Source organism: Cheilinus undulatus, linkage group 1 (genome assembly GCF_018320785.1).
Source record: "Cheilinus undulatus linkage group 1, ASM1832078v1, whole genome shotgun sequence".
NCBI classification, from domain to species: Eukaryota; Metazoa; Chordata; class Actinopteri; order Labriformes; family Labridae; genus Cheilinus; species Cheilinus undulatus.
In genome coordinates, this window is record NC_054865.1 from 26,694,174 (window position 1) to 26,930,835 (window position 236,662).

General features: G+C 38.6%; 5 protein-coding genes and 2 non-coding genes across 9 annotated transcripts; 3 read left to right on the forward strand and 4 right to left on the reverse strand.

Moving 5' to 3' along the window:
- Window positions 1-7,205: 7,205 nt before the first annotated feature.
- Window positions 7,206-11,773, reverse strand: cry5 (cryptochrome circadian regulator 5). The gene is made up of 11 exons (XM_041792579.1): window positions 11,681-11,773; window positions 10,974-11,198; window positions 10,331-10,525; window positions 10,101-10,219; window positions 9,856-10,010; window positions 9,517-9,657; window positions 9,193-9,360; window positions 8,882-9,022; window positions 8,091-8,242; window positions 7,785-8,002; window positions 7,206-7,676 (listed from the first exon to the last, which is right to left on the reverse strand). The coding sequence occupies exons 2-11, from the start codon at window positions 11,186-11,188 to the stop codon at window positions 7,615-7,617; spliced, it is 1,566 nt and encodes a 521-aa protein (XP_041648513.1). The 5' UTR covers window positions 11,189-11,198; window positions 11,681-11,773; the 3' UTR covers window positions 7,206-7,614.
- Window positions 11,774-12,260: 487 nt separating this feature from the next.
- On the forward strand, window positions 12,261-12,332 carry trnah-gug. The gene has a single exon. It is a non-coding gene; the product is annotated as a tRNA-His (tRNA).
- Window positions 12,333-15,355: 3,023 nt separating this feature from the next.
- trnah-gug lies at window positions 15,356-15,427 on the forward strand. Its single transcript has one exon. It is a non-coding gene; the product is annotated as a tRNA-His (tRNA).
- A 1,092-nt stretch (window positions 15,428-16,519) lies between these two features.
- LOC121512426 (FERM domain-containing protein 5-like) lies at window positions 16,520-138,341 on the forward strand. 2 transcript variants are annotated; one of them, XM_041791699.1, is made up of 14 exons: window positions 16,520-16,771; window positions 106,665-106,769; window positions 110,454-110,496; window positions 110,579-110,657; window positions 117,948-118,045; window positions 120,505-120,628; window positions 126,035-126,122; window positions 126,328-126,416; window positions 130,167-130,230; window positions 130,559-130,683; window positions 130,776-130,850; window positions 131,010-131,078; window positions 131,177-131,283; window positions 137,299-138,341. In XM_041791699.1, exons 1-14 carry the CDS (start codon window positions 16,670-16,672, stop codon window positions 137,886-137,888), a joined length of 1,758 nt encoding a protein of 585 aa, XP_041647633.1. In that variant the 5' UTR covers window positions 16,520-16,669; the 3' UTR covers window positions 137,889-138,341. The 2 variants fall into 2 exon arrangements, with proteins under 2 accessions (XP_041647633.1, XP_041647643.1); XM_041791709.1 differs by having other exon boundaries at window positions 130,592-130,683.
- Window positions 138,342-143,902: 5,561 nt separating this feature from the next.
- wdr76 (WD repeat domain 76) lies at window positions 143,903-149,535 on the reverse strand. 2 transcript variants are annotated; one of them, XM_041789121.1, is made up of 15 exons: window positions 149,337-149,535; window positions 148,959-149,078; window positions 148,777-148,875; window positions 148,584-148,676; window positions 148,182-148,240; window positions 147,987-148,083; window positions 147,730-147,831; window positions 147,600-147,640; window positions 147,270-147,423; window positions 145,982-146,140; window positions 145,735-145,850; window positions 145,541-145,639; window positions 145,289-145,441; window positions 145,145-145,198; window positions 143,903-145,044 (listed from the first exon to the last, which is right to left on the reverse strand). In XM_041789121.1, exons 1-15 carry the CDS (start codon window positions 149,385-149,387, stop codon window positions 144,789-144,791), a joined length of 1,653 nt encoding a protein of 550 aa, XP_041645055.1. In that variant the 5' UTR covers window positions 149,388-149,535; the 3' UTR covers window positions 143,903-144,788. The 2 variants fall into 2 exon arrangements, with proteins under 2 accessions (XP_041645055.1, XP_041644966.1); XM_041789032.1 differs by having other exon boundaries at window positions 147,966-148,083.
- A 2,372-nt stretch (window positions 149,536-151,907) lies between these two features.
- On the reverse strand, window positions 151,908-160,640 carry LOC121514231 (pro-cathepsin H-like). Its single transcript, XM_041794346.1, has 12 exons — window positions 160,489-160,640; window positions 158,297-158,328; window positions 158,049-158,154; window positions 157,893-157,963; window positions 157,685-157,789; window positions 156,832-156,918; window positions 156,623-156,678; window positions 155,095-155,176; window positions 154,943-155,011; window positions 154,098-154,204; window positions 152,512-152,640; window positions 151,908-152,424 (listed from the first exon to the last, which is right to left on the reverse strand). Exons 1-12 carry the CDS (start codon window positions 160,559-160,561, stop codon window positions 152,355-152,357), a joined length of 987 nt encoding a protein of 328 aa, XP_041650280.1. The 5' UTR covers window positions 160,562-160,640; the 3' UTR covers window positions 151,908-152,354.
- A 71-nt stretch (window positions 160,641-160,711) lies between these two features.
- Window positions 160,712-203,064, reverse strand: LOC121514225 (ras-specific guanine nucleotide-releasing factor 1-like). Its single transcript, XM_041794333.1, has 27 exons — window positions 202,479-203,064; window positions 196,479-196,585; window positions 192,329-192,476; window positions 191,484-191,576; window positions 189,439-189,692; window positions 189,274-189,353; window positions 188,934-189,127; window positions 187,876-187,985; window positions 187,430-187,548; window positions 184,554-184,714; window positions 184,234-184,297; window positions 182,790-182,932; window positions 182,338-182,420; window positions 180,396-180,644; window positions 175,590-175,963; window positions 175,061-175,177; window positions 171,675-171,845; window positions 170,546-170,652; window positions 170,325-170,437; window positions 167,262-167,322; window positions 167,042-167,148; window positions 166,866-166,950; window positions 166,586-166,783; window positions 164,646-164,725; window positions 164,420-164,537; window positions 164,270-164,338; window positions 160,712-162,662 (listed from the first exon to the last, which is right to left on the reverse strand). The coding sequence occupies exons 1-27, from the start codon at window positions 202,752-202,754 to the stop codon at window positions 162,570-162,572; spliced, it is 3,774 nt and encodes a 1,257-aa protein (XP_041650267.1). The 5' UTR covers window positions 202,755-203,064; the 3' UTR covers window positions 160,712-162,569.
- Window positions 203,065-236,662: the final 33,598 nt, after the last annotated feature.

Consider the following 236,662-nt stretch of genomic DNA (forward strand, 5'->3'; position numbering starts at 1 on the left):
GATTTCATTTACAGGGAATTTAACAGTCAAATGTATGAGGCATCAAGAATATTTGCATTGGACAATATGATTTACACTGTTTCTGTAGCATGCTGAGAGTCACTCTATCTTTCACCTGCACAACACTGCTGCAGTTGTATCACGTATAAAATAACGAAGAAATATTAAGGCTTTATGGTGGAGGAGGCGTAAATGTTAATGTCAGTCTGTTTGAGTTAAAAGGCAATTTGAAACTACCATATGTGTAAATTCTCCGAGGTAAGAAATGACAGACTTAACAATGAGAGACTTTGACCTCTCAGAATTGGTCACGCAGTGTCACATTTCAGAGTGGATTCCACGAGTGATTCCCATACAACACTGCCAACACACACATTAACACTAAGCTGTGTGTGTGAGGGGGATAGAGAACAGAGTTACCTCAGCCTGGTCGGGATATTCTGGACAGGGTGTGTACTGGGAGATCAAACACAGCAGGGTGAGGAAACACTGCCGAGGTTGGGTGACTGTTGGGTGACTCTGTTTTAGAGGGATTTCCTAGCGCTGAACCATGTGTTTGACAGGACATAAAAAGGTGTTAGGCTGCAAGACCTGTATCTCTGCTGGAGGACAGAAGACCAGTGGAGAGGAAAGATCCTTCAGGTGTTACTTTTTAGACTGAAAACAAAATGGACTTTCCATCAACAGTTGTTTGTTAACTTTTTCTCCTTTTCAAAGAGTAACTCAGTAAACAATTGTTTTAACAATTCCTCTTAATATGTGGGGTCTATTAGGGTTATGATTTCAACATTGCATACCCATTGCCTCATTCTTTGCTATGTATAGCACTTGTCTAAATCCTGTTGTAGCTTAGTGTGGCAGATTTATGGAGGGTGCAGATGATGCTTACTGAGATCACTACTTAAGGCTATGTTCAAACTATTATTTGTCTTCTGCAAAAGTCATCATGCACAATCAATGGTACACTTTAATAGTCATAGAACAAGAGTGATAACTGACTATTTTTACTAATGATGTAAATGGATGTGTACAGGCTTTCATTTCCACTTAAAGCATTGATTAAACATCCACTATAGGCAGATGCGTAGAGATATTGTAGTGTATGACCTTGGTGGGTTTTTTTTACTCAAAGCCTTGTCTTGCTATCAGTCATAGTCTCAGTACATGCAAACTAGAAAAACTGAAATCAGCATTCAGAGGACACCTGTCTTCAGCCTCTAACAAGCTATCATGAACTTGACTGCACCACCATGTTAGACAACTAAAGGTAAATTTTCAGCACAATTAAACAACTGTATCTTTTTTTTTTTTTTTTACAGATATAATCGGTAACTCTTCACCTGGAAACAAACTGCCCAAATGACTCAGAGTGTCCACTGTCTGCCAACAGTGTAAGAAGAGACAACACGGGCAGACTCACTTGGGCTGAGGTGGCCCTTGGAAAAAAGTTTTATGATTTGATGTGTTTGATGATGCAAACTTTTACTTGAACCAAGTGAGTTGTACAATGCAAAACTCAAACTATAACTAAGTACTTTTATTTAATTTCTAGTCAGAGCATATCTTATTACATCTAATAACAGCCATTCTCACCTGAAAATTCCAGATAAAAATCATATTTCACAATGTTACAAGCATGAAATAAGAGCTCAGGTGCTGGTAATGAGTCTAATATAGTCTTTATGCTTTGTTCTTAATGTAGTGGAATAAGATGTTTTTCTAGGCTTGTCAGATGAATATAACTCCAAGTAAAGTATTGTTGGGAAGTTTTAAGTTTTTATTTAATTATTGTCATACATACAATCATATGCCAAGCTAACATGGGTCTACATGATACCAAAAATTTAAGGGGGACATAATTTACCCTTTTAAGACAAGTTTATATTGGTCTCAGAGGTCCCCAAAACATGCCTGCGAAGTTTGTTGCTGAAAAAACCCTCCAATATTGGATTTTTCTATGTCTAAAAACCCCTCTGTTTCAGCCCTGCTCAGAAAGAGCTGTTTCTGTGTCTGTGGCTTTAAATGTTAATGAGCTGTCTGACTCCGCCCCTCTCAGGAAATTGATGTGGTTTAATGGATGTGGAGGGCAGAACTTTCTCCTCAAGCAGGAAGGGCCAACCGAACCTGGCGGAACGGCTAACTCCCCACATGACATCATGAGGCAGGGAATGGATTTTTTTCTGGTACTTGAGGGGATCGTTGACAGGCCGGGGCACATGTTTTTGTTAGAAAAGCCTAAAAAAGTGATTTTTGCACAGTGAGTGAACAGAAGAGGTAACCTGACACGCCAGATGGATTTGTTTCACACATCCATCTGGGAAAGCTTCAATAGGAAACATTTGAGAAAAGGCAGAGGCTTTGAAAAAAACTCGGAGTGCGATTGGATGAACGTTCTGTCTGTCACATCTCTACGGGCCAATCAGAGCAACAAAACACGTGATGTAGCAGCTATCAAGCTGCGTGTGCGCAGCTACTGAGGAATAACGCGAAACATGGCGACTATAGACATGTAAGTACTCGACCTTTGGGGTTTTTGAAAAGAAAACAACTCACTGCTGTTCTTTGTTCTTCTTTTAAGGAAGAAATGTCATCAAGTTCTGATAAACCTGGCGCTTTAGCAGCATCCATGCTAATCTCTTCCTCCATAACTGCACCAGCTCTTGCTGCTGCTTGTTTCCATCACGACTCTGCTGTGCCTGAAAGTACTGCCCCTCGTTGCTGATTGGTCCTGTGACTTTCTAACCGGGCCCAAACGGTTCAGATGGGAGCTTTGCAAGATGGATTCGCTAGTGAAAAACAAAAAAATGGACGTATCCATCTGCTTTGCAAGGTTACAGAAGAGAAGGATGGAGACAAACTATCTTGTTTTCTTTTCCAGGCTTTTGAGACAAAATCAGCAAAATTAAACACATCAAATTTAAACAGCTATCCCAGTTTTTGCTCATCAGGCGACTGCAGAATTTCAGGATTTTGACATGTTATTTCATGAAGCAATACTTCTCTTAGATTATCATATTAGGTACAGTGCAAAAGAAAACGGGCCTCACTTTCTACTTCTGCTAAATCACACATTATGGCCAGCAGAACAATGCTTCTTGGAAATCGTGCTAGAAATAGTGTTAAAAATTCAATTCAGCAACTTCAAATCTCTCAAGGCCACTGTTCAGAAACACAGCAATACACAGACCATGACTAATATTAGATGAGCAAAATTGTGGAATAAAATACCACCCTTCATCAAGGTTGTTGGGTCTTCTTAGTCTTTAAACTAATACAGTTGTTACTGCAGACAGTATGAATGAAGTGTTTGATGAAGCTGCCTGTGGAGTTAGCAAACTCCTGCGATAAATCTTTACTATCAAAGCTACATGAAACACTAGCATTGGGTACACGCTGTTCAAATCCAACTTGGATATCACTGCAGCAGATCAAAGAAGGTTTGAATGATGGTATGTCGACACAGAAAGGGTGAGGGTCACACTAGCAGAGAAACTGGGAAGGAGGTCTAACTTTCTTAGTTTTGATCAGAGATATATGACTCTGAGGGTTAGGACTTAAACATATTTCAAAGACAGTTTTTCCAGAATATGCACTTATGTCCTTATCATCGTGTCTCTGCCTCACTTTAGCATGTTATTTACAGTCAAATAAATCCTATTTATTTGATGAAGTGATTAGTGCAGTCAGATGTCATTTTACTCAGTTGTGAGCCATTGGTCAAAGACTTTTAAAACATTATTGATCCTTTTAATCTGACACAATTTGTGTCTGGTCCAACACATCAGTGTGGACATACTTTGGATCTAGTGCTTGGTTTTAGATTGTCTGTTTCAGTGAATGAAACCTCTGTGTTGCCAGTTTTAGACCATTCTCTGATCGTATTTGATATTTTAATTCCCAGTTTATTTGTTTTGGATACTGAGACAAAAACAACAAGGTCATCTCGATATATTAGCCCCAGTGCCTTACATGATTTTAATTTAAAACTACCCGATGTGGTTGATCCAGTCTTTATGCAGGCTTCCTTGGTGGGTTGTCTCACTGAAAATTTTAACAGCGCACTTCAGGGTCTGCTGGATTCAGTGGCCCCAGAAAAGACTAGAAAGCATCCAAATAAGAGCCATACTCCATGGTTAAATGAAGATTTACTGACCTTGAGAAAGAGTTGCAGAAAACTTGAACATCAGTGGCATCACTCCAGGCTTGAGGTTTTTTATCAGGCATGGAAGGAGAGTCTGACAATTTATCAGTCTAGGGTGTCAGATGCAAAGGCCGCATATTATTCTAGATTAATTATGGATAACAAGCATAATTCTAGACTGTTATTTGACACAGTCTCCAAACTCACCCAACACCATCAAGCTAGTAGCAGCACTAATCTGTCTGCACATGACTTTTTTGTATTTTAATGACAAGGTAGAGGATATCAGAATTGAAATTCATCAGTCTTTAACTGACAAAGCAGAGGGTTTAGTTACTTTTCCATCTATGGTGGTGTAGGCCTCTTTGAATTTGAGCCTATTTCTTTAGAGAGTCTAACCAAGGTTGTCATGCGACTTGGTGTACGACCTGCTCTCTTGAGCATCTGCCAGCGTGGGTTATTAAAGAGCTTTGGTCCACATTAGGCCCTTATGTGTTATATATTCTGAATGTATTGCTTTCCACTGGAGTTTTCCCAGCTGGTTTAAATTGGCCATTGTTAAACCCTTGTTGAAGAAACCTGGCTTGATGTTGACTTCCTAACTAATTATAGGCCCGTCTCAAACCTGTCTTTTTTGTCAAAAGTTTTTGAGAACGTGGTCTCGAAACAGCTTTTCAATTATTTGTCATGTAATAATCTTTTTGAGCTTCTTCAGTCAGCTTTTAGGGCGAATCACTCCACAGAAACAGCGCTGACAAAGGTGGTGAATGATTTGTTACTAACTGTTGACTCAGAGGCATCATCTGTTCTGTTGTTGCTGGATCTAAGTTCTGCTTTTGATACGGTGGATCACTGTATTTTACTAGACAGACTTGAGAATTATTTTGGCATCTCAGGCCAGGTGCTCCAGTGGTTGAAGTCTTACCTGTCAGATAGAGATCTGAAAGTGTTTACTTTAACAGTGTGTTCTCTGAATCCTGTGCTTTTAGGCATGAGGTACCACAGGGGTCTGTACTAGGTCTACTGTTATTTTTTCTCTATCTGACACCTTTGGGTCAAATTTTGCGTTCTTTTGGGATCTCTTTTCATTGTTATGCAGATGATCTACAGTTATACATACCTTCGGTCCTTCAGAGTGGACACTGACACTAATAAACTTCAGGCCTGTCTTTCAGCTGTTAGGAGTTGGCTATCAACAAATTTCCTGCTTCTGAACTCTAAGACAGAAATGATGGTTATTGGACTTGTGAGACTTAATCCTCTGTTGATAATTTCCCTCTGTCTTTGGGTGACTGTGTTATTCATTGTAAAGACAGTTAATAATCTGGGTGTGGTCTTTGATCAAAAACTTTTGTTTGATTTTCATGTAAAGGAGGTGACAAGAGTGGCCTTTTTTCACCTCAGAAACATTGCCAAGATTAGACCAGTTCTATTGTTTCAGGATGCTGACCTCCTAATTCATCCTGTTATTTTGTCACGTTTAGATTACTGTAATGTCCTTTTATCAGGTTTGCCAAGGAAGAGCCTTCACGGTCTGCAGATGGTACAGAACGCAGCAGCTTGTGTTCTGACCAGAGCGAGTAGATGCAAGTACAGGCATATTACTCCAGTGCTGGCCTCTCTTCACTGGCTACCTGTTCAGGTTAGAGCAGACTTGCTGCTGCTAACGTATAAAATTGTAAATGGCATTGCCCCATCATACCTATCAAATTTGAACCCATATGTCACTGCTTGTGCCTTGCATTCTTAGGAGACCGGGCTTCTGAGCGTCCCAAAGGTCTGTAAAAAGACGGTTGGAGAACGGGCTTTTTCTTTCTGTGCACCGACATTATGGAGCAGTCTACCTGTAGATATCAAGCAGGCATCTTCCATCGATGTATTTAAGGCAAATCTGTTTACAGTTACACGAGTCTTAAACGGTTTAACTGATTTCCTTTTTTTATTGTCCAGTATGTTTGTATATGTGGATTCTCTGATGTTTTTATTGTCAAGTTGATTTTTTTCTCTATGTACAGCACTTTGACTGAAAGTGCTTTATAAATAAATTTATTATTATTATTTTCTGAGAGGTCGGCCCGTGCCAAGTGTACCCCCAAACAGCCTTCCTTGCGCATGCACAGTTGGACTGTGCAGTGTTTTGATGTTTGATGTTTGACAGATCTCTGTGGAAACTGAGCTTGGCTTTGTACAGCCGTCTGGCTCGCTGCTGAGGTTGTGACATCATCTTCTGGATATTCACACCAGTGTCAGCTCCAAGGGAGCAGAAACAGGAGAAGACTTGACCTCCAAGGACAGCTGTGCAGCCCACACACTGTCAAACACTTTATGTGACACGACACGGCTCACATTTGCCTTCAGCCAATTACTGCAGACACTGCAAACATAAAGAGTGTTGCTGTATGCTGACCGAAGGGACTTAGTTCATTTAAATGCACACCTCTGATCAATTAAATATTCATGGGAATACGCTGTCCTTTTTATGATGATATTCAACACCGAGTGAAATGGACAGATTTATTCCTTAGAGAGAAATAAAGACATTGAAATTGGAATTAATGCACTGTCGAGATAAAGGAATGTTTATGTCAACACTTGGAATATTCAGTATTGAATTCATGTCTTTTTTAGATGTCCACAAGCTTTTTTGTTGTCTTTGCTGAAGATAATGTTTAAAATATCCACTATTGTAAATAATCCTAAGTCAATATTGTTTAATGCTGCTTTGTACATATCAGTTCTATCAATAAATTCAGTTACATGAGGGGTAGAGTTTATAGCAGGTAGTATAATAACGCCCCCCAGTGGTACATGTAAATCTGCACAATTTAATGCAAGCTGGGGTTAAATTTTCTATTAGGTTATCCATGACGTAAAAATGGATCTTTGTATTGAAGTTTCTCTAAAATATGTTGTAAAAAACAAAACAAAACAAAACAAAAAAAAAACAAACAAAAAAACAAACAGAAAATGGTAATCAGGCTTTGTGTTAACTAAAATAAAAACTAAAATATTTTGCCACTGGCTGGTGAAATCACATAACCTCTAAACATCTTCAACATTTTTTTACACAAACTTTTATTGGAGTGAAATATAAACCAGTAAAGCTGCCTCCAGAAAGTCAGAAGAATTTGAGATTAACAGTAACACAAAGACAATAAAATGAATATATTTAAAGCTTACACAAAGAAATCTTTAAACCAGATGAGACCGACAAATATTTTTCTAGTTTAATTTCAGCTCACAAGGAACATGAATGTCGTTTGACCTCAACTTATCTACAATGCAAAAGAAAAAGAAAAACAGTGCTTAATATTTAAAATTCTTTTAATGAGCCTGAATAAAAGAAGTTAAAACCTGCTGCTATTTCTAGTCAAGTGAGAATATTTGTTAACAGACACCAATCCCTGTATATTTTCAGTATAAAGACTTTTGGGTCACATATGACATCATTTTGCATAAATTTTGTGTAAAGGTCACTTTTTTTTCTCCTTCTTCTTCATCACATCTGCAATAGATGGCTGCTTGCGTTTTACACCTGGGAGTGACAACAAAGAGAATACTGTAGCTGTAGGATTGTCTGTAACTGTGTTGTATCAATGAAACAACGTTATTAAAGTAACAGTGTGCTCTTTACTTTGCATACCTTGCTTTTTGCTGGGTGATTCAGGGTTAGCTGATCTCTTTGCATAAGCTGACTTCATCCTCTGGATGTTCTTCTTGCTGATCACTTCATGCTCAACAATAGGCCTTGGGTAGTCTTTACCCACAATGCATCCTGCTGCCTCCTGAACACTGCGTGGTGCTTTCCATGGTTCATAGATGTATGCAGCTGGAAATTTCTTCAGAAGAGGAAGGTATTTTCTTCAAAAGAAGAGCATGGGTTACGTTATTTCACACAACACAAATGCTGATTGTGTAAGGTTCATCTTACAGCTTAAGACCATCTTACTTGATGTAGTCTCCGTTTTTGTCTGTCTTCTTGCCAAACGCGACAGGTGAGTAGACTCTGAAGAACTGGTGGAAGAAGGTGCTGGCTGAGAGCCACTGCCAGTTTCCAGCATTCAGAGCCCAATCACCATCCAGCAAAAGCTCCTCAAACACCTTCAGGAGAAGTTGATGAAACTTAAAAAAATAATAATAATAACCCACAGGTTCCACATGATACCTTTACAAGATTTGTGCTGCATGGCTATTAAAACAGGTCAGGATGAATCCAGTAGAACTGCAAAAGTCATCGTTTTAAGCCTTTGTATACCACTGCTTTGCCAACCTGTTGCCTACAAGAGCTACAATGCAACGTAACAGCCATCACTTGACATTCCAGTGTTTTAGAAATGTAGCTTGTCTAAATCAGGGAGGGAGAAATTCAAGTTACGACAATTTGGAAAAAAACCCTCCTTGATTACACTGACATTGGTTAATTCCTACATTATGTTGGTTATTTAAATATTTTGCATGGCAGTGTCTTAGAAATACTGCAAAAACAAACAGCTATAGAACACACACTGTCCAAAAGGTACCTAGTAAGATTGCTATGTTGATAGCTGCTGTGATTGCAAACATTTTTTCAAAGCCATTTCATCCAAAAAGCGTCTGCTAAATGACATTGTAACATTGTAACATCCAAAATACAGACATGCAACTTTGGCCACGCTGCCTTTAACGCTTATTCTTATGATAAAACAATAGAGTCTGTTGACATCTTCTACTGTAGCTATACTGGTGAGCTTGTTTTCACACCTTCTGCCCCTCTTCCCAGTTGATCCACAGGTCTCCCCTGGTGAGAAAACAAGCAACAGCATGTCTGGCCAGGTGGTGGATCCAGCCCTCCTGTCTCAGCTGAGTCATGATGGCATCAATGAAGGGGAAACCAGTCCGAGCCTTTATGGAAATACACAAGAATAACACACAGTGCAAGAGAGTGTATACATCTTGAACATATAGGGTTTTTTTGTTATATATGGAAGTTTGTTCTATGTTTGATGGATTCTTCATTTGTTAATATGTTTGATAAAAAAAACACATCGATCCATTTTTAAAAAACTAAGTACCTCTCTCCAGGCAGCAAGATATTCTGGATTTGTGTCCCAGTCAACCTGGGTACAGACAGAGTTACCCTCCATCTTGTTAAAGTTAGGAATTCCCACACTTGCTGTGTAGAAGAACTCTCTCCAGAGAAGCTGACCATGCAGAGAAACTGGAGGATCTGAGTGCTTCTTCTGCAAGAAAATAGACAGGCTTTTACAGAATTTCAAGTTTGTTTACTGTTTATCATGTTTAAACTCACACTCCTTTGTCTCTAGAGCTTTTATCAGTATATTGTTTGTATAACATAGCCACTACTCAATGTAGCCATAAACGACAGCAGCCCTCACCCCCTGATAAACTTCTGTCAGCCTCCACCAGAAGGTGCGTGCAGAGAGGCAGCCAAACGTCACATACGGACTGAGGACTGTGGTGCTCGGAGTCAGGGAGTTTGGCGAAGTCTGCGGCTTCTCAAAGCTACACACCCACCCCTGAAAGTAGGGAAAACAGGTAAACCACGTCAATCATATTGATGTTGGTCTGATACCATTTCTCTTTCAGTTAGAATTCTTATAAGGATATGTCTATGATATAGTTCATAGTTTTGCATTTGTGTTTGCCTTGACTCAGTGTCAGATAAATATATTCTTGATGGTTCAAACCCCTTGTCATATACACAGAATAAATACCGTTTTCTGCATATGTTCATCTAATCTCCTCAGAGCCTCCTGCTCTCCTCCTGGAAACTTCTCCTCAAAAAGACCTGTGGTGTTGTGACCGAGCTCTTCCAGAGTAGGTAGCCCATAGTCCCTTTCATGCTTTTCAAAATGTGGGGTCTTAACATCTGTGACAGAGAGAAGCATTTCAATAAATCACTAAATTTTATCATTATATTTCAACATTTTTGCACAAGTATTCATTTGAGTTTTAGTACCTTTCATATCTTCCATAGTTGGAACAGGGATTGGTCTTTTAGGGGCACCAAGACCTTTCATTATTGCCTGCATGCGGACGTAAGTCAGAGGAGTCTTTCCATTATTTTCCTCAATTATCCTATGAAAACATAAGAGATGATTTAAACACTGAGTAAGCATTTAGAAGATACAGCTGAACAAAATGAAATTAAAGCTGCAAGTTAAGGACAGCACCCATGTGGAGCCATACCTTTCTATGTCATACAGAGTGTGTGAGATTTTATAAATGACTTCTACTCCATGGTCTTTGGCAAGTGCGGTCACTGTTTTGTCACGACTCAAGCTGTATGGCTCTGTGTCATACTCATAAGTCAACTTTGTTACTTTCCACTGGTTGAACAGCTTGGGGAACACGTCCTCCGGATTGCCTCTCAAAACAAACAGCCTGAAAGGGTGCAAAACACATAAGTTATTAAGTATAACAATGAGTGGTCTTCCTTAACCAATATGTAGCTGTCTTCATATAAATTGCAATTAATCAATTGTTTTTCAAGATCCTGTGAGATTTTTTCTTTCTTTCTGGTGCCTCTTTATGAGCTACAAAAGCAGAAAAGGCCATGACTATTAAGACTGACCATTTCACTTCAATTATTTTAAATGCCTAGAACTGTAAATTCGGGGTTAGTGATGAAGTGATTTAAAGCATGCTGCAGAAATTAGCTTCTCTTTTATGGGTGGAGATCCTGAATGTGTGATACATCCTACTGCCAAGATTATCAAAAGAAACATTTTAAGAGACATGCACAGACAAAAATCATATGCCGAGAAATAAGACATACTGCTTTGTTGAGATAAGTTTTATATTATTTAAACTGCAACCTCTGTATCTCTACCTGGAGTTGAGTTTTCTTAGGCTGCAGTCCAGGTCCTTCAGAGCTCCAATGAGGAACCTCCAGCGGTTTATGCCATAGCAAGTCTTGTTGTGGAGGTGGGGGTCCAGGATGAACACGGGGAAGAGCTCCTTACAGTCCCTGAGAGCTGCCACCAGTGCTGGGTTGTCGTGCAGCCTAAGGCCCTTACGGAACCAGTGAATGCATGTGTGAGCCATACCTTGAGGCCTGGAAATACAAGGAATACAAGCATTTAAAAGCACGTATTATGTAGTGTGTGGGAGGAGTTACATGACGACATAAGTTTGGGTTAAGTTCACAAGTTTTCTGTGCAGCCCTTCACAATTAGGGCAAAAACTTGTCAATATTATCCAAAGACAAAAACTATAAACCTGGTAAAACATGGTGACACACATTTCTATAACATTGTTAACCCTTTGTGTGTATACTTCCATGCAGAAATAAGCTTGGTCTAAGCCTGCAAGTTTTTCGTGCAGTCCTTCACAAATAGGCAAAAGTCTGCATATTGACAATTAGTGTGGTCTAAATAAATGAAAGAATATTTTTATAAGTATGAACATCCTCTTAAATTCCTGCCTCTGTTTCTAACCAACATTACAAAAATGCATAGATATAACACCGGATGAAACCTACGACCATACGTTTAAGACCATTACAGTTAAAACATGCAGTTTAAAGAGGAGCTTTACCTTGTGAACGGTACGGTAACAAGCTACAAAGGGTGTTGAAGCAGGATGTATTGAGGAGCTGGTGTTTAGTAACTTACACGTTTAGTGTGTTACAAAACCGGAAAGTCAGCTACGTCAGCAATAGCAGCCAATCAGATAAGAGCTGGTGTAGTCGCATATGTTGCAGTTTGTCACTTTGCACACTAGATGACCCTAAAGAGCAATTAATACAATAGTTTAGGGATTCAAATAAGGATTTACCATCCATTTATTTGTATGAATATTAGTTACCTTTGTTGTATGTTTGTTAATGTTTATCCCTGGTTCTGCTTTATTCCAAGAAATGCTTGCAAGAAATCCGAGTTGACTGTGCAACAACTAAACTCTGTCCTCTGTGTAGGTATAAGAGAATACGATTAAAATCTGCTCTCGTTAAGATTGTAAAATATGTTGTCTAGTTTCCGCAGGGTAGAATAAACGTGACCCAAGAGCAACAAGCAGCAGAAAAACAAAATATTTATCACTAAATACCCCACTGGGGTTACGGCACTAATCACACCAGTTTTTGACTGAGTACTTCGCCAGCAGCTCTTCGTAGCTCGCCGTGATCGTATAGTGGTTAGTACTCTGCGTTGTGGCCGCAGCAACCCCGGTTCGAATCCGGGTCACGGCATTGCGAGACAATGTCACGGCAGAGGAGCTGCATTTTGAAACACAGCTTCGTAGCTGTACTTACTTTATTTACTACAATAATATGGTAAAATGTGCTCTTGCTGTCTTTTTGTTGCGGGAATTAGGGAAATCTTTGAAGCGAGAGTAACTGTGTCTCCTAATAGTGGCTTGTAAACAGATGAACGTTGGAGGGTTATAGAGTCACACAAAGATAACTATAACAGTAGATAATGGATAAATTAAACAATATTTTGGGGGGGGGGCAGAGAAAGTGGAGAAAAGATAAATATATACTTTTTTGATCCCGAAGGAAATTCAAGAGGTGTATAAAGAGGTTAAAACATGGTAATAATAGGTCAAAAACTCTTTTTTAAAAAAATTAAAAGAGGGAAAAAATAGTGGAATTGACAAAAACTGGTTAAAGGTGACATAAAAGGCAAATATGTGCAGGAAGAAGTGGTGAAAATGGGTCAACAGAGGGAAAAGGTCAAAAAGAGGAAAAGTGGCAGAAAAAGTGGTGAAAAGGGGCCAAAAAGAGGCAGGAATGGGCAGGAAAAAGTGGTGAAAATGGGCTAAAAATGAGATGGAAAAAAGTGAAAACGATAAGATAAGATGTTCCTTTGTTAGTCCTACAAGGGGAAATTCCAAATTTACAGCTGCAAGAGTGGTGTAAAGAAAACACAAAAGAGAGTAAAAAGAGCATTCAATTAGGACTATGAATCATACAAATAGGAAATATAGAAATGCAACTTACAAATAAAAATATATATAAACAGTATTTACAGCTGTTATGTATATATTGGCTATATTACAAATTGGATAGTGGAGATATTTATATGTATGCCTATATACACATATATACATAAACAATTATACATGTGTACAGATCATACATATATGGTTTATTGCACAGATTACTTGGAGCAGTTTCTGTTGAGGAGCCTAACAGCTGCAGGAAAGAAAAAATACCTCTCCTTCACACACTTCGGAGTAGCATCCTGTCTCTAATGGAGCTCCTTGGTGCAGTGAGTGTGTGTTGGAGGGGGTGGGGGTCATTGTCCATCATGAAGGACAGCTCGGCTGTCATCCTCCTCTCTCTCACCTCCTCCACAGGTTCCAGAGGGCATCCCAGGACAGAGCTGGTCTTCTTTATAAGTTTGTCCAGCCTCTTCCTGTCAGCTGCTGAGAAGCTGCTCCCCAGCAGACCACACTGAAAATGGGTCAAAAAGAGGAAAAAATGGGCAGAAAATTTTGTGAAAAGGGTAAAGAGGAAAACAGGTTATTAAAGGTATAGATATGGGGAGAAGAAGTGATAAAAAGGGTTAAAAGGTGTCTTAAATGAGTTAAAAGAGGCATAAAACAGGTAAATATGTCAAAAATGGGTTAAAAGAGACAAAAAGTGGGTGAACATTGTCTGAAAGTGGTGAAAGTTGTTAGGAAGTGGGGGAAAAGGTTAAAAATATTTTTGAACAATAGAATTAATATTTTTAAGAAATAGAACCCAATAAAAGCTTGACAGCCTTCTAGCTCCAAATGAGGTAACATTTAGAGGACGCCTGCACCATAGCTACTGATCCAGCACTGCATATTGATACACCAATAAATCACAACTAGGATGGACCCGTTCACTGGGTTTTTCAGGGGCCCTGACACTTCTGTGGGCAGGTGTGGTTATCACTGTTATTAGGCCATCATTATCAAAACATAATATCTATGTATAATTTAAAAAGCAAGAAAACGGAAGGAAATACAACCAAGAACAATAGGAGATCAATCAACAATATTAGTATTGTAAAGTGTGTCTCGAGGGTTAGCTCTATTTGAATAACTGTCTAATAAATTAATGAACCTCATGTAATATTCCTGACAACAAAGATTACAAAAACAGTCACCCAAATGATCTAATACACACACAGCTAAGTAATTTATAGTTCATTGCTGCTTATGTATTTAGTTTCTACTGTAAGTGGATGGCCTTTTGGGTTGGGGTTATAAGAATCAGAATCATTTTATTGTCATTATACAATGTGCACCGAAAATTGTTTGCAGTTCCATTCGGTGCTCAAGCAGTTTCTCATTTAATATTGAAACAATATTGGATGGGAAAAATTATATATGGGAAAAAAGAAGTAGAAGAACAAGAAGTGTTACCAATGTTTACTGTATTTTCCTTTACCGCACATGTAAGACAAATTAATGTATCTTAAAAAAATCTTAAAAAGAAATCAGAAAATACTACATTTTATTAAATATTATTACTAAATACAAGTTTTAGTTCATTTAAAACTTAATAAGATATAAATTAAATACATTTAAGTGTCTGATGGATTTTAAAAAAAATCTAAATATGATGGGCAAAAAAGAATTTTTTCTGGGAAAAAAGTTTGATTTTTAAATCTGTTCCCTCACACAGTTGCTAGTTGAGACCTCAACCTACACATATATCCACTTCAATACTGTAATTAAAAAAAACAAAGTCAAGTTTGGATCATGTTTTGTCCCTTTTCTCAAGAATTGGTGATATTTATCTTGCATATCCTTTCTTGCATACATTGGAAGTAAATATACTGATAATAAATAAAGGTTGAAAATTAAAGTTGACATTACAAGCCTACAGTATAAGTGTGCGAAACGATTGTTGTGACTTGCAAAGGATCATAACTGAAGTCAAAATGTCCCTTTTTTAAGGTTTTCTGGGGATTATTTTCCAAGTAAGACTTAAGACGGCCACAAGTCGTCACAAAGGAGCCACATGTAGCTCAAGAGCAACGCGCTGAGTATCACTGACTTAAAAGTTAATGTATTAGGGAAAATGTTCCAACTTTTGATTCAAAACCTCTTAACAGGCCAACAACAGGATTATAACTGCAGGCTGTTTTAAATGTGTAAATGTCTGCATTGTTTAAGGCTGACATAACCTCTAACCACACGATTAGATAGAAACGCAATACCATGTCCACTGGGGTTAGGGTGCTAATCACACCAGTTTTTTTCACTTACCTTTCCAGCAGCTCTTCGTAGCTCGCCGTGATCGTATAGTGGTTAGTACTCTGCGTTGTGGCCGCAGCAACCCCGGTTCGAATCCGGGTCACGGCATTGCGAGACAATGTCACGGCAGAGGAGTTGCATTTTGAAACAGACTTTGCTTTATAGAATTTTATTTCTATTAAATTATTGGCAGCGCATAAGTCTGTTAGTTAATCATACGCACGTACAATAAGGCTTAGAAGGTGTACTGAAAGAAGGAAATAAGTTGAGAATAATTTCATTAAAAAAGACCACGTGGCTCTATTTTACACGGAAGTCCCTTTTTTGTCGAGACCACAACTTATATCATCAAAAGAGCATGGAAAGTCATTGAAACCTGAACATTATTGCTACCAGATAAACCGGCTATTTTATTTAAGGCTTAGAAGAGGCCTATGGGACATAGCTTCTCTGTTCTCTAATATACTTAGGGTAGTTATACGTAAGAAGCAGCTTCCTCTTAGTTTTGAATGATATACCGAACACGCGGGATTCATGAAATCAACCTGTAGAGGTAAACATGTTGAAATTTGGTGCCTTAAAGTTCAGTCGGAAATACCGTGGTCCAACAAAAAAGCACGAGCCATTTATTGGGGAAATAAGGATCATATGCAATTTAGTTTTTAAGAATGTTAAAACTGATATTTTAGAATAATAGTATTCTCCTTATTAAAGGGTGGGATGAGTTTCAGTTTCTATATTCAGTGATTAATCCTAGAGACACGCTATCACTTTACTTTGTATTGCCTACATGCTAACACATGGAGGGTGGTTCAGCGTGAATTATGGGTTAATTTGTGAACTTCTGCAGTTATTACAGCTCAGTTTCTTTGTTTTAACTGCAAAACATCAGCTCATAAAAGTGTTTTTGTTCCCAACCATGTTCCTGCAGACACGACCATTTCCAGCCTATCGGAATTTCTGCCCCTTTCGTTGACTCTGTGAAGGCAGCACCTCAGCCATTGCTCGGTTGGCTGCCGGACTCGCCATTCACCGTCCTGAGCCCGCCCAGCAGCATTAGAGCGGCATGGCAACGAGAAGGAGACGGGGGGAGAAGGTGTGGTGGGGGTGACAGTCTGCCCGGACCAGAGAGAAAGCAGCAGAAGCACTATTTCCACTACTGACTGACTCTACAAACGTACCTAGGACACCCTGACTGATTAAACGATGCACCACCACCGCCGCTCCGTGCTGACGCTGCTGCCGCTGACCAGGTGTTGGACCACAGTGCTAGGACGTCGTTAACGTGACACAGGATCAAACTTGTATGCATGTTTAGTCTCCCGGTCCCGTACACAGACGATCGAGAAGATGCTGAGCCGACTGATGAGCAGCAGCATCAGGAGTCTGGACAGGGAATGCAACTGCACTGTGAGGCTGCTGGACGACTCGGAGTACACCTGCACGATTCAGGTCAGTGGGGACCAACATGTCCATTCTCTCAGTTCACCTTGTTGTGGAGGACGTGATGTAGGAAGATGGGTGGTCAGCAGGTTAATGCACCTGTCTACCTCTAAATCTGCGACTCCCTGATTTAAGATTCTGCTGTCATCTCCTCTTCTTCCATTCAGCATCACATGAATCTGTCTGTCGCTGTGTCATTATGGCCAGACGTGTCATCAATGGACTGCAGATATTGCTTTCGTCAGAGACATTGGTCTGTATTTTGAATCCATGTGATATGTACATGGGGATTTAATGATTATAATTGATACTATTTAAATGCAAAGCAGAAAATGGCAAATAAACTAATACTAGAGCTACTCAATCAGTTATCATTAGAGAAGCTTTGTACATGCATTGATATGAATGCATTATAAAACAAATCTGGATAATCTGATCATGAATGATTTCACCAGAGGACTCAGAGCGCATCTCTTGAAAGGCATATGCAAAAAGAGGGTTTGGTCTCTAATCAGGAGAGGCTTAACATTGTTCTGATTCCTATTCGTCTATAGTGGGATGGTTTATCCTGGTAGGCTGTATCAAAGCAGATTTCATACCCGTAGTTTTTGCCCTTCAGATTGACCCCTCGCTGCAATATGTAGTGTCACTTTGCTTTATTTTGTGTCTTTTTGGACCCCCAGGGAGTGGAGCATCTGTATTCATTGGATGCATGTTTTAGATTACCCTCTAAGAGCTATTATTTTCAGCATAGAGCCATACCTAACCCAAAATTATGTCAACAAAATCAGATCTGGCTCTAAAATACAAAGATTTGATTATTTGTTTCCCCCATTCTACATTTGCATTGCTGCAAAAGTTTCATGTCTTTTTGATTCATGCTGCTGTTGGCCATAGTTTTTACATTTTCTATAGACTACCCTCTTAGTGTTACATTTCCATTCATTATCACTTTGTATTAAGTCAGTGAATAGAATAAATGGATTTAGCCAGTTAGTAAGCTAAAGTTAGCTTCAGCTAGAGTATGAATTCTCATAGTGTTAGGAGAGTAGGGGGATCACAGGGTGACTCACAATACCATACAATACATGATATCCCAATATAATGATAATATCACGATAGAGTGATGCTACCATAATGATATAAAACAATATTTGATTAGCTAAAGAAAATTAAAAAGACCGAAAGGTAAAATGAAGGATTGATAAATTCAGTTTTGCCTTTGAATTCCCTGTTAGGTGAAAAATTTGTGTCTAATAAAGTCTAAATTTGTGACTGTAAACAATACTTTTTGAAAACGGGTCCCAGAGTGCATAAATCTGTAAACGACTACCGTTTCGTCTCCATGTGGACGGCTACCCACATCTTTCTTGAAATGATTACGTCACACACAGCGTAGCTCCCTTAAGGCGCCTGCGGGGGTCTGGGCAAAACAATAATGGCGGACTACACGGTTGTGTTTGTGCTGCAGAAGCTACTGAGCTTGTTATGGCTTTTACAGAAAAATCTAATGCTCCTTTACCACCAGCACGAAACGCAACTAGAACAAAGTTTGTGTCAGTTTTCTGTGATGTTCTTCTTCTCTTTTGGTGCATTTCCATGGCAGCAACACAGCGCCACGTACAGGCTTGGCATATGCACTATAGCGTTTTCAGTCGTTTCCAGTGGTTTCATGCTTATGCGGATATTTCCTTAAACAGTCCCGTCCTCATGGAAAACTTTTTCAAAACAAAACGGCAATATATTGTTTTCGTCTCCATGTGGACAGGGCCTAAATTTTGGATTTAGACCGTTTTTCATCTATTTCATGGCTAGGTTTAATTTGGGCAGGGCATTGGGTGCTATGGGGATTACCCCACCCCTCTAACGCTATAATGATATAAGATCAAGAACAGTTTATCTAAGTAGTCTGCTGTTAGCAGATGTTACTGCCTCTAGGGCTGTCACGATATACCGGTATTGACGATAATCGTGATATTAAAGAATAAAATTTCAATATCGTGTTAAAAATGTGCATATGATAATATCGTGTCAATGATCCAGTGCCACTTGAACACAGTTTGGAAACAGAATGGAAACAGAAAAAGAAAAATATGCCAGGGATTGTTCAGTAGACATTGGATTATTCCGAAGTTATTAGTTATCATTCTTCAGGTCCACACAAATGCTGTGTCCCCTGCTATCCACAAATGATTTTGTTTCAGTTAATATTGTAGTTATAGCAGATGTTGCACCATGTAGATTTTCTGTTTATCAGTTCATCTGGTTACCTTTTAACTAGCTATCGAGTGTAATTGCACTTTTTATATGCAGCTGTACAGTTACTGTTTTCATATTGTCTCAGTACCTCCTTAGACAGGTATTTTGAGTGTAAATCATCTGCCAAAAGAGAGCACACAACATAAAGAAAGTTAAAGATAAATTTGATTGATTGCCCCATTATTATTAAATTTTTTATTGATATCGTGATAATATCGTTATCGTGATATTTTTTGCCCCAATTATCGTGTAGTGAAAGTCTGATATCGTGACAGCCCTAACTGCCTCCATTGAAAATTAACAGCCAGCTAAATGCTGTATTGGTAAAGGGTAGGGTAAGGGTTAACGTTGGTAAATTTGCTAACTCTATCATCCATGGTGGGCTACAGGCCATTAACAGTGTCATAACAGAGAAATCTGTGACAGAAAACACACATCTGTCTCTGCTCTGGCATAGAACCAGGCAGCTGCTCTAGTCAGAGTTCACACTAAGGTCAGGGGGTTGGCTACCGTCTGGAGTGCTTGAACAAGCTTTAGCAGGAACAAACATCTTACCTGCTGATGCTCTGTTTTAATCCATATTTCACTCGTCTTTAGTCCTGGATGATTAAGAGAAGCAGAGTGTGGCTTTGTCTCTCTCAAAGCAGAAACATTTCAATCCCTTTTCTCTGTTAATGTCGGGATGCTAACGTTTAGGAAAGTATCTGATGACAGACACATTCTATTCCTGCAAAGTCTGTCACAATAAAGGCCTCTAATGCTTATCATCTATGAGGACTTTAATTCTGAAGAGCAACATCATGTGTTTTTTTAGCAGTAACTTTATGACAAGGACATATCATAAATACGACGCAGACATAAATGCACATAACTTAGAAAAAAAGATTTATGGAATACCTGAAGTGTGAAAGACGGGATGAGAAAAAGAAACAGATTTTTTTAGTTCTAAATGGTCTGCCTGTTATGACATAAATGTGATTGTTTCTCTTGTGGCTTAAAAGGAGAGTTGTACTTAAAATAGCAGCATTGCGGACAGATGATTCCTCCCTTCAGGTTGAAGCATTTTTTTATTTGAATGGACCATATTTCTAGTGAGTGGGTGTGGCTTTGGCACATTGACCGACACGGCCACACCATCCAAGAGAAGACTTTACTGTCTCATTTTTTATGAGTTTGAAGCTTAATTTTGTTAACTTCGATGTTTTTCATGACTGAAATTTGGCCTGGACATTCATAATACAGTGGTCTGTCATACAACAGATCAAAAGTACAGATTTTTTTTACAGTGACTTTAATCACATTTCATCTTTTAACTTCTTGTTAACAGTATTATTCAGCTGTCTTTTGCGTCTTCTTTTTATCCTGCTGTTATCCTTGTCTTATTTACCAGTTAACTTCTTCTGAAGTTACCCTTATTTATGAGTCTTGAAAATCTAAAACAGTCAAACTGACAGAGAATTTAGTTTGGAAAGCCGTAGCGCCATTTGGCGATTCAACGACTGTATCACATGAGTCAGGACAATGGTGTGTTGCTGTATCATTTTTTTTTCACGACACTGGTGGAAAGTATATAAAGGCAATGATTTTCATGTATTGAACAGCCATTTATTAATCAAAACACTGAAAAAGATTAACACTGAATGATTGCCAGGTGATGGCAGTAGTGCATCTGAAAGGTTTTGCGAGCCACCATTAAATAATGAAAGAAGTAACTGTAATGTTTGGTAACACACTTGAGGTGCATTGTTCAGTCAGTTTTACAGAACATTTTAATGTAAATGCTCATTTAGAATACCTATTTACCTTAGTATTGTCAAGGATAGGGCAATGGTAAATCCACTAGAGTGTTAATAAATCATTCACTCTGTATGTGTGTAGAGCCACTTTGTTACCAATGTTATCTCACTACACTGTCTCACTACAAAGAAGGCAAGTCTAGACCTTACTCTTTATTAAAGTATTTACAAAGACCTAACATTAATCCACCATGAGCACAACACAAAGAAACATTTAACAGAGTAACAGTAGCAAGAACATCAAGGCAATTACTATTATGTGTTAGCATCAAGCTTATAAATTCAGTCATACATCCTGGTCCATCTCTCCTTAAATCTTCTTCAAAGGAAGATGTAGAATCTTTATTTATTTATCTTTTTGAATGGTAATTTTTCTTTAATTAACATCCCTGTTGCAGAGACACCCAATATTTAGAGAGGCATCTGGATGCAGAACTCTAATGTGGGTCGTTTTGGGCTCATCTGTTGCAGACTTCTACAATGGGGCATCCTCGACTGTAGGACGAGAAGTGACGTACTAACCCTTGTTGGGTTTTTCCTTAGTTTGTGGTGTGTTATTTTTTATTTGGTCCCCCTCCCCCTTACCCTAACCCTAACCTCTTTGAGTTTTCTTGAGTGTGTGGTGTGTAAAATTAAAATTTATCACCCTCAGTAAATTGGTTGATATTTATTCATAAAATTCTGCTGTTGGGAAAAATAGCCACTTACCATAATCTCTGACAGCGAGCAGCAAATAAACATCATTAAGTATGTCATTCTGGTTCCGGCTCAGGTAATGTATGTCACCTCCTGCTCCACGGTTGAGGTAGCCCCCAATTTAGAGGTCTGCAGCAGATGAGCCCAAAACGCCCCACCATAGAGGTCTGCAGCCAGATACTCTAGGAACACTTCATACTGAACTGCTTTCAGAGTTTGTAAAAGTTTGCATCCCACGTCTGTTTTGTTTCTGAGAGTATAAAACCTTTAACGGTAATTTGGGTCCTCCTAATAGCGATGAAAAAACTCAATATTTAGTATGAAGTTGACAGCCTGCATGCTACTGATGCTACATTCATTGATTTAGAGTGAAACAACCATGTAAAGACCAAAGATATGACTGACAAAATGATAGTTAATCCCTTCAAGTACCAGAAAAATCCATTCCCTACCCCTCTCTTTTTCTCCACATTTCAGAAAATGTGTGCTAAAACAAGCCGTTCTCAGGTTTTTCCCTTATTATGTCATATGGGGAGTCAGCCCCGCCCCCAGGTTTGGTTGGTCCTCTCTGCTTGGAAGAAAGTTCCGCCCTCCTGTCCTGATCCTCCTCTCAGCTGCCAGCTGAGAGGAGGATCAGGAGGGCCACATCCATTAAGCTGCATCCATTTCCTGAGAGGGGCGGAGTCAGACAGCTCATTAACATTTAAAGCCACAGGCATGGAAACAGCTCATTCTGAGCAGGGCTGAAACAGAGGGGTTTTTAGACATGCAAAAATCCAGTATTGGAGTTTTTTCAGCAACATACTTCACAGGCATGTTTTGGGGACCTCCGAGACCAATATAAACTTGTCTTAAAAAGGGTAAAATATTTGACTTTTAGGTAATGTGACAACATACAGTAGATGGATCAGTAAGAGTTCTACTGCCAAATCTGGCTTTTTAAAAAAATTTTTTTTTTGATTACACAACACATTAAAGTCAGAGAATTTGTGCTATTACAGGAAACACAGAAAACACCTTTTCCCTCTCCAGACTACATTATGTTAAAGCCAAAAATGGTAAATGTTAAAAACGGGTAGCTTTTAGAAAGTGTTGGCCTGGTCCTGAGGGCTGTATTGGGTCTTATGTCTATTTTCACTTTGTGTTTGTTTGCTTCAGCTCTGATACCAGTTTGTCTTTGATTTTATTTGTTGTTGATATAAAGAGAGAGGAGCATTGATTCTACTTTATGTTTACTTCTGAGTGTGTAGTCCTTGGTGTGAAAGTGCTGCTATGTAAAGAGGACTTGGAATCTATTTGTGCTGACGCCATTCATAATTTGATTGTAGTGTGGTTTCTATTTCCAGATTAGTTTGTGTAGATCAGTGTTCCATGTTCATCTGACAGGTAAACTAATAGAGTGTCCAATTAGTGAGAGGTTAAAGTCCAGTGATCAATAAATTAGCCGTTCAGTCAGCCAATGAGCCCCTACAGACTCACTTTGAAGCATTTTCTTTTTTCCTGCACTTTGACTTCTCTCAGCAATCAATAGTGATATTGATGGAGTTGAAGGCAGGACATGACTTAAACCGGTATGCATGCTGTGTTTATAGTCATTAGGAGTGAATACAAGGGATTAAGTCTGTTAGCGTCTTAAAAATGAAGTGTGTGTTTGTGTGTGCTTCCCTGCAACATCTTTAATGTGTCTGCCTCGTTGAGAGTCTAACCTGGTCGCCTGAGCAGCGTTTGATGCTTGATACTCAAAGGGATTTCACTGCTGCTGAATTACAGATGACAGCACACAAAGACCGTCAGCACCTGTTCATTTCAACGATCTGACGGCAAAGCAAGCCTTTCAGTGTCTTCCTTCTTAAAGTGGCAGTACACGGGAGAAACAGTTAACATCCTGTCTGTCTCCAGCTGATAAATATGGCCAACAAGTGGGAGAGCCATGGGTGTTATTTATGAAATTTCAGACTTACCCATTTCTGCTACTTCTAAAATCCCATTTAACCACCTTTCCCACCACCTTTTTGGGACATTTCTTAAATAATCTAATTCTGTTTTTAAGAACAGGGATTTGCATTTTTAAGATGACTATATACTACTGCACAAATGACTTAAAAATATTTTTTTTGCTATGTTAGGAGTGGTTATTATTCAGGTTAAATGTAAGCTATATGGATATCTAACTAACTTTAAAATTGACCCTGATTTTGCTGACCTTCATGGGCCCCAGTTTGGCTGGGTCCCAGAAAGCCCTCCCATTTATCCCCCCTTATGAGCAGCACTGTCTGCTCATGACTGTTCTAGAATGTGCATGGCTGTGTTCAACCCCCCTTAGGTACAGAGGTGGTTCCCGGTCTCTGGCACCTTTATTTTGGGGGTCGCGGGTTTAAAAGGTTGAGAATCACTAATCTAGTCAATTGTGATTAATCAAGGCCCGCAATTAGTACTCTAATGTTTATAATCACTGTATCAAGTGTTTGATTTTACTAGGATCATATCAAAGTTAAAAAAAAGCTAGTATCACAACAGCCCAAAAGCTCACAGCATTAACAGAATAAGGGATTAGCTTTTAATTATATATTTCATCGTTACCACCATGAAACCTGTCATTAGTTCATGCTACGGGACTCCTCATGAAACACATCTCGTCTAAATGGAACCATAAGTTACATCATCCGCCTAATCAGTCATCTTTTCTTTACCATAGCGGGGTCACCATTTATTTTCAGGCTTCAGGACCTAAAGAAGAAAAGATTAGGGGAGTGGTGTAGTTGTGATTTACACAGAGTCTGTAAACCATAGTAAGCATGCGTGTTTATGTCATCTTTGTCTTAATAAAAGCTACATTACACTGACCTCACAGGAGGATAAAGACTTTCTGAAAATGGAATCAGAAAGCTGCTGTCCTTCACTTCACACCTTGGAGATGTGGCCCAGAATAAAGAGACCCCTGTGGGCTCAACAACGGTCACACTCTCCATTTAGCTCAATTAACCTTCACCTTGAACTGCTGCTGTAAGATATAAGTCACATGTATGACCTTCATAAGCAGAACAAATCTAAATATGAAATAAGCTAAAACAGGCAGAAATGAAGCAAACAGGTTGTTTTTAACAGAAACACCAGCCTGAGAGCTCTCAATGTGGCAAGTCTGTATAAGCTTGTATTATTTGACCTCACCCTCGCTGTGGGCATGTCTTCTACAGTGATGGCATTAACGCTGATTAGTCTGTGACTCTGGCAGCAAAGGGAGACCCATGTTTATGGATTTCTCCCATTTCTTCAGCACCAATTATCCCTGAATGATTTTCTCAGGCCACAGTGAAATCTCTTAATGCCTCAATTTGTGATTAAATCACAGGATTCTTCCTCTGGAAGTTATTTGGTAGGTGAATAATTAAAGGGGAATTTTAGGTGATCCCTGAAGGAAAAATGGGAGCAGGAGAGACAGGACCAGGAGGGATGCTGTGATGCTGGAGGTGATCACCTTTGAACATGTCTGACTGTCCCTAAAGGAAAACACAATGAGCACCAGCACTAAAACAGCCTGAAAATGATTATTAGTTATATGACATAAACGTGTTGATCTTACCACTGACCCTTTTCTCTGTGTCATATACTTTTAATTTGATACAAGCAGAGGTCAGCGCAGAGGTTGCATTACACTTTCTTATCTGTTGTTTTGAAGACAGGTTTGTAATGATGTTGCCATGTGTTTTTGCTTGTCATTGTATATCATTATAAAATAAAAATTAGACAGTCCATGGCTATCATCGGCTCAGTCTCTCAGCTAAAAATGGTAAAACATGTCTTCCTCAATCCCATATGCTGTTAGTATTCGGCTGAACACTTCACACATACTGATCTTTTGATTAAAACCTATGTCAGTTGTTCCTGTAATAGTTTAGGCTAAGTCTTTGCTAATACTACCCAGACTATTCAGTTATAGTGCTCTTATGCTAGTGTTGGCTCATAAGGTACTTTAACTGAATAGCTTAAGCCAGAAAGAGCTCACAAATCTGAGTCAAAGACATCTGTGCTGTCAACAAACACATGAATCCTCATTAGAGATTTAAAGACGTCAAGGACGTAAGGAACTTTAAATTTCCTGTGAGGACCTTTCACACAGGTCCCTTATCTGTTTGTTATTGTTGTTCTGTGCGTGTGAAGGTCAGGTTTTTAACTTTTTTCACATCATTTTTGGGCTTTTCATACCTTATTTTTAAAAGATAGTGGATTCGGTCAAAAACCGGGGAGCTGCAAAGTGGGGAATGACATTTAGGAAAGGAGCCACAACTTGGATGTAAACCATGTGTGACTGTCGGCTCAAAGGACAACAGCTTCTGTACATGAGGCACACTGACATTACTCTAGAAATCTCATCCTGCTCTTAGTCATATGCATAACTCACATTTTCAATATTTGCCTTGTAAAGTCGATGCAATGCGTTACAATACTATACGATATGATATGATATGATATGATATGATACGTTACTTCAGATACGATATGATATGATATGATAGGCTACAACACTATATGATATGATATGATTGGCTACAGTTCAATAAGCTAGGATATGATACGAAACAATATGAGAGGATACTAAATCAGAGGTTACAATAGGCTATGATATGATGCAATATGATAGAATATGATGGGCTACAGCAGTGGTTCTCAAATAGGGTTACGCGTACCCCTGGGGGTATGTGAAGGCACTCCAGGGTGTACATGAGATTAAAAAAAAAAAAAAAAACTGAAACAAGGTCATAAACTGAATTTTGTATTAAGACTATTCAATTTAATAAGTTATGTATTTTTTCTACCACTAAGTTTAGGATTTCAGTTTTAGAAGAGATTATCTGTAAAGAGGGGCATTAAGCTCTTCACAACTATTTTTGTGTACACAAGTCTTTATTTATAATGAAGTTAATTATTTCTTTTAAAACAAGGCTTTAAGTCTATGTTATTATTTCCAAACAGTACAAGAGAGATCACTACAAATGAGCAGTGTTTTGCACATGGATGGCGATTTAAATGGTTTTATGCCAGTCCGGTCACTTTTTTCACTTCATTCGTTTAAATACCCACAGTTTAATGATGAGAAAGATTTGCCATGCATTTAGTCATGCATTGTTACCATTTCAAAATGTCTGAAAAAAAAATCAAAAGTTCGAAATTTGAAAGTGTTTATCAGTGACAAAGTTTAAGAAATCAGACATTGATGTCACAGCACTGCTTAATGTTCTTTTTTTCCATCCAAAAATGCTTTCAGCTGTTTAGGGGGTACTTGGCTGAAAAGTTTTTTACAGGGGGTACATCACTGAAAAAACGTTTAGAACCGCTGGGCTACGATACAGCTACAAAAGCTGCAATACAATACGATGAGATACAATTTCATAGATTCATTTTTCAGAGCAGGGAGGAGAGAGTGGGGAATGACATTAAAGAAAAGAGCCACTGGTCAGACCTGTGGGCACCTGTGTACATGTGGCACAACCTAAACGTTAGGCCATCTGCACCCAGTTAATAAAAGATTTCTACATGTGTCCTGCACTTTCAAAAACTTTCAAATTTATAGTGTATTGTTTTTATTCTAAAATGTTTCTCTTTACTTCTGATTGAAACCTAGCTAGTGAAACCCACAGTCACAAATAGGCTTCTCCTGTGTGGATTACCTTTTATTTCAAATCAACACCACTGTAATCCAAGAATTACACAAATACAAGGATTTTTGGTTGTGTATTTTGGCAGTTATTTCTGGATGGCTTTGAAGTATGCAGTGATGGATTGTGGGTGAACAGCCGGTTATTCAGCAGTATCTCATTAGATAATGCAGAAGAGTAGAATAAACAGCCCCCAACATAGAAATTGATGGAGTCTGTTATAGGAAGATGCAACCTGTGTGATGAAAACACACAGTCATATAGCCTGAGCTATAAAGTGTAGATTAAGCTCTGAATGCAACATCTTTACTGATCTAACACACTGGGGAAGAAAAAATGTATAACAAGCAACATAACAAACACAACTCATCCTTTAGCAAACACCTAACAGCCTGTAGAGATTTTCCTGAAGCAGATACTCTTGGCTCTAGATTAATATTCGTACCATGAAGCAAAGATGTTTATCAGAGATCGAAGGCATGATCAATGTTACCGTCGCATTGATCGAGAGGGATGTGAGTAAGTGTTTCAGTCACCTGGCACTGAGTCAGACACTGTGTAGTCCGCTAATGAAATCAGGGCCATTCCTTTGCAGCAGATGCAGAAGTTGGAAACAGCTTCTCTTGTTGTGCTTCGTGAATGCATTATTGAAATAGATTGCTCTTGTCTCCTAAGTGGTCTCCCAGCACTCATTGTTTTCCTCCCAGTGTGTGCTGCTAAAAATGAAAGAGAGGACATAGCATATTTTGTTTCTTTTTGTACATGTAAGGGATGGCTCTTCTGCTTTTAATGTCTTCACCTCCTCACTAAAATAATTACAATGACGCACTTTGGCAGCATTTTACTCTAAAGTCAGACTGAAGGTTTCATCTTTTAACTTTGTCCAAAGCAGGCCGGAGCTGTTCACTAATTTGGGAACATCTTTTATAATTAATTCCTTTAGGCAGAGGAGCAGCACAGAAAATGCAGGAGAATCTGGATCGACGTAGCTCCATGAATTGTTCTTTCTGTGGCTGGTAAATATTTAAATGATCCTAATTTCATTAGGGACATCCATGTTTTATGAATCCTTGATTCATTACAACACAGTCATCATTCTGAGTGGGTTTTACTGCTTCAGTGGCTTTGACAGAACACATAACAGTTTGTATAGATAGATACAGTACATTTTACATGCATACATACATACATACACTATATTGCCAAAGTATTCGCTCACCTGCCTTTACTCGCAATGAACTTAAGTGACATCCCATTCTTGATCCATAGGGTTTAATATGATGTTGGTCCACCCTTTGCAGCTATAACAGCTTACACTCTTCTGGGAAGGCTTTCCACAAGGTTTAGGATTGTGTTTATGGGAATTTTAACCATTCTCCCAGAAACGCATTTTGAGGTTACACACTGATGTTGGACGAGAAGGCCTGGCTCTCAGTCTCCGCTCCAATTCATCCCAAAGGTGTTCTATCAGTTTGAGTTCAGGACTCTGTGCAGGCCAGTCAAGTTCATCCACACCAAACTCTCTCTTCCATGTCTTTATGGACCTTTCTTTGTGAGCTGGTGCACAGTCATGTTGGAACAGGAAGGGGCCATCCCCAAACTGTTTCCACAAAGTTAGGAGCATGGAATTGTCCAAATTCTCTTGGTATGCTGAAGCATTCGGAGTTCCTTTCACTGGAACTAAGGGGCCAAACCCAGTTCCTGAAAACAAACCCACACTATAATCCCCCTCCACCAAACTTTACACTTGGCACAATGCAGTCAGACAAGTACCGTTCTCCTGGTAACCGCCAAACCCAGACTCTTTCATCAGATTGCCAAATGGAGAAGTGCGATTTGTCACTCCAGAGAACATGCCTCCACTGCTCTAGAGTCCAGTGGTGGTGTGCTTTACACCACTGCATCCGACGCTTTGCATTGCACTTGGTGATGTATGACTTGGATGCAGCTGCTCAGCCATGGAAACCCATCCCATGAAGCTCTCTATGCACTGTTCTTGAGCTAATCTGAAGGCCACATATAGTTTAGAGGTCTGTAGCGATTGACTCTGCAAAAAGTGAACCTGCTCCGTCATTTTACATGGCCTACCACTTTGTGGCTGAGTTGCTGTCGTTCCCAATGGTTTCCACTTTGTTATAATACCACTGACAGTTGACTGTGGAATATTTAGGAGCGAGGAAATTTCACGACTGGACTTGTTGCACAGGTGGCATCCTATGTTTAACATGAGGTTTCAGTTCGAGAGAAACTTGGACTGATACGAAATTTCCCATAAAATCAAACCTGCTCCGAAAAAAAAATATGACGGATGAAAATTTCGGTGTCAGTGTGCAAACATGATAATAAGAACATGAGCTCGGTTTTCTTTTTTAACATCTGAAAAATTTCAATCTCATACCACCTCAAGACAAAAAGATATGATTTTCACAGTGAGTCTTAATTCCATTATTTGAAGTTTTCTAACATTTTTAAGATTCTGTATGTACAAGTACATCTCAAAAATTAGAATATCATGAAAAAGTTCAATATTTTTTGTCACTCATTTCAGAAAGTGAAACCTACTTTTGGCAGTGTGGGCAGGTGCCAAGTCCTGCTGGAAAATGAAATCAGCATCTCCATTAAGCTTGTCAGCAGAAGTGCTCTAAAATGTCCTGCTAGATGGCTGCGCTGACTGTGGACTTCAGAAAACACAGTGGACCAACACCAGCAGATACCATGGCAGCCCAAATCACCACTGACTGTGGAAACTTCCCACTGGACTTCAAGCAACGTGGATTCTGTGCCTCTCCACTCTTTCTCCAGACTCTGGGACCTTGATTTCCAAATGATATGCAAAATTTCCTTTCATCTGAAAAGAGGACTTTGGACCACTGAGCAACAGTCCAGTTCTTTTTCTCCACAGCCCAGGTAAGACTCTTCTGACGTTGTCTCTGGTTCAGGAGTGGCTTGACACGAGGAATGCCAAATTTGTAGCCCATGTCTAGGATTCATCTGTGTGTAGTGGCTCTTGATGCACTGACTCCAGCCTCAGTCCACTCCTTGTGAAGCTCCCCCAAAGTCTTGAATGGATTTTGCTTGACAATCCTCTCAAGGCTGCATTTATACTGGTGCACCTTTTCCTACCACATTTCTTCCTTCCACTCAACTTCCTATGAATATGCTTGGATACAGCACTCTGTGAACAAGCAGCTTCTTTAGCAATGACCTTTTGTGGCTTACCCTCCTTGTGGAGGGTGTCAATGACTGTCTTCTGGACATCTGTCAGGTCTGCAGTCTTCCCCCTGTTTGTGTAGCCTACTGACCCAGACTGAGAGACTATCTAAAGGCTCAGGAAACCTTTGCAGGTGTTTGGAGTTCATTAGCTGATTAGGGTGTGACACCATGACTTTCCAATATTGACCTTTTTCACAATATTGTAGTTTTCTGAGACACTGAATTTTGGGTTTTCATTATCTATAAGCCATAATCATCAACATTTCAAGAAATAAAGGCTTGAAATATTTCACTCTATGTGTAATGAGGCTGTATAATATATGGGTTTCACTTTCTGAAATGAGTGACAAAAAATGTTGAACTTTTTCATGATATTATATTATTTTTAGATGTACCTGTAGGTCAGTCACTCCTTTTAGCTCTACCTCTGGTGATTACTATTATGTTTCTGCCATTTTATTTACTGCTATGCAATATAAAATCACAGTAATTCTAGTACTAATACTAATATAGTTATTTATATAGTGCCTTGTAAAACACAGACTCAAATTGCCTCACAAAAGACATGCAATAATTCATTCAGTCAAGGCCAAACAACTTTAAAAATGTAGTTAAACATGAAGCAGAGGACCAGCTAAGCTGTTGATAGTCAGTGTCACAGGTAGACTCCAACTGCACTTTTGGAGACACCAGAAAAAAGGAAAATTAATATTTCAGGAAAATCGCCCTTTACATGGAGCCAATTAACCCCAGTGTGTTGGTTTGTGTGTGTGTGTATTTACGTGTGGGTGTGTGGGGGTGTGTGTGTGTGTGTGTGTGTGTGAATGTTTATCAGCAGAACTAGCTAGAGTGTGTAGATAGATCAAAATAACATGTTTTCCAACCTCATCTGGTTGTTGCTAAGTGCAATATTGAATTCTCTGAAATGTAAAAATAAAGAACAGATTAGTCCTGATGTTCAGTAAAAGGACTGTTCACCGAGTAGTCTGATTAATTACCAGTCATTTTAAATGTTTAGTCTAAATGGTTAATTATCATTTTCAAAATTCCATTAAATTTGCATTTTTATTCAATGTGTTTTTTTCAATTCCAAAAGTACGTTTATTTTGATGTTATTTTTCATGTAGGCCACACGAGGACATTGTGTTGTTGGCTTCTTTTAAAAGTCCCTGTGTGGCATTTGGTAGTAGCCCACTTAAGTTTGACCTCAGCTTGATTTTTGACTGCATTGAAGCGACATCAGTGTCTGTGCAGCCCTCAAATCTATACAGAGGCTTACGCTGTTGGCCTCAGAAATGATACAGACCACAAGCCCTGTTTGCACTGATGACTGCCAGTCTAGTGCGAGGTAAAATAACTGCAAACAGCAATATCTTCATGCTGACTCCAGAAAATATCAGAAGTGTGTGTCCTCATACATGTCTATTAAGATAAACTGTATGATGTATGTCATCATTCAGTTACAAGCATTGAGTTAGGATTTTTGGTCCATATCTCTCAGCTTGAGTTGATATTGTGTAAGAACAGATCTGATCTGTAAAATCCTTTACCTTCAGCAAATCAGCCAGTCAAACAAACAAAAGGTTTGTCACTGTGACAGCTGTTGAAAAGTGACTGCTGGAACTTTTAGACATAATGCAGTCAGTTGAAAAGTAACCCAGTGATTGTCCTGTCAGTCTGCACACACATTTGAATCTCACGCTAGAACATGCATGAATTGCCTTTGTTTGTTTGTCTCAGAGACTGCTGTCACAGTGTCTCAGCTGCAGAAGATGAGCTCAGGCACTTATAACAGACATCAGCTAGGAGGAAGCACCAGCAGAAGGGTGATGAAGTTAAACTGTAAATATGGTTTCTGGTGTGTTTGAAAATATTTAAATACTAAGTTCATCATTAAGACCTATTACTGCCTTTTCATCAAAAAATCTACATACAGTTGAACCTTGAACGTGACATGGATGCTTAAAAAGAACATGCTCAGTCAGCCCTATTTTAACATACACTATTAAGCACTCAGCTGCTTTGTAGATAAATCTGTGTGATCAGGCAGTCAACATCAAGCTGCCAGAGTGTGTAAGAGAGATTTCTGCCATCAGAATTGACAGACTGATATTGCTTCTCTTACATCTTTTGTACATTTTTCTGACTATAAATGCTTATAGAATAAAAGCCTTATCTACACTCTAGTTATGTCAAGGCGTCAACTCCACCCACCACAGGGGCTGCTTATTTTAGTCATCAGGTACTGTATATCACTACTACAGTAACATCAAGACTCACTGTATTGACACCCCAAGCATATTCATCCATACATTTGATTTCAAATCTTCACATGATGATGTGTCATTTTAATTTGACTTGAGTTAAATCTCATAATGAGTTCATGATCTCATGTAGAGTTGTCACAATACCAGAGTATTATTTTTTAAATGTTGAAATGATACTAGTTACAATCAAATGATATCAATACCTGTCTCAATATGCAATATGCAATGCAAAAAACTGCTTAGTTTTCTAAATTTCCAACTTTCAAACTAGAAAGGTTCAATTATTTTTTTTTTTTTTGTTCGTTTTCCCAGGATGCTTTGTGTGGGGCTGTCAACTAATGGCAGGCTGTTCTGTCATCATGCCATCCTGTGTTGAACTGGTTTATTAAACATGCAGGTTCACAGAGGCAGCCTGAACAGACATAAAAGAAAGAGAGATAGAGAGCCAGTGATGTGGCCCACTTTAAGTGTCATAGAAAAGCTGTACATTACTGTTCAGTTTGTTAAAAGTCACATTTTATGTGACTTTTTTTTTTTTTTCTAACCAAATATGTGCCACTGGCCTGTCCACAATCTCCCCAAGAATCAGAAAATACATTCCCTCCTCCCCCTCTTTCTCCAACTTTCAGAAAAAGTGTGCTAAAACAGGCCGTTGTCAGATTTTCCCCTGATGATGTCATGTGGGGAGTTAGCCCCGCCTCCCAGGTTTGGTTAGCCTACACCACTTGGAAGAAAGTTCCGCCCTCCTCTCCTGATCATCCTCTCAGCTTCACAGGCATGTTTTGTGGACCTCCGAGACCAATATGAACTTGTCTTAAAAGGGTAAAATATGTGACCTTTAAGCCATGTTCTGAATTCACTGTAGGGTTAACATAATGTGCCCCCTTTCCACAGCACAGTCGGTCCAGAAAGTTAACACCGGTATCGGATAGCTTTCATGCCTTTTGTTATGCCCTCCACCAGTATTTCACTGTGATGCTGTGTGACGTCACTCTTGGCTCCAAAAGTCAAACAGCTGGGCTTTGTTCAGTGGCTTGTCAGGTGTTAATCAGACCAGCCCTTCATTAAATAGAATGAAGCGTGCTTTGTTGAATTCAAACGACTTGATTAGAATTGCCACCGTTCATGTAGAGTTGTGGAATTAAAAATTAGAAGTGGTAGAAGTGCTCTTTTCCAGAGCTGCATTTTTTAATCTGATTCACCTGTAACATTTAATTTATTGTATAAATTGTTTGTATTTATTGTCTAACACATTTTGGATGAGTTAGTGCTTAACCTCAATTCAGTCTTTATTTCAACATATTTGCATTTAGACAGTCATAACTTCCTAAGTCTTTGTCTACAGGATGCATTAGTGATGCAAACATAGGGTTAAAACATTATTTTAAATAATGCAGTTTTCCTTTACTCAGAAAGACAAATCCTCCGCTGAATAATAAATTAAATGGCTTGAATACATTTCCATAGTGAGTTCTGGATAATCTGCGGTGCATTTAAAGTGTGGTGTGAATGAGTTTTATTTAGCTTTAGAGTTACTTGAGCCTCCATATTCTGATTTCATGCAGAAATTGTGCTGCTGAAGTGTCTGTGTAGTTGGCTTTTCAGTCATGAGTGTGATAAGAGTGAATATTTCATTCCAGCTCTCTCTAATATGCATGTTTCTGAAGGTGTTTGATGGGTCAGCCTTTAGTGGTGCAGACGCAGCACAGATAGGAGAAGCTGCCAGGACATTTGGCTGCTTCATGGTGACGTCACTGGGTTTGCTGTATAGCAGCTCCTGCAGGAGTCCATCAAAGGCCAATGCTGTAATGCAAACACTTTCCCCCTCAAACTTCTCTGTCTCTCTCCATCTCTTTGTTTCTGTTCCCATTAATACCTCTTTTATGCTTCTTCTCTTTTTCATGCCTTTTCTCCTGGTTGGCCCCTCAATTTCACAGATCCCTCTTTGTTCCTTTTCACTTTTACTTCTCCTCTTCTCTCTGTCTTTGTGTCTCTACTCTCTCAGTCAGTAGCTCTGCAGCTGAACAGAATAATGAGGTTGGCCTGACTGAACCTGACACTGCCAGGCAATACAGCAAAGACATGCTATACGTGACACAGCAATAAGGATGAATGAGACTTTTCATGTGTAGATACAGTCGTTACAAAGTTTGCTCCTTCCACTACACAGCACAGTCGATAATGCTCCTTGTCTTATTCTTTTCTTTCAGACGTTAGTGTTCACCCCTAAATGATTGATTAACTATTGACAAAACTTTGTAAGACATGGCATGATGTTGGTATCAACAGAGAGTAGCTTAAAGAGTTAATCATTAGTATCTGCAGACTTCTGCCATATAGTACAACTGATATATAGGCTGTAACTATTGGTTGTATTGGCCATGAATATTGGCCTATATTGGCTTTATATATCAACCATATGCATGAAAAAGTTATTGGATTTTTAGGCTGGACTAACAGACCTATGTCAGCCAAAGTCTTTTCTTTGTTCATCCTCATTCCTTAAACTTTTAAGTGTGTTTTCGTTTAGTACATGAGTTTATTTGACAGGGGCTGTTAATAACACATCTGGTGAGCCGGAGTTCCAATCTCTGGGGCCAAACTACCTTTATTTATCGGAATTGATATCAGTATCATCTAAACTAAATTTATAAATATCAACATACTGGATAATTTCAAATATCCCATGTGATGCTTCCTTAATCTATAACAGCGGTTTTCAAAGTGTGAGGTGGGCCTCCCCTGGGGGGCACCACGGGACTTAGGGGAGGCGCGAAACCTTGAACCCCAAAAAAAGTGATTTGCTTTGCTAACTTCTGCTGTGCATGGGAAAAATTTTGGTGCCATAAACACTAAGACAGCCTGTGCGAGTGCAGGTTTTTTGCGCCAGCAATGACCAAAAGTGGTTACCAGGCAATTTTTTTTTTTTCCAATTTCTAAAATTCTGTTTTTACTTTGTCATGAAGGGGTTCTTAGTGTATAAATGAGAATAAAAATGATTTTTTTAAATGTAGCTTCAGGCTGCATCATAACAAACTTGAATTAAAGTGAAGGGAGTCCGAATATTTTCTGAATGTACTATAACTACTATTGCCAAGTACCATATACCACCAAAGCCTAAAAAATACAGGGATAACCCCTCAATGACAAATTTGTGTTCAGCACCCTGTAGACACATGAGAAAGTGAGCTATTTTGACCTTCCACCTTGGCTTCATTTTTGAACACTGGAGGTCACCACATAAGACGTGAATAACAATCTTTATCAACATACGATATGACAAACCTTGTCTTCTTTTTACCGTACTTTTATACGACCAGCATTATTTTTTTTCTCAAACCTTGTTTTGATAGAAAAGAAGTGGAAGCTACTGAGTTATGTGCAGTGTATCAATTCTGTGCTGCATTCCTTTGCAGTTGACTTTTGGGGGTGATTTAGAAATAAAAATGTGAGTATAGAAAACTCTTTAATCTTTGCAGGCTCTGAAGATGAGTGTGCATGCAGCCTGCTGACACATTACAGTGCTTCAAACTAACTCGTAAAACACTGGAGAAGAGAAGGTCAAAAGCACAGGGAGTCACACTGAGCTGCATCGCTTTAATTAAAGATTGTAATGATCATTAAAACAGATCTCCTGTGCTGCTTAGTGTAGATATGTCATCTGTATGGCTGCTTTTAATTCTGTAGCGAAAACATAATTAAGTAATTTTCCTGTCATATTTGGGAGACATCAAGCAGAATGCGGTTTAACGTGGGAATCTGAGCAGCTGCCAGATCGTAACCAGCCAAAGTAATTCACCTCGCCGCATGTATGGGAGCAGATTCAGCTCTGAGCATAATGTAGCACAGCTAACACTAGACTAAAGAGGCTCAAGAGGAGGGAAAGGTTTCCAAATGGATGTTTCTATGTTTCTAATTGTCTCTGTCTTTGTCTGTCTTTCTAACATCTTGTCATGCAGCCCTCATTTGGTAAATTCTGTCACTTCTCTATCCACAGTATTCGGCCAGGCTGCAGTGAGGTGCCGGTGGTACAGCATGTGTTCAGAGAGCTGCAGTGAGGCTCTGAAGATTAGCAGAAAGAATGTGCATTAGCCTCTCCATGCTGCTTGATAGATTGGCTGAAAAAATCCTCCTCACCCCAGCATTGAGGTTTTACAGCAGGGAAATCTTGGAGGCTTTACAGAAATGAGAGAGCAGTTTCTTGTTCTCACTGGAGTCTCCTCAACTGTTCCTCTTTCCTCTGTTCTCTTCCCTCTCCTCTTTTATGTCAAACTTAAAGGAGGAAGATGAGGCTTAGTTATTAGGAGAGGCAGAGGATGTCAGCACAGAGGAGGAGTTCAGGCACAGCATGGATTCTGTGTAGACTCATGTCGCCTGCTCTGAACTTGAAATCATTGTGATTTTTGCTCAGACATGCTCATCTCTTATTCATAGCTCACCTCTTGTGGCTTTGCTGGTTGCTGTTTAATCACCATACTAATGATGTTTTTCTCTTCAGTGTTTTTAATTGTTACTGTGTGTATTTGTCTGCCTCTGTGTGGTAAGCTGAGATTTTTGTGTCTCTGGTGGTTTCTCCTCATACATTCATGTATACCTTAGAAAAAATGCAGAATCATAAATGTTGCTGGTGTTACCCCGCATATGAGTTGGCCGCATTGTGAAGAAGAGCGCAAAAAGCTTTGATTACACACGAATGCTGACGTCCTGTAGGGCTGCCTGCTGGCTCGGCACATTACAGACAACACAATCCTCTGAGTGTGTGTCTATGCGTGAGTGTGTGTGGGTGTTTAAGAGGGAAGGTTTACATTGGACAGAGGAAACGGAGACACCATAAAGATGACAGCAATGACCCCAGGGCTGTCACAAGGGTAGCACACTCTGTTAATATCTCTGCAGCAAAGCAACAAAATGCACTAATGTTCAGACATGAGAATGAGCAGATTTTCCAGTCAAATAAGACTTAATTGATTTTTAGTCAATGTTTATCTATGTCTCTGCAGCGCTTTGACTTATACATTTTGGGGGAAGTGAAGTATGATATCCTTCAGCATGTGCAGTGTGTCATTAAACCAACCTACACTAATAGCAGTGCTGTTTTATGTGTTCCTAAAGTTAGTGTAAATGCATGTGTTATTCAGGATCGCAATGGTAAAGCAGCGCCTCTGACTGTGTGGTCAGTCATATGCTGTGGTCTGTGGTGTGTATGTTTATATTGTAGTTGTCTTGTTTATCATCTCCTGGGAATGTGCGGCTGTGTAAAGCAGATGAAGATGTTGTAAGAGGAGAGGTAGGCATCACACAACCATGAACAAAAATTTGGTCCAAACCATGCAATATTGAAAATATTAGATTCATATCAAGAATAATTATTTTTCTGCCCCTCATTCAGGGGCAGAAAAATGTCATATCAGGACTTAAGCTCCACCAAGCAGCAGCCTCCTTTAACGGCACATGCTCTACAGGGTGGTTCTATTACCCATCAGTTTTAATTTTAAGGACAAGTGTTATTTATAATAATTTGGCAGATACCTGACTGACAATGAGTGACTTAAATTCCATGTGCATCGGATGAAAAAAAAGCCCTGTTTGATACTAGAAGTGCTAAATCAATACTTATGTCACGAGTCAAGTGCAAAGACAAAGAGGTCTTGACTAGAATCATTTTAAGAGACATAAAACAGCATGCTCCATAGCAGTGTCTAATTTACAACAGAGGTTCTGAGTGGACTAACACTAATACAAACGTTAGTAATTCATTTTAAAACATGACCTGTTTACAGGTGACTTTTGACTGAATTAGATGTTGAAAACTGGAAAAAAACTACTTGAAAATGCCTCTTCATGTAGTTTGAGCATATTTGATGTTTTAATCTTACACTGAAGAAGTTTTTGCGTGGACAGCTACATAGGCATCAAGGCCTTAGTATGCTTTAAGATCACTGCTTGTGAATGCAGAAACGCCTTTTCTGGTCTGCTCTTCAAAAGTTTCTCTGCTTATTTAACAGAGTCAGTGAAATTTGTATTAAATTGTTAATTTCTAATTTTTCTTATTTTCAGTGCTCCAAATAAACTTAGAACATAATTATCTTCTAAAATGCATGATAGCACTGGCACTTTGGCCATCTGCTGTGGTGACGTCATGATAGTGATATTTCTGCAAAAGGTCAAAGGACTGTTGGCAGGACTGAGACTTAAGGCCTTCCTTAGCTCTAGCTTTTTGCCTGTTTCTGGCTTGACTGAGAGAAAAACAGAAGAATGACACTACATCCATGATTATATAAAGTGTGTGGCACCACTTTTTTATTAAACCTGAATTCACACAGCTTCTAACCAGCTCTCAGAAAATGTTCTCATGTCACTACTGCTCTCTTTGTAGTAGCTTTAAGTCAACTTTAAATCACTCTGTATGTATTTTATTTAAGGAAATTTTATGATGAAAAAGTAAAAGCAAACTCAAGAGGACCTATGGTCTATTAAAACTAAGTGCAACCCTGAGCTCTGAGTGGATCTACTGACAAATTGACCAAAAATAAAAAATAATTTAAATATCAGAGTTTCATTTTCAGAACAACTGATCTGAACCCTTGGTTCAGTCAACCCTATGTTTTCCTAACTATTCATAACACAGCCCTCCGGCAATCCTGATGAAAGGCACTATGTTATTTTTTTTATTTAATGCACACAATTTTCTTGTTTAATTTCAGAAAGCAAGACCATCTGTTGCACGTTTAGCAATCCTAAAATGTCTCCGGTCTGCTAGTAAGTTCAAGTTTTCTTAACACAGTGATATTGAATGGCACATGCCTTAGTTTGTTCTTTGAGCTTTTCGTTACCTAAAGAAGTTATAGGTGTTTCCTTTTCGTATCCCATACTCTATGTGTGTCTTTTAAAGTTATTTGTCTGTTACCAGGGATGTTGCAGTATCAAAATCTTACAGTACAATAATACGTCAGTAACATATCCACAGTATTAGGCTATATTTATTGTGGCATTAAAAACAGTGATATTGGCCTTTATTATTTGAACACTTATTTTTGTGCTTTTAGTGCCTTTATTTGACAGAGGAGGGCAGTGCATAGAGTCCGAAATAGGACGAGGAATGCAGCAAAGAACCACAGGCCGGATTCAAACCCAGGCCGCCTGCTTACATGGGGCGCGCCTTAGACCCCTAGGCCATCTGTGTGCTTGGCATTGGCCATTAGTAAACAACAATTGCACTTGTAATATTACAGTATTAGGCTTAAAAACATATACTGTAGTACTTATACTTTGTCTCCAGCATGTTAACTAACTTCTAAAACCTTTGTTGTTCACCACCAAAAATAGCTGTAAGTCTTCGGTGATATATTCCCCGCTACACCTTGTGATCTGTTGAGCCCTCGTGCTGTTGTAGGGAAGTGGGACTGTGAACGCTTCCTGAAGAGTCAGGCCTGAGTCCTGCCTCTCGCATCTTTGCAAATCTTCTCAGGGTGATGATATGCAAAGTGGCTCCTCAATGTTACTCATATTCCTCATCAAGTGCATCATCACAGCCTGGCAGTGTCTGCATATTGTTTTTTTGTTTGTCTGTCACCTTTTCTGCTTTCTCTTTTTTTAACAACAGGAAACAAAAATGCTTAAAAGTCGCTGGAGTCTCCACAAATTAAAAAAAAAGTTTTTAGGTCTAGCAAATCGCCCACTGAAAGGTATGTACAGGCCTCCTATATTTTGACAGGTCGCCCCTGATAAAAAATGATAATAATAATAACCAAACTGTTTAGTATCAGGTTAGCACTCCTGAAAATATTTTGTAATAAATATCCCCATGGCATATTGACAGAATGAAAGTATTGCATGTGCCAAAAAACTCAGTCCTGGTCTGGTGTACCAAGAAAACTCGCATACCTTTCATTTTGGACTATTTACTGCACAAGAAGCGGTATTGATTTTTCTCAGATCAGGTCTTAAAAGTCTTAAATTAGATCTTTAAAGTGTGTAGAAACCCTGCATCGAGGAGAAATATCATACATTTTGAAAGTATAACAGTCCAGCACTAGCATTACGGTCTCCTCTCATTGATGGAAACTGGACATCAGACTTCTTATAATCAAAGATTAATTTTTATCTCTGCAGCTTGTCTTCCTCACAGAAAAAGTCATTGATAAGCATTTGCATTTGTGACGCATTTTCCACCCAAAATCCATACTGCAGTAGTCAGAACCTAATACTAAAATACAAAATAACTCTATGTTTGCCAAAACTAAGCATCAGAATCTTTGTGAGGTAGGGTTTTCTGAGGGAATACTGTATGAAACCACTATTATTGCCGCTCATTATTTTGGGCTACCTGCTGGTTAAGTGTGACACATCATACAGCAGAACAGATGCACATGTGCATCATTACATGTAGCGTCTGTGTGTGTTTTTTGTCTTGTTATGTGCAGAACTATTGCTTGGTTAAGAAACATAACACAGCAGTTGTGAGAGACATGTAGGATCACATTCATCAGAGTCCCTTTGACGATGCAACAAACGTTCAAGAGCTTCAAGGTAACAAACACAAAGAGCGTGAATCAGCAGAGCACTTGGCCAAGGAACACAACCTGAAAATTAAAGAAACTCAGGATCTCTTCTTCTGATTTCAGCTTTTAACTTAGGCTTTTTGTGTTTTACAGATGCTAATAGATCATGTGTTTCAAATTTTCCAGTTTCGGCTTTCTATAATAGCTGGGTTTATGGTATGACATCATAAGTCACTGTGAAATAACACAGGTTTTAACTACATCTCTGAGCAAGCTGATCTGTAGACAGCAAATCCAGAGCTTTCTAATACACTCTAAACTTTCGTTCAGCTATTATTCATTCTTCTTTTTCATTTTGCTTCTCTAAGTGCCTGATATTTAAAGTCCCACATATGAGAAATGTTCACTTTCCATTTGATTTTGTTCAATTTATTTAGAAAGACACAATCCCAGTAAAAGTGGAGAATATTTTGGTGTTTCTTCCACCACAGACACACATCTCTGGGCCACTCTATTCCCCAGCTAAATTAGACAAACAAACCATGCAGCTTCAATAAAAAGCTGTAGCACTCACTGCTATGTGATTTCTCATTTTTACTTTGTAATCATGAAACGTCTGACTCTTGAAGCAGGTACACAACCATATGCACAATAATTTATTCTGCAATTAAAACCTGACACGTAACTTCAAGATTTGCAGTCTGTTTTTGCCACATAATCACCATAAACAACATCTGGCTGTGATGGATTGGCAGATGGTGCTATTGTTAGGTGCTTCTGCTGGTTAAGTTAAACAAAGCTCATCACTTTTTTGTTGTTATTGCTACTGAGTGAAAAAACTGTATTCAAGATTCTTGGATGATGTAAGGGAGACCCAGATTTCTACCAGCTCTATTCTCTTGAGTGAAAACCTTTTACTTAATAAAATTTAACTCATCTGCCAGCACACATTAGCTCTCCTTTTGTAGCTGAACCTCTGTTGGAGTTGTGTGAAACGTCAGTGTGGTCCTCTCCTGGGAAAACAGAAGTAAAACAATCCTTTTTAGTCCTCCAGATGGTGTGAAGCAGACTTTTTATTCAAGAGCTAAAATGGCATAAAACCAGGCTTCAGTTAACACTGATATAAATTGCATCTATGCTTATCAATTTTTCACAGAGCTTGTGAAGAGAGACTGTTCATCTGCAGCTTTTGTTAAACCTCCTTGGCTGCTCTCTTGTGTTTTAGAAAGGAGTAGCTGAATTTGGCAAGAGCAGCATAAATGTCTTGCGTAGTAACACTTCAGATTCTTGTTTCAACCTTGTTTAAATTTATGGGTACGTCAGAATCTCAAGAGTTTCTGTAGCCTTGGACTTTTTCCTAAAAATGCACTAAATGTTGATGAGATGGCCAAAACCTCTCTGTGTTATACAATGTGCTGTGTAAGCTGCTCTGCTGCTTAAACAGTTTATGTTGCTGCATCATGCTTCTCTGATATCTCACAAAGTTAATGAGAAAGTCAATCTTTAAATACTGACCTAAATGTTGTACAGTCTCAACTAGATCTCTCTGCATTTGATGTGCATCCACTATAGATTTAGTGTATAGCATTTGTTCAGGCAGGAGTCATGTGCTGCCTGAACTAATTAAAATCACTAACTAATTGAAATCAGCTGATTTGATACAATCCCTCATCAGCTGATGGACAGCTGACCCACTCTAAGCATGCTATTGGCCAATAGTACTCATGTTACCATATTTAAACTGCTCAAACCTGGCTATGCTTTGCTATTCCCTCTGCAAGCTGCCTTTTGCAACCCTCCTCCACCCCAGCTCCTCCTTTATTCTGCTTCTGACTTAATCAACATTGTTCTGTCATCATTGATGCATGCTCTGTTTTTTTTCTGCTTCTCTCCCTGCCTCAGTGTGTTTCTTAACAAAGTGGTCCTGACTGAACTATAACTATAACTTTGACTATAACTATAACTATAACTTTAACTTTAACTTTAACTTTAACTATAACTATAACTATAGCTATATCTATAACTATAACTTTAACTTTAACTTTAACTATAACTTTAACAGTACCTATGACAGTACTCACCCCCTTTGATGTTTTATCCTTTTATTAATTATATAAACAAGGGTGGTCAATATAATTTGTTTTTTTTTTTGCAAAAATGTACAAAAAAATTCTTTAATGTCAAAGTGACAACCGATTTCTACAAAGCAATTCAGTTAGATAAAAATATGTTAGGTAAAATAAGTGATTGCATAAATATTCACCCCCTTCAAGTCAGTATTTAGTGAATCCACCCTTGACTGCAATCACAGCACTGAGTCCTTGTGCATATGTCTCAGTCAGGCTTTACTTTATGATGCGGGTCATTATCATGCTGGAAAAAAATTCTACCAAGCTGCAGTTCTCTTGGATACTGAATAAGATTGTCAAGCAGGATTTGCCTATATTGAAACTAGGGCTGTCAAAATTGACGTGTTAATGTGGGTTAATCCATCATCATAATTAATCTGATTAAAAAATTTTAACGCAATTAACCCATTTACAGCGCATAATGACTCAAAATCCCTGAAACGTCTCTGGCAACGCATTTCAGGCAGTTTGTCGAAGTAGGGTTACTGTTGAGCATGCCGCTGGGCATGCGCAAATGGGCCGTTGATCCGGTAGTGACCAACCAACTCGATATGGATGCTAAACAGCATGTTGGCCCTCTCAATGGGAAATTTGAGTACAAAAAATATCAAGACGGAGCAGTTGACCTACATAAAGTATCATACACATTCTGCAGGAAGGAGTTTTCTTTTCACTGAAGCACTTACAGCTTAAAATACCACATTAACGTGGAGCATACGTTTGTTGGAGATTGAGTCTGTTTGCTTATGCAAAATCAAACATTATTAACATAGATTAAACACGAATGATATTTAATCATGATTAATTGAAATTAATCCACAGCAACCCTGTGATTAATCTGATGAAAAATTTTAATTGTTTGACAGCACTAATTGAAACCATTTCTGTGTAGCTTTCGCTGTTTTGCTTTAGGTAATTATTTGCTGGAGAATAAATCTCCTCCCCAGCAGTAGTTCTCTTGCTGACTGAATAAGATTGTCCTCCAGGATTTCCCTATATTTTGCCACATTCATTTTACCCTCTACCTTTACAAGCCTTGCAGGGCTGACTGCTGGAAAGCACCTCCACATCATGATGCTGCCATCAGCATGCTTTTCAGTGAGGGTGGTGTGTTTGTGGTGATGTGTATTGTTGTCCCCAAACATGGGTCTTGTCCGCCAAAAAGCACCACATTCCTTCCATTTCTTGATGGATTTCGCTGAACTCCAGTGGATGTTCAGTGCCTTGGAAGTTTTCTTGTACTTCTTAATAACCTTTCCTCTAGGTTGTTTGGAGTGTTCTTTTGTCTTCATGATGTAATGGTAGCCAGGAATACTGATAAACCAGTGACTGGACCTTCCAGACACAGGTGTCTTTATACTACAATCATTTGGGACACACTCACTGCACTCAGATGATGCAGCAGTGAGCTTTATTAGCTGTTCTGTTTTTATGTGCAAACTGTGCATTTACCTAACCTTGCAAAGCAGATGGATACGCCTGTTTCCTTGTTTTTTACTGGTGAATCCATCTTACAAAGCTCCTGTCTGAACCTTTTGGGCCCTGTTAGAAAGTGACAGGACCAATCAGCAGCGAGGGGCAGTACTTTCAGGCGCAACGGAGTCTTGACGTATGCAAGCAGCAACAAGAAGCTGGTGCAATTAAGGAGGAAGAGCTTAGCGTGAATGCTGCTAAAACATCAGTTTTCAGAACTTGACGACATTTTTTTGTTAAAAGAAGAACAAAGAACAGCAGTGAATTGTTTTCTTTTCAAAAACGCCAAAGGTAGAGTACTTACGTGTCTACAGTTGCCATGTTTAGTGTTATTCCTTGGCAGCTGCGCGTGTGCAGCTTGATAGCAGCTACGTCACGTGTTTTGTTGCTCTGATTGGCCCATAAAGATATGACAGACAGAACGTTCATCCAATCACATTTTGAGCTTTTTTCAAAGCCTCTGCCTTTTCCCAAACGTTTCCTATTGAAGCTTTCCCAGATGGATGTGTGAAACAAATCCACCTGATGTGTCAGGTTAGCATTTACCCCAAAGTACGATACACTGTTAGCCGCTAGATAATGGTTTGGCTAATGTTTTGCGAATGAATGAAAGTTGAAGTTTCAACTGACATAAAAAAATGTGTCTTTGTTACCAATTAACATATTTTCATGTCACTAGGGTCCAGAACTCAGAAGCCAAAATTAGAAAATTGTGTAGTTTTTCAGTTGAAAGGGAACATATTATGCAAAAATCACTTTTTTGGGCTTTTCTAACAAAAATATGTGCCCCTGGCCTGTCCACAATTCCCTCAAATATAAGAACCCTCCCCCATCTTTTAGAAAATATTTGCTGAAACAAGCCATTGTCATATTTTTCCTCACATGATGTCACATGCGGAGTTAGCACCGCCCCCAGGTTTGTTTGGCCCTTTCTGCTTGGGAGAAGATTCCACCCTCCTCTCCTGATCTTCCTCTCAGCTACCAGCTGAGATGCTGGATAGCTCATTTTGTTACCCTGCTGACTTTGGTCTAGGAGATTGATGGTTTGAATCCCAGTCAGGTCCTTAACTTTGGATAAAAGTGTCTGTAACATCAGGAGTGCTGCATCCATTTCCTGAGAGGGGTGTGGTCAGGGGCGGAGTCAGACAACTCAGTAACATTTAAAGCCACAGACACAGGAACAGCTTGTTCTGAGCAGGGCTGAAACAGAGGCGTTTTTAGACATTCAGAAATCTCATACTGGAGTGTTTTTTCAGCAACAAACAGGCATGTTTTGGGGACCTCTGAGACCAATATAAACTTGTCTCAAAAAGGTAAAAAATGTCTCCTTTAAGTTTAAATTTGGTTAAAAACAGCCTGCAGGTAAAAGCTGTAAAATGCATATTCAGAGTGGTTTAACGCAGAGATAATTTCCCTGTGCCTTAATGTTCAGTCTTAATATAAGTTTAAAGTATTTGAAAATAAAGTTGTAATATATTTATGTTGGGAGGGGGGTTGGGGGGGTTCTGTTCTTTTGTCTGATGCTGATTACATCCCCGATTCAAGCAGAGATTGTTTCTGTTTAATAGAAAAGAAGTGGTCAATAATAATTTCAATGGTGCATTTATCCACCGTCTGTCTTCTTACATCATCAGACGGCTCTGGATCACCACCATTGTACCCGCCTGCAGCCCCCCTTTAAGCCAAGCTCCTCAATCCACAAGTCTGCTGCCGTCTATTTTTAAACTCTTGCTATAGTGGAGCAACGGTATGTGCGTGGAATATTAAGCACTCTAACAGGCTCTGGCTCATCCCCTCCCTCGCTGTGGGTAACTGTAGTCATCATCGGCTCACTTCCATACGCAGAGCAGTGCCCACTTCAGTCAAGTGCCAGCCAAAGAGCCCTCCTTTGCTTTTCTCCCTGCTTCTCCTCCTGCTTTCCCTCTCTTACACTCCTTCTCAAACACAATTAGTCTGCAGTCTTTCCTCCTATACATTATGTCTCTTTCTCTGATTGGCCTTTCATCTTCCCTCTAATGTTCTTTTTCCCCCCTGAGCTTAGTTTCTCGAATGTTGTCTGGCATAGTAAGCTTGGTATTGGTGAGGAGACTACTGACTACTTTGTAATCTCATGACGTCTCTGAGAGAGCTGCTGTTGTGATACGCAGCGTTGATCAGGACTGCCTTTAGCTGTGTGAGAGTGTGTGCGTATTTCTTTGTTTGTGTGCAGGGTCTGCCTGACCTCTGGGATGTGTTTCTTTTTCTCTCAGCCTTTCTTCATGGCTTTCAGAGAGGTGAACGGCATGACAATGATTCACAGAGAGGGATTGATTTTACAGGCCTGATATATACATTTAGAAAGAATGTTTACTACATGCACTGTTGATGTGTTGTGTAACATACTGCTTTGTAATAAAACCGCATGGCCATTTTTTCTTAATAAAATATTTTATGGTACAATCAGGGTCCTAAACTAGCTTTTTCACTTACCAGCCAGCCTGGCTGGTGAGTGAAATTTTTTACCAGCCAACCAAATAAAAATTGCTTTTAAGTGATGTAATTTGCTATCAGTATTATTTAACCTGTCTTTGGGTCTTGTATGCGATTCTCAATCAATATTCTAATAGTATGCACCAATACTAGCAATAATGTTTAACTTCACAATTCCAACCCTCCTTTATCTGGGCTAGGCAAAATGACTCAAGAGAAACTCTGGCAGAGTTACTTTAAATTTTTTTTTTTGGTTTATCATTTATATAATCCAATTTTTCTTAGAAGTTTAGTTTTCTTACATTTGGTTTAGTTTTAAACCTTATGGTCCACTTAAGAGCCTATAACAAATTGATTTATTTTTTTATATACAGTCTTCATTACCAATCTAAATAGACCAAAAAGAGACAATAAAAAAAAACTGTCAAGGCGTCTTCACAGCACGGTTAATCTGTAGTCTGGACATGGAGGCATGAGCATCTCCTGCTCTGACCGCAGCTGAGAGGGACTGCCTGTGAGTGCTTTCAGATGGGGAGGGGCCCACGGCAGCACCCGCTGCTCACTGAGAGGCGCTACAACGATATGTGCTTTCATGTCAGAGTCTTCAAAAGTCTCCAGTAACACTAGAAAAAGTCGCTAGATTTGTCACTAGTGGCTTTTTTGAAAAAGAGTTGCTAGAGTGGTCTGAAAAGTTGCTAAATATAGCGACAAAGTCGCTAAGTTGGCAACACTGTAAGGAGGTACGGGAACAGTAACAACCAGCTATCCACCTCGGCGCACTGTGAATGGCGTCATAACTGATGTGTTTACGTGGCCAAAGATCGTGTCGGCCTGAAAAACACATTACTCTGCCAGGAAACCAGCCAATACCAGCATCGTTCTCTAGTGACAAAAAAATGAATTTTTCGCTAGTAAAAAAAAAAAGATTAAATTTATTTTTTTTTTACTTTTAACGCCTTCTTTTTGAGAGAGGAGGACAGTTGGGAACAGGGATAAATGCAGTCTGAATGTACACTCCCATCTCGACTGCACATTCAGACTGTGGTCTTTCACTGCTGTACATGAGCAGTGACTGATCATGAGATTTCCAGTTAAATATCTTAATCAAGCTAAAACTAAAGGTCAACATAACTGTAGATGTACTAGCTGCCTGTGACACCTAAAATAATCTTATAGTGACCACACACTTCAGCAATCTGGAGGGAACATTATGAACCATTAAGAGGTGTTTGATAATTTCACATACTCACTAGTTAATCATAGAGTATGATGCATTGACTCTAAAGGCGGCTTTTTTTCTTTCTTTGTAACTGTTGTTATTTTTTACATTATTTTTAGGACCATCAACATTAATTGCATTATCACAATTATTTAAGATCCACATTTAATGCACTTATTTCTTTAAAATGCCATTTATCTGATGCATTTTTGTCTCTTACGGCAGACTTAGCAACTGCAGCATCTCCCTGCTGCCCCACTGAGGTCAAAAAAGTCCACCACTGCTCTTTAATGTCTCATTTTAGTTAAATAAAAAATACAGGGACAGCTCAGTGGATAAGGCAAAAGTAAACCTTGTGTTATCAAACATTTACGTGTTTATTGTTCCTTTATTTCCTTTTCAGTCAATAACTGGTTACTTATTCCATAGTTGAGTTCATGTTAAAGCCTTTAAAGGCAGTCTGTGTCAAAACAGGAAGTGAATTATTCTTATAAGACAGTAGAAAAAGCCATGGTGGGAAAAAAAAGCTTGAAAGAAAATAGTGGAATTTTAACTAAATGGATTAAATAAATCACAATTAACTACAGATATTCTAATATAAATCATGATTAATACTTTTGACAGCCCTTATTATTTTCTTTTACTCTCTGTTTTGTTCCATGTTTCATACTCTTTACAAGCTGTAAAACTATCACATGTAGTTGTAAAACTGTATCTTAAACAAGGCCTACTTTCAGTTCAAAATAAATTAAAGAGATCTAGAAATAAAGATCCTGGGTGTTGTGTTCCTGTTGAACTGAAACCAAACCAAACTGTAACCCTGCAACCAAGGTACAAACTGAACTGTGGACCCTGTGAACTGCTACAACTCTATAAATTCTCCATTTAATATTTGGTCATGTAGGATTACTCATCTTGTTCTAAAACAATTGTGTTAATTCTGTTTCTTCTTCTTATGCCATACCACAGACGTGTTTGAGCAGGCTTGAATTAATTTGAAAAATGTCAATTAATCATGAGAGCATCACTTGATTTATCCTGCACATGTAAAAGCTGTGCTCCCTTTTTATTCAGATGTTTTTTTGCAAGTTTTTAGAAAGACACTGTAAAAAGAAACAACAGTACCACACAGTCCTGCCCAGGCCTCCCATTAGTGCAACCCTGATGGCCCCAGTTTCAACTTTGAATTAAGACTGAATCAGAAAAGTTAACTAATTGGATAAGCGCTCAGCAATCTTTAGATCTGAGTGTACTTTTGAAAAATCTGACCTTCAAGGTATTCATTAAAATGCTGAGAATAAGAAGAGGGTTACCTTGAGCTGCTACTGTTGCTGCTTTTACAGCTTTTCAAGGTTTTTAAGCAGTTAGACAATCCAAAGGGAACTCGTTAAATAAACATTCAAAAATCTATGTGACTGAAATATACATTTGTAAACTTTTTTGTTTTTAAAATGTAATGCTGTTTGTGATGCACTGAATGAAATAATGCTTTATTTGTTAGATTGCATTTGATTGACAGTTAGCAGAACTTTTTCCCAATAAGAAAAGGAAGAACAAAAATCAATAAATAGTAGAAAAAAATCTTTATTAAATAACGACTGACACTGAATACAGAGGCATGAAACTCCCAACATTCCTAAATACTTCAATACCAATAAGCCTCTTCTACTGCAATGAACAAAAGGTCAGTCAGAGGGGAGCAGTGGACACCAATGGTTCAATTAACCAACACTTAATCCAAAATTGGAAAGTAAATTTAGGCAGCAGAGAATAGTTGAGTTCCTAAGTACTGCAATTTCAGCTTGCACCTGCTGCTAAACGTCAAAATGTTACGATTTTAAGATCTGTGAAGATATTTCATGGCGACCTGCTTGGCCCGCTTAGAATTTACAAAATCCAGCTCAGAGTCTTCCATTTTCCTGAAAACCTTAAAGACTAATGAGCTGCGTATACTTGCTTACAAATCTTTTTTAGTCAACAGAGGCCCTGCTCATCAGCTTTTGGCAAGGGTCCTGAGAACAGGTGTGACAAAGAGTAAAGCTGTGCACTTGAGAGGGGTCTGGCTGCAGATGGTGCATTGGCCCTTCCTGCAGGCCGTTAATGTGAGACAGCCTCACATTAGAAAACTAGAGAGAGGAGCGTGAGTGCTGCAAGTGGTCAAAATTGTAACCAGGACCATGTGCTCTTCAGGATGGGTGGACAGACTTTAAACAGCAAAAATATTTAGGGTCACACCAAGAGAGTTGATGTGACATTTGCCAGGTGATGTGTCAGATGACACCTTACTTCTGTTTAAACACCTGTTCTTTATCTGTCTGTTATGTCCTGAAGAAGACTCATGGTGAGTTGGATACATAGACATCCCTGTTTTTTAAAGGATTTTTATCAGAGTGCTTCACAACTCTTAATTTTGACTGGCATTTTACTATTCACTGTGTTTGCAAATAATCTGGCAAGTCAATCTTTAATTTTTTACTGTTTCATGCTAAAACTTTAGCAACTGAATTGAGCTTCCATGTAGGGTTAGGGTTAAGGTAGCAGTTAGCATACCTAAAGTTAAAAGTTAAGCACCCGACCTGCAAAACTTGATTACAAAATGTTTAATAAAGCCAAATAAACAATCTGCTTCATTCACATTCTAAAGCAGCAAACATGGTTTACGTAGCTGCAAAGATAATGTAGCCCTAGCTAAGCTTGCAAAGCAACTACACTTTAGCTTTTGCTAAAGCTTATGGTGCCAAAGCTAACTTAGCTACACTGGCTTATGTTAACAATACAGCTGGCATGGATATGTTAGCTTGAGCTAAAGCTAACAAAGCTAAAGCAAGCCACAGTTCATGTTACTACGTCTAAAACAGGTTGATACATATTTTTTATCCCAGATTAGACTTCTGACCATTTTTTTCTGTTTTATTTAAGAAATGTTACTTTGTCTGTCTTTGTGTATGAATAAATTTGAATAAAAGAAAATATATATAAAACTGGAAATACATTGTACCAGCAAACTACTGCACTTCTGTTCAGCTGGAGACAACGTGTCATTTGAGTGGTCTGTGAGAGGGGCCGTCAGAGATGTACAGTCTGCAGCCAGACTGCCTTGGTGCACACATGTCTCTGAGTAATTGTGGTTTCTAAAGAGTGAACCAAAAACCCTTCACTGAATCTTTCTTCACCATTTCTATAACTATGCTCCTATCAGATTGGAAGAGAAAAGACTTCTTGTTGAACAGCCAGACTTCTTTACCTTGCAATCCAGTTGAGAAAACATGAACTCTGTCAAATTCTACCTGTGAGACCGATTCTTCAGGTGAGGCTTCAGGTGATATAGCATCCAAAAGTCTCCTTGATCAAGTGCAGAAGTTCAGCTTCCCTTGGTGCTCTCAGTTATAAACTCGAAAGTGCTTTGCCGACCTTTCAACTTGCAGCACAACAGGGCTTTTTATTTTTCCTGGTTTCTGGTTGTGAATGTGAATGAAGCATTGCTTTTAAACCTGCTGACTTCTTTATTGTACCTTTGTATCATTATTTGAAAAAAAAAAACATCACCTTCAAGCCTTTTGTCATCTGAAAGGTTTTTAAATACTACTAATTTCCAATGTAAACAGGCATCTCATTAGATTCCTGTGCCAAGTAAGGGCACCACTTCATTTCCGTGTTTGAAACAATCCCTTTAGGATCTAACTGATGAGGAGATCCGGCTGCTGGGAACTGCTTTTTCCTCCTCCTTTCTTTGTTTCCCATCACTTTCTTTTTCTCGCTGTCTCCACTAGTTTGACAAACCTTTGTTTCTCTGTTTCTATGCAGAGCCTCTTCTAGATCTCAAATCATCTACATGAAAATAATGAAGAGGCTCTCAGCCTCAATTAGGGCTGAATACTGACTCAAAAGGACCACATAATAGACAGGTTGTTGTTGTGAGTTCACTCTGAAAACTTTCACTCATTTACATTCGCTCTACATCCATAAATTGATAAAAACATTGCAGACTCATTTGCTATGCAGGTTTTCTAGGTCCCAAGCCACTCTCCCCGAACAACTTCTAAGCAGCTGTTTGATTGGAAGATTTACTCACTGAATATTCTGCCTGTGGATTTAGGAAGCCTGACCCAGCTGTGTTGACCTCATAGCAATTGTGAAGGGCTAACATTCTGACATAAAAACCCATCTCTTTCTTGTGCCTTTCTTATAAAATAAAATCTCATGTTTATCATGTGCTGGATACCAAACATGTAAAAGTACTTATTCTGATATTCCTCAGTTATTGTTTCTGATAATTAGGTTTTATTTAACTATGGAGTACCTGCACCGATCAGCTTAATGCTAAGTGATTGACTGTACAGAACTAGTTGGCCCGCTGTCATCCTGTCACAGTGGCGCTACGTCCCAGCCAGCCAGCCGAGTGACTTTCCTCCGCCCTTGGATTTTTGGAGATGCTGGGGAACCACAGGTCTCCATGGCAACAAGATTATTACATCACTACTCTCCAGCTGCTGTCGTCAAGCTGGTGTTTGGCCAAGCTCTGCAGCAGCCCAACAGTGACTCCGCACACTTATCACACACACAGAAGCTGCTGGACATGCCAAACCCCCTCAGTCTGAGCTCTTCCAATCAGCAGAGTGAGACCATATGTTCAAGCCTAATGAGATTATAGTGGGAGTTGGCTATTTTGTTAATGATTTCTTTCATAGAATCGATAGTAGAAGAGACATTGTGTGTCTAAAAACAGAGTAACACTTCCTTGAGGTGTCCTCTGTTTGTGTGTTTCAGACTACATGCTGCAGTAAGATTATGAAAGAGATTCATGCATTTTTTACACTATTTGTTATAAAAAATGAAAAACAGTTGATGGTTCCAGCTTCTCAAATATCTCACTTTATTTCTTGTCTTTGTCTACCTGACACTATAATTTAAGGAAGAATTTTGGGCTGTTGGAATTTTAAAAAATGGTGATTTGAAGACTCCTTCTTGGTTTCAGTGATATATTTCTTATCAAACAACATTTTTTGGAGATAAGAAATAAGGATTATTACATAAAGAAAATAGTTAATTGCAGTCCTGTTTGAAAATGTGGATTTTCACAGAATGATACTGTAATTTGGTGGTAGAGATGACCATGCCATTCTGTAAATTTAACTTTTGATAGTAATCATCAGCAGTGCATTGTATAAAAACAATGAAATAACACACAGGTAAGCTGCATATCTAAAGGCTTATTGTTGATGAGGTTGTACTGCGACCATCATCCTAAAGTGCAGAAAATCAGGATGATTTCAGCAGCAAAAAGCTAAAGAAAAGCAGTGAAACAGCATGCATCGGCCCGTTTCTGACATGAGATGTAGCCCCTCAGTCAGTGGATTTGGATGGCTCCCTGTGTGTGCAGATGATGACTTTATACAAATTTAAACAAATAAAAGAAAAACAGGTGAAGGTGGCTGTTAATTTACCATGGTGATCCACCCAAGTATTGTCTTTGTGTGTAAGTGTCAAAAAAAGAAGCAAGAAATGATAAAAATGGAAATAAAGCCTGTTTCATGATGACACAGAAGCGCCTAGCTGCAATCATTTGACTGCCTGCTGATTTAACTATCGTCTCCCAGCTCTTGCAGCCAATCACAGCTCATTCCCACAACAAAGCGGTTATTTAAATAATAATGATCACACCATACTGCTGCAAGTGGAGCTTAACCTCCACCACCCCAGCCACCACCTTTCTAAATATTTTTGTTTCTCTTTCATTTCATGTTTAAAATGTGGCCTAACAGCACGATAGCATAACGCAGCATTGCAGGTTCACTGCACCCAGTGCATCCAAATAAAATTCTCTGCCCTGTGCATTTCGGACTCCCCCAACTATGACATCTAGCATTTTTGTTCTGAATGTAGACTAATGAAAGTGTGGTGCTTTGTTTTGATGAGCCTTTGATAGCTTTGAGCCAAATTGTTTTGCCTCTGTGTTGAATCAATTTAAGAAACAGATACATTTCAATCATGGACATGGATATTATTTATGCATGTTTATCTCTAATTTAGAAAGAAAGCAAACATGCTATTCTGACTGAGGAAAGTTAAAGAAAATCAAAGAAATATTGCTGTCCAATATGCCTGATGCCTTTTCATCTCCTGCTTTCTTGCTTCTTGCATTTGGGACCCTTTCCAACTCTTGATAAAGGAAACGCAAATAAACGTGTACCATGCTGTACCAAACTGGACCGGACCACTCAGTGGAAACTACCTAGTGATGGATTGCTGTCTAACCAGATTTTATTCATTTGACATGCAGAGTCATGTTTTTATCTGTATAAGTCAAAGCATGCTTCTTGGCTAGCTAAGGGAGCATCATCTGAGCAGAGCTTTCACCACTAAGCAAAGCTGTTAATCCATTTTGTAAGAGAAAGGTTAAATCTATTACCAGAGGGTTCCTGACTTAAATGACACAGGGTGAAAGTAATAGATGTTATCATACCCAAAAATAACACCTTGTACATTTACATGAGCGGACAGTTTAAGGCCTATGTCCACCAATACCATTTTTTCATGTCAGCAGCGCCCATTTTCTATACAAAAATAATGCAGATCACTGTTTTGCACATAGTGTCCCAAGCATACAAATATTGCTGCGCTTGCCAGTGACACTTTCAAGAAGAGGCAGAACTTCTGATATCATTTTCAACAACATATGGGGAAGAAACTGATCCAACTGGTCTTTGTGAGGATGCAGGTCTGAGAAGGCTGCAAATGCCAAAACATGATTTCTTTCCAAAGTTTTTTTGTTGTTGTTGTTTTTCCTTGAATAAATATTGAGCATGCAAAGCAATTTAAAATTCCTATGATTACTACCAATGGAAGTGGTAGAGTCATGAGCCAGCTTTCATATCCTAGCAACAGAAGCTCAGGTGGGAAAAGAACTGAAATTGAAGTCGTGAGTGCTGCAAGCTCAAAATAAGATATTAATGGACACAGCCCTAAAGCAAACTAAAAATGATATAAAAATTGGCCAGAAACTGAGATTTCTCCTCCTTGTGTCACCTTCTGGAATTGTCCCTGATCTCTCCACTTGTTGCCTCCTTTACCCCAGTTTGAGTTTTGCCTCTGGGAAGATTTGTTCTTTAAACATTTGGCACTATTTAAATGGGGTTAACAGTCTCTGTTAGCCCAATTTACGCTGTGCCAGGTCCCTGTGGATGCTTGTGATGGATGGTCACATGAAAGCAACCCACGTACAGCCAACTGTTGCGTGCACATGCAGAAGATGGAGTTTCTCTCGGTACAAAAAGGTCCGACATCATCAGGCCTGTTGTCTGAAGCTTCCACAAAGATAACTCCATTTTCTCGACCCCTGTCTCTGCCAGACTTATTCCTTTTAAGTGCAAGTCACAAGAAAAATCCACTGTGTCCCTCGGCTGCGTCATTCATCAAGTTGTCATTACTGCCATGGACAGGACGGTGTATCCCAGAAGACATAATGTACTTCCTGATTGAGCAGAGGTCAGACTGACCTTGCTGCCTGACTGAACTCTCTTTGCTTAGACTGTAGTCCCTCAGCCACCGAGCATTTATGTGTGCAGCTTGCTTGAGGCCTTTGGGTGTCACTAAGAAGAAAGAATAGAGGAATGATGGGATGAGAGAGAATCAGATGAGATTAGTCTGGGATAAGAAGAATGAGGATGGAGGAAGAAAAAAGTAGAGGTGATAGAAAGCTCCAGGTAAGGCTCACCTGGCTCTTTGTGCCAGTGCTGCAGTCTGTCATGGCTAAATTTACCGGATATAGCAGATAAAAGTTGTATTTATAATAGGTGTAGCATACACAGAATTATGGTGTTTTAAATATTTGGTATAATATAATCCTTCATTTTGAAAGGATGTCACACATTATCCAATTGCCCTACCTCGCCCAGTTCTTACATAATCAAGGTACATTTTAGAGCAAATCTAAAATAAGAATTATGATGTCAGCACATATATTTGCAGAACAGACATGGGTGGTGGGGATTAAAAATTCATACATTCTCTGAAGGTGGAGGATAATGCAGCAGAATGAGAGGTGAGGTCCAGGCAAATTAGCCTGGGATAGAAGAGACAGAGAGGACAGACTGGGGTTTTTGTACTAACTGGACCTTTTCTGTACTCAATTTTTAAAGCACAACCTGGTTTTAATGCAGAGATCATGGCTTACTTCTTGAGTTTTAGAATTTCATAGACAATCCTGAATAATTTAGTCTGCTGCGCTGCTTTGATCACACATAATTTAAAAACCAGCACATGAACTCAGAGGAGTTCACAATACTAGAGATGCATTGATGCATCAGTTGAATGTTGATATGGACAAATATCATCCCAGTAGTCACCTCTAGCCCGATGACAGCTGGGATAGGCTCCAGCCCCCCCGTGACCCGGAACGGAATAAGTGGTATAGAAAATGGATGGATGGATCATCCCAGTAGTGCATAATGTGACATGCATCAATGTTAGACTATATGTATCTGTATGTGCTGCATGAATCACTGATTCTTCCATCCATCCATCCATCCACCATCTAGACTGCTTGTCCTTGTCCAGTTCATGAGGGAGATGACGCCCTGGACTGATTACCAATGAATCACTGAGACAAACATTCACACTCACACCTACGGGCATTTTAGAGTCACCAGCCAGTCTACAAGAATGTCTTTGGTATGTGGGAGGAAGCCAGAGGCTGCAGAGAAGGTGAATATGCAAACCGCCCTGGCCAACAAGGATCCGAACCAGGAACGTTCCTGCCACACACTGCTCCACCATGCAGCTCCGAACTGATTAGTTTTCCTGGTCAAATGTGGCAAAAATGTGGGAATTGTGGGAGTTGCATCTCGGAAAAATGTATGGCATGCAGCTTGTAGGACATACTGCAGTGGAATTGCATGAGGAGGAATTCTTAACAATCTGAATTGATCAAATGTTGTAGTTAATTCGGAAAAAAGACACAAAGAAAAGACAAGAAGTAAAAAAAAAAAAAAATGGCATTAGACATAGCAGTAAGCTTAATTGTTATTTTCACCAGTAGCATCAACATTGGCTCTGATTTTTTTTTAAATATGTGCATCTCTATGTCACACAAATACAAAACCTTACAATCTATTGATTGTAGTTAGTCTAAATGGTGCCATGTTGTATGTTTCAGGGCTGTAAATAGCCATTGCTGTTAGTCTGAGCAACACAACTCCCAAACAGCTTGCATTCATTCATTTATCCTATCAAAAGGTGGGCTACTCCCTTAATACAGACCTTAAGTCAATCACAGAGCTCAGCTTTATCTTTGAGTAATTACTTGGACATGTTGGAGGGCAAATTGGTCTCCTTCCATTTATCCACATTAGTGAATTCTTTGAAAGAGGTTCAAATTAAAATAGAATGCATATATATTTTTCTGGCCGTTGCCATATTGAAGAAGAGAAACAAGGGGAACAAGCATGATTACACCTAACACTCAAGCAGCTCCAATCAACCACCCTGCTGGTAACAAGGCCATGAATCGTTTACCCTTAACTTAAATGAACACCTTTTTTGAAACAATTTTTTCACAAAATGTTGTTTTCCTCTGATAAAACCCTAAACCTCCACTGATGGCAAACATCATATCCTCAAACTGGGATGTCTGAACAGGACAAGCAAGTGCACTATGTTGATATAAAGCACTTTATCTGGAATATTTTCATGTATTGAAGAAGGGGCAAGGGTTAGTTTAGAGTTGGTAATTTGAGTGCCATCTGCATAGTGTTGTTATTTGCTGTGGTTTAAAGGGAGTGTGTAAAGGTGGAGTAATAAAAGACCAAGAATACAGTCTTGGTTGTATATTTGTACATATTCTGCTTCAACTAGTTTTGTGATAATAAATAGCAACAGAGCTCCCACCTTTTGGTTTGATCTGAACCAAAAGAACACTTTGTATTATTTTTTTTTTAATCTGAAACGGTTTTTATGGTTGACAGTATCCAAGGATGCCATGACAAATATAAGCAAGCTAAATATGTAAGGGCTTCCATCTTAACTGTGCATTTCTGTTGTTTGGTTTTAAAACATTTCTTTGTTCATAATGATATTCCCCAAATATTTCAAGACAGGTCATAGACAGTTCATTTCTGACTGACACTCTCATGAACATTCATTTGAGATATAGAATGGAAATACACACAAAATTTTCAAACTAAACTTCCGTATAGGGTTAGGGTAAAGTTTGAGGTAAGGGTTTAGATGGCTAAAGTTAAAAGATAAAAACTTTACCTGCAAAACCTGGTTGAAAAACGTCTAATAAAGCCAAGTAAATAGTCTCCTTACAGAAAAAAGCTCATCCTCCATGAAAACATGCTAATGCAGCTAGCATAGCCTGCTTTGCTCCACAGTAGTAGTTAATGTAGTAACATTAAGTACGCAGCAAGTGTAGCCATGTTAACTTTAGCTAAAGCTAGCGAAACATTCTAATGCAGCCACCATAGCCTACATAGATCCACTAGCTGTGTAAGCTACATAAATAACTTAGCTACGTAGTTAAAACTAAAGCTTAGTTCACAAAGCAGCTACATATCTATGTTATCTGCGTTGCTACGTTAGCTCTAGCTATAGATAATAATGCCATGTAGCTAACATAGCTAAAGTGAAGCTTACAAAGCAGCCACATAACCTATGTAGATAAGTTACCTACGTAGCTATGTTACCTCTTGCTATGTTTGTGAAAGCTCATGTTGCTAAAGGCTAACTTAGCTACACTGGCATATGTAGTAACATTAATAAGCTAGTGTAGCTATGTGAGCTTTAGCTAAAACTGGCAAAGCTAAAGCGAGCCACCATTAGTCGGACTTTGTTTACAAATAAAGTTGAGTTTTTGAAAAAAAAACTAAAAGTGGTGATAAGTTGTACAGGCAAATTTCAGCACTTCCTTTCAGAGATATACAGTTCCTCAGATGAAAGGTCTGTGACAGTGGCTGTCAGAAATGTATGGTCTGCAGCCAGACCCCTTTCAAATATCTGTAATATTGGTAATATTTTTACTCCGAGTTTTTGCTTTAACACTGTTATGTTATTTCCCTAAGGTGCCTTATTGAGATAGAGAGCAGGGTTCTAGCCTTGTGGTGTAATGAGTCATTAATGAGTGCTAGCCTGTTGTAGCTTATTGTAAGCCTGTAGTTATTATGGCATTTCTGTCTGACCATGCTTTTATCTTATTTTTGCCATGAGTGACAACTTAAAATACAAGCAACCATCAGTGGATGTCTTATAAAAGTGTTTTACAGAAACAGACCAGTATCAAAGAAATTGTGCATTCAGAGAACACCGAATTGGATTTGGCCATAATCAGAGACTTTAATCCTTTGACACAAGCAATGATGCTAGTTTGGCAATGCCAGATCTCATCAGAGTAATACAGCCATGATTGTGAATGATTTGACATTCCTACGCTGCACATCCAGTTTTCATATGACCTCATTTTCACCCTGAAAAATGAGCAAACTGTTCACACTTTCTCACAGATAGAAGAGACATGAAAGGGGTGTTAACTATGAAATAGGATGTCTACTTTTTAATGAATGAACTGTCACCCATCTGACATCAATTTACAGAAACACTCATCTTAAAACTGTCAAATGAGCTGTGATGTCAGAATTGAGAAGGACTCCATGAATTAAAAATCCCCAGACTTACATTTTTCAATTAATATGTATGAAATTCATTTTTTACACCAGAAGGCCTATTTTGGGAAGGTCAGGGGAGATAAGGCAACCCCTTTAATCATCTGGAATTATGAGAAAAAGTAATAGAGAATATTTTAAAAGTGATCTCTTTTTTTCATAATCACAGTTTTAATAGTTTGCTATGAATTTAATCCGACATGCAGGACACCATAATTTGAAGGGATATCTTTAATGAAAGTGCATTTTCATTGGAACATTTACTCTTAAACAGGTGAAATAAGCGGCGACGTTCACTTTCTTATCTAACAACATCATTTTTGCTCACTATAATATTTTGTCTGGCTCTCTTTTTGGAATGAATGACATTGCATGCAATAAGAAATGCTTCAGAGTGCAATATTTAGTTCAGACCTCTAATGTTTAAGAGTAATTACATTCCTCATTGAACCTCCTGGTTATAAGGGGTTCTGCAGGTGTTTTGACTAAATTTGTTAACTGTCTTTAGCTGATGACGTTACAAAAAATGCTCTAAAGTCCTTGACTTGTACATTTACATTTCCCTGATCCCTCCTCTGTGTTCAGGTATGGCTCAGCTGTCGTCACTCATTAATTAGTCAGTGAGTTCTGACTCTGCAGAAAATCCTGACCTCAGCTTCCTACGGACCTACTTGCATACTTGCATGGATCGTTAGTTTGCTCTTGTGAGGATTAACCACTGGGAGGGTGCTTATAGCAAAATCTAGATCACTTTGAGGAAGACTTGCTTTGAAGCAGTTAATTATTTCCCATCCCTCAACTTTTCAACATTTTAAAGTGCTTTCATGCATATACAAAACTTCGAAAGATTTCCCCAAATCTTTAAGCCTTGTGCTGGAAAATGGTCGAATTATTCACTCTGACTTTACCCAGAATTTTTTCTGCAGCCTCCGAGTAGGAGGGGGTGATGATGTTTATATCATGCCACTGGTTGTGTTCATGTCATGTCCTGCCTCCTGAGACCACCCTTCCCATTTGACAAGGATACTTTCCGGCTGTGATGTTTCAGGGGCAGCCTTCCAGTAATTTTCTGGAAGCTTTCAGAATTTCAAATGTTAAAAAGTTTTGATTTAGTCATCTCCATCTTACTAAACAGTATTCCTTTCCTGTCCCACTGCCAAAACACAAATGAGTTTAGCTCTGAGTTGATTAAAATGGTTATACACTCGTATGGGGTTTCTCAATTATCATATTGGCTCAGTATTCATCTGAGCATCATGTGCAGTCGTGAGTGTTATTTGCCCTCGGTCTCAGATTCCAGGCTACATGAAGGCTGCTTGGAGTAAAGCAGCCAAAACATGACTTAATAAGGCTTTGTGGGAAAATTACACAAAATGACATTTAAATGACATTTCTGATACTTCTGTTTCATTAATACAGAGATAAACTATCAAACTATCCATCCTAATGCAACTAGGTTTAAGAAATCTCTACTTCATTAATTCATTAAAGGCCACTTGGCTTTCACATGAAGTTTTTTGCTATCTCTAAGTCAGGAGAAGGAGGACCACAGTGATGCTTGTCCTTCTGGACAAATCTCCACACAGGATCTCTGGAGCTCAGTCAGAGGAACCATCGGGTTCTTGGTCACCTCTCTTACTAAGGCCCTTCTACCCAGATTGCTCAGTTAGGCCCAGGGACCTTTCTGGTCCTGCACTGTATCTCAGTTTACCTGAGGAAAGTGTTAAACACACTGCAGATATCCGCAGTGAGAATGATTTTTGAACCTACGTAATTTAGCAGCAAAACCGTGTCACTCCTGATGTGAATAGAAATGTGCTACAAAAGTCAACTCTTAATTATTTACAATTTTGTGTCATTTGTTTGCATCGTCCATGATGTGAAAAGCCTTCAGACCCAACTTAGACTTTATTGTCATTGAGTACACCAGACTGTATACATTAGAACAAGATTTCATTATGACGGGCTCATAAAAAAGTGCTCAGAACATTAAATATACAGCCCGATTTCAAAGAAAGTTAGGACGACACAGAGAAACTAAATAAACAATAGAATAGTGAACAAAGACTACCATATAAGGATACAGAAAGTGGGTAATTGATTTTGGTTAAGAATAAATAAACTGGCCATGGTGGAAAAGTGTATCAGGTTTAAAGTGCATAAGGCAAAACAGCACATCAATAGTCTGTTCCACTTTGCATTCTTCTGAACTAAATACTTGATATTTTGAGTACATAAGAGCATAAAGTGGGTTCACAATCACCCAAGTGTTGAGGTTGGAAAAATGGACACAGAGGTAGCAGATATGGTATTGTCAGCATGGTAGCAAAAAAGACAGAGGTATTTAACCCTTGTCACTTCCCGTAAGTGCAGAATGGCCGTGTGCAATTTGGGACCACAATAGAGTGGTGCAGGAATGAGTCCTAAAATGCAGAAGTGAGTTAGCATCATTGCACTCCCAGTTCCCTTGTCTGAAAGACTATGGGATTTTTGACTGAGTTTTTGGTTAAATGCCTGAAATAGGGTCTGTGGTGAACACGAGCGCAAGAGAGTTTAACGTTTTATCCTGCAACATGATATACATCTGAAATGTGCCCCACCTTTGAATTGTGTATCTTTTCACGCCTTAATAAAGGCAGTTGCTAAAGGACAGCTAACAAGGACTACAGCGTTTGTCAGGAGGACTATATGTCATCATCCTAAGCGTGGCAACTGAGCCTGCTGCTCACTTGTATCCACGGGTGATGACGTTAAATTTAGTTGACCATGTTGACCATGTTGTAGTTCAATATAGCATGACGTTAGCTCTTTAATTTTGTCAGATTAATGAACCAGACATGATGCTTATGTTATTAATTTATGAAGACTATCTTTATGAACAAAACATGTAAGTTTCATAAACTTTATTGGACACAGATCTTATTTTCAGCAATGATCCAAAACCCCACTGAAAAATCCCATAGGCTCGCCGGCGTGGGGAACCCATGCAATGCTAACTTCTGGGTTTACAATATTACATCATGACTGCACCACTCTATACCCTGCTGTGAGTAAGCGCTATGTACCTCACTGAAGTACACTGCATTAAGTATTCTAACAGGGGAATGAGAATTTAATCACACCTCTAATGTTGAAACTGTATGCCCATTTTGAATTTTATGCCAGCAACTTGTTACAAATTAGCTGGGACAGGGTTTAGCTCTCTGATGCATTACTTCTTAGGTTGTAAGCATTCATAAAACTTATACCAGAGACCAGTTTCTTCAATTGTAAATTGATTTTTTTTTACATTCTTGTTTAATGGATTTTAATGGTTCAACAAATGGGGTCTCCTTTGTTGCATCTGATAATTCATGATGCATCAAATATTTTCAGTGGGTGACGAGCCATAAGGCAAGGCAAGGCAAGTTTATTTGTATAGCACATTTCAGCAACAAGGCAATTCAAAGTGCTCCATAATGAGATGCAGGACAGTTTAGCACCTGGACTTTTATACTGTGGAGCCATGCTGCTTTACTACATGCAGATAAAGATGCTCTCTTAAAAGTAACTTCAAGCCTGTAGATTTATCATTCACCATTATTGGAGCATACACCCATATACCATCATGGATACTGCCTTTTGAGCTGGTCCATATTAAATGAGCTCAGGCCAAGAGGAGATGGCAGAATTCTTTTTTTTTAACCATGGTATAGTTTCAGCTAGCATGTCTGTATACATATCTAAGAGGATTTTACATTGGTAAGACTTTATGCATCAGAAAGGCTGTAGTTGATTTGTTTCTTTTGTTGTAACACAGTCTGTGTATTAGCCATGCTATTTCTTCTCTGAAGGCTGGCCAGGCTGAAGACATTTAGAAGGAATCTAGAAGTCAATTACTAACTCAAAGGATCAATAATTGTTCTGTGCTTTACAGAGAACGGTCTTATAATGATACCAGACTTCAAAACCAATTTCCTTTTAATTAGAATTTTTTTCTGTTTAACAGACGTGCTCCTAGTCTACTCGGCTATTTCACTTCTAACATATGTATCATCTCTCTTATCTTCATGTTTTTATCCTCAAGGCAGTAAAGACAAGATTATTTTATCAAGATGTCCATAGGAAACATTGCAGCTCTGCTTGAAACAGAGGTTACTTTAGTGTAAATGGAGTACAGGATCCATGAGCTGGACAGCTAAATCCCACATACATTAGCTGATATCTTTCTGATGAAACACTAAGGCTCAGTGCAGACATTGATGCTCTGAAAATCAGTCTTTCAAAGGGCATCTTTATGTGTCAGTCATCACCCATAATGCAGTGCAGGCAGATGAAGGAAGTTTGGTAACACATGATCCTATGAAGCGGAGGTGGAGCTTCTATCTAAGGCTCCTCTATTCTCCTCTGTGTGCAGAGAGAGTGATGTAATTGTCAAAGGGATGGTAACTTTTAATTGAAAGACTTGTCCTGGAAGTATCTGTCCTAAATGTGGTGTTTCTGATGGGATTTTCACTCTAAATCAAGAACATGAGCCCAGCTGTGTCTTTTTTCTTCGAGCTCTTGATGCTCACTTTTCTTAATGTAATGATAAATGTAAAGATACAGTAATGGAGACAACCGTAAGATCATTTACATTAAGCCAATTTTCAACTATGGACTTCTACTATCATATCTAAAGAAAACAAGAAACAACTCAATCATAAAGGGCAAGGGCCTGATGGCCTTCCAGTTAGTCTCTGTGTTATCTGATAATGTTTTACGCTGCTTTATCTCATGTCTCATTTTTAAAAACCACAACAATGCTTAAAGACTTGGATGGCTGTACTCACAAGTGCGCAGCTCTCATTTGCAGCCATTTCATCTTTTAGGGACCATAAAGGCATTTATTGAAGTCACCTAGCAGAAATATCATAGCTGCTTTTATTGAGTTGAGCCGGATTTTTAATTTTGTGTTATGGCGGTTACAAAGTTAAAAGGTGTCCATGGCAACAGGCCTCATTAGGGATTCTAGCAAAGCAGGCTGCTGTGAGTTCAGAAGTTGGGGTGTCATGACCGGAGAGTACCATTTTATTCTTAAGTGTTTACTCATCTGAGCAGCATGCTGTCACCTCTGCATGCTCTTAAATCTTCTCCAAATTGTGCGTTTCCTCTGCTCTTTCATCCCTCTCATCTTTCATCCTGCCTCAGTGAAGAGAAATCCTCCGGGGGATTGGACTGCTCACTCCTCTGTTGTGTTGGACATTGTGTTGGCAGAGGTTTGCTTTGCTGTTTGTGTCAGCCCATGTTAACACTGCTGACAATGCCCTACAAGAGGAAGCTGGCATGGCTGCGTGATTTAAGGGGGCATGTGCCCTTAGAGGGGGCTTTACTCATGCCGGGAGCAGTGGCCAGTGCACTGTGAAACGCTCCAACTTGGCCCTGTGTGAGATTGCTTCCTGAAATTAAAAAGATAGAAGCTTTGTCTTGTGTGACGATCTTTTCAGACTTCCATCAAACAGCATTTATTGTCTGGACCATTTTCAGCAGTTGTTTGAATTGTCAGTCTGTCAATGTGAGTTTTAATAGCAAATACAACTTAACAATGTTAGTGGGTGAGCCATCAAAGGAAGACAAAACATGACGACATAAGTCTAAACAGACAGAGAACCTCTCAGTAGTATTCTGCTGCTGCATTGTGACAGCATTGCCTCCTTGACCTGTCTGTTTTGTCGGACATTATGTCGGGCCCGAACATAAACACAATCTGATTCGCAGCTCAAGCTTTTTTCCTTTTGCTCCAGAGTGGTGTACGTGTGAGAAGTGTGTTGTTGTTGAGCTCAGGGCTGTGTGACAGGAATAAGAACGACTCCTGGATGTCCTCTCAGGGGCTCAGTGAATCTCTGCAGCTCTGCAGCTAATTGTCTCTGCCGCTCTGTGTCGGCATTTTGAATGCTGATGTAATGTTGTTCCTGTCGCACTCCTGGCATTAAATTAAGAAGAGGCTTGTTAGCCCATGAAGATTTAGAGAGCAGAAATGAGTTTACAAGATTTCAACATTAACTTTATGCCACAAGTGTTTTTTTTTCTTTAAAATGATACCTTTAACCTTGCAATAAGCTTCAGGTTTTTCTGTTGTTGAAACCATCTGAATGTGGTATGGGCTACATCATCCTGCATAACAGCTAACTGGTACAAAACATCAAGCCAAGATTTTTACTGCATGTTTAATATTGAAAATGGTATCAAGCCTTGTAAGTCTTTTTGACTTTAGTTTCATTTTAGGACAACATTCAGCACCTTTGCAGTGTTAGGCGCCTGTCTCATTGTTTCACTGTCAGCAGCTGGTAAGCTATAAGCTCTAGCAGGAGCACAACACACAGACCACACCTAAATGACAGGTATGAAACCTCCACTGGATCACACAGCCAGACCTTGGTTCAACCAAACTCAATCAAACCTTCAAATCAATGTCAGGAAATAACAACATGAGAAACAGAAAAAGGAAATCCAACACCAAAATAAAATGAGCCGCTGGAGCAAATGGGGAGAAAAGAGTATGATTATGTTCTACTGGAATAAATATAAAAATACAGAAACTTTCCAACTGTTCTCTGAGAGGACAAAAGTGAGAGGACACAAGGGGATGTGAGAACATTTTCACATGAAGATAAAGAAATTTCAACAGCAGTTTATCAAAGTGTGTGCGATGCTCTGTGAAAAAGCCATGCTTCCACAGATCACACCACACAAGTTGGCATTGTCATGCTTGCATGATTGCATACTGTCTTTTTCTTTCCTGTCTGAGGATAAAGCTGTCTTTTAAAGGGGACATTTTTTACCCCTTTAAGACAAGTTTATTTTTGTCTCAGAGGTCCTCCAAACATGCCTTGCTTAAAAAACATTCCAGTATAGGATTTGTACGTCTTAAAACCACTGTGTTTCAGCCCTGCTCAGAACGAGCTGTTTCTGTGTCTGTCTGTGGCTTTAAATGTTACTGAGCTGTCTGACTCCACTGTCTGATCCTCCTCTCAGCTGCCAGCTGATAGGAAGATCAGGAGAGGAGGGATGAACTTTCTTCCAAGCGGGGAGGGCCAACCAAATCTGGGGGCGGTACTAACTCCCCACATGACATCACGAGGGGAAAATCTGAGAACGGCTCTTTTTAGCAGATATTTCCTGAAACAGGGGAGCATGGATTTCTCCGGTACTTGAGGAGATTGTGGACAGGCTTTAATAAAGAAGCTCATCAGGCAAACTCTGGCTAGCCATATGTGCTGCTCTTCCAGTTGGAAGCAGTAAATGAGCAATAATATGATGTCAAAATGACTTTTATTTATTGTATACAACACAAACCCGTAATTCAACATGCTGACATCAGACACCCGCTGGCCAACTAATCTGTCAGTGTGAACTATAGACTATAGAGACATGCAACCATGTACAGGTGCATCTCAATAGAGTATCATCAAGAAAGTTGGTTTATTTCAGGGGTTCAGAAAGTGAAACTCATATATTCTAAAGATTCATTATACATGGACTGATATATTTTAAGCGTTTATTTTTTTAATTTTGATGATTATAGCTTACAGCTAATGAAAACCCAAAAATCAGTATCTCAGAAAATTTAGAGAGCAGAGTGTCAGACGGCATTAATCTGCTATTTGTTCCTCTTCGGGTTTCATTTCTCTGATGGGACTCTGTTGTAAAATGATGCAGGCTTGTCTCCACATGAGTTACCGCATCCAATTAAACAACTGTCTTTCTTTCTTCCTAAAAATAAAAGCTAACTGAAGTTAAAACACATATAGGTGGCAAGTAAAGGCCATCTCAGACTATATGTTTGTGTCCGACAGACTGGCCACACTACAAGAGTGATCTCGACTGCTCATCGTATGCTGGCGTCACCACTATCTCCGTGACTGGTCGTTCACAGGTTCAGGGGGGCGGGACAAAGAGCGTCAATCACTCTACAACAGAAGAGCTCTATGTGATGGTAGCGGTCTTTAGCTCATAAAAGAAGAAAACTGCAAACAAGAAACAATTATGCATTGGAGCATTGGATTATGGATAAAAATTATGGATCTATCAAGAGGAGGATAAATGGACTGGTTCTCCTTCAGATAGAACTTAAGGTACACATGCGATTAGGTAAAGAAAATAAGATAAAATGTACAGATTAGTTCCCTGGAGGGAGAAAAGGTCATGACCTTTCTAAATGATGATGCAAAGATAAGGAGCAAATGTTCCCAATGCTCAATATTGGGCCTGAGTTTTGACAATGAGCTTTGCAGTCAGGCCAGAATCTGGCCGAATTCGTGTAGCGTGAGCCCGCCTTTAGACAACAACTCCCAAAGCAGTAGGAAGTCTTTCTTGACTGAAACGAGGTGGTTTCCTGAGTGTATGACATCACATGAATATCTTAAATACATGTAGGCAGACCGGCAGTGTAATACATCCACCCTTTAATCCATCTTCTGCTTATCCAGGGTCAGATGGGGTATATAATCCCTCCAGTCAGACATTTTTAAAAGACCTCCACTGTGAGCCGACTAGGAGGCGTCCTGACCACACATCAGCATGTCAACTAAGACAATAATGGCAGATCAGTATCTCAGAGCAATTTTTACTACATGTAACACCTTGCCTTTGAGGATTGATTAAACAGTTACACTAAAAAAAAACCCTTTTGACTCTTGCAGGAACATTTTAGTACTTTTTTATTTAATGTGTTGACTGGCTATTTAGCCAGTGTATTGGCCTTAAAATGATATAAGCAGAGCACTTTTCACAGGTGAATGCTTATTTGGAAGCTCATTTGTTCAGGTGAGGGGCAGAGGAAGAGGGGACTATAGCAGGAAAAGAGATGCAGTTCTCATTTAAGTCTGACTCTTGCTCTTGTGTATAGTGTATCCTGTCTTGCTACAATACAGTGGTGTTTTTATAACTTCATAATGATATGATACAAGCAGCAGAGGAGGAACAGTGCTTTCCTGCTGTGAGGTAATGTCACACAAGCTTCATGTTGCCCCTGTATAAGTCAGGACCCCAGTTGGGCCACGTCTGTCTCATCAAAGTAGCAGGCATAATATTTGATTAATCATACTGTGCTTTTGAAAAGCTGGGACACCATGACCATAATCATGATCATGTTAATAAAGTTGATACAGCAGGAAAATGCCGTTAGATGCAGGAAGACCACTTATGTCCAAGTCACTATTGTTTTGACTCTATCTTTTTGGTTTTGTTCAAATGAATGCATGAATTCCATTAATTTAAATGCTAAAATCTGCTTTTTTTTAAATGCTTATCTAATGCTAATCTTAATGCATTGTAAAATATGCATGTTAAAGCATGGTGACGAGGTGTTTCCCTTTAAACTGAAAGTTGTAAATTGAATCAGAGATTGTCGTTGACTGAGGAGATTTATGTTAAGGCATAAAAATGCATTCATTTTAATCCATTTAGACTTTAACTATAATTACATCAGTGCTTCAGTGTTGTGCTGAAATGCAGACTTGTATTTGGTCTGACTGACAGGTAAAATATGCTGCCTTTTCTGAATTTATCATTGCTGTGAGTCAGCTGAACACTCCTAGATCTATCTGTGTGTATTCCTGTTTGGCACACTCGCTGTGTTGCAATTAAATGACTCAGCAAATCCATTTTCTGGCTTCCTTTGCCCCTTTCTTGGTATTTGCAGGCCACTGTGATTGTGCACACTGCCAGCAAAGACTTTCTTTGAAGCTGTGTCCGTGGACTACTGCAGTTTGTTTCCCAGCCCATGTCCATGAGGCAGAAGGCTGCTATGATTTATGGAAAAACGGAGTCAGTTTGGGGAGAGCGAGGAGAGAGGGATGGTGCCTTTGCTCTCCAAAGACCAGCGGTGAAACAATATGTCAGATATACTCACTTACTAGCTATCACTCACTATAATAGTTTACACTTTAAGACACATTAAACAGCCATAATTTAGATTTAGATACACAGAGATTACCAAAACATTGCAGTTTAGAAGTGTCTTATTAAGTATTGAAATATTAGTAAATTAAGCTCGGTTTGCTGCAATCCCTGATTCCGATTTATGAAAGCTCTGTGGTTACTAACTGAATTTTATTCAAGTGAAACAGGATTTACAGGATTCAGACTTTACTGCATCTAGAGATGTATGATGTAATAATAACTTTTAATTTAAATGTGTTATGGCTCATTTCCATCCCCCGTTGTTGCATTGCAAAGACTTTTTCTAAAATGTCTTGTTTGAATTTTATTTATTTTTGTATCTAGATATTACTGTATAAAATTAAATATCGCCCAGTTGGGCTTTTTATGCCTTCAACATAATTTATATTAAAATTGAGATACTACACTTGAGCCATTTTTTTTCTTTTACCAAGCAGACTAGCTGAGTGCTCCTCACAAGCTCTTGAGCTAATTGAATCAAGCAGGCTGAATGTATTGACATGATGTGACTGGACTTTCATCCACTCATAAGAGTTAGTTTGCAGTAACCCTTGTCATCTGAGATATTTGATTCTTATATGGGAGATTTAACATGGCAGAGCTTGTCACTGAGCGAAAGCCACAAAGAAAAAGCTCTGTCAAGTTGCACAGGGATCAGGCGTGAACAGCCCTTTTCAAGTCCAACCACAAATTCTCCATTAGATTGAGGTCTGGTCTTTGACTCCTCCACTCCAGAATGTTCACCTTGATTTTTTAACCATTTCTGTGCAGCTTTAGCTGTATGCTTTGGGTCATTGTCTTGCTGGAAAATAAATCTTCTCCCAAGCTGTAGCTCTCTTGCAAACTGAATGAGATTGTCCCCCAGAATTTTCCTGCATTTTTCCACATTCATTGTAAAAAGCTTTCCAAGGCTGGCTGCAGAGAAGCATCCCCACAGCATGATGCTGCCACCACTGTGCTTCACAGTGGGGTTGATGTATTTGCGGTGATATGTAGTGTTTGGTGTCTTGGACAAAAAAAGCTTAATTTTGGTCTCATCAGACTAGAGAACTTTCTTTTACTTAACCTTGGAGTGTCCCACATTTAATGTGCTTTTTCATCAATAGTGGCTTTCTGTTTGCCGCTCTCCCATTAAGCTTTGACTGGTGAAGAACCTGGGGAACAGTTGTTATTAGCAGAGTCTCTCCTATCTCAGCTGCTGAAGCTTGTGACTCCTTCAGAGTAGTCATAGGTGTCTTGGTGGCCTCTCTCAGTAGTCTCCTTCTTGCACAGTCACTCAGTTTGTGAGGATGGCCTGAGCTGAGCAGATTTACACATGTGCCATATTCCCTCCATTTCTTGAAGATTTAACTGAACTCTGGGGGATGTTCAGTGCCTTGGAATTTTTTTTTGTGTCCATCCTCTGACTAATACTTTTCAATAACCTTTTCTCTGAGTAGCTTTGGGCTTTCTTTTATCTTCATGGTGTAATGGTAGCCAGGAATACTTATTAACCAGTCACTAGACCTTCCAGACACAGGTGTCTTTATACCACAATCACATGACACATTCACTGCACTCAGGTGATCCCACTAATTGTGAGACCACTGGCACCAATTGGCTGGATGTCGTTTTTAACGACAAACAACAGCAACAAACAGGCAGAGTGGAGTACAGTCCATGCTATTGACATCAAGCATCCAACAGCAGTAATCTGACCATGGTGGTTCCTACAAACAGTCATCACCATAAAGCTCAGCCCTCTAATAGATGAAACTTTTCAACCTGAGTGCAAATCTGCCTGACAATGTGTCATAAAAAAAAACAGTTTTAGATATCCGACTAGCTGAAATCATTTATTCCAGCCTCCATTTAAAAAAAAAAAAACATGTTCTCCTCTCAAAGACAGGCCTGACAAAGTTTGATTCATTTATTTTACAAATCTGCATTAAGATGTTGCTATTTTACCAAACATAACACCTGTAAGTAAATCACACATAAAATTAATTTCTTTCGGGGGCCCACACCGCTGAAGTAAACCAGAGTAAAGGTGCTGTGTAACTTACAGTTATTTACAGATAAAATGAAACTTGTGACAGACAGATGAACATGCCTTGCTCAAAGGGATGATATGTATTAACTCGAATGTTGTTTACATCAGTAATGTAAGTGCCATACTGAAAAAGAAATCCTTGCTGGAAGTGACTTCATGAAAACTGGCAGCTATACTAGGTTTACAGAGAAAGTGTTGTCTGTTCACACTGATGTGTAACACCATCAGATGATGATAGATGATTGTAGGAGTGGGAGGAGAAGAACTTGTATCTTTCAATAGTTTAAATAATTCTGAAACTTTAAAGATATACAACCTTGGACAATATTGACATTATATTTTCAAAGTGCCTCAGAGTGAACTAAGCTTGTTCACCAACCTTTGAGAGTTGTGTTGTTTTCCTGCAGGCACAGGGGATACCTTGTTTCGGACCTTGTATGCTGTGGTTTCTCCCAGGATTCAGCTGAAAATAAAGTTTCCAAAAACATCTTCCTTCTCACGGCTGGGTAGTAATGTGAATAGCGAAGGGCAAACATGTCCAGCAACTAAGACTTTTTTGTACCATGCACGTTATTCTCTAAGGGAAGAAAAAAGTCAGCCTCCTTCTTTGTCTGCATAATTTTTTTTTTCCTCATACAGGATCAGATGATAGTCCTGCAGTTATCAGATTTACACCTCTCATTTCTAGTCCTATTGATTTAGACAGAAAATTAACATAATGCCAAACAAATATCACACTTCTTTGCTAAAGCAACTTGGCAATGAATTTGACAGTTGAAAGATAACAGGGATCTTTTTTTCTTGTACGAACTTTAAAATGTAAGGCCATGAAAAACAAAGAGATAAAATGTTTGTCCACAGATGTGCCAAGATTGACACAAAATAAAAATTTCCTTACAAGAGTTGTAAATAGCGTGCTGTAAGTGTTGGCACTGGACTGCACATGACTGCAGTTGCCTTTCTTTTTCCTCCACTTCCTCCCGAGTTCAAACATTTCTACTCATTTTTACAAGTAACTGATTTTATGTGATAGGAGCAGAGGTTTCTTGTAGGGTTTACTTTGAGGTATTATTCTCCACTGCTGACTTTTAGCTTCCAGCATCAAGAGAGTCAAGATTTCATATTTAGCGATACACTTCCACTTGTTTTTCTACATCCGTGTGAAATAATGTTAAAGGTCCTGTGTGGGTGTATGATCACTTCTCATGTGCTGAGGTTATACATGTGAGATAAGCAGAAGGCTGTACATGCCTGCAGGTTACAACAACAGGAAATACTGCTGTGTAGTACTGTGTGTAGGCGACAAAGGCATACAATCACTACACTGAGAATATTTAAAAAGAATCAATGATATGAATAAACTCTAATTATTAAGCATATTATTTATGAATATTTAACATTAAGTTCTCAAATAAAATCATCTAATCTATCAGTTAGAATAAGACCACCTTACCGTATGCAAATACAGAATTCGTTTCTAACATTCCTACACTTCACCAAGATATTTACCCTGGGACTTGACTGCAGTGTGTCTCTTTAAGTAACATTTTATGTTATTTTGATTTCTGAGTGCTTTGTCAGACATGCAGTTTTACTTTGGAGGAGGTTAAACAGGATACTTAACTAACAACTGATAAATGCTTTCTGACCTTTATCTTGAAAATCTGAATAAAAAGTGTTAATTTACCCTATCTAATAACATACTAATAAACCCATACCCAGTGTTGTAATTATGAGTGTAAATGACGCTTAAACATACAGAACATACTTCCTGAGCTGACGCAGGAAGTACAACCTCTGCTGGGCCTTCTTCCGAACAGAGTCTATGTGGGAAGTCCACTTTAGGTCCCGTGAGATTGTGGACCCCAGGAACCTGAAAGAGTCAACTGTAGGGACTGTTGTGTTGAGGATTGTGAGAGGAGAGGTTGAAGGGGGGCTCTTCCTGAAGTTCACTGTCATCTTCACAGTTTTGAGCAGGTTTAGCTCTAGGTGGTTCTGACTGCACCAGAGGACCAGCTGTTCCACTTCCCCTCTGTATGCAGACTCGTCGCCGTCCTGGATGAGTCCAATGTTGGTGGTGTCATCTGCAAACTTCAGTAGTTTCACAGAGGGGTCCCCTGAGGTGCAGTCATTTGTGTAAAGGGAGAAGAGCAGTGGGGAGAGAACACACCCCTGTTGGGCACCAGTGCTGAGAGTCCGTGTGCTGGATGTGGTGCTTCCCAGTCTCACCTGCTGCCTCCTGTCAGACAGGAAACTGGTGATCCACTGACAGGGGGAGGGGGGCACAGTGAGCTGTGACAGTTTTTGCTGGAGGAGCTCTGGGACTATGGTGTTGAACGCAGAGCTGAAGTCCACAAACAGCACTCTTGCGTAGGTCCCTGCAGAGTCAAGGTGGTGCAGGATGTAGTGCAGAGCCATGTTGACTGCATCATCCACTGACCTGTCTGCCCGATAGGCAAACTGCAGGGGGTCCAGCAGGGGATCAGTGATGTCCTTCAGGTGGAACAACGCCAGTCGCTCAAAGGATTTCATGACCACAGACATCAGGGCGACTGGTCTGTAGTCATTTAAGCCTGTCATGGGGGTCTTCTTGGGAACCAGGATGATGGTGGAGCGTTTAAAACAGGAGGGGACCACACACAGCTCCAGGGAGGTGTTGAAAATCTGTGTGAAGATGGGAGCTAGCTGGTCAGCACAGACTTTCAGGCAGGATGGAGACACACCATCCGGTCCTGGAGCCTTCCTGGTCCTCTGTCTCTGAAAGAGCTGACGCACATCCTGTTCACAGATCCTCAGTGCAGGCAGAGGGTCAGACAGTGGGGTGGTCCTCACTACAGGCTAAGCAGATTTGAGCTTTTGCTTGTAGGTCGGGATGAGATGGACCAGGCAGTGATCAGAAAGTCCTAAAGCAGCACGGGGGACAGAGTGATATGCATCCTTTATTGTAGTGTAGCAGTGGTCCAAGATGTTCATGTCCCTGGTGGGACACGTCACGTGCTGTTTGCACTGGGCAGCAGAATGGCGAAAGTCCGAGTTCTTGGTTAAAAGAAGCAGCAATTCATCCACTTTGTGGAGAGCGGACGTTTCCCCGGTGTATGGAGGGGAGAGCGGTGCCTAATCCCCACTGCCGCAGCCTGACGAGCGCTCCTGCTCGTTTCCCACGCCGGCGTCGCCATCTAAATCCACAGAGAGCTGCTGCTCCTCCAACCAGAATCTCTGCAAAGCAGTCTGGCTGAGCAAAAAGTCTGGCGCTGGATAGCTCAATGCGCAATAATTCCTCTCTACTAATTGGAATAGCAGAGGGAGTGCAGAAGACAACACTAAAAAGTAAAAAAGCAACAAGTACCAGAGACCGCAGTACCGAGGTGACCAAGGTGCCATCTTAGCATCACCAAAAAGATACCTTAATGTCAAAGAGATCAAACAATGTGGCCTTTACTTTGGACTTACTTTGCTGTGATTTCTTCATCCTTGGTTAAGATGGTGTTTTCCGTTGCATTGACTGTCGTTTTGTTTCAGGATGATATTGGAAGATCCAAGTGTCATCACATGCAGTCACTCCTTTTAATCAGGAGTCAAAAGTTTTGGGATGACTTTGGCACACACTTTTGTCATGTTCAAATTTTCATGTAAAATTGCCGAAATGTCCCTTTAACAATGGAGACCATTTCTACTCTCATTCTTATACTGAGTCTTTGATCAATTATAAACCATTTGTTGAATTTGTTGAATGTTTTCGATGTGTATTGGTGTCCAGAATGTTCATTGTCTTGGACATTGCTCAACTTGCTCAAGTAATGATTTTCAGTACATCAGCAAAAAGCAGTGAACTAAAGACGTCACTTATTGGAAACTTGCAGCTGTTGTGCGTGCTTTCATATAAAACACGCAGTGTGATTGTGAACCACGTGGTTTTATCCTCATAAGCACAATCTCATTATTTAATAGCCATACCTCGTATACTTTAAAATGAGGTCGTGAACGGCGCCCATTACAAAGTATTTAAGAGACCAAAATTCAAGAAAGTTAACTTATATTCGATTAGCTCCACTAAGGGCAGTTTGTCAAATTTCTGAAAGGCAAAATTCTGCTCCAGAAGTTTAATTTAAAGGGAATATCAGGTTTAATATAAGTTAACAAAGACAACAGGCTAGATAAACAGTAGAGATGCAGTGATTGTGAAAATCCGGGCTGATACCAACACTGATGTAATGGCAACATTTTTTCTTGTTTGACCACAAAAACAGATTTTAGTTTGTTTGACGGGTGACTTCTGACTGATAAAATGCCTCTTGTGTTAAATTAGAAGTTAGATGTCTTGAATGCCTGCATTGAATTAATGCAACACAACAGATAACTCTGTTTACTGACAGTGGTTCATGGTACAGTGTTAACCAATGGTCGACTGTCTGAAAGAGGGTTAGTATCAGCTGATATCAATGTAAAGTGGAGGCACTGATCAGGATGCAAAGTTTGGGCATGAAGCTTGTTTAAAACGGTTTCCATTTTGACATATTTCCAGAGCTCCTTGAGTCACATAATGCTGAGCAAGCATATACAGAAGTCTCTCTGAGTGAGTTGAACTTTGACTATGTGTTTGAGACATAAATAACAAGACTTTTATCTTTGCTGCCAGTGTGATTTTACCTCTGTAGTTTGTGTTAAAGGTTTTGTCCTCTTTCCTTTCTTTCTTTACATCCACCCACAACAATAACACAGTTGTTAAGGGAAAGGCACAGTGTGAGCTCAGATGGTGTGAAGATGAAATTGTTAAGTCGACAAAACTGTTTTAAAAATGCTATTGTTGGGGTGCCTGTTTGGTAGCTGAGGTGAGCACCCTGTGTGTGGAGACTAAAGTCCCTGCAGACCCAGGTTCAGGTTCAACCTTTGGCATTTGATGTGTCTTCCCCCACTCTACTCCAGTGTTTCTTGTCTCTCACTAAATACAGGAACAGAAGGCTCAAATTTTAAAAATACCACTCTCTTTTTTGTATATTGTGCTCTTTCCCAAACTTGTTTCACTGAGCTTCTCCTTTCTTTCCTTCTTTTCTAACCTCTTGTTTTTTGGGGGGTTTCTCTGCTTGTTTCAGTGATATGTTCTCCCTCTTTTATCAGCAGATCAGTACCAGAGAGCAGCTGTTGCACGGCTGCTCTGGCTCAGTTTTCCACTTACAAACCACTCTGGCACCATCCTGACTCTTATGACAGCACAGTGACAGTCACATTGTCCCCAAAGGAAATAAACCAATTCATCCAATGCACAAGTGTCCTCACGTTGCATTCTGGGGAGTGTGAGGAGAGATAATGAAAAACAATCTGTGTGGAGGATACATAGCTGCCGAGATCATGCCTGTTTCTGTGTCTGCAGGTCTGCTGTTTTGATGAAATAAGGCAATTTAACTCTTTTGCTTGCATGCATGTTTGTCTGCGTGTCTGTGCATGTGTGTGAGAAAGCCTGAGTGGCCTGCTGTGTCTGTGTGCTCTTCTGGATCCTTGTCTGGGTGCAAGCACAGCAGATGCAGGGCGCCTCCTCCTATTATGGGCCGTGATCAGTAACACATTTGACCTGCTGTCTGCTCGGTCAGGGCAGCAGTATTGGCTGTTTGCACTTTTTAAAGAACGAACCGCTGTCTGTGGTGTCAGAGCGCTGAGCCTTTTGTTTCAGTTCTGCCCTCAGGCTCTTCTTATAATGTGAAGCCAGGGATCTACCACAGAGATGTGTGGTTTACAAAGCATTAAGACAAGTTTTCTGGTTGCTTTAGTGCCCTTCTTTCGACAGAGTTAAATCCAGAATTTGTTTGATCTTCATTTTCCAGATTTTCTTGTGGTGTGAAAATCAAATAGGGAGTATTAAACATGTTCAGTATTTATGCTCAGATACCCTGCTGTGTATGGGAAACCCTAAGGACAGTTGAGCATTCATTCTGTGGATCTTAATGTGGAGCAAGACCATAGCCAATTAAGTAGTGAGCTGCAGAAGAAGAAAGCTCAACAACCTCAGCAAATCAGTTTTTACTCACTGCCAGATCTGGCTTTAACATGTACAATCCTTGTGCACACCATCTCTATGACTTTCCTCATAGTTTCTCTTCTATTTTGTTATTAATTTCCAGTTAATAATAGTTAATTGCCAATTCTTCTTTCCCATTGTCTGATGTGTTTGTTTACTCTTTAGTCACTTTTAACTCTAAGGGATTTTCTGAGATTTGCAGTTGAAAGAGTTTCTTGTCTTTTATTAATTGAATCTGTTACCTGTAATCTCCACATTATCCCTCTCTGCTGTGTTCTCTATGTGTCGTGATTTTGCTCTGACTGACAGCAAAAGAATCATTCTCTGAATGGGAGCAGAACAGAGAAGATAAAGATGTGAGATCATGAAATCCTCAGTTAATTTTTGTCTTAATTTATGACCGTAACTGTTCACAGGATCACTTGCTCCTGTCCACACTGTGTAATTTACAAGCATGTTAGACAGCATGCAGCATTTATTTACAGTGGTGATTTTAATAAAAGACCACAGAAGAGACATCGTCTTCTGGTTCCTCTGCTCTCTATGCGTCTGGAACAGATGTTAACACTAATGTGAACATTTGAATTCGATGATAAAGGGACTTAATACAACTATTTGCAAACCAGTAAATTCAAGGTTTCAGTCTTCATGGACCTCAGCTTACCGCCAGAGGGGAGGGCCTCGGAAAAGTCCATATCCCAGGAAAGTTGCTGCTTATATTGTTATTTTTTCTGCATCCATGTAGGCTTTTCCTAAGACAAATGGAAGATCATTAGTAACAACAGAAAACAATAACTGACTGATGACCTTTGGTTTGAGCCACTAGTTTTGATCTAATACTGATAAAGTGAGTGTTGCATTTTGAAACTGACCAGATGTTCTGTGTGCATCTTGAGCAGAGCAGAGTAGTGCCTTCAGCACGCGCAAGAGATGGATAGCATCATGTGCTGTGAAAACCTAAACACTTACGAGAGTACATGGCATAAACAGAATGCTTTGAGACAGACTGTGGAAATTTAGGTTCAGTGTGGCCATGCTGTTTTGGTTAGATCAATAATCTTTCCACACTATAGGAACAAAACTGTTGTATCAATCTTTTGCTGTCTTGTCTGGGCTTCCACATTTACAACATCTTATTATTAAAAATCTTTAAGTGTTTATCAGGCTTTACTGTTATGATCTGGTAAGTTAGGATCCCAAAAAGCAGTGGACTGACTTGAGCAAAAAGCTTTATTTTCAAAAAAAAAAAAGACAACGAAAAAGGCAGGCAGTAGCGACAGGGAGCGGGCTGGATCGTAGAAGATTGAGAAATAAATCTTCACTGGAAAAGCACTTGAAAGATGACGCCAGCAGCGGGGCGCACAAAGGCATAGAACAAAAAGAAACACAAGTAAGAATCTAAATTTTCAGAAAGCAAAAACACAGAGAAGTGTAGAGCCCAAATGAGATGGAATTATCTGGCAGAGAAGTGAAGACTAGGCTTTTATGCCAGAGTAGATGAGCTGATTGAAGACAGGTGTGCATCGCCACTGCAGCAGGAGAAGCCAGCCACGCCCCCTTCAGCACACATGCACTGCTGAAGAGGTAGGAGAGAACAGAAAAAGAGGGCGGAGAAAAACATAGACAAAACCCAGAAACCACATAGCAAAAGCACAACTATCACACTTGACTGTGCTGTTTAATTCACTCTCTGTAGACATTATCCCTAACCCTGTCACACTGGGTCAAGTATACTCAGTCAGGTAAAAACGTCCTCATATCAGCAGCTCTCTGTGAGTTAATCTCTTAAATGGACTGCAATTAAAGGGTCTAAGAAGCTGAGTAGGAGTTGGTGGAGTGACCTCTGGGTATTTACTTTACCTCAACTCTTAATGAAAATCTTGAACCACTTATTTCTGCCACTCTGCAAGAAAGAGAAAATCTCAAGCTGCTTGAATTTGTTGACATTCACAACAAAATTAACATGCAGTCAATTTCTGTGTAAGAGAAATACTTTTTTAAAGTGTAGTACATCTTTAAGGTGTTAGAATTTCTGTATTAAACACCACTGTTATATAGAAAAGTGTCACATGGGGTTTTCATCATTAGATTCATATCAATGTGACATTTAACTACAGAAAAATACAACCCTCTGAGAAATGAGGAGATGGTTTCTGCTGGACACCCTGTCGTTCATGATAACTTGTCAAAGAAGTACACTGTGATTGATTTGATTTGTCATGATGGCAGTGTTATTGAAAGTTTGTGAAGTGTCTTAAATGTCTTTGTTCAGGAGATTGTGTGACCCTGCTGTCATCTTTTGTACGACACTAACACATACAGCATATGACAACATAAACTGTCTCATTTGGCATTTTCTGTCCTCAAATTTTGTCTCTTACAGTAAAATAATTCTCTTCAACTGATTTTTGTTTTTTAGCTGACTGGGCTGTCATTGATTTAAAGGCGTAAGAATTTGCTGTCCATTGCACTGACTGTGAATGTGTCAGTGTGCTGGCTTTAGCGTGTTCCTTGAAGTCCTGATTTGCATGTAAAATCTGAGTTGCTCATGATCTTGCAAGGAGAGCTTTACACTCATGCAGCTGTTGGTGTTCCTTTTTCTTTCTTTGACATATCTAAAACAACAAAGGTGGAGTTTACAAGGAATTGATAGCGGCCACTAAGCACTCCATGAATTGTGCATCAATTGCACCAGCTGTCTGCTCCACCTCAAGCTCTCATTCACAAAAATACTGCAGCTGTGATATTCATGAGCAAACACATCAATAAATTTGTTCTGGTTTATGAAGTTTTCTACAGTTTTGGGTCTGATTGTGGAGTTTTGCTGACTATGTCTCCTCTCTGTCCTGTGCAGTCGAGTCTTTAACACCATGGCACAACTCTCACTGCATGCAGCAAAGCTTCCTACCTGGACTGAGCTAGCAAGGCCTGCTTATCCAGATCAATACATACAATACACTCCCATACTTGTCCTTTGTGACATTCCTTTAAAATCAGGGCCGTCAGCATTAATGCATGAATTGGGATTATTTAAGGTACATAGAGGATGAATGTTTAGGGAAATTAATCTAATTACAATTTTTCCCCAATATTGCAATTTGATATGCAATTATTTTTAAGTTCCTCATCTTAAAAGTTTCACAATGAACAAGCATTAAATCATTTCCAAATAATTAGTTAAATATGATTTCAATTAAACAAACATTTGATTTTTAGTTTTTTAATTAAAGGGGACACATTATGCAAAAATCACTTTTTCAGGCTTTTCTATCAAAATTGTGTGCCCCTGGCCTGTCCACAATCCCCCGAAGTACCAGAACCCCCCCCACCCCCATCCACACACACAAGCACGCACGCACGCACAAACGCACGCACACACACACCTTCTCCACATTTCAGAAAATGTTTGCTTAAACAAGCCGTTCTCAGATTTTTCCCTCCTGATGTCATGTAGGTGTGTAAGCACCCGCCCCCAGGTTCAATTGGCCCACCCCACTTTTTTCAATTCAATTCAATTCAACTTTATTTGTATAGGACATTTCTTACAAATGTAGACTCAATGTGCTTTACACAAAGATAAAAGCGAACAGTAAAAGCAATAAAAACTTTAAAAAATTACCCCCCCCCTTAAAGTTTTCAATTGTGCTGCTTCTCCTGTCAGTTTTCATCACTGACGACGATCTCAGACAGGTTTGGTTGTTAGTTTGCCAGGTGAGCCTGATTAGTCCAGCCTCTGGGCTTTGATTTGGCCCCTCCTTGTTATCTTCAAACCACTTCTTGTAGCGTTGGCTGTATACTTTAGGTCATTGTCTTGCTGGAAAATGAATCTTCCAAGCAGTAGTTCAAAATTTTGCTGCATTCATTTTTCCCTCTTCCGTTACAAGCCTTCCAGGGCTGGCTGCTGAGTAGCATCCCCACAGCATGATGCTGCCGCCACCATACTTCATGGTGTGTTTGTGGTGACATACAGTATTTGATGTACAAACATAGCGTCTTGTCTGATGGCCAAGAAGCATCATTTTGGTCTCATCAAACCAAAGAATTTTCTTCCACTTGACCATGGAGTTTCTAACATGCCTTTGGATGAACTCTAGTCCAGATTTGATATGAGTTTTCTGCAACAGTGGATTTCTCTGTGCCACTCTCCCTTAACCTTTGACTGATGAGGAGCCTTGGCAACAGTTGTTGTATGCAAAGTCTCTCCCATCTCAGCTGCTAAAGCTTGTAACTCTTTCAGAGTAGTTATAGGTGTCTTAGTGGCCTCTCTCACTGGTCTCCTTCTTGCAAGGTCACTGTGAAGTGCCTTGGAAATATTTTTTGTATCCATCTCCTGACTTACACTTTTCAATAATCTTTTCTCTGAGTTGCTTGGAGTGTTCTTTTGTCTTCATGGTGTAAGGGTAGCCAGGAATGCTGATTAACCAGTGACTGGACCTTCCAGTCACAGGTGTCTTTACTAGAGGTGTAACCATTCATATATCACGTATCGATTGGTTGATTGATGATCCAATCAGATTTTGATCATTATTATAAAGGGTAGCAGAAAAAGTCCGTATTGGTGCTTTAGAATGATTTGGGAATGTGAGGAAATAAAATGTTTGGTACTGAAAATGTTTGCTGTTTTAAATCAATATGTTTTAACACAAATGTGCACAGTTGTTTTCCTAATTTAAAGGTAATCGGGGTAATTGGGTCTTTGTTGTTTTTGTTATAAGGGATATTTTTATTAAATACAGAGACCTGTCATTAATTTAACTGCAGAAACTGTTTTTTTCTGTAACTGTGTGAAATTTTTGCATAAAATCACCTATTGATTGTAGGTCCCTATATCGAATCAAATCGAAATCGTATTGTGGCAGATTTTGTGATACTGGAAAATATATCGTTGTCTAAAATATTGAAATTGTGTCGTATCGGGACAAAACTGGGGATTTACACCCCTACTCTTTACACAATCACTTGGGGCACATTCACTGCACTCAGGTGATCCCCATTTCCCCATTTATGTACAATAAATAGTAGATGCATGTTTCACATAAAGTTTATTCAGTTCTCTGAGTTTTGAACACATCCTGTCACATCATTTGTTTCAATTACAGAAGAACCTGTTTACCTATATTATGCATTCCAGACAATATGAAACTGTCAGCATAGTTGGACTGATGATGAGTGATGGGATGATTTTGTTTACTTTGATTAGTTTGTTTGCCATCTGCACGCTTTGCTGTAATGAGCTTTCTTTGAAATATCTTGCAGATGCTTGTGAGTTTACAGCCACAGTTTTACATGCTGACAGAAACCAGATGGCAAAGGTATAAATGATCGTGTTTGCACTTTTTCCTTAAGTGCATCTGGAGTGATACAGGTTTGGCTGTAAGGTTTTATGTTTGTCTTGAGTCTGGAGCAATTAAAATTACTGGGTTTGGTTAGTAATTACAGTAATATGTATTAGTTAGCTCCTGGACTAAGGTAAGACCTCATGTAAGAAAAGACTAAGACTGATAAACGAAAGTGGGGAGGACATTAAGTTTCTATTTGCAGAGTCTCTGGTGATCAGGAGCAATGAGCTCCAGATTTTTGGCACAGTTTAGTGGATCTAATTTAGCGTGTCCCCTCATTTCTTAAAAGGCTCAGCTCAGAATGACAGCAATAGTTTAATGTGAGAAGAATCACACGTCAGTAATATCTTGAGGCCAGAGTCCACATTGCTCTCTGGAAAGTGAAAATGACATGACTGTTGATCTGTGCTTTGTAAGATTAAAGAGTTTAATTCATCACACCAAACCGCAGCCTTCACAGCACCTCTGTCTTTGATGTCGCTCCAATTCTGTTTTCAAAATCACCTGAATGGCTGCTTTCAGCTGAACAATGTTTTAAATTTAACCTTTGCAAATAGGAGAACAGACTGCAACTGGATCCCAGTGTTACCAGACCATTATCAGTTCATGTGCCTTCTTCCTGCTGCAGAATATGGCTCCATGTACCTGGATGTGCCAGCTTTATTGATTCTGTAGGTTGTGTCCTTGATGCCTCTGTTATTGCCACACCAGTCCCACTGAGTGGATCAATGAAAGGAGGAAATTTAGACTTATACAGCTCTCCTAAATGCAGATGACGATGAATATCCCCTATATAATATTCCCAATTTCAACCTCATCACCTATCCTGTGTAATCTATACATCTCCAAGAAATATAAACACCTAAGACCTCGCTGTAACCACGAACCAAGACAAACAGAGACCTATGAAATGAGCTTAAAATTTTCTTGAGTATAGGTAAAGAATCTTAAGACTTTTTTTTGCAGGATTTAAAAAGAAATGTATGATTTAAGTCTTTATCAGAGTTTTATAAGGGTTCTAGTTTCCATTTGTGGTGCAGAAGAGAAAATGTGTTCACTAGCTGGGCAGTGATTGTATACAGGAAAAGAGAACATGTGAAGGTGAAAAGGGGCTGTCTGCCTGAAAGAAAATATAGGAACCTTTAATTATCATCAGACAAAAAATTAGCTTGAATTTGTGCCATTGGTGTTTGCAGAGGAAACATTTGGAAACTGGTGTCTCATTTGGAATTATTTTATCACCATAACCACTGATTATGCCCAAACAGCAGCATGTGGTGTTAAAAACAGAAGTCAATTATGCTGAAAACTGCAGTTCCTGGATTGTACTTTTAAGATTGTTTTTATAGCTGAATCCCAGGCTGGCTGGCTGGGCTAGCAAATGTGGCACCCAGGGCGAGATTATCCACCACATAACTGCATTCTTATTAATAGTAGTGCCTGCAACATGAAGAAACATACATCATGCCATAAATCAACATTTCTGAGGTAGGGTCAACCAATATTGTTTTTCTTTTTTTTTCAGGGCTGATACCAAACTGACAGTTATTAATTTGTGAGACCAATAACCAATATTTAGAACCAATATGCGTTTATCATGACATACAATGTACTAAATGGGGCAAAAGTTAAATTGCGTGATCAAGAAAATGAAGGAAAATTAAATTTTAGCCCTATCTCTACAAGCATGAGAAACATTACAGTAGCAGCAAGAAAACAGCAAGTAATTTTGTACACTCAGTGGCACCCAGGCTAAAGTGTTGACTGGCTGGTACTAGGGATGTAACGATAACAGGTATCACTATAAACCGTGGTAAAATTCGAGAAGGTTAGTATTACCATTTCAAATTTTAATTACCGTTGAAACTGTGTTTGATTACCGCACTTTGAAAACTCACGGTGATACTGCTCAATTCCTGGAGAAGCTGCAGCGCTCTGTGGCAGTAACGCAACTTCATGGATGCCAGCTGCCATTAAACACCATAGAAGAAGAAGGAGCAGTGCTCTCTGAGACTCTGGTGTGCGTGCGCAGTTTGAAAACATGGCGAGGGAGAGTGCGAGAGAGAGAGAGAGCGAGGGAGAGAGCGAAAGAGCGAGAGAGAGCGCAAAAGCAAGAGAGCGAGCGAGAAAGAAAGCGTGAGAGAGAGATTGTACACAAAGGTACATGAAACAGTGAAAGTGTTCTTTCTGCACCAGTTTTTCTTAGATCTGTAAGACTAGATCTAGTCTTGAGCACTGAATGTAAAGAAAAGTATTCTTGGATCTTATCTACAATTTGCACAAAGTGCCGCTACCTCTTATGGCCATGAGGTGCCATCTTTAATGCACATTTGTATGTTTGATGTCAATATTTTGATGTTCTGCCAACAAAGTACATTGTGTGTGTTATTTTATTTTATTAAGAATACTTGGTTAAATGATTTCAGTGTGTGTATAAGTACTTTTGAACATTTTGAGCACATTTCAACAATACTGTGATAATAATGATAACCGTGATAATTTTGGTCACAATAACCATTATATGAAATTTTCATATCGTTACATCCCTAGCTGGTACACATGTCACATCAAGCCAATCATACTGTGTTTTATGCAGAACAATTGGTGAGACTTTGGAGAGTGGAAATTATGCCAGGTATAAGACACACATTGCAGTGGAGCCAAAGTAGAACTTTTTTTAATAATTAATTCTAGTAAAACAAAACGCCAATACCTATAATGGGCTATATTGGCCTCAATAATTCACTAGGCCCCTCTGAGGTATTCTAAATCCTCTCTTCTGATTCAGATCAATCAAAAGACACATAGTTGTCCTTCAACCATGTATACAACACTGAACTCAGGAAGTTGACTGTCTGGTTGTTGTTTATGTTTGGTGCTTAATTCAAGTGTGCAGGGCTCACGCCAACTCCTCTTATAGTGGGTGTGGTGGGCTGGCCCCTGCAAAAAGTGTGTACAGCCTGGTACAAAAAAATGCATTAGGTAAGAATAGCCAATTTCTACTGATACAAAATGTATTGAATTAAACACAAGAGTTATTGGTGACTTTTTATTATTAGGGTTTTGGCTGGGTGGACTGAGAGGTCATCATGTTGTGGCTGCTGTCTATACACTAGAGTCCTGAAAAGTTGATCGCAGTTCCCAGCAGCATGAATTATTGTTAGACAAAAGCTGATGGGCTCTAATTGGTCATCAGCAGATTTGACTTTGTTAATGCTGTCAGTACAGCTAACTCCCAAACCTTCATTTTAAAGCTACATCTGATTCAGAAGCAAGTCAGCAAAGAAAGTCAGATGCCATGGACAAAAAACAAGAACTTGTTCATTTATAATTTTTCACATTTTAGCTGCACTGTTTCCTTTCACAAATTCATTTTATCTGTTATTTATTATTTATTTTTTTAATCTTTCAAATGACACACACCTTGTGTTTAGGTTTTCCAGAAAGCTTGTTAGATTGTTGTGTGCTTTAAAGGTGATACACAAACATCTCTGCCTTATAGTGACTAGGTGTGACCGGGCTTAGACTGAGTTTAAAGTGAAATTACCACAGAGCTTGTGTGGCATACATGGCAGAAGAATCATTCCCATGCACTCTCACTGACACTAACACAGTCAAATGGTCTGATTTTTTTTTTTTTATCCCTTGCCATTAAATGACACCCTGTAGCAGGAAAACATCTTTCATAACCCTTTTCTGATCATTTCCCTGTAGCTGCCTACTCAAGATGTGCTTACATGATGAACTCTAAACACAGATGGCTCCTTTTGATGCGAAACCTTGAGAGTGAGCTCTGGATCTTTGCTGGCATGATTTAGATGTTCTTTTAGCAGTCACATGAAGCAATGCCAAGCAATCAGTCTAGCACCGATGATGTGCACTGTGAGTTCAGAAACTGTGAGATAACTCAGAGACTGTGAAGAGATCTGGATCCAGGGCACTGAACATGGGGGGCAGAGAAAGCAGCTTGATGACTTTGCAAATGTTGCTTTAAAATGAATTAAGAGAAAAGATTTTTATATAGAGGTAGGAAACTGAGTCCTGAAGCTGTATGTTTTTACAGCTCCGTCCCTCAGGCCTGAGGGTTAAAGGAAGGACAGAGAACAGGTGCTCGGTGTTTCGACTTCTTTCTATGTCATACACATCACTGCCCTTGTCCTGAACGAAAGCCTGAGAGACTCCTCAACTAGGGCACCAAGGCACTTTGCCATGGCTGTCTTTCTTTTGCACTTTTGTTGACTTTTTTCACCTTTCTTGTGTCTTTTTTACATCATTTCTTCCCTCCATTTTCTGTCCACCACCCCTTTTTACTCCATTCTTCCTTAACAGTGCATTAAAGCAGTAGTGAGCGCTCTAGGTTTTCCTATAATATATATTTTACAGGTTCCCTGCTCTAAGGACGACTTCTCTACTGTGACATCTCTGTAATGGTTCCCTTGGGAGTCTGCTCCTCAGTCTCTAAACCAGACAAGATTTACACAACTGAGAACCCATTGTGAACATTTTCTAGCTGAGTCCAGAGGCAATAAGATGGCAGACTGCCGACAGTGAACGTCTGCTAAGGAAAGCTGCCTCTCCAATTCACAACTTGAGGAGCTTTTAGTGGCGTGTAGGTGGCCATAAAAGGCTCTGACAGAGGTGCATTGCAATGAAAATGTGGATAAGTAATGTCATACCCAGACATAAGTTAATGGAGAACTTCAATTTAAAGAGTATTTTTCTTTGAAAGGAGGACCATCATTTTCAATTTTAGCAAAAGTAGCATCCATGCCACGATGTGATACGACCAGCTGTTGGAGTAAATTGCATTTTTCAAACACCCACGTATAAATCTCTGCTCGGGTTAATCAGCATCACCATTTTCTTACAAACAAGGAAAGTTTAGAGTTTTGGTTTATCTTTTTTTTTTGAACAATCATGTCCTGGTCAAGCACAGTTGTGTTAAAAAGAAGAGACAATACACTTCAAAAAGCAAGTAAGAAATGATCAGTGTTTTAAGAAAAACAGAGACTGAAACTATTGTATGGCAATATTAGAAAATGGTCACATTCAGTGTGCAGGCTATAGTGACCACAGTTTGCAAACAGATGAATAATCATGGACTCAACTGTCTGTGTGATAACTTTGTGGTGATATACATAAGCCTTTTCTCAGATATACATGTCCTGTTCATTTCTAGGACGTTTTGAGACAGACTGAGCCTGAAAGCTTTATGAGACATCAGTACATCAATGTGGGATTAGACATACTCAACAGATACATACATTCCAAAGCCTAAAAGAGTAGGACTGAAACAACTCCTTTTATTATTCAAGTAATTCAATCACTAAAAATCCTTTAGGGAAATAATTTGCCTCCGACTTCATTTAAATCAGTTTTGTACACGTATATGTTGATGGTTTAAATACAGACAGCTACTGTAGTGTAATGGCACGCGGTGTGTAGCATGCCCTCCTGTTTCATGAGGGTGGTTATTTATGTGGCACAGGGTACTTACTTTGGTTACTGCTACAAAATGATGCTAGGAATGGAAATCATAGAGGAAGAAAAGGAAGAAAATATACATAGATGGCCAAGAAGAACAGACACGCCAGCAGAAACAACAGAAAATGTCCCAAGTGTGTGATCACTGCAAACTAAAAAGAAAAGATGTGTTGCAGTGTATTCACTATAAAACAGAGTTACATACCATATCAGTCAATCTGTGTGCTAAGTTCCCAAAGTCCAATGAGGTAGTACTAATGATATATAAATATCTAATATCTAAATACTAAATATCTCATTATCTAATATAATTATTTAAGACAGCTTCCCTTTAAATTTCAAAAATGCCATCAGCACATAACTCAAAAATACATTTTCTTAAGAAAACACCCGATGTGCAACAATGGCAATTAATTTAAAAGACATGCATCCTTTTCTCATTTCTCTATAACCAATACTGCTTGAATGAGGCAAAAGTGATGCATTTTAAAAAATGCTGAACATGCAGTATTTCTTTGAATTTGAATAAAGTAGCATTAATCAGAATCAATGACACTTAATCAAACTAAGAACTAGTATAAAACTAAACTTCAACAAAGTATTTAGAAAGCAAAGTAAAGTGTGATTAATGTGTGGTTGTGAGAGTGTAAATGAGAGAAAAGAGACAAAGGAAAAGATGACAGATGTTCTTAAAATGGCTTGATAACATGCGGCGTCACATGTGACCTTAAAAATGGTGGATTTTTGAACAAAGAAAGCTCCTTGGCATGGCTAGGGAGCCTACAAACTTAGTGTGGTAACTTCACCACACAGAAACCCAGGGGCCGGACTTTGATGTAACCACTGTGTGTTAATTCAAAGTCTGGTGCACTTACACAAAGTGTTTGTGTAGATGAAGGTGTGCTGGATATAAATGTACACAGCAAAGTAAATCAACAACATATAAGTAGAGACAAGAAGACAACATAAACAGCTTTCAATGAATGCTTGTAATCGCATGTGACAGGGGACATCCATTTAGGTCCAGGAGTAAGTAGAGATCAGTCCATTGATGTCCGTCTTGTCTTGTCTTGTAGCAGAAGAGTTGTGTGTTCTTCTTCGGACAGGGGCTTTCTTCAGCACTCCTGTCCAAATGGCATTAAAGGAAGGAAAGAATACTCTTTGTGGCTGACTGTGCCAAATTTTTAGGTAAAGGTACCATAGAAGCACAAAGCATACAGTAGAAGGCAGCTGGTCTGCGGCTGTAAAGTGGAAATGGAAAGGCAATGAGGAGGGATCACAGGGGCTTTTATTACCTGTGGATCCCCTGCATGTTCTCCTCAGGTCTCCTACCAGGGAGGAAATGGGTCCAGTCTGAATTTGCTAGAAAGGACCCTGGGGTGTTGAGTCTTGGTTTTTATGGCTTATTGTCTAAAAATGTCCCTCCAAACTACAGAAACAGGCCTCTGCAATGCTTGCTAGGCCTGAGTCTGAATGATCAATGGAATGCTTAATTACTGAAATAATCTATTATTGCAGCCCTATAAAAGAGTATGAAGCCGTTTAACTACATGCTTGACCATTGCACTGATTAATTCCTTGTTTCCATGCTAGGCTAAACTAAGCTCAGCTAAACTACTCCTAGCTCTGGATCAAACTCAGCACCAGGACTTAAAAGTTAGATCTCTTCTCCTTTGAATTACTAAGAAAACAATTGAAACAATATTTTAAAGAATGTTAGACTTTTCCCTAATAAACATTTGATGTTACATTGTACTTTTCTGAACTGGGATATGTCACTAAATGAAAATGCATTAATTTCCGTTTTAAAGGTTTTAGCAAAAATTCTGCACAGAAGAATCCAAATATCCCACTTGAAAGAAGAATAAAATGTTAAAGCTTAAATTTCACTGTGGAAGCCCAGGCGCATAAAACAGACATTGTGACAGAATTATTCCTCATACAGTGTTTCTTGAGTTATGCTGTAGTTAAATCTGGGCGCTGGTAGAACAGTCTGAGCAATTTAGATAAGTGCCACTGTGCAGTGCAGCAAGAAAAATTCACCAATATGAAGCCAAGTGTAAAGTTGAAGCTGGACAGGTTTGGAATAATATGGAGGGAACTGAGTCTAATCTATATATGAGTCACTCCCACAGGATTAACAGTGAGTCAGGTTTTACTCAGATTTTTTCTCCACAGTCAGCATCTTGGACTGATTTGTGACCCCTGGGCTGAGCTGAACTGGTGTCACACATTAAATCCAAAGCTTCCTCACTGTTTCTCTTAACAAATTCTCTCACTCAGTGTTTTTTTTTTTTTTTTTTTTCTAGTCGGTGGATTTATAACAGTACCTGGAGCAGACTATGTGTATTAATCCTTCATCTTAAACTAATTAAACTAAACAGTGTTAGCTTTTGATTTGTGTTTAATGGATATAATAAGCATAGTATATTTTTTTACCTGTTGGGAAGAGATCTATGCTGGTCAATTATTTTAAAGCAAAACACAAACCTACTGCTAAATACAAAGTATTCTGCTAAATGGACAATGAATTGAAAAAAAAAGCATGAGTGAATGCTTCTGTGAGGAGGTTTTAGCTGTTTGTAAAAAGACTGATATGAGGAGCCCATAAAATGTTTTTCACTGCATGCATTTTTTACCCTTTTATGGATTTGATAAATATTTCATGGTCAATATAATTTGCCCCCCCCCCCCAAAAAAAAAAAAAAAATTCATGTCAAAGTGAAAACAGATTAACAGATTAACTGACATAACAGAAGTAAATAATTGATTGCATGCATATTCACCCCCTTCACAGTGACTGCCCTTATTTAACACAGGTGAGTTTAGATAAAAGTACAACCAGATCAACTCAGATAAAGGGTTATTGGGAAGTATTAGCCAAGGGGTAGACACAATAACATCTATAGTAGATATAATAGATATTTTTCTGCACTCATATGTTAGGAAAGACATGTTAAGAAAATCTAATCCATTCAGTTGCCAACTGCTAGCATCCATTATATCTTCCAGTTCTGTGTCAGCTCTCTAGAGTATGGAAAGTAAACATTACCATATCATAGGATTATAGTAAGCTATTTACAGGCTTTGCCTCTCTCAGCCTTGGAGGCAGAAACTTTAAAGAACAAAAATCAGTATTAAGATTATGAAGTGGGCCACTTAGATAACTGTCAACACTGCCGTTTAGCCTCAAAAAGGAGATTTTTTTTAAAAGACCGAAATAAACTATTCTTCATCTTAATCATCTGCTGGACCGAATCTCAGTGCTACAAAAGCAAAGCAAACATTTTCAACCACTAATGTAACCCTAGGAGCAATAACCTGTCAAGACTGTTTGCTCAGTTGTTACAGTTTCCATCCTCTAGCTTAAAATGACAGCATCATTTATTGATGTGGTGTTTCCCTGGCTGATATGGAACCCCTCTCAATAATTTATCCGATGCAAAGCCCGTCCAGGCAGAGAGAGTGGCGAGCTGCTGATGAGGCTCCACCTAGGACCACGGTGATCATTTGGCCCCAGTCTGGGTTATTTCCATCTCTGCGTTTATCACTTTTATTACAGCTGTGATGAAACACTGCGCGTGCCTCCATAAAGCACTTACGGGCCTCAGCCTGTTTAATATATTCCTCTCCAGATGACAGGCCTGCACTGATCTCATTACCCATGAGTCACTGTGGATAATATTGTGGCTGCCCGCTGCTCACATCCCCATTCTATAGCTAATCGTTTCACCAACATATTACAGTTTTTAATGGGAACATATTACATACATGAAGACATGCATGTTTCACTATTTCTACAGATAATTAAAAGTCATCATCATCACAGTTTCCATACTAATTACAACTACAGCTGTGTCTGCCATTACTACGAGTGTAAGGGTTTTTTTATTTAGCATGTATTGAGAGTGCTGATAGTGATGATCTAGTGATGAAGATGAACCAGCATAAACATGGCTATGAAGTTTTCTATTTATCTGTAATTTGCTTCAGTTTTAAATCTGATAATGGAGAGGAGCTGCTGGTGGCTACATATTTAGAACCTTTTTCATTTCCAATGTAAAATAAAAGTGAGTTAGTTGTAAAGTATTGAGGTTCAGGTTGATTTTGCTATGTATGTCTGAAAAAGAAAGGCTTTGTCTTAGATTTATTTCTAACACAAGGTTTTAAATGCAACGAAGTAACAACATCATGTTGTAAATTTGTAATGTTTTTGACAAAGTCTGGAAATAAAAATGTGATTAGGTTGTGCCACAGTGTCAAACACATTTGTTTCTCAAGTTGCACGCAGATATCAGTTGCTTGGACAGATTTGGCTTGGGAACCTGGCGTTTGCTGGTTCCTGGTACCGGCCAAGTCTTAGTCCCATTTCTAACTTTTATTACTACTCCCTGTACCCCTCATTTTGAGTGCCCCATTGCAGCTTGAGACAGATGCCATTTCTCAAAACCAGGAAAGAATCTTTGAACTGCAGTTTTTTAAGGATACTACGTCAAAACTGCAGTAAGAACACTGTTCCAGTGTCGAGGATCCTCAAAAATTTTTCAAAAGACTGAGTCCTTCAAACAGAGAATTTTCAAGGATGCACATATGTATCCTCTACTTGCAGGAATTACCCACAATCCAATGTGTACCTTTCTCTTTTACTTTAAAAAATATATATATATAAAAATCAAAATATCAGGAGAAAGTCAGGTCCTGCTTGCTAAATACACTATTAAATGTCCTGTTTCCACTGTTAATATGCCATCAACGTAACTTTATAGGATCAAAGTTAAACTGGATGGGTAAAAGCAGCACAATAGAATATGATTGTATTATTATAAATTATATAATTATATGATTATATGATTAATATTAGAAGGTGCCTCTACAACTAGTACTGTCTCTATTTGATTTTTGTCGCCACATTGTTTGTGGGCGTGACCATTCCAATGATGTAACTACACACACTCACTAGCCTGCTTCAATTGTGTGTTAGAGACTTGCCAGGGCGGACTCTTGTCTCACCTCTGTAGGACTCAGAAGGAGGAAGGACCCTGGACTTTGAGAAACAACAGGAGTTGCAATGCTCAGTCCCAATTCTAACTTTTTCCTGTACCTCCTGCACCCCTCTATTTCAGGGTTGAATCTTACACAGGACTCCTCAGAGATGAGCACAAAAAACCTCCAGACTGAGTGAGCAAAGTCCTCAGCCTCCACTGCTTTTCTTGTAGAATAAAAGAGCTGATACACACAGTCAAATTTCTCCTTAAAATTGAGGTTTGAAACTCCATGACAGTCTCCTGTCAGCCAAAGCAAGCCCCATCTGTCAGACAGTCTGCCTCTTATTCATAATTCACGTTTTAATTTTACAGTTTTGAGGCGTATTTGTGGTCTACTTAAATTTCTCTATTCTCTTGTTTTTATTCTGTTAAGATCCTCAGTTGTATATAATTGTAAGACAGTTAATAATATTGTCAGTTTTCTTTATCATCTGCTTTAAACCTGGTCTAACCAGCCATTTCTCACACAGAGGAGAGAGCAGGTCAGCCATTTGTCCTGATCAGACAGCAGTGAAATCAAATACCAGACTTCCCTCTGAGAGTTCCCTCTGACCTGGATGGAAGTTGACAAAGTAATCATGGCCTCAGCTTCTTTATTTTAGTCAACACTGTGCCCTAAGCCATACCCTCAGGCCCAGCACTCTTCTTCTGACAAAAGTAAGCACAGCATATTAAAACATGTTTAAAATTTACAATCAAGTATCCTGTTGGATTGGCATGTGAAAAAAAGTCACTGATTAGAAAGCAAGCTGACTGGAGAAGGAAGCCCAACAACTGTAGCAAATTAAATTTACTAACCATCTTCTTGCTCTGTAACAGCCATGTTTAAACTATTTTAGTGACTTCAGCCGCACTCATAATAACCTGGCACGCCAGATGGATTGTTTCACAAATCCATCTGTTAATAGACAGCGTTTGGGAAAGGGCAGAGCCTTTGAAAAAAAAACTCAGAGGGTGATTGGATGAACATTCTGTCTGTCACATCTTTACGAGCCCATCAGAGCAACAAAACACGTGACGTAGCCGCAACCGAGGAGTAAACTCCATAGAGAACTGCATAAGGCGAACCATGGCATCTGTAGACATGTCAGTATACAACTTTTGTAGTTTTTTAAAAGAAAACAACTCAATACTGTTCTTTGTTCTTTTAATGAAGAAATATCGTCAAGTTTTGTTAAAACTTAGCAGCATCCACACTAATGTCTTCCGCCATACTTGCACTGGCCTCTTGTTGCTGCTTGCTTACGTCACGACTCGGTCGTCCCTCGGTCCTGTCACTTTTTAACCTGGGCCAAACAGGAGCTTGGCAAGATGGATTTACCAGTGAGAAACACGGAAACAAGCTAATCCATCTGCTTTGCAAGGTTAATTCAGGACTGCTTGTTGGTGAATCTGTTGTTGCTGTTTTGGTCAAATAATTTCTCTCCACACACAATCGGAACAAAACCAATAAATCTTTCATTAGACTGTAAGACATATAGTATTTGTACATACTTTTAAGGTTTTAAAAAAATCTTCTAGTCAGGACCAGATTTTCCATCAGGGTTACCTGCTAAACTACTGGAAAAATACATTTTTGGGTTTGTAGTTGAATGGGGTCATTTAATTTCTACAGCAGATAAAGAGGGATCGATTTCCAGTTCTCTGACTTGTAGAGAAGCATGAAACAGACTTGTTTGTCCTATAAATGTGGGATATAATCAGAGATAAATGTCTTCTGGGCCACTTTTTTCTCCTTTTTTCCCCCCTTAAGTCTGTTATCTTCTGTATGTCAGTGCAGACTAATCCCAAATGAACCGACAGAGAAACACGCTGACATTAAGCTCATTAAAAGTTACAGTTCTTACAAAGTGATGTGATGAGATGACAGTTAGCAAAGTTTAAGTCACGCTTTGTTTACTCTGAATTGTGATGTTGCACTACTGATTAAAACTCACCGAACAAGCCCAGATCTATTTTTAAAACATGATTACTACAACCATGCTGCAGTGTGCAGCTGTCACACACTGAACGTTGCTGTTTTTGTGAATAATTTCCTGCTTAAGAATAAGACCTGCAACTTAGAGGTTAATGAAAGTGACACTAAGAATACTTAATAATAGACTAGGTTATGACATTCATGGGAGATTTACAGTTTACTGGTGCACAGAGTCAGTCATTTTTTACTCACTTGTTTAAAACTTATTTTTATGTGATTTCATCTTTGCCTCTTTTCATCCTTTTTTTGGGATATCATGTCTTCTCATGCTTGTAATTGCTTTATTTCAGTTCAGTTCAAATAGCTTTATATTTCCCTCTAGGGAAGATAAGTTTGGAGCAGCTTGTTCATAAAAACAAATAAAATGCAATGAGGTACAGACAGCAACAAAATACACAGTATACACAAGTACTTAAAAGAATACTGTTGTTCAATAGAAAAATAAATGAATAAACAGAATAAACATTATAAAGAGATCAGACCAATAAACGGATGAGAGCTCTGTTTTGATTAAAGGTAAAAGGAGTATTAGTACATTTAACAAGTGGTTTTATTACACAGGGGAAACTGAGTCGTTATTAGGTGTTCCCGGTTTTAAAGTTGCATTTATGTATTTCCTTTATATCGTTAGTTTTTCTTTGCTATTATGGCTGTGTCGTGTCTTGTTGATTTTATTTGTCTTTTTTAAGCTTTTATCAATCTTAATGCTTCAATCTCCTTTTATAGTTTTCCCTATTCTTACAGTCTTCTGTCTTTTTTATCTTATATCTCCATATTGCTTAAATGTTCCCTCGATGTTGTTCCTCTTCTCTTCTCATCTAGGGTGGCCATTTCCACAGCACCAAAAAGGAGGACACTTTGCAGCACTTAGTGAAGCAAGAATAATTGCAACAAATAGGACTCTAGTGTATTCCCCGCTACAATACAATTTTTTCCATGATACTTATGGTATCATGATACAGTCATTCTGAAATACTCCATTCATTGAAGGACAATCTGATGCAGGACCGCCCCTGGCTAAAGTGAGGCCCAAAGCAGACTCTGATATGAAGCCCCCCACCACTGCCGCCACTATCCCCCCAATATACTCACTTAACAATACTCAAAATATCTTAAAATAACTAAAGGATGTTTTTATCATAACATTAATCCCACTTCATTAGCTATCTGTTTTACTGGGGTCTTCTCCTCAAAATAAAACTAATATAAACCATCCCCCCTTCCCTCACACACAGCAGCTCATCTGTTTTGCTTCTTTTTCTTCCTCAATGTTTTTGCTTCAGTCTTATCATCTTTTGTTAAATCACCTTAAATTATACATTGTCTTTATTTGTTTTCACCCACGATCTGATTTTTAAACAGCTGATCTGTGCGAGGAAGTTTGACAATGTCAATTAATTCTTGTTCAGAACCAGCGCTGGAACTTCACAGTTTAATCATAAATTCACAAACTAAACAATGGTAGAAGCTGCGTTTGACTAGAGAGGTTGCAGAATAATGGTTGAATTTACGGGACAGACATGATGAAAGTTTCTTTGCAGCAAGTTATCAGGAGAGAGAGGGAAGGAGGGAGAGTGAGCGGACACTGCGCACACTTCATTGATCACAGATGGCACCGATCTCCAAAAGTAGATATCTTTAGGGTTAATTTACTAATTTGTGACGGCCAGGTAAAGTACAAACACCAGATTGACGTGCAGAGAAAGAGAGCAATGGACAATAGGCCGGACATTCCAGAAATGACTCCCTAGGATATCGCTGGATACTTGTTTTCTGTGGGTCTCTAAGATGTCTTGGTTAATTATATACATCAGATTTTTATATGGGTTCTTTTTCATGTATTTTTTTAACCTAGAAATGCTGAGTGATTGAAGACAGTCTGGCTGCAGACCGCTCATCTCTGGCGGCCAATCTCACAGACCGTTCATCTGAAACATTGTCTCTCTCAGAATGGATGTGCCATAATTTGCTGGTACAATTTATTCACAGTTTTATTTTTTTTTTTCCTTCCCCCTTTTTTAATTTTACTCATAAACGAAGTCTGGCAGTTACATTCATGAAATTACCACATTGAAAATATCACGGCCTAAACTACATTTCATAAATCAAACAGAAAAAAAGCCAGCGGTCTAATCCGGAATTAAATTATGAAGAGCTGCTTTAGAAGTTACACAAACAGTGTCTCACTTTAGCTTTGTTAGCTTTAAATAAAGCTAACATAGCTATGCTAGCTAATGTTACTACATAAGCCAATGTAGCTAAGTTAGCTTTAGCAATGTTAGCTTAAACAACATTAGCTTTAACACATAAAGCTAGAGTTGGCATATCAGCATAGATAACGTAGCTACACTTTTTTTGAGCTTGGCTTTAGCTATGTTATCTACCTTGCTAACACAGCTGCATTAGCTACGCTTGCTGTGTTGGAATGTTTTCATGAAGGATGAGCTTTTCCTGTGGCAGACTGTTTACTCTGCTGAATTAAGCATTATGTACTCATATTTTTTAGGTCAGGTTTTTAACTTGTAACTTTTGGTATCCTAACCCTTACTCTAACCCTAAATAGAAGTCTCATCTGATTTCATTAGTGTATTTCTGACAGAGACCATGTTTCAGATAAACAGTCTGTAAGAATGACCATCAAAAATATTTTCTGCAGCCAGCCCTCTCTCAATTGATTGGTCAGATTTCATGTCTGTCATCAAGACAAACCAACTTAGAAAGCTCCAAGCTGGACCAGACCAGACTCATCAATGACATTCAAGGAGAATGAGATGGTAGCTTTGAGCGTGGTTCAGTTTTAGGCTGTTTTAGCCGGTGAAGCGGTTAGCTCAGATGTAGCTATAGCAGTAGTTTTATCAGAACTGGACCACATTTCTTTGTCAAAATAAGAGCAAAGGTCCGAGCTGAAGGCTTTTCTTGGAAGATGTTATTGCTCTTCTCCCAGCTTCAGTAAGAGTTTGGTTCAACAACTGGCTCCACTTACAGTGAACAAGGAAAACAGCTGCCTGTTAAGCACACTTTAAGTAGTTTATTCCCTAGCAAGCACATCACTCATTCAATTACCCTCCAGATTTAAAAAAATAATAATTTAAAGGCTCTACTGTTCTCAAACACCATGTATGGGCTGTTGCCCCAGGGGGAAGTGAAATATATCCCATGCTATGTCTTTTTGATGTGCCAGGTTAGGTTTTTGTTATTTGGCTTCTGCTATTTTGCTGTAAGCATTTTCTTTTATGTCAAAGCACTCTATAAATCCATGTTTCTAAAGGTGCTAAAGTGTTATTATTAGTAGTAGTAGGATAGTAGTAGTAATAATAGAATCAAAGAATTGCAGACTACCAAGAAGAGTGTGATTACACTGCATCCTATCATCAGCTTTAGGACTCCATGTTTAGTATAAAGCAGCAAAACCAAAGAAAAAAAAATCAATCTCACTGCGGAGCCGATTGAATAAGTTCCAAACTGTAAATCCATTTATCTCAATAGTGGCTTCTTGTATTTCCTGATTTCCTGAAGTTTTGGCAATGGAAGTGTTTTAATCCTAGTATAGCATGGATCTAATTATTTCCCCCACAGCAATAAAACCGAAAGCTAGAAAAAACTGTGGCAGCATTCCCACACAGAAATCACATCAAGGATTGGCAGTTTATCTACTCAAAAACAATAAAGCAGTGTTTTAAGGGGCAGCGGGTAGTTATTCCTCCTCAGTGTACTGCCACTTTGCTCTCCTCTCTGCTCTGGGTTTATATCTCATAAGGATGTTGAAGAACACTTAACTTCAGATCGATAATGTTTCTGCCTCAGGGCTTGCCTTTGTGTCCCAGTGGAGCTCTAGTCAGCTCCCTGATGTTCAGTGTGTCTCATCAGTATGCAACACAACACCACACATACATTACAAGTGTTTGGTCAGCTCTATAGGCAAGAAAGACTGTGCTGCTGCTTTATTCTCCAGCTATTTAGTGAAGTGAGGAAACGAGCATGGAACAAAGTTAACTTCGATCTCATCTTTACAAACTGCCTCAGAGTGCAGAGTCAGGTAAATGAGTGGGAACAAAAGAATTACCTGCACTCACAATAGAAAACTCTAGATCAGACGCTTGTTATTAAGTCATACTATTTACCAAACCTGTTGTAACAGCTGATAAATCCATCATAGGGCATGAGAGTACCTACACTGTGCTGATGCTATTAAAATCCCTCCTGCTTGTGAGGAGTTGAGAATATTTCATGAATGGTTCCTCTGATAATTTCTCTCCTTCTCATTTATGTGCTAAAGTGTTGGACTGAGATAAATGGGCCACCCTCTTTGTTGTTGTTCCATAACTGCTTACTTGGACATGGATCATCAGTAACTTCTTACACACACACTCCGTGGTGCACACAAAGAGGGAAACAGGCAGCAACAACATGATTAATTTGGGAGTCTTTTTTGGGCACTGCTGTAGTTTACACTACGGTGCACAGCAGATGGAGGGAGTGGGAGGTTCAGGCTCTGAAAATGTTGTGGATCTTCTGGAGGTTTCACAGGTGTACCAAAGACATTTATTATAGAGGGAGAGGGATGGAGACTCGCTATGTGCATGTTTGAGACTGTGCATGGATGTGTGTGCTGCTATTTTTGCTGCAGGGCGACTCAGCAGGCTTGTCTCTGTGAGTCAGGGTGAGTGTCGTGACAGTGACATACAGACACACTGACAGAGGAGATGGAGGGTCAGGCCAGTGCATCATGGGAAAAGTTCAGGGAGAGCACTTCTTGACTCCAGCAGCCTGCATAGCTTGTGTTTCAATATTTCTCACAAACTGGTTTTTATTTATTTTTGTATCACTTTAACTAGTTTAATCTTGCAGTGAGGAGTTTAAGCTTGTTATAAAAACACTGACATTAATATAAATGTCTTCTTATGACCAGTCTCAGAACCCTTTGGGAGTCACTATCTATCATCATCTGATAGACGCTGTATGCCTCTGAGAAATATTTCTCAGTAATTCCAGTGAAGCCAGCAGTTAGCATTAGACATCTTCATAGCAATATTTCCTGCTGAGTTTGGCTTTCGAAGGCTCATTTATGCTCCCTTTATGCATGAAAATAGATTTAGTGTTTGAAATAATACAAACTGTCACTGTCCACATACTCATGCTGCATGTGTCTGTTATATTGGGGTGAATGTTATTAAAATGAATCCAGAGTTCACTGTCTCACACAAACCTTCAATGCTTCCTGGTTGATGTTTTGTTCGTCCTCTGCCCGACTGTCTGTCTCTATGCCCCTGTGAGCTAATGTCACAGGGGTAGCTCGAAAATTATAATTAATATGATGAACATTTTCTTTTTTCCCCTGTTATTTAATTCAAGAAGTGAAACTTCCAGATATTCTAGACTCATGTCATACAAAGCGAAATATTTCATGCCTTTTTTTGTTTACATTTTGATGATTATAGCTTCCAGCTCACAGAAATCAGAAACCCACCATCTCAAGATATTAGCATATCAGAAAACTCCAGTGCAAAAACATGGATTTAGCATACAGAAATGTTGACCCTCTGGAAGACTACATTGGTTAATGAACTCAGTAACTGGTTGGAACTCCTTTAAAACTGCATCGATGTTACATGGATTGGAGCCAATCAGTCTGTGGCGCTGCTGGGTTGTTATGAAGCCCAGGTTGCTCAGATAGCAGCCGTTAGCTCTCAACCTTCTCTTGACATTTCCCCAGAAATTCTCTAGTCAGTCACAGTAATACCATGGTCACCAACCCAGTTTCTGGTTGTTTTGGCTGCATTGTGGGCAGATGTCAAGTCCTGCTGGAAAAGGAAGTCAGTATCTCTTCTCTGAACTTGATAAAGCACAGTAGACCAACAGCAGCAGATAACATGGCACCCCAAACCATCACTGATTGAGGAAACTGAAAACACTGGACTTCAAGTTCCTTGGATTCTGTACCTCTTTGATCCTCCTCCAGACTCTGGGACCTTGATTTCCAAATGAAATTCAAAATATTTTCATCTAAAAACAAGACTTTGGACCACTGAGAGACAGTCCATTTCTTTTTCACCTTAGCCCGGTGAGACACTGATGACATCAGTGGTTCAGGACTGGCTCGACACTAAGAACACGACACTTGCCCATTTCCTTGACCCATCTGTGTGTGGTGGCTCCTGATCCACTGACTCCAGCCACAGTCAGCTTTTTGTGAAGCTCACGTACATCCTGGAATCTTCTTTGACTGACAACCGTCTTAAGGCTAAACTCATCCCTGTTGCTTGTGCACTTTTTCTTACCAGACTTTTCCTTTCCAGTCAACTCTCCATAAATATCTTGTGAAGGGTGTCCGTGATCGTCCTCTGGACAAGAGTCGAGTCAGCAGTCTTCCCCATGATTTTGGTTGTGTGTACTGAACCAGAGTGAGAGAATAAAGGTTCAGAAAACCTTTACAAAAAAGACTTTTCATTAATATTCTAATATTTTGAGATTGCACCTGTGTATGTTTGTAGTTTTGAACAACATACACAATATCAGATGAAGGGAGTAACAGCATGCTACAAAAGCAGTCTTTTTTTTATCACCACTTCCACAGCAATAATTCAAAATGATTGATGCATTTAATTGCACTTTTCAGTTAAACATGTACAGAAAAAATCTGAAAAATAATAAGAGGTACTGGCTTATCCACAGGGGGCGCTGGAATTGTCATAGTTTCAAAGTTCCTCGAGGAAGCTTTAAGCCTTTGCCTCCTTTGTGCTTTGGTGGTTTACATCATCTCAGTTATGGCTGCTTTATCTTCTCAGTCTCAGATTTTGCTCCAGCTTCCTTTTCCTGCAAAGTTTTAATTTTACTCCCATCCTTGATTTCCGTATTTTATTTGTATTCTTCTGGAGCTTCAGTGAAATTAATAACATATTTTCAATAACTAGTTAGGAGATAAGAATGTGTCTACTAGGCTAAAACAATTGTGTGTCTGATGGGGATCGTTTGGCTCTCAGGTTCATTAATGTATGAATGTGTGGTTAGTTTGGGTTCAGTTAGGTTAGAAAATTAATTAAACAGACCCCTGTGGGGCCAAGGGTATTGCTTCCGTTGCCATTTATCCTGCAGCTTATGAACAAGGCCATCCTTTCACAATCTATGCCATACACTAAAGCAAAAGGCCTTGGCTATTTTGTAGTGCCCATCCCTACACTGGCCTTTAAAATGCATGATAATTTAAAAGTGATTTAAGAGCATGTACAAAACAAACAGTAAAATGTGCAGAACATTGCAAAGCAATCTAAGAAATTAAACACTGCAAAATAGGAAGCCTTAGAAATCAAATATGATCATATGCTGAATTCTCTTCATGTGTTACATTAAAGTTGTTTCTGTCCATTCAGCTTTTTATGATACCTGTCATGTTCATTGTTAAGCACTTTTAGTGGCTGTGGTGATAATGATAGCAGTAAAGAAAGGAAGTTAGAAGGAACAGCATAAAGGGTAAAGTCTCCCAAGGAAGAAAGTTTGGGTGGATCAATGGACCATGCACAGGTGTTCATCCTGTGGGAAACAAGATGTTTTGCTTGCTCATTTACCAGCTAACAGCCACAGAACAGCCTGTTTGGCTTGGAATGATTAGTATTTGCCTGTTTCTCACTTTGCTCGTACAATCCTCCTGTCAAATATTGCTAGTAATGGCTCTAAAAACAAGATGGTGGCGAAATAACCAAACTGAAGTTTTAAAAAAATCTAGTTAAATTAATAATGTTGTTGTCAAATGTGGCCTTTAATGTACAGTGCCTATTAAAAAGTATTTAACACATTGGATGTTTAACCCTTTTTTATTTTATAAATGTATCATGGCCAATATTATTTGGCTTTTTTGACAAGAAAATTTCTACAAAGGAAAGACAATTAAATTAAAAACTAAAGTAAGTCACTATCTATATATACTATATAGAGATAGGTTTCAATCAAGCTTTCACATCTGGACACTGCGGTTTTACAAGGGGATTGGGCATGAAAAGTCCTAATCTAGTCAAGTTACAAATGTTCTATTAACCTGAGGTCTGGTCTGTGACTCTGCCACTCCAGAATATTCACCTTGTTGTTTTTGAACCATTTATTTGTAGCTTTTGTTGTATGCTTCAGGTCATTGTCTTGCTGGAAAATAAATCTTCCAAGCTGTGTTTGTGTTTGGTTGCATAGCATCCGATGGCCAAAAAGCACCATTTTGGTCTCACCAGACCAAGGAACTTACTTCCATTTGACCATGGAGTCTCCCATATGCCTTTTTGCAAACTATGGTTGAGAATTAATATGAGTCGTCTTCTTTCAACAGTGGCTTTCTCTAGGCTACTCTCCCATAAAGCTTTGACTAGTTAAAAAAATAAAAAATAAAAAACAGCACCAGTTGATGTATGCAGAGTGGCTTCCATCTCAACTGCTGAAGCTTGTAACTCCTTTAGAGAAGTCATAGTTGTATTTGTGGCTCCTCTCACTAGTCTCCATCCAGCACAGTCACTCAGTTTGTGAGCGCGGCCTGATTTACATGTTAATTTGTCAACTAACTGGTGCTGGTAGATGAAATCTTTTAGCTCATTTGATATCAAGGCCAACTGTTTTCTTGTCTGAGCTTCATCTCTTATCCATCTATTTGTGATCTACAGTGTAGTTCTTTTTCAGTTTGTTACTCTACTACTACTACTACTTTCAGTTACTGGGGGTGGAGGTAGCACTCACAGTCACATTTACTCTTACAGAAAATTTAAGAAAATTTCTGAAGGAGTTACAAGCTTCAGCAGCTGAGATGGGAGAGACTCTGCTACAACAACTGTTGCTGTTTAATTTGTAACTCCTTCAGAGTAGTCATAAGTGTCTTGGTTTCATCCCTCTCTAGTGTCCTTCTCGCACGGTCACTCAGTTTGTGAGGACGGCCTGATCCAGTCAGATTTACACATGGGCCATATTTCCTCCATTTTTTGACGATAGATTCAACAGAACTCCAAGTTTTGTTCAGCTTTTTGTATTCGTCCCTTGACTTACACTTCTCTATTATCTTTTCTCTGAGTTGCTTGGAGTGTTTTGTCTTCATGGTGTGATGGTAGCCAGGAATACTGATTAACCAGTGACTAGACCTTCCAGACACAGGTGTCTTTATATTAGTCACTTGAGACACACTCTCTGTACTTAGTAATCCCCATTTCAGTAAATGTGAGTCTACTGGCATCAATTAGGTGGACTGCTGTTGAATTAGGTCAGGCACTTTAAAGGGGGTGAATATTTATGCAATTACTTATTTTATTACCTCCACCAAGGAGGCTATGTGATTGGGTGGGTTTGTTCGTTTGTTAGTTTGTTAGCAACATAATTCAAAAGTCATGGACGGGTTTTCAGGAAATTTTCAGGAAATGTTAGAAATGGCATAAAGAAGAACTGATTAGATTTTGGGACTGATCTGGATCACCATCTGGATCCAGGAATTTTTTAAAGGATTCTGTACTATTGGGAGATAGGGCTAATGGCAGAGGTCTGCGCTGTTACCACTTTACACCAGGAGATGGCGGACATGAGTAACTTCTTCAAAGTTTTGGAGTTTATAGAGTTTAAAAGACACATGCCTGGTCCAGGAGACGATTCGGAGCGTAACAGAGAGAAAGACAGCGAATTGTAGCGAGAATACTCACAATGCTGGGAGGAATAGAGGAATATTCACCCTCTGCCATGACTTCCACACGTAGTGAAGCCAGTGCTTTGCCTCACCGTGTCTCCACCCCACCGGGGAGGGCGTAATTGGCAAATTAGATTTTTGGAGTGACCCAGATCACCGTCTGGATCAAGGAATGTTTTAAAGGATTCTTCACTATTGGGAGATAGGGCTGAGGGTGGAGGTCTGTGCTCTCTGAGTGCTTTTCTAGTTTCATATATTTTCATTTCATTTCATATTTCACTTTTATTGGCTGTCTCAGAGTTAAACTATTTGATGTCCTCTAACTACGTTTTTCTAACTTGTTCATGTTTTGTTTTGAACTCAATAGCAGCCTTGTTGCTGTATGCCTTATTGTTACAGTGAAGTCTAAATAAAGAATTTATTAAAGCAGGTTTTTAATGAGTCCTTTGAGGCAGAGGCAGCTTTATCCAAGACTGCTGTTCACTCTGAGTTTACTTTCACAGCAGGGATTGTGCAGTTGGTCAGCTGTACAATTTCCTTTTTTGTTTGTTCAAGTCATTTTTACTGAAACAAGAACTTTATTTCCAAGCTCATTACCGATGCATGCCATAATGATACTTGTGTATTTGGGAGAGGCAGATTTTTCCCACTGGACTGCCACAGCCCCCCTCCCTTGCACCTTTGTGCTTTTCCAGGTCTTATTTTGGAGCAGGAATTTCTTGAGCTTTCACAGGTGGCTGCTGCCATTTCTATATGAATATTTGATAGACCTCATATTTTTCCCTTGAGGATGGTGAAATATTAAACATGGTGCAGTGGCCCTTTTGACTTCTTAGAAAATGGACTTCCTGATGAGATGATATGCAATATGTATTTAAAAAGTGTACTTCATTGCAACATAGAATTGGCTTTTATGTGGTAGTTTGGTGGCTCCTGATCTAATGTTCACATATATGAAATACTTATCTTAGCGGGTTTTGTAATAAATCTGTAAAGATAGATCTATTGTGATGAAGAAGACGAGAGCTGCTGAAGTCCTGTGAAAGGACTCGATGTTTTCTTTTTCATGATGTACTCTCAAAAGTAAGAACTTTGTCTACATGTTTGTGTATTTGTCTTTCAGAGGGATGCAAAGGGACAATACCTGTTTGACCTCATCTGTCACCATCTGAACCTGCTGGAGAAAGACTACTTTGGCATCAGATATGTCGACCCTGACAAACAGAGGGTGAGTATGAAGATTTAATATCGTATACTATTACAGCTACTACAATAATATGATAGACAAAAACTGCAGTCACATTTGACTGGATTTAGTGGTTTCACTGTGCTATATCTTTCTTTCTTTCTTTCTTTCTTTCTTTCTTTCTTTCTTTCTTTCTTTCTTTCTTTCTTTCTTGTGTTAAGAGATACTTAACAGGACATTTTAAGTCAATTTAATCTTCAAGCTCCCTCATTTCCTAATAAAGAGTAAGGTTTAGTCACAAAGCATGTATTTATTTTACTCTAAAAATGAGCCTCTTAAACAAAAGCAGACTTTCCCCTCTCCCTGGCAGCTGCTTTGAAATGGCCCACTATGTTTGTTATTGTGTGCTGTTAATTAGCACTGAGTCTGGAGGACAGTGGTGTTAAAATCCTAGATCTGAATGAAAGGATGAGTGATGGTGACTTGACTTTGCGGTTAGAGCCGTCCAGAGTAACAGCCACTGTGTGGACACGTTGGAATTCAGCTCTCATATCTGCTGTGCTAATCTTTGGTGATGGTTGTACTTGACCTGCAGAGCTTTCACAAGCCTCTTTTTCCCTTAAACTTAATGGGAGTATAGCTCCAGTTGCCATTTTGTTAGGGTGTTAATCTCCTCTCTGTTATCATTGCATCAGCATCTGCTAACAGGGCTAAGAGATGATGTGATGAGAGACTGTCTGTTGGCTGTCTGTGTTTCTTCTTGTTTCTTTTCAAACCTCTATGATGTGCTAATGTAACCACACATTGACTTTATTGACAAATGTATTTGGATATTGTTATGGGGGTGTTTTTCAGGGTTTGGGCTAGGCCCCTTATCTCCACTGAAGGGCATTCTTAATGCTTCAGAATACCAAGACATTGTTTCCAACTTTGTGGCAACAGTTTGGGGAAGGTCCTTTTCTATTCCAACATGACTGTGCCTGTGTAAAGACATGGTTTGATGAGTTTACTGGCCTGCACAGACCTCAACCCTACAGAGCACCTTTTGGGATAAACTGGGACTGAGATTTGAGCCAGGCCTTCTCTTCCAACATCAGTGCCTGACCTCATAAATGCTCTACAGAACGAACGGGCTCAAATTCCAACAAAAACTCTCCAAAATCTTGCAGAAAGTCTTCCAAGAAGACTGGAGGCTGTTATTGATGCATAATGGGGGCCATATTAAAGTACATGTTTTTTAATACAGTGTCATTAAAGTCCCTGTTGGTGTAATGGTCAAGCAGCCAAATACTTTTGTCCATACAGTGTATCTTGGGCTGCACGTCACCAGTGTTTTCAAAGTGACTTGATACGTTACAGTTAGACATACAGAGGAAGGTAACTTGTTATGTTACTTGAAAAGAAGTGCACAAGAGTAATTTTGCTGAATCCTTTATACTACTTGTTAAAAATGTAAGTTCAGCTAGCTGAACATCACCTTTATACATGTGGACCTTACCATCACTCTATAACCTATTTAGGACCCATAACCTGCAACACTGCAGACAAAGAACTGAATCACCACTGAAACACTTCACCTGACGTTGGTCTGTTGGTCCAGCCTAAAATTCTGTTAACTAATTTGTTTGTACAGCCAATATTTACAGCTGATAAACACAGATTTTCCAGACAAAAAAAAAGAAGTTGTAAATATTGGCAGAAATTTTCATACCTGCTGACACTGATAATTCATTATTGCTGATACTACACATTTGTTTATATTTTGTTCCTTTTTGGTTTTCTGTAAAAGGCAAGACTATATCTAAAGTTGGACATAGCACATAGACTGTAGGAAGAATTGGACAAACCCTGTGTGACGTCAGCCGTCTGCTTACAATAGGCGGACTGAAACAGCTCTTGAAGCCAATCCGCGGCGGCTTCCATATTGAAATCGTGGTCTCAACAGAATTTTGGATCAACCTAACGGCCCACCCACTAAACTCGACCTCCTGTCAGCTAGCTAGCTAGCATTCTGGTCAACACAAACGTAGCCTCTGCCTGTCGAGCTATCTGCTTATGAAATGAGACAGATCAGTCCACAGTGAGGTTTTTTCTAAATACAATCTAAATCATTGTGGTATTTAAAAAAAAAAAAAAAAAAACTGTACAGTGAGAGCGCATGTAGACATTAGCTAATAAGACATATTTGGTTTTTGAATCAGGCTGTAAACCAGTTTATTTCTAGTGTAAAAACTGGCTTTTCAACAGGTGTCCAGACGAGACCTCTGGTGTTCCTGCAACCAGCCTCAAGTGGGCATTGCAATTTTTGCAATTATTGCAATTTTTTGCTTTTCAGAATTGGCTTCATTTTTCAGGACTGGAGGTTGCCGCTTCACACAAGGGGGGAAGCCAGAATATTTAGAGCTCCCTCTGCTGGCTGGAACAACAGTTCATTAACCATTTTCCTTTATGTTAACAGACAGGACAAGGGTTAAACTATAAAGTTAAAATACCTGACCAATAAAGTTAGTTAAACAGAGTCTGCCTCACTCCCAGACCAATTGTATTTTTCAGCGTAAAATATATGCACGATTATTCAGCAGCATTTTGATCAATGTGGGTCTAAATCTTGAAATTTGGACGAGAATTTTAATTATAAATCTGCAAAAACAGTAATTGCTTTGCTATTCCAGGGGACATCATTAGCAGGACATCTTACTTACTGTAGTTTTCTTTCTCTCTCTTTTTTGCCTTGTTTTTTAAGCTTATCTTATTTTATCTTTTCTAATCTTATCTTATCTTATCAAATTCTTATAGTTTACACAAATTTGTGTGATTTCCTTCATTATATCACCTGATAATTTTTCACAGTGAGCCATATTATGTCATGTCATATTCAACTGGCCAGGCACTGATTTAAAGATAATGTCTCTATTAAAACGTGAATTTTAAATAGCTAAGGACACCCTGTGCGGCTAGGACACCATCTGTGTCCACTGTTGTAAATACTTTGGCTGTTCTGTACTTCGTCCCAGTCTTTTTGTACTCACAGTCTTCTTTTTGTGTCTTCATACCAGCAGATTGAGTCACACAGGTGGCTCTTCATTAAATGTCTATAGATATGAATGCCAAGTCAAATGACTGTGCTTTTCTCCTGTTACATAAATATTCAGGACAGGTGAGCGTACAGGTCAGTTATGCAAGGTGACAGAAAGCCAGTTGGTTGATATTAACATCAGTGACGGTGCAGTCCTTGATAGATTTCAAGGTTTGAACCAAACACTTGTTCAGTATTTTCTCGCTCCTCTGCTGGATTATGGAGGCTTTTTAAAAATGTCTAGAAATGTTTTCTTTCACCGAGGTATTAGACAATGTAAATAGCTAACTAATTAAAACTTAACTCAGCGCCGCTGTGTTTTACAGTGACTGTATTGTGAGCACAGTGCCCCACCATTGTCAATATGTAATTGTCTCACTGATTAGAGCCAGTTTCCTCTTGTGATTCTAGGCATTCTCCTGATTATCTTCCAAACAGCTCTCCCTCTCCCGTCATCTCTGCATGGTGTTGGATTTGGTCTAAATAAACACAAGGAGAGGAGAGGAGAGTAATTCCTCTGTGCCTTCCAGCTATAGATAACAAGACATCACACTGAGCTGCTGAGCAATCAGACCTCAGACTGACAGATCAGCAGCTAAAGATCCAGTTTGTAAAGTTCAAATCTTTAATTTTCCTTCTCTCTCTTTCAGCATTGGTTGGAGTTTACAAAGTCGATTTCCAAACAAATGAAATGTAAGTATGATGTTCAACATGTCTAATTAGGTTAAATCTCATGTCCAGATTTGACCCCAGTGATGTTTGTCTCCTTCATCAGCCCAGCCTCCGTTCACCATGTGTTTGCGAGTCAAGTTTTACCCTCCTGACCCTGCGGCACTGAAAGAGGAAATCACCAGGTAAGATTTCAACAGAGCTCAGAGCTCCTCTGTTGGAGGAGGAGAGTAAGGGATGGATGAACTTCTTCATTCCTGAACATGTCATTTTTGCTGTTTTCAAACCAAGTAGACCCGGTTGTTAAAACAGCCATGCATGCAAAGATTGAGCTTTGTAGCACGACTCATCTTTAACAAATTGGGCTCACAGTGGAAAGGTAATGCAGAAACAGAGATATTAGTTATAATTCATGACCTCTTCTTTTTTTGTAGAAACCTGAGGCACACCTGTATAATAAAACATAAATTAACAAAACACCAGGCTGTCCTGGTGATGTATGACAACCACTTGGTATCATAAAAAAAATGTGTGGAAATTTTTATAGAAATTCATAAAAGTGTTCCTTTTATTAAAGTTGTTATGCTCAACTTGGAAAAATTTAATTCATCGTATAAATTGTGTGTAGAGCATAGGCCTCATTTAAAAAATGCTGACATGGCTAGCCACAACATTTTTATTGGACCACTGGAGACGTCTCCATCTTCTGCCTTTCCATTAACTCTCTAATCTTTTAATATCAAATCACTGTTGTTATTATTATGCCCCTGCAGCTGGCTTTTAGATTGTTGAAAATGAGTACACAAAAAACAGGAGCTTTAAAGCAGAATTCAAATTGGATTCTGAAGTTATTTAATAACAAATTAAAAACCACAACTCTAAATTTATCACTTTTAAAAGTGAATCTTTTTGCAAAGGAGTTTTACTCGTCCTTTCTTTTATTAGCTGCACTGTGTTGGTGCTCTTTTTCATCACTTTACTGCGTGTGGCGTCTCTGACAGCTGAACAAACTGCAGTGAGGAGCGAGCCAGAGTGCTTCCGAGCGCACAGATCCCTGTAAATCACATCCCTCGACTGGCTGCCATGCAGTAAAATCTCTTATTCTCCATCCAACTCGTCTTGATAGAGCTGAGCTGAGTGAACGCTCCTCCATCCCCGGCCATCTGTTCCATCTAGAAGTGTTCACAGACATACAAACACAAGATAGATAAGCAAGGACATGACAGGTAACAGCACTATGTGGAGATGTTTATGCTCAGTTTTTTACATTAAAATCTAGGTGATATCTTTAGATGCTAACTGGAGCATCCTGTGATGTAGAAAAGGGGTGATATCGCTCCAAACTCTCTTCCACTCTCTCTCTCTCTCTCTACCACTTTTCATAGCGGTGCTTTAGTTCTGCTATACTATTTATTGCTTTGCTGCTTGGAGAGAAGCCGAATCACAGGCGTTTGAAATGAATGCTGGGTGGGAAATTGACATATGAGTTATCTCTGGATATTGTGGGTGAGACCAGAAAATTGAGTTGCTCCCAGCGGACCTCAACAAGCAGCCATGTTTTAAACTTCTCGTCAACTCTCAGAATTACTTTAGCTTCAGATCTGCTTTTAAGTAGGCCAAAAAATAGAAAGTATTCTAGAGAAAGTGCTGCTCTTCTCATTCATTTTACAGTTAGATTTTCAGATGTTATGTTCATTTTACTCTTGTGTTTTGAGCAAACAGGTACTGTGTCTTATAATTAAAGAAAAACTTTCAAAAAGAGACTAGTTGACCTTGTTTTATCCAGAGATTTTTTTATGTTTCTTGTAACAGTTACTTGCCAAGTCACCATTACTATGTAACAATTTTCATCATTTATTTTCCTTGCAAAATCAACTGACAGACGAGGATGTTCCAAAGTTGCAGTTTATATAAAAAAGTATTCACCCCTTGGATGCTTTACCCTGTCATTGATTTTTTTTAAATCAATCATGGTAAACATTATTTTGCTTTTTTGAACAAAAAAATACTAAAAGTTTCTTTAATGTCAAAGTGAAAACAAATTTCTACAACTGAATAAAAATATGCAAGGTAAAATAGGTGCAAAAACCTTGCAAAAGCTTCAACAGGAAACGTTTGAGAAAAGGCAGAGGCTTTGAAAAAAATTGATTGGATGTGATTGGATGAACGTTCTGTCCGTCACATCTCTATGAGCCAATAAGAGCAACAAAACACGTGACGTAGCCGCTATCGAGTTGTGCGTGCGCAGCTACGGGGAATAATGCAAAACATGGCGACTACAGACATGTAAATACTAGACTTTTGTCGTTTCTTAAAAGAAAACAACTCACTGCTGTTCTTTGTTCTTTTTTTAGCGAAGAAATGTTGTCAAGTTCTGATAAAACTTACGCTTTAGCACAGGGCTGTGCGTTAACTTTTTTTGCCCATAGAGCTGGTGCTACAGAGGTTGACAGTCTTGTAGCACAGAACAACCACCTGTAGCACAATATATAAAATGTTTGTTACATCTCCAAAACCAACATGTAACCAAAATATATGCTTAGTAAGTGAATGTACTTAAAAAACAAGAACAAACCAGCCTAAATTACAGCTCTCATTAATGTCTACCAAAGCAAACAGCCAATCACAGAGAAGACAGACGCTGGTGGTTCATCTCCACATTCAGACACAAAACAAGAGCAAACTGCAGGAAGCTGACTAACTTTACAGGAGTATGGTGCTTGAAGATGATTAGAGCAGTATGATTTAGAAATCAGACTTTGAGATCAGACAGAGGAGCAAATGAGCTCAGTTTGTGCTGCTATTTGCTGCTGGAATCCTTTTGTTTGTATTTATCAATTTTTTTCTACTTTTGGCAGGAACAACAGACAGCTGAAGTCTTTTTCTGTGTTCATCCTTATTACTTAAACTTTAGTGTGTTTTAGAGACTGAAGTATGTACTCTGTTCATCCTTAAACTGTGTTTCATGGACTGAAGTGTTAGGTCTAAACTACATTTATATATTGGTATTGATATCAGCTAAATTTTATTTGCAAATATCCCCATATTATATAAACCCCAATATTGTGCATTCCTAGTCAAACTAAGAAATATAGTAAAGCGTTATGTTCTTATGTGGGTCTTTTTTAATGGATTTCTTGCAGGCCAATTCAAAAGGACCAAGGGCCAAGGGCCACAGTCCATAGTTTGGACACCCCTTATATATTTACCAATACTCAGAGTAATAGGAAAATATTCCCAACATTATTAGAAATTAATTAAACACTGTTAGGATTTGGTCCATATTGTACTATCACACTGGGGTCTGATGTTTATAGAGCTAATGTAAATGAACAGGCGCTCTTTTCTCTCTAACAGTGTAATCATAACAACAGCACTATTGGAGTTCGCTGGTAATTAAAAAAAAAAAAAAACTATCTCCAAATCACATCTTTACCCTAACAGTAAACACAAAGTTTATGCAGTGTGGGGCTGTATTGATCTATTCCCTCATGCTCCTGTCTCTCTCTCTCTCTCATCTCTCCCTCGTACACTGCTGTCTGTCTGTCCGTGTCATATCAGAACTGTATGCTACATTGAGACACGTATTGTCTTGTTAACATAACAGAAGCAGCTACGATATTAGTGGAGAAAAAATGCATCGTTTTATACATGAATCTTTAATCAGAAATTAGTGCAGATTGAGAACTCTGTCCTCTCACTGACAGCCAACTGACTGCGACCGTCAGTGCATAACTGGAAAGGACGAGGCTAACGAAGAGGTAAGCTAGTAGATACATGTTTTTAACATCGCCTAGCCTACGTGCCTTAAAATAAAACTTGGGATTATAGCAGCGCTTCTCTTCAACATAATGACACCTGTACTGCGTCTGCCCTGAGCCTGCCCCGTCTATAAGAGCTGCAGCAGGCTACTCTATAATCGCGGAGCGAGGCCGCTCGCCCTCCAGACGCACAGGATTGTGCACGACGAGAGGAGAAATACATTCCACTTGAGTCTAAAATGTACCAGAAATAAGAAATAAATGGACTGGGCATGAAATTCAAATCTCAAATCCAAGTGGAGTGAAGGTTTTGGGGCAACAAGTCAAACCTAAAGTCTTATCTGCGCGTCTGGCATTCACACACCTCTCTCACTTTGTCATAGCACCTGTGCGATGAGGAGTGAAAACCTCTTAGCACAGACCAATTTTCTCTGGCTGCATATGTCGAACTGTGCAGCCCTGCTTTAGCAGCATCCACGCTAAGCTCTTCTGCCATAATTGCACTGGCCTCTTGCTGCTGCTTGTTTACGTCACGACTCTGCTGTGCCTGAAAGTACTGCCCCTCGCTTATTGGTCCTGTCACTTTCTAACCGGGCCCAAACGGTTCAGATGGGAGCTTAACAAGATGGATTCGCCAGTGAAAACAAGGAAATGGGTGTATCCGTCTGCTTTGCAAGGTTAGTATTCGGTGTCTGCCAAACAAAGCGTCTTCTCCTCGAAAAAGCTTTCTTCAACAGTGGCTTTCTCTTTGCCACTTTCACATAAAGCTTTGACTGGTGAAGAACCCGGGCAACAGTTGTTGTATGCAGAGTCTCTCCAATCTCAGCTGGTAAAGTTTGAAACTCCTTCAGAGGGGTCATTGGTGTCTCTCCTCTCTCACCAGTCTCCTTCTTGTTTGGTCACTCAGTGAGGACGGCCTGATCTAGACAGATTTACACTTCCATTTGATGGATTCAACTAAACTCTGGGGGATGTTCAGTGCCTTGGAATTTGTTTTGTATTCATCCCCTGACTAATCCTTTACACTGACCTTTTCTCTGACTTGCTTGGAGTGTTCTTTTGTCTTCATGGTGTAATTGCCGCCAGGAATACTTATTAACCAATGACTGGACCATTCAGACACAGGGGTCTTTATACTACAATCACTTGAGACACATTCACTGCACTCAGGTGATCCCTATTTCACTGTGAGACTTCTAGCACCAATTGGCCAGACCTCTGCTGAATTAGATCAGGCACTTTAAAGAGAGTAGTTATTTATGCAGTCACCTATTTTACCTTACATATTTTTATTTGATTGACATTACCTCTTAGAAATCTGTTTTCACTTTGACATTAAATAGTTTTTTGTAACTTTTTTGTCAACAAATCCAAATTATATTGACCATAATTGATTTATAAAATCAATAAAAGGGTAAACCATCCAATAGTATGAATAGTTTTTATAGGCTCTGTAGTTAATTGATTGCTCCATCAGTCCACAACTTAATATTAACCAAATGGCATCACAAAAATTGATGTTCAAATTCTTTTTGCTACTTTAATTGCAGCCACAGTTGCACACTATCTGTTAGATACTAACAGGCTAATCCTGAATAGTAAACAGTTATACCAGCTGGTTTTCTGCATTTTAACACCATCATAATGAGCATGCTGAAGCTGCAGTAAAAGGACTGGGGAAACTGAAACTGACATTGAAGCCAAAAACAGAGAAGAGAGACAATTGTCATGTTACACCTGGCTTAATGGATACCTTGTGTGACATTAAATTGCCCTCTCCTTCCTGATTCCTAATGATGACCAAGCAAAACAGAAATTAATTGAAGTCTACATTTCTCAGATTTATTTACACAAACACAAAAAACAATACCCCAAAGAGATAAAAAACAAGCCAAATATCCTTATTTAATTAACGAACATACCTTAATGAAAAGGAAACTAAAAAGACATCCTAAACTAATTCTTTCTAGAAAACAGGAGAATGTGTTATTCAAAGAAAGAGTTAGCTCTCCCCTACAGTTACCTCAAAAGCTTTTGAGATTTCCAATAAAACTAAAGTTTATACACTACAGACATTTAACACTCTGTGAAGGCAGAAGGCAGCAGAAGAAGAGTTCAGCAGCATCAGTAGCTCACTTTTAAATGTTCACCATCAGCCTCCAGCCAATCAGCAGCTAGCACTCACCAGCAGCTCTCAGTCAATCTGTAACTGGTGGCTTGTGACCAATTATGAACACACATGCAGCGTAGCACTAAAACAGACACACTCAGAACCAAAAAGCAGCAGTCCTACATGCAGACAAATAATAATGACATACATTAACAATACAATTAACTCTGACTCAGTCATAACAATCACAATAAAGATGTTTTCAATATTTGTACCACTTCTACACATGTTATACAAAGTAAGTATGTGCACTTGTAAACACCTCTCATGCATATACAGGAAACATTAGGAAAGTAACTAGAAGTACAGCTTTGTCCACAAAACTTTTACTGAATTCCTACCCTACCTTTACACCATGTGCTTTGTCTTTAACACTGCATGGCAGTACCTGCGTCCAAATGGACTTGAAGCACTTTGTGGCTCTTACAAATGTTGTTTCTTCTTGTCTAGGTCTTTGCTTGTGTTCTTACTCTCGAATGTATGTTGCTTTGAATAAAAGCATGTGCTAAATGACATTGTAACATTGTAACAAGAAATGCAAAAACTGACACAAACCAAAGCTCTTTATAGAGTGTCGTTGTCTGAGTAAGGCGATGGGTTACTGAGCTTAAGCCACATGTCTTCTTAAAAGCCCTGAGTCTTTCACACTGGTATGTTTCTGCAAGTGTTTTCATAGATAGATGCAAAAAGACATGGATGATAATTAACAAACTGACACTTCTGAATGCAGGATTGACATTTCATTCTTGTAGCCTGTTTTTGTTCATAACAGAAACATCTGGGACCACATGTTTGGATTTTTTTGTTCTTTTCAAAAACAAATAGTGCTAATATCAAATATTATACTGAATTCCTACCCTACCTTTATTTTAAAGATAGACAAAAGCTTTCAGTGTGGCTCATTGCTCCTCTTTTAATGGATAAAATGATTTTTCGTTCTGACAAAAACTGCTGCTATAGCTGTATTGGTGCTAATCTTTTCATTAGTCACCATTGTTTGCTAGCTTGCTGTACAACTAAACCACATTCACCTCATTCTCCTTTAACGACACTGATTGGTCCTGTCACCTTTTAACCAGATATAAGTATTGAAGCTAAAATTTTTGCAGATGGATCTGCCAAATCACAGACATGGAATCTGGCCAATCCGTTGATTTTGCATGGTTAAAGAGTTTACAGTGAAGCGTATCTCCAGACCCTCCTAAGTTTGGGCTGAGTCCCACTTTTGGCTCCACTCCTACACAGTATATAGCACAACTGTGCCACAGATCATAAAAGAAAGTGAGACTTTGAGCCTTTTTGAAGTGTCACACAGCCATTACGGGTTCAGCATCAGTAAAACAAACCCATTAGGAAGCACACAGGCTCAAATTTACAGGCTCAGTTACCTTCTTTGAGAAAACTCTCTGACATCTGAGACGTCAAGGGACATCTCATGTAAAAGTTTTCACACCTTTATAATGTGTTTCCAATGAAATTAATGTGGATATTGTTTTCTATCTAATTAATGACCCGAATCAGTTTCTCTGTGTTCCACTCCACAGATATCTCGTCTTCCTGCAGGTTAAGAGGGATCTCTACCATGGCCGTCTCCTGTGTAAGACATCCGATGCTGCTCTGCTGGCTGCCTACATATTACAAGGTATGACCAAACACCGTCTTCATTTTCTTAATAAATGCTGCACAGCCTTCAGCCTGACTCCTGTAGTTTGGCTTTTGATCAGTAAGTTCTTGCAAACACAAATTGAAAGAATCTATAGAGTGGTTCAGTGGAAGAGCTGGTCGTTTCTCAGTCAGGAGGTTTGATTCCAGTTCCTACAGTCCACCTTGTTGCAGCGTCCTTGGGAATGAACTTGAACCCTGAATTTGCCCTTGTCTGTAGACAGCAGTGTATGAATGTGTATGGATGGATTAGGTAGTATTGAAGGGGCGTCACATTTGCTGTGTTATTATCCAGTCACCTGACAAGACATCCTCCCAATTGGTGGTCTATTTAAGCTGCCAGATTTCTGGTTTCTCCCTCTGCGCTGCCATTGCTGGCTCTGCCTGCATTAATGCACTGTTGCTTTCAGCCTCACTGCCTCCTCAATATCCACCCTTGGCTCTGACAGGGGCTTTAAAAACTTTCTTATCAATCCTTTGATGTCTGCAGGTAAAGTAAATCTATGAGGGGTCCCGATTTTTTTCTTTGTCCTTTGTTTTATCTGTTGTCAAAATGGATGTTTTAATGTGTGTATGACCCTTCAGAGATTTTCTGTGATGTGCATTTTACCTTGCATGGACATAAACACTTGACTTCTGGCCGATGTGGCTCAGTTTAATATGGAAAGCTTTCAGTTTGAAGACTAAGAGTTCCATCTCTGACTTTCTCTGTCTCTTTTGAACAAGATGTGGTGTAGTCCATTTACCATTACATTTGTAAAGAGGAGAGTTACTGGAATTATTAAATGAATGGCCATTTAAGTGCTGTTTTTTATTCTGCTGTAGAGTATTTTTGTGGCTGCCTGAACATTCTCCGTCTACATTCTCTGTCTGATACTGATAATAATGGCAGAAAATCTAAATGTCAGTGTCTTTTGACAAGATACCCAGATTGTTGCAAACTGTTCATTTTGCATGTGTGTATGAATGTGTAGGTGAATGTTGACATGTAGTGTAAAACACATTTTTCCGGGTGTAAGACAAGAACAGCAGTGTTAAGTGGAGTCTATTTAATAAGCACTGCTCTGCAACATGTCAGAAACTGTGAAACCATAAAGTGTGATACACATATAAGCTGTAATGTTAACACCCAGTTAATAAGCACACTTTGCACTGGCATGTCAGATAATATGAATGTGTTACTGTATGTGTAGAGCATTATGCTCTCTGGAGAGGTGACACAAACTCAAAAATGTCTGTGTATTTCTTCCACCAGTTGTTATAATGTCAGTGTTTGGATGTGGAAACCAAAACCATGCAAATAAAATGGACTTGTACAGTATGTTTCATAGTGAAGACATAATGCCATCTGAATAATTTATCACAGGTTAAAAAACTGCCTTTATTATAACAAACATAAAGGGGACATATTTTACCCCTTTAAGAAAAGTTTGTAATATTCTCAGAGGTCCCCAAAACATGCCTATGAAGTTTGTTGCTGAAAAATTACCACAGTATTTAATTTTTGCATGTCTAAAAACCCTCTTTCAGCCCTGCTCAGAACGAGCTGTTTCTGTCTGTAAATGTTACTGAGCTGTCTGACTCCGCCCCTGACTCCACCCCTCTCAGGAAATGCATGTGGCTTAATGAATGTGGCTCTCCTCCTCTCAGCTGCCAGCATTAAGGATTAGGAGAGGAGGATGGAACTTTCTTCCAAGTGAGGAGGGGCAACCAAACCTGGGGGCGGGACTAACTCCCCATATGACATCAAGAGGGGACGATCTGAGAACGGCTTGTTTTAGCAGACATTTTCTGAAATGTGGAGAAGTGGGGGGGGGGTATATACATGCTGTGCTTTTACCATACTGTTGTACCGTTTTTTTCTACAACCAATCCTTGCAACTCAAGTAAGCTTCAAGTAAATCTTTATCAGCTGGTCTGTAAGGCTTGTAAGTTGTGTTTATGTTTATTTCTGCCAAGTCTTGAATCACCATTGATTTCAACCATGATTTTCAGGGGTGTGGGGGCACAGGTGCAACCTTTTTTTTTTTTTTTTTTTTAATAATTTTTGCTTAGTCATGGTTTTTGGTCATATGCACTATAAGTAACCCCTCTGATTTGATGAAGACAGCCCCATACAAAGATTAAAGTAGTAAAAGGTCCTTTGTAATTTAAAGTTCAGAACCTATATTTTATACTCTACCTATGAGTAATCTATCTGGCATTCCCAACAACACATCAGAGAAAATATTTAATAAAGTGAATCATTAAATGCACTTTTCAGGAATTTGGCACAAAATATTTAATTGACATAATGCAGCAATTGGCATAACAAGGCCAAGGTCACCTGAGAGATTTGAAAGGGAGTTTCATTTTTAAGTTTGCAAGTAGATTAAGAAATTATCATCAAACTTGATTAACCTTTCCTTTGTCTCCCCCTGTTTTTTTCTAATGTTTCAGCTGAAATTGGTGACTACGACCCTGGGAAACACCCAGAAGGCTACAGCTCCAAGTTCCAGTTCTTCCCTAAACACTCAGAGAAGCTGGAGCGAAGGATTGCTGAGATCCACAAGACTGAGCTGATGTAAGGAGACACCTGTCCATGCCACTTTGCACCTGGAGTTCCCTCACCTCCACACCAGACACAGTGCACGCACAAGGGAGGCACACCTGACCTCCTACAATGCATCTTAAATTAAAAGGGTAGTGTTATGAATGCAACTTAGACAACCCCAATTAATGGAGTTGCGGTCACTGCATCCAAGCGTGAAAACACAACCATGAGCTGAGCAGTAAACCAGAGGTGAATAAATGGCAGCTGTGTGTAGCTGCCGTGAAGTCTGGACCTCGACCATGGCGTCCTTCCTCGGTTACCTGACAAGCACAGTCTTTGGCTGCCATGAGCTGCCAGCCCCGTCTGGTTGGATTCGTTCAGGTTTTGTTGTGTTGTGATGGAGAGATGGTGGAGACGGTGGTGTGGGTTTAAAAACACGCGGGCTAAACTCACGCAGCTAAGCGAGCACGGTGCAGGCTGAACTACACAACTTCACATGTTGGTCCATCAGATGTAAAAGTGAAGTAGTTCTTTACGGCGTCTCTATAGCGTGGCTCCGCAGCTGCTCTCTGTACAGGTGTCCCCAATTTCACAACTCAACCAGTTTTCAAACACACAGACCAGCGGTGACGTCTCCCAACACCGACCTGTGCCGCTGGGATTTGTAGTCTTTATTTCCCAGGCTTTACCCGACAATATATTTACACACAGCTGCTGCATCTCTGTTTGATACCAGCTCATAGTTTCAGGGGAAAAGAAAAGTGAGAAAGAGAAAAAACCCCAAACCTATCCGTAACAGTAGTTACAGCAAACAGAAAGGGATGACTGCTGTGTAGTCTTTGAGTCTCGTTATTGCACACATTCATCTTCACTCTGATCTTTGGTGCAACCCTGATATGATTAGCTTGAGCAAAGGGTGTAGATTAAAAATGATTTGGGATGACAGGCAATGATGAATGAATGAATGACATAGCATAATGTATACTGAGATGGAAAATTAAAACAAAGTCAATCAAATGTTTCAATCAGCCCCTTTAGACTGTGTTATTTACCTCTGAAAATGACTGCACTAAAATCACCATGCAGAAGTTCAGGACAGTCTATTATTGCAACACATCCCTGACCACTGAATGAACCAGTCTGCAGCTCACTCCAGTCTACAGTATTTGGCCAGCAGGATGCTCCCAACAGTGCACCAGCTGGAGCGTCCTGCCTCAGGCAAAGCGTGGCCAGAAAACTGTTCTTGGGCAGCTATCAATGATTTGGTAAATTTGGGCTCATTCCCAAACTCAGAGAGTCTTGGCTCTGTTTATTCAACTTGGTTCTCTTTAATATTTTATCTCATGTGGTCTTTTTTCCAGTTTGTGTTCTCTTTTAGTATTTTTGGAAATTAAGCTGCTGCAGTTCTGCATGTCCAATCAATAAGGAGTAAAAAGGCCAGTTGTAATCATGGGACACAATTTTGCTCGGTCATTTAGATGTGATGTCCATGTTCTGGACAGGACTTTGATAGGGATGTCACAGTCTCTCTTTATTAAGTGTGAGACCTAGATGATACTTCCAGAAAGTCACTGGAAAGTGGAAACAGTGCAGCACCTCAGGTATCCACTTCAGGCTGCCTGCTACAGCCAAATAATACCCTGTTGGTCCAGTGTTAAAATATACATTTTTATAGCATAAATAAATGTGTTCACACCAATTTTAGAGTCATTGAATTGATGTGGAAAGGGCTAAAAAAGCAAAAGAAGCGGGCAAGTAAGGGTCCAGAGGTACATGCCTACAGACCTTTGTGGACTTCCCACATTTTGACAAAAGCAGACTCTTAAAAAGGTATAAATGTAGCTTAATTGTCTTGTTTGGGTTGGTTAAGCTGTGGTCGGGGCAGAGTTTCTGCTAGACCTTTTTTGTCTTGACTTTTAGAACAACTACCAGACATATACTTTGATAGCAATGTGACTAGTAGCCTGCATTAAACAGCAACAAAAATAACAATAGGAACGCTGTGACACCGCTTTATGTCTGTGCTAAAACAGGAATGAGTAAACATGTTTCTGTCTGAACCTGGTCCAAGTACCCAGTAAAAACCAAACCTGTTTTTACAGCCTGCTAGACACACATTACTCATGACCAGACCTTGTCTTTGTGTTAGTTGTTTAAATTAACAAAATGAAAGCTGTGGGCTTTTCCCTATACACATGTAGCCAATTGCAAAAAAAAATAAACGTTTAACACTTACACAATTATTAACATTAACCCTGTTAGCTCTAAATTAGCACATCAGCTGCTACTATAACTTAGCAGCTTACAACAGCCAAATACCATCTTCCACTAAAAACAGTAACGAATCATCCAATCAAATATCTAACCAGTGCTCTGTTAACTAGACACCACCTTAAAACTCTTCATTTCAAATGGAAATTGAGTCCTACTGTCAGTTTATCAATACTGGTCCTCATGAACGATGATTTCAACTGTAACCGCCACTGTAACAGTAAAATCCAACCATCAGGGGTAATTTGGAGTTGCCCTGAAGGAAGACAAAAGCATCCACAGTAGATAGTTTAGTGCTGTCCTTTTATTGATGATGCAGCTGAACTTACTTTACTTAGCTACAGCTGCTACTATAGGCTAGATTACCCAGAAAGGTAGCACTCCCAGCTATGGAGAAGTGAGATGGTGCTCCTGCAGTAGGTAGGTTTATCGATTCATTGAAGTCCACCACAACTCTCTTTTGGCTTCCCTACCTGCATCAATGACTGACTCAATATTCTTCCATACCACCAACTTCCCTGCTTATTTTTAAGTATCTCTAAACTGTCCCAGAGATAAGTTTGTTTGACGTCATCCATGTTGATCACATAAATATTTAACACCTAAATTAGCCTTGTGCTGTGTTACATAAACAACCCCACCGGGAAGTAAATCAAAGTAATTATACTTTGAGTTTATTATTGACATGCTTAGACCTTAGAGAATTGGCTTAGTCCTTGTACAAAGAATGAAGCTTTAAAGATGAGTTTCTTCTCTATTTGACTGTTACAAAATTGAACAATGGTTAGGTACAGTTAGCATTTCCAATATGGTGAGCATCTTCATTTAGCTTCAAAATGTCTCTCCAGAGACCAGTAGGTGTCACTGAGACTATGTGTTTTTATTGTTGTAAAACTTGCCCCACACTTAGTCCAAAGTTTTTCTCCTCTAAAGAACTGCTGGAGGAGTTGTCAGTCTAATCAGCAGAGAAAGCTCTACCTGGTTGTTAATCCCTAAGATTGGTGGTGTCAGCAAAGCCCCTTATGGATTATGTGTCATCAGAATGGTGCTTATTTTTTGCTCCCTGAGGTGCTCAGTGAAAGTTTTTGCCTGGTGGTGAGTTTCACAATGATTGCACAAGTTACTGGGGTTGTAGTTTAATGTTAGACTTTTCGTAACAATCAACAGTATTGATGCCTGTTTTGATGTGAATGCCACAAGAATAGAAGTCTACATACCCACTGCCATATTTGCACATGCATGTCAGCATAGTGTTGGTTCATATTGTGCAGTCTTTCTGTGATGATTAGATGTAGGTTATAATGTAATTGAATATCTGATTTTAAAAGAATAGCTTTGCTTCATTTTTTTCATTAAAGTAATGACTTTATGGCTTCATTTTAAAGCCTTTTGTATCAGAAACTTTGACACGCTACACAAGTTACCTTGCCCTGTGAGACAAACAGACACATCTGACCCTGCTTGCCAGCAGGACATTCAAACTGGTGAAAACATGACATGTAAGCTTTGGATAGCAGTGGGATCTCACTGCCACTATTTGTTCGTGCTTTTATACTGCTTTTCTCTTTGCCTCTGTCTCACACACACACAGACATGAACACACACACAGTTACACAACCCAAGTAAACACAGTGACTAGAGATTTAATACCACACTGCCCTCTATTGCAGTTTGAAACAGTTGCATTCATCCCATCATGGTTACTCTTCTTCACAGGGGAAAGTTGCTCTTTCTTTTATAAATCAGCACCTGGAGTTGTCAAGTTAAGGGAACAGAGATAGTCGAGGGAAATGAGGTCCATGTTTTATACAAGGATTTTAATAGAGATGCATGAAGGACCAGACCGACCTTTATTTGTTTCAGTCAGCACACAAACTCTAAATGTTGAGGCTGTAAGATAATTAAGATTGCTTGAGTCAGGGGTGTCAAACTCAATCACAGCAGGGGCCAGATTCTGAATTTAGGTCTAAACTGGGCACCTACCAGAGTCAGCATTTAACTGTAAACTGTCAACCTCATTTTCACAGGTAATGAAAAAACATAGCACTGATGATAAATGATTTTAAAATCTGAAAAAAAAAAAAACAATTGATAATTTTAAAGGTTCAGAATCTGAGATAAAAAGGCAAACTTTTAGTTCAAAAGGTCAAACATGAAATTAAAAGTTAAAAAATGTTTTTAAAAAGGAAAATACATGAGCTAGAAAGTCAAAATCATGAGTTGAAAAGGTCAAAATATGACATTAAGTAGAAATCATTAGTTTTAAAGGTTAAAATATGAGATTGAACTTGAAATCATGAGTTCAAAGGGTCAATTGCACGTCTTAAAGGTTAAAATATGGGATTTAAAGTCAAAGTTATGTGAGGTCAATTCAGAATCATGAGTTTAAAGGTCAAAATATGAAATAAAAAGTCAAAATAATAAGTTTAAGTCAGAATTATGAGATCCAGTATTTTAAAATATTAAGTGATAACACAAAATAATTCATTTTCCTGCATTCCTGATTTTTATCTCATTATTTTTACTCTTTAATTTTACAAATTTTTATGACTTAAGAAGGATATTTCAAATCATCACAGTTGATTTTTCATTTTTATACTGGAGGAAATCTGCAGACCTCATTACAGAGGTGCAAGTAATAATAAAAATATGATATGATCTAGCAGGCTGGGTATAACTGTACTATTGGCCAGGTTTGGCCCTCGGGCCTTGGGTTTGACACCCCTGGTTTAAGTGTTTCAACTGGAACAAATATGATCAGTCAGATCACTGAAAATGTCCCTGCTTTAGCTTCATCACTTCAACACATTGGCCATATTTGACTGTCAGACGGAGAGAAGTTTCTCAGTCTTTACACGGCAGATAAACCCTCTCTGTTGGTCAGTTTACATCGTGTTTACAGAAACGAAACAGATGGGCTGTGTGTTTTCAAAGTCCGTACTGCAGTAGATCCTTTGGACATCGTTATCAGCAAGCCATATGTGTCTGTGCCTGTGATATCAAGGGCTTATGCCCAAAATAGTGGTTTCACACTCATACAAAAAGTGTTTGGTTTTATCTTATTTATAAAAAAAGAAACAAGCCCAAACTTTTTAGAATATAGTATGTTCTTTCTTGAACAGATGGTTGTAATCTGAGCCAGTAAAGCTGACTTTTTTGTTTTAGAGGTCAAACTCCGGAAACGTCAGAGCTCAACTTCCTCCAGAAGGCTCAGATGTTAGAAACATATGGAGTGGACCCTCATCCGTGCAAGGTTGTCACCACAAAACTACTATTTACTATTTATATTCTTTATGCATTATGTATGTACGTATGTTTGCACAGTGAATCATTTTGCATGTTTTGAAACAGATGTGTGGAAAAACTAAGGGAACCTGTCCTTTATCAGTGTAGAAAATGTGCAAGGATGGTATTTAGCATCTAAATGAACAAAAAAAAAATGTTTGTGTGTCTACCAGGATGTGTCTGGTAACCCAGCTTTTCTGGCGTTTACCCCTTTTGGATTCACTGTGCTGCAGGGAAACAGGAGGATCCATTTTCTTAAATGGTGAGTACAGATCAGCAGATACAACTGGAGAAGATGATACAGTAAGAAGTATAACAAACACAAATCAATTGCCACAATAGCTTTGCGAACTAAGTCATACTATTCCAGTAGGTTCCAAGCCTTTAAAGAAATCACTGAGCCACCAAATATTATAATAATAATAACTTTATTTGTATAGCACTTTTAAAAACATGGGTTTACAAAGTGCTTTGACATGTACAGAAGCAAGCAGAAGAACAAAGCAACAACCCAAAGAAAAGATAAGAAAACAGAATGTGACATGCAGACAACATCAGCAGAATCCACACATTTAAAGAAACTAAACAGGAATATGGATGAGATAATAATTCATCAAGATTAATATACATCAAAACCTAGATGTCATGTGATGCCATGCAAACTAAGACATCACAGATATCAATCAGAGTGCAGACATGAAGCCATTCTACACAACTAAGACATCATGAACATCATCAGGATGCAGGCAAGACACAGACATCAAATATTGATTTTTGAACTCTACCATAAGTTTCTTATTGTTGATAAAGGAACTTTTTTGGATTTTGGGAGATAAGACAGAAGTGTTAATGTCACCCAGTCACAAATCTATAAATAATAATCTAGAGACAAACATACTTGTGAAATGGTCTCTTATTTTTCTAGACCTGAATGTGCTCATATTAGTGAAAAAAACTTTATTTCCATTTCCAAAGCTCCATATTAATCCTCTCATTTGGGAAACAGATATTTTTGGCAGCAGTGAGAGGGGAAAATATATTCATGAATATATATCATCCCTTAATTAGCATCACATTAGAAGAAAAGTGTCAGCAAACTCAACAAGCTGCTAATGTGAATGTCCAATTGTCATACACTTTACACACTTTGATGACTTTGCTGCACTCCTTTTTTTTTTAAATAACAGAAATTATTCTGAATAAATTGTTTAAAATGCCTGCAAAGGACAGAAAAAACTCCAGAAATGATCCTTTGAATCCTTACATTGCTGATTAAAACATTTGTTTTAAAGCCCCTGTGACAGGTTATTTAATCTGCTTATGAAACAGGCTCAAACTTATATTAATATCTTTCAGTGACCTATAAGGCAAACAAGAACACAAGAGTAAGATCAAGTAATTTTATACTTTTTAGATACCTGTTGCTGCTGTCACAGGGAAGGTGTCAGACAATCAATAATATCATGGCTTAACAGACCTTTGGTGATTTTCCACCATGTGGTACCAGCTCAGTTCAACTCAACTCGCTCTGTGATTTTCCATTAGTGATCATACCTACTGCCTGGTACCTGGTACGTTATCGATATCACCTCTGGTGAGGCTCCAAACTAGCTGAGCTAACATTAAACTGTGACCTTATGACACTGCTGACCACAGAGTGGTCAGAGAGTTTGGTTTATCCCATGTCCTCCTCTCTAAATAAAGGCATAAAAGCCCCAAAACATACACTTAAGAAAACTGTCATCACCTTCATAACTTCCCAAACTCAATTTTCGATTGTATTTTGTCTCATTGCCTGCAACTCTCTCTGTAGCAAAACTCCTCCCCTCACTGTGACAAAAAGCTACAGAGAACCATGCACTCTATTGACTCAATAGCAATCAGTCAGTCAGTCTTTATTTGTAAAGCACCAGTTCATTACCAGAGTTATTAAAACACTTTACTAAGAGGGCAGGTCTAGACGGTACCCTCTGTGGTATCATTAATAAAGAACTATCCAACATTATTAACACAGTTTCAAGCACCAGTTTGGTGGTTGGACAACAGCAGTTTTGCGCTGCCATGCTGTGATATGATATACAAAAGTGTAAACGATAAAGGAAATAAAAGTGGCTGGTGCTAAAACCAAGTAGAGTTGAGCAGAGTTGGCTTCTTCTTGTTTTTACGGCGGTTGGCATCCATTACTTTGGTAAGTCACCGACCCTTGAGCAGAGTTGAGCTGGTACCACATATATAAATACAGGTGCATCTTTAAAAGCAGAATATCTTAAAAAAGGTCCCTTTTTTCCTGTAATTTAATTCAAGATGCTAGACTTCCATATATTCTAGATTAATCTCATACAAAGTGAAAGACTCAAGTTTTTTTTTTTTATCTTAATGACTTCTACCTACACCTCATAAAAATCAAAAAGTTCACTTCCTTATTTTATCAGAATATCACAAAACATTGGTCCAAAAAAGGATTTTTGATAGGTCAGCTCGGTTGGCTGGAGAATCAAACACAGTAATACCATGGTTAGTAAACCAGTTTCTGGTAGTTCTGGCTTCACTGAGGGCAGGTGCCAAGTCCTGCTGGAAAAGGAAATCAGAATCTCCATAAAGCTTCTCAGCAGATGGAAGCATGAAGTGCTCTAAAATCTCCTGGTAGATGGCTGACAACATTGACTCTGGACTTGAAACAACACAGTGGACCGACAGCGGCAGATGACATGGCATCTAAACCATCACTGACATCCACTTCTTGTAAAGCTCCCCTAAGTTCTTAAATCTGGTTTGTGTGACAAAGCCTCTGAGGGCTGAGCTCATCCCTGTTGCTTTTGCACCTTTTCTTACCACACTTTTCCATTCAGTCAACTTTCCATGAATATGGAAAATGACTGGAAGAGATACAGTACTCTGAGCAACTTGCCCTTTCAGCAGTGACCTTCTGTGGCTTACCCTCCTTGTAAAGGGTGTCAGTGATTGTGGTCTACATGCAAATCAAGTCGGCAGTCTTCTTGATGATTGTGATTGTTTGATTGAAACAGAGTGAGAGAATGAAAGGTCAGGTAACCTTTGCAAATTGGGCTATTTGAAAATATTTTGATATTTAGAGATAGTAGATTTTAGATTTTCACGAGCTGTCAGCCATAGTCATCAAAATCAAAACAAAAAGTCTCAAAATATTTTACTTTGTATGAGATGAATCTAGAACTTACGGACGTTTAAGTCTGTGAAGTAAAACATGGAAAAAAATGAACATTTACATGATATTCTAGTTTTTTGAGATACACCTGTACATGATATCATCACTTTCCATGGCAAATATACAAACTGAGCAATACATTTGAATGTTAAAAGATTGCTAAATTAATAGTTCTTAATAGCAGCTTTAAATATTTAGTATTTCCGAGATCAAGTGCAACAACTCACTACACCTAAATAATAAATGCCTGATTGAGTATTTTCATTTGATTTAAAAGTTAAAACCCATCATTGTGACTGAATAAGAATATGATTTTAAAGAAATCAATGCAATAGATATTTGAATATTTGAGCTAGAAGCACTGTCTCAACAAAAATCTGAATGAGTATTTTAGTTTTTTTAGTAGTAGCCCACTGTATCTTAATCTGCAAATGTACTGAATTTTGAAGTAAAGATAAAACAAAAACAGTAAACATACATGAGGATGTTGGTGACCTTTTCCAGACACAGGAGAGTCAACCAGCTGTGATGCTCATCCAGGGTGACTTGTTTGTTTAGAGTTGTGTTGTTGTTGAAACCTTGTATAGTTTTTGTTTTTCTCTGCCTGGAATCATTGTGTGTACCCTTTTTAAAATAGAAATGAAACCCTGTTGATGTTATTAATTTGCCTCCAGCCTGGATGAATATTTAACCACCTTAATTTATTTCTGACTGTTCTGCTCCCTCCATCCTTTCCTTTGTTCTCTTTCCTTTCCCTCTCACTTTGCCTCCTGTTTCCTTGTCTTATCAATTTACTCTTCATCTGTCCGTCCTTTGCCTACAACTCAGGGATGAAGTGACCAAACTCAAGTTTGAAGCAAAGACATTCCATATATATGCAAATCAGAAGGAGGTATGTGCATGCATTATTAAAATGTTCACTCCTTCTCTTTGGAGCTCAGGACGTTAAATGAGGCTATCCTTGTTTTATGCATGGAGACTGCCCCTGTGAAGCCAATGTAATCCTCTCTTAACTGTGAGGTCAGTGTGAAACGATTAGATAGAAATGTGTGTTAGCCATGGGGTTTAGCAGACATGTGAACAAAGTGAAGCTAGGATCTGTAGCTTAAAGCTCTGTAAAGGTGAGACAAAAGACTGCATATACTTGACTTTTACATGATGAGAAGTTCTTCAAAAACAGTATAAGAAATGTGGTTAAAATATGATTTATTGATATCCAGTTTGATCAGAGTACTGAGGTGGACTTGTTACAGGATAGGAAGATCATACTGACATACTTTGCACCAACACCCGAGGCCTGTAAGCATCTGTGGAAGTGTGGGGTGGAGAATCAGGCCTTTTACAAGTAAGTCACAAAATCTGAGACATTAAAAAAACCTTTATTGCTGTTATTTTATTCTTATGATTTAAAGGTCTTTTTTTTCTATCTTTTGATAGGTTGGAAAAGTCCAGTCAAGTCCGCACTGTGTCCAGTAGTAATCTCTTCTTTAAGGGTAGTCGTTTCAGATACAGGTATTCCCTGCTATACTGTATTTGTTGGAAGCATACAAGTTATGACCATTAATTATACACCAACTTTTCAGGGGTTATCTGGATGACCAGTGTTGTGTTGTGATGTTTGTTCTTGTAAAAATCCCATGATGACAGTTTTGATTTCTCTGTGTTTTTCAGTGGAAAGGTTGCAAAAGAAGTAATGGAGCAAAGTGCCAAAATCAAGCGAGACCCCCCTGAGATACACAGGTCAGAACCATAAAATCCTGCATACAACCCCTGAGTTGATATGAAATTTGGGTTATCAGAGTGCACATCATGTGTTTTTTTTATGTGTATTTGTCCAGGGCTGGCATGGTGCCAAGTAGGAGTTGTCCGTCTATCACACACGGCCCTCGTTTGACCAGTGTGCCCCGGACCAGACGGAGAGCTGTGCATATATCCATCATGGAGGGTAAAAGAGAAAAACACTCGAAGTCTTACTGTGATAAAATGATTTTAGTGGTGGGAGGCCAGGGGCTGAGTCCTCACGCTCTGATTAATAACTGGGCTGGGTGAGTAACAAAGAGGCCTCCTCCCTCGTTGGTAAAAAGGTCTCTTAGTCAAATGTTTTTTTCTGCAGAAATACCAAAACAGCCCTAGCAGATAAACTCAAATCTTGTCCTAAAAAGCCCATTGTATAACACCTCTTTTTACTCTTAAGTTTGACTCTGAAGTTTCTGATGTCCCAGAAATTCACATTGACTTAAAAAGGAATCTCTTCAGCAAAAGCATCAGCTTTACAAAATCATAAACACTTAAAAAAGCAACTAAAATAACTCCATGTGCAAAAACAACAATTTTAAAGAAGTATTGGAACACAGCGTAGAAAAATAACACGTGTCCGTTACCACAATCTTTATGATACTCTAACAAGGAGTCTAACTTCTCTTTTTCTGAGAATATTTCATGCCCAGCTTATTTGTCCATAATTATTTCCAAATAATTGTGGTATAAAATTACTAAACTTACAGTATAAACCCAAATTTGTTTTAACTGTTTTTCTGTAGAATTGTACGGATTAGGGTTGTTCATTTTTGTAAAGGCACTTTTCACAAAACTGATATTTCTGCAATATATCCACATCTAAAAATGGTACATTTTAAACTTAAACTTTACTTTTTGCTTACTTTTTACTTTTTGCTGGAAAAGAGCATGGGACCAGCTACTTCAGATTTATCTTCTGTCTTCCACACCAGCTTGGTTGGCAAGGTATATGTGCATTTTGCTGTAATTTTTACCTTGTAGCATTTAGAGAAACAAACTTTTTAAATTTTTTTTATTAGCAATTGCAAAATACACAATTAGAATCCACTGATGGCATATACATTTTTTTTTTGCATGTTTTCAAAACAAAACAAAACTAAACAGGTAAACATATAAGAGGAAAAAGGAAATGGACAATAATAATAATATTAAGAATTAAATAAATTAAATCAAATTACAAAAAGGAACTAAAGGACATAATACATACATAGTCATGATAATACATTAAGGCCATCCACAATCTTGCCCCTCCTTATCTCTCTGATCCCCTCCATATGGCGACCTCCTCCCGCTCCCTCAGATCCTCCTCCTCCATCCACCTCACTGTCCCCTCTGCCCATCTCAGCACCATGGGGAGCAGAGCTTTCAGCCGCTCTGCTCCCCAACTCTGGAACTCCCAACCAGACATCCAGAACATTGACTCTCTCCCACTCTTCAAATTTAGACTAGAAACCCACCTGTTCAGGATTAGTTATTCATTGTAATTTCTTTCTCCCATTTTATGTGTTTGCTTTTATCTATTCTATTTATTGTACTTGTTTTTATCTGTAAAGCGACTTTGAGTGTTCAGAAAGGCACTTATAAATAAAATGTATTATTATTATTATTAATAATAATAATAAAAAAATGTATACAATTAACTAATTATAAAAGTGCATGTATAAAAGGTAAACCAGTTTAATAGTAAAATGTAATAGTTAAAAATGGCAAATATAGAACAAAATCAGAAAAATATATAAATAAAATTAAATACACACATGCATACAAGACCAATATGTGTCATCTAAAGTGATGTCTTTCTCAATCAATGTTAAAGGTGCAGTGATCCCCATATAAGAAACAGAAAATTATAGCAAACAAAGAGAAAGACTAAACAGAACAGATCCCACCCACTCCACTGAGAAACAAACTTGGTTAAAACTAAAACATGATTTTTATAAGAAGGCCTTAGTGTTTTATGTTTTAATCACCTGAATATATGTTCAGTTATTAGTAATGTAAAAAAAATGTATTATCTTAGAAAAAAGCCTTTTACTATCTCTACCATCTTGGACTTTTTACATCTTGAACAGAGAGAACCAAATAGCATAATTACCACCAGAAATGAGCGTAGTATTAATCTAGAACCTGCTAGGTGTTAATACTCCTAAAGGTACACATTGTACCTTTATATGAACTACTAACTGCTTGGAGAGCCTTTTTTAACTTCTCTGATCTAGCAGTTTCCAAGTTACTTTGAAGCGACATACCAATGTAAAGTTTATTATACTCCCTGAAGCACTCATCCATCCATTATCTACAGTGCTTGTCCATTTTAGGGTTGTGGGGGATGAGAACCAAACCCAGTTGTTATTCTCTGAGAGGCAGAGTACACCCTCAATTGGTCAACAGTCAATCATAGGGGTGAGAGACATTGAGAGACAAACAGGCCCACTCCAACCTTTCAAAGCAGATGGACTAGCCATTTTTCATCAGGCAAATCCATCTTGCAAAGCTCAAATCTGAAACAAATGTACTAGATCTGACAACAGACCTGACCAATCGGCATCATTTGAGGAGAATGAGGTGGTAGCTATGCTAGTATAACAGAAAAAGAATGGAAAGAAAATATATGAAGATAAAGAAAATGTTTATTTTGGCTCTGTTTTTCAGAGTTGGAGTATACTACATCTTTTAATTATGCAATCAGCAGCTGTGCCGAGGAAATAAGAATGAAGGGGATAAATGGAAAATGTTGTTGGAGCAGCTAATGAATATCGATTGACCCGAAAAACAATAATGCATCATTATAACACAGTATGAGATTCAAGTATGGGCATATTACTATGGCAAATTAGAAATTAACAACCCAAATGCATACAATAAGTATACAACTGTGGCAGGCACTAACACTGCCCCACACATGGGGGAGCTAGCCTGCTGTGTTTTTTTTCTTCACCCCACCTTCCACCATTGTTTCTATTCTTTCCTTTTCTATTTGAGTGATACCTGCTTTTTTCATGGATATGGACTCTTCATATCCCAGACATCGACCACACTCCCTCACAGAGCCCATCAGCCGGTGGCCTCAGACATTATTTTGACATTAGAAAGTCATCCTGTCTGTTTATAAAGGGCACTTAATGCCCCTTCCATCCTCTGACAGTCCATTAACCTTTTGCCAATGCTGCCACTGTGAGTAATTTAGCTCTCCATTGACCAGCACAGCTTACATTGAATACACTTAAAACATAGTCTGTTCCCAATAAAATGCTCTTTTGTCAAACTAACCCCCCTCTTGTCACTGACATGGAGAGCACACTCTGACATTGCACCCCACTGTAGTAACACAGAAACAAACCCCCAGTGTTTTGTCCTGTCGCTCTGTCTGCGGTGGCATTTTCACTGGTAATAATATCTCAGGCTGAAAATAGCTGCCGCTGTCAGGGGCCACGGCATGTGTGTCACCGCTGACAGCAGGGAGGGACGAGGTGAACTGTGGCACAAGTGGACCACATTCCTGGGCCTTGTCTTTCACTCTGTGTCTCTATGTATGTCCTTCTCTGTCTGCATGTATGTAGACACTCTTTAGCTCGCTGCCTAGCAAGCCAGTCGCATTCAGAGACAAAGAGAAGCAGCAGTCAGCTAAAGAAGAGGTTGTTTCAATAGAAAGGAAGAGCAGCAAAGGAGTCCTGGATCATAGTTAGGAGTATATGCTTGTTTTTACTCTCCTCAAACCATGGTGAAGTGTCTGATCAGGATCAAGACCAAGGTGAACGTACACTTGCGAATGATCAACCATTGTTATAGAGATGTAAATGTGCGCGTGCTGTCTCTGGGACCTCGGCTCTTGGGCAAGGCTTTGGGGGTCCTGCCACTGTTCCCTGCCCTTCCTGGGGGTTCCTCTACCACTGGCTCTAGTTCAGGACAGAGCTCCAGGACCCCTTCCAGGCTAGCAGTCCCACCCCAACTCTATGGATGCAGCCCACCAACTCAAAGTGCAGGTAAAGAATGGCTGTTTTTATTTTGAAGGATTTTGAAGGACTGCTGTGTTTTTGTGGTTCTTGAAAGCTTTATTTAGGTGGGTGTTGGAATAGAACAGCTGTGTTGAACAGCTTGACCAATGCAAAATGTAACTTTTTCATAAGAAATAAAAAGTTGGCATTGCATCAGGACATGGAATTTTTATTCATACATAGTTTGAGTTTTATGCCTCCATCTAAAGTCTAAATTCTTTCATTGTCTACGTTGAGAAAGGTTCAAGTAACACTTCTTGGAGGACATTGTTCTCATTCTTCATGTCTTATCCCAGTTTAGAGTTGCCACTTGAAAGTATTTGTCACCAACATAGAGTAGATAACAAGACAGGATCCATTTCTATAGCAAAGGCCATGGCAGGATGACTTAAAACAGTTGTTTTATCCCTCATGGTCGTATTAGAGCAATGAATTTTGTCACTGTTTTAGCAGAATATGTTTTACCTTAAAGTTTTGCAAATCAGCTGCTCAATTAAATTTGGAGTATGTTTTAAATGTGTAAACTAATTCAGGATGACTAACTGCTTTCTGTCTCTTTGGTTAATTGTATTTGTATTGGAAATATTTGATTAAGCGCCATCACTACATTAGCCCACATACAACAAAACAAAAACACAGCAGCATCTCCATAGCATCTCCATACTCCCACCTCCTTGTTCTCCAGCCCCCTCGCCAGTAAATACATCATCTTAAACAATGGATAGAAATAAATAAATGAATGTACAATAATAATAAGGTTCTTAAATTTAGATTTAATATAAAACAACCCTACAGGTCCAGGGTCTTCCCATCTCTGTTTCTGTTATCAAATACTGTATATCTAAGAGAACTACATAGTAAAGTAACTACGGGAGCAAATGGTCTTGAAAAATGACCTTTCGCACTATCTAGTCCCTGACTAACTTATCAAAACACCAGGATAAGGTGGTTAAGTATTAAAAAAAATAAAGCTAGCTTCTTAAATTAGTGACTTGTAAATGGAATGTATGTTCTTTGTAGGCTCCAAAAATCGATGCCGCAATATATTGTCACGCACATCTTGCCAATACACATATTGGTTAAGTTTTATGACATATTTCCCCACGGGGCAGTTAACAAAAAAGCCAGCAGATGGCAGCAGTCATGGAACTACTTGATGTAGCCCTAGCGCATGTCTCACTCCTGAGACCAAAATAAGTTGGTACTCAGTCCGGTAACATGGATAGTGTCCATCTACTGCCAGCAGGCTAAAAGCTAACATACTGGATTATTTGGGTTTCTTCAAACAGCAGAAAGTCAGGAGTTGGACATGAGTCATGCAAGCTGTAAAAAGGTAAAGAACTGCAGCAACACCAATCTTCATTGACACACAGGCTAAGTCTGTGTCATCATCTGCTTAAAAACCTTCGAACTACACCTTGTTTTTTCAGAAGAGAATAGCTGCTGCAGCGAAATCAGTGTAGGACATGTTTATAACGTCATGTTTATGGCCATATATCAATTTGTATTGCCATGCATATAGTATCGTGGCCTCTGTATCGTGATACGTATTGTATTGTGAGGCTGGGAGAAATAGTTATTTGAAAGATGTTTTGCAGAGTGTTTTTACATGTTTTCCCCTTTTTTTTAACTGAGGACTGCATTTCTAAGCATGTCTAAATTTAAATTGGTGATGCACAGTTACTCATTTTACTGTTTTACATCTTCAGACTGAGTCGCTTCAAAATTAAGCTGTTCATTAACTCAATCCAGTGATTTACTTTATTAAATCCTGTGAGGAGGCTGTTTGACAATGAAACAGACTAAAATGAAAACTGATTACTTTTTATGAAAAAAAGTGAAACAAACCATCAAAGAGTGATTTTTTTTTTCTATATTGCAATTTATGAATGCCTCCCCCTCTGCCTGTCAGGCTAGGTGTAAGATGAAGTGATGAACAGCTTGTGGCACAAACAGTTTTGTTTACAGTTTCCACAAAAGATTCAAGAGTAATACGTTTGGGTGTTAATAAATTTCATCCAAAAACATGCTTTCCAAAGCCCTAACACTAATTTAGCCACAAGTGGGCGACTTTTAGGCATGTTTTTACAATCTTTTTGAAGGTCTATCGCCTCTGAGTTATAAAATATCTTCCTCACCATGTACTCTCCTCTGCTTTGTGTTTTCAGGTCTTGAGTCCCTTCGAGACAGCGCCCACTCCACACCTGTCCGCTCGGTCTCCCATGGCGACTCCTTCATGTCTTCTCGAGGCCAGCTGGTGGACGGCAGTGAGGCGAGCACATCTGCAGTCATCTCAGACGAGGCCTACAGCCCCTCAGACAGCGTGCTGCCTACACCTGTAGCTGAACACGGGATGGAGATGCCTTCTGCACGTCACCTGAATGGTGCCCCCTGTAGTATAGATGAGGAGAAGGCGTCTGAGGCGGGGACGTCAAAGGAGGGGCAAGGTACGGACTTCAACTCAGGCAGGAGAGCCCTACGTATGGGGAGGGGTAAGGCGTCTTCATCGAACGACGTGGAAGAGCTGAACAAGTTCATCCTGAGCGTGTTACGTCTGTTCCTGGTCACCATCGGGCTTCTGTTCGCCCTGCTGCTGCTCCTTATCATGCTTACAGAGTCAGACCTGGACATTGCCTTCCTGAGAGACATCCGCAAGACGCCTGAATTCCAGCAGTTCCACTTTGAATACTTCTGCCCTCTGCGGCGCTGGTTTGCCTGTAAGCTGAGGTGGATGGGAGGTTTCCTCATCAGTAAGTGAGGCAGAGATTCAGAAACTGAGAGACACAAAACAAGCCTCCCCTGATAGAGAGGAGACACTTTAAACAAATGAGGGGAAAAACATAAAGGATGGCAACCTTTGTCCTGATATTGAATCAGCTTCTCCCAGGATGGATATCCTGTCACAAGCCACGGACTGTCCCCGATAAACCTTGTGTAATATGTTTCACCATTACAGCGAGGAAAGATATCACATTTTTCTTTGGAAATTCAGGTCATTTCAAGGCATTTTATTTTTACACAAAAACCACAATTGCAGGGTTTATTTCTGAAAGGGAAAAGAAAGTCTGACAGACTTCACTTATTTAACCACAGATGATAGTTGCCTTTATTTTTGTATTAATTTATATGTTGCAAAGGCAGAAGGACCTGATGTGTCGGGGTGTGTGTTGTTGTGTGACCTGAGAGTCTGAGTAAAGTTTTGAGAGCAAGAGGGCCGTTCTAGCTCATCTAATTTTCATACTTCAAAGCCAACAATTATATTCATGACATCATTATAAAGTGTTATTATGGCTGCTGCTATGAGATTGGAAAATGCTGTTGCTGAGTTGTGCCAGTATCTGGAGGTCAGAGGAAGTGTGAAATGGAAAAATCAAGCTACATTTACTGAATGTAGATCAGCCTTGATTCAAATTATATTTGCTAAAAATGTCTACTTTAATATTTTGTTTTGCACATTGTTCACAAAAGTGAACAATAAGAAGATGAAGAACAGTGGTGAAGTACAGTGGTTTTCCTGAATTATCTCAGTGTGTTACACAGTACAGTGTTTGATAAAGCTCCTGTGAGGAACTTTCATTTTGAGTCAGTCTTGCCCCCCCCCCCCCCCATGGACAAAGTACTACGTATTAATATTTTTTGTTTAATGTCATGTACAGGTTTAAAGCACGGCACATGCTAAAAGATATTCTAGCAGATATTAGATAGGATTCCACCTTTTCAACCAAAGTTAGCAAAGTCCTGATCACTGGATGGTTCTAAAGAGTTTCTTGGTGGATTTTTTCCCTGGTGTTTGGTGATTATTGGAGCCACTCCGATCATCAGTGAGATTGTAAATATTAAGCATGTTCAGTATTTACAATCAGAAATCCTGTTGTGTATGTGTGTGTGTGTGTGTTGGGGGGCACTGAGGACAGCTGAATTGAGAGTGGCATGACAGGCTGACAGAAGGAGGAAGCATAACAAAAACAGCCATGGTAAGGATAGTTCAATCAGGAGAGACTTAATACAAGTTTCACAAGAATGTATTTTACAGATTTTAATAGAGAAATGTGTAATGTTCTTGGCGATTAGACTCCGCAGTGATGACTTCTTTTACTTCAAGGGGTAGCAATTTAAACAGCAGGAATAGGATACCCTCTATGGAGTCAAGACACTGATGTTGATGTTGATGAGGGTTGCAGGATCAGATGAGCAGTAGACCTCTGAGAAGCACCAATGAGGGGGCTTGGAGGAGGAGACTGAGGTATGCAGGATCAGATGAGCACAAGAATTGTGAGGACCAGGACTAGATGCTAATGAACTGAACGGAGGTGGCTGGGGTGAAGGAGGGTTGCTGCAGCCACACTGAAATGACAGACTAAGTGCAGGAGAAAAGATGACATTAAAAATATGATAGGTGCATGATGATTGGTCAAGCAAGGTTGTGACAGAATTAGTAGCTTAGTACTTAAGAGAGTAAACATCCATAATCAGCTGATCACCAGAGCAGGAAGAGAGAAAGAATGGAAGAAGGAAGGGAAATTAACCAGTCTTAGAAACGTTCTTCCTGCTTGAATTCAACTGAGCTCTATTAAACGCAAAGCTTAAAGTCAGATGGGTGTCAGAAATAGAGGACCAAGTTGTTGATTTGAGGCAATAGCACACGTGTTTACTGTATGTTCTGTATAACAGAAGTAATGGTCTGTTTTAGAGGCATAACCCACCTCCACCTCCTTAACAACAAATCATGATTTCATTCTCTTACTTTTTTTTAATCATTACCAAACTTTTCAATGAAAAACAGTGGAGTTTGGAGTTAAGATCAAAACAAAAGATGTTACACAGCAAAGAGATCCTTCAAAGTAAATCACATCATAGACTTTTTCCACATTTTATTCTCCAGGCACACACAAGTGACCAGGGCTGTAGACAACTTAAGGAAAACTTGGTTGACTGAAATAACACCCACATGCCAACTAATTGATTGGTCATTCAGGTAACAAAAAAAGAAGGGGAAGAGAGAGAGGAAACCTTCCCTTTATTATTTTAACCTTTAACCTGTCTTTTCTCTCTTCGTCTTTTTGTCTGTCTGTAACAGACACTAATGCTGACATGTACATTTGACTGCAATGATAAAGGGACTTAATACCACATTTTGCTGACCAGTGAAGTAAACAGACCGTTGAGTGCATGCTCAGCAGTGCCACATCAATACAAACATCCTGCATCTCTTTGTCAGGTTTAAGATATGTTGTTTCCAAGTTATCTATGGTGTAGCCTGTTAATATAACATGTTATCTGTCACTTTGTGTGCCTCTCTGCCACTACTGCCCAGCCAACCAGCAGGATCTTGGTTGAGTGAGAGCATATCGACAAACCAAGAGACCAACAGCCCTATAAGTGACCCATTGGAAATAGCTTTGCGACCCACTGTCGTGTCCCCACCCACCAGTTTAGAGCAAAGCTGTAAGAAAATACCAGAGTAGAACTGGCAAGGGCAGGAGCTGGACTGAAATTGCTATTGCAATGGATGTAGTAGGTAACTAACAGAGGGAGGGTGGGGGAGGTACATTCAGCTAGACACATTTGCTGGAAAGCAGCATTTGACCATGTGAAATGTTGAATTTTTAGAGAGGAAATGCTGGTTGTTGGTAAATAGGTATGTTGTGTGGTGTGCTGTGTTACTTATCTCATTGCAAACAAAACATTTAAAGAACAAGAATGTCATTATGATGTCACCATGTGGGAACTCGCTTTTATTTTCAAATTGGTTAAGATTTAAAAAAATCTTCTGGTGTGAGGCAAGAGGCACAGATGATTGGTGATTGGGTCATGCACCAATGTGTGCATGGGTGGCCTGTGGCTCCTTCACCACATGTCATTCCCCACTCTCTCATCCCTCTTTCAGACCCTATCCACTGTCCTATCTCAAAGGCAAAAGGCCTCGAATATAAATCTTTAAAAAATCTTTTAGTGTGTGCCAGGCTTCAGTTACATTTTTAACTTCCCGATAAAGAGAAATTCTTTGCCATCTTTACCTGTCAAACACATTGTTCATAGAGACTCTTAACCATGGCAAATGTAAACAAAGGCTGTCTCTGCATCATACTGCTTAGAGTTTATGGGTTTTCATCTATTCTATTGAAACAGAGACAGGCATTAAAAATAAGAATATAGGTTTAGTTTGTTTTTAAACAGCAAATTCCTCACAGCAGCTTTAGATCAATCAAATGCTAAAAATAAGTTAGGAGTAATTATTTGACCCAGGGGGGATTCTGGTGCTGCTGAGTAGGTTTGGGTGGTTGAATTATTTTGAAAGTAAGCTGTGACTTATTTTGTGATCAGATAACTGTTGACAGTGTGCTTGTGTCACCATATCTTTCTATTATCTAGAGCATCAATAAAGCATCACTGCTGAATGACTATAAAGGACAACATGTAAGGATGATCATGAAGGTGGTAGGTTTACTGACTTAATAACTTAGGAGCCAAATAATGCTGATAGCTACAATCAATGTCTGTGAAAGGACATGTGGTTACCTTATTTTAGTGACTTTTACAGTAGTTTTCAAGCTGATGGGACTACATGTAAGTGTTTGGAGTTTAACTTGATGTGTAATTCTGTTAATATTCAACAGCTAAGATCTTCTCATAAAGAGGGAGATTTGACCTTGTTTTGCATTGATAAAGTGCAGATATCTGTTATTTTTCCAGGTAAGAAAGCTTTTCATTGCAAGGCCCATGGCAAGAGAGAGTCAAAACCTATTTTCACCCTGCTGTCCAGAGATTTATGCTCATCTATAAATGTTGAATATGTTTCAACGCTGTTCCATTTTTGTACAAACTAATGACCCCTCATGAATACAGATTTGCCCCACAGTGAGTTTTAATACACATGAAGTGTTGTTTTTTTACAGTGGACATACAGTGTTCAATCTTGCTTACAAGAATTGACTGTGTTCTGCTTCATCATACCTACCAAAGAATCCTCTGTTGTCTGATGATTGTGTACGTTTAAATCAACAGATGGTAAATATAATCAGCTGTCTATCTCCAGCCACGTTGCTTTCCCTGCAGTGTCATTTCAGCCCAGAGCTTTACCATCAAGTCCATTTGTGACTATTGGTCCTTAAAAAGGCTATAAGTAGCTGATTTGAGTGTGCAGATGCTGTGCTTCAGTGGTAAATGGTGGTAGATCAAAACAAAAAATGTGTGTGTTGTTGCAACAAAAAGAGAGTTAGAGGAAAGTGATTAGCAGAGGGGTTTTGGAGGTTTAACAGTCTAGAGGCAGTCTTGATGTTACTTCACATTTTGTCTTGAATAAGTTTAACTCTTACAGAGCACTGTACCATTTATTATCTTGGCTTTAAAGGGTCTTGTAGTGAATCGAGAGTTAAAGATGAACTCGCGTTATAGTTGGTGGTCAGGTTTAATGACTCCAGATAATTCAGATGCTCTGCTGATTTTGATTTTTGGTGTGGTAGGTGAAAGAGGATCATGTATGAGTATTTACTTTCTAATTTGTACTTAGAGAATTAACATAATTCGAGCAATAATTATTACAGGTGATGAATGGGTTTAAATAAGCATAGTGTTGCTTGATGTTTATATAAAAATCTTTTGATTCCCATCAGCAGGTTTAGAAAAACAAGTTTATGAGAACGGTTGCCTAGGAAGTCAAAAATGCTTCTCTGCAAGATCACATTGTCAGAAAACTTAATCCTGTTCAGTTTTGCCAAATCTTAGACTGCTTTACTTGCCTAAATTTATAGCAATGAGGTTGATGGGTATTTCTCTAGTGCAAATCTCTGTAAATTAACTGAACACATTAAGCAGGAGAGAATTTTTCACAAGACTCTGAAAGGTTTAACTCAGAAAGATGTTTTTTCTATCCCTTTTTTAAAGCAGAAGTAGCAAACTCAACTACCTTACTTTTTTTGCTGTGCAGCTCAATATCTTTTTGTGTTGCTAAAATCAGTTTGAATCTGTTTTAGATCGTTTGAATGTGCACAGTGATAAAGATGGGTGACTTCTCTATTGACAGGAAACTTGTATTTGTTTACCAACCCATGTAAACAGGAATAAGGCTCAGATGTGGTCTGACTGTAAGCTTCTTTCCTGTACCATGGACATGTCTCTGTAAGCATGTGTTCTGCATTTATTACCTCCAAACAAGACTGCTTATTTCCAATCACCGACTGAGGACTGGTGTCATCTATTTATGAATAAATATAATCTATTCTTGACATCTTGCAGCTAGTGTGGCTTTAAGATTCATTAAGTCTTAAATACACAAGAAAAGAACCACCAACAGTTTATCATACGTCAGCTCAAAATGCTTTAGCCTGTCATTACTGCCTTGCAGAAAAAAAAAGACCACTCACACCAACACTGGACTGGGAGGAAAATTTGGCCCTGGCATCTTTTGGTACAAAATGGCCCTCTTCACTGGTTGAGCATGACGCAACTACAGCCGTTCTTCATGCCCTTTAAGAGGTCTAGCAGATAAACACCCCAAACTACTAGAAAGCTGAGAGATACGAGGCAAATCCTGTCTTTTTCAATGACTGTAAGGGGTGAATCTGGTGAAATAAAAAGAAAATAATTTCTAATCTTACTAACCCTAAAGTACAGTGGCCCACCTGGGAAAGGCCCAGTATGCCAGATTTACAATCCAGTCCTGGCTCACACACTTTTAGCACATGTATTTTATTGCAGTGCTGCCCTGCCATCTTGTGGCAACAGTTGAGAAACTGATAAATCTAACATAATTAATACACAAAATGACTGGTATCAAAATATCAATATTTATTGATTTTTAGAAGACACAAATTAAAAAAAACTTTTACAACAGGAACTATCAAACTGGTTTCGATTCTGTATGACAGGAATGTAAGAAGTTAATATGAAAGCTTAGATGCAGATTCAAAAACTTAAAGTTAACAAAGTCTGAGCTCAGACATTGTCAACCATCAGCATGTGTCCCATTTTCCCAAACCTGTTTAGAAACCTTGAACTGAAACAGAAAAACTTTCTTCTCCCCAAAAAAGGGACAATCCTCAGCCCACACTGTCCTAAATAAAGGTCTAAAAAACATAATATAACAGGCTGTATACATTGTGCTCCGTTAAATAAGTCAAACTTAAACAAACTGTATCTAAAGGCATCTTATAATAAGGTAACTTGTTGATGACAAGTTAATCTCCTGACACAAGAGGAACTTTTCAAAAAATGTCTCAGAATTGTGACGATCTGGACGGCTCTGCTGAAATAAAGAATTTAATGCCCATAATTTCTAAGGTATCATATAAACCAAAACTTTATATTGCTTTTGCACAGCAACAAAACATAAAAGGTTATATCCGTATATATGTTTTTTTTTTTTTTCCATAGATGATGTACCACATCCCGAGGCTGAGACAACTTCCGCTGAAAGATGCATCATGGCTGGACTGCCCTATGTTTAGAAAATTTCAGCCCAGTCTTGAAATAAATGTATTTTTCTCTGCGTACTAAGGTAGAAATCCTAACAGTTTATAACAGAAACTGTGCATTCGCCTACTTTGAATATTATAACAACACTCGTCTAACATGTAGTTTTCAGTGTATTATATCTGCATCTTCCTGACCCATTAAAGACAAACAGTGGCCTCCATCATGTAGGTTTTGGTTTCATATCTTAGTCGGAGAAGACATGCAGGCGTCCTGAAGAATTGCCGCCCACTAAGGCATTTCTTGTGGGGTGGAAAACGGTGACAGACAGCACTGTGTTGAGGTTCTCCTTATCTGTGAAGGAGTGCTGAAGCTGGCCACTTTCATGGAACACCTGGACTCTCCTTGGCCTTAACATGCTCCCAATTACAAAACAGTCCTCCTGTTTGGGGTCCCACACTGCTGAGAGTTTAGTCAGCCAGCGTCGTGTTTGCATGCCATGTCTGAAATATATAAGCATTATAATACAGCCTGTAAGGGTTTTCATCTTTATTAAGGCTGAAGAGGACAAAAGTAGGAAAGAGTGAAACAAAAGACAATTACCTGATGGATGACAGTAAGGGAGATGTAGTGGTCATTGCAGAAGTGTCAAATACTCTGTTAAGAGATTAGAAGAGGCATTGAGCTTGGATTTACAAAATTTAATGGTAAGTATAACAGTTTTTCAACTTGCTAGGCTGTTACTACCTTATGTTGTTATCCATGCAGCAGGTGACAACTCTGTTTCCAGTACTCGGAGAGAAATAAGCACTGGATATGCTCAAAGAGTGGCCATGCAGCTGGGAGACTGATGGGCTCTTTGTCTTCTTTAAGCACCTGCTGTCGTAAATACTAACTACCCTGCAGGCAAAATAAAAAACAGGCCATTTGTAACATCTAAATAACACAGTAACATGTAAGGCATTTATTAAACTGAATCATAACTTCTATTAGACATACTTGCTTTCTGCTACAGCAAAGTAGTGCTTCTGTAAAGGATGGACGCTGACACAGCGTAGTGTCTTAGGGTCGAGTGAATGGAGAGTTTCATGTGAGTTTCTGTAGAGATTTAAAAAATGTTTGTAAAATGTTTACAGGTGCAAAGGAAGGGAGTATTAAACATTCAAAATTCACCATCAACAATAATGTATTACCCTGGGGTTCGCCTATCAATGATAGCAACGTCTCCATACCAGGTCCCAGCCACCAGAGTGGAGCAGTCAAGTGACATGAAGTCAAATGTTTTCAGGCCATCGTCAATATCATACACCTGAATTAATGTAAAGAGAACAAATGGTGAAAAGGGGAGGTTAAATTAATAAAACATTAAATCAATGTTGCTCTATGTTATCCTTCAATTTGATTTTTAAAGTAGCGTTAATAACTATAAAGCTCTCTTACATCATCAAAAACAGCCTTCTCTATATCCATGCAGCGCAGAGATCCATCATAGCTGAGGCTTAGCAGCTGGGTGGGGACAGCTGTGGAGAATGCCATACAACCAACAGGACGAGTATGAGGCTCAAAAAGCAGCACGCCATCATCACCCCAATCACCATCCTGAAACAAACAAAAAAAAAAAATCACAAAGGGTTTTGTTTTTTAATGTTCATTTTACGGCACTTTTTGTTCCTACAATGACAGAGCATATAATTAAGCCAAAATCAGAAGCTTGTAAACTGGCTGGTTCCCCACCCCACAGAATGACTTCTTAAAACCAGTTATAAAGTGTTGTATTTTTGTTGATCATTACCCAACAATGCTCCCTTGAGCATTATAGATCTTGTTATGCATGTTACATTTGTGATACAGTGAAATATAGGCCATCATTACAAGTCATCATCACATTGTGAAGGCTGATGTCCCCCTCCTGCCCTTGTTTTGATCTTTTTAATGTTAAAATCACACTTGAATCCCCAGAAGATAATTACAGTAAAAGAGCAACATGGAAACAGCAACTTTAAGAAGATTGGACAATGTTTTTATGCTTGGCCCTATTATCTTGTGAAGTGCATTGAACATGGCGAGTTTTACTACCAGCCTTTAGTATACTGATAGGTCTTAATGCATTATTGCATATTGAAGTAGGTCAATTAATTAATGTGGCTGTTATTTAGTGAATTTCTGCAGCGATTTCCACATTTTTAATGAAGTGAAAGGTTATCAGGCCCAATTATAGTTCCTGATTGTTTTGCTGGAATCATGTGTGTTTTGGCCAGACTAAAAGAAACAAAGCATTTACAGTTTACTGAATGGTTAAAAACAACATATCGATAAATAGCAAAAAATTAATGAGATTTTAAGCAGCATAAATCCTCTTTCATGTATGCATGTACACAGCTTAAAGGAGAAAGAGTTAGCAGATGGTGTTCGCATCCCTGACTACAACTTTAGATTCTGTCCAGCAATGCTACTCAAAGACAGCCCAGGTATGTTCAATCTACTTTTTGGTATCCCCCTGTGTAATACCAGAGGATAAGATTAGACTGTAACTACATGGATCCTGACAGAACATCAATGTAACTGGCAAGAGAAAGATATGAGCTGTTGGACCAAACATGTTAGAAAACCGCTCTGACTTTGTACAGCTGGTGAGAAATGCGACAGTGTACGAGATTGTTTTGAAGCTCTTTGCATAAACTTCTAGTGGTCAAACACCGCTCTATACAGCAATGCAAAGAAAACGTACCAGGTTCCAGAGTCCAACTTTCCCCCACTTGTCTCCTGTAGCCATTAAAAGGCTGCTGGAGCAGGGGTGGAAGGCAGCTGAGAAGATGCGGTCCTTTACCACTTTGGCCACTCTCTCCTCAGATATCTTCATGTTCTTCAGGGCTGAACGATATCTTTATAAACACAAGGTGAGAGTTTATGCTTTCAGCTGTATGAAAATGTGCTATATTCTGCAAAAGTTACAGTGACTAAAAACACCAATACTATGCCTGAAAGGGGGGACGAGTCACCTTAAGTCCACTGAGCAGTATGCTTAAATAAAATATCTACTCTTCTTAAAAAATCTTACTGTTTGAGGTCAAGTTGAGTCTTTTTTTCTTGTCTTGAATCCTGTGGAAAGAAAAGACGGGTTTCGAGATGTAAAGAAAATTAAATTATAAGGGTTACAACTTTAAAATTGTTAGGAAGTTGTGTCCTACCTCTGACCAGAGCTGAATGAGATGCGATGGCAGCTTGCTTCCCTCCTCCATGTTGATGGGATTGATGGGCAGGGGACCAGAAGGTTTCTTGGGAGGAGTAGACTTTAAATCAAGGAAATAACTAATGTAAGTGCCAATAGATTGTTTTTAATTAAAAGAAAAGAGAACAAGAAATGCTGAGAAGGTAGACCTAACATGGGATACTAAGCATTATACAGCTATTTAAATATAGGCACCTGTTCATAGATCAGCATTACCCTTGGTTCAGGAGGAAGGGTCAGGACCTCAGCCTCTTTATTCTGGAGACGCAGGGATTTCCGGGCAGGCAGGACTTCCTTTACTACAGCCTGAGATCTGTCCCCATATACAGTGAGTTACACATCAATATCAAGAGCTTCAAAGTTATTATTTCATATTTACAAAGACCAAAAAAAGAAGGTTGCCAGCACTACCTCACAATACCCCTCTGTGATGGCTTTGGTCTTGTTAACTGCTTCAACTCCTCAGTTGCCTTTGTAAAAGAAAAGATATTAAATATTAATGTCACATAGTTCTGGTACATATGCTAAACTAGATGGATTATTGTTTGATATTTGTTTATTGAATGCCAAATTAATTTGCACAAACATGTTTAGGGGGATTAAGACATAACCTTGATTTGTGTACACAATTTGCAATTGACAGAGAGATATCTAACTTGATAAGTATTTCCATTATCTTCATTATGAAACTATAGTTCTTATAAACCATATACAATTTCAGACCCTTTGCCATGCTTGTTTTAAAGAACACTGTCTAGCCCTGAAGCTAGGGATTGCTGTGTTCATTGGAGAATAGTTAGATGTTGTTCATACCTGAAATAAATTGATAGAAGACAGAAATGCTTGGTTCTGTCTGATGTTCTCCAGACGCTCCAGTTCATACTCTGACAGTCCTCTTTGTCCACCCTGAGATAACAGAGGCAAATCTCTAACACACTGAAAAAAAACATGAATGACTCTGGAGGCGTTGTCGACCTCTCTGTTACGTGTGTATTTTAATACTTACAGATGTGTGCTCCACATCACTATTTTCAATATTCTCCTCCTCCTTCTTGATGTCTTTGACGATTTTCTGGTTTTTCTTGACATTTGGCGTTTTTGCTCTCTATCAGAATAAATGTTGGTATGTTACAAGAAACACACACAGAGTGTAAATATATTTGTTAGTGTTTCAGGATGGTTTCATACCGTCTTCTTCCTGGTTGTTTCCGCTGGGCTGTTTTCAGGAGAGTATTTAAGGCGTTTTGGTGCCAGGACATTTCGTGAAGATTTTCTCACTTGTTCATTGAGATCCTTGGGGGTTAATTCCTACCAGATATGCATAATTAATTAACTTTAAACGTTATTAAATTGGACTGACCGCATGACTTTCAAATCCTCTCCAAACACGTTTCAGCGTAAATATTTAACAAATTCACAACGTCCTTCAGCATCTTATCACAATTCCTTACATACCTTGCTTTTATACCAACACTGAATTTGTTTTGTTTCAAAAGTTTCTTAAAAGCTAGCTTACACAAACCAGACCAGCAGTTTAGACGGTAAAGATAAAAAGCTCCAACTTACAAGTAGCTCTGCCTTCACGACAGCTTCGCGTTTAACTCGCTTTGTCGCCATATTCTTTCTCTTAATGTGAGACTTTTATACTCTTTCTTCGAGAGAACTGCAGTAATGTTTACCCGTACACTTCACTGCCACTGTTACAAAAGCGGTAGACTCAGTGGACAACAATTGGCGCCACATGCTGGAAATGTTTTGTAAGCAGTCCCGCCTCTCCTTGCTGTGAAACGGCCAGCTCTTATCTGATTGGTTAGACAGCTTACATCATGATAATAGCGGGCAAACCAGCCAATCAACGCCTTGAAATTTCTTTCTCCTTCCTGCAGGTTACCCTTCCTCAAAACTCAAAACCAGGGAAAATGTTGCCATCAACTGGTAGATATGGGTAATAACAGCGCTGGGACGCCTAATTTATTAAGCTTTGTTGTTTTCGAAATTATGTAAATCGCAACAAATGAGCCCAGAGATCTCTTTTTTTGAATGCTGACTAAATTAGTAACTGTACACTGGCTTCTTTTAGTGTGTATTAGTGTGATACTGGAATTTCTAAGAACTGGTAACCTTATGTGCAGAACAAATAATGTAGAATAAGAATGAAAGCATTAAGAGGTTATAAAAACAGCACTTCTAATGACAGGGAACTTAATTTAGATTAATATAGAAACACATATATAGGGCATTTAGAAATTATTTAGACCCCCCTCACTTTTTAAATTTTGTTCTGATGAAGTCTGATGCCACAGTTGAAAAAAAAATATTTTCACTAATCTACACTCCGGAAACCATTATGAAAAAAGTGAAAACAGAATTTAAAAAAAAAAATGTAACCTAATAAAAAAACCTTGAGATATCCTACTGACGTACATATTCAGACCTATTGCAAAACACTCTGAGTTTGGCTCAGGTTCCTCCCATTTGTCTCAGTCTTTGCTGAGATGTTCCTACACATTGATTGGAGTCCACCTGTGGTAAATTAAATGGATTGAACCTGATTAGGCAAGGCACACTTGAACAAACACTAAAATACCCACTGACCTTAAACCTTTTGATTATTTAATAATTGTAAAAAAGACATACTGGCTCAACAAAATGTGTTTTCCCCCTGCATTTTCTTATTGACTGACTTTTTTTCCCCAAAATTACTTTCAAATGTCTATTTTGAAATCAGACCACACATTGTTCATTATATTACACTGCCCTTTACAGGCAGCTGCATGCCATTACAACACAAAAGTGAAACTGGTGCATTGACAACCTGCAGCAGGCTGTCAAAGAGCAGATGGCATAAGTTTAATCATTATTAGTAAAAATACATTAATCCTTCACAAATGTATATGGAATGAAGACTTCGGTTTCAATCAATTACTTGTCAGTATTTTTTAAGTCCCTTTTGGCCTTAACAACGACCAAATGTGCAAGTAGAGGGCAAGGTGTGACGTGCAATATTACTCTTTTAACTTGTTGAATAATATCTGGAGTGGTTTTGGAGATGTTTTAACATCCGTTTTAATATTATTCATAGACGTATAGCAGTTGAGGAAAAAAAATCAAATGTTTGAATGCATTAAGAGTGATAAAAGTTGAATAATTTGAGACACATCCCCTTTATGTTTGCATTAGCATTTTAAAATAGCTTGTTGTGACACCAAACGCTTTCTCAAAATAATGAAGAGTTCTCAAGCTGGCTACCTCTAAAGTTATTTTCTAGTGCAGCTTTTAAAACCTGGAACAGCGGTTTCCAAAGTGCAAAGCGAGCTTCAAAGGAGGCCACGGGACTTCAGGGGAGGTGTAGAACCATAAACAAGAAAAAGGCCATTTGCTTTGCTAGCTCTGGGGCAAAATAGACAATCTATAGTTAATGTATAGTGGACTATTAAAGTTAGAATTTTCCTGCATTGGTCCTGATGATGCTCAATGGCCATTGTTTAATTTGCAAAGATGTACAAGCTAATGACAGCATAAGGCTGTGTGAAACCCTGGGTCATATTGAAACAAAAGCAGGAAGTCTAGTGGCCAAACCTGAGAAATCTTCTGACAAGAAGTAAAAGGGGGTTTGGTCACTGAAGGTAACTGAGACATTTAGCCCCGTAAACACTAAGACAACCTCTGCTAGTGCAGATTTTTGGCACTGACAATGAACAAAAGCAAGTACCAGGCAAGGCTGAAGGTGGAGGATGATCTGCATCTATGCAATCCTGCATCATCAGCATATATGCAGATTCATGGATCCCACTAAATTAAAGTGTAGAGCATAGTAATCATACAGTGTTGGCAATAACTTGATTACTGAAACCAAATAACTGATTGCCAGGGAAAGATGGATGTTTAAAGACACATGCAGACAAAAACATCAAAAATATAAAAATGTTAAAATAAAAATGCTTAAAGATGAGACATAAAAGTCTAAAAATATAGTTGTTTAAATCATATCTTTTATGGTGGGGGCATCCATAAATAAATCATTTTGTCTCTCAAGGGAGGCTCACATTACCACACTTTGAAAACCCCTGATCTAGAAGAAACTAAAACAACTCCCAACCCAGGCACCACAATAGACAAAAGCACAGCACTGTAATGTTGATTGGGATATATATATTTAATTTAACAACAATATAAGGACACTTTATACAAGTACATACAATAAACCCAGTAGCCACCACATGTCAGAATGTAAAATAATGTATCTGAATAGCCCTGAGCTTCTTTCATGTAACCGTGTATTTAAAATACATCATTGTACTGCCCAGAGACCCCCTAACGGGTAAGCGATATATGGATGGATGGGTGGGTGGATGGACATCATGGTACTAATTCAGCTGTAAATAAATACATGTTTTACAGTACTTTTAACATTTGTTTATTCTATCTTCCTTTTCAATTTCTACGTGAAATCATTTACATGTACTGTACACATGGTCAGAAAACCAAAGTTCAGCATGAAACACTTCATGAACGCCGACTCCCTCACTTTGACCCCATTTGTTGTCTCTGGATGACTTTGTTCAGTCTGTGTTTCTCTTCAGACTAAATTAGAGGATATGAAGCACACGTAGCCAGTCCACACATGTTTTTTCCTCGCTCAATCAAAAAGTATCTAAAGGATAAAGAAAAAAAGAGGTGATTTTGACCTCTAAAACCTGTAACAACTACCATGCTGATATGCACACACTGCTATATTTACCCATCCATTCCCCAGGCTGTGCCCCAAGAGTTCTTCACGATCCAATACAGCATGCCGTCCTTTTCAACTCCGTAACCCACAGCTAGGACTGCATGATTCACCTTGTCTGCTGTTTTCTCACACTGCAAACTAAACACAAAACGCTGATACTTTTAGATCAAGAGGCTTTGTGCATTTTGTACAAGGAGTAGGCAGCTATCAATGCTGATGTGCTTTATGTTGATGATTTTAAAACCACTTAAAGATAAATGGGCAATATACAACATAATTTAGGATGTAAAATCTATTTTGGACTTCATTTAACAGTCAGGTGTAGAAACTAGTGCAGATTTGGGTGTAAAAGGTTATTTTATGACAGGGTCCATGTGTGTTCTTTGAATTGTGCATATCTGGCTAATCCCAGCATAAGAATGACCGTGTATTGGTCAAAGCTGCAGCTAAAACATCTGTCATCTGCCTCCAGAGTTCACAACATGGCTGCATGACATAAAGCAAAAACAGAATGCTCTTCTTGTTACAGTTTTAATCTCCAGGTCAGAGAAGCTGTTTGTAAGCCTGAAAAGTTGCATTCAAGTGAATCAGAAACACCACATCTGGAAGGTTAACAGTATTTTTGCAGACAACTGAACTCCAGCTCAAGTTTAAATATTTGATGTATACATCCAAGATACATAACTAATATATGAAATACATGTAATCTAAATTCTTCACATTGAGACCATACAACCATCAGTTCTTTACATTCAGCTGTAAAAGGGGGCGGCCCTTAAGATTGCAACAAAAAGTGTGTTGTTTTGTGTGTAATGTCCATTTCTCATTTGAATACCTTCTTGCTAAATGCAAGACTTTAACTGAGACATTATAGAAGCCCTGGATGAGGTCCTGTTCTACATCACAGAAATTTACTAAAAGCTCTTGCTACTCAACATCATTTAAATAGCAATACAGCCTGCAGAGATTGGTAGAGGTGGAGTGTAATGTTAGATACATTTTAGGTGCCAAATCTGATCAATTGAACCATAAATGTCTGGATTCTTACCCATCTGCCCTAACAGGCACTGCAGTATAATTTCATAACCCTCCAACAAATCAGTCAAATTAAATACACTAAACACAGGTCCACACTGACTTGAAAACATGTGTACATGAGCATATTCTCTGCTCACATCCAGATAGGTTAAAACACCCAGTTAGAGTTAGGCTTGATAATAGTACTTTAATAAATGAGGGCTGTTGTCTCTACCACCTTTTAGTCTTCTCAGTTAAATAAAGTAAATGTATAAAAGTGAAAGTACAACATTTTTTGTCTCAGCTAATCTGATTTTTGCCCGGCAACTTAACGGGCAAAAATTTGAAAAATGTGTTGTGCTCTAATATAACTTTAATAAGATTCCTGTCATTTGCTATTTCACTAGCAGCGTTTTAGGACTATAATCTCCTTGCATGCATATATAACTTCTGTGCTGGTTGATTACTGGACTGACTATCAGAGATTTTAAAAACATCAATGTGGTTACTGATTCTCACTGCCTATTTTGAAGACCGTAGCCTACAGTAATATCACAGGGAAGATGATCTCAGCTCACCTGGAGTAAACTCCTTCTTTGTAGTGCATAAAATCAGGTGTGACCTCAAAGGCAAAGGACACAGGGTTGAGCCAGGCCACAGCATCAACCATGGCTTTTTCATCATTCTGTGGAGTGGTAAATGTAGAAATTTGATGCTATTACATTTTGAGAACAGTATATCAAAATTTCTAATACAAGTCAGCACGACAGTGGCAATGTTTAATTCAAGTACAAGAAAGCTAATCAGAAAACAGTAGTTGAGTAGTTTCTGTCTCTCTCTCACCAACAGGGTTCTGATTAACTATCTAATTGGTAAATTTTTCTTTTAAAACATGTGAGTTGGTGTTTTTTGTTTAGTGTTCCTGCCCCATGTTTAACAGCTGTTAATGTCTTGTTAATAATAAAAAGACGTGTTAAAAAACCTTTGGATTTGTATGACTCAGCCATTAATAAGCCATATATCTTTCATTGGTTTCTGATTGTTACCTCCGCCAAGGAGGTTATGTGATCGGCAGGGTTTGTTTGTTAGTTTGTTAGCAATGTAACTCAAAAAGTCATGGACGGATTTTCATGAAATTTTTAGGAAATGTCATAAATGGCATAAGAAAAAACTTATTAGATTTTAGGACTGATCCGGATCACTGTCTGGATCCAGGAATTTTTGAAAGGATTCTGTACTATTGGGAGATAGAGCTAATGGCAGAGGTCTGCGCTCTCTGAGTGCTTTTCTAGTTTATCTCTATTTCCTGAGTTAAGATCAAAATGTTAGCATTTGGATTTATTTAAATGAGTCTTTCATGTCAGTTGGAAGCCTTCAGTCCAAAAGTAAAAGAGCACTTGTATACAAACATGTAAACACTCACAGTGGTTATGTTGACAACATCCCAGACAAAAGCAGCTGCATGCGAAGGCTTAAAAAGACATGTGTCCTCCTGCAACAACAAGAACATAATTCCTTCATTCAGAATCTTTTGAACAATACTTAGGATGAGGCATAACAACAAAAAAGTCATACATGGCCTTTGTAAGGATAGTCCTCCTCCGTCATAAGACCCTTGTTGTATTTGATGTACTCGAAGGCTTGGCTGGGGAGTCCACTGAAACAAATCAGACAGTGTTTTAACAGGAAAAATGCATTGCTGTTCATTCATTCCCAAACACCTCAGGCTGAAATGTGTCTGTGTAAGACTTTATGACGAGTGTTGACATTTTATTTTTTGAGCAGATATCCAAGGAGAAGATTTTGAATTGAATGCCCCAGTTCAATTAAACCACAAGACCAAATCCTGCATGCACAACATAAATGTTGCACAAAACATTTCCATCATTAAAAACACTGTATCGTCCTTACTTATATAATGCTATTTTTGTGAGCTCACTATATTGTCCACTACTGAGAACTCCATATTCAGGACGCAGGAATTAATTGTGTGATTTGGACACAGCCAATGTCTTTTCTGTTTAGCTATAACTGACAATGTATGAGAACATATTCCTTGTGGGTGTAAAGGTACACATATTTGTAGTGTATCAATTCACTACAGGCCTCTTAGTACAGTACAGACATGTAATGCGCACATACATGCACAGCTAGGCTCCCATATGCACACCGTCAGGAAAGCCGAAGGGAACTCCATCATGTCCGCAGCTGTGTCACAGCATTGTTAAGACTCAGACTCGGGAAGACTATTTCCTCCTCATCTGCTCAGATGGGCCGTGAAAAGTGCTCCAAACTTTGAAGTCGGTTCCATCCGTCGAAAAAGCAATCCAATGCTTAAGTCCATGTTAAAATCAGCAGGAAAGATGTTAAATAGCTCACTAACAGTTACATAATGTGTTAAAGGTCGGCTGGGAAGTTTGAGGATTAGAGAAATGGGTTTCCATATGTCAATATATCAATAAAAATAAATAACCTTGTATTTGCATAATGTATCTCAATATCTGTGTATATGGAAGACCTTTTAGGCAGGAGGTTGCAGCATTATTATTCATTTAAATCTAATTTTTTAAATTCATTTTAGTTTATTTTTTGAAGTGTAAAAAATGTTTCTTAAAAGAAAGCCTGAACACTACATGCTGCAATTTAAACAATGTATGCAAGGGACATTATAAAGTTCTCAATTAAGAAAAATAAATTCTGTGAAGAGGGAGTCTCTTGTGCTTCAGCCCCTCCACAGGTGGCAGTCAGTGCTCACAGAAAGGAGTAATAATGTACAAAAGCGTTTCAATGGATTTAACTCATAGGCAAATCCAAAAAAGAAACTGAAGCACAAAAATCACTCATTCAATCATTCAACGCACACTGCATCTTCATCAGAGTCAAACAGTAATGGTGTGGTTTGAACAATGTAAATACCCTTCTCATTACAGAGCATCAACCCTGATTGGCTGCTTAGAGTGGGAAGTCAGCACGCAATGAATACTCAATAATAAAAGAAATTCTTTGTTGCTTTAGTTACCGTGTCAAAAACGTACCAAACCATGGCTTCAAAAACAAAGGTACGTACCGAACTAAAATTTTTGGGTATATTTGTGGTTCTTACCCCATGCATCCATAATTTTTGAAGCCATGGGCACAGTCTATCAGCTGCTGCTCAGACTGAAAGAGAAATCAAAACAGCATTATGCTTTCAACACAAAAGTAATGCTGTGTAGTGTAACAAATAGTAAATCACGTTTCTTCTAAAGCACCATCATCTCCAGATAGATCTCCAGAGCTGAGTTAATCAAGCAGTCATCACTTAAATCTCACCAGAGGTATTAGCTTCCCGGTCTCAATGGCATTCACAGATTCCAAACAGCCTGTTGTAGAAAACGTCCAACAGCTCCCACAGTGACCCTAAAAATACATAACATAACTCACATTACCACTGATTCACTCATGTAAAACTAGCACAGCTGACTTTACACACAAAAGTTCTGATTGTAAAAATGGTTGGAGTATTTCAAGTGTTTTTGACAGAGCTGTATGAGAAAAACTTATTTCAGGTTGAATTCAGGATTAAAATTTTAAAGGGCAGCTTGACTTTCAAAGTAGATATATGGATTTTAATATTCAAGAATAAAAGAATGAGAGAAATATGCTCCACCAATTTCAACTTTGCACAAATCCTCCTGTTTGAAAAAGTGAACTTCTATATTGCTGAGTACCATTTAAAGCTTATAATGTCATTTACACAACTGAAAGCAGAATAAAAATAAAGATAAGTGACTAATTTCCTGCAGTGTTTGTCACCCTGTCAGATAAGTGCAGCTTATTTACTCTTAAACAATTTAAGCTATGTTGATAAATAATGTAACATTAAGCTTTATCGCAGAGTCAACACTGCACTGCTTCATTATTTGATTTAACTTTTCCAGTGTTCACAATTAAATCAGTCATTTCTACAGGAAACCACAACTGTTCCTGTCCATCATAATTCTGCCACTGCAATGTCACCTGATTAACTTCATAAATTACAGATTTATGTATTTGAATTGAAACATGTTTTTTTCTAGCACTGAAGAGTTGTCCAGATTTACACAAAAAAACAATCAGATGAGTTACTTCCTATACTCTGAACAATGTCTTTATATACATGAAGTTTGGCTCTATATGAAAATACCTGGTTCTTCACAGGAGTCACAACGTTCCCTCCCCTCCTCCAGTCTTTAGACCGGGGATTTGGACGAGGCCTGCTGACGTGAGCTCCTTTAGTAGCTGAGCAGTTCTAAAAAGAGACACATCATGGGATCATAGCAGGATCATTTCTTTATACTGATGTATAACCCAACAAGCTTCATTAAGTGTGTTGTATTAAAGACACATCATACCTGGGGCTGTGACAGAAGGTAGAATTTCCCGAATTCCTCAAATGACATGTCTGAGAACTGATTCAGTCCCACTAAACATAAAAAAGCTTTATAAGAAAAAGCACATTTTTGCTAGCCTTATAAATATATACTTTAAACGTAAAGAACTGTGCTTACTTGTAAATGAGTGATTTCCTGCATTATGATGTTCTATCATCTTTTTATTTTCTGTAAATATTTTGAGCCGGTGATTAAACTCCTCATGGTCATAAACTTTATTGTGCTGTAGGTCAAAAAGAGAAATAAAGCAGAGGAAAGAAATTTTGATCAGGGAAGTTCTTGATTCATTAAAAATCAAATAACTAACTTGGCTGTGAGGATTAAGCTTTCAGGCACTTTGTCGTTGGGTAGCTTGCATACTGTACCTGTAACATCCACTGTTTGAAATGATTTTCTTCTGAAAGGACAAAATTACACCATCAGTTAGTAGAACAGCCTGGTACTGATTTTCACCTTTAGCCCTAAAGACATTTAAGGTGTGCAGAGATGTATTATCCTTATCCCAACCTAATGTAAGGTCTTTGTGCTTAATGCAGTTACATGATACTCTAAAACATGTACTCCACTCTCCTTTAAACCTCCTGCTTCTCAGCATCCTCATATGAGGACATTACATTTTGGGTTCCATGCAATATTATTCTTAATTTTGCTGAATTTGGACCTGTTAGTCTCATTTTTTGACACTTTGTCTGCCATCTTGTGGTCACAAAAGTACATTACACTTATCAGTGTCCATTCAAGATGAACACCATTCATTCAAACCAAAAATACTCTATCACTTGTCTCAGGGAAAAAAAACGTCATGGAATAAAGATTTTTCAAATTTTATGACTGAAACTTGCTTATGTATTATTGGTAATGTTTTAGTTTGATAAGGCTGCAAATCTGATACATTTTATCAACATTAACAAGCTACAGCAACACTAAACAGCATGTACTTGAATGAGTACATTGTGACTTTTTACTGGTATTAAAATAAAGAAATACAGCTTGGGAAGGTAGGTGGTTTGGGAGGTATCACATTCAGGAAATTTTATATGCTGGGTTGTTTGATATTTTTGATATTTTATACTGGCCATTCTATCAAAATTGTGCAATTTGGTCCAAAAACAAACAGAAAAAGTCAAATTGATTTAATCTTGCATATTGAGCCATCCTAAGCTATTATCCTGTGAAACACAAATATGTTTCTGATCATTTTAAGCTACATATATGAGAAATAACCATTTATAGGGTACTTAGTATTGTGAGGTGGGTGAGCTCAACCTAGAACTCTAAATTTCCTGCATGAGAATAAAACAGGTTCACAATTTTTGCTATTTTTTCTGTTGCATTTTCAAAGATACAACTTAAATATATATCAAAGTAGGTAAGAAAAAAAATTCAAGAGGTTTTCCTTTCCCCCATAACACTGCTGGCAATACAGAAGTACTGTCACTACCATAACATGCCATTATTTCTCAAAATTAAAAACTATTGAACCATTGATTATGTTTTGATGTTGTTTAGTTAAATTTGGATTAAAACTAATGAATCCTTAACTTTGTAACCAGTTTAAATAATATTCTGCCTTTTACAACAACACTGTGATTACAAATAGAGAATCACCCATAAAAAAAATACCTAGAAATGTATGATAAAATTATGGCATTAACTGAGTAGCCTAATTTAAAAATATGTATAATCTCTATATAGGTTTAAACAAAGTCTAAGCACCTCTTCAAGATGAATTTTAATTCCCTCACAAAAAATGTTGGAGGCCATAAAATATTACGAAGCTGTGAAATAGAAAGCAAGATATAAGTCGAAATAATAGCAGAAGGGTGCTATAAATATTTAGGGGAAAATGTTCTTCTTCTTTCAGGATATTTCCAACTCTGTTTTTGCACCAATTTGTTTTAATTGTGTTACACAATGATGTCTTCACTGTTTTATGCCAAAAAAGACCCACTGTCCTCATATGAGGACATTATTTTTTTAACTACTTGTTATTGGGAAACAATGAGTCATCATATTCATCAGGTCAAATGAATCCTAAACAAGTAGGAGATATTAAATATGCATAAAAAATACAAGCTCTGGTCGCAGAAGGATGGTTTTGAAAATGATTTAGTTAGATATGTGCCAATACAGATGAAACTAACCAATAAAAAATACCAAAATAATTTAGATTCCGAACAAGTTCAATAATAGAATGTAAAAGGTCACAACCCTCAAGTGTATCTTAAAAGTGTGACACAAACAAGGAACATAAAGTCCCCTTTGCTTATTCTTTAGCTAAATTACGCGTAATTAAGAAAAGCCCCAAACCTAGTCAATTGGTCGTTATTGTTTGTAGTAATTGCCACCAATTGTAAGGCCAAAGACCTCAGCAGGCAACTGTTTCCAACACTTTTTACATATTAGAAACACAAACGTCTTGTAGCTATTCGCCTATTGTTCAGGCTACTAGTCCGTGCAAACACTTGTTATCCTGCCTATCCTTAGCCCAGTTCAACCAGACACGTGCTAACCGATAAGGCAAGTGCATATACACATCATAAAAAAAGTTACTTACCTTTGATAAAAGTTAACGGCGTTAAATGAACAAAAGTGACAACAGCGCTCAAAAACCAAACACTGACCGCCATGCTTACGCTCCTAAAGCTGAGAACGTCACATGACTCGGATCCTTCAGGAGGCCAATTAAAACGTAAACCCCTCCATCTGAACCTCTCTGATCTCCGAGCAGCTAGACTTATGAGTTTTGATAACGTGAAAACACACGTTTCCCCCTGAGAAAGAATAGATTTATTAACAAGAGGTAATCAGGAAAGAATACACTTTTATACAAAACTGGAAATAACTACTCAAGCTGTTGAAATAGACTGAAAGATAATTTCACTGGGTATTGCTCACTGCAAACATTTGATGTGCCTGTTAGAGGGTAAAGATTCATGTGCAAGGGTGGGGTTAAAATACAGTACACATACTGTTCTAGATATAGATTTGATTTGAACAAGTGAAAGTGGTTCATGCCTGCCACTTAAGCTTTAGGTGTTTTTCTATACAAAGCCTGTAAAAAATACCTATAAATATTCCAAGAATAATAAGCACAATATAACTACTGTATAGTTCCTGCTAACACATTAGAGTAGACAGGATACTGAATGTGTTACACTTATAAGTTGCTTTCAACATTCTTTTTCAAAGTATCATACACATAAAGTTATTACAGAGTTGAACTATCATAAGGATAACACATTTCAAGGGATATGTATTGAACACATTGCACATTAGGAAACGCATCAGGCTGCCTGTACAGGTAATTGTACATAGCAAATACTTCTGCGTCATTGGCAAATTGTAGAACAAAATAGTTTACATACTTTTGTGGTATATAATTCATTTTAAGATTAAGGCAAAACCATAATGCACTGGCCAAAGTGGATTAACCATAAAATCTTTGTCTGAGTGTAGAAGCTGGGAATTTCAATTCCTGAAGTGGCTCAAATATAGGTTACATCTGCTACATACACTGCCAATGCTTATGCTATATATACACATCATTGCCCACCAGGGGAGTACGGTGATGATAAGCAAAGCATAAAAATCCATCTCTACAAGCTTGAAAAAATCTGGACCTGATCCTTAGGAAAGTTTCATCGTTTTGACTCCAGCCCTTTCAGATCCATAAACCTTGTCATTCAGTGGCTACATGAAACATCCACACACAATTCAACTTTAGACAGAAAAGCAGTCACACATTTACCAATGAATTCTTCTGTGAAGAAAGTTTGAGAAAGTGTCAAAGTCTCAATAAGTTACCATCTTCATGTAGCAGGTGCTTAGTAGATTTACTGTAACTTTAGCTTGACAAGAGAAAACTGCACAGAAGGACCAAAACACCGTATAGTTTTCTATTAAATAGTGATGCCAAGCTACAGCAATCTGCAGGATTTTCTCTTGCCAAACCATCCTCGTTACCTTTTATAATTACCTGTTGATAGTTATCTTAGCATTACTTGTGGAGTCTGCCATTCTTGTTCTTCATTAGAATCAGTGCCAAACTATAAGCTTATAATCATCGCATTTTTTAATATATATTTGTCAGTGGATGAGCAGCTATTGCCATTACTTTAAAATTTTAGCCTCTATTTGGCAACAAACAGGATATACTGAAGGCTACTGCTCTGATAAGACTAAATATTTTAATGGTGTCTGTATGTTTCTGTGTGGGACAATGCAGTTATGTACACTTCTCTCTCTGTGTCTTTATAACCCTTGCAGAAAAGCTGCTGTTCATATTCAATCCCACTTTAATAAAAACAACTGCCTGATTCTGCAAAAATACCATGAGGATATGATTAAATATCATGTACCTTTTAAACTTTGATTCTGTGGTTGAAAATAACTTCATAATAAAATGGTATTTCAGACAATAAAGAACATATAAATACTCTGTAACTATATACATAAAACTGCTCTGGGCTTCTACTCAGTCTCTATTAACGATTATACACAACAAGTCCATAAGGGAGCACAAACTAGAAGGGCACAGCCTACTGTGTCTAATACAAATAATAGTATACTATATGTACATTATAATATAATATTCCCTTCACACTCTGTATGAGGGTTCAGAGAGAGTCATCTTCTTCATGATGATGTTTTCGGCTCAATTCTGAGAGACGCCTCATAAAGGCTCTCCTCGTCCAGTACTGTGCTGCAGTCCAACAGGTACTTTGCAACCTGAAGAAAAAATAACATACAACAGTGATCATAATTATTACACAAACCTTCTTATAGATAATATAGCACACATTTTATTCACTTTTTATCTCTTACAAAAATTAAGAAGATAAATATACTTTACATGATAGCTATTTGAACTGTTGTGAAAGTAAATTGTAGTCATTGGGAACAAACCTCTCATAGCTAAAAGAGCTCTTGTCATTGTCTTTTTGCACTACTTGTCCTACTGTATATGGTCAGTTGCCAAGGAAGATAGACTGAACCTTCTGAAAGTGTACTATTTTGATCAAATACACCCTTCAATCTTTCACTGTAGCCTGAACATTTAAAGGTTGTTTAAAAAAACTGAGTTTTGTTAACTTACAAATCAGAAACAGCTACTTTTCTGAGTTAATAGAATGCATTTTCAGTTTAAAGTGAACAATACTCAGTCACTTTGAGTATTTTTTTAAATTGTACCCAAACTATTTGGCAATCATCCCTTTATCTGCAGGTTTTTTCCAGAGTGCCTCTGGGCATTAGACACTTTTGCCCCATGAAGGAAGTTACTGCATGCTGAACATGATGGAATAGGACTTGACCGTGTAGGGTAAAGTAAATCATTGAGTGGGATTTACTGTAAACTTTAAGTTGACTTTGAATTTAAGTTCTTAAAGAACATTTTTAGGTTGAAAGAAATCAAATTAATAAATACATATGACTCAAAGGAATTGTGTTAATCAGCTTGTTAATTTGAGTTGGGAAAACTTAATTCAATTGTGTGTTACCACTTGAGGTAATTTTTATAAGTTTATCCACCAATTCTCTTTTTCAGTGTAAATGATATTACAACTTGAAGGTTATACATGATATTTTCTGAAATGCCTAGTAGCTGTTGCTCTGTTTGTGGTACTAACAACTAGATAAAGTTAAATATGTGTCTTTAATAATAGTGTTTAAACATGCTGTTTACTGTCTAAATGCATCAGAGATGTGAATCTTCTAATATTAATTCAATATAAATGCTTAATACAGACCTTTACATTTAACACACTGAAGAGTTGACTAAAAGAATCATAGACAGGATATTAATAAAGTTCGCACATTCACAGAAGGACTTGTTGGTGAAATAAGAATTTCTGCAAACTCACAAACTAAAGAGAGAAATGCTAAAGCTCTGACTGAGCTCTACATCTTCTTTGAAGTTGTTTCCTAAATCCTCTAACAAAACATTATGGTCCCTATTACTATGCAAATACTGACATGATGCTAATAAAGTACTTTAAAAGAGGCAATTTCTCCATTTTGTCCTCTCCAGTAGAAGATGGAGGAATTATTACAGATTTTATCTCCAAATTTCTAATAGTAATCAGGATTTGCACCTTGTTACTATGCAAAGTCCCTGTCTGACAGGAGGGACTGGTAGTTGCAACCACATTTCGGGCAGAGTTTCATGAGGGTCAGGAATAAGGTGGATAAATACAAACGCCCAGCTGCCTAATGTAAAGTGCGTCTACATTAATCAAAAATCTGAAAACAAAAGTGATTATATTGTGTTTCAGAAGCTCAACGTGATAATAAAATCATTTCTTCAAAGAAAACAGTAGAGACAAAGGTAACCCCACCTTTGGCTGATAATCAATCTTGTAAGCTGTTTGCTGAAACTGTCTTATCTCTCTGATGATGTGAGATATCTGGAGAGAAATGGGAAGAAATTAGAACCTCAATGAACTCCCTGTGGAATCTATCTAAATCAGCACAAATGTGTTTTTCACCATTCTCATCTTTGAAAAGTTGACCAGGTTGTCCTCTGTGTAGTTGGGTGTTCCCTCCTCGATAAAGGCCAGGTCTGTCAGGTACATACCCAGGTAGGGAACACAGGGAGGATCACAGCTAAGGACAAAAGACCAGTCAGAGAGAGAGACAAACATGCACAGAGGTAGTAACACAACAAAAAAAGGAAAACATAAAAATCTTCAGCTTTAATTTTAGAGCACCTACTTCTTTAGAGCCTCTCTCAGGTTTTTGAATCGTCCCTCTGATGACACCAGCTTCTGTAACTTATCAATCACAGTCTTTGTCTAGAAAATTTACCAAAGAAAAAAACACAGCTGTGAGAAAATATAATACAAAAACTGGGATTAAGTTTTACAAACTGAGAATGATCTTATTAAAAAGGAAGAACCGTCCAGAGTTTTCTGTCATCTGTTTATTTTGTTGATTTTCAAAAATGTTCAGTGTTTCCCCTACTAGTCTATGGGGGGGGGTAAACAGCACCCCACACCCCCCTTTAACATCGAGTTAATTTTATTTAATTGTATTTTCTTTAAAGCGCCAGATCACAACAGAAGTCATTTAAGGACATCTTTCCTGTAGAGCAGGTCTCTACCTGGTCCCTTTTCAAAAAAAAGCTAAATAGCCTTTTAATTTATTTATCTTGTTTACATGAATGTATTTAATTTCTGAGACCTGCTTTTCTGCTTGTTCCCTTTGACTCCATGAGCAGAGCTGAGCAAACCCACATGCTCACTGAGCCCCACCCATCCTCCCCGTGTCAGAGCTGGGGTCTAATGTTTGCTAGGATGCGTTGACTCAGTATCATGAGAGGGAGTTCTCCAATGCAACTGATTTATCCTCTAAAGTTGTGTATGAACCGAAGCCCCGCTTGTTTTACATCTGAGATAGTTAAAAGAGCGCTGGATTTTGGCACGAGATTGTAGAAATTGTGCACAGTGTATTAAATTCTTGCAAAAAGTCTGACACTTGTAATACAGGAAAATCCTGCAATCCCCCGTATATTACACTGCAAATGGACAAACCGATGGGAAACGTGGTTAAAATCCACAACAGTGAGCTCATGTCCGCACCGGCTCCCTCTTGATCTTCTCACCACAGCAGGCAGAAATACACATGGCCCCTCACAGGTGTGTGTGGGCAGGTGTGCTGTGAATATTGGAAGGGATCAGTTCCTATACAGACTATGACTGAGTGCATATTTCGCATAGCGTCTGACGCTATTGGCGATATTTATGCTCATAATTTACGCTCGTAAATAAACCTTGTCCACATGCAGATTACAACAGAAACTCTTCAACCTTTAAAAATGTAGTATTGATAAAAGATCACAAAGGCATAGAGACAACAGGATGAGACTGAGACATGCAATGTGTATGGATAATAATAGTGAAGAGAGAGAAAATGAGTAGATAAAGTCAGTGGGGGACAATCAATCATCATAAAGAACATTTACCAAGATACATAATCTTACCTTTTATAAATATGTTATATGTTACAATAAATGGTTTCCTAAATCATTTTTTGGTTATTTATTTGTTAAATCTTTCAGATGTCAGACTCATTTGCATGTAGGAAGACTTTTTTGACAGCATAGGTCAACTTTACACTTTATATTGGTCTGAAACAGTCCTAAAGTTACTCCTGATGTGGCAGGAAGGCAAAAAAGTTGATTTCCAACCTAAATAGATAGATGGATAGATAGAGTGCTATATTGACAGCTGGGATTTAAAGAATCCCATGAACACCATGAGTTCTTTAAGTGTTTGTGTCAGTGTCCTGCTGCTGCAATCCCCCACCCCACCCCCCAAAAGCTGTAAACCTAGGGGGGACACTGATGTTGTTTTAAATTTTTAGAAAAGAAACATCCAGTAGGTAATATTAAACTTTTTAGGAGTCCTACTTAATACAAGCAGTGAGATAACTGGATCACAACTGCATTCATTTCTGTAAGACATACCCTGAATGCAATAAACTTCTTTTATCAAAACATACTGAAGATGAAAAAAATGTAATATCGGTAAGTCCACTACTCAGTAACAAATATATTGTGTAGTGTTTGCTTACTACGCCAAAAAAGTACATTATGAGAGCTCTGTGCTCCAGGAAAATAAAATTAGATTTACAAACTTGAGTCATACTCATACCTGCTTGGAGACTTTGAGCCACGTCTTCTTGAGGCGAAAGATAGAGCTGCGATTGAGAGAGGAAGTGATCTCCAGGATGGCGTTGTAGTTGTGGAGACATCGGCAGATGTCTGCCACTGCCACCCATTTCTCAATCACTGCCACTCGCATGTTGACATCATCCCAGTGCAGGATCTCTGTGGCAATCCTGTTGCTGACCTGATAAAAGGACAAATATATAAAGAAAATATAACATCCATCTATCCATGTCTTTAATCATAACAGTATAGTGGACACATACATCATTGAAGTGTTTGGTTGTTTTCATGATGTATGGAGTTCTCTCGTTTTTGTCATTCTTCATCCAACCTTGGCCAAAGAACTCCCTGAAAAAGAAATAAGCGGAAAAACACCAACATTCAATCCTCTTTCTGTACATGTGTTTGTGTGTCAGTGTGTGTATATATGTGCACTCACTCATATGGGATGACCTTGAAGACCAGGTGGTCCAGCAGTGTGAGTTGCTCTGCTATCTCCAGGGCAGAGTGGCTCTCAAAAGGCTCAGTCTTACAATCCTCCATGGCCTGACATACAAATATAAACACACACAATGAAAGACACTGCCACAATACAGCTAAAGCACAGATTATTTCTTTCATACTGTAGCTGAGGGTTTTTTAAACTTCACAAAACTCACTGTCTGTGTGATCTCCTCTAGAGTGACCTGGTTGTCTCCAGGGTCCTCCTGAGTGAGAGTCCTGCATAGAGGAAGAGAGAATAAGCCAGTAATTCACTTTTTTGCTGAATTACTGGTGATTTACTGAACAGATAACTGTTTGTTAAGTCTGGGTTACATACAGTCATGGACGAAAGTATTGGCACCCCTGGAATTTTTCCAGAAATTGCACCATTTCTCCCAGAAATTGTTGCAATTACAAATGTTTTTTGTTTATACATGTTTATTGCCATAATGTGCATTGGTACGACACAAAAAAAACTGAAGAAAAAAGAAAAAATTGACATAATTTTACACAAAACTCAAAAAAATGGGCCGGACAAAATTATTGGCACCCTTTTAAAACTGTAGGTAAATCATTTTATTTCAAGCATGTGATGCTCATTTAAACTCACCTGTGGCAGTAACAGGTGCTGGCAATATAAAAATCACACCTGAAGCCAGTTACAATGTATAAACATTGACTCAACCTTTGTGTTGTGTGCCTGTGTGTGTCACACCAAGCATGGAGAAGAGAAAGAAGGGCCGAGAATTGTCTGAGGGAAGCAAAATTGTAGAAAAATATGAACAATCTCAAGGTTACAAGTCCATCTCCAGAGATCTTGAGATTCCTTTGTCCACTGTGTGTAATATAATCATGAGAATCATGAAATCTGGAGACTATCAAAAGATTTTGGGCCGCAATGAAGGGCCTAATGTCAGAAATCTGGGTTTGTTTTGGGTTATGGGTGTCCCAGCAGGACAACGACCTGAAACAAACCTCAAAAAACACCAAGAAATGGTTGGAGACAAAGCGCTGGAGATTCTGAAGTGGCCAGCAATGAGTCCAGATCTAAATCCCACTCAACACCTATGGAGAGATCTCAAAACTGCTGTTGCAAGAAGGCACCCTTCAAATCTGAGAGACCTGGAGCAGATTGCAAAAGAAGAGTGGTCTAAAATTCCAGTTGAGAGGTGTAAGAAGCTTGTTAATGGTTATAGTAAGAGATTGGTTTCAGTTATTTTTTCCCAAGGTTGTGCAATCAAATATTAAGTTGAGGGTGCCAACAATTTTGTCTGGCCCATTTTTTGAGTTTTGTGTAAAATTATGTCATTTTTGTCTTTTTTCTTCAGATTTTTTGTGTTGTTCCAATGCACATAAAGACAATAAACACATGTATACCAAAACATTTGTAATTGCAACAATTTCTGGGAGAAATGGTGTATTTTCTGGAAAAACTCCAGGGGTGCCAATACTTTTGTCCATGGCTGTACATTGTTGCCCTCAGCTACATAATTTTCTCAGCAATGCTGCAGGATAACACACCACTTCACACCATACTGGGGTTTTAGGCTATTTTTTCCATGTTGTGCTGATATAATGTTGTTATATCAGCACAACGTGGCACAAGTTGACTGTTTAAAGTGAACAAAGTCAACATATAGTCCCTCTGGCACCAGTCTGGCACATTAGCTGTTGCTGTCTTTCTTTGTTTGTGGTCAGATGTGACAATATTTAGAAATTCATCAATTCTTTATGTCTTTTCCTAGTTGATAGATTACGATAGATGTGACTAGCCAATCACTGTTAGGCCTTTGGTCTGTAAGCATTTTTTTATATAAGGGGATCTTAAATTACAACATTAAAAGCAACAAGCTGATTTAAACCTTTGAAACTTGAATCTAGGGTTCAAGACCATTAAATCCTTAGGAAAATATTTACTAAGATTGAGAGAGTGAGAAGTAAGGGCATTTTTGTTTTCCTACATCTCTTTTTGCAAATATTGGAAGCTCCCCCTGCTGGCCACTAAAAGGAACACAGGTTTAAATCTATTTGCATAAGCTTAATTTGGAACCAACAGACAAAGTCTACTTTTAAACAAACTTGATTATAAAAATCCTGCTATTTCCACTGTGGAGAACAGCAAATATGTTTTTTTCAAGATAATAAAACGTTACAGATATTCAGAATACAGGTACATTTGCTTGTGTAGTTCTTGCTCTCAAAAGTATGTCGCTTTGGATAAAAGTGTCTGCTGAATGACATTGTGACATTGTTGTACATTTTTGGAGGTCAGTTGAGGCTGGTATGTTGTGCTTCCTACTGATTATGGCACCATATCCAAGGATCCTTTAAAAGTGGTCCTAGCCTAGCTTAAAATTCCTGGAAAGGAGTCCTAAGGTTCATTTAAAATAGTTAATTCCAGACTCAACCTGGCACTTTCTGTATTACAAGCCTTTTACAAGCCTTCAGGAAGCCACTTGTCTAGACTTTCTTTGCATGCTAGACCCCTTGGTTCTTCAGTGGCTGGTCTGGAATAATGGTAACGATGTTATTAGCTAAGCATCAGTAATGGTGACTTTAGCTCTTTAGCCATGCTATGGCTGGTAGAGCCTCGCTTTGTGTTTTATTTATTATGGTGGAGAGGGAAAGTATTATAGAGTGGAGCCCACCTCCATGTGACTATAATGTCACATTGAATACTGTAGCAAAGAATTTCTGAAAACTCATCTTGGGGACCCATAAAAAATCTCCTGCATCCAACAGTGGATTCTGACCAGTGGATTCTGAATGAGTGAGTAAAAGGATAGAAAAAAAGAGCCACAGCGATAAAGAAATTCAACAGCTCTTACACTAAGGGGGTGCATGGATGTGAAGTAGATTTACCTATTTAAAACTACTCTACTACTCTTTCAGATTAAATTATGCTGTATTACGTTGTTAAGTGTATCAATATATTTAATAAATAATGTGAATTTGAGGCTGTCACAGAGCTCATCTGCTATTTTTCCTCTGTTTGAGAAACTTGTAAATCCTCCTCACTATCCCTGGTTTTTTCACCTTAAGAGCTTTATTAGTGGCTATGATGCTTTGTGAACAACTTCTGTCTTTACAAGGATCTCATCTTGACTCTAAGGGGAAATTCTTGGAAAAAGGCTAAATTCTAAGAATTTTCTTTGTCACTGGGAGAAACTCTTTGGACTTAAGAAGCTTTTTGAATACAGCCCCTGATAATTATTTAATCAGTTAAAGCTAAGACCAACCTGATGATGTTGGCAGCAGCCTTTCTCTCTTGTGTCAGGAGCTCTGGGTCATGCATTACCTCCTCCAGGAAGCCAATGACTCTCATCTTCAGCTCTGTGTTCAGCTCAAAGTCCTTAAGACCAAAACATTAAATATATAAACATAAATATGCTAAAAACATGCTTCTTTTTGTTCCTTTTTACAAAGACATTTTTACAAAGGAGGACAAGTTGAACTGTACCTGTGAGTGTTTGGAGACCCAGTGACGCAGAACATTCAAGACTCTGTTCGTTGCAGCTCTTCTGATTACAAATTCTTTGTCCCCATTCCTCTGGTCTGTAGGGAAACCTGGAACAACATTTAACAAAGTTACAGTCAACGGGAATGTTGTTTTGAGCCTTTTCTCTGATACTGATACTGACAATGAAGCTAGCTAAGATGGAGATGTGATGTAACTTGGCATATCTGAGTCTGAGTCTGTCAGTGCTGTCCAAAAACAAGTGGTTTACAGAACCAGGACAACAATAACCTTGAAAGATCTTAAAAATACCCATCTATCTCTCAATACAAAAAAGATCTCCAAGGATGTCTAAGATTGAAGTTTAATGAAGCTCAGCAAAAGTTCAAACAGGAAGACTGTTTCTACTTATTCATTAGTTGCCACCACTGGACGCTGCAACCCTCCTCCACCCCAGCCACCTCCGTGCATTTCATCAGCATCTAGTCCAGATCCTCATAAGTCCAGCTCATCTCATCCTGCATACCTCAAACTCCTCCTCCAAGCTACCAAATTGGTTTCCCGGTCCAGCTTCTCAGAAATCTACTCCTCATCTGATCCTGCATCCCTCATCAAAACCACCACCAGTGTCTAGACTCCAGGGGGGTATCCTATCCAGCTGTTTGCCTCGCTACCCCTTCAAATACATGAAGTCATCACAATGGAGTCTAATCACCAAAAACACTGTATATTTATCTTCATTAACTTGTGTAAAATAAATCATTTTAAACCTGGATCAAGTTTCTCCTGACTTAAATATTACTCTGTTTATAAAAAGGGGCTTAAGTGATAACATAATGTCAAAAAAGGACTTTGTAATTTGTTTGAAGAAAACCTGGCACCCTTGCCAGAGCTACACACTCACTCTTTTGGACCAATGATAAGCTTTTCTTGAGTCAAATTACTTCCAGTCCCAGAAGAGTGTTATTTGACCCAACAGTTTTTTGTAGGGTTCATATTCTGTTGTAGTTTCTGTCACTTTAATCAGATTGCAAAGTTATTTTAAATAGCATAACAATATGATAAGAGGGACCACAGCACTGACAGGAAACTTGTTTGGTCAATAGAAGCGGCATTCCCTGATGTGACTGACCTGTGCTGGCAAGCGACATACGGCGATATTTCTCCTTGGTCGGTGTGCCTTCATTTGCACCAGCTGTGGCAATGGCGAAGGCTGAGGCGGCAGAAAGGGCACTGCGGTTATTGTCAAGCTCCCGGCAGGATGACACCACCATACCATTGTTGAAGGAAAACAGGGAAAACTCTACGGAAAGGGAAGCAAAATAGAGATGTTTACTGATTCAAACCACCTTTAAACTAGTTATTGTGATTGAAAAGTTAAAGGGCACTTCCACCAAGCATTTCCCATTTTCTCACATGCACTTTAAATTGCTGCTGGCTCACTGGTTAGTTGATAAATTGCATCGTGATTCTGTGTGTGCAGTGCTGTGGACATAGTCTTTATATGTAATAAAAATAGGCTGCTGACCAGTGGAGGGCAACAGTGAGCTAAAATAGACTCAGCACAGTGTGTGTGTGCTGCAGCCCGTGCGAGTGACGGTGTACACTCTGCTGTGTCTGCGTCTATGCCTCCCTCCCTCACCCTCCTCCCTTCCTCCCTGCCTTCCTCCATGAAGCCGGGGGCGGTGTAGAAGAACATGCACATCGTTGCTAAGGTACAAGGTTTCCTTCCACCTACTCACACAAGGCACTGGCTTCCCTTGTATCCAGCACCGTGGGAAGAGAACACACTGGGGATGAATTGTGCCTGACTACCTACGGGGTGGATGCTCCCTCTCTGTATGATGCGGGGAGGGCCAGGAGGATGTGGGTGGTTTTTATCAAGACCTTATTTGGCTATAGTGACGGTTGTCATTTGCTGAAAAAAGTTTGCTAAATAAAGCATATTGTAGCAGCCATTTTTGTCCTCTATAAACAACTCTCTCCATTTAAACCTCTTTGCACCTTATATAGAGCAGAAGAAAAGCCTTATTTGGTTAGTTGAAATAACTGGAGGCAAAACAACACTTGATTTCTTTGATATATATGGATTCAGAAGAAAACATGATTTGGAGAAAAAAACCGATCCCTTTTGGTAAGAGACGTTTTGCCAGTTACTGAACATTTAGCCAGAAGATTAAGCAATACTTGAGAAGCTTTCCACACATCAAAATTCAAAGGGAGATTATGTTAATGAGAAGATTTTCCTGAAAAATGTTAGAATGGTATAGTAAAGCTACAGGCAGTAGCTATTTAGGTTAATACAATAATTGGATACCGAAGGGGAAATCTAGTTCTGTCCAAAAGCAACAAACATGTTGAGTAATCAACAACATTTTGTGGTTTCATGGGAGGTTATGTGCTTTAATGTTTTTTGGTCAAAAAGGTGGTTCCTTGAATCACTTCAGGGAAATAATATCACAGATGAATGGGGACTTAAAGCTGCTGTGTGGAACTTGAAGTTTGTGTTGATTTTAGCCCCCCCTATGGTCCAGTCTCTTTGGTAAACCTTTCCTGTATATGACTAGGGATGCATCCACTTCTTGTTTACTTTACAGCTAAATGTATCTCCTACTTCTAGGCTTTACAGTTAAAAAAAGCTAAAAAAAAAAAAAAAACTTAAAAAGTTTTATTTAGCATACCTAAATCTAAAAACTTCACACTTACCATTGGCAGCAGTTAATTAGGAATTATAGATAACAATATAGAAACATTTCCAGGCGTGTCATTGATCATCTCATTTGCTTTTGTAGGTGCTTTTTGATAGAAGGAACTTCCCTCAGGAACTAGGGGAACGCTATGAAATAATCATGGAACATTACGAGATAGAGATGTTTTAAAGGTAAAAGCAAAGCCGGAACTACACTCCAGGCATGGCTGCTGCACCGTGTCACTCCGCCCAGTGGTTTATTCAAGAAATAGTTCTGAGTATTTGCCTCATGTGTCTCAATGTTACATAATTATATGTTATTATTTCATAGTGTGGTGAATGTGCAGGTCACAACTTGTCCACGAGAGTGTTTTGGAGTTGTTGGATTGTGTATTTGATGAGTTTGATGAGGGAAAGCCGGAATACCGTAAGACACCATAGCGTTAGCTGAGCAGCTCCTAACTCAGCAGCGCCGATCTAAAAATAGCTTGCACCGGCAACTAAAGGTAATGAACCTATCAGTAAGACTATAGGGATTATGGCAATGGGCAAATTTGCCAAAATGTTGAAGTATCCCTTTAAAGAGACAGGAGAAGCATGTCATTACGGAAATCTTAAACTGACATGAGTGAATACACTGTATATTTTTCTGTTTCCAATGATAAGATGTAAATTTTTTTTTTTTTTTTTTTTGATATTTTGAAAAATTAACACATTTAAATGAGAAAAACAGTTTTGTTTCCCCCAGAAAAGAAGATAAATAAATATAGATCTTAAGAAAAAGTTTAAAATATAATCATTATGGAAAACAGAGTCAAATGATTGGATATGTCCGCTTAGATCATCTGTACATCATGGACTTTCAGCCTAATTCTTTCCAGGCACACCTTCGAGACCCACTAAAAACAGCTCTAAGACCCTCTGTTGGGTCCCAACCAACCACTTGCGAACCACTGATCTAAAGAAATATTCTCCTTTCCGCAATTTTTGTTACCTTAAAGCCTATCAAAACCAGATTCCCGTTTCATATTTATCTGTGTGCAATGACCAAAAACACAGTTACAACTGTACCTTGTGACATTCTAAAACCGTCTGACTGCATCACAAATCTTCAGTCTGAACTGGTCTCACCTCTTAACTACTTAATACTGAAGACCGGACAAAAAAGAAGGACCAGGCCTGCTGTTTGTCCTTGTTTTTCAATCATTGGTTAAGCCAATAAGCGTAATTCTAAAACCTTGTAATAATACTGCAAGCTTTTTACATTTTCAGCAGCCGTTGCTGAATTCTTGACAGATACAGTCAGCATGTAGTAGAAGAAAAGACAGCCTGTTAACTGTTAAATGCTACAAGTGATTTTTAAAACGGATATGATCTACTATTCTTTTAATCTACTTATCTGTGTTTGTGTGCATGTTGTGTGATCTAATCTGTGTGGATAAATTCAGTGTACATGTTGAATTTTATTTTCTGCCCAAAAGTTGTATATTGTGTTCTCAATTTGTAATACAATTTTTTGATTGTTGTAATCACTTGTTTTTGACTGTGAAGCACATTGTGTTTCCCCGTGTATGAAATGTGCTATATAAATAAAGTTTTGATTTAATTTATTTGATTTTATCTCCATATATGAGAAGACACTGCTGGCTAGTCACTAAGCAGTAAACTACTGCAGTTTGCCAGTTTTCATGTTAAGGCCAACTCAATTTTTAACTGTTAGGTCCAAAGTGGTCCTTAATACCTGTAAGAAGGGTTTCAGAAAGTATACATCATATGGAGAACATCACTGGATGACAACACAACATTGTTAAGTCATCGTCATACTGTACCAGAGTTTTTTGACTTGACATTCTTGGGTGTTGATGGGGACTTGGGAGGAGACATTTCTGCTTCGGCATCATCACTCTGACTCGGGTCCTCATCACATTCCTCTCTCACAGACAGATCTGGACAGAAGCAATGTTTACAATTATTAAAAATATAGAGCAAAAATAGAAATGTACAGAATAACTTTTGAGATGAGCTCAGTGATGGTACTTGGGCAGCAAAGATTTCTACATTGAGAAAAAAATAAGAGACTGTAAGGGTATCTAATTTTTTCAACTTTATGGCTAATAATCATGCCAAGTTTGATTTGACAACATTATCATAAAAATACAGATTTTCAGTTGCTTCGCTATACACCTTATGTAAAGTTTTTTTCATTTTACATATCCTATATATGTACATTAGTCCTGCTTTCCAACCTGAATGGGACAAAGAGTAGATGTTTTTCTAGTTTATGTATTTTCTAGATTTAAGATGACAGATCAAACGCCCATTAAAAGTGTTCATACTCCCTTAGACAGTGACTCTGACCTTGCTTGTTGAGGATAGACTCCTCAGCTTTGCCGTCTGCTTTGGGCTCTCCCTCATCAGGGATCTTGCTGGCCATGGTGCTTGACACGTAGAGCTTGTTGATGTCAAGGGTGGTCTTACTGAATGGTGACATAGTGGAGTGCATGCTTGCATAGCCATTGGGAGAGCAGCTGAGTGCAGCCAGGTCCAGGGCTTTGCCGCCTGTGATGATGGGGATGTTAAGCGAAAGCTTACGTCTGCGGTTGGGGGAGGACGATTTGGTGATGGAGAGAGGAGGAGGGGAGGAGAACTTGCGGCTGGCACGCGGCGATGTGGGTGGCTCGCCGTAGAGGAGTTTGTTGTTCTGGCTGCTGGCAAAGAAAAGCTCCAAAGAACTGCAGGGAAGGAGATAAACAAGAAAGAAGGAAAATATACAAGAGGATGATAATGGAGAAGCGTCTACTGGTCTTCCTAAAATTTGTTTAGTTATTTTAAGTAGCCTTAAAAGGGAGGAGCAGATAGTGGTGGAAATGGTGAAGATGTGGGCGATATTGTCCACCTGGTGTTCACAGACGCAGAGAGGGAACACATTAACCACAGGGCTCTTTGGGAGCTCCTGCCTCTTTTATTTAAGCTACATTGTTTAAGACAGCATCCTCCTTGCACTGAGAGCCACCCCCTCTGAAGGCCTATAAATAGCATGTCAAGTGACAGTGTGGGAGGCACGGGTGCTGCCAACAGCAACCAGTCCAGGGGAGGCCCACAGAGACATGGGGAGAGAGAAACAGAGAGGAAAAGGGGAGCAAAAGAGAGGCAGAGAGGAAAAAAGGGGAAAAGAGGCAGAGATGCAGTGCAAAAGCTGAAAAAAGCAGGGGCAAAAACAGTGAGAGTGAGAAGAGAGAGGGAAGGGGGTGAGAGAGGGAGCAACAGAGTGGATATGGATTCCACCACAGCGAAAGCTGATGGCTGGGAGTGGGCGAATGGGAAGCCTCCAGCCCCTGTATGGTAGTAGCTGCAGCCATGTTGTGTCTCCTCACCTAAATTTGAGAAGCAGTAAAAGACAGGAGGCATGAGGATCAAGGATGGGAAAGGGGAGGGAAAAGGTAGGCTGGGAGGACAGAGGAAAGGAGGGGGAGTCATAAAGAAAATGAAAAAGACAAAGTGGAAAGTCAAGAGAGGACATGAGTAAAGCTGGAAAGTGAGAGGAGGTAATTAAGCAAAGGGAGTGAGAGGAGGAAGGCAAAAAGAAGGAGGAGGAGAGAGCAGGGTCTGGGTGCAAAACACCACCATCAATATTTAATACCATCGAGCTGCTGCAGATGATAGGGAGAGAGAGAGGAAGGTAAGGAGGAAGGGAGGTAGAAGACGAGAGAGAGGGAGAGGGTGGGGTCCTGCAGCAGAGTGGAGGGTTGCCATGGCGACAGCGCAGCGTAGAAGGGAATGGTCAGACTTAAGGAAAGAAAAATAAAAGTGAGCGAAGGAAAAGGGTAAAGAGAGAGAGAGCTTGGAGAAAGAAGAGGAGGAGTTCAGGAGAGGTGGGTGGACGCATGAGCCAATTAAGTGTGACGGTGGACAGACGTCAGAGGAGCCGATGTGTTGGTGTGACCTCTCGCTGTCTCTGCTCTGGTCCCTTCTCACCTGTACAGACCATAATATCATGATGGTGCTTCTTACAGGCAGTCCACGTGAGAGAGAGCACAGACAAATCCAGACACCAGGGAGTCCTACCTTTTCACTGCACCACTACAGCTCTACTGCTGCATCCTCAGGAGGAAATGCAGTATTTAGAAAATGTCAAACTTTGTTCTGCCTTCAGTTGTCACAAGCTACAGAGGTTTGCGCTAATGTTACAAACAATTTAAGCTCTCTTGCTATTATATGTCTGATCATAACAGAGGTATAAATGCAGTTAAAGGGACATTCATTACACTAAATGCAATTGCTTTAAGGTATTTATCTTAAGTTTGGTCTTGAAATTAATTGTTTTGAATTTATATAATATGACCTGTATGTTGTTTGTAGTTTTCATTGGTGTGTGCTTATTTGTGTACATGTTGAATTGTAGTTTGGTTGTTCTTATTAATGATTCTGCTGTAGAGGCAGCTATATGCTTGTAGCACTGAGGTCCAGGACAAACTTCTCAAAGGGACAAAAGTATATGATATAATATCATATTGTTTGTATCATATTGTACCATATTGTACAGTTTCATTATACAGTATCATATACTTTCATTTGTACCGTGTCATATTGTAATGTTAGTACCATACTGCATCGAACCGCATCATTTATAGCGTATCATATTGTATTGTATCGTTTGTATCAAATTGTATTGTTTGTATCATATCGTACTGTATTGTACGTTTGTACCATATACTATTGTATTGTTTATATAGTATTGTTTGTATCGTATCATTTATATTATACCACATCATTGCTATCATATTGTATCATATTGTATTGTATTGCATAATATATATCGTATCGTCTCCTATTGTTTATGTTGTATCATATCATATCGTTTATATCATACCGCATCATTTATATCATACCCTATCATTTGTATCATATCGTATTGTGTTCTATCATATTGTTTGTATGGTATCATGTCATTTGTATCATATGAAATTGTATCTTTTCATTTGTACTGTATTGCAGCATCTGTACCGTAGCGTATCATAGTTTATCCTATCATTTGTATTATATTGTGTCAATATGTGTCATTGTATATATATGTACTCATTTTTTGAATGTTTCTTCATGAACCATACAATGGTTATCTGAATAAATAATGTTGTAAAAGGAAATGTCAAGGGATTGCAAAAGACACTAACATTAATCATCTGAAGATCATGCATGGGCTTGCAACAGTTTTAATTCATTCATGTGTGTTTGTATTCATAAATGTCTTTTATAATTTATGTAAATAAAAACTGATTTAAAGGTATAATAAGCCACATTTTAACATTAATATAGCACTTAAAATATAATCAAACTAAACATATCCATGAATAAGGCTATTTTGAAAAGAGTGAAGTTAAACTCCCTCTGGGGTTATTGTTTTAGGCCTTGTGTTCACACAGGACCCGGCTTTCTTATCCTTGTTAATGTTTTACTCAGAGACAAGAGAAGAGAGTCTACCACCTCCTTTGACCCCCTTAATTGTCAAGTCCCACAGGGTTCTATCCTTGGACCTATAGTCTTCACGCTCTACATCCTCAATTTGGGCTTTAGAAAACAGGGTATATTGTTCCACCTTTATGCAGACGATACACAAATACACCTGCCTTTAAAATGAAACAATGGCTGCATAATCAACTGTCTGCTAGACTGTGTTCAAGACATAGAGTCTGGATGGCTCTGAACTTCTTAAATCTTAATGAGAGTAAAACTGAAGTTGTTGTGTTTGGCTCCAGTGGAATCAATGATGCCCATCTGAAGGACCTGGGCCCCCTGCTGCCCTATGTTAAGCCAACAGTGTCAAAATCTTGGCATAAAGTTAGACAGTAATTTCAAATTGGATCAACAGACTCATTCTTTTGTAAAATCCAATTTTTATCATCTAATGCTTTATCCAAAATGAAAATGGTTTTATCTATAAATGATTTTAAGAGAGTGATTCATGCTTTATTTCTACATGTTTAAACAACAGCACTGGATTTTAAATCCAGTTAAACCAGTTTTCCCTTGCATGTGAACAGTTGGTCCAAAATGCTGCTGCTCATCTTTGAACAGGTACTTGAAAACATGAACATATTATCCACATTCTTGCCACCCTCCTATGGTTACCTGTTCATTTGAGAACTCATTCTTTTTTTTTTTTAAATCATTTAACAGATTGGCTCCTCAGTACATTTCTGTTCTCTTAGAAGTTTACACCCTGTCCAGATTTTTAAGATCAACTCTGTCTTGTTGCTCCAAAGACCAGATTAAAAACCTGAGGTGATCGAGGGTTTCCTGTGGTGGCTCCTAAATTGTGGAATGAGCTACCTCTGGAAATCACATTGTCCCCCACCTCACCTACCTTTAAACCGCATCTTAAAACTTATTTTCATTCCTTGGCTTTAACTCAGTATGGGAGTAGTGTGATCTCCCGTGCATCTTTTATGTTCTTAACATTTGTTTTTATAACTTTTCTCTTTTTTTTTATTGTTTCATATGTTTTTAGTTGCTTTTAAGTTTTGATGTATTTTCTTAAGTTTTTATATCCAGAGTAGTTTTTGCATTTTTATATATGTTTTAATCACTCTACAGCACTGTTATAAATGTAGTTTTTAAAATGTGCTGTATAAAAAGATTGAATTGGAAGAACATAGCAGAAGGTCAGAGTGTCTTCATAAGAGTACAGTTCAAGGAGAACCAATGGATATTCCAAATGGAAGAAAAATACTTTTTTGTATAAAACACTCTAAAGGAATAAGAACCATGAATTTCTATCTGTGTATCTGAAAGTTTATCAGTTGAAGAAGACACTACACTCAGTCTGAACACCGAGTGAGGAATAGGGGAGGAGGGGAGGGAGCTGGAGCTTAAGTGTGATATACTAGACATCTGCTTTGAAAGTTGCCTATTTTATATTATATGTTTAAAAGTTTTAGGAGTCGTTTAAATCAAATTGCAAATCAAATAGTTTTAATCAAGGTGGTGGAACAACCAGGTTGTTACCAAACTGGTATTCAGAATACATGAATGTACAACAACTGCATTATCTCAGATGAAGGCAGCTTTTAACAGACTTCCAGGGACAATACAGTAGATGTGAATTTTTCTTACCAGTGAGCTGTTATTCCAACTTCTATGAATCAGCTCATCCAGTGGCTCACTCACCGTGCAGGGATCGCACTTATGGGCTTCTTGTAGATGGTGATGAGCTTGTCCAGAACAACGTCAGCGCTGGTAAAGACTCTATATGAGTGGAGGAAGGTGTTCAGGAAGTCGATTGAGAGGAAGCGCAGGTCAGTCAGCCTCTCCAGCAGACGCTCCACGCTGGCGTAGCGGATCTGCAGCACTTTGCAGGAGTTCATCATCTTGCTGAAGCGGATGTCCACATCATCGCAGTACAAGCTGGTGTCAGACCTGTGGTGGAGTTACAGAGATGTTAAGAATGTTACACTCTCAGGGATTTAGCTCATTAAAACACTTCTGTGGTCATGTGTGGGTCAGTGGATAGAGAATTAACATTGCTAAGGCTAGAGTGGTTCCCCCTGTGAAAAAATGCACAAAAATCAATATGACATCCCAGGGGATGAACATTTTAACCACCTGAAAAAAAGCTAAATGTTTACTTTTAAATAAAAAGGATATGATATTTAAGCATTTCTGTGGCTGGACATTAGGCTCTCAAAGTTACTAGAGGCTACTAGTTTTATGAGAAAATGACGTTATATTTTAGGTAAAGAGGTCCTCAGAGGATGTGGATCCATATATCTATTTTACTTGATACTCTGTGATAACATATTAGTTTCAATTGTTTTGTTGAGATCTGTATTTTTTTATTCAAAGAGATGCTATTTTTCAGTGAGAGAGTGGCAGTTTCAGTCATTTTCTTATTATTTTGAGAAATAAACTTGTTAAAAATCTCAAATCCTCAATCACTAAGACAATCATGGCAGAGCAGGGAGGAGGAGCTTCAAAAGGTTTTAAAAGAGATGAGTGTGGTTATCGGCCTCCCTTTGCCCTTGAGCCTGCTCTGTCCACGCTGCCACAGCACTTAAGTAAGTTTGTTTGATGAATTATTCCACTTTCTACTTTGTTTGCCAAATAAGTGCATCCTTTTAATTATGTTTGTCACTTTCACCAAAAGTAGTAGTTTGTTTATGACCACTGAAACCACAAAGAAGACCTAGAGACCTAAAATTGTTTGTCTACTTTAAAGGACACATATGAGTGAGTAAATTTCCTACCTAAGTTTAAAGAGAATAATTTATTTTGACACAGTGTACTAATTTATGTTTGTTTAACAGGAAGTTGAAGCAATTCTTGTGTAACATAATGGATGCATAAATTAATGTAAGTTAATTCCTGTTAGCTTTAATTTAATAGTGAAATGAGCGTGGCAATGTTTTGATTTATTATATCTGTTTTGTACAGAAAATCATCCTTTCATCTTCAGTAAATGGTTAATCTGACTTCTGGCTCCATGTGTTTAAATGTGCACCCCACCTAGAGGTTCAATGAGCTAGCATCAGTTGAAATAGAACTGGCCTCCACTAATTCAATCTAGTGACAGTTTGTTCAAAACTCATTAAAACTAGCATTGTTATCTGTAATAAGTCATCACCTTAGAAAAAAATGAAATGACATTGAAAATGACTCATGCACAGTATAACCAGTTAGGGCTTCTACCTTTTCTACCAAATAAACTGTATTCATAGGCCAAAGATTTTTGTTTGTGTAGAAACATAAACAAAGAAGGGTAAATTCTGAAATCTCATTCTATAAGCTACCACTGAATTGTTTACTGTGTGTTTTCTAGTTTTGTATATCTTAGTGAGAACCCATTTTTGACATTTAAAGTGAGTTCCCTCCACTTTCACACTGTTTAAGGGTTGCTCTCTTCTTTCGGGTTAAATTAGGCTTAGACTGAGGGAATTTAGCAGTGTTTTTATTAGAGGAAAACATCACTGAGATCCCTGACCAATATATTAATATAATCATGTTTATGGGAACACATTGTTATACATTTTTCATTCGTTAGTCATGTCTTCATGTTAGTCAAATGCCCGTCTCTGTTTGTGCATGTATAATGTCTGTGCATTTGGACTCTTACTTAATCATCTGTGGCACTGTGACTTTACTGTTTTCCTCAAAGGCATTCATCATCAGTCCATTGCAGCGGATGTTGTCAATGCACTGTAAGGGGCAGACAGAAAGAAAAAAAAGCAAGAGGTAAGTGAGTTCACAAACCAAATGAAACAAGATTTTACCCTAATGACCACAAGCCATTTATTCTCTGTTCTTAACTTTTCAGTTTTCCTGTTTTATTCCAAGCTTGATCTCATTAAATGCTAAACACTAGTTAACAAACTGGGCTATGAATTGAAATGACAAGATTGCAAATAACTATTTTTCAGACAGTTATTGAACTATTTAACTTTAACGCCTTTATCATTTGTTAAACAGAAATAGAGCAACTTCCTTTATAAGTTATGACTTGCTCTTCCCATAGCTGCTCTGGCTTTGTTTGGAACGGCATTTAGTCACACGGATGAGGATACACACCTGGCTGATGTCACTTGTCCACGCTGACTTCTCCTGCCGGGATGAAGCCACCAGGATGACGGTGTAGGGCTGAACATCTTTGGGCTCAACCATCACTTTAAAGTCCAGATGCTCAGTGTCCTGACCGCTCCGCTCCCCTTTGGCTGCAAGACAAAAAGTATTAAAGAAAGAACCTTTATTTGACCGTGGTAAAGTGATTTCTAATGAAAATTAAAGTCCCTGTAAAGTGATAGAAAGTGTTTTTTAGGTTTGTTGTATGATAGGCCACTGTGTTATGAACCACCAGGCCAAATTGAAGTTGTGAAAAAAATCTCAGAATTAAACTTCCAAATCATGAAAAATTAGGTAGTAAAAGCTGCTCTAGGATGGTGTGGGTGTGTTGGTTGAGTGAGCTGAAGCCACACCCACTCACAAGGAATATGATCCTCTCAAATTTTAAAAAAGACTAATGATCCGACACAGCTGCCTGGCTCCATACCAGAGCAAAGAGACAGCACTGTTTTCTGGTACAAATCTCTCTGTTATGATGCTTTCAACGAGGCCATGATGGTTGATAGATTTGGGACATTTACCCCACAATAATCAAAAACACAGCATGTAGCTGGCTGTCAACTTTCTATGAAGGCAGTGACATCAGCTAACAACAGACTGTACTGAGATGAACTGCTCTGTGATTTTATATCAGCGTAGCGTATGAGGGCGGGGTAATTCCCCATCAGGACCGGTGATGTCATGGGCTCATATATTTGCCCTGCTCAAATAAAACCAAGCCATGAAAGAGGTGAGCAACTTTCTAACGGTCTAAATCAAAAATTCCGTCACACACAGATCACAGTGTATGACCCTGATGAAGGCCACAAGATAAAATGCGTGTGCTTGATAAAGTTGTTCCCCAAACTTCTACTATTAATGAAGCTTTCTGTTTCCACATGGTTCAAAATGTTGCAGGTAAAGACAAACGCAGTACAAAAACACCTCTAGTTTGCGTTTTTCAAAGTAAAAGCCTACTTTACCATTTCTTTGGAAGAACTCCCTTCGTTTGTACAATATGCTTTTATTTTGAAAGGCTATTGGCAGTCCAGTCACTTGTATGGAGGTTTATTGAGGCGAAACATAGTAGGAATGACAGAGCTTAGACTTTTAGACTTTAAGCTTAGACTGAAGAACCGGTTACTGCATAGCAACGACGAGGAGTGCTATGGCTAAGTGACATCACACATTACCAGTGCGGACCAAAACATGGCGTTCCCCTGGTGAGTTTATAAGCTCAAATTTACTCAAAATGCGGATATCTAGGATATCTAGTGAGTTTTTTTAGTTCAATATACATTTGATAGGTACAAATATCTATCCAACAAGATGAACTTGTCTGATGATGCAGGGTTCCTTTTAAAAGGGTATGATATGTCAACTTTGAGAAAACACTTAATATATAGTAACTTACACTCATCATCAGTCCCCTCTGGCTCCTCCATCAGTGTGCAGTCAATGAGAGACACCACTCCGTTCTGTGACAGGACAAAAAGTTATAAGATCACATACAGTTTGTTTCTCACAGACATTGTGATTTACTGAAAGTTTTTAAAGCTGTAAAAACATCTCAAATGTAGATATGGTATAACAGCTGTCATTTACATGAAAACTCCCAGCTGTTTGTATGAGCTGTTTGAAAGAAATGGTGGGTTTATCTGTTTCAAATATAATTTAAGCTTAGAGGTTTAATGCTTTCATAAACATGTACTGTGGATAACTATATTCCTGTACCTTGGTTATGTGAAGTTTTCCCCCAGAGCCACGTGTACAGATGATGAGATGTTTGGAAAAGAGGAAGCACTGTCTCTCGCCTTCTTTCTTCAGAGACAGAGAGCCCAGTCGACCTCTTGTGATCTTCCCTTTCTCGCTCATTGGCACCTGGATCAGAGAACCTGTGGAGTGTCAGGACCATACAAACATACACACAGATGCAGAAATAGATATGAGAAAACCCTCTTATTTTGCTTTAATCAACATAATTCAGCAATAAAAGGTCCTTGTCCTCATATTATCATCTATGGACGGTTAAAAGGCAGGTGTAAATATACACCAGGAATGTGTTTGTGCCACAGCAATCAACAATTTTATTCAGTCGTCTGCAGAGATGGAGGAAGGCATCAAACATCTGGGTGAGAGCACATTTGATGCATCACATGAAAAAATCCTGCAGGAGAGAAGTTTGAGGATGATGTTTAAAGTATGCTGATCCAAAAGAGGACATCGGTGCTAACAAATTTAAAACAAGCTAACTACACTAAATCATAAAGGGCATTAAATTAGCCATTTTACCATCGGAGCTCCTCTTATTACTGGATGCCAGCGTCACAGAGTAACAACTACTATTATCACTGTGAAGCCACTCTTTGAAGCATGTGTGGTCAAATCTAAGACAAATAACAAGCAGCTTGGCTTTTATCATATTGTATAGTGCCTGTTTAGGTTAGCTTGTACTGGACTGATCAGGACAGTTCCCTCTATGCTCTTTAGAGACTGAGCATGTTGCTGCTTCTGGAGAGCTGTGAGCAGTCACTGAGGCTAAAACAGCAGCTGGATGGTGAGTAATCCCTTCACACTGTGGGCCTTGATAATATACAACATCTTGTTTTCTATTTCTACAAATTTTACAAACAAAGGCTGTGGAGGATGGCAACTGCATAGTTGTTTTTAACCCTTTCATGCTTAAATTATCAAATACACTGGCAGGATTGTTTGTTATATTTTACTTCTTAAAAGGTAATACTAATTTTAGATATTTTTAATAACCATCATTTTAAGCAAGTTCAAGAGGACTCGTGCAATGAAATGCAGAAAATACTTTTTTTTAAAGAAAAAAAAATAAATAAAATTGAGATTTTTTTTTCTTTTAACACATGTTCTGTCTCATGCCCACTGGAGTAGAGTGATCATTTGAGTTTTTTAATTTGAGTTTTTCTGTCTCACGCAGAACAGAAGCAAAGTAGGGCTTCCAGTTAATCATTTTATCCTTATCTAAAATTAATCCCTTGAAATAATACGATTACTTCTCTGTTATCACTTGTTTAAAAAAAAAAAAATCATCACCTGCAAGAGCATTCCAGGAGGATTGGGGTTGCTTTGACACCTATTACTCATCTACACTACTGAAGAGGCTGATAGAGGATGCTTAGATGTTACAGATGTTGTTTGTTTTTCTTGTGACTGTAAGATTTAGTTGCTAAGATAGGTTTTTACCACTATAGGAAAGTCATCTGTTTTAAATCTTTAAAGAATAATCTTCTCATCTTTAATGAAAGTCAGGGGTTAGACCCACCAAACTATTTTACCTGCCACCAGGCATCAAAAACAGATGCTTTGATGTTACTGCAGAGTTAACCTTCAGTTTTTATTGATAACTTCATATTAACAAAAAAGTAAACATTCACATTTTACAGCATGGTTCCCCAATTTGTTTATCCCAAGAGCCATAATGTGTCAAGCAAGTTTTCTGCACCCCAGTGCACTACATGTCATTGTAGATGTTGCTGTTGCTTTGGTTGCCTTTATTTTATAATCATAACTAGAAAAGCACTTGAAGAGCACAGACCTCCGCCATTAGCCCTGTCTCGCAATAGTAAAGAATCCTTTAAAAATGTCCTGGATCCAGAGGGTGATCCGGGCTGCTCCCAAAATGTAATCAGTTCTTCCTTATGCCATTTCTAACATTTCCTGAAAATTTCATCAAAATCCGTCGATAAATTTTTGAGTTATGTTGCTAACAAACAAACAAACAAACCCTGCCGATCACATAACCTCCTTGGCGGAGGTAATAAATAGCAGAAGTACTAGAGTAATTAAGAATTACAAGAAAAAAATGAAGCAAATTATGAACAAGGTACAGGTGTGTAAGGTGGTCAAAATAGAACAGGCAAGCTTCATCATCATCAATGATTTTATTCTTTGTATATAGTTATGATGGATTTAATTCAACGTAAAATTTTGAGGGCCCAATGAGGGTAAGATACTTGGTACTGACAGGCCGACATTTGGAGATTACTATCTTTCATTCTTTATTTGGTAATACTTTATTTGAATGCGTAGGAATAAGACTGACACTGTAATAATAATGACATGACACCTTTCATTCAAATGAAGGAGGCTTTGTGAACATTTATGAGCGTTGTCATTAAGTGTCATTTAGCCAGTTATGTCACCTTTAGTGCAATAAATTAAGAGCATGCCCACTTCTACACACACCACTACACTGCTGGACATTAAAAATCAAGAGTTAGATTCAGTGAAGCTTACACTCTGTCCTGGAGAGCCACAGAAGAAAAAACTGGATCTTCCCCACTCTCCCTTATTGTTTCCAGTCTTTATGCTAGGCTAAGTTAGCTGGCTTCAGCCTTACTTTACAAAGAAGCAAAAAGGAGTCAAACAATGTCAACTTTCCATTAAGGTCACATAATTGACTGAATGACACTTAATGACAACATTCATGGATCACCTTTATGTGAATGACAGGTGTCATGTCATGATTATGACACTGTCATGTCAGTCTTATGCATACCCCTTCAAATTAGATGTTACCTCCTTCTATATAATAATTCTGATAAGTCATTTAATTGCGATCGAACTTGAAACAGACGCACCTTGCCTAACAAATGTCTGACTGGTGTCCAGCAGCACTTCACAACCCTCCACAATCATCCGTTCAATGGCCAGATTCTTCCTGATGTTTTCCGTCTCACTCACCTCATCGTGCATAATTCTAAAAAGAAAACCACATATTAGTAAAGCTATCTCACCAGAGCAGTCAAGTTCATTGTTATGAAGAAGAAGAAAAAAAATCGGTTATACACTGACAGACACCCTTTCAAGTATTACATTAGTTCCTTCTACCACCTTTATGGGTGTTGTAGAATAAGATCTGTTTGAAGGGATGATTAGCACACATACAGTATATGTTTTAAAATTATAATTAAACAGCCCAGACATACTATACCATCTACAGCAATAAGGAGTTAGCATCCTTCAGTGCCCAAAAGGAATTTATTTATATATTTATTTTTGCCCAATGGTATGACAGTAGATCTACCTGGAAAGTTCCTCCAGTTTTGACTTAGCGTAGTCCAAACTGTTTCTCTCTACATGTTCATGAGGAGTGTGAGCGAGCAGCTCATGCAACGTCAGGATGTAACGGGGTATCTGGGAGAGAGGGGGAGAGAAAGAGAGAGACTGATGACTAAAAAGATGTATCCAACATTCAATGTCAAGAAGTTCATAGCTTCAAGAGCCTGTGTCAAGAATATAGACTTTAATGACTTTAGACTGGTAATTATTTGGCCACAGAGGTATTTTAAGAATAGATTTAATCTTTTAAATTATAACAATTATTACAAGTTGTTTTTATCAGACACTTTTAAGCCATTCTGCTTTGGTTAACTTAACTTTAAACATTAAGAATTCTGTGGAACAGAGTGGTGCAGTCGTGACGTAATTTTGTAGGCAAACCTGGAAGTTAGCGTTGCGTGGGTTCCCTCGGCATCGAGCCTATGGGATTTTTCAATGGGTTTTTGGATTATTGCTGAAAATAAGCTCTGTGTCCAGTAAAAGTTAATGAAACTTACACATTTTGTTCATAAAGATAATCTTCATAAATTGATAATATAAGAATTGTATCTGGTTCGCTAATCTAACTGTAGAAAGTAAAAGCTAACATCATGCTATACTGAACTACAACACAGTTGACAGAATTTACGTCATCACACGCAGATACAACTGAACGGCTCAGTTGCTGCACTTCGGATGATGACGTATGTAGTCCTTGTTAGCTATCTTTTAGCAACCGCCTTTATTGAGACGTGAAAAGATATACAATTCAAAGGTATGTTTCAGATGTATTTTATGTCATAGGATAAAACGTTAAACTCTCCTGAACTTGTGTTCACCACAGACCTTATTTCAGGCATTTAACCAAAAACGCATTCAAAATTCCCATAGACTTTCAGATGAGGGAACCAGAAGTGCTAAAATGCTAACTTACTTCTGAGTTTTAGGACTCATTCCTGCACCACTCTATTCAGAAGTTTTTTTAAACTATGCATGGACTGTGTAAATATAGCAGTTATCCACACTGCAACCCTGAGATCTAACCTGAAACATGGGGTAAGTGAGGAAAGTCTCCAGCGTCCTCTCCTCACAGTCCGGCTTGGACTCGTACTGCTTGAGCAGCTTATCAAAATCCCTGTTCTGTTTGCAGTGAGCCAGGATCTGCAGACTGTACTGGTGGTTCCGGACAAACTCTTGGTAAATGTTCAGCATGGGCAGCAAGATGTCAAACAGATCAGCTGGAAAGAAGAGCAGACTTACTCCTTAATAACAACAATGTGTCTCATGTCAGTGTGACTGACTGAAGCTTTAAGAAATCCCAACAAAATATGGTCTGATTCTGAACTGCATGAATGATGGAAGGCTCATCTGTGCCACTTCTTACCCAGCACGAGTGTGGGCCAGCTGGCTATCCGTGCCTTCAGACCCTGGTAGAAGATCTGATGGAGGAACATGATGGTCTCACTGATAAAACATAGAAGAAAAACAGTGTTTATGAGCTTTGTATCTCTCTCTTTAACAACCCCACCCCTGCCTGAGCACTAGCCACCTGTTTAAGAAGATGCTGCTGACGTCATCATGAGTGATGGGTGGCTTCTTGGAGCTGGCAGCCATGCGGAGCGGTCGCAGGAAGTTGTTGACCAGTATGTGCAGTTGCTGAACATACTCAGCCTCAGCTTCCAGCATGCTGAACACCACTTGGTTTCTCTTCCTCATGCTTTCAGCGTGAGGGGAACGGATGTAGTCCTGGATGATGGTTTTCCACTTCCTGCGGCAAATCCAACCTCGCAGGAAACTCTGGACCTGGGCAGAATAAAGCAAGAACATTATTTAGGTGGTTTAGTAGGTAGGCAGATTTTCAATATTCAACAAAATGTGAATTCAGTCCTCTATTGTCTCCTTAGTTTAGGTAAACACTTGAAGCATGTATGTTTCAGTAATGATGATATATTAAAACAGTAGTTCATTTAGAATAAGTGTTTTTAAAACTGGTTAAAAACTTAGTTAAATACTCCATTCAAAAGCTACAACATGCATTTTCTGTGCAGCTGTGTCACTCTTTTAATATCATCTGCTTTTGTGGTAAGTAGTTCTTCATTTTCACTAGCTACAGTACAACAGTTGAGCTGTCAGCCTGTGTTGATTGTTGTAAGACAGACTCACAGCCCATGAGATGCTCTGCACACCTCTGCCTGTAACTTGTCTTTAACTTTTCAGTCAAATAAGCACTGTACAAGGTTTATCTACCAACCCTGTTTTCTTCTTATGCAGGATTATTACCAAATGAGGGAGGAAAAGGTGGTTGAAAAGTGGTGGCAACCACAGCCAGTCTGGTCTGTGTCTACACGTATTTGAGCATGTCAGAGCTTTGTTAAACAAGCTAGCTCCAGGATGGTTTGACTGCCAACCATATGTGTAATTCAACAACAATATACACATGTTTATTACTTATACAGCTCGCTGTTATCTGAGGATTATCTGACCACATCAAAACTGCATTACAGCTTGATTTCTCTTATTTCTACGCCACTGTTGGCTGCCTGGAGAACTCTAGGCATACAATCATTGTAAATTCTTGGTCACATGAAGGGTGCACAAGCTGTAGATAAGACATTTAACTATAAACTGTTTCTATTGTTTACTGTTTGTTTAAAAGTACTAAGCTGCCATGGCTGGAAACAATTCTTGATGAGACTGTTGTTTATGAACCAAAGTTTGGCACAAAAACACCCCTCTCAAAGAAGCTACAACACTTTGTCGAGCTACAGTAACTTAAAGTCAGAACTTTCCAACCTCTCTGACTTTTTTAAGGAGCAGGCAGCTGCTTCAGAGGAGCTGCAGACAGAACTACCCTGTGACTGTAGTACATGAGGAGTTACCTCCTGTTAAAACTTGTGCCTTCAGCTTCTATGAATAAATGCAGGTTAAAAATAAAACCTGCAGGTGCTGAATGATGTAGCATTTAAAAGCCTGTTCCAAAAGATGTATATGTAGGTGCTGAAGTAGAGCAAACTTTGGCTTAACTTTCACTTCTTTGACTACTTGTCTCTATCTTTGTTATAAGAAATAAAAGTAAGTTTGACTCTGTCATTTTAAAATCCTTAATATCTGTGTTGACCAAAATCAGGAATTGCTGAATTTTTCACACTGATGTTACCCTGAGCTTTTCTGCTAGACCCCTAATATTTTCCTCCCTCTTGGTTGGACAGCAAACTGCAGAAAAAACTTCCTGCTGGTAGGGAAAGTGTGAACAAGCAAGTCGGGAAACATTCTAACAGTGGGTCCCCTTGAAATTTGCTTTCTATTTCTAGCTCACAAAAGCACAGCAATTTGCATCTTTGGTTTTGCTGCATGACTGCAACTTACTACAGACTTTTATATTACAAGATACTACCAAAGTTCAAAAGGCAATCCAGAGCAAAAATTACATCTTATTTCTCATGATTTTTACATTTAATTTAATATACTTAATTTTATAATTGCTAAAATTGGATTTTATGTTTAACAGCATTGTAATTTGCAACTAAACAAACTTAGAATACCTATTTTTCATTGCTTTACATCGACTTTACTACAAAAGCAGTCAGATCTCACCTTTTTGATCTTCTTAATCTCAGTGTCGTCATCGCTGGGAGGGACTTCTGGATTTGACTGGATCTTCTCATTGTCCTTTAAAAGTCCAGAAATCTGAAATTAAACAGAAATCAGACATCAGTTTGCATGAGTGAATAAAGACGTGTCTCAGAATATGTGCAAATTAAATCCTACTTCAATTCTTGGTCTTGGTTAGTTCTTTTATTCCTTTTTTAGTAGTTATCATGATTACTAAGCTCCATCTAAGGTTTTAATTCAACTGTTAACATTTTGTTACCAACCAGTAGCTGGTTTCAAAGATTTTATGTGCAAATTCTACAAGCTGCATCAGAATTTTCCCCACGTTACTTTCTTTAATGTTGTTTCATTTACCCCCATTAGAACAGCGCAGACTTTGATTAAACAAAACACACCAATAACTATTACTACAACCCATTTAAGTAATGACAGTAAGGCAGATCATTCTGCAGACTGCAGAATCAGGGGTAATAGAAGCCAATTTATTCTTATTAAAAAAAAGGCTATTCAAGTGGATATTTCCATTAGCACCTTCAACAGAGATGCATTTGATCTGATTTGGGATAAAAAATGAGGATCCAGAACAAACCTCAGAATGACTTTAATAAGGACATCCCAGAGCTCAGTGAGCTAAAATGCTAGCCATCAACTGCTAAATACTGTGGTAACATGAATGGAGGCATATGTCTCCCCCCACTTCAACCATCATAGACTCTGCTCCTGACCATTTTCACTTCTTTTTTTTATTTATCTTTTCCTCCTATGTGTGCCATACAGTAAACAAAAACACATACACAGCACTAGCATGAAATTACAAGTGAAGTTACCTCTGATTTTAGCCGCTCTATTTCGATTTCCCCATCCTCTATCTGTTGTCGAAGTTGCTTGGCAACTGTTTTCTCTGTCTCCACTATTTGGAGTAGATGGAGATACTTCTGCATGAGGGTCTCATGCTCTGTAGCCATGTTCCTGTAACTGCAGATACACACACAAAGACATAGTAAGGACCTTATTAACATACTTTTCATTGGCTCCCCATTTGTCAAAGCCAACACATCATCAAACTCCCATTCACAGAGTGCAGGCTCTTGCACCACCAAGTCTTCAAATGGTTGTAGGCTTTGTAAAAGTCTGACCGTGCATTAGAAAAATTCAGTATATTACACTTTAACAAAAGGTCAATTGGACTGAACATCACAAACAACTAGTTGACATGAAATATTTAAAAAATGTATTTAAAAAACAAAAGCATAAAACAATGGAACCCAGACATCAAAACAGCTCAACAGACCAACTTGCTGTTATACAGTCAGAGCTGCTGCCTCAACTGAGAATCAATGCAATCTTCAGCGAGCCCAATCAATTGACCTTTTGCCATACAAATGCACACAGCTGACATTTAGAGCAATTGTATTGCATTGCTTTCAAGACCCTCTTTTGTCTCAGAATCTTAAGGGGATATTTTGTTCATTATACATCTCTGAGTTACACAAAGCAATTAAAAACTTCTTTTAATGCTGTTCTGAATACTACTCAAAAATAAAAAACAGGTTTTTACAAAGTAATCCAATTTAGATGATTTTAAAGGGTTTGGAGCGCTGTCTCACAGGCTTTTCAAGCCTTAATCAACATGGAATAAAGTCATGTTTACCCCATGGAGAGCACAATGGCATCATAGCCTGCAGATGTATGGTCTCATCACCCATTGGTTGAATGGGAGTTTTGAAGCCCATTGACAGTAGGCACCAGATATGAACAATATGCTTTCTCACACTAACTTTTGGTCAATCTTGTCATCACAAAGAAGTGCAGCTGATGTGAGCCTCAAGCAACAGTCAGGAGGCTCAAGGCAGCTCACCCACCTGTCAGTCATACAGTGCTATGGAGGCTGTTTTCTAATGTTTCTGCATATTTTTCACAATGAAATGTTTTGGATCATCAAACAAATACAAAAATGCAGTTTTTAAATAATTTCATTTATTAAGGGAAAAAAGCCATCCAAAACTGCCTGGCCATATGTGAAAAACAAATTGCCCCCTAAACCTATTAACTGGTTGTGCAATCCTTGGCAGCAACAACTGCAAGCATACATTTGAGGTAACTGGTAATGAGTCTTTCACATTGCTGTGGAGGAAATTTTGGCCCACTCTTCTTTACAAAATTGTTTAAATTCAGCCACACTGGTATGTTTTGAGCATGAATGGCCTGTTTAAAGGCACACCACAGCATCTCAATCAGATTTAAGTCCAGACTTTGACTAGGCCACTCCAAAACCATCATATTGGTATTTTTTCAAGCCATTCAGCAGTGGACTTGCTGGTGTGTTTCAGATCATTGTCCTGCTGCATAACCTAAGTGTGGTTGAGCTTGAGGTCATGAACTGATGGCCGGACATTCTCCTTAAGGATTTCTGGTAGAGAGCCGAATTCATGGTTCCACTAGGCCCTGAATCAGCAAAGCAGCCCCAGACCATCACACAAACACCACCATGTTTGATTGTTTGTATGTTCTTTTTAATCAAATGCTGTTCTAGTTTTTCAAATTGTTGTGTGTTTACATTTGATGCATATGGACTACATGTCTTGTATTATGTTGTTTGTGCATGACTGTTTTTAGTCTGTCTGGAACTCTGATCACTGCTGCTGTCTTGGCCAGGACACTCTTGAAAAAGAGATTTTTAATCTTAATGGGGTTTTCTCCTGGTTAAATAAAGGTTAAATAAGATTTTAAAAATAATGAAATAGTTTTAATGTTGATATAATGAGGCACATGTCTTCCAAAAAGTTGCATTTTTCTTTCTTGTAAGTCCACAGAATATTTTCCCAAAAGTCTTGGGGCTCACCAAGTTGTTCTTTTGGCAAATGTGAGATGAGCCTTCATGCTCTTTTAGGTCAGCAGGGGTTTTGTCCTCACACACAGCCAAAAACACAACCCAAAAATACTCTTTGAAGCACACATTAATCGTTTTCCTTCGATTATAATGTTTTTATGATCATGAGAAGCCAAAATTGAAATCACGATCAAAATTCAATTAATTGTCCAGCCCTAAAATGTGTTCAATAATATGAAACACTCAAGTATGACAAATGTGAAAAAAACAAAAGATATCTGAAGGGGGGTCACAGCACTGTACCAGCCACACTACTAATTATGCATACATCTTAGCCTGTACATTTCTGTTGTATAAATGGCCATTTAATATGGGTGTTAATGGGACTTTCAGGAATTTTGGAGCCTACGTCAAGTGAACATTGCTTCCCTCCATTGCTTCCCTCCACTGGCTACCTGTTACTTTTAGAATTAATTTTAAGATTTTACTGATCACTTTTAAAGCTCGTATGGGTCTAGCACCAGGCTACATTTCCGAAATGCTGAGCCCCTATGAGCCACTGTGCAGTCTCAGATCCTCGGGCAGGGGCTTCCTGGTCATTCCAAAGTCGAGGCTGAAATCTAAAGGAGACAGGGCTCTCACTGTCAGGGCTCCTCGACTTTGGAACGACCTGCCCGAAGAGATAAGGCTGGCAGATTCGGTGACATCTTTTAAATCACTCCTTAAAACTCACTTTTATAGACTTGCTTTTATGTGATGTCCCTTCTAACTATTTATCTATTTCATTACTTCTCTTTTATTTACACTACTCTTCTTATTCTTTTTATTATTTTATACTCTTTTGATGTTAATTTTCTTCTTTATCTTGTGTTTACCTACCTAAATTTTACTTATCTGTTCTCATCTCTTCTACATTTCTGTCTTGAATCTTATCTTTGTTTTATCCTCACTGATGTGATGTCGTCATTATCATCATTATCTTCATGTATTTGTTTGGTTGTTTGTTTGAATATATGTATTTAACTCTCCTCCTCCCACATCCTACCATATCTTTCAGAATATTATCATAGGAATCATTGCTTTTCACTGACGCCATTATATTTCAGATTTTACAATCTTCTACTGTAACTCTCATTCAAGTTCTACTTGTGTCATTTTAATTTTTGTTATTTTTCCTTGTTATATGTCCACATCATGTTCTTCCCTTCGCGTTTGATTTTACAGAGCTCCTATTCTGCTCTGATTGCTGATGTTTATTTTTCCCTGAGTTTTTGCTCTTGCTGTATGTAAAGCACCTTGTAAACAACTGTTTTTAAAAATGCTATATAAATAGAGTCAGTATTATTATTTTTATTATTATTATTATTTTTATTATTATTATCGTTATTATTATTATTATTATTATTTTTAACATTGAGATACCGCCGTTTTTTTCCACTCCTGCACCAGCTTCCTTTTTGTTTATTGCTTGTTCTGCACAAGTAGAGTTGGAAACTCAGGTTTCTCTGTTAGGCTGTGTAGCAAGTGCTCATTTAAATTGCAATTTAAACCTAAATATACTGACCTCCACAAACTATATCTTCTACAGACTTACTACAGAATTACTTTTGAACTTGACAAGTTTTAGCTCAGTTAGCCAAATTAGCAGTATGGTCCTGGGGTTGCAATGATCATCACTGAAGTAACAGGGTTGATAAACAATAATTTACCACAAAATTGTGTTTAAGAATCGTATGCTGATGCTAACTTATAATTTTTTTGCTCACAGAATAGTCACTATGATCATAATAACTTAAACTTACGAAATTATCTGAGGATGCTAAGTCAAAGAGATCACAGAATATATATGTGTATAATAGGAGCGAGCTGCTAGCCAATTCAGGACTTAGTGGTAACATGGTTTCAACTAAACCAACTCACAAATATATTTGCTTTTCTTTCAAAGTTCCTTAAAATATTCTCCTGCAGGCAAAGATTTCGTATAATAACATTGCTACCTAAGATTTCATGATAAAAATTTGGCCTAATCTCGTACTTATTGGTTAGATTTATTGATTCCATACAAAAGAGTGACACACACGAAGCTTCCTTGGAGAGCAACCTCAGCAGCGTGTGTGCATAGATAAGAGGTCATGTCTGAGAGGTACCTGGCCTGTGTGATAGCAGCCACCCACTCGTCACAGTCCTTAACGTCTTCTGTGCGCAGCTCCAAAGCCTTCTGGTTGTCATGATTGAATGTGACTGTGAAGTAATACTGAAAAAAACAGCATGAGGGAAAGTGTTAACATTTCTTAAGTATACAGTATTACATTTTAAAAGCTTTTAATATTAATGGATAATACAATGACAGATGTGAAAACAGTACTAACTTGATAAGTAAAAGGAAAGGAGTCCACCCTAACTGACCAGAATTTAATAATAGATTAGTGGATATACACACATGGATGTGTGTGAATGAGGGAGTGTGATCCTGAGGGAAAATTCTTAAGAGATTCATTATAAAGCCTCTGTGTGTTCTGTCTGTAACCTGGCAACTCACCTCTGAATTGGAGGAAGCCTCTCAGCTGACGGCATGTTTTTGTTTAGCTGTTTTGTTTTGTCGCTGTAATTTGGCTGCATTGTAGTGACACATAAACCTCTCCATCCTAATCCTTTTTTACTCTCCCCCCAATTATCCCCCATGACCCTAGAGCCCTAAAGGTTCAGTTAGGGCTATTATAGCAAATGCACAGTGAGATGTTTTCTAATAGGCCTATCAGATAAAATCCTCAGATCAACAAAGTGCCGGTAATTGCTGTAATAGTGCAGACAGCCTATTTGTGGTATAAACACATCAAATTATATAACACTGATGCATTGTAAATAGACCCCCACAAATCCAATATATTGGATTTTTTTATCCCTCCTAAATGCCAAGAGCAAATCATTTGTGAAGGGGAGTAATGTTCCATATTTCCTGATGAGCAGCAGAAAAGGCCTTTGTCAATAATGTGCTTCCCATCTTCTGCTTCCTGTGAGCTGGTGTGTCAAGGCTTTTAGGCAGCTATATTTAGCTCCACATCATGGACATTATGTGTCGGTAAGTGAGATAATGTAGCCCGTAGTAAATCCTTACTTAAAAGCTATGAACATTAACTATTAAATATCCTCAAGAGACAGAAAAACAGACAAGATTAAACACATTCAGTTATGTAATTAAAAATAAATTCAGAGCAGTATCATCTGCTGGTGCCTCTTTAACTGTAACATACTTAAAAAGAAAACCAGTTACATATCCTGTTTATTTCTTTACAGTGCATACAGTGTCAGTGTGTATCTATATACAGTGCTTAACAAATTTATTAGACCACCACCCAAAGTAAGGTTTATGCTACAGCTGCTCTAAATAAACAGCACTGGTGATTACCAAAATCATTTTTTATGTTTCTGCAGTGGTTATTACACCAATATGTAGAAGTGCTTTAACCCAAAAAAATTTTTAATGCTAAAATATAATTATAATTGTTATCCATCAACTTTCAACTTAACTGATTTACAAAAAAACTGAAAAAATAGTAAAGAGTTTTATTGGTTGAATGTTATGTTTGATTCATTTCTGACTTCTCAGAGAAGCCCAGTGAGCTGGCTCAGATTTGGGTATAAAAAGGTGAATTAAATTTGAAATTCCTCATTCCTGTTCAAAATGATAGAATGTTTTTCATTTTAGTTTTTAGTTTTAAAGAAGTTTTTTAAAGATTTCTAAAATATTTATGTTTTCTCGTTTTTATGACAGGTGGTCTAATAAATTTGTTAAGCACTGTATTTTATATGATAAAAGATCAATACTTAAAACTTGCCGCAATTACTCTGCTTATTATTTCACATCCTTCACTTTATACTGTAAATACACAAGAAGAAGATTTAGAGAAATCAAAAAGGTCCTCAAATCCTTCACTATTAACTCATAAATCCATAATGGTAGTTTGTCAATAAGGAAGCACACAGGGCTTGTGTCAATAGATTTGAGTTGTATCATGCTCTTTATTTCGTTCATGTTTTTGTACATCAGTAAAAATCAATAAAACAACCAAAATCTTAACAGTATGAATATTTCCACTTCACTCTGTGCATCTTCCTCATGTAAAATGACCAACCTTGTATTTCTCATAAGCCTGGAATTGCTGTATTATCAAAGTGCAGCACAATGCTGAGGCATGTTGTTGCAAATTTTGTTGGCCCCTTTAAATGCACTATTTCAGATGCAAATAGGGGTTGCCATAGTAACTGTGGGCTTAAATGTAGTTTGCCATCCAAATGGGGCTAAGAACATTTAGAAAGTTGAACATTTCAAAGAATACAATGAGAAGAGAGAGAGACAGACAGAGAGCGAGGGAGAGAGAGAATGATCTTTTGCCTTTTTGAGGAGTAAGGGCTATAAAAAGCCCTGCAAGGTGGCAGTTGGCTTGGCATCTATTCGCCGCATTGTCCCTCTCCCTGTCACACACAGATAAGATCCAGCACTCGCCCGGCCATTCCTCCAGCAGCTCAGACGCACACGCTCATCCCTACAGTACATGCACTAACAGGCTCAACAGAAATCTGGGATCTGTTGTAATCTGCGTATGTACCAGGTTTAATGTCAGAAATCTACAGTAGCATCGCCTCAGATGACCTCTGCGGGCAGCTCATCGACTAAAGTGTCATTCTTTGTTTTGCCAGAGGGGAGAAACTGAAAAGGAAATCTGTATGTTCTCCGACACCTGGAGCATTGATTACAGCTTCTGTCCTCATTTCACCTTTTATAGATCAACATTGAGGTATGCAAGGGATGCAGTAAGGCAAATACTTTGAGCCACACAAAGGAAATGAACAGGTGCATACCTGTGCAGCTATGCACAATGCTGCAAGATACAATGTCAACAGCAAAGTGTCAGCATACATCAAGTCTTTGTGCATAAAACCTGTACAAATATGACAATCACTTATTTTATTAGCTAAAACTCTCAGCCCCGCAAAACTAACAGAAATCTGTTCGAATGTATTCCTGACACACATTATGAGGAGAGACGCTGAACAGAAGACTGTGTTATGCTAATTGAAGGCTTTCACATTCATTTAATTCACTGTTGAAATAAATTCACCAGAGCAGCCTGCATGAACAGCTGTCAGCAGAGATGTCGCTCAGTCCGAATTTCACCTCCAGAATGGGGAACATCTTTTGTCCTGGTATTGTATTTAAGGAATCAGCATTGACAGTCATCAAAGTTAAATGTTTTAGGTCAGATTAGGTTGTCATTGCCTCCTAAAACAAACATCTGATCAAGAATACACATTGTCAATGGTAGAATAAACATGCTGTTGTGAACAGTCTAAACTCTCAGAGAGAAGAGGTCAAGTGTTTCAAGAACCTGACGAGGCAGCAGAGTTAAGCACCACGGACAGCAACACCAGGTTCTGCTACTGAAACAGATGTTAAAAAACTGTAGGAGCTTCAACACTCAGAAAATGTATGAAGGAGTGCTTCCTGGACTCAAAAAATGTAGGTGTGAGCGATTCTTTGGATTTAAAGACAATCACAAAAATAAATCTGTCAAATTGTTTTATTAATGTGAAGATGCTGCCTTTCAGCTGTTTGAAAAAGAGTTTTTCTTGTTTTGTTTTGTTTTTTTTGTCGCATGAACACTTGTTTTTGAAGATAGTTATTTTGGCTACTTTCTTTTTAAATAAGCACTGCCAAAGCATAGTGCATGACTAATCAGATGGGATAGTGCTCAATATTTGTTAAGCATTTAGGGTGTATCCATGTGGGAAGTGATAAGTTTTTGTGGAGCTTAAAATTTTACTCCTTGAGAGAAGAGAATTACAAATAGCTATCAATTTGATAAAGTGATGGAGTTGTTGCCTGGATTGTTTTACATAACTCTGGTCAAAACTTCAGTGACCTAAAGGGGTAAGAGGTGAAATGGCATGATCACAGGCATTATAGTTGGGGGTCCAGGACTCCAGTGAAGGAAGGGCCTTGAGTAAGTACATAGTTTTTTATTGTTTGGATTTGTTTTAAAGGAAAAAAATGTAGCAATACAACCTTCAGCTATGTGCTCTTCCATCTCAAGGTATTGCTATCTCCAGATCAGCTGTTCAGGCATGTGGCCTCCAACAGCGACAACACACTTAAACTAAAACTAGTTATTTCAGCTCAGTTTCACAACTCAACAACTGACACACTGTTTTCATAAGGTAAGTTCATCATGTCAGTTGTTGCTTATAGCCTCTGTATCAGCCGATATCGGCCCTCTTGAAAAACATCTGCCCCCATCAAATGATGTGGGCAATTTTATCCACTGGGTCATATCAGTTTAAGGCAGGCATCCACTGTTAAAGGAAATAAGACTTTTTTTTTTAGAAGACTGGCCCCTCTTTAATAAACTCTGATCTGTTTTCATGGTCAAACACCAGAGGAAATGTAGGCATAAATGGGAGTGTCACACCAAAAGACGCTACTGAAAATAACACTGGTATCAATACCTGCAGTTGGCTGAAATTTTATTCTAAACATAGTATCAGCTGTAATTTTCACAATAGCAGCATCTCTATCAATCATTAAGGTGAAAGTGGTTGTGTCCTTCAAAAATGTGTGATGCCTAAAAGTATTACAGGAGGTCAAATTTGACTATCTACACTGTTAATGTGTCACCTATGTAGTGGAGGTGGGTTTTAGTGGTATCACAGGGTTGACTGTGTTGAGGGGTCCCAATGTGCTATCTTCTTAGAAATCCTGGAGATACACTTGATCCTGATCATAAGCCCAACATCTCCATTTCCAGTTTGCTCAGACATCATTAGGATGCTAACAAACTTGACTTTAGCATCAGTTTTTTGGCTTTCCTAGATGATGCAGTATAAACTTATGTAACACATAAGTATACAGGAATGCAAACCAAAGTTACTGCCATCAACTGGTGGGTTCAAAACTCTCACTAGTAAAATAAGCAGGGAAAACTGAGCACTTGTTGCCTTAAAAAGGTTCAGTATGATTAGATAGATAAAATGACTCCTCACTTTGACTTCTTCAGTTCTCCCCTGGCTCTGCTACAGAGACACCTGAGGATGCTGCAGCTGCCAGAGCAGATCCCAGAAGGTGACTGCAGTCACAGCTCAAAGCTGCTGGACCACTTTACATTCTCTGATAACGTTTGTTTATGTGTTTCTGCATCAGGCTTCTGTCTGTGGAGACTAGCATGCTTTCACTGAGATTATTTCTGACTGTCACATTGGCACGGGAACAGTGGAAAATATTTAGCCATGACACGCGTTAATCCGTGCCACTATATGCCAAAGGTATTAAAAACGAATAAGAGGAGGATGTAGTGAGAAACAAAAGCATGCCTGGGATATCACATCGGTCTGTTCTCATTCATGGCTGTCGTTAACAACCCCGTGATCATGAGAGAGCTATCAAATGAAGCAGCCGCTATGAACCGGGAAGACGCAGTTGCCAAGGTAGGATGCTATTAATATCAAGACAAGGAATTAAATCAATACGTCAAAACGACAGGGACGGGGGCAGCTCTCCTCCGCAAGATGGCAACCTGCAAAGTTTGGATGCTGGTTAAGTTTACTCCCTGCATATGAGGAGCTGCAGCCCCTGAACATTTGGGAGGTCTAAAAATACGCACTCTTATATAAAAATACACGTGCTGGAATCAATATTGTAGCCTATTAATAACCATTAAAACATACAGAAAGGTTATATAGCTCCTAGTTGTGTTTGTAAGGTTAGAAAAGAGGATTTATTGTAAGCTGTCGACTTTTAACCTCCGAACATATTTAGCTACTTCGTGTATGAGTCGCATTTGATGCAGCCTACGAAGCTATTTTAGTGCAGAATCGAGACAATCAATCATTAAGAATGACGACATTACGTAACACTGAACGTCAAGTGAACATCTCTGGGACATTGTTTGCTTGATAAATACATGATGGGATAAAAACAGAAACTGTGTCGTTAGTGAGTTTTCTGCGTGTCTGAAATACTTCCTGGCGTGAATGCTACTTGAACAGAGAAGCAAAAGCAAGTTTCGCATGTAGAGAACATCACTAGCAGTAGAGCTGAGGTCCGCTCACTGTGTTAGACTTACTGGAGCTCCTCCGTGTGATCGATAACTTACCTGCTTCTCTAAGCATTCCTTCGCGGACAGAGACGGTTTGGGTGACGGCGCCCTGTCGCAAACACATCCCTCCAACAGGTACAGTCCGGAGGGGCGTGAGCTCGAGTCGTTTTCGAAATAAAACAGCATATTCTGCAACAGAGCAAACCACTTTGTATGCCATTTTGTATTGTCTGAGCTTTTCTTGCTCAAACACCCTCGCCGCGTGCCATCCTTCTTTGCCAAAACAGCCAGATAGGTGATATGGCCATCATTGAGTCTCATCCCTTTCTGCATTTTGGCTGTAAGAGGATCCGAACGGATCTGCGGGGATTCTTACATGTTTTTTTCCTCAGAGCCTCCGAAACATAGTCAGACTTGGTGGGCAGCAGCCCACTCCTGCGTGCCCATCCACAGTTGCCACACTAATGTCTGCAGCGGCGATAAAAAAAAAAGAACAAAAAGAAGAGAAAGAAGAAGAGCTTGTACGTGAAGAGTCAAAGTTTCGCATTTACCAGCACCGATTCCGCACGGCTAAAAACCGCCACTCGGTCTTGTTAGAGAAGCCTTCCTCATGAGCCTGAATCTCTCATCATGAGGACTGAGATGTCCCTGTGCCTACACACGCGCACAGAATACGCGCGCTCACACAACATCCTGCTCTCACTGAGGGAGGAAGCGCAGTCACGTGACCTGTCCCTGGAGCAGCAGATTTCAGCACCTTGGACAGAAACTCTGAGAAACATCAACGCTGGCAAAGAAGGACGAAAGCTTCATCTACGTGAGAACCCTGACACAGGCAGATAAAGCCTTTTCAGCCCCCGAATACAACCCACAGAACTCTCTCTCTCTCTCGCACTGACACGACCTGCCTCTGTAAGAAGAGTATTTCCCACAATTTGTTGTCTTAACTTAGTCTTAGATGTGGTATTAATGTGTAAAGCCTAAAAATAATGTACGCCACGTGATTTAGGCAATACATCTATTAACTATAGTTGTCTGACTTAGAGGTAGACAGTAAAATTACTTAAAGCGTTAATATGCTCAAGTTCAGTCATACCGATAACAAACAGGCATATTAAAGCTCATATGATGAGTTTTTACCTAGTTATGAACCAAGTTCATGTTAACACTGAAGCCTCGATACATTTAAACAACAAATGAGACCAACTGCATAAAGATGGACTATTTCTTTAAAGTTATTCAGACACTGCTGCTGTGGGATAGGTATCAAAGGGGCAAACGGCACCCTGAAAAATTGCTTTTCTGTACATTTTCAAAAGCAAACACCCCCAATGAGTGTCACAACAGCAGAATTAGATATTTAGTTATGTACTCTGCTTACCCATATACAGTGCTTAAATTTATTAGACCACCACCCAAAGTAAGGTCTATGCCACAGCTGCATCATGAAGTGCTTTAATGCAGACTCTTTCATTTTCAGTGAGCTCTCCACGTTTTACCACTTTGAACAGGAATGAGGAATTGCAAACTGAATTCACCTTTTTATACCCAAATTTGAGCCGGCTCACTGGGCTTCTCTGAGAAGTCAGAAATGAATCAAGCCTAACATTCAACCACTAAAACTCATTTTTCTGTTCAGAAATGCAAGTAAAAAACTATAATTTGACATGTTAATCAAGAAATATTAATGTGCTTTACTATTCTTTCAGTTTTGTTTTTTTTTTCTAAATCAGTAAATTTAAAAATTCATGGATAACAATTCTAATTACATTTTAGCATTAAAAATATCATTTGGGTTAAAGAGCTTCTACATATTGGTGTATTAACCATTGCAGAACCATAAAAAATGATTTTTGGTAATTACCAATGCTGTTAATTTAAGGCAGCTGTGGCATAAACCTTACTTTGGGTGGTGGTCTAATAAATTTGTTAAACACTGTATAATGTAAAAGTAGGTTACATTTTCTCACGTATATCATGCAAAAACATTTATTTTTTTAGTTATTTTACTTTGTATTCTTGTTATGTGTACCATTTAACTCTGTAAAGTACTTGACTTGTAGAACTTTGTTCTACAATGTCATATAAAATTGAAGCTTACTTGATTTGACTAGATTGAGAATCATCAATTAACACATTAAAATTCTTTTACACTGTTTTGTCACCTTTCAGATTCAGTTTGTAAGTTTTATTTCTTTAACTTAGTGAATGGGGTTGCAACCCCAATTCCAAAGAAGTTGGTGTGCTGTGTAAAACGTAAATAAAAACAGAATGCAAGGGTTTTTAAATCTCATAAACCTATATTATATTCACAAAAGAGCACAAACAATATGTCACATGTTGAAAATTAGACATTTTACCATTTTATGAAAGATATTAACTAATTTTGAATTGGATGGTGCTGAAACGTTTTTAAAAAGTAGAGACAGGGCGATGTTTATTATTCTGTAGCATTTTAACAACAGTCTGTAAATGTCTGAGAAGTGAGGAGACCAGTTGCTGGTGTTTTGGGAGATTAATGCTGTACCATTTTTGTCTGATATAGGATTCTAGCCGCTCAACAGTTCTGGGTCTTCTTTGTGGTATTTTCCTTTTATGATGCTCCCTTGATGAAAGGTCTGGATTGCAGGCAGGTCAGTTCAGTACCTGGACTCCTCTACTATAAAGCCATGCTGTTGTGATGGTTGTGGTATGTGGTTTATCAATATGCTGAAGGTCTTCTCTTAAAGAAATGTTGTCTGGATAGGAACATATGCTGCTCTAAAACCACTATATAATTTCAGCATTGATAGTGCCTGTCCAGATTTGTAAGCTGCCCACAACATAGGCAGTAATGCAACCCAGAGATACAGGCTTTTGAACTGTGGGCTGACAACAAGCTGGATGGTCTCTCCTTTTTAGTCTGCAGGAAACAGCATCTATGCTTTCCAAAGATTTTTTCAAATTTTGGTTAATCTGACCACAGAACAGTTTTCCACTTTGCCTCAGTTAATTTTAAATTAGCTTTGGGCCAGGAAAGACAGTGGATCATGTTCACATTTAACTTCTTCTTTGCACGATGCAGTTTTAACTTGTATTTGTGGACAGCACGAAAACAGTGTTGACAGTGAATTCTAGAAGTGTTCCTGAGCCCATACAGCAATTTTCATCACATGTCATGCCAGTTTTTAATGCACTGTTGCCTGAGGGCCCTAAAATCATGAGGATCCAACATTGAACTTTGGCCTTATCCGTTGCACACAGAGATTTCTCAAGATTCTCAGTCTTTGATGAAACTGTATCCTGTAAACAGTGGGGTCCTCAAAGTCTTCACAATTTTAGGTTGAGGAATATTTTTCTGAATTGTTCCACAACTATTTGACAATTTCTTTCTCAGATTGGTGAACCTCTGCCCATCTTCACTTTTGAGAGACTCAGCCTCTCTAAAATGCTCCTTTTATGCCCAGCCATGTTACTGACCTGTTGCCAGTTAACCTTCATTAGTTCCAAAATGCCACTCCAGCTGTTTTTCCATTAGTACCACTTACTTTTCCAGCCTTTTGTTGCCCCATCCCTACTCTTTTGAGATGTGTTGCCACCATCAAAATCAATATGAGCCAATATTTTTCAAAAAATGGTAAAATGTCTCAGTTTCAACATCTGATATTTACCTCCGCCAAGGAGGTAATGTGATTGGGTGGGTTTGTTTGTGTGTTTGTTTGTTCATTTGTTAGCAACATAACTCAAAAAGTCATGGACGGATTTCCATGAAATTTTCAGGAAATGTCAGAAATGGCGGAAAGAAGAACTGATTAGATTTTGGGACTGATCCGGGACACCGTCTGGATCCAGGAATTTTTTTAAGGATTCTTTACTATTGGGAGATAGGGCTAATGGCGGAGGTGTGCGCTGTTACCACTTTAAACCAGGAGATGGCGAACATGAGTAACTTCAATCCCAGCAGCATGTTTTTGGTGTGTTTCTATTTAAAGTTTTGGAGTTTATAGAGTTTGAAAGACGCATGCCCGGTCAAGGAGATGAGTCGGAGCGTAACAGAGCGAAAGACAGCGAATTGTAGTGAGAATACTCACAAGGCTGGGAGGAATAGAGGAATATTCACCCTCTTCCATGACTTTCAGTCGTCCAGTGAGACCTGGGGTGCTTCCGCCATGACAGTCCACATGTAGCGAAGCCAATGCTTTGCCTCACCATGTCTCCACCCCACCGGGGAGGGAGTAATTGGCGAATTAGATTTTGGGAGTCATCCAGATCACCGTCTGGATCCAGGAATGTTTTTAAAGGATTCTTCATTATTGGGAGATAGGGCTGATGGCAGAGGTCTGCGCTCTCTGAGTGCTTTTCTAATTTATGTTCTGTTGTGAATAAAATATGGGTTTATGAGATTTACAAACCACTGCACTGTTTTTTACATTTTACACTGCATCTCAACTTGTTTGGAATTGTTGCAAGAATTTGAGAGATGAGAGAAAAGTAGGAGCAGGGTACGATATGTGTGGAAGAAGCTGAGGGGTGGAGTTGGAATTCAGCATCTATATACATGGGGCACTCAGCTTAACTGATTGGACAACAGGTATAAATTTGGACAGTCACACTTCTCTATTAAAGGCTGTAAACTTTGGAATTTATTACCAACCGAAATCAAACTAATCACAGATTTTAAATTCTTCACTGCAAAGGTCAAGTGCTGGCTGAAAGCAAACCAGAGCAGTAATCATTCTTAGATTGTCATGTTTTTAACTTCCCATCTGAACTGGTTTATAGTTTTTTTAATGAGGTTATGTATTTATTTCTTCCCTTTATTTTGTAATTCTGTAAACTCTTGTGCTATTTTATGCTGTTAAATATTTTGCATTTTATGAACTGTTTATTCAAAGACCTAACTAGGGACAAGAGTTGGAAATAAGCAATTACTATAAACTTTCTGTGCAGCACATCAGATCCATGCATATGTTAAACTGCATTGTCCCTATCAAATAAAATAAATTAAATTAAAATTGGAGACCAATTTTTTTTAATAAATTCAGCTCTTTCCTAGATTTTCCTGATCATAAAATGTTTTGTTTTTCTTCTTGGTTCCTTCATTGTTCCTCTCTTTTTATATCTCTCTGTGTCTCCTTTCCTCTAAGTAAAGAGAATGAAGATAAGCATGCTCTTTGGGCACACTTCCTCTGGATCTGCCCATATTCACACTTCCTGTGTAAAAGACTGAGAAAACATCATAGTAATGATGTCAGGTGGAAAGGTAGCTGCTGATGGTAAACAAAACAGGACCAAGCATTTTTTATATAGGTCAGGTTAGTGTTGTTCATAAAATTGAAGGTCTTTTTAATTTAAACCACGTTCCTGCATCTGTACTCTGAAGTCCCAATCGGTGTAAATATACATCGATGTTTGGTATCACTACACTTTGACTTTATTGACCCAGAAATAACAGACCCTGTTTTCCTAACCAATGATATAACTTAAAAAAAAAAAAATCCATGGCCACTAAACCTTTGTCCTTGCCCCTTTCTCTCCTGTCCTGTCTCTTTCACAGAACACAGAGTAAAGCCTGTCAGCGCCGTCCACTGCTGGTGCATTTACATATCTGAGAGGGTGAGAGGGATACTCATTAGGGCTGGCCCATAATTAATCCTGGATTAGCATACTGGGTGCGAGGACACACACAATGGTCTATTTCATCACAGGGTGTTTCACAGTGGGATCACAGTGCTCTGTCTGCGTGGGATCATTAAAAGGATCCAGGGAGGTAAAAAGATATAATTGAGTTAGATTTGACTGTTCTCTGGTATAGATTCAGCTGTTTTGTTCTTTTTATTGAAAGGGAGAGGATGATCCACCTCATAAGTATTTCAATTCCTTTTCCATTTTTTAAGTGATATATGTAGTTAAAAAAAGAAGGAAAGTAAAGGGATGGAGACACAACAGTGTGGAATAAGCTGCAATTCAACCCGTGCAGCCATTAGCAGAGTGATCCAGCAGGATGCCCCGGGCTCAGCTCCTTCCATCCCATAATCAGCCCTTCAGACAGGAGTGGTAATGAGGTGGTGATTCTCCTCTCAGGCTCACACTGATAGTAAAGATTATTTTTATGGCTTCCTATTAAAGATGGTATAAAATGGAAAGTAATGCGTGGACAGAGCAGTGATGACATTTGACAAAGGTCACAAAGGGGATTCAAACCCATCAAAGTGTGACCAATGAGAGTGGAGCTTTCATCAGGCTGAGCCCACAGCTGCAGGTGATTTTGGACATATTGCGCAACAGGATTTTGGCACTCCCTTTCCCAGTTCAGATTAGAGTGTTGGAAAATATCAATGAACTCATACATCGTGATATTTTGCGGCGCAATACTGTATCGATATTTTAAAATGCAGTGGTGCATGGATATCTTTTTAATTAATAATTCGCTTTGTTGGTGCAGTAGTTTGTAGTGTAATTTCCCCCCTGACCGCTAGTTGGCGGCAGGCACTGCCAACTGGCAGCAAGCAGGTGAGGTGGTTACTCTTTTGTTACCTCCGCCAAGGAGGTTATGTGATCAGGTGGGTTTATTCGTTTGTTTGTTTGTTTGTTTGTTTGTTAGCAACATAACTTAAAAAGTTATGTACAGATTTTCATGAAATTTTCAGGAAATGTCAGAAATGGCATAAGGAAGAACTGATTAGATTTTGGGACTGATCAGGATCACCGTCTGGATCCAGGAATTTTTTAAGGATCGTGTACTATTGGGAGATAGGGCTAATGGCAGAGGTCTGCACTGTTACCACTTTACACCAGGAGGTGGTGGACATGAGTAACTTCAATCCCAGCAGCATGTTTTTTGTCAAGAAAATGAATTCCATCTATTGAAGTTGTGGGGAGATAAGTTGTGAAATGTGAATTTTTGAATGTTTTTTGCCAAACTAAGGAATGAATGGGGAATAGCATTGACGAGAGAGTGAAATTCTCTCAGGTTAAAAGCAAAATCATATTTTTGACATATTTCATTATACTCTAATATGTTCCCATTTATATCGAAAAGGTCCATTATACACCAAACATTTTTGTTCATCCAGCCAGGGGATTTGATACATTGTTTAGGCCAGTTAAGTCTGTGGGTTGCATTCATACATTCAAAATCTATTTCTTTAAGCCCACCTTCAGAAAGATATTTTACAGCAATAGCTTTATTGATGTAGTGTGTGCAATTCTTCCATATAAAACTAAAATTGATTTTATTCAAAGACTTAATGAAGGCGGAATTAAGTGCAAGTGAAGATGAAGGATGTATACTTCTCGAAATACTTTCTATTTTGGGGAGGTAGGTTCGACCAAAGATAGACAGATCACGCTGTAACCAGACATCAAGCTTGCTTTTGCATTCAACAGTTTTGTTTGTCAATTAAAGCCTCTCTCTTTTTTCAGATCTTTTGTAATATAAATGCCTAGGTATTTAACCACAGTCTTAACAGGTATATTGTGAATAACATTTTGTGCATGCTTATGAATAGACAGGAGTTCACATTTATGAATACTGAGGAATAGTCCAGAGGCTTTGGAGAAGAGTTCAATATGTTGTAGGGTCACTGGAATTTAATGTTTGTCTTGGAGAAACAGGATTGTATCATCTGCAAACTGACTAATTGCCAGCTCAGTACCAAACACATTAAGCTTTCTCAGGTTTTCACTGTTCTTTATCATTATAGCAAGCATTTCTGCTGCTAAAATGAAGAGTCCTGGGCTGATTGGACAGCCCTGTCGGATTCTTTTTTGAATATCAAAACGAGACGATGATCCATGAGGTAGAGAAACACTGCTGTTAATATTTTTGTATAGAGTCTCTATAACACTCTTGAATTTATCTCCAAAGGCCTCTAAAGCGTGGAAGATGAAGGAGTCAAGAAATAAAATAAAACCATTATTACTGATTGTTTCACTGTAGTCTAGTATATGCAGGATAAGGCGATTATTATTATTATGAATGGATCGACCATTTAAAAAGCCTGACTGAGTTTCACTTACTGTTTATGATATACCTTTTTTTTTAGTGAACTGTGTATATATGAGCAAGTAACTTATAATCTGTATTAAAAAGTGTAATGGGTCTTAGATTGTCTGAGATTTTGGAGTTTTTACCAGGTTTTGGAATTAATACTATGACTCCTTGTTTCATACTAGTAGGGAGATTTTGCTCTCTATCATCCTTGAAGTGTTTATAGAGGTTTGCTGTCAGACCATCAGAGCCAAGAGATTTGTCCATATGTAAGCAATTGAGAGCGTTATCCAGTTCATCTAAAGTTATTTCTGCATCACACATATCTTTAAATTCCTCCGTAACTGTAGAAATTTTATCTTTTATAGATTCCAAAAAGTTTAAACAATAATTTTCAGAGTATAATCTTTTATACAAATTGTTGTAAAAGCAGAAAATCTCAGAAATTGTTTTTGGATCATTGCATTCTTGATCATTGCTAATCAGTGATTTAATTGCGTTCTTTTCTTGATGTCTTTTCTCTAGTTTGCAAAAATAGGATTGATTGCGTTCTCCTTCCTTGATCCATTTGGTCTTGGATCTTAAAAAGGCGCCCTTAACTTTGTGTGTAAAGATAGAATCAAGTTTGTTTTGAAGATCTAAATTTTTTTTGTTTATCTTCTTCTGTAAGGTTACTTTATTGTTACCTCCACCAAGGAAGTTATGTGATCGGGAGGGTTTGTTTGTTTGTTTGTTTGTTAGCAACATAACTCAAAAAGTTGTGGACGGATTTTCATGAAATTTCCAGGAAATGTCAGAAATGGCATAAAGAAGAACTGATTAGATTTTGGGACTGATCTGGATCACTGTCTGGTTTCAGGATTATTTTGAATGATTCTGTACTATTGGAAGATAGGGCTAATGACGGAGGTCTGCACTCTCTAAGTGCTTTTCTAGTTACAAAGTGTGTTCAACTCTTTGATTAAATCTTTTTATTCTTTTCTGGCCATAATACCCTTTTCTTTTTACTATATGTTACTGAATACTTTCTAACTCTATAGTTAAAGAATTCCCATTTGCCTACATATGATTGGATTTCAGGATCTGTTAGTGATCCCTTCAACATGCCTCTGATTTTCTGACAGTATTCTCATCATTTAATAGACTTGAATTAAATTTCCAAAATCCCTTGGTATTTTCTTTAATATTAGTTTGTTTCAGTTCTAAATTAATTATGCTGTGACCGGTTAGGGGTGAGGTGTCCATAGATACATTTGAAACATTTTGAGAGAGATTATTTGAAAGTAGCCAATAATCGATTCTAGATTTGCACGTTCTGTCTGGTTTAAACCAGGAGAACTGCTGCACCTCTGGATTTTTGACTCTCCATATATTGCTTAGAGTGAACGTGTTACAAAAATCTGTTAAATGTTGTTAAAGTGATGCAATTAAATTTGGATGGGCATCTGTCCGTCCATTTGTCTGGGCTCATAATGAAATCACCCCCTACTAGAATATTATTGGTAGGATAAAGATTTTTCATTTCAGAGACAACAGCACTGATAGTTGTCATTAACTCCTTGTTCTGAGTGTTATTGTTGTAGCCATAAAGATTACAAAGATTGAAAAAAGCATCTTCAATATTCACAACTATTACTATCCAGTGACCATTTGTGTCTATTTTGTGGGAAATAATTTTCCCTGGGCATCTGTTGAACAGAACAACCCCCTGAGTGTGATGACCCATGGCTAAATATTACTTTATCCCCCCATTGACTGGAACAAAATTTAATGTCATTTTCGTTTAAGTGGGTTTCTTGTAAAAAAGTGGCATGTGCTTTTAGACCCATGCAGAACAAAAAGACTGCTTTTCTTTTACCTTTGTTATATAGACCTCTAGTATTCAAACTGTTGAAAGATAAATGAACTGTTAATGGAGACATGACATTAGGGAAAAAATAGGTGAATGATACTTAAAATAGATAAAATAAAATAAACAATGTTAACTGTGCTTAAGATTTTTTTAGTCTCTTGTCTCTAACTAGACAAATGTGAAAAAGGCAGTGTCCCCTAAAAATGTTATAATTATTCTTCCCGCATTAAGAGCATCCATCAAGGTCAACTTATTCTGTCATTTTTAGGAAGAAAAACATATTGTTTGTTGCACTCACACACACAGCTTTTTGACAGGAAGAACTACATAAATTTACAATTTAGGGACTTTGCAGAGTAGAGCTGAGTAAAGTGTGTCTGCTCGGGTTGCTAACTGATCTGCTAGCTAAGTATACAAGCATTCACACAACAAGCAACCCTTTCCCCCTTTAACTATCACTCACTCACGCTGAAGCAGTTTGGCAGAAGAGCAAAAACACCATTTCTGTCACAGAAAGCTTTACTGTCTTTGCTTGTTTTAATAAAGAAATGTCAAGTGCTGCTGTAACCAATTCAGAGCCAATTGCTCCAAGCAGCCATTGAACACAAGCAGTTACACAAAAAGTTACCTTTTCCCCCTCAACTATCACATAGTCATGCCAAAGCAGGTCAGCAGAGAAGTGACAACATCTTTCCTAACATGAAAGCTTATAGGGTTGTTTTTATTCTTTGTCATACAGAAATGTGATGAAACAGAGGCCTGCTAAAGCTATATCTGAGGAATTTAGTGCAGTGGAGGCAGCCATTAGAGGGCTTTCAGCACAAGTAAACTCCGCCCATAGTGCAACTCTGTATGTACAGCTCTAGTTAACACAGCGGAGGCAGCATTAACCGCCAGCATTCAGTACAAGCAAGTGCAACTCTGTATTCTCTGGCTCATAAATTAGGATCACTCACTCAGTCAGATACTTACTTACTCAGATATTACTCCCCATATGACATCATGAGGGGAAACTCTGAGAATGGCTTGTTTCAGCACACATTTTCTGAAAGTTGGAGGGGGGTTTCTGGTACTTGAGGGGATTGTGGACAGGCACATATTTTTGCTAGAAAAGCCTGGAAAGTGGTTTTTGCATAATATGTCCCCTTTTAAGAGGAAATTTTAGATCAAGTACAGATTGCTAGCTGAATTTTCACTCAGATATCTGCTGGTAGAGATCGTCACCAAATGACCGCCAGATGGATATCACAACTGTTGATCCAGGCATACTTTGAGTTAGACTTTTGCCTACATACACCAGAGAATGCTTTTACATGACTGGTCAATAGTAAATAGCATACAAACAATTATTTACTTTTTATATGCAGGACTAGTAAATATAGAGAGTATAGTATGGATTTTTAGATGCCAGTAGTTACTGTTGTTAGAATGATGCTTGATGTTGGACAGGTTGCATACTAGCAGTTATCAGTGTTTTTGATGCTTGAAGCAACTAAAAGGCTTTGATTGATAATAGTCAATGATCTTTATCTTTTGGTGGCAGAGGTTGTACCACAAATTTTTAACTGTATTTTTTTTTATATTGCTATGGAAGTTCACATAATACAGCTTTGGCCAGACTAAACTGTTTGATATTAAAATGTATTATTCATTGTTCATGGTAGTTGTTACATGATTGCTTAGGTGTTTTTGCCAAATGAAACTGCAAATTGCAACCAGTTTGATGACAGTGAACACCATCAATATAAATACAGCTGCATCAAAGCTGACAGACAGTATGAAGTCACATCACATTAAACATGCTGTCAGTCCTCAGGAGGACACTGATGTAATGTAAACACATGCTGGATTAGGGAGGCTGCCCTGACATTCAAATAACACTGGTCAATGCGATGCCATATCCACAGACTGGAGAACTTATGAGCATTTTCCTGCAAGAATTTGTCATCTGAAACTAAGTTAGTAACTTTGGTTTGAGTCATTTTCAATAACTGAATGGAGTAAAAAGAAATGGTAAATAGTGTTCTTAGTTCTCTCTGTCTAACTGCAGTGACCACCACTAGGTTTGCAGACAAATAAATAACTTGAATGAGGTCAAAGCAGGCAGAAACATACCAGTGTGATGTATTAGGAGGTGAAAGGTTCAGAAAAAGGAGTTTGGGACTTGAAGGCTGAGTGCTCTGGCATTTAAGTGTGATATGACAGTTATAATTAATATGAAGTGTGTGATACATTATAAATAGATACCAATATAATGGTACCAGATTGTTTGTATCATAGGCAGGGTTCTTTGCTCATCCTCTCTAGTGGCAGATTGGTTGGTGTGGGCAGCCCTCAGTCTCTGGGATTTGGCCGCAGCTCCACACACTCTGCTGTGTGCCAGGTGCTGCATGTAGGGTCACCACCTGGCTGCAGCCTCCTCAGGCAGAGCAGCATCAGAAGCCACAAAAAGCCGGCTTTAGAAAAGAAAAACATCCCACCCACGTATTACCTATGCTGCCCTGAGCGATACACACCAAACAGATGGAGGAAAGTGACTCCAAACCTGAAAGTGCATCAGTGCAGGTATGACAGTACCTTATTTTTGAGAGAATGTATTTTGTAAGCTTTTTCTTGGAAGTGGTTTGTATCCAAAACTGTCTCACATTAGATGTAAATAATGCACTTTTTTGGGTTGCGTTTGAGGTCTCTTTTGAACCCTGCAAACCAAAATAGCTGGTCAGTCTTCTGCAGGACTATGTGGCTGTTTGGTGAGCTTAAGTAGTGGAGGAACAAAGTTGCTTAGCAGCAGGAAAGTAAAGCACTCTAAATTTTTTAAACATGTTGTACATGTACACTGACATTGTTTTAAGCTTTGTTTTTCCTGTAGCCTTACTTTCATTCAAGCTCTTACTCTCCTCAGAGGGGTCATGCTGACCGACATCTCCTGTTGCTAATTTACTTACTATAAAAGAGAACCTCATACAATACTGATCCAGCACTTTACTTCCATCATAACATATTTTTCTCTGTCAATGAGATATGAACATCTTTAAATGAAGAAGACAGCGTGATATGCCTTTTATGTTCTGTCTTGTCTCTTTGGTTAAAACATGTCAGAATTTGAGACATCAAGATGAACAGTAAATTTCCTAACCATGTCCCAGAGTCTTTCGATATCTCCTGGAGAGTTAAGCAGCCAACTGAAAACCCAAACAGCACAACCACATGCTACATTTTAGCCCACTGTTCCACCTGTCCACCCAATGCATTCTGCATTCAGACTGAAATATTCAATAGGCCTATAGCAATTACTGGACACTTGACTTGGGTTTATGGTCAAAACTCATCTTAACAGTTTAAACCAGGGTTGTCCCGATCCCAGTCGTATGTATCGGATCGGAGCAGATAAAGGAATTTTTAATTGATCAGAGATCGGCAATTTGATTCGATAAGCCCAGCACAATTTACGACTGGCTGTAAACGCGCCAGCAGCGGTAGCATTCCTGTGTCTAAAATGTCAGAGGTGTGGAAAACTACAGACGTAAGAGTGAAAACTGTCCAATGGTCTCTTGCAGCATCTGTAACACGACTGTTTCACGAGATGGTAGCAGCAGAGCAGCGTTTAACTCTACACATATGATCCGTCATCTCTGAACTTAATATGCAGTGGAATACAGCGACTTCACAATAACAACAGGCAGCTTCACCAAAGCAACACACTCTGGACTTTAACATGGAAGACCCTCTTAAACCCTCAAAGTACCTTCGAGGGAGCGATAAGGCCAGAAAGATAACATAAAAAGTGGTCGAATTCATCGCTCTGGACAACCAGGTCATCTTTGAGGATTTGAGTTTATGTCGTCTTATTGAGCTTCTGGACCCGCACTATGCCCTGCCGTCTCAACATTACAGTACTGACACTGGCTTACCTAACCTTGAACTGTTTGGGCCTGGTTAGAAAATGACAGGACCAATCAGCGATGAGGGGCAGTACTTTCAGGCACAGCAGAGTTGTGACATAAACAAGCAGCAGCAAGAGCTGGTGCAGTTATGGAGGAAGAGATTAACGTGGATGCTGCTAAAGTGCCAGTTTTATCAGAACTTGACGACATTTCTTCTTTGAAAGAAGAACAAAGAACAGCAGTGAGTTGTTTTCTTTTCAAAAACGACGAAAGTCGAGGTAATTGTGAGTATCAGATCGGGACTTGATATCGACAGATATTCAGTATTAAAAAATCAGATCAGGATCGGAGGCCAGAAATGCTGATCGGGACAACCCTTCTTTAAACAAAGAAATGTTTGGAATAAAGACAATTTAAAATAAAAAATCTTGTAAGCAAAAAATTGGCGTTATTTTACAAATAAAAATTTACTTGCAATACATAAACAGCCCTGAAACTGCTGCAGCATTTTTTAGTACTTCTGTTTGTGTTTGAATAACATGAACATTTTTGTTTCCTTGTATATAAAATTATCTTAACTTCCACATACAATATTCTTATTTAGCCATTTTCAATCATGGAAAAGAGCAACTCTTTTAAAATTTATTTTTGGGGAGCTTTTTGCCTTCATTAGACAAGACTGACATTTTTTTTTATTTATTTAACCTTAAACAGGAAAAGCTCATTGAGATTGAAAATTTCTTTTTCAAGAGAGTCCTGGCCAAGACAGGCAGCAGCATATACAGTATGACAAAGTTAGACAAACAAAGAGAGCAGACAAAGAGAACAGACATAGTACAAGACAAAATGCATTTTGCATTTTCATTTGAAGGGACAGGAAATATGGGGAGAACGAGTTCGGGAAGACATGCACTGCACTGCACCAGGATCAGGAGTCAAACCTGCAGCCAACTAAGCTAAACCAGCACCCTAAACAACGGGTTAAGAAAACAAAAAGCAGTATTTTTTGGACTGCAAAAATGCAACAAAACAACTTTTTCCTTTTTTAATAGAACAAAATAATACTGTTTTCACTTATTCAGACTTCAAGAACAATGTTTTGTCTTTTTTCAAGTGATGTAAGTTTGATGTTCTGTATAAGTTATACAGAAGTCTCATGATTTAAGAAAACTGAAGGCTGATTGGCCATTTGGAATTTATAGAAAGCTGAGGAAAAGCTGGCAGCAAATTGGCGTTTAACGTAAATCATTTTATTGTAACTTAACTTGAACAGAAATTTCCTGATTTGAATCATCAATGAGTATCTTCAACCAGTCCTAAAATGCAGCTGGAAATACATCCTCATGTGTTCACTGCACTGCCTCTAAGTCCCTTGTCTTCCACCCTCTGCCACTTTGTTTGCCCAAACCTTGTCGCTCTGACTCTGCTAGAGTGGCATCTGCCTCTCTCTCTAACAGGTGTCATTCCCACAAGCTGTGCAGCCTGCAGTGTCAAACAGCTGATGCTTAGATAGATGCTAATTCCATGCAAATGCTTTATAACAGATCAGGAGGTGAGGCATATTAATGAAAGGCAAAGCGTCATCATCAGACAGAGCAGTGAACTGTCCTTGACAAGTCCACTGTCACATCTTCAAATGTTACTGAAGGTCAGCAGACGGCACATCGCTGCAGACACTGCTGAGGCTGCAGGCAACATCTGCTGTGACACGTGGCTGCAAAGACACACACATGGGGTTGCATGTGCTGACAATGAGTACACAATCATGTATTTGTACTTACATAGTTCAACATCACATACCCACACATTACACCCTGGCTGTAAAATGAGTGAGGCTTACTCACAGTTGCATGTGTTCGTTATTATAATACAGTCGCTGTAGACGCAGCTTTAGCTGATCATTCTTTGGAACACATGAATTATGCGAATTGTTGACAGATCTTTACAGGCTCTCTGCTTCCTTATGCAAGTCTGCTGACAAAAGACATGACAGGAAAGTTTGCTACATATGTTCAGTGCCCACTTTACATATTCACACAAAGACGGTGCACAGGGTCAACTGCAGGGAGGTATGGTGCATTGCAGCACTACAGAGGGTCACAGCTGGTTCATTGTGCCTATTCCAGTCAAAATGTCAGAGGTTATGTGTGGTGAAAGTCTTTCATCTCCTCACACAATGTTAAATTTACAAAAGTTATAGACATTTCAAATGACTACTTAGATTTTACAGGGGTAGCCAATGGCTACAAAGCCCAGACTTTGCAGTAAGGAGTTGGAGGAGACCAAAGCAGAGCTAAAATAGGAGTTAATATAGGACATTAATTAAGTGGAGTGATGTGTAACTCCACATATTGCTCTGTATCACTTGAATGTGTAAACTGTTAACTAAAACAAAAGGGGACTGTTAAAATTATAAAATAGACAGCAGCTACTTAACAAGTAGCATCTCCTTCACACATCTTTGTTTCCTATTCTAGCCAGGGGGGTGCCACTTTTTTTCAAAAAATTTTTTTACAGATTCTACATTAAAATGTAGAATCTAGATTAATGCTCTGGATTTTAGATTAGATGATTTTCTGTTATCTGTTTGTGGTCAAATTGTAGTATAAGCAGTGCTGAGCAATCCCACATCAGTAGCCTTTGATGCATGCAGGACAAACAGTACAGGAGAAGAACACAGTCATCAGTAATGACCTGCCAGCTCCTAGTGGCAGCAATCTGATGATGATTTATCTTTAAACACATATATATATATCATATGATATGATATATCATATCATATCTGCAAGCAAGCGCTGATCCCCCTTGGCCAACACATTACCTTTGCTATCTGTTCCATTCACACCTTAAGGGCAAACTCACACCAGGCCCAGTTGCCCTGTACCATGCTGAACTGGATTGTCCTCCTCCCTCGTCCCCCACTGACCTGCATTCACATTGCTCCAGGCTAAACCCAGCCTAAGCATGGATTCATCATCACATTGTAATATGACACACTCAGTTTATGAGAAGCATGGTCTCAGAGTCACCACAATGGAGAAATATACAAACAACTCTCCAGCTTCACTCACTCTGCAGCTTATTTTGAATTGTTTTCATCAGAAAACAGAAAACTCTGAACACTGCCATTGTTTAAAATAATTATCTCGAAAAACAGTTGTACAATATACACCACATTAGGAAACTTAGCTTGTGTACATGCATGAACAATACTGTGCCACTGTACCTTGCTTGAGCACAGTATGGAGCACTCACACTTGTCAAACAAACTGGACTTTATAGGCTAAACATGCCTCGGTACAGTACAGACTGCCTAATGTAAAGTTTGTAGGTACGTGAGATGCACGTCTTGAATTTCACTTCAGTTTCATGTTAACAAGTCAGAGCTTTCATTCTACCTCCATGAGCACCATATCTCAGGCACGCCTCACACTCAGAGAATCTAGAGAATAGAGGACTCGCCTATTTTTCTGTGAGCTGCATGTTTTCTGGTTTTACTAATTGATGTCCTTGGCCCAAATAGACGGTAAAATGATAGCGTCATATTCATCCTGTTTTGGGAGATACGTCTGTCCACATAAAGGTCACAAGCTGAACTGCGCCAGTCTCACATTGCTCTCTGTAATTTGTGATGGCCTTCTGCCTCTAGGGCCTGCTGTTGTGTATTGTGTTGGGTGTTCCCCTGTACCGGTGTCTTGTCTTGGTTGTCCCTGCAGGATGGTGGGTGCAACCTGCAACAGAGCATCAAAGCTTAACAAAAGCACACAACAAAACAGCACTCAGGCAGACTTCAAAGGCATAGCTGCACCCTTACAGCCTCTGATGATTGCATGGTTACTGTGTACTAGGGGTGGGAGAAAAATCGATACAGCATAGTATCGCGATATTTTGCCTGGCGATTTATCGTATCATCTCGTCCACCAAGTATCGATTTTTTAAAAATTGATTCCTTATATGAACTGAAGTCTATGATAATAGAAAAATAAATAAAATCAACTGTTTGGACAATTGTTTGTCTAGTGAGGTCAGCAGTGGTGACAGTAATAGAGCAGGAGAAAGTTAGTGCAACAAACATGGCAGTACCAGGGGAAAGACATGAGGAATGCAAGCAGGGCGCAAATAAGATGGACATGACACATAAGGGTTTGTAAACAGTGCTACATGAAAACAAACTAGTGTGGAAATATGACAAACGTGAGGGAAAGACTAATGCTAAATCAGCTCAACAGTTGAAAAAATTGAATAGATTGCAATATATCGCAACATATGGTATCACAATACTCACTGTATTGCAAAATGTTTAAAATCACAATGATATCGAGTCGTGACCCAAGAATTTTGATAATATCGTATTGTGGGGCCACTAGTGATTCCCACCCCTACTGTGTACAAATGTACACCTTAGAAAATACAAAAACATGCATATTCAAGCAGAGTGCTATCAAGAGTTCCTCTGTCTCTTCCTTTTTTAGAAGCTGTTTTGTGGAGAGACTCAAAATTCAATCATGCATTTTCTCTTGACTGGAGCCCTCCATATTTAGAGAGTCTATTTGTGGCAGTGTCTCTCTCCACAGTAGCCTTTGCCATGCCCTGAGGAGAGAGAGGGAGAAACTAATAAACCTCCCATAGTATCCCTTGACTTTTTTCCAAGATGCAGCAGAGCTAACACTGACAGCCTGCAGTGCGCACAGTGGATAAACACTGATAACATGGAGTAGAACAGCGCTAATGGTTACATAAAACTGGACGCACAGATTAACTACATATAAAACTGGATGAATCAATACTCTGACTTGTTTTGTTTTGCTCAGATCCTTCCATTGTGTTATTTTAGAGCTTTTTTGGGAAAAAAAACCCCCTCCTCTTTGTTTCCCTCTCTCTTATCTGGCCTACAAGAGATACTGATGATTGTTGAGGAACAGCTTGTTCCTTAAAGGTTACCAAAGTCAGCTTTCTGTCATAAGCATTAACATTATACATTATGCATTAGGTATGGTAGGTATATTTAATCATTTTAGGCATGTGGAGATTTCTGAACAGAAAATTCATTTAATCAAAATTTGATTTAATTTTCATGTAATCTTTTTAAAAGCAATTCATACATTAACTGCTTTATTTCTATAATCATTCAGTCCTTGTGGCCATCTAAAATTCAGCTTTTATTTCACTTTTCTCTTTCAGAGTCTTCTTTTTAATAAGAACTACACACAGTATTAGAAACTGAATACTTAGTAAGAAAACATACACAACACTGAGGAAGAAACTATTCAGCACTGACTGGAAAGAAATGACTTCAAACTTAAACTCCAGCAGGATTTAAGGTCCCCATAAAGGCACCTGTTGGAAACTTTCGGTTTGTGAGGATTTTGGTGCCCCCTGAGGGCAGAGGGGGAACTCTTATATTTTGATGATCTTTTCCTTTATATTAGTACTCAGAGTTTGCAAATGAAAAATCTTATGATTTATTGTTAATCTTTTTTTCCATGACAGTGTAAAAAGGGCTTTTTCTGAAGCATACTGTAAAAGGCAGTCTGACACCTACTCTCTGGACGTGACAAGTATCAAAATAAAAATATAGATGATATATCTACTCATGCATGGTCTTGTTTGCCTTAAGAGATTATGAAGAGGCATCACTTTGAATTGCAGTCATTTCCTCAAAAGGAACACGGCATGATCAAATCAGTTCTCCTTATTGAGTAGATATTTGGACCTCTCATATGTATACTGAACAAAAAAAACAAACAAAAAAACTCACTAGATATCTGCATTTTGAGTAAATGTGAGTTTATAAACTCACCATGGCCACCATGTTTTGTTCTGTCTCAACCAACAGTGTCAGACTGGTGGCCTGTGCGAGGGCTGCATCTCACACACCGATATGCACAGAGAATTTGAGATTGAGGTTTCGTCTATTTTTTCCGTGCACCACAAGCAGATACCAATCAAACTAGACAGGAAAATAATAAATAGAGAGCCATATTTATCTTGTTGTAGCACATATGTGCATCCACATTGGTAGATTATGTTTGAAATCTGTTTCGTGACAAATCTGATGAAGGCCACGAGTTAAAAAAAACATGTGTTTAATATAGTTATTGTCCAAACTTCTACTATTTATGAAGCTTTCTGTTTCCACACACTTACACTTCCAGTTTGTGGATCTCAAAGTAAAAATCCAATTTAGCATTTCTTTGGAGAAACTCCTCATGTTTGTACATAACGCTTTTATTTTGAAAAGCTCCCAACATGGTTCCACTATACACTGAATCAAGTCACTCATCGGGGGGTTTATTATGGTAAAACTTAGGAAGAACGACAGGCCTTTGACAGCAGGGAGACAAAGCCAACACACAGAAGCTGCAAGCAGCAAAACACTGGCTGAAGAATGCTCTGGCAAAATGACGTCACACTACCAGTGCAGACCAAAAACTCAAAATAGAGATATCTAGTGAGTTTTCTTGCTCAGTATACATATGAGGGATACAAATATCTATCTAATTAGGTGATTTTGTCTGAGATCATGGTGATCATGTAAGGTCCTTTAAAATCTCCTCAAAGGGTTTTTAAGATAAGTGTCCTCATTTGTAACTTTTTTTTTCTTAAGAAATAGGTTCAGAATGACACAGCTTAGCATCAAGAAAAACAAGCTGATATAAAGGACAAAACAGCAAAATAAATCATTGTAAATGCTCTGGTGAGGCATGGTATGCTAGGATATGTCACTTGTGAAACCAAGGGGTGGAAAGTAATCACATTTACTGATGTCACTTCAACTGAGAAGCTTTTTGTGTACTTTACTTTTTCACAGCTCTGTGACTGAGTATGCAAAACAGGAACACATTTTTGAAGCTTGATTCTGTCATTATTTACAAACAACTGTAGTTCTATGTGCAATTTTGATTGCTGGATCCTCCTTTACTCATACTGTCTTAGAAAAAAAATCTTTTTTCTTCCACTGGAGGTCACTGTTTAAGCCCAATTAAAATCAGATTTTAAAACGGTGCCTGGTTGTGTGTCAAAAGTAATTTATTTAACCAAGAAAACCTCAATGAGGTTAAAAATTTATCATGCAAGAGTGTCCTGGCCAAACCAGGGCATTAACAAAGTTACACACATAAAACACACAGCAATTGCAAATGGATCAGCATTTGAAGAAATGTTCTGTTTACCTTGTGCATTTTGTTCAGGAGGTATTTCACATGTTAGGACTGGACACATCTAACACAAACTTGCCACCATGAGTGAGGATTTTGACTTTCTGATAACCTGAGGAGGAAATTCACAATTTATAAATCAACTGATGCCCCATCAGAAGCTGAGCAAACAAAGTCATGCTGTTAGTTTTTGTTAGTTGTGGTTCTAAATCCAATGTGTAAAAAACATATGTCTAGTAAATGTCCAATAGTATATATAGTGGATGTACTTTTATAACAATAACTACAAGAGAAAAGTCAAAACCACATAACCATGCAAACTTGAAGAAGTGTCCCACCCAATTAAAAGATCTTTAGGTTAACTGTATTTTACACTTTTCTGAGCAAAAATAATGTGTGAGGGAGATCATTTTTTATATATATAAACCAAGCTGGTTCTTTTATCTTAGAGCGTTACAGTCTGAAAATTCTGTCGCATCTCTGTCAATCCTGAAACTCATGTGTTAAGTGTATTAAGAAAACATAAGAGGCATAGTAGAGCTACAATGTCACTAGAATGAACTCAGCAACATGTAATGTGAAATTAATGTAGCTGGACAACATGTTCGATGTAATGACTGATGTCAGAGAGCAAGATCAGAAGAAAGGACGTATGTGCACATGCACGCAGGAAGCAGGACTCAAGGGCACTAATCATACAGAAAGGAACACACACAAGGTGCTAGAGGAAAAAGAAAACATGTGACTCAAGGTTAGATATGGGGATGAAGTGAATAAAACCTTAACATGGCTATGACAAGCACAGACAAACAGACCTTACACCTTGCATTTTTCAACAGTACTTTAAAGAGTCAGTCAAAATTTAGTGAGCCACAACCTGATTTCGTATATGACACTGCATATTTTATATTTGTAATTTTTCAGTGATGAAATCAACGTTTTCAAGAGAAACACAACACTCAACAATACAGGCAAGCTGAAGGCAGCTATGAAAGTAACCTGGGCCAACCCCCCAGCAGTGCCAGACTAATTTTTCCTCCATGCCATGTTACACTGATGCAGCACCTTGTGCAAATGAAGCTCCAACCAGTCACTGAGTTCATAAATGATCATAATTTTCCAGAAGATCAACATTTCTGTATTATAAATCCTTTATTTGGACCGATGTTTTGAGATATTCTATTATTTTGAGATAGTGGATTTATTTATTTATTTATTTATTTATTTTTATTTTTTGTGAGCTGTAATACATAATCATCAAGATTTTAAAAAATAAAATCAGGAAACGTTCGCTATGTAATGATTAATCTTAAATCTGTTAAATCACAGGGGAAAACATTATTTGTGATATTCTATTTTCTTATATGCTGTTATGACCCTGGGTCATATTGTTTCTGTTTTACTGCACATGTGCAGCTCTGTGAGTCCTCCCCTGCAGTGTTGAGTGTGTGAGTGTTCTCTCTGTGTGGGTGTGTCTAAGTAATTAGGTGGTGATGCAGGTGGCTGTAGCCGATTGGATCATTGAAGAGGAAGGTGCTGCTGCTGATTGGATCTGACCACTCCCCCCAGCCTTTAAATTTCAGCTGCTGCAGTCTGCTCTCCCCTTCACCAGCCACTTCCAAAGAAGCCAGCAGCTCTGTGATTTGTAGCTTAGCTTTTTGTGAATTGTAGATTTGAGTATTTAGACTTAGAAATAGCTGTCTTAGCTTTGGTGACTTCACTTCGTTTGTGACTGTTGTAAATTTGTGAATATTTGTGTTAAACTTTAAGCTCTTGGCAGCAGGGAGTAACCACTTTTGCTAATTTGTTTGTTACTCTTATTAATTCAATTAAACTGCTGCTTAACTTTGCTTAATTTGTACCTGGCTTCCTTGGGAGTGGGATGAGTGGGGCCACACATTGTGTTATGTCCAGGTTCCCCTAGACTGGGACGTAACATATGCATCTGTAGGCACACAGAGGCATATTAACCTCCACTGTGCAAATAATACAAACGTATGTATACAATGTGACTGTGCAGGATGGAACAAAGACTGACATTTTGGCAAGTTATATTATTTTTTTTGTACATTTTGTAACTGTATGTTTAGTACCTTGTCACCCTAAGTTGATGCTGCCTACCCCCTGGAAATATTTATTTCTGTTTCTATGTATATTTCTTTTTTGTTACTGTTTACATTTATTATTTATTTATGTTTGTATTTATGTTTCTATATATTTATCTCTGTGAACACCTATATGTGCCTTTGTGTTTCCATAAAAAAAATTGTACGCATTTTTTTAATTGAACTTTTTATTTTTACAATTCATGTCAAACAATCACAAATAACAAAAGCACACTGAGAGCTATTTTACAAATATAAAAATCAATTACAAAACATACAGTTAGGCTTTATAGATACAAAAAAATAAGACGATACATAATATATATATATATATATATATAAACAAGGTGAAATAAATAAATAAATACATAGGATGAGAATAAATAAATATATATATAGTAAAAACCTCAATTAAATCAGTTATATAGTATTTAATACTTGAAATATTGAAGAATATAATGAAAGTGTGTCAGATTTCGTTAAACATCAGGATTTTCACCAAAAACATTTTTGTAATTTTCTAAAAAAGTTATACTTTCTCTATTCTCTGATAGAGACAGGGAGTTGTAGTTTTTCTTATGTATCACAGTGAGTCAGGAAAGCATATTAATACTGTTGGCTGCAAGGAGTTTTCTTAAATGTTGTTTTACCATAAGATATCCATGACCCCATGTCCCTCCAAATTTTCAAAAGGCTAACTTTTGTCTCTAATCTGATGTAGGAAAAGGGAGTTACTCAAATATAGCACGTTTTGTCATAAAAAGGCTGGTAATGTTGTTTTTAAACACTGCTCCTTAGGACATGACGAAGTTTATCTTAATTTTATAACTCATACAGGAGTAAACATAGCTCACCTATTCCCTCTGGTCTTCGTGACCCACTTGATAGTATTTCATGCCGTTATAAAGTGGGTCAGACCTCTTTCATTCACCAATCTCCCATTTAAGATTAAGTAGCTGCTTTTCAAATATCTATGAAGATTCTTTTTATATATACATGTAGATACACACAGTACAACACAAAAGACAGAAAGGTTAGCAATAATATCAAACAAGTTGATGTGTAGAAGTTTGACATGAGACCTTATGTGCTGGTACTGCAAATTACAAACTAAACAGCAAGAGCGGCAGTATGTTACTGCTAACCATTTTTACAAAATCATTCAGAGAATAAATACTCTACTTGACAAGAAGAAATCTTTAATAAGTGTCTCTATTAAAAGCAATTTATTTGTTTAAAATAACATGGTTAATGATAAGCAGAGGTGGAGATAAACTTGTCTTATCTTTGTTCCATCTTTTGAAATAAATTAATTTTATAGATAAATTGCTACAGTTATTCTTTCAATATGCTTTTTTTGATTACCACATATGATTATTTTATTTTCTTTCCTCTTTATGCTATGAAAAGAACCAGTTTTTATATTACAACATCAAGTTTACACACAGCAGTAGTATATTGTCTTGTGTGATACAATTATGAAATCGTGAGAGCCAAATATTGATATTCTAAAGAAAAAAATGCAGCACTCTGAACAGATCCCCGGCCAATTAGACTCACGCACAACTTCATGGCTCCTCAGGGTGACGCACCTGAATGAGCTTAACTGATTTTAAAATCCAGAAACAGAGAAAGCAAGATGAAAGAAGAAAAAGGCAGTAGTAAAACATCAGACAGTGGTATAAAAAAAATCAAGGGATGAGGAGTGAAAAAAAGTAAAACTGACACAAAATTGCGGTAAATAACTACAATAATCCAGAGCTTTACCTTTCAAAGGCCATTTACCGTCTTTTTACAAAATCTCCACAATACATTTCTGATATTAGTCGGATCATGACAGCTGTTCTGTTTGAGCTGTATGGATCTTTTGGATTAGGGTGTGATTGATCGTAGACTGTAAGTTAAGGATGTCAGCTGTTGTTGACTTTGACGGGGATCCAAAGTTAGGTTCTTTAGAGACTACATGCCAAGAGGTTAGTGAAGATCGAATCTGATGGTTGGAATGGATCATTATTCTGATGTTTGATTTGAATGAAATGGTAGGGGTGTGAAGGAAGACTGGAAGCTGAGGATATTTGACAACTGCTGTTGTTGGTTTTGAATGCAATGAGAAGGTAGTAAGATTTGGCTGCTGGTTGAGATGTTTGAAGTCTGTGTTGAAATCAGTCAGGATGATTACAAAGAGGTTAATGAATGTCTGAGAGACTGAAGGTCCCTGGAAGTGGAATCAGGTGAGCAGACCTCTGATGAATCTCTCAGTCATTCATGCCCCAAAAAAGGCTACTGTTATGGCTGAATATGTTCCAACATCGATTAGGGTTAATTAGAGAGAGAATTTCTTTATGTCCATTTGCCTGCGGTTACCTGGAGGTGAGAGCTTACTTATTTCCCTTTCTCTATCTTGAAAGGTCTGTATCTGGTTTGTATTTTACTGAAGGGTTAAAGATAGTTTGGAAGACTGGAGGTAAAGGATAATAGGTGTTTTCCATGATAGATTTGACAGATTGCTGAGAATAAGAATCATGCATTCAGATGTTTGGATTATGACCATCATTGATATTGAGGACATTGCTTTTGAAAACTAGAAAAGCACTCAGAGAGTGCAGACCTCCACCATTAGCCCTATCTCCAAATAGCAAAGAATCCTTTAAAAACATTTCTGGATCCATCTCCATATGCCCCCCACCACAGCATTTGCCAACCACTCCCTCCTTGGTGGGGTGGAATCATGGTAAGGTAAAGCAATGGCAGTGGACTGTCATTGTGGAAGTATTGCCTGCTGGTGCCAACAGATGCACTGACACTCTCACCCATGGTCTCACTGGACGACTGGAAGTCATGGCAGTGGGTGAATATTCCTATATTCCTCCCAGCATTGTAAGTATTCTTGCTACAATTGGCTGTCTTTCTCACTGTTACGCTCCGACTCGTCTCCTCGACCGGGCGTGCGTCTTTCAAACTCTATGAACTCCAAAACTTTTGATAGAAACACACCCAAAAATGCTGCTGGGATTGAAGGTACTCATGTCCGCCATCTCCTGGTGTAAAGTGGTAACAGCGCAGACCTCCGCCATTAGCCCTATCTCCCGATAGTACAGAATCTTTTAAAAAATTGCTGAATCCAGACGGTGATCCAGATCAGTCCCAAAATCTAATCAGTTCTTCCTTATGCCATTTCTAACATTTCCTGAAAATTTCATCAAAATCTGTACACAACTTTTTGAGTTATGTTGCTAACAAACTAACAAACTAACAAACGAACAAACGAACAAACCCACTCGATCACATAACCTCCTTGGCGGAGGTAATTAGTACTTCATATTCAGATGATTTCAAATGAGATGGAAAGGGGGTTTTGGAAGACTGGAAGTTGAGGATGTGTGACATGTGCTGGCTTTGATAGGAATAAGGAGGTAGTATTTGTACGCTTTAAGGGAATATCTGATGATTAGATTGCAAAAATGAGCTTTGAATGTTAAGATTGGAGGTAAGAGTGAATTATACAAAAGTCAATCTTAGATGATTTTTCTCAATTTCATGTCTCAGAAAAAGGCAGCTGTAAAAGGCAAAATTAAAGCAGATAAGGTAGAGGGGAAACACTATCGTCATCTTTCATACGATAAGTCTCCACACAGTTTGCTGTAAGTGGATTTTTTCCTCTGGGAAACTTTTCTGATGGCTAGTTTTAATCTTGGAAACCTTTGCTGCCATTTTCCCCTATAAGTAGCTGTACTTTTCCTGCTGTTTATTATCGCCTAATATCTCAGGACTGTTTGTTCTGGATAATTTTATTGTTTACACTTTATTTTTGAGCTGACAACATTTATTTAGTCACAAAGAGTCCAACAGTATCAAAGTAAATGTAGGGATTGCCCTCTAGTGTTCAGATGCAGACAGTAAAGGCAGATCTGCATTGAATCTCCTTCTGCTGGGCTCGCCATTTCAACTGCCAGGCCCTGATGTGTGCTGGCAGCCCTCCATGATCACATTTCACCCCTCAGTGCACAGCAGGGATCAGCACAGACACAACAGCAGCAGAAGCTCTGCAGTGTTTCCTCTCATCCGTTCAGCTCCAGAGAGGTCGACGGGCTCACTTCTACAGTCTATCAGGAACAGATCACTTCCCTGCGTGTCTAACACAAGGCTGTGTCGTGTTGTTTTCTCCCATACAGCAATACAATTCTGGTGTGCTTTGTTACCTTGAAGTTTGAGTCACAGATGGACGCACGACTGTACCACGTTTCCACAAGTAAGAACAAACACATGAGGTAAACAGGGTAGTGTACGTTCTTCTCTATGACACATTAATTCAAACCACACTCCACTGTATCCATGGCAACTGATTGATGTTTTGCCTGTCAAAATGGACTGAGGATGGAATTAAGTGAAATTTAAGTCTTTAAATAGTGGAAAAATTAATGTGATTGTGAACAGAATTAAACTGAGAGTAAAAGCCAGACACTGTTCAAGTGTGTAAGAACCTTCTTCAGTCAACTACATTTCATCGTATTTGTTGAATTACAAAAGATTTCTGTATACTAACAGATCTGTAAACTTATTTTGCAGACCATCCGGATAGACACCAAGTCCAGCAGCAAGTGTTGGTGTAAAATTAGGTGTCTACTTTAATCAGTGGATGTGGATTCGCTTTTGTATTTATAAAATCTCCACTAAAAGTGGTAAATAAAGAGAGCCCACATTATAATGTGATATCAAATAGAAGAATAACAGCTTTTTCACCTCATGCCAGACTCATTAAGGAATAAAACCGTTTACCAAATTGACTCAAGACAATTTACCATTTATTTTCTAAAAGTGGATTAGGTTAAAGTAAAGAAGTGAGAACGTTGTGATAAGGCCGGCCTTGAAAAATGCTGTTAAGTCATTTAACCACTCAGAGCTTTTGTCACTTTGGATTGGAGCAACTTTTTGCTCAAGACAACCAGCTCTCCCACAGGCTACTCTGGACCCGACACTGGACACCATCCCTTTCTCACTAAACTGTTCAACTCAGTGTTCAGCTGGTTTCAGAAGAAACCTCCTAATTAATGCACTACTTCAGCAGCTCTAGCATTTACTACAGTTATCTAACCTTGTAAAGCAGATGGATACGCCCATTTCCATATTTCCATATCTCACTGGCGAATCCATCTTGCAAAGCTCCCGTCTGAACCATTTAGGCCCAGTTAGAAAGTGACAGGACCAATCTGTGATGAGGGGCAGTACTTTTGGGCTTGGCGGAATTGTGACATATGCAAGCAGCAACAAGAGGCCGGTGCAATTATGGTGAAAGACATTAGCATGGATGCTGCTGGAAGCGCCAGTTTTATCAGAACTTGACGACATTTCTTTGTTAAAAGAAGAACAAAGAGCAGCAGTGAGTTGTTTTCTTTTCAAAAACGACAAAAGTCGTGTACTGACATGTCCACAGTCACCATGGTTCATGCTATGCAGTTCTAATAGAGTTTACTCCTTTGGTAGGGGCGCAGCTCACTGGCGGCTACGTCGCATGTTTTGTTGCTCTAATTGGTCCGTAAAGATGAAAGACAGAATGTTCATCCAATCACCCTCCAAGTTTTTTTGCAAAGGCTCTGCCTTTCCCAAATGCTGTGTATGAGTTGTTTCCCAGATGGATGTATGAAACAAATCCATCTGGCGTGCCAGGTTAGAAATCATCTTAGTTTGAACAAAACCATGAAGTTGACTGTGTCTGTTGCTCTTTCAGTCACTAGAGGGCACTGAACATGAGCTGTGATTTTTTATTCTCCAATCTGTCATTTTATAATATTAAATTCAGTTTATATGATCCTCAGAGAGATAACCATAGTTTTGGAACTGTATATAGGTACATCATTTAAATACAGTTTTTTTTAAAGCCTGCTCTATGTACGTGGTGTAGCATAGATATTTTATGTAAAGTGTATGTATTGTTTGTGTGATATCTTGAGTATGACTATTTTAGAATATCATTTAGTTAACTTTCAGTTATTTATTTATTGTGTTTTTTTTGGGGGGGGGGGGGTTGTGATTCACAGGTTATATAAAATCAGTGATCGCTGTTTATAGGGAAGGATCCCTCAAATTATGATACCTGTAATGCTCACAAGAAGCTGTATGTGATGAATGAGATAAGTCATTATTCACCTGCTCTGGTTTCAAAGCTTTCCATTGAGCTTTCTTGATTAATTTCATGGTCATTAAACCGGATCAATCAGAGGTGACAAAAGTACACAACTATTGTACTCAAAAAAGTACAGTCACTTACTTAAGTAAAAGTATTGGTCTATAAATCAACTCAAGTAAAAAATCAAAAGTATTTAACTTAAAATTTATTTTAAGTACTGAGTAGCAACTGAGTAGCTGTACAGTAAAATATGAGCTTTCTTCATATTTTGATAAAGTCACACCTCTGTAATAAAGTTAAATATACTGCAAAACTGGCAGTTAATCAAACTCACATAGAGTTAAATTCAACACTTTAAAAGTGTCTACATTGGTCCACAGCACATACAGTTAAAATAAACCTTTGAAAGTGTTAAATATTTTACAATATACAGAGCTGCAGTAACTCTTGAAAATCAGCGAGTCTCTTGTTGCAAGACCAAAGCAGGGTCAATCTCATAGCAAGGCAATACATACAAGATTATGAACTATGTGTCCTTTAGGAGCACCAAAAGTCACAGGCATAAACTCCAACTCGGTGGATAACTTCACTTGTGGTGCAGATGTGTCTCACATAAAAACAACAGCCATCCACCAGAAATATGAGCAAAAGATCCCCAGCAGAGAGTACTGTACAACGGGCCAAGTCCAAACACAACTACACAACTAAACACTCTGCCCAAATGCATGGTGGGGAACTCTGCCCACACATTCCCCCAGATTTGAGATGGCAGAGCTCAAATTAGTTGACTCTCAACAGAGTTCAACTAACACTGGTTGATTTATACTGTCAAATAACTGAAGGCCATTTTTTTTTCTCAGAATGGAGTTAAAATTACACTTCAAGAGCAAAAATCAACTCCAAAATGTTTTACCCTTAGTCATCAACATTTCAGATTTTGCTGTGTACAACAGCTGTTAATGTGCAATGCTTAAAAAATTTATTAGACTACCTGTCATGTTTGTCTCAGAGACCATCCAGCATCATGAAGTGCTTTAATGTGGACTCTTTCATTTTCAGTGAGCTCTCCACGTTTTACCATTTTTAACAGGAATGAGGAATTTCAAACTTAATTCATCCAAATTTGAGCCGGCTCACTGGGCTTCTCTGAGAAGTCAGAAATTAATCAAGCATAACATTTAACCACTAAAACTATTTTTCTGTGCAGGAATGCAAGTAAATAACTATAATTTGACATGTTAATCAAGAAATAATAATGTGCTTTACTATTTTTTCAGTTTTTTTGTAAATCAGTAAATTTGAACATTCATGGATAAAAATAATGATTATATTTTAGCATTAAAAATATCATTTGGGTTAAAAAGCTTCTACATATTGGTGTATTAACCATTGCAGAAACATAAAAAATGATTTTGGTAATTACCACTGCTGTTAATTTAGGGCAGCTGTGCCATAAACCTTACTTTGGTTAGGGTTAGGGTGGTCTAATAAATTTGTTAAGCACTGTATGTGCTGTGGAAACATTCTCTCTCTATGTGCCACCGTGTATTCAACAGACATGGAAAAAGTACAAGAGTACTGTAAGAACAGTTACTCTGGTAGTAGAAGTAAAAGTACTGATTTGAAAATTACAGTAATTTGAGTAAATGGTGTTAGTTACTTTCCACTTCTGTTATCAATGTTACTTCTATGCAAATCTAAAAGTGGCACTAAATGAAAATCTTAAGCTCTGATTTTACACATAATACCCTGTGTGTGTAAAAGTAAGAGGACAAAAATGGTGCACATAGGCAAACAAAGGAACGAGAATGGTTATTTATGACAGAAATTCTCAAAACATTTTAACATATTATTTGAATATTGGTTCCCCTGACACATCACAGATTAATAGTTATGCTTTTGTGCAGAACTCCACAACCCAAAATATAGAGTGCATTCAGAAAGTGTTCTGACTATTTCAATTTTGTTATGTTGCATCCTTTGTCATTATGGGGTACTGAGTATTGATAAATGAGTGAAAACACAATTTTAGAAATGTTTGCAAATCTATTTAAAAAACCTGAAATATCACATTGGCATAACTTTTCAGACACATTGCAAAAACAATTGACGATTTTGGGAAGGCTTAAAATATTTTGTCGTACTGAAAGTTCCCAAGAGCACAGCGGCCTCCATAATTCTCAGATGGAAGAAGTCTGGCACAACAACCAGGACGTCCAAGAGCTGGTCCTCCAGCCAATCTGAGCAATCAGGGGAGAAGGGCCTTTGTAAGAGAGGCAACCAAGAACCTGTTGGTCACTCTGACTAAACGGAGATGGGACAAAGCTTGAGAAGGACAATCATCACAGCAGCCCTCCACCGATCTAGGCTTATGGCAGAGTGGCTAGCTGGAAGTCTCTCCTCAGTGTAAAACGCATGAAAGCCTGCTTGGAGTTTGAAACAAGCTCCACATTAAAAGCAGGTATTATGAATTACAGGTGAGAAAACTGTCAGCACTATCATGGCTTTGAAATGATAAAACTTCTGTCATATTAACTATGAAAAGTAACAAAAAGTATGAAAGCTTTTTAAAGAACTGCAGATCTTCAGTCATATTCTAACACAAAGCTGCTGAGAGAGAGCAATAGAGCAACACTATTTTTTGGTGAATGTGTCCTGAAACTTTGCCAGTGTATTTAACAAATTTAGGCAATTAAAAACAAGACGCTTTTACTTTGGGGTGCTTTAGTAAAGTTTAAAATTCTGGTATGTTCACTGACCGGTGGGGAGACACAGAGACAGGAGGAGAGTCACAAGCAGTGTGATCAGGCCAGTACTGCTGACTCCCTCCTTTTCCTGCCTGAGTCGGGTTTCTTAGATGTGCTCATCCAGCAGGCACCTTAAACCTTAAAGCATTACACACAACACTATACTACTTCAGGTAGAAGCAACAATCACACGGAAAGTCATGAGCTGGTGGACAAAGGAGTCAGATGTCTTTCATATGTGCAGACACTTATTCTGTTTGTTATACAGGATCAATAGGGAGCACTTTCTCTGTCCTGACGGTGTAAGAGGTGAACAGGGGAAAACCATGTGCATGCTTGAGGAAGCATGCAGGGACATTCCTGTGGAGTCTCTCTGGGTGAAGATTGGACACGCCAGGGGGTACTTCCTGCTGCCTGCCAGGGCTAACATCGCGTGTGATGTGAGGATGAGATTTTATAAGCAGAACATCGAAGCTTAGGAAGATAAAATGATATGATCGGATATTTACTATGTGGTTCACAGCACTGTAGTATTAGGATTGAGCTATGCTCTGCTTTTAATAGGTTTACTTTAATTGTCTTGAACAGCATTAGTTTGGTGTACGGTCATGGGACACAACTTTGATATTTTGGAGTTAAAAGAATGTCTTAAAATAAAGTAAATGTATTTTTTTCAACGTTTCTCATGTGCCATCTGAAGGTTAGAGTGTGAAAGAACATGGATGAAGGAAATTCCCTCCCAGACTCTTTATTTGAAAGGGTTTTAAACGTGTTAGTGATGTTTTCCTTTTGATTTGACAAACACTATACAATTTAGAAAACAATATTATTTTGACTGGTAGTGATCTGTAGTCACCACTGTAAAGAACTGAACCTAGTTATTGATATTTGTATATTTGAGTTTGTGAGGTCTTACATATATTCACTCTACACACATGCAAACAGTGTGCAGCAGCAGAGTGGTGGGAGCCTGGCAGCACAGAGGACAGGAATGTGTTCACTCTAATCCCAGTGAGGGACAGAAGATGTTTTAGCAGATCTCCTCTGGTCCACATGAGTGGCCCCATCGTCTGATGTTCCCACAATCTCCGGAACTGGATAAAGAAAGCAGACGCCTGTTTGGTTAGCAGCGGACTTTCACACTGACGGGAGGAACTCAACTAAATAATCAGCAACAATGGCAGTAGAGATGGCTGCAGCCCTTCCTCTCCCAATGGTATGCTAAGACATCACAAAATATCAAGAGCAGAGTGTCAAACCATGCGGAAGAAGGTGCAATGCAGCTGCCTGCAACTAAGGAAGCATTTCAGGTGAAGAGCATAACATTTAACCTTTTTTAAAAACTATTATGAGTCATAATAGTCAAAAGACAATCAAGTTAAGATCTCAATAACTTGTTTTGGACACACAATTTCATTAATAAAATACATTCATTTTTATATTTCTCTTCCAAATCTTGCAACCTTTTATGTCTTTATTAAACACTCCATTAAAGGCACTTCATTCATTTTAAAGCTATTTTTTGGCTTTTTTCAAAGCAGTTTCACAAGTTTTGCTATTGAAGTTTATGCTAAATTTATAACAAAGATTGAATATTTTGACTACCAGTATGAGCAAAGTTATTATAGTAAATGTGGGATTAAATCTAAAGTTAAATTTTACTTTTTGTTTTTTTTAGATCTTAGTGGCAATATTCGGTCAGAATCAAACTTCACAGGGAAGCTAATACCTGTAGTTCCCATCATGCACCACTCTATCCCTCATGCTTTTTGGATTGTTAAAAATGACATGCCGTGTGGCAGATAAGGAATTAGACCGAGTATATACTGGTAAATTTATCATTTTGCCTTTTTGAATGGAAATGAGGGTTGTGACTGTGTACCTGAGGAGTTGATGGGAACCATTTATCAGAGAATCAGGTGCAGCGCAGCGTGTGCTAAACCTGGCGGACAGCTGACTCAGCACCTCCCCTGTTGTCTCTGTGCTCATTCGACAATGCGTTTATCCCTGACGACAGAATACAGCCCGAGGGCCTGAACTCAACTCACAACCATCTGAATGTCCTCCTCAATGCCAGGGCCCTGGAATCCTTACAGACACCCCTGATCCTCATCCTGATCACGCAAAAAAAGACCACAGGATGTCAGATTACTATACTATGTGCTATCTTAATGCTATCATACAAATTTGTGTAACATTTATGAACTTTACATCTATGTACATAGCATAAATGCACTAATTACAAGTTAACTAACATAAATAAAATAAGAATGCAAATGTTTCTGATGAGTTCATTTCTTACAGTCAGCAATGCCTGTTGTGTTTTAATGCAAACTGATTTTACAAACACCCAGATTAGCTTTTGTGTTTTCCATTCCTTTCTGACCAAAAAAAAAAAAA

Excerpts from the sequence above, each read along its gene's own strand:
- LOC121512426 (XM_041791699.1), top strand. The coding sequence starts at position 16,670 with ATGCTGAGCCGACTGATGAGCAGCAGCATCAGGAGTCTGGACAGGGAA. Across the intron at positions 130,231-130,558 it reads TATATGCAAATCAGAAGGAG|TTTGATCAGAGTACTGAGGT; the intron begins GTATGTGCATGC and ends ATTGATATCCAG. Across the intron at positions 131,079-131,176 it reads GACCCCCCTGAGATACACAG|GGCTGGCATGGTGCCAAGTA; the intron begins GTCAGAACCATA and ends GTATTTGTCCAG.
- LOC121514225 (XM_041794333.1), bottom strand. The coding sequence starts at position 202,754 with ATGCAGAAAGGGATGAGACTCAATGATGGCCATATCACCTATCTGGCT. Across the intron at positions 189,693-191,483 it reads AGATTAAGAAGATCAAAAAG|GTCCAGAGTTTCCTGCGAGG; the intron begins GTGAGATCTGAC and ends TATTCTGCCCAG. Across the intron at positions 184,298-184,553 it reads GAAAACTTCACATAACCAAG|AACGGAGTGGTGTCTCTCAT; the intron begins GTACAGGAATAT and ends GTCCTGTCACAG.
- wdr76 (XM_041789032.1), bottom strand. The coding sequence starts at position 149,387 with ATGGCGACAAAGCGAGTTAAACGCGAAGCTGTCGTGAAGGCAGAGCTA. Across the intron at positions 148,876-148,958 it reads AAACAACCAGGAAGAAGACG|AGAGCAAAAACGCCAAATGT; the intron begins GTATGAAACCAT and ends TTATTCTGATAG. Across the intron at positions 148,084-148,181 it reads TCACAGAGGGGTATTGTGAG|ATCTCAGGCTGTAGTAAAGG; the intron begins GTAGTGCTGGCA and ends ATATGGGGACAG.
- LOC121514231 (XM_041794346.1), bottom strand. The coding sequence starts at position 160,561 with ATGGCGGTCAGTGTTTGGTTTTTGAGCGCTGTTGTCACTTTTGTTCAT. Across the intron at positions 156,679-156,831 it reads CCGGGAAGCTAATACCTCTG|TCTGAGCAGCAGCTGATAGA; the intron begins GTGAGATTTAAG and ends TTTCTCTTTCAG. Across the intron at positions 155,177-156,622 it reads AAAAATTATGGATGCATGGG|TGGACTCCCCAGCCAAGCCT; the intron begins GTAAGAACCACA and ends GATTTGTTTCAG.
- cry5 (XM_041792579.1), bottom strand. The coding sequence starts at position 11,188 with ATGGCTCACACATGCATTCACTGGTTCCGTAAGGGCCTTAGGCTGCAC. Across the intron at positions 10,220-10,330 it reads ACTCTGTATGACATAGAAAG|GATAATTGAGGAAAATAATG; the intron begins GTATGGCTCCAC and ends ATGTTTTCATAG. Across the intron at positions 9,658-9,855 it reads ATGAACATATGCAGAAAACG|GGGTGGGTGTGTAGCTTTGA; the intron begins GTATTTATTCTG and ends CCCTACTTTCAG.